Here is a 288,358-nt window from a genome sequence, read left to right on the forward strand (position 1 = left end):
TGGAGTGGGTCTGCGTTTGGGGATTGCTGCATCTCTTTACATTAAGAGCTCTTATTTATGTTGACAAATCCACCACTGTGGACTAGGTTGTTTTGCAAATTTACAAATGATCACTTTCTCTGGTGTTATCCATGCCTGGATTTTCTCATGTAAATAATTAGGCCTTTGGGAACCAACTAGTCTTTAATCAAGAAATTAAGTGAGAGTGCTGTCACTGGTGCCAAGATTTTTTTTAAAAAATGAAAGTTTTCCAAACAGAATATTTCCAAATTGCAACCATTTCATATTTAAAATCTAAGATTACCATGCATTACCACAATCAGTCACATGTCCATGTAGATTAGAAGAAGATAATGCACATTACAAGAATTCTCTCTACATCAAAGTGTTGACTCTAATGCTTTCCAGAATAGCACTTTTCTCTACTCGGGTTTCCACACAGAAATAATTAGGCCTTTGGTTAGACGAGAAACTCATTCAAAATTCATGTGGAAAAGTGAGTGATGCTGAAGGTCATACTGGGGTTTCGTATCGAAACAAATCCTGTTCTTTCGGATAACCTTACTTCAGCTGCAACTTTATTAGTCCCCAGATTTTTTATATAACAATTCAGTTTTATTGAGACTCATCTGTGTAGAAAAATAGTTTGGTCGTTACTAGGTATCTGATAATAAGTGCACTTAGTTGTTTTGATCTACAAGGCTGTACTGGGGACAATGCCAATGTGTTCATCATCCTCATTGAACTACAGGAAATGCTCTCATAGCCTTATGCGAAAATGCTTTAAATGAATAGTTTTCACATTAATATACACTCCATAAACTTTTAATGACTAAGCAACAAAAAAAAACAATTTTGGGATAACTATACATTTATTATAAAATAAAACTGGAATATCTCATTGACATTGACCCTTGGCTATGACAGTTGAAATTTAGCTCAGCTGCATTTCTCTGGATTATCGTTGAGAGGCTGTGCTATTTTTCTTTTACAAGCTTAATGTACTCTTGCTTTAATTTACACTGGTAATGGTCCATGTGTTCAGAGTTGGGTTTTGCTCATTACTTACGTTTCTAGGCTATGCAAATGACCTGCATACACAGTAGTTCACACCTCAAGACCAGATGTTTTGGGAGTAAAACTATCCAAGACAGGGTTTTTTTTCATTAGTTTCTAGACCACTGCCTTCAAACACAAAAAAAACCACGGATAGAAAATGCGGACTGAACAAGGAAATTGTACTGGCAAACATTGTAATAACAATTCTATAGTTACGTAAACATAATACACAGCGCTGACACTGGAGGCTCCTTCCATAAATGTTAAAAACACAGACCAGGCATAACATTATGAGCATGTGCCTAATATCGTGTTGGTCCCCCTTTTGCTGCCAAAACAGCCCTGACCCGTCCTGCACTGTGTATTCTGACACCTTTCTATCAGAACCAGCATTAACTTCTTCAGTAATTTGAGCAACAGTAGCTCGTCTGTTTGATCGGATCACACGGTCCAGCCTTCGCTCCCCACGTGCATCAGTGAGCCTTGACCGCCCATGACCCTGTCGCCGGTTCACCACTGTTCCTTCCTTGGACCACTTTTGATAGATACTGACCACTGCAGACTGGGAACACCCCACAAGAGCTGCAGTTTTGGAGATGCTCTGATCCAGTGGTCTAGCCATCACAATTTGTCCCTTCATCAAACTCACTCAAATCCTTACGCTTGTCCATTTTTCCTCCTTCTAACACATCAACTTTGAGGACAAAATGTTCACTTGCTGCCTCTAATATATCCCACCCACTAACAGGTGCCATGATGAGGAGATCACTTCACCTCTCAGTGCTCATAATGTTATGCTATATCCATGATAGTTTTTTATTTTGTAATGTGGAGCGTCTGCTATGAGTGTCTGGGTGAGTGAGCTGTTACTATAGAAACAGTAATGTATTAGAATGTATGCTTTAATAGAGACCTGTGATTTGCCTTACAGCCATAACTACTCTCAAAACTGCTGTTTTCTAAAATGCATTGTGACCAATCAGAATCAGAGTAAACACAACCACCTGTCTTTATAGAAATAGAAATAAATAGGGGAAGTAAATGACAGAACAAGTACTTATTTAGCGGCAGCGCAGTGGCTTAGTGGTTAGCACTGTTGCATCACCGTAAGAAGGTCCTGGGTTCAAATCCTGGGTTCGATAAGGCAGGGGTCTTTCTATATGGAGTTTGTATGTTGTGCCTGTGTGGGTGTACTCTGGTTTCCTCCCACAGTCCAAAAACATGTACATCATATGTTGATTGATAATTGTCTTTCTATATGTGTGGCCCTGTGATGGACTGGTGACCTGTCCAGGGTGTACCCCTGCCTTTCGCCCAGTGTGTGCTAGGATAGGCTCCAGCAGATCCCTGTGACCCTAATTAGGAATAAAGCGGGTATAGACGATGGATGGAAGTATTTATTTATTTTTATATTTTTTTCTGCCATAATTGTTCAAGTAAATGAGTTGTTCCTATAGAAACAATAATGTATTAAAACAAACACTTTAAAATATGTGATTTTAAGATATGTGACAGCCCTAAAAACTGAACTCAGAACTGCTGGTATAAATAATTCAAACTGACCAATGAGAACTGGGATTTCAGTAATATTAAAAAAAAGGGGGAAATAAAGGGACTCTGACATCTGGATGTCTTTAACGAAGCGTATTAATGTCATACACACATCTGAAGCATGCTGTTAGACACGCATTAAGCACTGCTGTATAACCACAAGCACTAATTAGTTTATCTTTGAAATGCTTCTTGAGGTACAACCAGTCTGAGGTCTGAAATCGAACCCAATTACGTCTCATTTGCATCTCGGTTCGGCTTGCACCGCAACCGTTTCTTTATCTCAGCGTTCTTTGTTGTGTGCTGTTGCTCTATAAATATCACAAGGCTCGCGCTCTATAAAAGTCACATGCTGTGTATTATTTCCTTCAGTGCATACCATGTGCTTCTTGCCTATACAGTACATTCGCATTGTGTTTTTTTTCCCTTTATGCTAACATGCTGTCCGGAATAAAGAAGGCAGACTGTGCAGCATGTAGTATTAAAGTGTCGCAGAAATGGCGGCATCATTATTTCAGCCATTCAGCTCCCTGTTCTGGCAGATCTGTTATTTCTTGTGCTGGATCTATGAGTCATTATACGAGCTTTAGGGTTATAAGACGAGGGAGATCTAGCCTGCTGTAAATGGTGGACTGCTTTTGTATGTTGAGAATAGGTACAATTTTTTTTCCCCCGTAAAATCTACTCCTGAATGATGTTCTCCCAGAAATGGATGGCTCACATGGTTTTTTTGATGGTAGATTATTGACTTGTGTGTATATGTGACAGAGAGAGCAAGAGACGAAGGCTGGAAAATAGGCCTTGTTGGTAGAAGATGTAGCAGTGAGATGCTGGGTATCGGGACTCTGTGGAGTTCTTACACATGCAATATGAATAAATATGAATAAATATTTCTCCGCTCTACCAAGGCTGGTTCCTTTCATCTCTCAGCTCAATATTTTTATTTTTCTCCTCCTGCTATTGTTGTAGCAACAGTGTGCAGTGGGAAGATGTGGATGTGGTGGTGATGATGTGAATTATGGCCAGCCCGCTGAAGCTGAAACTGAGGCTGAAGCACATTTTGGCCTCTCATCCCTTCGGCGACTCTTTTGAGCAAATCGAGTGAATCGATACCAAAGCCATAGTTTTTCTTTCATGTGTCATTAGATGATGTGCTGTTTAGCGTCAAAGTGTTTTCAGAGCCCGGTCTGCAGGAGCCCCAGGGAGCCGAGAAACAAACAAACAAACCAAAAATAAAAACCAAAAACAACAACAACAAAAAAAACCCAATTTTTTTGTTCAAATTATGAAAATTGCAACCCAGCTTAATCAGCACTATTGTCCTTAGATGTAATCCTGTCTGACTGGACACAATGGGGATAAACAAAACCTCAGTAGCAGGTCCAAATTAAACCTGGAGTTGAAATAATGAGTACAAGTGTTTTATAATTTCATACTAACGCTAATAAAAACCTGACATGTTTGTTATAATAGAGAGAAGCTAAATGCAGCTAATCTATTTATAGTCATGGCTAGGGTGACCAACTTACATTTCTAAAAGTTTAGAGAGAAAGAAAGAAAGAAAGAAAGAAAGAAAGAAAGAAAGAAAGAAAGAAAAACAATAATAGGATGCTCATTGTTGTTGACACTCAGTAGCGCATAGTGTGAATCAATACAGAAGAATGAATGAATGAATGAATGAATGAATGAATGAACCTGCAGACTCCAAAATGAAATAAAATTCCAAATATCAGAGCATCACACATTTAATGGTACCCCCCCACCCCCACCCCAGTTTCGGTCAAGTACACCTTCGTGGCTTAATTAATCAGCACATCAATTATCTCTCTCTCTCTCTCTCTCTCTCTCTCTCTCTCTCTCTCATACACACACACACACACAATGTCACCATGTAACAGTGAGAAAATATGAAAATCTGCACTTCATTATCGAGACATGTTCTGTTTGCCAAATTCCCAAAAGCTTTCACCTTCCTGCTTTGCCAAAAAATCTGACCATGATGTGTCCCTTTTCTATTAAGCGTCACCAAATATCCAACCTGGATGTCTCTAAAACCACTTCTCAAACTTTTTACATCCAGAGACCACTTTATCTACAAAAAAAAACCCCATATTATATGAACTATTCAGACATTATCCTTATTATACATACATACATCTATGGTAATATTTATTAAAGCTTTTTATTCCTGGCCTTTTCGCTGACAGCACACATTACAGCTTATTACAGTGATTAACATTTGCAGGACACACATTTAAATCTAGTAATCAGATAAAAAAGGCTAATGAATATATGAACTCAGTCATAAATATAAATTTGTTAATGGTGGGTTGTGATTTCTAGCACTGTAACAGAAGAAAATTCATATACCTCTTGCTATAGGCCACACTGATAAGCACTGTTTTCAATCAATTCGACCTACGATGAAGAGCGAAGTGACGTCAGGATTAAAAACATGGTGTATTAAGTGGAAATTAACCAACTAGGCGGTGGATCTGAATAAAGTTGCTACTGCTTTTAGCACCTCATTTCTAAACGACTCGCCTTCCCGTTCAGTCCCAAGCAGGAAGCAATAATGTTGGATAGTTAAGCACCTACTTACCATGAGAAGAGAGCAATAACACAGGAGCTAATGACTGCCATCTTGACTTCTCCATTGACTAGGACTCTTTTCGTATGACGTGAATGTGGCATTAAACGTGGACCTGAGTCATTAGCTGCTCTGCTTAGGTGAAGCTTTTAGCCTCATTACAGCGACAGGGTGAGCGTGTAGCTGTCCATTGTGTAATGGTGCCCTCAGGTGACATGCTGGACATGTTAGCATGCGAGACGCCATTAACTGGCTTCCACAAGCTGATAGCTGCAGTTTGTTTCATCCTTGGGGTTCTTTTTTGGCACATTCTTATTATTTCTGCCAAAGCTTTCAGCTAAATTAACCCATTTTTTTAGCAAGATTTTGGAAACCAAGTGACTGTTCTTGAGTGCGTGTTCAATTTTTTGTGTTTATTAAGGACAGGACTTGATGAGTGAAAGTAAAGGTGTGTGTTTGTATGAGAGAGAGAGAGAGAGAGAGAGAGAGAGAGAGAGAGTGGAGCAGTAGCACAGGTGTCTCGATATCACCAGAGTTCTTTCCGTTGATGAAAAGCCTTTTCGCTTCCCATTCCTTCTGGTGTGTTCAATTTTCTGTTATTGCGGTGAAATTAAACATGCCTGTCAGTTTGTTTTTACAGCGAGGTCCATCACGTATGGAGTGAAGCAAAGAAAGGGCAGCTGCATGCAGAGGCACACGCTGGCCTGCTATCAAAGCCGTGTGGAAAGAAGTGTGTGAATGATGGGAGATGACGTGTGAATGTGTCTGAGTTCCAGTCGTGAAACTGTCATCATAACCAGCGTTTGTGATTTAAACACAATTCACGAGTAAGGTTCACGGGCGTTAAATCAAGCTCCGCCCACTGATCACTTATTTACATCCATCCATCCATTTTCTATACCCGCTTTTATTCCTCATTAGGGTCAGAGGGATCTGCTGGAGCCTATCCCAGCACACATTGGGCGAAAGGCAGGGGTACACCCTGGACAGGTCACCAGTCCATCACAGGGCCACACATATAGACAGACTACCTCACACACTCACACTCACTCCTATGGGCAATTTAGAATTACCAATCAACCTAATGTACATGTTTTTGGTCTGTGGGAGGAAACCTACACAGGCACGGGGAGAACATGCAAACTCCACACAAAAAGGCCCCTGCCTGTTCGAACCCAGGATTCGAACCCAGGACCTTCTTGCTGTGAGGCAACAGTGCACCATACTATCCTCACTTATTTACATGTCCTACGCAAACATCATATGATTTACTCTCAACATTGCATGATTTACATACCAATTTACATAAAACACACTTTATTTTATTAACAGTGAGCCGTTATAAGGAACGCATTCAGCAGGAGAGAGTTAGGAAAGAAGTGCATAAATAGTATAATACTATCATGTAGGCATAATATAGATTGATTTAAAAAACACACACACACACAAAACAATCAGTTTCTACCTAATTAAATCAAGCAGAAATCATTTTCCCATCTGATCAACAGGTAGTAATGTGAGCTTTATTTATAGCTTGTTCATTTTAGTACTTCAACAGGACAGATTTATTTCATTCTTTCATATAAACACGCTGAGAGAAAGCAATCAAACAAAAATGAATAAAAAAAAGAAAGATCTTGTATAGAGAATAAAGATCTTTGAACAGCCTTGTGTCCAATACGGCACATCCAGGTCAGCACTTCATGTCGCCTCATGTATTGAAATGCACGCGTTATTTATTTAAAGGACTAATGAGCTGATGAAGGCGCTTCTGAACGTCAGACTCACATTCACTAATGACTTCTTTACACTTAAACTCTTTACCAATGTGCTAGTTCAAGGTTCCTGTGAGTGTTGGATGTGTGTGTGTGTGTGTGTGAGTGAGTGTGTGATTATCTTTATGACTCCATATCCTGTATCTTTTATAATAAATAAAAATATTGATTTTGACTCAAATCAAAGATTATAATGTTATATTCTAAATTTCATCCAGATGTAAATAGTAATCATACAGATTAGATATAAATCTCACATGATATAATACGATTTTGGCAACAATGTGCTGCTATTTGACGAATGCATCTGCTTTGATACTATAAGATTCACGTTAAGAGATTTACTGTCAACTTTTTAGGCTGTTAAACTGCTGGAAATGTTTTAACACACCGATTGTCTTTACTTTTTTAAATAATAATTGTTTTCTGATTATTGCCTCAATGCATTTTAGCCAGTCCCTTTCAAATCGATCCAAATCATCCGACTCTCTACTACGGCACCTGGAACAGATACGCTGGAGCTTGAATCTTGGTGGAATTTGTGTATGCACACAAATCAGTAGCACACAAATCAGTTGTGTAGCCGCTTGCTTTATGCACCAGTGTGACCTCATGTCTGTTATCTTCTGGCTCTCCTTTTTAGTTACGCTGTCAAACCCAGACCTGCCGGAGTCCCCGCATGCATTATTAACCATTACAGGAAAAGAGCATACTTAATAATCTGTTCTCTCTCTCTCACCACCTCTAAGGGGAGAGCGCTCTCTCTCTCTCTCTCTCTCTCTCTCTCTCTCTCCCTCTCTCTCTCTCCCTCCCTTTGTCTCTCTCTCTCACTCACTCTCTTTCTCTGTCTGTTTGTATCTCTCTCTTTCCCTATACATATTACTCCTAAGATACGAGTGACTCTGCCTCTCTCTTTCACAACACACACACACACACACGGATCTTCTGGACACTTTTGAAGAAGTCTGACATGTCTTTTTATTCAGACTTGATTCATCTGCACTATTTTGTCCTTGCTATCTTGAAGGACAAAATTCTTTTTGTCCATTATCTTCCACGAGAGTGCAGTGACATTTTTTTTTTTTTACCTCTCTTACATTCGAGAACATAAAGGAAGACTTGTAAGTGGATCAGAAACATGAGATGATTGACCACTGAGATATGTGGAGGTGCTTGTTGAAGGGGGATGGGGTCTGACCCACAAACTGACAGTAGGCCTTGGCATTTGAGTCACCACCAATTTTTTTTTCTTAAATAAATATGGCCTTCCTTCTCAGACTATATGTTCATCTGTTTCTCATTCTCCGCCTGCTGAACCAGCAGGATTCCAAGCGTCCTTTGCTGAGCATGCTGCTAGTGTTACAGATTGAGTTCTCCTTCACAATTAATGTTTCCAATAGCCATATGAACTGGACAGAACCAAAGTCCCGCCAACTCTGTTACACTGCTTAGTTTACATTCAAAGCGCTGTTTCATTAAAACGTCATGGAAAAGTCAGTCAAACAACCTCTCTCTGTGAAAGCAGGCTGGTCTGGACCATGTTTAGTGATAAAATAATAAACCAGAATCTATAGTAAAAGCTACAAGACTAAAGAACTTGTGTTTTATTTGTTAAGGGATGTTTCATGTTAAGAGACGACAGGATGCAATGTTAAAGAAGAACAGAAAGCAAAATATTCATGGTGTGAGTTACCGGTACTAAAAAAAAAAGATATGCATGCAACATTTCACCTCGTATGTGTCTAATTTACATGGAACACATCCTGATGTATGGTTTTGTGATAATGAGGCAATAAAGGTAAGGAAAGAATTAAATCAAGGGAAGAAACACATTTCAACCGAGCCTGGGTTAGACGTGCTCGCTGAAAATGAAAATATTGTTTTCAGAAGCCGAAAGAAAAATACTTTGGGTAAAATAAAATGTTAAAGCAGATGCCTTGTGATGTATTCTCACACTCAGGGTTCACTCCAGATCCACTGTGACTCCGAGCAGGATACAGATGAATGAATGAATGTTTACACAGCTTCAGTGGAGGAAAAGTCCAATAGGTCTGCCTTCTGCTATTGTTTGTTTCTAGTGGAAAAAAATCGAATCACAGAGACGTGATATCATAAGTTATGAAAAAGCTGTACATTACAGATCAGCTAATTATATGAAATTTAGAGAATTGTATTCATTAAAGTTAAATGAGATGTAATGAATGTGAATTTTTAACAAATAAAAATCTTTCATACAAACGAAACATGATAAAAAATTCATCGAGCTTGAAAGAATAACGAATGCGGAACTATTTTCCTATAACAACACGTCCTGTGTATTCCTCTTAATGCACAGGAATCTGTCAGCGTTTGCAGACATTTCGTATTAGTTAAAGGACAGCATGTTCTTCTTATACTTTTTATACATTTATAGTTCAAGTTAGTGCTGTGAAACGTCTCCGATACAAAATACGTCATGTTTCAAGAATGGCAAGAAAGCTCAGTGTCTCCACCTTGGATGAAATAATAATAAAGCATGTTAAATAAAAACCATTAACTTGTTGCAGAGTTTTCTTACCTGGAAAAATCATTTTTATATGATGCAACATTTTCCGCAGTTACTAAAAACTAGAAGAAGAAAACAAATACTTGTAGCAAGTAAAAGCAAATGAACTCAAAATGAAATGTAAAAAGAACTACGGTTGCAATTTTTTTGCAGTGTTTCCCATGGTAGAAGATTTACTGGGAACCATTTCCATAAATGTTAATTACATACCTCCTTAGGCATATTAATCAATCAATTATGCCTTTTTAATCCACTTATAATTAATTTTAGATTATGTGAAGCATCTAGCATTCAAGTCCCTGTGTAAGTTGAATCTGTGTAACTGCTGAAACAATAATGATGGTGTATATATATATAAAGAGAGAGCGAGAGAGAGCTTTTCTCGTCATCATATTGTCAGAATGTACTGAATATCTAGAGCTAGAGTTTTCCACTGAGCTGACAGATGCATGGCCTTTTTTCACTCGTCGATATCTTCAGGTGTACGTCCACCGCTGAACACTGACCTGAGGGATTTGCTGGAACCCCTCTTGAAACAGCTTCTTGATTGAAGCCCAGCTCCTGTCACCTTGTCTTAACCTGGCTGACTGAAAGCCTTCACACTCTTACGCCGCTCTTTCGTCTCCACTCGTGGCAGCCGCTCGAGTAAATCAAGCCCCCGCTGGAAGAGGAAGAGAAATCCTCCCTGAGGATTGACCGCTTGCCACTTGAAGAGGAACAGCAGTGCTCCACACATCACAGACTGAATCCTCTTACTCCTTACACACTCTCACTGGCCTTATCCACTAGACTAAAATGCCGGCAACCTTCAGGCTGTGTGAATGCTCGCGATTCGTTCCCACTCGCACTCTCAGGTCATCACAAATCACTGCTTTTCATCACAGCATGCTCCAAGGAGTCTCTGTCATTTTTATATAAGGATCTCATTCACAGTGTGGCCACATGCTGTACGTTGTAATGAATGAAATGTGATAGTGGTGGCAATTTTGCAATTAGATTGCGGAGAACATGCTGAGAGAACGTTATTCTCTGGAGCCAGGGCTACAGATTTGTTTTCCAGGAACAGATTACAGGTTTTTTTACGATTGGTATTGCACACTGGCACTGGATTCTCTCAATAACTAAAGCTCAGATTTCTTCTGGCACAAAGCTCTAAAGACATTTTACTGTGAAATTGCTCTTATTGTAAAGTCCTTAAATAACTCCCACAGTGCTCCAACCTTAATAACACATTCCATGATCAACTCTCAGGCCAGGTTTGGAGAAATGATACTTTCTTCCACATGACTTAGCACTATTCATTACCAAAATTCCTGCCAGCAACTTGCACAAGAGTTCACTTTAAACTACAGATCATAGCTTGTTTTGCTCTGTCCATAACTAGTAAGCATTAGTTGTCTAGCTACTAGCTCGTTGTATGAAGTTCAGGATCGCACTAAAACAAAACAGCTAATTCTAGTTAGCCTGCTAGCTAAAGAGGCAGCAATATATCAAGACTGTCGCAGTCATTTCTCTGTAAAACGTATACATTTCATCTGCTCAATTTTTTTAACGTCATGAAGGACTGATTGGTTTTTTTTGAATGAACCCAGAAAACCATTTTAAGAATTTTGTATAGAGTTTGTCGTTGATCTGCGGGTGAGGGGTCACCACAGCAGACTAACTGGTCCACATAACAACTTGGCCCAGGTTTTACGCCAAATGCCCTTCCTGACACAACCCTCCCATTTTTATCCGGCACAATGGCTGGGGTTGTAGTATCTAACCTGCTAGCTAAAAGACACGCTCCATTTAAAGTAATGAAGTTTTGCTACAACCGCTACTCAGTAAAAATGTGACACTCACAATGATTTGCATCTTACATTACTTAATCTCATAACACTTCTGTAATTATCCTCTGACAATAACTGCAGCAGGTAATTACAACCTCTTTATTTTATTTTTTTTTGGGCTGCACGTCAAACCGTTTATTACTGTACTAAATAATATGTCAGTACACCAATGTTAAATACTATTAAGCGACTAGAATGTAATTTGGGACACAGCCCTGAATTGCCATTAGATGTTTTACTGAGGACTTGCAGCTTGTGAGCCTTGAGTAAACCATTTCTCACAACTTGTGAGATTAAATTGCGTAGGTGAGGATGACACTGTAAACAACGTTACATAATGTTCGTCCATGAGTAACTAATATACCTGATCTGAAAGGTATTATCCTAATTAACCTCTCTATATTCGCTTCAAAAGACTTTGGATATTAATTACTGCGCATCGGTGATCATAGTAATAATAAACACTTCAGTGCTAATAATAATAATAATAATAAGAAGAATAAGAAGAAGAAGAAGAAGAAGAAGAAGTCTGTTTACAATTTTGACATACAAAGGTTAAACAAAAGTTTATGGTAGGTTGGAAAAATATTTATGTAACATGTATAAATAGCAGCATGTCCACTGCCCCAGGTTTCAGCCTTATGTACTGACCTGTGTGAATTTCTGCAGTTCTGGTATTGAGCGTATAGAATTATTTGTGATATTTTATTTATTTCACACAGTGTACCCAATTCTGTTGTTTAATTACACAAATATAATTACATTAAAATACGTAAGACAAATAAATACTGTATTTCCTTCTAATACACTGTCGCTTCCAGTATTGCTAACATTTTAATTCAAGTCGATTTTATTCATATAGCTGGTTCAACAATGGACAAGCAGCTTTGCAGAAATAGAGATATAAAATTTCAATTTACAATTTATCCCTAATGAGCAGGCCGGAGGTAAGAGCGGCAAGTGAAAAGTCTGAGACGTCTCCCTGAGGAAGAAACCTTGAGAGAAACCAGACTCAAAAGGGAACCCATCCTCATCTTAGTGACACCAGATAGTGAGATTATAAATCATTTCTCCTTGGGAACTGTATATTTTAGAGTCAGGCAGTGCTATGTGTGTGAGGAGGAACTAGAGTATCAATATAGTTAGAGATTTAACTTTATTGTATGAAACTAAAGTTACAAGTAATTGTCTGTTTAATGACTGAACAGTATTTATTCTATCCAAGGAAGGAGGGTATACTGCACAGATTATGTGTCCTTGTCCTGTAATGTTTAAGAAGATGTACATTGTGTGCAAGCAGTGACTCTGGCAAGACTAGCTATGGCAGCATAATGAGGGCACACTACTGTCAACAAACCTGCAAGTCAGCATCCAAACATCGCAGTTTACCAAATCCCTCTCTGCCCTCCAGTTCTGCACCTTTACCCAAGAGAAAAAGCTGTTAACTTGCTTTTAGGTAAACTTATCTAAACAAATATGTTCAGCCTAGACTGAGGCAATGTCTGAGTCTTGAACACTAATTGGAAGGAAGTTGCATAACTGTGCAAGAGAAAGCTCTGGATTTCTGTTAATAAATTAATGTCGAAAAAGAGCTTAGTAACAAATCTAGCAACTTTTATTTAGCAGGTGTTAGCAACTCTCTTGCACTCAGTACAGCGCTCCAGCTAACATCACAGCTGCTGTTTATACGAGCTGAGAGAGCAGGTTCAGTCATCTCACCACCTGTGTGTAAAGCTTTACTGAGATCTGCTTGCCTGAGCCAGTGTTCCCAAAAACCTATCACTGATCACAATCGATCACTGATCCTCATTGTTTTCAACCACCAGTCACTGATCACCAGCGTTCCCAACAACCAATCACTGATCCCCATTGTTCCCAACAACCAATAACTAATCCCCATTGTTCCCAGCAATAAATCACTGATCCTCATCGTTCAGTGATTCAACATCCTATCACTGATGCTCTTGTTCGCAAACAACCAATCACTGATCCTCATTGTTTTCAACAACCAATCACTGATCCTCATTGTTTTCAACAACCAATCACTGATCCTCATTGTTTTCAACAACCAATCACTGATCCTCATTGTTTTCAACAACCAATCACTGATCCTCATTGTTTTCAACAACCAATCACTGATCCTCATTGTTCACAAACAACCAATCACTGATCCTCATTGTTTTCAACAACCAATCACTGATCCTCATTGTTTTCAACAACCAATCACTGATCCTCATTGTTCACAAACAACCAATCACTGATCCTCATTGTTTTCAGCAACCAATCACTGATCCCTATTGCTTTTAACATCCAATCACTGATCCCCATTGTTTTCAACAACCAATCACTGATCCTCATTGTTTTCAGCAACCAATCACTGATCCCTATTGCTTTTAACATCCAATCACTGATCCCCATTGTTTTCAACAACCAATCACTGATCACAATTCTTTCTAATGATCAGCCATATATGAACATTGTTTCCTAGCAGTGCATCGCTGATCACTGTTTCCAAAGACCAATCACTCATCACCAGTGTTCCAAATACTAATCACCATTGTTCTTAATGACCTATCCCTGATCAGTGTTTTTTTTCTTCTTCTGATTAATCACTAACCATTATTGTTTATAAAGACCAAACACCAAGGCCAATCACTAATCACCATTGTTCCCATCAGCTGATTACAATTAATCATCAATGTTTCATCCAACAAATCACTGATCACCACTCTTCCTAAAGACCAATCCCTGACCAGTATTGGTCTAAATGACCACTCACTGTTCATCCTTTTTATCCCAAATTCTCACTTTTTTGCTATTTATTTTAAACACCTTTACTATATTTACAATAATAAAAGCAAGTAAACATTTCCATCGTGTCTTTACCCCAAAACCTAATTACCAGCAGATTCAATTGGTCTGTATTCTTGATATAAATGATTTAATGAATTTATTAAATATATAATCAGTATTGTATTCTTTAATATTCTACTATTATTATAGTATTCTTTCTATAAGAAATAAATGACATTAGTTTCTATTCTGATAAAACAGTTCTGTTCTCAGTTGCTTTCAGGAAACTCTCCCTTTCTTACTGTAAATGAATACTGCAGTGAATATGTCTATCACGTCAGCTGATCAGACAATTTGAGCAAACTTCAGCTAGCTTCTACTGAAATCAACATGTGGTGGCTTCATGGAACTCACGGTTTAGTAAATAACAGTTCCTCTAGGTTCTACAATTATTGAGCTTTTAACAATTTTTTCTACCAGACAGGATGTGATTTATAATGATAAAATGTTTTAATTGCAGCTTTAAAGTAAGAGAAGACTTTGTTTCGTTTCTAATATAACTTTCAAATATAAATTTCACACTGGGAGCGGAAACATGATTGGTCTTGGTTGAATCCCAACCTGGAAACTTGCTGTTTTAACAGGAATGTGTAGACTTTTCATATCCTTAATACAGTAAGACTTTGTTTACTGTATTTTTGTTTTTTGTGAAAAGTTATTAACAAGCACTTTCCAGAACTATGTGAACTTTTTTCACTATTTTCTCACAGTTTAAACTGTTTCTCTGTATGCTTTGCTACAAAAAAAAAAAACATTCATTAGATACAGTTTTCTTGCATTTATTTCTCGCTTGATCTCTAACACTGGTCAAACCTTTGTGTTTCTACTGTTCCATTGCATCCATGTGTCCAGATGGATAGCAGATTGCTTAGAAATGCTGGATTACAATTAACACGCTGAAAGAATCTACTAATTAGACAAGAAGAAAATGGAACTTGTGTAATATGAAAAGTTCAATCTTGAACTGGAGCATAACAGCATGTGAAATGTGAAGCATGACCACTCCCACCTCAGGGCGAATCTCTTGGAACTATATTGACCTTCATTTTTTTTAAACAAATATTTGCAAAATGTACAGTTTTCTTTCCACTAGTGGCGGTAAAATAAATGTGTCAAAGCAGAATTGTCAAAGCAATTAGATTTCGGTGCCTACACAGTGCTCAGCGGATGAAGATCGTTGGAAATGTGAACTCAACCGGAAAAAAAACAAATAAAAGCTTGTTAGTAAGACATAAAAAAAAAGTTTTATTAGGAATTCAGTAAAAGAATGCTGAACTTATAAACTTTTGTCCCAAATGAGAAAAATGTCACTTTTTATAGACACTATAATGCAAAGCGGCACAGACAGCAGCGGTGTTGTGGCTGCGATACAAATCACCCGGTTATATTGATGCGCATGTTTTAATACTTTATTGTTTCTATAGTAACAACTTACACAGAGACTTGCATAACAGATGCGCCACATAATCTATGCCTAATAATAAACTAATGAAAGTGTTGTTATTTTACAAAGAAAAGTGTATAATGAGCGATATGGTGAAGAACTGTTTAGTGTTTAGTTTACAGCATTTCGTTGCTATGTACCTGTACTTTGCAATGACAATAAAGTTTATGCACGAGGCAGAGGATGTTGTGTTATCGGTTTCTCAGTAAAATAAACACAAAAGAGAGAGGAATAACAGAGAGGCTGGTTATGGACGTCTGTTTATACAGATGTGGCCTTTAAGAACATGTGGCATGCGACAGACACCTTTATGGAATTTCAATGCGTTTGTTGTGCTTCATATAATATCCACCAGGGGGCGCATGGAACAACTTAGTCTAGTTCAAAACACAGTAGCTAGATTAGGCAGATTAGCCTGCTTTAGGCGCTTGGCTACTTGACAACAATTAATCTTGAATCGATGTTTAAACAATAGATTATTACATCTTATATTTAACATAGAATTAACATCATTCTCTGGTAACTGTCTAAAAAAATATAAAATATCCACATAAAAATATAAATACAAAATAGCTTAATAATAGATTCAATATTTAGTAATACACTGCTGTAATATAATTGTTGACAAATGAACTTGTTTCAGAAACGTTCCGTCCTATTAAATGGATACACAGCACACTGTATCGGTCTTTACTTAAATAAAATTTAATCTAAATAAATAAATTAAAAAATTTAATATTGTAATCGATGACAAATCGCTGTGGTATAAGATGGAAACGGACATGAATCCTGTTTTGCAAACTGCTGTATAATAAAGAATGATGGAGGGAGAGGGAAAAAGGAAAGCAAACAAAGAGCAAGAGAGAGTCTTCTTCTATCGCAATTTAGGGTACGGTAGATTAGCCGAAGGCACATTAAAAAAAAATAAATCAAACTATGACAAAAAATTTGATCTGTTTATTCATTTGTTTATTCGTTTGTTTATTCCAGGGAAAGTGTGTTTGGTGTTTTTCTTAGTAGCTGCATCCACTTCTAGTTCGTCTCGTCTTATAAACACACCTTGAAAGTATGCTAATAAATAATTCACTGCATTTCTATAAAGTTCTTCCTTTAGTTGATGTATATAAAGTAATGTATACACACTCTGGGAACTGCTGTGTTCTCTGTCGAGGGTGAAAAGTCGATTTGTTGTCGAAATTCATACAAGTGTGCTCACTATGTGGATGTGAATATTTCATGATATGGAGAGCGTCTGGTGCTTGGGAACTGCTTCTATTTTTTCCCCCAATTTACTCTCAATATATTAACCTTTGGCAAATGTGTATATAATGTGGAAAAAATAATGTTTATTTATTCATTTTTATGAAAGTGTGGAGGAATCTACAGCTGATAATTACAACCATGGCTGTGTGGGTGATCAGAGCAACAAAACAGGTTTGATGTAGAAAATCATTTGGAAGAAAGAACTTCAGTATTTGTCATTTTGCTCCCATTATTATTATTATTATTATTATTATTATTATTATTATTATTATTATTATTATTATATTAAATCATGATCAACGTTTTGAGAAAATAAATAACCAGAGACACTCTTTCCTGGTGTGTGTGTAAACACTGGACAAAAAAATCGGCTAGAAATTTAGCAACAGACCACTACAAACCTTTAAAAACAGCTCGGTAGCTTCAAGTGGCAAAACACTGAACAGTGCCGTAGCGAGGGGAAAATATGTAACAATGAAAAATTAGCAGAAAGTTGGATATCTGAGAACGGTTGGTCAACTACGTGACAAATTTAAAAAGACCACAAAGAGATTAATAAGCTGTGAAAGATACAATACCTGCTCGATGCACAGACGGTAAACTGTCCGTTAATATCTGACCGATGTGAAAGCGTGAGACACGTGGTCAAGTGGTCACGTGCGGTTTTTATCCAATCGTGGTTGCTGACGTGGCAAATATGCAAAAAAGGAGAAGCTTAATCTAATATAATCTAATCTAATCTAATCTAATATAATCTAATCTAATATAATATAATATAATATAATATAATATAATATAATATAATATAATATAATATAATATAATATAATATAATATAATCTGTATTGGTCATTAATAGTTAATAATTCTTGAAACACAAAGTTCATTGAGAATGAAATAGTCTTGTCTTTGTAATTAACTAACTTTATATTATATCTGATAATTAAGCACACAGCTCCATCCAAGATGATTTATAATTAAGTATTTGAAGGTTAAAAGTCTCGATCAAGGGAAACGTCTGTGTGGCAGTTTGGGGATTTCAACTGACAATATTTCAGTCACGAATAGAGGACTGCTGGGACACCAGCGCTTCCAAGGACACACAAAACAACTAAATAACTCTGCCAGTGGAATTATTCAGTCTTCTGTCCTGAATGTTTATGTTGCATTTAGTGGTCGATTTTATTCAAAATGGCTTTCAGGTCAGGCCAAGTGCAGAGATGAGTAGTGATATGTGTTTAGTGTTAAATATGTCGCTTTAGGTCATTTCTGGGATGTTTCAGTAGCAAGCAAAAGACCTTAGGTAGGAGATTAGCATCCTGATGCACCTGTACAACATAGCCTCGATCAGCTTGAACGTCCAACTTTCTTATGTCCTGCGTACACAATACTGTCAACATGATCATGCTAATCATCTTGTAGACCGAGACGGATCTCTGCCATAACGGCGTTGTATAGCTGCACTGCATTCTGGAACCTTGAGTCCAGTGTTTGTTTCAACATCCACTGTAGTATTTTCTCCTTTAACTTGAAAGTTTCTGGAAAATATTGAATGGGAAATGAAGCTTTTGCTCTTTTGCTTTTGGATGATAAACCTTAGCATTTTAAGTTTTTTCTTTATTTTACCAGAAGAAGCCAAAAATTGAATTTGTTGTGCTCATGTTCATCACTGAGTGTCTTTGTCATGTCAGACTCCACAGTGGTGGTTAATATGAAGCTCATATGAAAGTAGACTTTAAGAATTTGTAGTGTTTCATAAGTATTTCTGTTTTTATCTAGCCTACTAGCGGCAATTTATTCATAGAAAAGTTCCAAAAATACATTTTTCTTTTCACACAAATGTTCAAAGTAAATGTTGATATCAAACCCATTTCTGTTCTCTGAGATGCCCCAAGTGCCTGTTCATAAAATTCAAAGGTGTTTTAAAAATTACACAAAAAATCTGTCTAAGGTTATCCAACAGAGGCAAAAACACACGTCTAAAACACACCGAATGCCAACAGACTCCTGACTCATTTTATATCAGACTCACAGCCAGAAAATGATTAATTTTTTTTATACTGATTGAAAATATCACTGTGCATTGTTAGTTAGACCGCACCTTAAACTTGTACGTTTTAGGACCGACTCAACCCCCCTGTCTTATAATCAAACTTACATTCAACTGGCTTCGTGTCTTCAAAGGACGTGAACCGTCGCTGAGATTTCAATATCACTTCACTCCTCTTCACGGTGCAGATTATAGTGCGTGATGTTTTTGATGGCTTTGCCGTGTCTGACAGGCTCTTAGTGCAGTTTAATAAGCGCTGTTGATTGTAGGCTAGACGTTAGGAGAAAACCGGTCATGTTTTCGACTCTGAAAGCCCTCTTTGAGATGGATTCCTGTGATAAGTCGCTTTCTCTGTGAGATGTAAACACATTTAAGGCAATTTTGTACATTAGATATGTCAGGGAGGGTGGAGGAAATTCTGTTTTACATAAATACACATTTGATGGATTGGAATTCGCTTTAACCCTTAAAAATCGGAGGATGCAGTTACTATGAATGATCGTACATATTGATTAATTATTATTTGGGTTAGACTTATTAGGGGGCCAAGCACTGGAGCATACATAGCCTTTAGTGATTAGATGAATGGATGAATAGATAGATGGATGGATGGATAGATGGATGGATGTTTAAAGTTTGTCTGCATCTCCTGTACTTTTTGTTCTGTTTATATATGGTTGAAATGACAATAAAGCTATTTTGACTTGGATTGATGGATGGATGGATGGATGGATAATAGTAACTTCACGTTATACTGAGCTGCATCACGAACCACGTCCCTGATTATTTTCCTATAACAGCACAACCCCAAGTGTTTTATTCCAGTGTATCATAACATAACATGCAGAACCAGGAGCAGACCTCAGACGGTTCAGCAATGCACACAATCATTCATTCATTCATTCATTCATTCATTTGTTCATCCAGGAATTAATCGTTGTCCATATAACAGAAGATATCATTAATTAAAAAAATCTGGTGCACATTTCGAGGAACAGCTCTGAGCATGTGTGAAGCAAGTACAATAAATTTTACACATTACTGGTGCATAATTCTAAAACTAATTTCGTACTGTAGTAAACACATCGTGCTGTTTCTGACAGTTTTACACAGTTTTATTTGTGTATTTTGTGGATGCCTTGTTTGGGTCTTAAAAATAATTTACTGTTCAGTGCACTGACTGCCTGCTCTTCTTTTAAAGATGTGTCTAAAGGTTTATCAGGTTTGTTTTGAGGGCGAGACAGGATTAAAAAATAAATGACTGTGTTGCTGTTTTGATCTTTAATTCATGCTCGCATACTGTAGACGTCAGTTTAATCGCATTAAAACTTCGACACGGCAGGAAACGACGAGGATATTTTCGGTCAATCCAACGGAGTATAATGTTGATTAATTCAGAACTCAGTTAAGTTTTTTTTTTTTTTAGTAAAGGCTGAATTAGCTTCAGCATCCAGTACTAAAATCATAAATCTTTATTAATCTGTCTCTCTATAGAAGACCAAATTCCAAAAAATGAATGATATTAATGTTCATTTTTGAAAGACAATCTCTCTCTCTTTCTCTCTCTTTATTTCCATCTTCTCACATAATTATTCACTATGCAGAAAAGCTGGAATTTTCCCTCTGGTTTTCATTTACTTTCCTGCAATAAAAACAACACTCTCAAAACCCAAGAAAATATTTTGTGAAGATGTTTTTCTCATGATCTCTGTGAGAAAGGGAGTGCATGATATGTAACAGAGTTAGAACAGAGATGTCAAGATGATCAGGCAAATATTTGCCAAGCGATCTGACAGTCTGAAGCGATTCACCGGGAAGAAAGTAGCGGGGGGTGTTAGGGCTTCTAGCGGTCAAATATTACAACTGAGACGATTCAAAAGGCGCTCAGAGGATGCGGATTTGCAAGCGTTTGAATGCGGTTGCGGTTCAGGCTGAAGGATTACCTAGGCTAAAGATATTCAAACCCATTTTTTCACAGCTTTTATATTTCCATGCATTTCCTGTGTGAAGTCAGGGAGGCTATCTGCTTTCGTTTCAGAATAAATAGCTGAGAGACAGATCTGTTTGAGCTTCTATTGACTGATTTTCAGGGGGTAAAATATTTATATACAGATCTTCCACATGGTTTGAAAAGACAGTCGACTTGATGTAGATTCTCACCTACATCACATTTTGCTATAAATATAACTTCTTCATCTTTATTTTGTCCTGGAGGTATGTGATGCTTTGCACTAAACTGCACAGAGCTATACAAGAGACCTGTCTCACCTTTAAAGGTCAAAACAAATCTACTTTTATATGTAGAAACATTTCAGCTTCTATTTTTTCCAACATTTCAGTCCCCTGCCTTGTGCCCGAGTTGCCTTGGATAGACTCCAGTCTCCCTGTTGACTCCCTGTTGTAGGATAAGCAGTACAGAAGATGGATGGATGGATATTTACAGTTTCTTAGAGATCAAATGGGTTAAGCTGAAGTTTGTTCAAAACCTTGAAACTCAGTTCAAACCTGTATTTGCTTGAATTCATCCACAGTGACATCTGGCAGGTTTTCTCAGACAGACCTTTATTGTGTATGTATTCATTTATCAAGCATTAATACATTTCATTTTGTCGAGTCGCTTATATCTCTCTACGCTGCCATTTATGATTCAGACTCCATTTCATCTGCAGCCTCATTTGTGATCAAAAGTCATCTTTGGCTAGCATTTTACCCCAAGGACCTTATTCTCTTCTAGTACTATCTTTCTGTTAATCTCTTTCTCTCCCTCTCCCTCTCTCTCTCTCTCTCTCTCTCTCTCACACACACACACACACACACACAATATGATTAAAATCTACTGCTCCACTGCCTTTCCTGCCCTTGGGACTGGGTGAGGACAGACATCACTATATTACTACAAGCGCTCCGAGGTCACGAAATTACTGACCATTTCGTGAAAATTGCCAGGGCGTGTGTTTGCCCCGCTCAGCTGTAGGACATTTCTGTATATTGAATGCCTCTTAGTCATCAATATGAGGTGGTGTAATTAACTCTTGGCTCAAGTTCCCTAAAAAGCACACGTTCTAATGAACATCCGAGGGTCAGGAAAGATTCCTTTCTTCTAGCTGCTTTCAGAGCTGCTCTTTATGCCACGTCTGCACTGAAGAGCTAGCGTGCCCTGCTATGCCTAACTAAACATGTTACATCCTCCGGCTCTTGCCAAACCCCGATATATGCGGCTATTATGCTCAGAAGGCTGTATTATGCATAGCGTATTAACTCAGAGGTACCGTTTGTTCTCTGCAGCTCAATCACAGGCTTATGAGCAGGCCTCTATAAAAGAAATTCTGCATAGCAATGAGCAAAAATGCTAGCTCTCAGCGAACGAGTGCCGATCAAGCATCCGCTGTGATGGGAATTATAAGTCATCACACAGCAGCCGGATTTCAGGGATAGAAAACTTACTATAAATCTCCTTTTTTGCAGACAAAGCACACGACGCTGCAGGCCGGAACGAGTTTCTTAGTTAAGACTCTGTCAGTGTTCAACAGATTACACGGCTCGCTTTTGGACCGTCGCTGCATTCTTATCTCGGCTTTCTTATTACTCAGTGCTTTCTGTTCACACGGATTCGAAACATCAATAACACAAAGTCCGGCCTCTTTCTGCAGACTGTGGGTCATTTAGAAGCAGGTTTTGTTGGTGATAAAATCACACGGTGATTTATGCACAACTGGAGTTGTCTACACTGGTATAATTACAGATCTACAGCAGATATATAGACACAATACCTTAGTTGTAAGCCATTAATAGATAATGCTTTAAGTAAGCAATAGCACACAATGGACTGTGATGTTATATAAAAATGGATGAATACACACCGGGGTGGTGAGATACGGCTCGATGTGAAGTGAGAATCTGGTTTTTTAAGTGTATTATCATGGTCTCACGTTATTTTACATTTTACTAATATTGTTTTCTTTAAATCTTTCAAGTTACATCCAATTCCTATGTATGACACCACTTAGAAACCACTGTCGGGAGTTACTGGGGCAGTTCCTTGCCAGACCACCAGGGGTACCTTGCAAGTGGTTTATTTATCATTGTGTTATTCCCATGTGGGTGGTGCCACGCCCTTTCCTAATGTGTTTTCCCGCTTTCTCACCTGTCCCTTCATGTGTCACTCTATATATATTTGTCCTGCTGTGTTGGTCGGTGTCAGCCATTATATTTAGATTTGTGGACTAAGTTTCCATGTCATAGTTATGGTTTGTTTCTGTTACGTTTAATGCAAGTTGTGTCTTTGTTTTGTTAAATAAAAGCAGTGCATGTACTGGATCCCTGCATTTGGGTCTGATTTGCTACTGTGGGGGATCGAGCTTATGGCAGAGATCCAGGTTCGATCCTCACCATCGGTGGCGTCCGTCCCTGGTCATTCCAAACATGAAGATGGATTTTTAACCTGACAAAATCAGCTTTCGACAGGACAGAATTATTGCTATGTAAATAATGAACTCAGAAACTACACTGAGCTACTAGTTCCTCAAGAGCTCTTGGTTGCTGTTGTAGAAAGGACATTATCAACAGTTACATTATTTAATGTCCAGTGTCACCCAAATGAGGATGAGGTTCCCTTCTGAGCCTGGTTCCTCTCAAGGTTTCTTCCTTATATTGTCTCAGGGAGTTTTTCTTTTCAGCTGTCGCCTCAGGCTTGCTCATTAGGGATAATGTAGGGAAAAAATAGTAATTTAACATTGAACTTTATAGTTTTTTTTTTTTTATGTTTCTATACTTCTGTGAAGCTCCTTGTTCATTGTTAAAAGCACTATACAATGATTTTTGGTTCTCAAGTCTCCATCAGTGAACAGTTCAACAAAACCAACTTCATGTTAACACTAGTAGAAACTTCCTGGTAACACAAATTCATTTTTTCAGCATGTAATACACAGTGATAAAAGGGAAATTTTATTTATATTTATAATCTCACTCTCTGGTGTCGCCCAGGTAAAATTTTAGGGAAAATTCATGAATTTGAAATTAACAATCTGTAAAACTGCTTTCTGACAATGACTGTTAAAAAACTTTACTGATTAATGGTAAAAGATCATCCTCAAGAACTTCCCATGGCAGAAAACTCACTGATTGTTCCAAAGCACTGACACTAACAACTTTCAATGTTTAATAAATGTCTCCTAGCAATGTTAACAATTATATGTATTTTTGAATACATGTCCATTTATTGACTGGTCTTAAGATGATATGAAGTCTCTGCCTTACAAATTCCTGTGTATGAGGCATACTGTATATACAAACAGAATAATATAGGTCTTACCTTATTAAGTGAAAAAAGCTATAACCGACACATTACAAGAAAATGCTATTAAGCCATAAACAATCCTTCCATCTGTACTCTTCCTCTTAGTGAAGACATATCCTGACATGGGGTTTCATACAACTGCTATGCAAATGACTCTACAATAAACCACACACTACACACAATACACTCCGGTTTATACAGAACTCTCAATAAACTGGGATTTGCACAGGACTCATAAACACGCAGTTTTTGCACATAAACAGTTTTTGCACATCAGCTAGGTCTGTAACCTTAATCACTTGTTTTGCACATTACTTATCTAATTCTCCATATTTACTCCTTAAATCTCTGTATTTAGTATTTTTCTGCTATATTTTGTTAAATTGTGTAATATTTTGTTATTTGATATATTTTTTTGTTATATTTTTGTACCCTAATTTGTTTTTTTTTTAGTATTTTTGTTGTATTCCTTCCTATTTTATCTATTACCTGTGTTTGTGGATACTGCTGGAAACTGTGAATTTGATGAATAAAGTAAATATCTATCTATCTATCTATCTATCTATCTATCTATCTATCTATCTATCTATCTATCTATCTATCTATCTATCTATCTATCTATCTATCTATCTATCTAACTAAACTCATTCTCTCCTTCTTTACCTCAGACGCTGCTGTTTCTGCTCAGATCTCAGCATGTCTCGTCATAGATGGCTCATGAGCTTAAAATTTCATCCCTCACTCTCCAATCTCACCTTCGGTCACTGTGTACATCATCAGGGCAATCATGGTCAATCCTATGAACAAGCTATCCTTTTCCTGTCAGATAGCTAATCTGACACACTCATGTCGATTTCCTATTTAGAAGAAGACTTTAGAAGAATCTGTCCATTTCTATCCACACAAGACCCTCAGGTGCTCGTTCAGTCCCTTGTCATTTTGAGACCAGGTCTGCATTTGAACACCATTCGACTTCTGCAAATGATCCTGAATGCTGCTGTGTGAATCATTTTCAGCCTTCCTAAGCTCTTCCACATCAACCCATTACATTGCTTCCTCCACTGGCTTCCTGTAGCTTCTTCATCATGTTTGATACACCGATGCTTGCCTATAAAGCCAAAATCAGACCAGTGTCCACTTACCTCAAAATGCCCAGTACTACTCGACTGTCCTGATCCCACCATCTCTCAGGGTACAAGGAAAATAGAGTATCTTCTGTTCTGGCTTCTGGGTGGAGGAATGAACTTCCCCTAGATGTCCAAACAGCTGAGTCACTGGCTGTTTTCAAAGGACGTCTAAAGACCTACGTCTTCCCGAAGTACTTAAACTAGCACTTAAAAAAACCAAGCAACAATGGCAGAGATTTTAGACTGATGATATTCTTAGTCTGTGACCTAGTGAACCAGTATCGATGTATTCATTGATACAAGCTTCAAAGCACTTCTGTAGGTCGTTCTGGATAAGCACATCTGCCAAACACCGTAAATGTAAATTAGTTCCTACTAATTACAACTGTCGGCTTTTGTATAATTTATTGATTCGTAATAATACACAACCATTTACAAAACCTATTATTACACTAATAACACTTACTGTATACTCAGAGGCCGTGTAGTACGTTTTGAAATGTATCCTCGTGGCCTTGCTTCTGAAGCAAACAATGTTAGTGTCATGCATAGAATATTACTGAATATTCAACAAATAATTATTCCATAAGCTTCATAATCATGAAGTCAGTACATGGTAAATCCTTACATTTTATTTATTTATTGTGGGCATGTTATTTATTTATTTTTTTGTATTACAATCCAGTCACATGCCCCCTTATTTATTATTATTATTATTATTATTATTATTATTATTAGTAGTAGTAGTAGTAGTAGTATTAATAATAATAATAATAATAATAATAATAATAATAATAATAATAATAATAATAGTAATTATTTATTTTATTTATTTATTTTTTGAAGACACAATCCAGTGTCTTTTTCAGTCTTTTACTGGTAAAAGACATTTTGAGGAATTAAAAAAAAAACAAAAAACAGAAACAACAGTGAGGTAATCAGAGAGCAGTCTGAGCTTTAAAACCCTTACATTAAGTTTTAATGTTATTTTTTTATGCACTAATGCTCATGAAATATGTAGCGCGTATTTATAGTAATATAAAATATGCAGAAGCTCAGACAGCGCCGCTTCCAGTCACATGTTTATTTTAATGCACTCTTGCTAATCTAGCTCATTCGCGGGGACGTGTACAATCGACGCTGCTAATAATCTGTCAAATCACACTTGGATCTCTTGGTTTTTTAATAAAACCAGGATTATTTGACATTAATGGAAGGAGTCTCCAGTGTCAGTGCTTTGTATGATACACTTTACGGTTTTATTGTATTTGTATTCATTTTCTATTTTAATGAATGAATGTTATGTCTAGCTGCTAAGTGATATCAGGAACTTGTCTTATGGACATTAAATGTAACATTAAATTAACATTATGGACATTAAATGTTTTTGTTGTTGTTGTTCTTTCAGCTGCTCCCTGTTCGAGGTCACCACAGCGGATCACCTGGTCCGCATATTAGATTTGGCACAGTGTTTACACCGGATGACCTTCCTGACACAACCCCTCTATTTTATCTGGGCTTGGGACCAACACTGAGAGTTAACCCCCCCCTCAGTGGCTGGGTTAGCTCCCTGTCCGGGGAATCAAACCCAGGATCCTGCTTCTGGACAAACAGTCATTTTTTTCCATTAAAAAAAATATCTCCCTGTGGTTCATTTCTGTTCTCGAGAATGTTCTGTTATGGTTAAACATTCAGCATTCAGATGATTACAGTAACCCTGCTTGCATCATATTATCCTATTGTTGATTGTTTTCTGTAACAGTGTGCAGACATGGCACTTTCTCCCCTCCCTTATTGTTTTGTTTTCATCCACGGAAATGACTTCTTGAATGGAATAAATTACATGTCGAGTGTCTGCAAGAATCTAGAAACTTTTTTTAAGCATTACTGGAATAATAATATTAAGGAATATTAGCTTAGATATAAGCAGGCAGGCAAATCTATTCATTATTAGCATTATGTGAATAAAGATAATAGGCATTTTAGCTTCGTTAGAGACTCTCTCTCTCTCTCTCTCTCTCTCTCTCTCTTTGTTACTAAGCTAAAATATAAAGCGTCATTTTCTGGGACTAGAACAAACAGTCTGCATTATTGGCATGTAATTTTTTATTTTTGTGTCTGGATTTTAATCCCTCCCGCCCCCATCCCTCTGCCTCTCTCTCTTCTGTTATTGAAAAATAATCATCTTCAGCTAGGTAACAATAACTTTTACATCAGGTCACATCCCATCACCCAGTCACTGATTATTTTCCCATTACTGTACATCTCCCAGTCCAATGCTTTATTCCTCATATGGATTACCTACTAAATATAAGCATATTATAATATGAGGCATATTAGTTTAGTTCTAACCGGCTGATTTACTCCAAGTAAGTCATTCCGACTCTATCCAATCACGTTCCATCGACTTGAATAGATCCTACCGTCCTCAATAACGATGCTTCATTTAGATGAAGTGCAGAAAACAGCCAGAGCAGAAAGGAACGTGTACATGTGCAGACAGGACCACGAGGAACACAGATAATGAACTACATACACTTTAATGAATTGAAATACGTTTTTATTTTCGAACTGATTCGTATCGTTTAGGTAAACTAAAAGCATTTCAACTGGACAAAATCTATTAAATTCTTTTTTCCAGTGTACATAGAAAATGTTGTTGATGGCCATTTTTTATTTTAGTCACCGCAAAACAAAAACATCATGCTATATGGTGGTAGTTTTACGTATCAGAGGCCGCACTGCTCTTGTCCCTGTTTAAACAGCCGAATATTGATCTTTAGTTTAGCCCTTATTTTTCTCGATTGCTTGTTTTCCAGGCTTGTGCCTTCATCTGTCTGAGTTATGCACCTCATATACAGTAGCACGGCGCCTACATTAGACGACTTTATTGCGGAGACAAGTGTGATGGAAAGTTTTGGAGGAAATGCAAGGGCACAAGCACAAAGCGGTACAGCGCTGCTCGGCTCGGCTCAGCGAAGCATAGCTGCCAACATGACCAAGGACTTCATTTGGGCTGTAAACGCCAAGGGCTAAGTCGTTGCCTCTCTGTTTCCTTGAATTTAAACACACACACACACACACACACACAGACACACACACATATATGCAATCCTTAAAAGAACAAATTGCTGGGTCCTGTTGGTTTCAGTTAGGGACTCAGTCAGAACACAGGCATTAAGTGTGAACCTGTATTACTGTAGTGCTGGGGTAGAAATGCTTTAATTCAGCCTCTCGTGTTGGTGTTTAATGGTGTGGTGTAAAAATAAATGAATCAATACCTCGAGCCAGCGTGGATGTCTCTTCACAGTGAAGTAAACAGTTAGAGAATAATTGAATGAGTGCCTCTCAGACTGAGACAAATGACTCACATCTGTGACTGATTGTACTCACAGCCACTCTTCCCTTCCCTCCATCTTTCCCTTTTTTCTCTCCATTTTTTTACTCTTGTGTCTTCTTCTCTCCTGTCTGCCTGCTGTCAGTTTGTCTGTCTCTCTCTCTCTTTGTGTTTCTGTGTCTCTCTGTTTTTCTTTGTCTTTTTTTTTCTCTTTCTGTCTCTCTCTCTCTCTTTCTATCTGTCTGCCTGTCTGTCTCTCTCTCTCTCTCTGTTATTCAGCTGAAATACAAAGCGTGATTTTCTGGGACTGGAACAAACATTCTGCCATGTCATTTTTTATTTTTGTGTCTTGTTTTTCATCTCTCCTGCCCCCATCCCTCTTTCTCTGTCTCTCTCTCTCTGTATCTCTCTCTCTCTCTCTCCATCTCCATCTCTCTCTCTCTCTCTCTCTCTCTCTCTCTCTCTTAGCTGAAATGCAAAGCAGTTTTTTTCTGGGACTGGAACAAACAACGTGCCTTATTGTCATGTAATTTTTTCCTTTTATTTTCTTATCATCTCTCCTGCCCCCCATCTCCTTTTCTCTCTCTCTCCCTCTCTCTTTCTCTTTCTGTTTTTCAGCTGAAATACAAAGCCATTTTTCTGGGACTGGAACAAACAATGTGTGTTACTGCCATGTAATTTTTCTAAGCACAAGCGCTCGTTCATTTTGTGGAGACGGTGCATTACGGCCTGGTTATATAATGTAATGTGTTTTTCTGTTGGAGCGTCGACTGCATAACGGATCCGCACGCTTCTTTATTTCAATAAGCGAACACTTCATCACTTCATCAGCGGCATGTGAGAGACACCAGCTATTCTTCAACACTGCATTCTCACACAGCTGTGGCTTTCTTGTGGTTTAACCAAAAGCAGGTCATTTTCCCCTCCAACCATTTATAACGTTCCGTGTCATTCCTGCTGAGTGTTATGCGACCATTATAGCCTGCTTAATATGTGTATACTGTATGCTTTATAGCTACAAATTGCTAAAGGATACACAGTGATATCAGAGATAGTCGTGGAAAAGCTTTATCCTGCTCTGGTGCACAGTTTTGCACGTTAAACAAAAGGGAAAAAAAAACAGTCATGCTTACGAGCACCATTTATAACTCTAGAGAAATAAGGTGGCATTAATTAAGGCTCATTGATTTCTAATTTTGTCCTCCTGAACCCCCTTCGAGATAAATACCCGAGATTAACATAATCATTTAATTTTAAGCAGCGCTGAAGACAAACAGGAGAAGCATAAACTTAATTCCTCACTGATTCCAATGATTTGAATTATTATCGATTCTCAGCCACATGCCATGTATTTCATTTTTAGATTAAACATCTGATATTAAATATCTATGGATTTTTGACTAAAAATCCACTTTGAAATGATGTCACAGTAAATTGGATTGTAGATAAAAGTATGTACACCCCAGTGCTCTCGAGTTCTCGATTCTGATCTAGCAGAAGTTGTTGATTTGTATGCCGTTGCTTTCAAGCTTAAGTTTCCATAGTAACGATGTACACCGGGACACCGGGAAGCTCCACAAACAGCGATTAATCCTTGATATTCTGACCTTTTCTATCAGGAGAGGTTTTAAGTTTGGTGATTTTTTGTTAACACACTGCATATTATGTGTTATTTATTTTGAAAGTCAGAAAAAAAGACAAGAATGACTTGGTACAACCACTATAAACTAAACAGACCAGGAATGACATGTTATAACAGCTGTAAACTAAAAAGACCAGGAATGACATGTTATAACAGCTGTAAACTAAAAAGACCAGGAGTGACATGTTATAACAGCTGTAAACTAAAAAGACCAGGAATGACATGTTATAGCAGCTGTAAACTAAAAAGACCAGGAATGACATGTTATAACAGCTGTAAACTAAAAAGACCAGGAATGACATGTTATAGCAGCTGTAAACTAAAAAGACCAGGAGTGACATGTTATAACAGCTGTAAACTAAAAAGACCAGGAATGACATGTTATAGCAGCTGTAAACTAAAAAGACCAGGAATGACATGTTATAACAGCTGTAAACTAAAAAGACCAGGAATGACATGTTATAACAGCTGTAAACTAAAAAGACCAGGAATGACATGTTATAGCAGCTGTAAACTAAAAAGACCAGGAGTGACATGTTATAACAGCTGTAAACTAAAAAGACCAGGAGTGACATGTTATAACAGCTGTAAACTAAAAAGACCAGGAATGACATGTTATAGCAGCTGTAAACTAAAAAGACCAGGAATGACATGTTATAACAGCTGTAAACTAAAAAGACCAGGAATGACATGTTATAGCAGCTGTAAACTAAAAAGACCAGGAGTGACATGTTATAACAGCTGTAAACTAAACAGACCAGGAATGACATGTTATAACAGCTGTAAACTAAAAAGACCAGGAGTGACATGTTATAACAGCTGTAAACTAAAAAGACCAGGAATGACATGTTATAACAGCTGTAAACTAAAAAGACCAGGAATGACATGTTATAGCAGCTGTAAACTAAAAAGACCAGGAGTGACATGTTATAACAGCTGTAAACTAAAAAGACCAGGAATGACATGTTATAACAGCTGTAAACTAAAAAGACCAGGAATGACATGTTATAACAGCTGTAAACTAAAAAGACCAGGAATGACATGTTATAACAGCTGTAAACTAAAAAGACCAGGAGTGACATGTTATAACAGCTGTAAACTAAAAAGACCAGGAATGACATGTTATAACAGCTGTAAACTAAAAAGACCAGGAATGACATGTTATAACAGCTGTAAACTAAAAAGACCAGGAATGACATGTTATAACAGCTGTAAACTAAAAAGACCAGGAATGACATGTTATAACAGCTGTAAACTAAAAAGACCAGGAATGACATGTTATAACAGCTGTAAACTAAAAAGACCAGGAGTGACATGTTATAACAGCTGTAAACTAAAAAGACCAGGAGTGACATGTTATAACAGCTGTAAACTAAAAAGACCAGGAATGACATGTTATAACAGCTGTAAACTAAAAAGACCAGGAATGACATGTTATAACAGCTGTAAACTAAAAAGACCAGGAATGACATGTTATAACAGCTGTAAACTAAAAAGACCAGGAATGACATGTTATAACAGCTGTAAACTAAAAAGACCTGGAATGACATGTTATAACAGCTGTAAACTAAAAAGACCAGGAGTGACATGTTATAACAGCTGTAAACTAAAAAGACCAGGAATGACATGTTATAACAGCTGTAAACTAAAAAGACCAGGAATGACATGTTATAACAGCTGTAAACTAAAAAGACCAGGAATGACATGTTATAACAGCTGTAAACTAAAAAGACCAGGAATGACATGTTATAAGAGCTGTAAACTAAAAAGACCAGGAGTGACATGTTATAACAGCTGTAAACTAAAAAGACCAGGAATGACATGTTATAACAGCTGTAAACTAAGAAGACCTGGAATGACGTTATAACAGCTGTAAACTAAAAAGACCAGGAATGACATGTTATAACAGCTGTAAACTAAAAAGACCAGGAATGACATGTTATAACAGCTGTAAACTAAAAAGACCAGGAATGACATGTTATAACAGCTGTAAACTAAAAAGACCAGGAATGACATGTTATAACAGCTGTAAACTAAAAAGACCAGGAGTGACATGTTATAACAGCTGTAAACTAAAAAGACCAGGAATGACATGTTATAACAGCTGTAAACTAAAAAGACCAGGAGTGACATGTTATAACAGCTGTAAACTAAAAAGACCAGGAATGACATGTTATAACAGCTGTAAACTAAAAAGACCAGGAATGACATGTTATAACAGCTGTAAACTAAAAAGACCAGGAATGACATGTTATAACAGCTGTAAACTAAAAAGACCAGGAATGACATGTTATAACAGCTGTAAACTAAAAAGACCAGGAATGACATGTTATAACAGCTGTAAACTAAAAAGACCAGGAATGACATGTTATAACAGCTGTAAACTAAAAAGACCAGGAATGACATGTTATAACAGCTGTAAACTAAAAAGACCAGGAATGACATGTTATAACAGCTTTAAACTAAAAAGACCAGGAATGACATGTTATAACAGCTGTAAACTAAAAAGACCAGGAATGACATGTTATAACAGCTGTAAACTAAAAAGACCAGGAGTGACATGTTATAACAGCTGTAAACTAAAAAGACCAGGAGTGACATGTTATAACAGCTGTAAACTAAAAAGACCAGGAATGACATGTTATAACAGCTGTAAACTAAAAAGACCAGGAATGACATGTTATAACAGCTGTAAACTAAAAAGACCAGGAATGACATGTTATAACAGCTTTAAACTAAAAAGACCAGGAATGACATGTTATAACAGCTTTAAACTAAAAAGACCAGGAATGACATGTTATAACAGCTGTAAACTAAAAAGACCAGGAATGACATGTTATAACAGCTTTAAACTAAAAAGACCAGGAATGACATGTTATAACAGCTTTAAACTAAAAAGACCAGGAATGACATGTTATAACAGCTGTAAACTAAAAAGACCAGGAATGACATGTTATAACAGCTGTAAACTAAAAAGACCAGGAATGACATAACAGCTGTAAACTAAAAAGACCAGGAATGACATGTTATAACAGCTGTAAACTAAAAAGACCAGGAATGACATGTTATAACAGCTTTAAACTAAAAAGACCAGGAATGACATGTTATAACAGCTGTAAACTAAAAAGACCAGGAATGACATGTTATAACAGCTTTAAACTAAAAAGACCAGGAATGACATGTTATAACAGCTGTAAACTAAAAAGACCAGGAATGACATGTTATAACAGCTGTAAACTAAAAAGACCAGGAGTGACATGTTATAACAGCTGTAAACTAAAAAGACCAGGAGTGACATGTTATAACAGCTGTAAACTAAAAAGACCAGGAATGACATGTTATAACAGCTGTAAACTAAAAAGACCAGGAATGACATGTTATAACAGCTTTAAACTAAAAAGACCAGGAATGACATGTTATAACAGCTTTAAACTAAAAAGACCAGGAATGACATGTTATAACAGCTGTAAACTAAAAAGACCAGGAATGACATGTTATAACAGCTTTAAACTAAAAAGACCAGGAATGACATGTTATAACAGCTGTAAACTAAAAAGACCAGGAATGACATGTTATAACAGCTGTAAACTAAAAAGACCAGGAATGACATGTTATAACAGCTGTAAACTAAAAAGACCAGGAATGACATGTTATAACAGCTGTAAACTAAAAAGACCAGGAATGACATGTTATAGCAGCTGTAAACTAAAAAGACCAGGAATGAACTTGTTTCATAGATTTGCAACACTCATAGTATCCAAATTTGGGGATGGTGGTCGCCCAAGTGGTTAAAGCTCTGGGTTGTTGATCAGAAGGTCAGGGTTCAAGCCTACTGTCAAGCTGCTACCTTTGGGCTTGTAAGTTTTAGCTGAGCATTGGTTTAGGTGGCTTGCCAATGTGTTAGATTTCTCTAAAACATAAAATATGTAAGCTTGACCAGAGTTTTGTGGGGTGAAGAATTTAATGAAGGTAGCAGTGTAGCGGGTCTTCAACAGCGATGTTAGCTTGTCAGTCTTCAACATATCTGAACCAAAAGATCTGTCTATGAGACATAACTCAGCACAACCCAAATGATTAATCCCCCCTTTCTATCCCACTCTTCTAATTATTATTATTATTATTATTATTATTATTATTATTATTATTATTATTATTATTATTATTATTTCTATAGCACTTCTACATGTGCTGTTATTTAAAACCAATCATCTGATTCTTTTCCCGTTACAGTACATCCCCCAGTACACTGCTTTACTCCTCACATGGATTGCCTACTAAATATCAATGACCATATGATGGGCTGCTTCATGACATCCTGCCTGTAGAGGGATATTTGACTGTCTTTCCATATATGTTGTAAAAAGGTGTAATTCTCTCTCTCTCTCTCTCTCTCTCTCTCTCTCCTCTTTCTTTTCTCTCTCCTTCTCTTTCTTCTCTCTCTCTCTCTGTCTCTCTCTCTTTCTCTAACTATCTATCTCTGTATCTCTCTCCTCTTTCAGTATGATAAACATGCAGAAGAAGAAATAAACTTCAGATAAACTTCAGAAAAAAAAATTTAATATATTGATCACTCCAAAGGTTGTTTGTCAGCAGCAGAATATCAGAAATATGATAAAATCAATAACATCTCACTTTAATTTCAAACAGAAACTTACCCGTGTCCCAGAGTAGGTTGGCAGAAAATTTTATTTATAATATTACTTTCCCTCTGGTACACCGCTTCACTCTCATAAACATTTACTCATAAACATTTTCAATTTTGGAAGAAGTAATATTGATTAAAGAAAAGAATAAATGGGAAATATTGCACGGTAAATCACATCCTGTGTGACTGTAGAGAAAAGTTCTTCAGTCTGATCACCTTTAACCTACCATGAAACATTTCTGGAGGTTGCAGTGGTTAGAAGATTTGTCTCGCCACCTCTGTGGATGTGGTTTCGGTTACTGCCTCTATCCTGTGTGTGGAGTTTTCTCTTTTGGTTACTCTGGATTCTTCTCGTAGTCCAAAAACATGCTTTGTAGTCTGACAAGATTCTGAGTGTGTGTGTATATGTGTGTGTGTGTGCATGTGCTTGTGTGTGTGGGATTGTGCTCTGTGATGGGTTTGGGCCGCATCCAGGGTGTCCCCCACTTTGTGTACTGTGACCCTGTGTAGGATAAGTGATACAGAACATGGATGGACTGGTGGGTGTGGTTTCTTCTAGACTGACTCTGCCCGGTTTTGGTGAGGCTTAGCTTCCTGACCAGTTTAGGTGAAGCTCAGCTTCTTGTCAAGTTTAGGTGAAGCTCAGCTTCCTGTCCAGTTTGGGTAAGCCTCAGCTTGTTGTCCAGCTTGGGTGAGGCTCAGCTTCCTGTCCAGTCTGAGTGAGGCTCAGCTTTCTGTCCAGTCTGAGTGAGGCTCAGCTTCCTGTCCAGTCTGAGTGAGGCTCAGCTTCCTGTCCAGCTTGGGTAAGCCTCAGCTTGTTGTCCAGCTTGGGTGAGGCTCAGCTTCCTGTCCAGTCTGAGTGAGGCTCAGCTTTCTGTCCAGTCTGAGTGAGGCTCAGCTTTCTGTCCAGTCTGAGTAAGGCTCAGCTTCCTGTCCAGTCTGAGTGAGGCTCAGCTTTCTGTCCAGTCTGAGTGAGGCTCAGCTTCCTGTCCAGTCTGAGTGAGGCTCAGCTTTCTGTCCAGTCTGAGTGAGGCTCAGCTTTCTGTCCAGTCTGAATGAGGCTCAGCTTTCTGTCCAGTCTGAGTGAAGCTCAGTTTCCTGTCCAGTTTGGGTGAGGCTCAGCTTTCTGTCCAGTTTGGGTGAGGCTCAGCTTCCTGTCCAGTCTGAGTGAGGCTCAGCTTTCTGTCCAGTCTGAGTGAGGCTCAGCTTCCTGTCCAGTTTGGGTGAGGCTCAGCTTTCTGTCCAGTTTGGGTGAGGCTCAGCTTCCTGTCCAGTCTGAGTGAGGCTCAGCTTCCTGTCCAGTTTGGGTAAGCCTCAGCTTGTTGTCCAGCTTGGGTGAGGCTCAGCTTTCTGTCCAGTCTGAGTGAGGCTCAGCTTTCTGTCCAGTTTGGGTGAGGCTCAGCTTTCTGTCCAGTTTGGGTGAGGCTCAGCTTTCCGTCCAGTTTGGGTGAGGCTCAGCTTTCTGTCCAGTTTGGGTGAGGCTCAGCTTTCCGTCCAGTTTGGGTGAGGCTCAGCTTTCTGTCCAGTTTGGGTGAGGCTCAGCTTTCTGTCCAGTTTGGGTGAGGCTCAGCTTTCTGTCCAGTTTGGGTGAGGCTCAGCTTTCTGTCCAGTTTGGGTGAGCCTGTTTTGTGCTGACAGGAATGAAACCTGAAGTCTCCTGTTTTGTAGCTGATCTGCCTGAAGGTTTACTATGTTGTGCATTATGGGATGTGTCTCTGCTAACTGTGGCTGAAGGAGTGATTATTTGAGATACTGTGGACTTCCTGTCAGCTCAGGACAGTCTGGTGATTCATCTCTGACCTTTCTCATCAACCATCTGCAGAACTAATGCTCACTGGGATTTTTCTGTCTTTTACTCTACAGAATATTGTTCCTGAAACAATTCCACAGAGATCACTTTGCCGTCCTCTTCTGATATTTGATGTGAATTTGAAATGAAGCACTTGACCTGTATCTCCATCACACAGTTTACACACTGAGCTGCTGCTACATGATTGGCTGAATTGAAAATGAGCAAGAGTACAGGTCTTATGATCAGGCAGTTACTAAGGATGAATCAATAAATGAATGAATGAACGAACTAACAGACATACGAATGAGTGAATAAATGAACAGTGAATGAATGAGCAAATGAACTGGCGAACAAACAAACAGAGACTTGAATGAACGAAAAAAACAAACGAATAAATGAACAAATGAACAATAGAATAAATGAACGAAGAAACAAACAGACGAATGAATGAATTAATTAATGAACAGTGAATAAATCAACAAAAAAACAGACAGACAAACAAACAAATGAATGAATGATTGAATGGATAAACATACAGACAGACAAACAAACAAGTAAATGAAGGAACAAATGAATGAACAAAAAACTGAATGAATGAATGAATGAATGAATGAATGTATTAATTAATGAATGAATGAACAATGAATAAATAAACAATCAAACAAACCAATGAATAAATGAAGGAACAAGTGAATGAATGAATTAGTGAATAAATTAATGAAGGAAGGAATGAATGAACAACCGAACGAATGAAAGAATGGTGTAAATACACATCAATGAACATGATATTTGTCCCACAAGCTCCATATCTGAACAATTACTTGTGCTCTCAGTCAAATAAAATAAAAGTAAATCTAAATCTGCCCTGTAAACCTTTATGGGTGAAAAACAAAACAATAATGTGCCTTGTTTTATCTCATGTCTGTATTTGTAACTGTTCAGAACACATTATCACTTACATCCTTAATATACAAAGCTGTTCAGCTGACCTGGACATCTGTAACTGCTGCTGTAAAACAAAGGGTTTAGCTTAATTAGCCTGTAAACTATGAGGTGTGTGTGTGTGTGTGTGACTTATATTGCTCCATAAAGTCACACTGTTGTTCATTCACTTTTTGGTGCATATTAGATGTGACCTCTTCAGTATAATAACTCGTTTGTCCTCAAAAAGACAAAATTACTTTTATGGCTACTGGCATAAGACCAGGGCGAGGGGTAATTATTAAAGAAAAGAAAAAAAAACAAGGTCATGGGTCATTAGCTGCTAGTGAGGTTCGCCTTTAAGAGGTAAAATCCTTTTAAAACCCCTCTTTTGCTCTAATCGATGTCTTCTCCTGCATTTCTTTCAGTGCGATCGCATTAACATTGAATTATAAAAGAGGACGAGCGCTACAGGCCTTGAGTGTGAGTGCAGAGCATGATCCATATTTTATAGCTGCATTTAATTAGACTAACCTGTAGCTCAGGAGCAGGAGCAACCATGCCTAAAAGCTTTCTGCTCTTTTTCCACCACATAGAAATGAGTATCATAAATAACCGAGTGATTAATAAATAATAAATGGTTGCAGGTAATGAATAACAGTCTGAAGCCCCCCCCCTCTCTTTGTCTCTCTCTGTCTTTCTCTCTCTCTCTCTCTCTGCCTCTCTGCCCCTATCTCTCTCTCTCTCTCTCTCCCTCCCTATCTGTTTTTGTCTCTGTCTTTCTCTTTCTGTCTCTCTCTCTCTCTCTCTCTCTCTCTCTCTCTCTCTCTTTCTGCCTCTCTGACCCTCTCTCTCTCTCTCTCTCTCCCTCCCTATCTGTTTTTGTCTCTGTCTTTCGCTCTGTCTTTCTCTCTCCCTCTCTCTCTCTCTCTCTCTCTCTCTCTCTCTCTCTCTCCCTATCTGTTTTTGTCTCTGTCCCCCTCTCTCTGCCTCTCTCTCCCCCTCTCTCTGCCCCCCCCCTCCAACTCTCCCTCCCTATCTGTTTCTCTCCCTATCTGTTTCTCTCTCTCTCTCTCTCCCTCCCTCCCTATCTGTTGCTCTCTCTCCCCCTCTCGCCCTCCCTATCTGTTGCTCTCTCTCTCTCTCTCTCTCTCTCTCTCTCTCTTTCTCTCTCTCTCTCTTCCCCTCTCTCCCTCCCTATCTGTTGCTCTCTCTCTCTCTCTCTCTCTCTCTTTCTCTCTCTCTCTCTTCCCCTCTCTCCCTCCCTATCTGTTGCTCTCTCTCTCTCTCTCTCTCTCTCTCTCCTATTTGGTTGTTATTAAAAGGACACCGTCCCCTTTCCCCTCTTCCTGTAGTCTACCTAAATAACGTTTTCGCCAAATGGACCAGCAAACAAAACACAGCGCAGGCTCAGCATTTCTACTGTTCACTCATTTATGTGTTCTAATGAATATGCGCATAATTTCATCGCATGTATTTTTTATGGTGGTTCTCTTTTTTTTTATGTGCATTTATAGCTGTCCATTAATTTTTCTGTTTTATGTGCGCGTGTGTGAGTCAGGAGAAGGTCACCGGCAGATTATTTAAATGTGCCATGAGACTGAGGAAAATCAGCACACCTGTCTCTAACCACAGTGAGGAGTGTGAGAGTGAGTGTGTGTGTGTGTGTGTGTGTCAGTCAAGTGCATTATTTATGGTTGAAAAGACACGTTTGTGACGGCTGAGGGAATACGGTGCTTCTGGGAAACAGACCGTTTCAGTTGTGTACTGGTAAAAAAATTAGAAACTGTAGAAACGCATTGCAATACTCATGTGAGTTACTGTACATCTTAGAAATGCTCAGTCCTCTTCTTGTTGTTGGTATAATAAACGGAAAGAAGAAATAAGGTTGTGTTTTTAGTCTACTGTCTATTTTAGGTATTTTCAGCACAGGATGTAACCTAGAAAAGACTGTATTCAGATCTAAGTTTAAAAAGTTTACATCAAAATTTATGCGTGAAAAGTTCCAGCTATTCTAACTTGGCTCACTGTTCAGATGATTTAAATGACCTGCAAGTAGTGAAGCTTTCCAGAGTTGCCAGATTTTTCAAACAACCAACAAAACAAATGAGAATAAAAATGTTAAATTTTGATTTAGTACGCTGTATATTTTAGGTGTTTTCATAATTATCAGCCCAGGCTGTATCCTAGCGAAGAGACATGTTTAGATTTAAGATTTTCCCAAGATTAAAAGTTTGAAAGTTGTATGAAAAGTTACAGAATTATACAGAAGCTGAAGTGGAGGTTTTTGGGCTAATCGCACAGCTCACATGATTAAAATGATCTGAATCTAGGTAAACCTTCCAGGGTTGCCAGGTTTTGTAAATGAGATGGTGTTTTTCAAGTGACCAATAAAAAAGGGGATAGAAAATACTGACTGTAACAATTTATTATGCTCTGTATTGTAGCTATTTTCATGATTATTATCGCAGGCTGTAACCTAGCAAAGAGACACATTCAGATTTAAAATTGACCCATGTTTAAAAGTCTACATTTATGTATGAAAAGTTATTCAGAAGCTGAAGTGGAGTTTCGGATGATTAAAATGATATGCATGTAGTTAAACCTTCCAGGGTTGCCAGGTTTTCCAAATGAGACAGTGTTTTTAAACGACCACCAAAAAAGGGCATAGAAAATATGGACTGTAATAATTTATTATGTTGTATATTGTAGCTAATTATTAGCACAGGCTGTAACCAAGCAAAAGGTTGTTTGTTTAAAAGTTTAAAAGTGTATGTTTATGAAGGAAAAGTTACAGGTATTCTGACTCAGGTTACACAGAAGCTGAAGTGGAGTTCAGCTCAGATGATTAAAAAGGTCTGTATTTAGTTAAACCTTCAAGGGTTGCCAGATTTTTTCACCTGATACAGAGTTTTTTTTTTTTTTTAAACACACCTCCCTTCCAAAAAAATACGGGGATACAAAATACGCACTGCAGTAATTTAGTATGCTAGATATTTAGGTGTTTTCATGATTATGTAACCTAGCAAAGAGCCATATTCAGATTGAAAATTTAGCCACGTTTAAAAGTTTATTTATGCACGAAAAGTTACAGAGATTCTGACTCGAGTTACACAGAAGCTGAAGTGGAGTTTCTGGGCTCTTTGCTCAGATAATTAAAATGATTTGCATGTAGTTAAACCTTCAAGGGTTGCCAGATTTTTCCACCTGATACATGTTTTTTTAACTGCTTATATATATATATATATATATATATATATATATATATATATATATATAGTATATACAGGGTTGGAAATTATGGACTGTAGTCATTTAGTATGCTGCATATTTTAGCTGTTTTCATGATTATCAGTGCAGGATGTAACCTAGCAAAGGGCTGTATTCAGATTTAAAAGTTACCCACATTTAAAAGTATAAAAGTCTACATTTATGCATAAAAAGTTACAGGTTCTGATTCGTTATTCTGACTCGAGTTACACAGAAGCTGACGTGGAGTTGCCAGGCTCTTCACCCAGATGATTAAAATGATCTGTATGTAGTTAAACCTTTAAGGGTTGCCAGATTTTTGGGTTTTTCAAATAACCAACAAAAAAGGGATAGAAAATACTGACTGTAATAGTTTATTATACTGTATATTGTGGCTAGTCATGATTTTAAGCGCAGGCTGTAACCTAGCAAAAGGCCGTATTCAGATTTAAGATTTACCTAAGAGTGAAAGTGTAAAAGTTGCATCAAAATTTATGCATGAAAAGTTACAGGTATTCTGACTCTGATAATGCAGAATCTGAGAGTTCCTGGGCTCCTCACTCAGATAATTAAAATGATCTGTATGTAGTTAAACCTTCAAGGGTTGCCAGATTGTTGTATCTGATACAGGGTTTTTTCAAATAACCACCAAAAAAGGGTTAGAAAATACTGACTGTAATAATTTTTAATGCTGTAGCTATTTTCATGATTATTAGCGCAGGCTGTAACCTAGCAAAAAGGCTGTATTCATATTTAAGGTTTACTTAAATATAAAAGTTGCATTTACATTTACAGAATTTGGAAGATGCCCTTATCCAGAGCAAATTACATTTTTATCACATTCTTTATACAGCTGAACAATTGAGGGTTAGGGGCCACACTCAAGGGCCCAGCAGGGTGGACTTGGGATTCAAAATCACAGTCTTCTCCATCAGTAGTCCAATGCCTTGGGCTTCTCATTTAGATGATTAAATAGGGATGATAAGTTGACTGCATGCAGTTAAGCCTTCCAGGGTTGACAGAGAAAGGGGATAGAAAATGCGGACTGAAGAAATAAACAGCTGTTTTTTTTTTTGGTCAAACATAAAATAATAAAAGTTACACTGGGAATCTTTGGGGTAAGCAATTTAATAGCTAGAATTCTATAAAAACTTTAAAATTAAAATATAAACTGTATGTTTAATGAGAATTTTTTTACTTTACTTTACTGATTAAACTTTACATACTCAAGCTAGATGGTTAATTAGCTGTCACAGTAACTTAATCAATCACAACAGTGTTTTTAGGTTTAAATGGGAAGTTCATAGATTAGTGGACTAATACATTCATCAGCTGATGCTGTGAGAAGCGTGACTAGCGAGTAAGGTGGAAAAAGCAGTGGAGCAGGGGATATTAAGAAGATGCAGGCAGGAGGATAAGAAAGCAATCTAGATAAAAAACAATTCTACAGTCAACTGCACAACATTATGCAGCTTACTATTTATTTTTTTAAACACTGAAATCAGTTTGCAGGAAGTAGAAAGGTGTGTAAAAGTGTGTGTCAGATATTTATCCTGTCCTTTAAAGCAGAATAATATTTGAATAAAATCCTTGATCTGTGAGAGAGTGAATCCAGGTTGTGACTAGCGCTGTGGGTACGAGTCACAGGCTGCACTTCACTAATCACTCATCTAATCCCACTTGAATAGATTCGAGTCAGCTTAAAGCCGATGATTTTGGATGCTACTGAAGCCTGAGTCGGTGAAATGCCGAGCTGCTATAAACATCACAAACTCCATTCATCAATAAGCCGTAAGGAGACTCAGTGATTCAAACTTAATGATTTCCTTTGAGTCAAAATCTTGTCTATTCGAGCTCACTTCACGCTGAAAATTCCAAGAAGAAGTGCACTTATTCATCTGAAATTCATCTGTGTTAGATGTTGAACATCGGAAAAGGGGTGGGGCTAGCAGGTGCTGATGCTGGATGAGAAAACATTTTCATGATAGCCGACGATACTCCAGTGGACAAGATGTTTAAAACAAATGTCTTTAAATTAGCCTTATTTCACCTTATTTTTGGAGAATTTCACCGTATTCAACTTAACTAATGCTAGAGGCATCATGTTACATGAGTTATTGCAGTGGACCGGGAAATGGCTTATACTTCCGGTCAGTACAAAACAAATCAGTGTTCCATTAGATACCCTTCTCACCCACATACTCTACAGTAGATGCGAGTGCATATAGTGCATAGTGTAAGTGTGTAGTGAGTCAATTTGGGACTACAGATATATTATTTTGCACATTTATTACACAGATTTGTTTACATTCTGTGTCTTAAAAATCATAGAGGCTAGAAATGCCATTTAGTCTCTGTTTGGCTTCAAAATCTTTTTATAAAGAGACAAAAAAATGGAATTGTGTCCATGTTCAGCATCGAATGTTCAGCTTTGTCATGTCTCACTCCACAGTGGTGCTTAAAATGAAGCACATATGAAAGTAGACGCTCAGAACTTTCATAAGTAGTTCTGTTTTTCTCTAGCCTACTAGGAGCAATATATTCATAAAACATTTCCAAAAATGCAAATTCACAGGAATGTTTCTATCTTCAAAGTAAATGTTGATACCAAACCCATTTCTGCTCCCTGTGATGCTTGTTCTCAAAAAAAAAAGTCTGTAAAAATGTGAAGGTGTTTTATTTGCTTTAATTATAGAATCAACTGTTTTGAATTATTAGGAACTTTTAGCAGAGACATGTTTGAATATCCACAGGAAATTTCATGAGGAGGGAGATCTTCTGACCTGTCTGTAAAACTCCACTTATCCTAATGCTCACCTTCTGACCCGGATAAACTCTCTGGGACGACCCACGCCGGTGTCTCCATCACACACGGGCTGTAATTACAGTGACAGACGATTCGTCTTAGCCCAGTTGAGTTAGTTCAGCCCTGGATAAATGTATTCATTTGGCACAAACGCTGGCATGTGCGATCACTCGAGCAGTGTATCGACGCGATGCAGCCTGATGATGTGAAGTGTAAATGCTCATGCTCTGTATGTGTCTCCATCTACCTTAAGCCAATGAAGCATTTCTCAGAAAAAGGAACGCTTCGACTATCTCCGACTCGAGCGAGCTTGATTAGAGAGGCTCGAGAAGGCACACGCTCGATAGCTGGATGCTAATCGAGGTGAAAAGAAAAATTGACCGTGTTTTTTTTGTTGTTCTATGCCAGTAACCGCCATCAGACCTCTGACAGCTTGAGGAAAGGGAAGTTTTCAACAAGAAGCTGATTTGTCATCTCGATACTTAACAAGGGTTTGAAAAGAGGACAACCTCCATCCTTCAATCATCTGCTGTGTACAGACAGACACCTCCTGTGTTATTATCACTGCCTCGCTTTCTTTCACACTTTTTTTCCCAAAAAAAAAAGCACAAGGAAAATTGTCAGTGAAGAATTTAACTGGTGTTATTTACTGCTTTGTGGTTACTGAATAGCAGAGTGGGAGGGAAGGCGGGGGGCTTTTTATGTTTGTTGTGTTCAGCTGGACTCCGGGAAAGAAGATGTGCTTCTGTGTATAAAACCTCTAAATGTCAAAGGTGATGTTTGCAGTGATCTGTTCTACTTGTTATACCGTCTCAAACATACGGCATTACCATTTGTCTTAAAGTCTTACTGTGACTGCTGAGATAATCCTCATCCTTCCCTTTAACCAGAGAGAGAGAGAGAGAGAGAGAGAGAGAGAGAGAGAGAGATTGAGAAAGAGAGTCAGATTGAGAGAGAGACAGAGAGAGAAAGAGATTAAGAGATAGAGAGAGAGTAAGGGAGAGACAGACAGATTGAAAAAGAGAGTAACTTTGAGAAAGAGACAGAGAATGAGAAAGAGAGACAGACAGATCGCGAAAGAGAGTCAGATATAGAGACAGGTAGAGAGATTGAGAGAGAGAGAGAGAGAGAGAGAGAGAGAGAGAGAGAGAGAGAGTAACGTTGAGTAAGAGAGAGAGAGAGATACACAGATTGAGAAAGAGACTCAGATATAAAGAGAGGGAGAGAGATTAAGAAAGAGAGTCAGATTTTGAGAGAGACAGACAGACAGACGGATTGAGAAAGAGAGTCACATTGAGAGAGTGAGTGAAAGAGAGAGAGAGAGTAACGTTGAGTAAGAGTGAGAGAGAGATTGAGAGAGAGACACAGATTGAGAAAGAGACTCAGATATAAAGAGAGGGAGAGAGATTGAGAAAGAGTCAGATTGAGAGAGAGACAGACAGACAGACAGATTGAGAAAGAGAGTCACATTGAGAGAGTGAGTGAGAGAGACAGAGAGAGAGAGAGACAGACAGACAGATTGAGAAAGAGAGTCACACTGAGAGTGAGTGAGAGAAAGAGAGAGAGAGAGAGAGAGAGAGAGAGAGTCAGACAGAGACACAGACAGATTGAGTCAGACTGAGAGAGAGAGAGGCAGACAGACAGACTGAGAAAGAGAGTCACATTGAGAGAGAGAGAGAGAGAGAGAGAGAGAGAGGGGAGAAAAACAGAGAGAAATAGGACGCTAGTCTTCACTAACAAGGGTAATTTTGAAAGTGCAGCTTTTATGTTTAGCTTACTCCAGCATTTTCATTTCTTTATCCCAAACATTCCCTGTCCACAATAAAATACAGAAAACAGCATGCTAGTCCTGCACACTGTCTCTGACCCATGACTGTTACACTGTATAAGGCTGTGTGTGTGTGTGTGTGTGTGTGTGTGTGTGTGTGAACACGTGACAATGACGACGAAAACAACAACCACAGGTACAAGTGATTAGGGCATGTGATGTGCTGGGGCTGATGGGAAATGGGAACTACCCTGACAGTTGATATATTTAAGATGATGTTAATTTAACATTTATGGAAGTTGTTTCTGTTGTGAGATTTGTACTTGGACTTGTCTGGGTCTTGGTCACACCAAAGTATATAAATATAAATTTAAATATAAATTTGAGCTCAAGTGAGATTTTTGTGTTTCTCGCATACTGAATGTTTGTATAACTAAATGTTTACCTCAATTAAGCCAACTAACTGCAGTAAACGTTGAACTTTGAACCTTAGAAAGGATTTGAAAGTTTTCACTGTTTAGTCTTAACTCAGTCTCACCTTTATTTAGATAGATAGATAGATAGATAGATAGATAGATAGATAGATAGATAGATAGATAGATAGATAGATAGATAGATAGATAGATAGATAGATAGATAGATAGATACTTTATTCATCCCAATAGGAAATTGACAACTTCCAGCAGTATCCACGAACATAGGTAAAAAGGTAATAAATATAAAAAAATGCTAAATACTAAAAATGTAAAGATAATAAAGATAATAAGGTTCCGTGCAAATCAGAGTGTTTTAAAGAGTCCTGTGCAGACTGGAGTGTAAGGTGCATAGTGTACAGTTTGTAGTACAGTTCAGGACAGCGAGTAATGTATTTGGACTTGATCTTGACTTGGCCTCAATTCTCTAAAGACTCTCTCAGTCTTGACTTGATCTTGATCTGAACTCGTCTTGTGTCCAGTGTCAGTGCTTTGTAGCAGACAGGGGTTGAAGCTCTTTGAGCTCTTGGAGGACGTTTCTATGGTAACAAGTTGTGTTTTTTATGTTATCTAATTAACTTCAAGAAATGACCAGGTGGCTGTTTAGAGAGAACAGGAATGCACTTGTTTAATGGATATTAAGCATTGATTATTATATGCCTCCTGGTGGTCCAGTGGCAGGATCCCTTGTGCCCATTGCCGCGGCCTGGGTTCGATTCTCAGGCAGGGAGCTAACCCGGCCACTGAAGAGTTAACTCTCAGAGCCAGCCCCAAGCCTGGGTAAAATGGGAGGGTTGTGTCAGGAAGGGCATCCAGTGTAAAACCTGTGCTAAACTGAAACATGCGGACCAAATGATCCCTCAACAGGGAGCAGCCGAAAATAAAAGAACAACAACAATTATACACTGGTATAGCATTATGACCACCTGCCTAATATTATGTAGATCCCCCTTTTTGCTGCCAAAACTGCCCTGACTCATTGGGGCATGGACTCCACTAGATCCCTTAAGGTGCGCTGTTGCATTTGGCACCAAGATGTTAGCAGCAGATCCTTTAAGTCCTGTAAGTTGCGAGGTGGGGCCTCCATGGACTTGACTTGTTCGTCCAGCACATCCCACAGATGCTCGTTTGGATTGAGATCTCGAGGTAAGTGACACACATGCACCTGGCCATCCATGTGATGTAAAAGAACATGATTCATGAGACCAGGCCACCTTCTTCCATTGTTTTGTGGTCCAGTTCTGATGCTCATGTACCCATTGTTGGCGCTTTTGGCAGTGCACAGGGGTTAGCATGGGCCCCATACGCAACAAACTGTGATGCACTGTGTATTCTGACCCCTTTCTATCAGAACCAGCATTAATCTCTTCAGCAATTTGAGCAACAGTAGCTCGTCTGTTGGATCGGATCACACGGGCCAGCCTTCGCTCCCCACGTGCATCAATGAGCCTTGACCGCCCATGACCCTGTTGTCGGTTCACCACTGTTCCTTCCTTAGACCACTTTTGATAGATACTGACCACTGCAGACCGGGAACATCCCACAAGAGCTGCAGTTTTGGAGATGCTCTGATCCAGTGGTCTAGCCATCACAATTTGTCCCTTCGACAAACTCGCTCAAATCCTTACGCTTGTCCATTTTTCCTGCTTCTAACACATCAACTTAGAGGACAAAATGTTCACTTGCTGCCTCTAATATATCCCACCCACTAACAGGAGCCATGATGAGGAGATCATCAGTCTTATTCACTTCACCTCTCACTGGTCACAATGTTATGCCTGATGTAAGTTCTTTGTGAATAAAAAATTTAGTTTGGGCAAATTCTTGTGTTAAAAGAAAAATACAACAACTTTAGTGTTGCATGACATCACTGCAGTATATCGCTGATTATTTTCCTGTAAAAGCATGTGCTGTTGTGGGTTTTTTTTATTATTATTTATGAAACAGACAGTCAGAAGCATACAAAATATACCTATATAAAATGGGTCTACTGTATAAAAGAATCATCCTCATTCAAAATAATCACATTTTGTTGCTTTGCAACCTGAAATAAAGAAAGATCCAGCTATTTACTTAGTACAGCTTATAATGTCCAAGTGCAACAAGCAACAAGTCAGAAAAACAGAATCAATGAGATGGATAAAGGATCACCCTCTTGTGTCAGTATTTTGTTGAACCACTTTTCAGTCTTTAGTCTGTTGGGAAATGTCTCTGAAAACTTTGCACACCTAGGCTTTGTAAATAAGCAGCTTATTATAAATAATAAAGCAAGCCACTGCTTGTAAATTACTTGGCATATGATTTGGTTGCAATATTTTGTATAGAGCTGGGTGGTTTGAGAAAAGAGGGTCACAGGAGCTTGGCTTAGTGGTTAACATGTTTGCCTCTGGGGTCGGGGGGTTGTCTGCCCTCTGTGTGTAGAACATGTTCTCCCTGTGCCTCTATGGGTTCTGTGATTTCCTCCTCATGTCCAAAGTCATGTGTTGTAGTCTGATTTGCATATCTAAATTGTGTGTGTGTGTTTGTGTGTGTGTGTGTGTGTGTGTGCAGGATGTCCCCCACCTTGTGCCCTGTCACTCCTGGTAGAGACTCCAGTCTCTTCGTGACCCTATGTAGAATAAACACTACAGAAAACGGATGGATGTTTGGAGATAAACCCCAAAAGTCAGTGAAGTGTAAATGTAACGGATTACTGGCTCATAAACACACTCTCTCCAACTCTTCTCATGTTTAGTGGTTAAAGCCAAATATGCTGCAATGAGTCGGCAGAGAAAAGCTTGAAGCCGGCTGCTTTCTGAACTGGAGTCTAATGTTAATACAGTAATTGGATAATTAGCATAAAAGTCTTATTTTCTCTTCTGTGTTAAGTATTAAGTTTTCACAGTCAGTTAAGAACCAAGCAGCATGTTTAAGTAGAAGATATTCATTTTAAATGCTGCCTTTTCCTCAAACATGTCCAGATGTAGCTGTATTAATTATTGAATATGGATAAAACTTTTTAACCATAATGGTTTATTTCTTAAGCACAGAAATGCCAACATTCCTAACAAGCAGGCACGTTTCATCAACTCGCTAGACCCTTTTTTTGGTCAATTTTTTCGGGGAAATCATCGTCTGATGAGGTAGATGGCAGTAGAGCGTGGCATCATGGCAGACTTTTCTGTTCGGTGAATGTTATCATTTATAATTTAAATGAATTAAAACAAGGCTGAAGGCTGATTGTAATGTCAGCTGACGTCAAAATATCCTCTTCGGTCATAAGCCCCACCCCTTTCTTGTGCTCCGCCTCCTTTCACTTTACACCATGAAAACATCATCTCTCAATAAGACGATTATTCAAAATCTGACATTAAAGCTGAGGAGAGATAACTACCAGTATTACGCTTATGTGTGTTAATGAGCAGTATTTACTTATTGTATTTATTCGAATGTGGATATCTAGCTTTCCCGATTTTTTCCAAAATTCAGTTATTAGCAGTGTAAAATAAGCGAATACAACATCTGCAGTCCGGTTCATGTCTGCAGATTATAATAACCTGTCTACAACTGTAGTGAAAGGTCTGTACTGCTGATCAGATGATGGTTATTTGTAGATTTGAGCAGGTCTTCAGTAAATATTCACTAAAAATTGTGATGCTAAAATACCCAGCATCAGTATAAAACGTAATACCAGCAGAAGAAATGTGAGTCAGGAGATCGGAGGGGAAAAAGAAACAAATTCTTCTTATTCTGTTTTCTTATTCTGTAACAAAAATAGTTGAAAAATGCTTTCTAAATACCATGTCATATTTATTTATTTTCTGTGTACATTTACATTTCCAGCATTTGGCAGATTCTCTTATCCAGAGTCTCTATCAATGAATTCATTACCACTGGTTCACTAGGTCACAGACTTAGGATACCATCAGCCTAAAAACTCTGTTGGGAGGAAATATAGCAATTATTTTTTAAAAATACAAAAAAACAAATGGAAAAATAAGCGCTTTAAGTCTTTCAGGAAGAAGTAGGTCTTCAATCCTGGTTTGAAGACGACCAGAGACCCAGCTGTTTGGACATTTATGGGAGGTTTATTCCACCAAAACATTCCTGATGTACACCTACCTCTTATCCTAAAATATATGTGCACAACATGTTTACAGTGGTAGCGTAAGTGGTTAAGGGTCTGGGTCGTTGACTGGAAGATCAGGGTTCAAACCACAGCACTGCCAAGCTACCACTGTTTTGCTCTTGAGCAAGGTCCCCAACCCACTCTGCTCGAGGAGCACTGGATCATGGCTGACCCTGAGCTCTGACCCCAACCCCCAAGGATAGGATATGCGAAGAAAGAATTTCACTGTGCAATAATGTCTATGTCACAAATAAAGATAACATATTTCATTGCATTTAATATATTGTGATCGTGATTCTAGGCTGAAAGTCGTTTTTAAGAAATAAAATATCAGATGAATATTAATATCAGGCTGATTCTCAAGCTTTCTGTATCATAACAGGAAAAGAAAATGTTGCGCCATCTCTCGTCTACTTCCTTACGTCCTTACATGAAAGGAGAATATGAAACAACTCGAGCAACTTGTCTGCCCAAATATGAGCACAAAAAAATGGGCAGATGAAAGGCTGCAGACTGAAAGGAAATGAAATGGTGACATACAGCACATCCGACCCTTTACTTTTATTACTGGTCATCCGTTCTGTTGATACACGTTGGTTTTCTTCAGCTGAGATTCCGTCATGTTTTTATTTGGATTTATTTATTTTCAGTAGCACGTAGATTTACTCATCACCCAAATCTGTCAAGTTGAATGCATCAACAAGCATGTTGTTTCTGGTGTGTGTGTGTGTGTGTGTGTGTGTGTGTGAGAAAGAGAGAGATTTTGGAGAAGAAAAGAAACAGTATGAGAACTGTGTGATTATTGCAGGAATAATTTCATCTCCATTTATTTACTCACCGAAAAGACCAAAGATGAAAATTTCACCTAGATAAATTGTGAAGGAAAGTAAGCACTATAACCAGTTTTTCACGTTCCACATCCTTTCATGTTCAGAGAATTAGCTTTCACGCTTAGTGATTTTTATTTGGTTTGACCGCTGACTGAAAAAGAGGAAAAATCTTCTTTTGTGGTGTTTCTAGTCTTCTGTGCCCTGTCTCCTGTCTTCAGTCTCCTGTGCCCTGTCTCCTTTGTCTTGTGTCCTGTGCCCTGTCTCCTGTGTCCTATCTCATGTCTTCTGTGTCCTGTCTCCTGTGCCCTGTTTCCAATGTCCTGTGCCCTATCTCCTGTGTTCTGTCTACTATGTCCTGTGCCATTTGACCTGTCTCCTGTGCCCTGTCTTTTGTGTCCTGTCTCCTATCTCCTGTGCCCTGTCTCCTGTGTCCTATCTCCTGAGTCCTGTCTCCTGTGTCTTATCTCCTGTGCCCTGTCTCCTGCCTGCTGTACCCTCTCTTCTGTGCCCTGCATCCTGTCTCCTGTGTTCTGTGCCCTGTTTCCTGAGCTCTGCATCCTGTCTCATGTGCCCTGTCTCCTATGTCCTGTGCCCTGTCTCCTATGTCCTGTCTCCTGTGTTCTGTCTCCTATGTCCTGTGCCATGTGTCCTATCTCTTGTGCCATGTCTCCTGTCTCCTATTCCTTGTCTCCTGTCCCCTGTCTCCTGTGTCCTGCTATATAGAGAAACCCCAGCAGCTAAAGCACAGATGTTGGCAGCGCTGTGAGCAGAAGGATTTATCACTTCGTGTTTGCTGATGAACTGATAACACATGTCACTCCTGCAAGTCTTCTTCAAGCCTGTCTAAATTTTGCATGACTTCGTCTTTTTTTTTTCTGAACTTTTTTGGCCTTTATTTCAAAAGACAATCTTCCAAAGAACACCATGAATAACTGTCACGACAGATGAGATAATGACTAGCCCGGCGTTTCAAGGCGTTTTAGCATAAAGCCCGCTGACCTCTGTGCTGAAGCTGAAGATGAAGAGGAATTTCACTTTCCAACACCAAAATGACCCTGAGCACATATTCAAATGAGAGACGGAATAAGTTCAGAGAAGGAAGATCAAAAGCATGGGGATGGTCCAGCCTGAACTCAGGCCTCACTTATATTCATTATAGACTTACTGATTTATTTAATACAAAAATCTGCTTGCACGAAGCAGTAGTCAGAGAGAGAGAGAGCAGGTTTGGATTTGTTTCGTTTGTTTGTTTGTTTAATGATTGTCTAGTTCTTTGAATTGTGTTGATTTCAGGTCACGTTACAGACGGAAAATAGTCTGGGGACAGATAATGCTTCCACAGCTCCTCTTAAATGTATTTATTTATCAGCATTTATCTGAAAGGTACGCTCTGAATGCACAAACAGACTACTCGTATTTGAGCATTTCCAAATCTCCTGGGGTTTTAACGCTCAGCAGTCTCTCGAGTTTAAACATCCAGTGAGCTGCAGTGCTGTGGATGGAAATAAAAAGTCAAGAGGAGATCAGCCAGACAAACTCGGTACAGCCGGCGTTGTTGTTGTCCACAGCGGATCATCCGATTCTTAATATTAGCATAGATTGCCCTTCCTGACGCAACCCTTCCATTTTATCCAGGACCGGCTCTGAGAGTTAACCCCTTAGCGACTAGGTTGGTTCCCTACCCAGGACTCGAACCCAGGTGTGAGAGCACAGGAGCCCACCACTCTGTACAGCCGTGCTGAACTGAACAGCATCTCAGAACATATTGAACCATATTGAACATAAAGCTAAAGTTAAAACTCATACGTTTTTTTGGACGCTCTGTCCACCTGTCCCGTTCTGGTGGGAGAAATGAATCTTCTAGTTTGCAGAATATTTTTTTGGAGAATTAAAAGACATATAAACGTAATAAAATTGTGCTTGTTCTTTAGGAAAGAAACACAGACACAGTCTCGGATATTGAACCCGCTAATGAAGTATTTCATATCATTTGCACATTTTATAGGTAGCTGAGCTGAGTTTAGTGGAAGAATTATTGTTATTCAGATTTTTCAATCCATTTACAGCCCACGTCTATAAAAATGTTTATTGATATAATGATTATTATTAATTTAAAAACCTTAATAAACCTCCTAATTTTGAGAGTTTAGTATTATTAGTGTTTTGTGTATAGTGTGTGATTTGGAACACAGCCAGAAACGGAGTGAAGAAGAGTGGGATGAAGAGAAACAGTCACACAGTGAGGGACCAAATGTCCCGCCCACACTCACTTTGAGTATTATTTCTCTCATTGTTTACTTATTTGCTGTGTGTGTGCGTGTGCGTGTGTGTGCGTGTGTGTGCGTGCATGTGTGTGTTTGTGTGTGTGTTTGTGAGTTAAGATTATGAGTCTGCTTAGACTGTAATGTGGTTTGTAAAATTAATGCAAATAAAGCAATAAGGATTAAATAAACAGTATGTGTGTGTGTGTGTGTGTGTGTGTGTGTAAGAGAGAGGATTGCAGTAGAAAAATAAAGTGAAATAGCGAAGGAAGGTTTGGTCGAGATAAGTAACCTCTGTCTCTCTCTCGCTCTGACTCTTCTCCATCGTCTCTCTCTCTCTCTCTCTCTCTCTCTCTCTCCTTTTCTATCCTAGCATGTTTCTCAATTTTTAATTTCTTGCTCTTTCGCATGTCTCACTCCCATCATACACTCTCCTTCTTTTTCAGAATTTCACTCACTCTGACATATTCACCACATGAACTCTCTCTCTCTCTCTCTCTCTCCCTCTCTCTCTCCCACATACACACACACACACACATTTGAAGAGAGGTAAAAGGCTGATGAGAAATATAATAAATGGTGACCTTTGACTGCTCTCTGAAGCTGCCATGCTGTCTGAGTGATGCAGTTGGAGATCTCCATAGAAACGGCAGGCAGGTCTCCTCCGTCCAATCGCACCCAACAACCCCCCCCCCCCCTCCCACACACACCCCACCTCTGCAACCAAACATAGACACTCCTCCACTGCTCTTCTCATACACACACTAAAAGTATCATTCATCTCTGCAGAAGCAGAAACAAATGAATATTAGCTGATTAATTAATACAAGACTTGGGTCAGAAATACGTCTGGATGCTTTGTGTGTGTGTGTGTGTGTGAGTGTGTGAGTGTGTGTATGCAGTATATACAGTAGGTGTGTGTATTCAGGATGTAACCAGATGAAGAAAAATGTTAGAATAAATACAGATATGAATTTAAAACACACTATTTATGTTTCATTTTCTTCTTTTATTTAAATTTTTATTACAGTTATGGCGGAGCTCCAAACTCAAGCTCGAGTGGTGGATTTCTCCTGACCTTGATCTCACGTGTGTGATGTGATGTGTGTCTGCATGGTCGCCTGCTGTGGATTGATTGTAACGGCGTGTCTTTTGCTTTTGTCAGGGATTTTCACTCCGCTCTGCTGTTTTAACTCAGTGTTTACAGTGTGTGGTGCGGGGTCCTTGTGAGACGGTGTGAGACGGTGCGAGTCGGTGTGAGTGGTCTCGAGAACACTCGACCGTCTGCACTGCAAAGTGCTTGTCCTGGCTTTGTGAGTTCCACTTGTGCAAATACGATTTCACTTTACTTTTTAGAACATTTTTGAACGCTTCGTATAGCTCAGACAAAAGAAATTATCAAAAATGTTTGGGGGCCCCTTAAAAAATGTATACACACTTCAACATGAAAAATATATGCATAGAAAATTTTATTATTAACTGTATATAAACATCAGAAGGGTAGCTGTAAGTCATATTTGAATTTAATCACATTAGGTGCTCACAGTGGTCCCCATTAGCATCCACACTCTTTTGATTTCATTGAACTTCACACACATTTTCAAATCCACAATACCACTTCAAAATCATCTTGTGTTGCTCAGAAGTCAAGCTGGGGGGAACACACCGCTGCCAGGTGGATTGATTCCCTTACCCACCATAGTGTCATCAGGTGATCGAGTGTTTACAGTTCAAGTGGTAAACTTTTCGGAGGAAACAGCAGGAAAAGCTAGGTGCACTACTTCAGAAATATGCCAATGTGTTTGCAGTCTGTGATGAAGACCTGGGGTACACAGATCAAGTGAAACATGAGATCCCCTTAACAGATGATGTTCCCGCCTCTCAACCATACTGTCGCATACCCAGTTTGAAGAGGTCAGGGAGCATATCTCTGGGCTACTCAAAAAGGGTGTCATACAAGAAAGCTCAAGCTCCTATGCTTCACTAGTTGTGTTGGTGCGCAAGGCTGATGGAAGTCTGAGGCTGTGTGTGGATTATAGGAGACTGAACTCCAAGACCAAACGTGACGCCTTCCCATTGCCACGCATTGATGAGAGTTTGCATGCGTTAGACGGGGCACAAGTATTCTCGACAATAGACCTTACTAGCGGTTACCACCAAGTTCATCACCCCATTCAGGCTGTACGAATACCCGCGCATACTGTTACGGGCTTTGCAATGCTACTGCCACGTTTCAGCGCCTCATGCAGGGATGATGAGCGATTTAGTGTTCCAAATTGTTCTTATCTACTTAGATGACTTGTTGGTATACTCATCCACCTTTCTCAATCATCTGGTGAGATTAGAAACAGTGTTTAAGAAGTTGAAGGAAACCGGGCTAAAGATAAAAGTAGAGAAGTGTCATTTCCTGCAGCCTGAAGTCAGGTTCTTTGGTCACCAAGTTTCAGCACAGGGTGTCAGTACCAATCCTGATAAAATAAGTGTGGTTCATGAGTGACCAGTCCCTAGCACCCTTTCTGGGGTTTTGCAGCTATTATAAGAGATTCATTAAGGGGTTCTCTCAGGTAGCCAGCCTGTTGCATGACTTAGTAAATGTGTGTCTTAGAGAGAAAAGTACAGTCAAGGCAGTTCAGGTCTATAAAAACTCTTGGACGAGAAAAGAAAACCCCCTATGGAAGAATTACCTACCTCAGATTCTGAGTCTGCGTTGCCATCGCTAGAGGCAGAATGTGTTCTGGCGGAGGAAGTTCAATGTTCAAGGGATAGGTAAACAGCAATGTCGGCATCTGAGGATCAAGAACAGCTAGTTCTCAAGTTCAGGGACTGTTTCAATGAGAGGGTAGAGGAATCTGAGGAAAGTGATATCCATTCTGTGCTATACGAGTATGAGGGACCTGATGATGCTCTGGAAGTAAGGCCAGTATTGGAGACTGGAAGTGTCAGCTTACCTGTTGAAAATAGGGAGGTGAGGCCTGTGCCTTCTCCTAGAAAGAGGAGGAAGGGGTGTGCTAAGACAGAAGTTCCTTGTCCTGTACCACGCAGAACACAAAGGACAACAACAGGGGTACACAGTAACCCAAACAGATTACCTAGGTCGGCTTGCAATGCAGTGACCTTTAGTCCTGATGTCCTTTCCCAAGTGTTAGCAGGCATGGTTCTTTATACACCAGGGAAGCTACGAGGGGGGTTAGATGTTTAGTGTTTGTAGTCACCGGAGACGTTGACTATAAGCAGGGGAGAGTGTAACCAGGGTGAAATGGTGACATGTCTTTCATGAGACTGGATATCTGAACCATAGTTTAAGGGTACTGCACATGAAGGCCCTCTGTGTGAGCATCAGAAGAAGAATTGTGATTAATAGTAAGTTTGAATAAGTTCAATTTATTTAATTTTCTCAATCAATCCATTCTGAAGTTGTTTATATACTGTGGTGTAAAATGGTTTCTGTGATGTATTAAGTGTAATGATGTTTGTAATGTTTGAGATGTTTAATGGTTGAGACTTAATTTAATTATTCTCAAGAATGTAAGGTAACTTTTCCATGTATTGTTCATGTTATTAAAGCAGCCTTATTTTGTGTTCTGTGTTCTCAGATGTAGGTGTTTGTTTTCTCAGAATCAGGGGCTGCTACTGTTGTCTATGTTGCATAGTTTTGTAATTTACCTGTGATTCACTCTGATGTGAGAAATAGACTTTCTTGAGTTTCAACAACTGTATACAAACTCTACCTTTTCTTACTCATATTTTCCAAGGTTTGAATAATTAATGCAGACCTTGAGTTAAAAGTTCCCTGACAAAAGCAAAAGACACGCCGTTGCAATCAATCCACAGCAGGCGACCATGCAGACACACATCACATCACACACGTGAGATCAAGGTAAGGGGAAATCCACCACTCAAGCTTGAGTTTGGAGCTCCGCCATAACTGTAAATCAAATTTAAATAAAAGAGGAAAATAAAACATGAATAGTGCATTTTAAATTTATATCTGTATTTATTTTAACATTCTTATCTGGTTACATCCCGAATACACACACCTACTGTATAATAATAATAATAATAATAATCATAATAATAATAATCATAATAATAATAATAATAATAATAATAATAATAATAATAATAATAATAATCATAATAATAATAATAAAATTTTGCATCCTGTGTCTGGTGTCGTCACTAATTCATATCCCAGGCTGTATGTATATACATATATATATCGCTTTCGGGGCAAATTTCAGGATGCACCTAAAATGCACTATAACCTTTACAGGTGAACTTAATTTGACCTTCTCTACACTTTTGAATGCACATGTCCAACTGTTCAGTGTTTCAGCATAACTTGCTGTTCTCTAACAAGGTGCTTAACAGCAAAATTCACAACTGGTGTTTGATCCATGAATCAACCAATAAATGTTCTGGTTCAATTAGAATTGGTATTTAAACAGTCCTCTTCATCATGCTGTTCACATTTTGACATCATGAGACCAAGACCACACCTAACAATTGATCAACAGTACCTCACCATTGTGAGGCTTCAAACAGGATGTTCTCAGAGGGAAGTGGCCACTGAGCTTAGAGTGTCCCAGAGTGTCATCAGCAGGTTGCGACAGAGATACAGAGAGACTGGAAGAGTCACAGAAAGGCATAGAAGTGGACGTCCTTTGGCCACATCCCACGTTGATGACCGCTTCATTGTGGACAGTGCCCTGTGGAACCGGATGATGAATGCCACTCAACTCCAGGCACATTTAAGGGAGGTGAGAGGGACCCAAGTGTCACGTCAGACCATTCGAAACCTGCAAGGGTACTTGACCACACCACCAGGCACAGGCGTCATCGTCTTGCATGGGCCAGGGAGCATTTACGTTGGATGAGGGACCAGTGGGCCTCAGTGCTGTTCCCTGTTGAAAGTTGATTCACGTTGAGCAGAAATGATGGCCGCCAATGATGTTGGAGACGTCAAGGAGTGCGCTATGCATCAGCCACTGTTGTGGTGGTGTTACAGTCTGGGCAGGTGTGTCTACTCAATACAGAACTGCCCTACATCTTGTGAATGGTACAGTGACAAGCCAATACTACCTGAATAACATCATTAATCCAGTCATTGTGCCCCTGCATGAACAACACAGGCCTAATTTCATCTTCATGGACGACAATGCTCCAGCTCATCGAGGTCGCATCATTAGGGAATGGCTGCTGGAGGCTGGGGTACCTCAAATGGAGTGGCCTGCACTTTCTCCAGACCTGAAGACCATAGAAAACCTATGGGATCAGCTGAGTCGCCGTGTAGAGTCTCGTAGCCCTGCACCCCAGAACCTCAATGACCTGAGGGCCGCCCTTCAAGAAGAGTGGAATGCCATGCCTCAGCAGACAATAAGTCGACTCGTGAACAGCATGAGACGTCGTTGTCAAGCTGTAATTGATGGTCAAGGGCACATGACAAATTATTGAGACATTGACATTTTTTGTTGTGGTATACCCACCACTGTTGTTGGCTTTTGTTTCAATAAATTGTTTGAGATGAGGAAATCACCATTGCATGCTTCTACTTAAATGCCCTACTTTCATGATAAAATATCACTGTAGCGTGAACTTTTTACATTTTCCAGAAATTTCACCCAAAAGCCAAATATCCTTAACTTTTTGTGAGTAGTGTATATATATTATTGTATTATTATATATTTTTCCTCATTATTAAATGGAAAATCTTGCCAGGAAATCATAAGGCACTATAATTAATTACTTATACACTCTATTAAAGATAAATGACTTTCTTCCAGCAGTGCTGTTTTTGGGGGGGATTTTTGGGCACATAGTGGTAGGTTTTTTCATTTAACTTTACAATTTTATACTTTCCAGTTTAGGCCAATTTTTTTAATGGTTCACATCCAAATACAAAAGAAAATAAATTTTGTGTCTGTGTGTGTAAAGATATGTGTGTAAGTGTGTGTGTGTGTGTGTCTAATAGAGGAGTTACACAGTGCCACTGTCTGTATCAGTGTCGGTATATGCAGTCATCTTTAATTGGGAAAGTGGGTGTGGCCTTCATGGAATATTTTTTTCTTTCGTTTTTACTATTATTACTAAAATAAAATAATTAAAAAAATCGCTCTCAGACTGGAGTTGTGTTCCAATCAGCAATGTCTATCCCCAGTCAGGAAAGATCAGAAAAGTTCTCTGGATGTTTGATTAGAATCGAAAGTGCTGCTGCAAGTCAGAATGGGGTCCTTTAAGAGGTGTGTGTGTGTGTGTGTGTGTGTGTGTGCATATATGTGTATATATAAATATATGTATGTATTTTTGTGCATGTATTGTGTGTGTGCACAAGTGTATGTGTATATGTAGATGTGTGTATGTATGTTATTGTGTTTGTTTATGTACTATGTGTGTGTGTATGTATGTGTGAGTGTGTGTGTACACACAGGTGTATGTGTATATGTTAATGTGTGTGTTTATGTATGTTGTATGTGTCTACATGTATTGTGTGTGTCTGTGTGTGTGTGTGTAGGTTTATGCATTTAGTGTGTGTGTGTGTGTGTGTGTGTTGTATTGATAGACTCTATGTGAAAGAAAAACAGCAGTGAATGAGAGGAAATGAGGCTGTGGGATGATTACGCACTCGTCCGTTTCATGGACAGACTCAAACTCTCCTCCATCTCGTCCTTCTCTCTCTCTCTCTCTCTCTCTCTCTCTCTCTCTCTCCTTTTCTGTCCTGCAATCATTTCATCAGCTGCACTTCTCTGCAAGACCCCTCATCATCCCTCACTCGCTCCACAGTGCCAGCGAGAGAGACGTAATGGAAGGATGCTGCGTCTTTTTCTCCTCTCCTCCTCCCCCTTCACACCCCTCCGAGCTCCGTGTTTGTTCTGATGTGAATCGCCTTGGTCTTTTATCAATTGCTTTTTTGTTTGTTTGGGATTTTTTTTTGCCTCTTCGAGTGAGGATTATGCAAAGACGTGTGCAGCTGCGCACATTTTATTCATTAGCTGACAATGAACAGACAAATAAACACAGAGGAATGAAAAAGCACACTGTGTAATCAATGCAAGTATCAAAGCAAACATGGCATTTTTGGCAAAAAGTCAGATTTCTCTTTCTCTCTCTCTCTCTCTCTCTCTCTCTCTCTCTCTCTCTTTTTATCTTCACATTTCACATGCTGGGCAAAAGACATTTAAAGAGAATTCTTCAGCCAGGAATTAACTGTGCAGCATTTTGTCCTTTTATCATCTTTTGTGTGTTTGCTTTCCAAAGTTTTGTGTTTTGCAACACAAAGTTTCCTTCTGCGTTTGGAAAACTAGGCATTAAATTGGGCCTCATTTATCAAGCTGAATATAAACAACCTTATTCATAAATCGCTCACAGAAGCATTTACACACAAAATCTATTATTCAGGGAAATTCAGTTAGTTCCGGAGAACGTCTCTGCCCCTCTTTTGTTCCTGCCTTCACCTAAACCTATTTATGTGGAAACAAATGTCATTAAAGTGAAATTGGTGATATGTTAGTGTGATTTTTTATAGACAGATGAAACTGTCAGGAATAAATCACTTCATTTCTATCGATTACACATGATCAGATTTAGCATTAATTTGATAAAACTCAAACACATCCGTAAATAAGCCAGGCTATTACATTAGGATAAAAGTAATGGCGCTCTATAACAGGAGCAGGAGTCGGTGTGTGTGTCTGATGAAGTGCCGCAGTAGCCCAGCTGCTTTATTGGGGATTTAGGACGAGCTCTTTCACCATTTAGTTCTCATTTTGTCGTCTCAGGCTTCCGGTGAGTTTTGCTTTTTATGGATCAACAATATAAATGAGTCATGATGTAAACAAAGCTGATTTGGTTCATCAGCATACAGGAAAATGTGTGTTTGCAAACAACTTGCTGAGAGATTTTTATTTCTGTTTACGGCTATAAGAAGATTTCCACAGAAATTTTTAATATTTAAATTATTAATAAACACGGTGAAGTGTTTGTTTTTCTTAGTAATAGTTTCATTAGATTAACAGCTTCATAAAATAATGATCATTCAGTCCCTGGTGTACGGTGGCCGGGAAGTGCAAAATCCGAAAACACAAGGACAATTCAGACAAACTGTAAAAGGTAGGTATAGTCTGCGGATGGAATTCTTACCGTTGATTGGACGAGACATCTGTCACTCAAGATATACAGGAAGTAGGGAATTGGTGTATCTAACTTTATTTCTTGTACATGTGTGGAGTTCAGCGTTCACTTTATACCATTTTTTCCCATTCCCAAGAAAATGATAAACATATATATTTATATTTATAAGAAAATGGAATTCATTCGATGCAACTTTGAGGAAGGACGTCCATATGGCGTGATTTTGGATATACTGATAGCGTATCATGGCATAAAGATTAGTTTGCAATGTCTAAAAACACACATGAAGAACGCAGGTATGTTTCGAAGACAAAACTATTGCAGATTAAAGGATTACACACAACAATCCACTTTCTACTGCTGCAGAAGGCTGGACTTTCTGTATATCTTGAGTGACAGATGTCTCGCCCAATCAGCAGTAAGAATTCCATTCGCAAACTGTACCTACCTTTTCTGGTTTGCCTGAATTGTTGTTGTGTTTTCAGATTTGTTATTTTGTTTTGCACTTCTCAGCCACTGTACTGGTGTGTTTTAACTGCTACATGTTTAATGTTTTTTTTTCCTACTGTTTTTAATGATATTAATTGGATGTCAGCTTTAACATTTTCATTGCTATAATTTTATCCAAAGTTTAAAGGAAGCCTAAAGGAAGCTTAACGCCTGAATGTATAAGATATACAATACAGACTTAATAATAAATGATGTGTGATGGTATTGTTTCTATAGTAACAGCTCACACAGGGGAACTTGTACAGAGGATGTTCCACACCGACGGATTAAAACGTGTTTAATTGAGGGATCGATGCGATGGAGGCTTCTGTAAGGAGGTGTTTATTTAGCAGCTTTGGACAACAAGGAGTCTCCAGTGTCAGCAGTCTCCAACGCCCTAAGTGTTGTTTTGACTTAATAACTTAACGAGAGCAAGAATAAAAAGGAGTGAGGTTGGAGTGTGAGATCAACAGTTTATAGTCTCATGTTATAGAAATGGATAAGATCTGGTTCCATTACTTCATTCAGTGAAATGCTGATGTTGATGTTTTTTAATAAAAACAAAATGCTTAAGGTGAAAAATACCGATTTTTGTCTAAGTGATGGTACGAGTAAATCTGCTTCATGTCTGGCTGCATGACACCGCCCAGGTGTTGACTGTTTTCCCATAGCACACCTCCGAGCCATTTATTCTCTATTTATCAGATACACAGATGCAGTTTGCAATCCAAAGAAACCAGATTGCAGTGGATTCTGGCTGTCAGGGACAGAATGTCCCCCTCATATCTCTCCCTGTCTTCTTTTTTCTTTTAACACACACACACACAGGTTCCTTCTATTGTGCAGAACTGCGCTTCATGCTCACACATATATATATAAAATCTCTGAATATTGGATATATCACTGCTGCGCTCGCTGACCTGTCAGAGCTCTGCATGATAAGATCCAGCCTTCAGCGATTTCTGGCTCATGCAGCCGCACCAGTCTTTCTAAGCTCCTAGCCAGCGACGTCATTTTCCCCCACTGCCATACTCTAATGGGCTTCTATCTGATTTGTATTCAATCGGTGGAAAAACTGAGTTACCTCCTAACAGCCAGGAGTCAGGTTTGAGGATCAGGCGGAGAAGGATGAAGCTCGTTTAATGTGTCCATATGCCTGCATTAAAGATTGAACTCGAAGCCGTGAGACCGACAAGGTAATGGCAGGCTGTTTAGCTGCAAGTAGGCCAGGCTAAATCTTCCTGAGGGTTCAATGCGATGTGATGTGTAGTCACCGGATTTCGCTTTGTCCTTGTCTCGCTTATTTTCAACCTTTAAATAAATTCGATGCAGAGTTACTGTTTTTTATTTCCAGTAAAAGCTATTCCCAGAGGTGTATCCCACAACATTAGGACTGTCATCACTTACCTTATAGCAGCTATAACATTATTTCACCAATCTCTCTTCTTTTCTTTTTTTTATTTAAAAAGAATAGCACTTTCCCCTGTAATAAATATCTCAATATCTATTTATATGTACAATTTGCCATACAAATCTCTGTGAATTAGCTGTTGCTATAGAAACGATAATGAATTAGAACGTACCAATAATATGAACCTGTGATTTACCTTGCAGCTGGATGTGTTTTTCAACAGCACATTTTTGTGTTTTGCCCTGTCTCTAATCACATACTACCATTTGGTATTAAATGGAGAATGATTTGCAGCACAGCAGCCTCCAAAGAAAAAAAAAACGCTGCCATTTTATAACACAAAAATATCCAGTTTAAATATTAATATATATCTGGTGTAGTGGCATTCTTGCTCATTGCATCAACCATTTAATAATAATAATTTAAAACAGACAAACAAGTGCTTAGTGCAGTGGTTCACTCCACAGGCATTTGCTTTAAGACTATGTGGGAGGGCTTAAAAAAAAGTCCGCTAAAATTCCATTTAAATGCAGCAATTAAATCTTTTCCCATGTGTCATGAGTCTTGGTGGAACTCAATATTTTAGCTAATTAAAATATCATCTGTCTCATGTGAAAGTGTCTAGACTCATGTCGACCCCAACCAAGTGAAGCAGATTTCAATGGGGTTCTAGTAGATTCAAGTACACTTTGTTTTAATATTCATTGGACAGCAGGCTTTCATTTTACATTTCATTGGACTACAGGCTGCATCATTTTGGGGTCCTGGACACTCTCCATACGAGGATTGACTTCTCCATATGACTATTGGCTTCACATATGATGATTGTCTTCTCCATATGATTATTGGCTTTTTCCATATGATAATCGTCTTCTCCATATGACTCTTGTCTTCTCCATACAGCAATTGTCATCTCCATTTGATGCTTGGATCCTCCATACAACGATTGTCTTCTCCATTGGACAATTCTTTTCTCCATATGATGGCTGGCTTCACCATACGATGATTGTCTTCTCCATATGATGGCTGGCTTCTCCATATGATTATTGGCTTCTCCATATGATGATTGTCTTCTCCATATGACAATTGTCTTTTCCATATGATTATTGTCTTCTCCATATGATGTTTGGATTCTCCATATGACGATGGTCTTCTCCATATGATTCTTGTCTTCTCCATATGACGATTGTCTTTTCTATATGATTATTGGCTTCTCCATATGATGATTGTCTTTTCCATATGATTATTGTCTTCTCCATATGATGTTTGGATTCTCCATATGACGATGGTCTTCTCCATATGATTCTTGTCTTCTCCATATGATGATTGTCTTTTCCATATGATTATTGGCTTCTCCATATGATGTTTGGATTCTCCATATGACGATTGTCTTCTCCATATGATGGCTGGCTTCTCCATATGATGATTGTCTTTTCCATATGATTATTGGCTTCTCCATATGATGTTTGGATTCTCCATATGATGATTGTCTTCTCCATATGATGATTGTCTTTTCCATATGATTATTGGCTTCTCCATATGATGTTTGGATTCTCCATATGATGATTGTCTTCTCCATATGATTATTGGCTTCTCCATATGATGTTTGGATTCACCATATGACGATTGTCTTCTCCATATGATGATTGTCTTCTCCATATGACGATTGTCTTTTCCATATGATGATTGTGTTCTCCATATGACTACTGTCTTCTCCATATGATGTTTGGAATACTCCATATTACGATTGTCTTCTCCATATGATTACTGGCTTCTCCATATGATGCTTGGATTCTCTATATGATGATTGTCTTCTCCATATGATGATTGTCTTTTCCATATGATTATTGGCTTCTCCATATGATGCTTGTCTTCTCAATATGATTATTGGCTTCTCCATATGATGATTGTCTTCTCCATATGACGATTGTCTTCTCAATATGATTATTGGCTTCTCCATATGATGATTGTCTTCTCCATATGACGATTGTCTTCTCCATATGACGATTGTCTTTTCCATATGATGATTGTGTTCTCCATATGACTATTGTCTTCTCCATATGATGTTTGGAATACACCATATGACGAGTGTCTTCTCCATATGATGATTGTTTTCTCCATATGACAATTGTCTTTTCCATATGACGATTGTGTTCTCTATAAGACTCTTGGCTTCTCCATATGATTGCTGGCTTCTCTATATAATTATTAGCTTCTCTATATGATGAGTGTCTTCTCCATATGATGGCTGGCTTCTCTGTATGATTATTGGCTTCTGCATATGACTATTGGCATCTCCATATAATTACTGGTGTAAGGACGCACTCGAAACAGGTGTAGCTGAATCCATATGCAGATCTTTATTATCCAAAATGGCAGGCAAGAATCGAAAGTCAAAGTGGCAGGCAAAAAGGGTCAAAACCGGTAAACAAACACTATAGAACCAAAACCGAAACACAAACCAAAACTCTAGGTAAACCAGGAACAGGCAAGGATCATACACGGAATAATCAAGGCAATCAATGGAGTAATGCTCAGTATGCAATGCAGAGATCACGATACTTCACAGTGAACAAACGGCAGCGTGCTGTTTAAATACCCGAGTACACCGGAAGTCAGTTCAGTACTCGGGCGATGGCTCCCTCTGGTGTTCTGGATCAGTATGCTTCGTTACAACTGGCTTCTCCATTTGATTATTGGCTTCCCTGTAAGACGATTGGCTTCTTCAAATGATGGCTGGCTTCTTCATATGATTATTGGCTTCTCTATATGATGACCGGCTCCTCCATTAGATTATTGGCTTCTCTATATGATGACTGGCTTCTTCATATGATGACTGGCTTTTCCATATGTCTTCTCCATATAATGATTTGGAGATTCCTCAAATGGGCTGAACCTCATAACCAACTGCCAATTACTGGAACACTAATAGACATGAGTGAAAGCTTTTCGAACATAAACATATCAATTCAGTGGACTGCAGACTCGCAGAATTCTTAGAGCTGCAATGGTCAGTCAGTCAAGTTTCCTAATACATAACAGCTTCACACTGCTTATAGCTAAACTTGTTCTGTGATATTTGTACATATTGTGAATGAATTTTAAGTTTAAAATTAAAATTCCTATTTGTTCAAGTTAAACTATGTGCATTCGGTTCGTTTTTTGTTTACTTTTCCTGGATCTAATCATGACACCGATATGTTGGAATCTGTCTCTGGCAAAATAATTTCCTTCAGAAAATCTTAACTTATCTTATATTATCTTGTTTTATCTTATGTGGTTTTCCCCCAAACTATCACCACAAAGTTGGGAGCGGGCAATTATATATGTTTTTTTATATTGTAGAATAAAGATGTCCCTTCATTGGGACTTCGAAACTCAAACCTGTTCCACTATGTGGACAAAATGAGATCCATAAAGACCTCATGAAGACCCCAGTTAAGATTAAAGCACTGATCTCATTTGCACTAAACACCTTTGGGATGAATTGGACTGACAACTGTGCACCAGGCTTGGGGATGAATGATCACAGATCCACAAAACCGTGCTCCAGAATCTAGTGGAAAATTTTGGCAGAAGTGTGGAGCTTATATTAACAGCAAAAAAGTGGAACAACTCCATATTAATTCCCTATGGAAGTGTATGCAGTGTATATGTAGGCTGCGTAGTGGAATTAGGAGCTTAGCTGCTTTTTATCGTGACATGGCATTCACTGCTAATCTTGTCGATGTGATTGCGGAAAAGTGTTCTGATGCTCTTACTTCTGAGGAAAGATGGTGTTGAAATAAAACAATAAAATAATGAAATAAAAGCAAATGTTTGAGTTGAGATGAAACAGAACACACACTGATATGCACTTCAGTAACCGACAGCTTTGTTTCCTCTATTTAGAAAAGAAATATGAAGCTATCACTCCAATTTTTGTTGTGAGTGCATTAGAAAAGTTAAAAAAGTGAAAACTTAATCCACAAATTCATTTTCATGATGATGATGATGATGATGATGAGGAGGAGGAGGATGAGGATGATGAGGATGATGACAGCAACTGCCCTTAGTCTTTCATTAGAACTGAGTTTTGAGAAAACAAATTCTCTTCCCTTTTCTCAGTGTATACTACAGTATACATACCATAAAACATGTTGAATATTATACAATGTACTTACAGGTTATGTTGCAAAATCCTGAGGTATCTCTCTCTCTCTCTCTCTCTCTCTCTCTCACTTTCTCTCCCCATATCTGGCTCTCTCTCTTTGTCTCTCTCTGTTTCCCTCTGTCTCTCTCTCTCCCTTTGTCTGCCTCTCTGTCTGCCTCTCTCTTTCATGCTGTCTCTCGGTCTAACTCTCTCTCTCTCACTCTTCAAACTTTTTCCTTCTGTCTGTCTGTTTGTATCTCTCTTTCAGTCTCTCCCTCTTCCCTTCTCTCTCTCACTGTCTGTCTAACTCTCATTTTCAATGTCTCCATCTTTCACTTTTCCTTTTCACTTTCACTCTCTCTCTCTCTCTCTCTCTCTCTCCAGCCAGCCATTAGAGAAACAGCACAGCAGGCTTTATACATAGTTCAGCCAAAGCTGTTGACCTCAAAATGTTCAGAATAATGCTCTTTTTATTTATCTCTGTCTTTCCTCATCTCCCATATTTACTTTCTTGGGGTTTTTTCCTTAACACACACCAGAACAACATCTGAAAATCCTATGAACTGTAACAAATAGAGAAATGCCACTGGACAGACTGATCTTTTACATCTCTCCGGGGCATTTTTTTTTATTTGTTCTGTCAATATATTGCAGTAACCATGATGGCACTATTCCCAGCATGTTTCTTTCTTTACTTTCTCAAAGAGATGTGAATATATAATCAGAGTATAAAGATATTTTTACAGGCTATTGGTAATCCCTTAATTAAGCCGCCTGCTCTCCTTCACTCCCGCCTCCCCCGTGTGCGAGAAGAGGGCAGCAGAGAGGGGGTAAATTGGTGATTTGAGATATGTGCTGGCAATGATGGAGTGGTAGATTTTGCCGGGTTGTGTAGCTCTTTCTCATTTTGACTGTCGCTGACTCACCGTGTCTGACAGCAGAGCCGTAGGGGGAAAGCCAGCTGTTTGCATTTCAGGCCTCTTGTGAAATATGGTTGAGATATAAGGCATTATTCTGGTTGAAGCTGTGCTGCTGAACATTTTCATCTCTCTCTGTTTTGAACAATCCTCTTGTTTTCTCCTCTTGTCTCCAGCTGATTCTTTACTAAACATGCTGCTAAATCTGCAGCAATCTTTACACACTCATGTTTCCCCTGCTTCTGCATACTTCTGCATGCTTATCCTTCTTTCTTCTCCTTCTTTCTTATTGATTTCATATAGTTTTTTTTATTCTTTCTCCTTCTCCATTCTTCTCCCATGCTTGTATTTTTTCTCTCCCTCCTTCTCCTTTCTTCTTCCTTTTTCTCTCTTCTTCTCCCCTTTCTGCATCCTTCTACCACCTTCTTCCACCTTTTCCTTCCTTCCCCCTGCTTCTCACTGTCTTCTCCATCTTCCTTATCCTCCCACCTTCATCCTCCTTTTCCCAATGTCTCATTTCTTCTTCCTACTTTCTCCATCTTCTGTCTCTTTCTCCCTCATTTCACTCTTCTTTCTTTAATGCTCTTTCATTCTCCCCTTTCTATTTTGTTCTCCCTACATATAGCAGTTTCTTTCTTTTAACTGCTTCCCCCTTTCTTTGCTATACTTCGTCTTCCTTTGTCTTTACATCTCTCTCGTTCTCTCTTCTCCTTTCATCTTATTCTTTCTCCCTGCTTCTCCATCCTCTCTGGTTTTTCCTATGTGTCCAGTTTCCTCCCTCAGTTTCCTTCCACATCACTGATACTTCCTTCTTTTCTCTAATTCCTCTGCATTTCATTCTCCATGGTTATCATCTCCATCTCCCTCCTTACCCCCTCTTCCTCTATATCTCTTTTATTCTTCCTCTTTCTATCTGCATCTCCCTTCTTCACCATACTTCTTCCTCCTTCTCTTTCTTCTCTCTTCTTTCTGTGTTCCCTAAACCTGACTTTTCACTTCCAATCCTCACCCCCTCTCTTCGACTACCTCAATCCAGTGCAGTCAGAAATAAACACAGAGGGTGTGCGGGTTAATTGCTCCCAGCGGCCTTCTGTTTGCTTCCTAATTACTGTAACAGTCACAACAGTTGCTCTGATGTCCCCACACTGCCAACCTCGGCTACAAATGGGTTTCATGGGATATATAGGCAGGGTTTTAGATGCATAAAAGCGATGAAATTGTATTGCCAGAACAATAATACAAGAACAAAAGTCAGAGTGTTTAAATCATACCATATTAATGGTACACTATGGACCAATCCTACACTTAGCAAACCATCCTGTTTGCTATTCTATCTTGGAATAAGTCCAGTGTGCATTAGAGCGCATATGCATTTTCTTTTTCAGGTAAGAGATAAGACCCAGCATACAGGGGTGGATAATTTATTAGCTATTCCACCGTTGGCCTGAAGTGTAACCTCATTACCTTAGGCAACATAAATAGTATAAATATACATATTACCAGAGCAAAAGCTGATTCATTCCAAAAACCAATATACAGACTTCATCAGTGGGCTGTAATAGACATCCGCTAGCGATGATAATGATGCTCTGGTTATATTAGCGTGCACTGGTGCGAATTGTGTTGAGGACGTGTACAGACTCTTCAGGTTTTTTAGGTCTTCACCCGTCCAGTTTTGGTGACTCTGTGCTCACTGTAGCCTCAAATCCCTGTTCTTGGCTTATAGAATAATCCTGGTTGTAATATTCTGCTGTTGTAGACTGTCTGCCCCATGGTTGGACATATTTTGTATTATGAAATGCTTTTCTGCTTCTCGTTGATGTAAAGAGTGGTTACACCTGTGGCTCAGAGCTTGAGTCATGGAGTGATGTAGTAAAAGTGGCTAGAAATTACAAATCTATTCACTGCTGGTTCAGTTTCATGTCATGTGTTGTTCTTGTCTTTCGGCTGCCTCCTGTTCGGGGTCACCACAGTGGATCATCCAATCTGCATATTTTGATTTGGGACAGGCTTTATGCCTGATTCCCTTCCTGACTTGTCCAGTGGCAGGATCCTGTGCTCTCATTGCTGTAGCCCGGGTTCAATTCCTGGGCAGCGATCTAACCCAACCACTGAGGCGCTATCTTTCAGTGCTGGTCCCAAGCCTGGATAAAATGGCTTGCGTCAGGAAGGAAAGCCGGCATGAAAACCTTTGCCAAATCAAATTTGCAGGCCAGGTGATCCACTGGGGCGACCCTGAACAAGACCCTTCCTGACTCAATCCTCCCATTTTATCCAGGTTTGGGACACTGAGAGTTAACCCCTATGGGGCTGGGTTGGTTCCTCTGCCCATGAATCAAACCCAGGCTACAGTGGTGAGAGCACAGGATCCTGCCGCTGGACCACCAGGGAGTTCAATTTCATGTCGTAAAATGGAAAAATATATACTTGTTATGTTTACATGCACATGCAGAATTCCAGTGAAAGAACTTCCAGCAAAGGAACAACAAAAAAAGGTATTGCCATAGGCAAGAGTTTGATTCATCTTTTGTGAGCACTTCATCTTGGTCAATGTCTCTGTGGTTCTGGAGTCCATCCCTGGACCTGGATGGGATGAATGTCAATCACAGAGCACCATGCACACACACACACTGACACATCCATTCACCTAAAGGGGAAATAAGCACTGTTAATCCACCTTGGTTGGAGAGAAAACCCATACAGAAATCACACCTGGTGCTTGAGTGATCCTAGATGTAGCCTGCCCAATTCTCTGTAGATCATGAGGCGATGACTGACTCCTGACAAGCTTGTAGCCAAAGCTGGGAGACTGAGAGAACAAAACTAGCCTTGCTGTCTGAAGGGGAAGGACAGCATTGCTCATTACCTTGTCAGTCAGAATGACACTCACCAATCTGTGAGGAAGAGGATAGATAACATTTTCTCCTAGAGTGTTACTAGTCCTGTGATGTACCATGAGCAGCAGATGGTGTCAGACCCGCACAAGTCTCATGGGAAGCATGTTAGCTCTCATATTGAGTGGTGTATGATGAGATAGTGGGTATGGATAAGCAATGACTATATTTTTAGGAGAAAAAACAGGTTAAAAACCACCAAACTCCTAGAAGCTATGGTATAAACTGATCTACTGTATCCCAAGTGGCCTGGACAATGACTACAGGATCCATCTCGTCTCTTGTAGTGACATGAATCTCATTACTAAGCTCAGGGATCTGCATATTAATGTGCTCTTTGAAGTGGCCTCATCATCCGCTGATAATGGAATGCAGTGTATAGTGTTGTATTAAACCTCTGGTGAACATGCAGAACCCATTTCAGTTCCTGTTGCTTTAAATGGGTTCTGGTGTTTGATCTGACTCTCTGTTAGTCGCTGCTTGCTCTGACAGGCTTTTATCCATCACCACTGAAGTAAAAGAGGTCCGGAAATGAGTCTTCAAAGGTACGACTGAGCCCGCCTGTCCTTCTGCTGTGCTAGTTGAACAACAGAGTCGCCGTGTGTGTGTATGTGTGTGTGGCACATCCACACATCTTCTTCTGAGTAATGCTTTAGGATCGGGATAAGGATATTTGACAGTTCTGACCTTATGGGTTTATTGACTTATTTTATTTTTTTTCTCCTTAAGGAAAGCTGTTTTTTTAATACAGAAACTGCAGTTTTTATTAAAACTGACCAATAGTTTTTAGGGTTAGTGTTGGATTTAGGTATATGTACAGCAATAAGTATCTGCATTAATACATATGTAAGTGGAAGGTCCTTACAAGGATAGTACATACTTGAGAGTGTGTGTGTTTAACATTTTTGTGGCGTTTTGTTCTGGAGGTTTTTCCTAGAGGTCCTGTGTGGCCGGATGTCAGTGGGTTGATGAATGGCAGTGTGTGTGGTAGCAGGATCACGGTCGTGTACAGCTTCAGGTTGACCATCCCAGTGTCCCCCAGGTGTCGTTGGCTGTCTGTGATGAATGTAAAATTGATAAGGTCTCATTGATATTCACAGACAGGAGCGAGATCTGATGACCAGCTCAGCAACTGCAACTGTCTTGTTCCGGGCAAATTCGCTTAATAAGAATATCAGTGAAGCAGTATGACCGTGGCCTTGCCCCAATTTCCATGTTAATGAATCTCATCAGGATGTGTGCACGCGTTTGTTTGTTTCTCATTAACCTCGCCGGTAAGGGAGCGTACAGGTGCCATTAGTTCTGCTTAATATTCGTATGCAAATAGAGAACGGTACAAACGCAGGCCTAGTCACATGATGAACGCATTCTGTGGAGGTGAACAAGGTTTTGAACTCGATATATGAAATCGAGAGATTCACATTAAAGGAAAAAAATACATGAACTGGAAAGTGCAAATACACAAAAATGTATTAACAATATATACTACATACTAATACACAATGGTGCAACAAGTAGCTTTGCTCCTTACAGCTCCAGGGTCTTTGATTCGATCCTGAGTTCAGGGTTACTGTATGTGGGTAATTTCTGTGCATGTACAGTAAAGGAAAAAATTATTTGATCCCCTGCTGATTTTGTACGTTTGCCCACTGACAAAGAAATGATCAGTCTGTAATTTTAATGGTAGGTGTATTTGAACAGTGAGAGGCAGAATAACAACAAAAAAATCCAGAAAAACACATTTCAGAAAAGTTCTACATTGATTTGCATTTTAATGAGTGAAATAAATATTTGATCCCCTATCAATCAGAAAGATTTCTGGCTCCCAGGTGTCTTTTATACAGGTAAGAAGCTGAGATTACTGTAGGAGCACTCTCGGGGAGTGCTCTTAATCTCAGCTCGTTAACTGTATGAAAGACACCTGTCCACAGAAGGAAGCAATCAATCAGATTCCAAACTCTCCATCATGGCCAAGACCAAAGAGCTGTCCTACACAAGGCTGGAATGAGCTACAAGACCATCGCCAAGCAGCTTGGTGAGAAGGTGACAACAGTTGGTGCAACTATTCCCAAATGGAAGAAACACAAAAGGACTGTCGATCTTCCTCAGTCTGGGGCTCCATGCAAGATCTCACCTCATGGAGTTTCAATGATCATGAGAACGGCAAGGAATCAGCCCAGAATTACACTGGAGGGTTTTGTCAATGATCTCAAGGCAGCTGGGACCATAGTCACCAAGAAAACAATTGGTAACACACAAGACTGAAATCCAGTAGCGCCTGCAAGGTCCCCCTGCTAAAGAAAGCACATGTACAGGCTCATCTGAGGTTTGCCAGTGAACATCTGAATGATTCAGAGGAGAACTGGGTGAAAGTGTTGTGGTCAAATGAGACCAAAATCCAGCTCTTTGGCATCAACTCAACTCGCCGTGTTTGGAGGAGGAGGAATGCTGCCTATGACCCCAAGTACACCATCCCCAGGTGACAGGACAACTGCACCGCATCAAAGGGACGATGGACGGAGCCATGTACCGTTAAATCTTGGATGAAAACCTCCTTCCCTCAGCCAGGGCATTGAAAATGGGTCGTGGATGGATATTCCATCCTGACAATGACCCAAAACACACGGCCAAGGCAACAAAGGAGTGGTTCAAAAAGAAGCACATTAAGGTCCTGTAGTGGCCTAGCCAGTCTCCAGACCTTAATCCCTTAGAAAATCTGTGGAGGGAGCTGAAGGGTCAGCCACAAAACCTTAATGACTTGGAGAGGATCTGCAAAGAGGAGTGGGCCCAAATTCCTTGAGATGTGAGGTGTGCGCAAACCTGGTGGCCAACTACAAGAAATGTCTGACGTCTGTGATTGCCAACAAGGGTTTGCCACCAAGTACTAAGTCATGTTTTGCAAAGGGGTCAAATACTTATTTCATTCAATAAAATGCAAATCAATGTATAACTTTTTTGAAATGTGTTTTTCTGGGTTTTTTTGTTGTTATTCTGTCTCTCACTGTTCAGATAAACCTACCATTAAAATTACAGACTGATCATTTCTTTGTCAGTGGGCAAACGTACAAAATCAGCAGGGGATCAAATTATTTTTTCCCTCACTGTACCTTGACACACACACATAAGCAAAGTTTATCTCCTGAAAGGGTTCGTAAACCTTTATTACCCCTGCAATCATATGGACAAGTATGTTTCTATTGATAAAACATAGAAGTTATAAGTTTATCTCCTGAAGGTTATGTATTCCATAGTCACCCCACAATCACCCACACACATGCACCCCCTTAACCCTTACCTTGACACACACACACACACACACTTAACCAAACCCTACATAAAAAAAAAAAAACATACTGACCTTGAATAGATGTTAGCTATTAATTTTTTGGTTTTGTTTTGTTTTCTAATTATTGTTATCCAGAATGTAGATTATTCTGACTGAATATCCAGCATTTTTCATCAAAGATATATATTCTTCTTGCATCATACAGTTTATATCATACTGGATTTAATTTATGTCAGTACCATTGGTAATTGTTATTTTGTTAATCTCCTTTATTGAGCACATAAATAAAATGTTATAAATTTGGGGTAGCTACCATACACATTTTTCACAATTTAAAAAAATTAACTTCACATTTTTACACTTTTTTTCCTAATTTGTGAAAGAAAAATGTGAAAGGCTTACTTGATTCTGTGATTAATTTGATTCCAAGAGAGTCTGTGGGGCGACTATGGAACCTTCAGGAGATAAACTTATAAATTCTATGTTTTATCAATAGAAACATACTTGTCCATATAGTTATATGTGTTTGTGTGTATGTGTGTGTGTGTGTGTGTCAAGGTAAGGGGAACGCTGTATTATGTAAGCTTCAGGAGATAAACGTACAACTTCTATGTTTTATCAATAGAAACATTAACCATATACAAGTGGTTAAGTATATGTGTATGTGTGGGTGATTGTGGGGTGTTGATGGTTTACGACCCCTTCAAGGACAAAACTTCCAAAGGAATTCAGAGGTGTGACTGTGTGAGACCTTCAGGAGTTACACTTTGCTTAAGTGTGTGTGTGTGTTTCAAAATGCAAAGGGTTTGTGGGGGTGTGTCAGGTATGTGTGTGTGTGTGTGTGTCAAGGTAAGGGTTAAGGGGGGTGTATGTGTGTGGGTGATTGTGGTGGTCTGAGGACGTTGTATTATGTAACATTCAGGAGATAAACATCGATCACCTTCACTGGATGAAAAGGGATGGGGTAAGACCTTATGACGTAGACGATTCTGATTGGATGAGAGGGGCGGGATATTGTGACGTAGACGATTTCTGATTGATTGAAAAGGGGGGCGGGATATTGTGACATAGATGATTTCTGATTGGTTGAAAGGGGGACGGGGCATTGTGACATGGACGATTCTTATTGGTTGAAAAGGGGGCGGGACATTGTGACGTGGACTATATCTCTCTCTTGGGGGACACCCTGGATTTATCCATTTATCCATTTCCTGTAGCGCTTATCCTACACAGGGTTGCAGGGAACCTGCAGTCTAAATTCCAGGGGTCTTGGGGCACAAGGTGGGGGACACCCTGGATGGGGTGCCTACTGGGGGACTATTGCAACCAATTCACACACTACGAGCAATTTTGTGATGCCATTTTGCCTACAGTTCATGTTTCTGACTAAAGGAGGAAACCAGAGGACCTGGAGGAAACCCCCGAAGCAAGGGAAGAACATGGAAACTCCACACACACAAGACAGAGGCAGGAATCCCCAGGTACCCCCTCACTAAGCCACTGTGACCCCCTTGACCTTGACTGAATGGTTACTTAACTTGAATGAACTTCTGAATGAATGTACCATACATGTCAGCTACTACATACTGTAAACTTTTAGAAAATAAAACTTCTTTAATGACTCTTTGTGTAAAATTTGTAGCTTTTAGTTTTCTCTCTGAACTGACTGTAAATTAGATCCTAGCCTTGAGAGTGTACAACATTCCTGAGTATTTACACTTGACTCTTTTTATCTTTCAACTCAAGTGCAGGGTTAGATGCCCTTTTATCTGACTAACATTACATCTTTTCTTTTTTTCTGTGTGTGTGTGTGTGTGTGTGTGTGTGTGTGTAATTTCTACAAGCCTCCCTGCTATGGAAAAACATTTCAATTAATGTTCTGTACTCAGACACAGTCTCAATCTTTATGTCTACCCTGAGAACCTATCTGTTTATTCAGGCATTTTGTAAAATAATGTTTTTCTCTAAAAAGTCTCTCCAGGATTCTGTGATTTTGCAATTGGTGAAACGAACACAGAATCAAACAAACTCCACCATATTCTGAGGCGCTTGCAATTTTTCAGGATTACTGCAGATTTTCTGCAAATCTAGGCCAAGACACGTTATGTGGCATCATCACACAATGTATTCATCCCTCTTCCATTCACATGAGTGAAACGTCTGTACAGCTGTCACAGAAAGTTATTACATATGTATCTTCACTGGTAGAAATTCAAAAGAAGAGTCCTGTCCCAGAGGTTTTGTTAATTCAAGTTTTTTCGCACAAAAAGTTGCATTGTAAAATCAGGCATTTTTGTCTGCAACAATTGCAAAAACTTGTGAAATCCTGGAGGGAGTGTCTAAAGAGGCAAAGACTTCTGGGAGTTCATGGGTTTAGATCGTTTTGGTAAACTGGGATGTTTTAATGTTTGTTAATGATGTAGTGGTGGACTTTATGTTCCACTGTAACCTTAGGACTATATTATCTTCTGGCCTTGAGATATGATCTTATAGCTTGACCTGCCCCTGCTTGAACTCTGATTACACTATACAAGCTTTTAGAGAGCAAACCTAATAATCTCTCTCTCTGTCTGTCCTTCAATCTCTCTCTCTGTCTGTCCTTCAATCTCTCTCTCTCTCTGTCCTTCAATCTCTCTCTCTCTCTGTCCTTCTATCTCTCTGTCTGTCTGTCCTTCTATCTCTCTGTCTGTCAGTCTCTCTGTCTGTCTCTTTGTATTTCTGTCTGTCTGTCTGTCTGTCTCTCTCACTGTCTCTCTTACTTTCTTTCAGTCTCTCACTCTCTCTCTCTCTCTCTCTCTCTCTCTCTCTCTCTCTCTTCATCTGTCTGTTTCTATGTTTATCTCTGTCTCTCTCTAACTGTCTGTCAGTCTCTATTGTCTGTTTGTTTGTTTCTCTCTCTCTCTCTCTTATTGTCTCTCAGTTTCTCTGTCTGTCTGTATCTTTGTCTCACTGTTTGTTGGTCTGTCTCTCTCTCTCTATCTTCATCTGTCTGTTTCTATGTTTATCTCTGTCTCTCTTTCACTGTCTGTCAGTCTCTCTGTCTGTCTGTTTGTCTGTCTCGCTCTCTGTCTTACTGTCTGTCAGTTTCTCTGTCTGTCTGTATCTTTGTCTCAGGGTCTCTCTCTCTCTCTCTCTCTCTCTCTCTCTCTCTCTCACTCTCTCTCACTGCCTGTCTGTCATCTCTCTCTCTCTCTCCCTCTCTCTCTCTCACTCTCTCTCACTGCCTGTCTGTCATCTCTCTCTCTCTCTCTCTCTCTCTCTCTCTCTCTCTCTCTCTCACTCTCTCTCTCTCTCTCTCACTGCCTGTCAGTCTCTCTGTCTGTCTCTTTGTATTTCTGTCTGTCTGTCTGTCATCTCTCTCTGTCTGTCAGTCTCTCTGTCTGCCTCTTTGTATTTCTGTCTGTCTGTCTGTCTGTCTGTCTCTCACTGTCTCTCTTACTTTCTTTCAGTCTCTCACTCTCTCTCTCTCTCTCTTCATCTGTCTGTTTCTATGTTTATCTCTGTCTCTCTCTAACTGTCTGTCAGTCTCTATTGTCTGTTTGTTTGTCTGTCTGTCTGTCTCGCTCTCTGTCTTACTGTCTGTCTGTATCTTTGTCTCAGGTTCTCTCTCTCTCTCTCTCTCTCTCTCTCTCACTCTCTCTCACTGCCTGTCTGTCATCTCTCTCTCTCTCTCTCTCTCTCTCTCTCACTGCCTGTCAGTCTCTCTGTCTGTCTCTTTGTATTTCTGTCTGTCTGTCTGTCATCTCTCTCTGTCTGTCAGTCTCTCTGTCTGTCTCTTTGTATTTCTGCCTGTCTGTCTGTCTGTCTGTCTGTCTCTCTCTCTCACTGTCTCTCTTACTTTCTTTCAGTCTCTCACTCTCTCTCTTTCTCTCTCTTCATCTGTCTGTTTCTATGTTTATCTCTGTCTCTCTCTCTAACTGTCTGTCAGTCTCTATTGTCTGTCTGTCTGTCTGTCTCACTCTCTGTCTTACTGTCTGTCAGTTTCTCTGTCTGTCTGTATCTTTGTCTCAGGGTCTGTCTCTCTCTCTCTCTCTCTCTCTCTCTCTCTCTCTCTCTCTCTCTCTCTCACTGCCTGTCTGTATCTTTGTCTCAGGGTCTGTCTCTCTCTCTCTCTCTCTCTCTCTCTCTCTCTCACTCTCTCTCACTGCCTGTCTGTCATCTCTCTCTCTCTCTCTCTCTCTCTCTCTCACTGCCTGTCTGTCATCTCTCTCTCTCTCTCTCTCTCTCACTCTCTCTCACTGCCTGTCTGTCATCTCTCTCTCTCTCTCTCTCTCTCTCACTGCCTGTCAGTCTCTCTGTCTGTCTCTTTGTATTTCTGTCTGTCATCTCTCTCTGTCTGTCAGTCTCTCTGTCTGCCTCTTTGTATTTCTGTCTGTCTGTCTGTCTCTCTCTCACTGTCTCTCTTACTTTCTTTCAGTCTCTCACTCTCTCTCTCTCTCTTTTCATCTGTCTGTTTCTATGTTTATCTCTGTCTCTCTCTAACTGTCTGTCAGTCTCTATTGTCTGTTTGTTTGTCTGTCTGTCTGTCTCGCTCTCTCTCTCACTGCCTGTCTGTATCTTTGTCTCAGGGTCTGTCTCTCTCTCTCTCTCTCTCTCTCTCTCTCTCTCTCACTCTCTCTCACTGCCTGTCTGTATCTTTGTCTCAGGGTCTGTCTCTCTCTCTCTCTCTCTCTCTCTCTCTCTCTCTCTCTCTCTCACTCTCTCTCACTGCCTGTCTGTCATCTCTCTCTCTCTCTCTCTCTCTCTCTCTCTTATTGTCTCTCAGTTTCTCTGTCTGTCTGTATCTTTGTCTCACTGTTTGTTGGTCTGTCTCTCTCTCTCTATCTTCATCTGTCTGTTTCTATGTTTATCTCTGTCTCTCTTTCACTGTCTGTCAGTCTCTCTGTCTGTCTGTTTGTCTGTCTGTCTGTCTTGCTCTCTGTCTTACTGTCTGTCAGTTTCTCTGTCTGTCTGTATCTTTGTCTCAGGGTCTGTCTCTCTCTCTCTCTCTCTCTCTCTCTCTCTCTCTCTCTCACTCTCTCTCACTGCCTGTCTGTCATCTCTCTCTCTCTCTCTCTCTCTCTCACTGCCTGTCAGTCTCTCTGTCTGTCTCTTTGTATTTCTGTCTGTCTGTCTGTCTCTCTCTCTCTCTCTCTCCACCTGCTACCATGATTGTGACACACTTCTTTGCTGTGGTTTCTCTCACACTCCAGACCTACCCGATTCATCCTGATGCTCTACTTCTGCTTGGAGTTTATGTATTTACGACTCAAATTCTCCTGTGGATGGTCCCTCAAGGATACCTTAACTTAACAACAGTTTAAGCCCAGTTTAAGCCCAAGCACTTATACTACATTCACAGCTACTTGTACACGACTCACAGCGACAAAGCAGCCAGAGATCATTCATTTTCAATGAGAGCTGGTGACTTCTGCTGACATGAGCGACACCAAGCATCGAATGTGAATAAATGTGGGCGTGTCCAGGGGTGTGAGTTTGAGAAAAGTTGACCTTTTCTGCAAATATGGAGCGACTTGGTGTAGCGATTACTGATGGGAGTGAAGTCGGTAGAGTAGAGTGTGTGATCTGTGGTAAAGAGCACACACTGCTTCACCTTCAAATCTGTCTACACTGCTGAATTTTATACAAAAATGCCAAATCCCTTTTTAAATCTTAGCTGCATAAAAACTGGAATGCTAATTCTAGTGTCACCTGCTGATAAAGTGTTATTACTATGGCAAACTGTAGTAGTAAACTGTAGTAGGAACTGAAGACTGTAAGTGTGAATGTAGCTTTACCTTGTGCTTCAATGGATAATCTCACCTGCATACTTACATTTACATTTTATCTCAATTTAATACAACTGAGCAATTGAGGGTTAGGGACCTTGCTCAAGGGCCCAGTAGTGGTAGCTTGGTGGACCTGGGATTCAAACTCACAACCAATTAGTCCAACACCTTTACCAATAAAGCTACTACATCCCCCATCCTGCAGATTTGTACCTAAGAGCTGCTGCTGTAATCATAAACTTATCACAACCGTCATTTACTCAACCCTCTCTGCTCGACAGCACTGTTTCTCTTTACTCTCCTAGGCCTACTGATTTCTATCCCATTATCTGTTGTCACCCAGAAGAGGATTTTGAGTCTGGATCTTTTCAAAGCTTCTTCCTCATGCCATTTTCCCTGCCAGTGTTGCTTTGTTTCTATCTCAGTTCTCGATTTCTATAAAGCTGCTTTCTGTTCAACAAAATGAAATCTGACTTTATAGCCGCTACATCCATCACTGAACAAATATTAAGCAAATGACTGGCAGCTTTATCTACTAACCAGTTGCCAGCGAGTGATTTTTTAAGCATATTTAAAGACGGAAATGATTCCGCAGACATTTTGAACTTGTCTAGAAACCATAGTCGTGATTTATTATGTATGTACGGCGAATTGATGTCCCAACTCCATGAACTAAATGAGGATTTAAGGGGAATTGGGAGAGGAATCTGTATTCAATAAGCCTGCGTTATGCTGCAGTATTGCGTCGAGGGAGAAATAGACCTAGTGTATGAATTCTAATGGCTTTGATGTTTGTGTACGGCAGATGAGCAGTCCTTCGAGATTTCACTTTGAATCCACAATTTCTGAACGCTCAATTAGCTCTGCTTTTTCCAACACATCTTCGTCCTCCTCCTTATCTCTCTCTCTCTCTCTCTCTCTCTCTCTCTCTACACCCACCTGGCTGAATTAGAAATAAATGTTCAAGAGTGGGAAGGTGAGTTCAAACGACAGACTGGATTTAATGCAGAGATGGTTTTAATAAACATGTATTCATCCAGAAATCTGTATTATACTTTATGCAGCTCAAAAAAATCGTTATTTACTTAATTAAAGGTGCATTAAGCAAAATCTGCCCAAATCTTGGCATGACTACTGTCATTCTCTAATATTTAGTCGGTGGCACTGAATAAGTGTCAAAATGATGGTTTTATCCCATGAGCACGCTACAGAAAGCACTCATATAGTCTCAAAACCCCCCGTTGGTTAGCAAGGACTGTACCAATGACATTTCTTGGACAGTCAAGTGCTTAGAAGTTATACACTATGAACACACGCCTAATGATTGTTTACAGATGATGCCGTTGTCCTTATTTTTGGGTATGTGATTTCTTTCCTATGCTCTGATATTATCGCGTTAGCATCGCTAGCTTAAAGATTCATTCGGCTGCTTGAAAGCCAAAACTATAAACATGCTAAATAAATCCAGCTTCTAATGATTTACCAGGATGTTCCACGAGTGGAGGAGTGCAATCACTGTCTTCTTTCATTGTAATAAGATCTAAAATAATAAATAAAAATAATAATATATTAGCCAGGTTATTTGTGCTAGTAAGGAAGTGAACACTTTACACTTAAACATTCCCTTTAAGCTAGGAACTTTTTAACCAACTAGCCAGGCTGCTAATGGAATATCCTCGAGGCAGTCAGAATGTATTGTTAGTGTTTTGCTCTGCTATTTTTGTAGAAAATGTCCGTAGAGTGATATCGCATGATGACATGAATCCACAGAAGAGAAAAAATTAGTTATTTATTTATGTCATTATCATTAAAACTCCAAATCCTTGCATTCTCTAATTGGTCTCCCTGGCACTCATGTCAAATGAAGAGTGTAGAAGCAGAAAAAAGAGAAACAAAAATATATATTAATTAATTTACTGCCCCCCCCAAAAAACCCATAAGTGCCATAACACACACACACAATTCAATTAAACTTGTATAATGCTTTTAATTTGTATAATGCTTTTAACAACGATAATGAAACGACTATGACATGAACGCTTCACAAAAATTCCACGATTAAATTTAACTAGGAACAGTTCATAGGAACAATTAATTTTTTTAACTAATTAATAAATATTATCTTGGTATCTTGGCAAGTTGCTGTGGTGAAAGAAGAATAAAGCATTTATATACTGGAAAATAATCCACTTCACAGCAATAATAGACTCTGCTTCTTCTTTTTTTGTTTATTTATTTATTTATTTTTTGTTTATCTTTAATGGGTGACCTGATGAGAAGTGTTTTTCTCCCATATTTGGAAGCTGTACCATAAAATCTTCGAAAGCATCACCACTCAACCGCATCCCATAAAATATGAGCTGGGGATTGAGCCAGAAATACCTGCTCAACATGATTTACAAAATTAGCACAAAAATGGAAAGTGTCGAATGTGTTAAATCAGGAAACAGGAAGTGGTACAAACCCCCGATGTATGCACTTTTCCATCTCATCCTCCTGGGTTTAGCTTACTCCTGAGACGGATGTTAATCCGAGGTAGGAATATGACCTGTTTCTATCCGTCTCCTCTTTCTCAATAATTTATTTCTGTTCTCACATTGTCTTGCTTGCTCTCTCTCTCGCTCTCTGTTTCTCTCTCTACTTTGTAGCCGAACTTTTCGGGTCTCATTCCCTTTCAGACGGAGTCCTCATTTATCTCTGGTTTGGAGAGAGAATGGAGATTTCTCCTCCGCTGGTCCACTGCTCTTCTTAATGTACGGAGCAGCTCATGTAGAAAGAAATCCTTATATTTGTCATTACATGGCTTCAAGCTTCACCATGAGACTTGAGCCTAGACCAGCTGTAATAGCTTCCTGAGCCTGAGGGAAAAGGATGAGTGGTCATATCTCGCAGAGCTCTGATTTTCCTCTACAATTCATTCAGACAGAATAAATGATATATGTGACGTCCGTGTAACAGTAAAACACTTGGGGATGTGCTTTTACAGGAAAATAATCAGTCAGTGTGACGTGGCCTGACTCTGACTCTCATGAAGACTATTTGTCTATAAGAACAGCTGGAATGCGCTCGTTTTAATACACGGCTCATCGTTTCTATAGCAACAGCTAATTCACAGAGACTTGTTTTGCTAATTTAAGAAATTGTTAAATATATTTAATAACACTTTTTTCTGAGAAGTTTATTTAGTACATATGGAAGGAGACTTTTTATCCATTTACAGTAACTGGTACATATGGAAGGAGAATTTTTATCCATTTACAGTAACTGGTACATATGGAAGGAGACTTTTTATCCATTTACAGTAACTGGTACATATGGAAGGAGAATTTTTATCCATTTACAGTAACTGGTACATATGGAAGGAGAATTTTTATCCATTTACAGTAACTGGTACATATGGAAGGAGACTTTTTATCCATTTACAGTAACTGGTACATATGGAAGGAGACTTTTTATCCATTTACAGTAACTGGTACATATGGAAGGAGACTTTTTATCCATTTACAGTAACTGGTACATATGGAAGGAGACTTTTCATCCATTTACAGTAACTGGTACATATGGAAGGAGACTTTTCATCCATTTACAGTAACTGGTACATATGGAAGGAGACTTTTCATCCATTTACAGTAACTGGTACATATGGAAGGAGACTTTTCATCCATTTACAGTAACTGGTACATATGGAAGGAGACTTTTTATCCATTTACAGTAACTGGTACATATGGAAGGAGACTTTTCATCCATTTACAGTAACTGGTACATATGGAAGGAGACTTTTTATCCATTTACAGTAACTGGTACATATGGAAGGAGACTTTTCATCCATTTACAGTAACTGGTACATATGGAAGGAGACTTTTCATCCATTTACAGTAACTGGTACATATGGAAGGAGACTTTTTATCCATTTACAGTAACTGGTACATATGGAAGGAGACTTTTTATCCATTTACAGTAACTGGTACATATGGAAGGAGACTTTTTATCCATTTACAGTAACTGGTACATACTGTATGGAAGGAGACTTTTTATCCATTTACAGTAACTGGTACATATGGAAGGAGACTTTTTATCCATTTACAGTAACTGGTACATATGGAAGGAGACTTTTTATCCATTTACAGTAACTGGTACATATGGAAGGAGAATTTTTATCCATTTACAGTAACTGGTACATATGGAAGGAGACTTTTCATCCATTTACAGTAACTGGTACATATGGAAGGAGACTTTTTATCCATTTACAGTAACTGGTACATATGGAAGGAGACTTTTTATCCATTTACAGTAACTGGTACATATGGAAGGAGACTTTTCATCCATTTACAGTAACTGGTACATATGGAAGGAGACTTTTCATCCATTTACAGTAACTGGTACATATGGAAGGAGACTTTTCATCCATTTACAGTAACTGGTACATATGGAAGGAGACTTTTCCTCCATTTACAGTAACTGGTACATATGGAAGGAGACTTTTCATCCATTTACAGTAACTGGTACATATGGAAGGAGACTTTTTATCCATTTACAGTAACTGGTACATATGGAAGGAGACTTTTTATCCATTTACAGTAACTGGTACATATGGAAGGAGACTTTTTATCCATTTACAGTAACTGGTACATATGGAAGGAGACTTTTCATCCATTTACAGTAACTGGTACATATGGAAGGAGACTTTTTATCCATTTACAGTAACTGGTACATACTGTATGGAAGGAGACTTTTTATCCATTTACAGTAACTGGTACATATGGAAGGAGACTTTTCATCCATTTACAGTAACTGGTACATATGGAAGGAGACTTTTTATCCATTTACAGTAACTGGTACATATGGAAGGAGAATTTTTATCCATTTACAGTAAGTGGAACATATGGAAGGAGAATTTTTATCCATTTACAGTAACTGGTACATACTGTATAGAAGGAGACTTTTCATCCATTTACAGTAACTGGTACATATGGAAGGAGACTTTTTATCCATTTACAGTAACTGGTACATATGGAAGGAGACTTTTCATCCATTTACAGTAACTGGTACATATGGAAGGAGACTTTTCATCCATTTACAGTAACTGGTACATACTGTATGGAAGGAGACTTTTCATCCATTTACAGTAACTGGTACATATGGAAGGAGACTTTTCATCCATTTACAGTAACTGGTACATATGGAAGGAGACTTTTCCTCCATTTACAGTAACTGGTACATATGGAAGGAGACTTTTCATCCATTTACAGTAACTGGTACATATGGAAGGAGACTTTTCCTCCATTTACAGTAACTGGTACATATGGAAGGAGACTTTTTATCCATTTACAGTAACTGGTACATATGGAAGGAGACTTTTTATCCATTTACAGTAACTGGTACATATGGAAGGAGACTTTTTATCCATTTACAGTAACTGGTACATATGGAAGGAGACTTTTTATCCATTTACAGTAACTGGTACATATGGAAGGAGACTTTTTATCCATTTACAGTAACTGGTACATATGGAAGGAGACTTTTTATCCATTTACAGTAACTGGTACATATGGAAGGAGACTTTTTATCCATTTACAGTAACTGGTACATATGGAAGGAGACTTTTTATCCATTTACAGTAACTGGTACATACTGTATGGAAGGAGACTTTTTATCCATTTACAGTAACTGGTACATATGGAAGGAGACTTTTTATCCATTTACAGTAACTGGTACATATGGAAGGAGACTTTTTATCCATTTACAGTAACTGGTACATATGGAAGGAGACTTTTTATCCATTTACAGTAACTGGTACATATGGAAGGAGACTTTTTATCCATTTACAGTAACTGGTACATACTGTATGGAAGGAGACTTTTTATCCATTTACAGTAACTGGTACATATGGAAGGAGACTTTTTATCCATTTACAGTAACTGGTACATACTGTATGGAAGGAGACTTTTTATCCATTTACAGTAACTGGTACATATGGAAGGAGACTTTTCATCCATTTACAGTAACTGGTACATATGGAAGGAGACTTTTTATCCATTTACAGTAACTGGTACATACTGTATGGAAGGAGACTTTTTATCCATTTACAGTAACTGGTACATATGGAAGGAGACTTTTCATCCATTTACAGTAACTGGTACATATGGAAGGAGACTTTTCATCCATTTACAGTAACTGGTACATATGGAAGGAGACTTTTCATCCATTTACAGTAACTGGTACATATGGAAGGAGACTTTTCCTCCATTTACAGTAACTGGTACATATGGAAGGAGACTTTTTATCCATTTACAGTAACTGGTACATATGGAAGGAGACTTTTCATCCATTTACAGTAACTGGTACATATGGAAGGAGACTTTTTATCCATTTACAGTAACTGGTACATATGGAAGGAGACTTTTTATCCATTTACAGTAACTGGTACATATGGAAGGAGACTTTTTATCCATTTACAGTAACTGGTACATATGGAAGGAGACTTTTCATCCATTTACAGTAACTGGTACATATGGAAGGAGACTTTTCATCCATTTACAGTAACTGGTACATATGGAAGGAGACTTTTCATCCATTTACAGTAACTGGTACATATGGAAGGAGACTTTTCATCCATTTACAGTAACTGGTACATACTGTATGGAAGGAGACTTTTTATCCATTTACGGTTACCGGTACATATGGAAGGAGACTTTTTATGGAAGGAGACTTTTCATCCATTTATGGTTACTGGTACATATAGGAGGAGACTTTTTATCCATTTACGATTACTGGTAAAAGTTTGAAAGACAAAACTTTGTTGAGGAAACTGCTGTTTATAACTACTATAAGCTATGTGTGTTTCACAGGAATTCCACAACATAACCGTAAATGGATAAAAAGTATGTGTGTTTTTTTTTTTAATTAATTGATTTATATTGGCAAGTTGCTGTACAGGAAGAATAAAACATACAAAAAAAAATACACTAGTCGAAGCTGAAGTCCAAAATTTCTTTAATAAGGAGTGGAAACTATTAAACTGTGATGCAAAGCTAGGTAGCAAAATCCAGATATCAGAACAACTAGGATCAAGGCTGTAAAACACACAAAGAATGTGAAACACAGGAACTTCATTCATGGCCAATCAGCAGACATGGAACAGGTGAGCCCAGTAAACACAGGAAATGAAACCTACAAGCAAAGAAGGCAAACTCAAACATGGTGGGTTTCCCTCTAGTGGTCTGGCATGGACGTGTCTCAAATATTCATGCAGGCTAGTAATAACTCCCACTATAACAACACTGTTGATTATTTTTCTATAAGAACACGCTCCTTAGTGTTTTATTCCTTAAATAATATAAAATAGCACTCTGATTTTTTCCTGTTGCTCTGTGTGGCTTGGTTTGGTTGATGTTATTTGACGTGTAGATAAAGAAAAGCATTTGCTGTTTGTGTAGGTAGATTTATTGTCATGGCACATTCCCTCACACCCACACACCCACACACACACACACACACAGATGGCACTTTCTAGATGTAGTGAAGCAGTCAGTGTGTCTGAATGCAGATTTCCCTCTCTGCCTTCCTTCTCTGTCTCCCGGGACTTAACCAGCATGTGTGCAGGAGACGAGGGCAGCGAGAGTGGGGGAATGAGTAGGAGAGAGAGAGAGTAAGAAATGTATTAGGACAGGGGAATACAACTTGAAGCCATTAAGCCTCAGGTCTGGGCCAGGTAGTGAGCAGAATCTGAATGTCATTGTGCTTGTGTGTGTGTGTGTGCAGTAGTTATTATTAATGTTCCAGACAGTGCTAAAATCTTGCTGAAATGTTATTGATTGAGCTGCACGAGTGAGCAGGCAAATTTTTATTATTGCTACTTGTCAGGCTTTCTTTCTCTTAACTGAGAGCTACATTAAGACCGGGCCTTCAACCAAAAAACACTAAATGTAATAAAGGCAAATAGAAAAGTGCATTTCTATCCACTCTGGGAGATTTCTTCTACTCTATGCTGGATAATGTCAGGGATAGTCAATACATATATATGTAGAAAATAATAAGTAATAAATAAATAAATAAATAAATAAATAAATAAATAAATCAGACTTATAATTATAATAATAAAAATGTATTATTATTATTATTATTATTATTATATTATTATATTATTATTATATTATTATTATTATTATTAATAATAATAATAATAATAATAATAATAATAATAATAATAATAGTAGTAGCAGTAAAAAAAGAATAATAATTATATCAATAATAATAATCAAACTTATTGTTATAAGAGAAGAATTACTATAAGAAAAATAATAAGTATGTGAAATATTAAAACAACTATAAACATTAGACAAAAATTTATTATTATTATTATTATTATTATTATTATTATTATTATTATTATTACTATTATTATTGTTGTTGTTGTTATTAAGAAGAAGAAGAATACATCCAATATGTTTAAAACACTAATATGTTGAAAATCTAGCTCTTGCATCACCATTTTGTTTAGAAAAGCAACAATGGAAAAAACTGTGCTGATAAAATTACAAATTATTTAAAAAAAAGCAAACATAGAGTCGTATAACAAGTAAATATTTATTTGTCAGTACAAAAATGAACTAAATGAAGAAATAAAACCCAGGATGTTACAGGAGAATATTCAGCAGTGGGTTAGTATGAAGCAGTCACCAGCATGAAGTTAATTATTTTTCTATAACATCATATCCTGCATAACTGTTTTATTCCTCATAAATCCACAGCTACCTTCCAACCCAGAATATTCAGACATTTTCTGTAGTGCTTATCCCACACACAGTCTAGGGGATATTAGAGCCTATCCTAGGGGACATAGGTGCCAACACATAATAGGGCACAATCTCTCTCTCTCTCTCTCTCTCTCTCTCTCTCTCTCTCTCTCTCTCTCACACACACACACACACACACAGACCTCAAAGCATGTCTTTGAACTAAACGAGGAAACTGGAGTACCCAGAGGAAACCCCTGAAGCAAATGCAAACTCCACAAAATCAGGGCAGAGACATGAATCAAACCCCCTTTCCCGGAGGTGCAGGCAAATGTGCCCCACCACAACATGGTTCAATTTTTATTTCTCTGAGAATGACACATCATACTTTTTATGCATTTAGAGTTACATGTAGTGGTCCAGCGGCAGGATCCCGGCTCTCATTGCCTCGGCCCAGGCTTGATTCCATGTAGTGTTGTGGAACATGCTCAAAACATGCTCACTGTCACATCTTCTCCATTCACAGTCTCTCTCTCTCTCTCTCTCCCCTGCTCTCAGTCACCCAGCTACTAATTAAACACACCTGTTCAATGTCCCACTCTCTCACACACACACTGACACACACACACACATAAAAATGACTTTCTTTCAGCTGAATCACTCTGAAATATTTGCTCACTTGAAGCTGTCTGACACTAAGCCTTTTCTTATTGTGCTGATTTCATGGTCTGACCCTTGCGTCTGTTTTCACGTCGCCCGTCTTTATCTTACCTTCTCGGAGTTGTTCAGTAATCACCCGACCTGTATCTGTCTAACGTTTTTCATTCTTCCTGAGATTGAAATGATTATTCCTTTTTACCAGAAGCCAAAAAAAGAGTTTGTTCCTGTTCTGTAGTGTTCATGTTCAACACTGAATGTCTTTGTCATGTCTCACTCCACAGTGGTGGTTAACATGAAGCTCATATGAAAGTAGACACTTAGGACTTCAAGAATTTGTAGTGTTTTATAAACATTTCTGTTTTCCCCCAGCCTACTAGAAGCAATATATTCATAGAAAACTTAAACAAATGTTTCTGTCATCAAAGTAAATGTTGATATCAAACCCATTTCTGCTCTCTGAGATGCTCAGAGTGCTTGTTCATCTAAAAAGCAGCTCAAATTTGAAGGTGTTTATCTTCAACCGCTAAAATTCTGTGAGAAACAGAGAGAAAATCACACGTCTCACACTAAAAGCCAACAGATTCCTGACTCGTTTCATATCAGACTCACAGCCAGAAAACCATTCATATGTTTACACTGATTGAAAATGTCCCATAAGTCGATTTCCATTTTGCCGCCGAACTGGAACGCTGGTGTACTGGTAAAAAGGGTTAACGATATGAATAACCCGGTTATTTTCCGAGCCATTTATCAAATTTGAGCTAAATCCACCCATTTCAGAATCCTAAAGCAGCCTGTAAAGCTTGTATATGAATGAAAATGTCTTGGCTATGTATCTGTGTATCAGTATGCCGGGTCTACGCTCACTTCTTTTCCCTCGATGGCAGACTTTTATTTGCTGCCAGCGAGTGACTGACGAAATGATTTTGTTTCACACCTGCTGAAAAATGCATGTGATTAGGTGTGTCAGTCATGCCGGAATAAAAAAAAACAAAAAAACAATTTGTCATGGTAAAAGAATAATCATTTTACATCACAGGTCCCTGAAAACGTGGAGTGGCAGGTCTGAAGGTGACTTCCCAACTGTTTTTATGATAGAGCGTGACCTGTGTGCCGAGGCATGGAAATAAACCAATTCCAGATGAATCCCAGTGTATTCTCACTGCATACCCAGTGCATTCCCAGTATATCCCAGTGTATTCTCAGTGCATTCCCAGTATATCCCAGTGTATTCTCAGTGCATTCCCAGTATATCCCAGTGTATTCTCAGTGCATTCCCAGTATATCCCAGTGTATTCTCAGTGCATTCCCAGTATATCCCAGTGTATTCTCAGTGCATTCCCAGTATATCCCAGTGTATTCTCAGTGCATACCCAGTATATCCCAGTGTGTCCTAGATGTATCCCAGTGTATTCCCAGTCCATACCTAGTGCATTCCCAGTATACCCCAGTGCATACCCAGTCTATTCCCAGTCCATACCTAGTGCATTCACAGTATATCCCAGTGTATTCCAGATGTGTAGTCCCTTGTGTATTCCCAGTGCATACCCAGTATATCCCAGTGTATTCCAGATGTGTAGTCCCTTGTGTATTCCCAGTGCATACCCAGTATATCCCAGTGTATTCCAGATGTGTAGTCCCTTGTGTATTCCCAGTGCATACCCAGTATATCCCAGTGTATTACAGATGTGTCCTAGTCTATTCCCAGTATATCCCAGTGTATTCCCAGTCCATACCTAGTGCATTCCCAGTATATCCCAGTGTATTACAGATGTCTCCCAGTCTATTCCTAGTGCATACCCAGTATATCCCAGAGTATTCCCAGTCCATACAATGCATTCATAGTGTATCCCAGTGTATTACAGATGTGTCCTAGTCTATTTCCAGTGCATACCCAGTGCATTCCCAGTATATCCTAGTGTATTCCCAGTCCATACCCAGTGCATTCCCAGTATATCCCAGATTATTCCAAATATATCCCAGTGTACTCACAGTGCATACCCAGTGTATTCCAAGTATATCCCAGTGTATTCCAGATGTATCCCAGTGTATTTCAGATGTATCCTAGTGTATTCCCAGTCCATACCTAGTGCATTCACAGTATATCCCAGTGCATTCACAGTATATCCCAGTGCATTCCAAGTATATCCCAGTGTATTCCAAGTCCAAACCTAGTGCATTCCCAGTATATCCCAATGTATCCCAGATGTATCCCAATGTATTCCCAGTACATACCTAGGAAGCTTTTACTATCATTTGGCCTTCATCATGCAGCTGATGCAGTACACAGTGAAAAGAAACATGCTTCCTCCAGGACTCTGGTGCTACAGGAAACACAGAGCTACATGAAACAACACAGAACTAAGGAATAAAATAAAAAGTGCATATTTTCAGTTTGATAAAATGTCATTTTGGGCTCAGGAAGATTTCAGAACATCGGATGCTGTAGTGTATGGAGATCAGGATGCTGCTACCAGGAGATACCCTGAGATCTCATTCCTCCTCGCCCTTCACAAATCAGCGAGTTAATAAGCTTAGTGTGAGGAAGCAAATCAACAGGAGTTTAAGAAACATAATTAAAGAGTCATTTACTGAGCCTCATTTCACTGACATAATGAGAGGAGGAAAGCCTAATGAAGCTCTTCCTCTCTCTGTTCCACACCTTTATCTCTCGCTACGAGACGTATCAGGCCTGAGACCAACTCATGGTGTCAGAGGACATGGGCGGAATGGCAGGATGGAGAGAATAGAGGGAGGAATAAGAAGAATGTCACTGTGGAAGAATGCAGAGATGAAAAGATACAGATTTATAATGTGTTTGTGGTTCATCACTTATTCTCCATCCTTCTGTTTCAGGGTGAGAGTACACTGTCCATCTATCTGTCCATTCTTTCGTCCATTCATTTAATCATTCATTTATTCATTCATTCATTTGTTTGATTGCTGTTTGTTCTTTTCCCCATTTCTTTCTTTCTTTCTTTCTTTCTTTCTTTCTTTCTTTCTTTCTTTCTTTCTTTCTTTTTTCCATTTTCTTAATTCTCTCCCTCTCTCTCTCTCTCTCTCTCTCTCTCTCCTGGTTACTGAGTGTAATCAGTGTGGTGTACTGCACAATCTGAGGCTCTGTAGAATCTCTCTTAATTCGAACCAATTTGGAAAGATCTTAATTAATTCAAATCTAAAGGAGTTTGAGTAAAAGCTCAGGGTCCTGCAGGTCATTTTAATTCAGACATGTTTTAAATGGATCATTTTCATTTGAGTCATTTTATTTTAAGGAACAGTGTACAGTAAGGGGTTAATGAAGGTCTTTCTTTAATAAAGCTGAAATGAGACACTTCTCGGCGGTTTCCTCACCACAGACGAGGCTTTATCCAGATACAGCTGATAATTCCACTCTTATGTGGGAGAATGTGTAATAAACACTAGCTTAAAGCCTTGTATACAAATTATTGTGTCTTAAATGTCCATGTTGGATTTTAAGGTGATTTCTGTAGTTTGGGGTTTTAAGAGCTTATAAAGTCATAACCGAATTTCATCTAGTTTTATTAATCAAATAAGTCAAGAAGCTTTATTGTCATTTCAAGCAGATATAGCTGACACAGTACACAGTAAAATGACAAAACATTCCTCTAGGTGCTATACAAAAATAACACAAAGCGGCATACATACTGTGTGTGTATGTGTGAGGGGTGTGTGTGTGTGTGTGTGTGTGTGAGGGGTGAGCTACACAACACAACACAGAGCTACACAACACAACACAGAGCTACACAACACAGAGCTACACAACACAGAGCTACACAACACAGAGCTACACAACACAACACAGAGCTACACAACACAACACAGAGCTACACAACACAGAGCTACACAACACAGAGCTACACAACACAACACAGAGCTACACAACACAGAGCTACACAACACAACACAGAGCTACACAACACAGAGCTACACAACACAACACAGAGCTACACAACACAACACAGAGCTACACAACACAGAGCTACACAACACAACACAGAGCTACACAACACAACAGAGAGCTACACAACACAACACAGAGCTACACAACATAGAGCTACACAACACAACAGAGAGCTACACAACACAGAGCTACACAACACAACACAGAGCTACACAACACAGAGCTACACAACACAGAGCTACACAACACAGAGCTACACAACACAGAGCTACACAACACAGAGCTACACAACACAACACAGAGCTACACAACACAACACAGAGCTACACAACACAGAGATACACAACATAGAGCTACACAACACAACACAGAGCTACACAACACAACACAGAGCTACACAACACAACACAGAGCTACACAACACAAGCTCATATGACAGTAGCAGCAGTGCAAAAAACAGGGGTGTGTGGGGTGTGTGTGTGTGTGTGTGAGGGGTGTGTGTGTGTGTGAGGGGTGTGTGTGAGGGGTGTGTGTGTGTGTGTGTGTGTGTGAGGGGTGTGTGTGTGTGTGTGTGAGGGGTGTGTGTGAGGGGTGTGTGTGTATGTGTGAGGGGTGTGTGTGTGTGTGTGTGAGGGGTGTGTGTGTGTGTGTGTGAGTGGTGTGTGTGTGTGTGTGTGTGAGGGGTGTGTGTGTGTGTGAGGGGTGTGTGTGAGGGGTGTGTGTGTGTGTGTGTGAGGGGTGTGTGTGTATGTGTGAGGGGTGTGTGTGAGGGGTGTGTGTGTGTGTGTGTGTGTGTGAGGGGTGTGTGTGTGTGAGGGGTGTGTGTGAGGGGTGTGTGTGTGTGTGTGTGTGTGTGAGGGGTGTGTGTGAGGGGTGTGTGTGTGTGTGTGTGTGTGAGGGGTGTGTGTGAGGGGTGTGTGTGTGTGTGAGGGGTGTGTGTGAGGGGTGTGTGTGAGGGGTGTGTGTGTGTGTGTGTGTGTGAGGGGTGTGTGTGTATGTGTGAGGGGTGTGTGTGTGTGAGGGGTGTGTGTGTGAGTGGTGTGTGTGTGTGTGTGTGTGTGTGTGTGAGTGGTGTGTGTGTGTGTGTGTGAGTGGTGTGTGTGTGTGTGTGTGAGGGGTGTGTGTGTGTGTGAGGGGTGTGTGTGAGGGGTGTGTGTGTGTGTGTGTGTGAGGGGTGTGTGTGAGGGGTATGTGTGTATGTGTGAGGGGTGTGTGTGAGGGGTGTGTGTGTGTGTGTGAGGGGTGTGTGTGTGTGTGTGTGTGTGTGAGAGTGGTGTGTGTGTGTGAGGGGTGTGTGTGAGGGGTGTGTGTGTGTGTGTGTGAGGGGTGTGTGTGAGTGGTGTGTGTGTGTGTGTGTGTGTGAGGGGTGTGTGTGTGTGTGTGAGGGGTGTGTGTGTGTGTGTGTGAGTGGTGTGTGTGTGAGGGGTGTGTGTGAGTGGTGTGTGTGTGTGAGGGGTGTGTGTGTGTGTGAGGGGTGTGTGTGAGGGGTGTGTGTGTGTGTATGTGAGGGGTGTGTGTGAGGGGTGTGTGTGTATGTGTGAGGGGTGTGTGTGAGGGGTGTGTGTGTGTGAGTGGTGTGTGTGTGTGAGGGGTGTGTGTGTGTGTGAGGGGTGTGTGTGAGTGGTGTGTGTGTGTGTGAGGGGTGTGTGTGTATGTGTGTGAGTGGTGTATGTGTGTGAGTGGTGTGTGTGTGTGAGGGGTGTGTGTGAGTGGTGTGTGTGTGTGTGTGTGAGGGGTGTGTGTGTGAGGGGTGTGTGTGTGTGTGTGAGTGGTGTGTGTGTGTGAGTGGTGTGTGTGAGGGGTGTGTGTGTGTGTGAGGGGTGTGTGTGAGGGGTGTGTGTGTGTGTGTGTGAGGGGTGTGTGTGAGGGGTGTGTGTGTGTGTGTGTGAGGGGTGTGTGTGAGGGGTGTGTGTGTGTGTGTGAGTGGTGTGTGTGTGTGAGGGGTGTGTGTGTGTGTGAGGGGTGTGTGTGAGGGGTGTGTGTGTGTGTGTGTGAGGGCTGTGTGTGTGTGTGTGTGAGGGGTGTGTGTGAGGGGTGTGTGTGTATGTGTGAGGGGTGTGTGTGAGGGGTGTGTGTGTATGTGTGTGAGTGGTGTGTGTGTGTGAGGGGTGTGTGTGAGTGGTGTGTGTGTTTGTGTGTGTGTGAGGGGTGTGTGTGTGTGTGTGAGGGGTGTGTGTGTGTGAGGGGGTGTGTGTGTGTGAGGGGGTGTGTGTGGGGGGTGTGTGTGTGTGTGTGTGTGAGGGTGTGGGGGGTGTGGGTGGGGGGGTGTGTGTGTGTGTGTGGGGGGGGTGTGTGTGTGTGAGGGGTGTGTGTGGGGGGTGTGTGAGGGGTGTGTGTGGGGTGTGTGTGTGTGAGGGGTGGTGTGAGTGGTGTGTGGGGTGTGTGTGAGGGGTGTGTGTGTGTGTGTGTGTGTGTGTGTGTGAGTGGTGTGTGTGTGTGAGGGGTGTGTGTGTGTGAGGGGTGTGTGTGAGGGGTGTGTGTGAGGGGTGTGTGTGTGTGTGTGAGTGGTGTGTGTGTGTGAGGGGTGTGTGTGTATGTGTGAGGGGTGTGTGTGTGTGTGTGAGTGGTGTGTGTGTGTGAGGGGTGTGTGTGTATGTGTGAGGGGTGTGTGTGAGGGGTGTGTGTGTGTGTGTGTGTGTGTGTGAGTGGTGTGTGTGTGTGAGGGGTGTGTGTGTGTGTGAGGGGTGTGTGTGTGTGTGTGTGAGGGGTGTGTGTGAGGGGTGTGTGTGTATGTGTGAGGGGTGTGTGTGTGTGTGTGAGGGGTGTGTGTGTGTGTGTGTGTGTGTGTGAGTGGTGTGTGTGTGGTGTGAGTGGTGTGTGTGTGTGGTGTGTGTGTGTGTGTGTGTGAGTGGTGTGTGTGTGTGAGGGGTGTGTGTGTGTGTGTGTGAGTGTGTGAGTGGTGTGTGTGTGTGAGGGGTGTGTGTGTATGTGTGAGGGTGTGTGTGAGGGGTGTGTGTGTGTGTGTATGTGTGTGTGTGAGGGGTGTGTGTGTGTGTGTGTGTGTGTGTGAGGGGTGTGTGTGTGTGTGTGTGTGAGTGGTGTGTGTGTGTGAGGGGTGTGTGTGTGTGTGTGAGGGGTGTGTGTGTGTGAGGGGTGTGTGTGTGTGTGTGAGGGGTGTGTGTGTGTGTGTGTGTGTGTGTGAGTGGTGTGTGTGTGTGAGGGGTGTGTGGGGTCGTCACAATCCTGTTGGCTTTGCGGATGCAGCATGTGGTGTAAATGATAGAGAGGGGAGAGAGCCTCAGATGATCTTCTCAGCTGTCCTCACTATCCGCTGCAGGGTCCTGCCATCCGAGACGCTGCAATTCCCAAACCAGGCAGTGATACAGCTGCTCAGGACGCCATCAGTGGTCACTCTGTAGAACATGGTCAGGATGGGGGGAGGGAGATGGGTTTTCTTCAGCCTCCATGGGACCCTGCTGAGCTTTCCTAATGATGGAGCTGGTGTTGAGTGACCAGGTGAGGTTCTCCACACATTTTCCACAGAGGATCTGGCAAGACAACAGCAATCTCCGTAGTTTTGTCAACGTCCAGAGACAGGTTGTTGGCTCTACACCAGGTCTTTGCACCTCCTGTCTGCTGACTCATCAAATAAGAAATCACCTTATATGTATTTCTAAAAATGAGCAAATATTTTTATATTAAATACTTTCTCAGAGCTTTTTTTTTTACCTCAGCATACATACTTTATATAATTTGCTCTCCCTCATATCCCATAATACTGTGCATCATCATAGGCAGTGCAGTGCGTCTGACAGACAGAGAGAGATAGAGAGAGAGAGAGAGAGAGTAAGCAGTTTGTGGACAAATTGGTGGACAAATAGGACAAATATGAGACAAGAATAGGCGTGTCACTGGTCTTCCTGTCTGTTCAGAGATAGATGTCCCAGTTTGAGTCTGTGGTAAAATCAGGTGAAAGAGATGCTTTTATTTACAGACTGTGTATCAGAGCACACTGTGTTCATCACTCACATCATCAGCAGGAAGAGGCTGAGTATAAATAATAACTATTTAAATAATTAAATAATAATTATTTTTATTTATTTGCCCTATTCTTTCTTTCCTTCCTTCCTTCCTTCCTTCCTTCCTTCCTTCCTTCCTTCTGTTAGTCCGTCCTTCCTTCCTTCCTTCCTTCCTTCCTTCCTTCCTTCCTTCCTTTCTGTCGTTAGTCTGTCCATCCTTCTATCCTTCATTCTGTCCTTCCTTCCATTATTCTTTTGATTAGTCCTTCCTTCCTTCCTTCCTTCCTTCCTTCCTTCCTTTCTGTCGTTAGTCTGTCCATCCTTCTATCCTTCATTCTGTCCTTCCTTCCATTATTCTTTTGATTAGTCCTTCCTTCCTTCCTTCCTTTCTGTCGTTAGTCTGTCCATCCTTCTATCCTTCATTCTGTCCTTCCTTCCATTATTCTTTTGATTAGTCCTTCCTTCCTTCCTTCCTTCCTGCCTTTCTTTCTTCTGTTAGTCCATCCTACCTTCCTTCCTTCCTTTCTTCTGTTAGTCCATCCTTCCTTTTTTCCTTCCTTTCTTGTTAGTCCATCCTTCCTTCTTTCCTTCATTCCTTCTTTCCTTTCTTCCTTCTTTCCTTCCTTTTTCCTTTCTTCCTCCTATCCTTCCTTTCTTCCGTTAGCCTGACCTTCCTTCCTTCCTTTCTTCATTCCTTCTGTTAGTCTGGCATTCCGTCCTTCCTTCCTTCCTTCCTGCCTTCCTTTCTTCTGTTAGTCCGTCCTTCCTTCCTTCCTTCCTTCCTTCCTTCCTTCCTTCCTTCCTTCCTTCCTTCCTTCCTTCCTTCCTTCCTTTCTTCTGTTAGTCCGTCCTTCCTTTTTTCCTTCCTTTCTTGTTAGTCCATCCTTCCTTCTTTCCTTCCTTTTTCCTTTCTTCCTTCTTTCCTTCCTTTTTCCTTTCTTCCTCCTATCCTTCCTTTCTTCCATTAGCCTGACCTTCCTTCCTTCCTTTCTTCATTCCTTCTGTTAGTCTGGCGTTCCGTCCTTCCTTCCTTCCTTCCTGCCTTCCTTCCTTCCTTCCTTCCTTCCTTCCTTCCTTCCTTCCTTCCTTCCATCCTTCATTCTGTCCTTTCTTTCTTTCTTTCTTTCTTTCTTTCTTTCTTTCTTTCTTTCTTTCTTTCTTTCTTTCTTTCTTTCTGTCTTTCTACAGATTGACAGATTTATCCATAAATAGTTTCTATACCTTTTATTTTCTGTGATGTTATAACATAATAATATACATGTAATACATAATATAACGTATCATATTTTCTGGGACTTTATAGCAGCTCTATTCAATCATTCTCTCACTTTTTTTTCTTTCTTTCCAGGTTAATAATATGAGTTAATGTTTCTGAAAAATCCTCAGTTCTGAAGTGCTGATACTGCAGACTAAAATCTTACACAATACTTCATCATATCAGTGATTATGATGTCATTATTTCCCTTGTTCCCATTTTTTAAATTGTTTTGTTAAAACACTTCAACATTAGTTTGCATTCCAGCACCGGTTACCATGGAAACACTAAATTGTTAATATGAAAACATTAAAATAAACATGTCATTTGCCTTGCAGCTGGAGCTGTGCAGTAGTTCAGGTGAATATTTGCATGTCCAGTCGTGTCATGAGTATGGAGTGAGCCGTGCGCTCCCGTCGGAGTGAGATGTACAGCAGTGGACGAGCGTAGAGCGTGGACGTGTTACGGTAATAGATGTGGTTACAGGTTTAGCTGCAGTGGGAGAGAGAGAGAGAGAGAGAGAGAGAGAAGGCTGCTGCTTCCTTTAATTGGCTGCGTATGAAGCAGCTGTCAGATTGGCTGCTCGGTTGTAAGTCTTAATTAAACGCCGTCACATGCTGCGCTGCTTGCACACAGCCATGGATCTTTCTTTCTTTTTTTTAAGTGGAGGATCTCTCTCTCTCTCTCTCTCTCTCTCAACCCACACACTCAAAGCTGTCTATAACAGGTGTGCTTTAGGACACCCCTGAATGATTACATAACTGTTAGAGTTTTGCTTATGCCATTGAAACTCTCTCTATCTTTCTCTCTATATCTGTCTCTGTCTCTCTCATCTGCTTCATTTCTCTCTCTCTCTGTCTCTCGCTCTCCCTTTCTTTCTCTCTCTCTCTCTTGCTTCATATCTGTCTCTCTCTTTCTTGCTTTATCTCTGTCTCTCTCCTGCTTTATCTCTCTCTCTCTCTCTCTCTCTCTCTCTGTTTCTCCCTCCTAATACAAAGAGACAATAAGGAGCATCACATCCTGTTACAGGCTCATCTTTTATTCAGCACAGATACCTGCTGATTTTAGACCCTCTTTCAAGCTGATGTTATCCAGCTGAAGCTTCCTGGAGCCTCCTGATTCCTGCCTGTGCATGTTTCACTGAAAGGAGGAGGAATATTTGAACTCTCAGGCAGTGTATTAAGTGTATGCAGATTTTTTTTCCAGCGCCGCTCGCACCAATTTCCGGCTCATTTCATGCGCCGTCGCTGAATCAAAGCTTTTATTCACAGCACACTTAAACACCAATGATGCAACAATTAGGTGGACTTTTCTGTGAGTCAGAGCTCTGGGTCATCTCCAGTGTTCAAGTCACTCTGTTTTATTCTTCTTTCTGTCCTCCTTGTACTTTTCGGTCACTCCTTCAGCAGAATATTGACTTTTTTCAAAAGAATATTCAAGATTAGGGCCAACAAATTTAACCAGAGGTTTTTATGTACTTGTACTCAATTACTTTTTGATTTTTTTATACATATCTTTTATTCTGGCCACATTTTCTCCTTAAATTTGTATTCATCGATTTACTCGCCATCTCTGACCAACAGAACTTTATCATTCTTCCACTTTTGCCTAAATACAGTCACCAAAAGTAAATAGCTAAAGTCACATGACTTTAACGTCACCACTACTAAACTTTTAACTCTTTCTATCTGTTTATGAAAACCACAGCTTCCTTGATAAAGTTCCGCTCTTCTCTTTCTGTGAAGGAATCCGAATGAAGTGTGTAAGATTGTGTCATTGGTATAAACACAACCTGTAGATAGAGATAGAGTTTTCCTGTTCAGTGCGATGATGTTTAACTTCCCCACAACCTCCGTAATCCAATTTAGCCACTTCACATCAGAACCGTCTTGTTCCAGACAGATAAGCTCTTAAAAAAAATCACGGGTGATGTATTACTGATGTATTTTATGTTGTAGGAAAAAAAACCATGAAAATATTTTGAGCTTGGGTCAAAACACAGAGCTAAATTCAGATATTTCACCCAAAACTTCAGAATGATGGATTTGAAAATGCAAAAAACTCATTTCCAGATTTTAGGACTGATCTTTTATTTATTATTTACCCCAGTGTCGTCGAATTCTTGATTCTGATTAGTCAGAAATGATTTATCTATCACGATCACGGCAGCTCCTGACGATCGCTCCGGCTATGTTGTCTGTTTTGGAGAGCTAGCTATATGAAATGACATTTTTTAATATATTTTTATCAAAGATGGAACACAGGGAGAATTTAACAGAACGAAACACCACATTTATTTATTTATTTATTTATTTATTTATTTATTTATTTATTTATTTATTGAAAGTTGAATAAACAAACAAGGCTTCAGATCCAACCGGAGCAGACGATGGTTAAGCCTTTCTTCAGCTTTCTTGTGGTTAGTATTTGGATGGAGGCGAGTGTGCGAACAGCAGGTGCTGTTGGATGAAGTGCTGGATCAGTGGTTAAGACTTTGAGCTGCTACTGAATTCAAATCCATTCTGGCTCTGCTAGTCATTACTGAGCCCTTTATCGAGACCCTTAACCTTCACATGCTCAGCTTTAGTGGAGGTTTCTGTGTTTGCCCAATGATTACAAATGTAAATACATGCCTGCTGTGCAGTTAAGAGTGAGTATGACTTGGAATGGTGAAGACTGGCCCGGATTTGATGAGTTTAAGGAGCCTCCATATGAACCGTATGGACAAAAGGTCTTTTGATGAAGATGGTGCTGCTATCTGGATCTGTTTAGCTTAACATCTGCATCTGGATTTGGATTTTAACTTGAAGTGGGTGTGGCCTAGCTAGAATCCGTTTTTTTTTTCTAAATGAAGGAAATATAAGCTGTACCAACAACTGTGCCTGCAGAAATAAAACCAGTGGTAGAAATGTCAGCGGTGTCGATATATTGAACGAATTCCGACTCTGACAGTTCCTCAAACTCTCTCAAGAGATGTGATGTGATGGTCTGCGGTGCTTTTTTATAATCTCTCTCTCTCTCTCTCTCTCTCTCTCTCTTTGTCAGGGTTTTTATTTTTGTTATTTGTTAACAAATTTCGTTAGCTCCGTTTCTCAAAGATTTAAACCATCATTTCACTCTGCAGGTAGTTACTAAGAACCCAGAAGATTACTGTTCAATGCACATCTGTAATAAAAAAGATGAAAGAGAGAGAGAGAGAAAGAGAGAGAGAGAGAGAGAGAGAGAGAGAGAGATTTTCATTTCCCTTTATCACTTCTTCACATTGTTCCCTTTATTCCAATGTATTTCCAATGTCTGCTTCTCCTATAACACAGTGATGCCAAAGCTTATTTGAATTGAATTAAGAGCAAGAAAGAGAGAGAGAGAGAGAGAGAGAGAGAGAGAGAGAGCATGTGGAATTTTACGGGCAAACTTTATCCAAAAATATCTGTATTAAAAGGCATAATTTATTTTTTACTCTCTGGTGTCACCCAAATGAGGATGAGGTTCCCTTCTGAGTCTGGTTCCTCTCAGGGTTTCTTCCTCATATCATCTCAGGGAGTTCTCCCTCACCACAGTCACCTCAGGCTTGCTCATTAGATATAAATGTTAGTGATAAATAAAAAACTTTATTATTTTTATTCTATGTTTTATGGTAATTCACACTCTCTGGTGTCACCCAAATGAGGATGAGGTTCCCTTTTGAGTCTACAGTAGTTCCTCTCAAGGTTTCTTCCTCTTACCATCTAAGGAGAGGTTTTCCTCGCCACAGTCGCCTCAGGCTTGTTCATTAGCGATTAGGGATTAATACAAATACACTGAAATATACGTCTAATATTAATCTTGAACTTTTTGTACTATATTTCGTATGTTCTGTAAAGCTGCTTTGAGACGACATCCATTGTTAAAAGCGCTATACAAATAAATTGAATCGAATGATCTGAATATTAAACGAATATTCTTTAAGCAAAAGAAAGAGGCGACTCCCTTGGACACTAAAAAAAACAAAAAAAACATTTTGCAGCAAACAGCCACAGCAGCGAGTGTTGGCAAAGTCCCCGACCTCATCACTCCAGCTGCATTTTAATGCCTTCATCATCATTCCTCTATTCTTTCCTCTCCATCTCTCCGTCTGTCCTCATTTAGTGCCTCTCCACTCTGCCCTTCATGGACCATAAAGTTCCCCAAAACACTGACAGCTCTCGTCAGGAATCCTTGTCAGGTACACCTACAGAACACCGGCTGTTCTTACACAGAGCCGTATCCTTACTCAGATTTCTGCAGGAAACCCTGAGGGAACCGTTGCTGGAAAACAGTGGCTTGTGTCAATGTCACACACACACACACACACACACGTGTCCCTCACCTTTTCTCTCAACAAAGTGAAATGAAAGACACGCTCTGAAATGGTAAAGGTAGACGTTTATTCTTTTTTTTTTGGCCACAAATCAAAAACGTGTCATGCTCACTTGTCACAAAAAAAAATAAAATAAAACAAGAGCTCAGTCCGTATATCGGCATCGACCTTGCTGCCCGTGGGCTTTTTCGCAGTACATATGTGAATAATAGCACTCTATGAAATGTTAAAAAAAATAAAAAGAAAATTAAAAAAAAGAAAAAGAAAAGTCTAAGCTCCAGTCATGGTCATGTCCTTCTTATCAGTTTATATGTATATACACTTGTATGGTAAATATGTAATGCACAGGTGTGTTGTGTATTGTGTATGTGTGTGTAGGTGTGTGTACGTATAAGCGACAGCGTCAGTCCCCGGAGGTCTTGATGACCTGGAACAGCGTGACGTTGTAGAGCACCTGGTGGCCGTTGTTCCAGGTATAGAGCACACGCTCACGTGGGTTGTAGTCCATCATGGAGATGTGTGAGTACTGGTTATGGAATGGGATGTCCGTGTACTCGTAGGTGGACGTGTTGGTGTAGTAGGCGAAGTAGATCTTGGCGCCGGCGAGATGCGAGTTGGTGACGTAGAGAGTACCGCAGATCATGAAGGACTCGCCGGCGCTGCGCTTGGGGAAGCCCGTGTCCCACGTCTGAAGGATTTCCAGGCTCTCTGGCTGCAGGCGGCTGATGACGATGTTGCCGGCGTTGGCGATGGTGGTGTACACGACCCACAGCCCGCTCTCGTCGGCCATCAGGTCGATATCGGACGAGCCGCCCCAGGAGTACGGGAAGGTGTTGTTGTACCCGGCGCCGCTCAGACTTCTCTGCACCAGGACGCTGCGCGAGCGAAAGTGGTACTTGATCAGGATGTTGCTCTGGTACTTGTTGTAGTAGAGGGAACCGTTGTAGACCACGTGACCCGTTCCGGCCCAGGGGTGAGGCAGGAGGTGCTGAACGAAGTTCTGACCCTTCATGAAGTCATTTAGGGTGCGGTACTCGAGCACACGCCGGCCTTTGAAGTAGCCGTCCATTGACCACACCTTGAGGAAACGACAAGAGACGGAGAAGAGGCGTGAGCATAAAGAGGTAGGGAGGAAGATGAAAAGGGAGGGGAAGGACGACAGTAAAGGCAGAGATGGAGATATTAAAATGAATGAGGACGGAAAATGAACAGCAGGACAGAGTTATGGGAAAGGAGGGAGAGCGGAAAATGAAATGGAATTCAAATTTTTATTTGCTCCTCTGTGGCCCAGACACTTTCAATAAAACAGTCATTAGGTTGATTAGCTGGGGAAAAGGTTTCAGCAGACATAATGATGAACTCAGACATGCCTTCTAGAGTTTTCTCTCCACGGTTTAACTACCCAGGAAGACACGTGCATCAGACATAGTTAGCAGAAAGATAGAAAAGTGGTGCAGCAGGAAATGGTATAAGAAACGGACTAACAACAATGCACAGTGGCCTGGCTGGTGAATTCTCAATTCTGATTGGTCAGGAAGTTTCAGCAGATCAGAGAATCCTGTTTCCTGTTAATCCACTTGCTCCAGTATGATGATGTTTTTATACTGGGTTAATGTTGATACAGAGACAGTGTCAGTGAGGAGACTTTTATTTAATACATTAGGAAGGAGTCTCCAGTGCAGATGCTTTATAACTTTCAGAGTAAAAGCTGCAAATGGAAAAAAAAATGTATTTTGAGTTAGAAAAAAAAATCATGATAAAGTTTTCTCTTTAAGTTTAAAAAATTTAATGATTTAGTAATTAATTTATTTTTTTTATGAATATGGGCTTTTTTCCTAATTTTATTTCTAATTAATAGCTCACCCCTGATTATTTTCTTCCTCACATCTATATAAATGAAATATTTTCCATGAAATAAATATCCAGTCCTCTACATGTTTCCATGACCGCTGAGTTGGTCAGGCTTCTGAGAGTGTATTATGATGTAAATGACCACAGTGTTCATGCGCTATTGACAAATTGTCAATATTGTTATCATATATTTCTGTTTGTCTTTAGTATGGATGTCTTATAGTTCAGTGTTAGCTGTATACTATAAGTCAAGAAAGTAAGGCAGAAGGAAGCAGGATTGGTGGAAGAAAAAACGACAGAAAAAAATTAATAGAAGTGTGAGAAGTGTAGCCTTTCACCTGTGGTGACTAACTGTGTATGTGTGTGTGTGTGTGTGTGAGATAGATCTTCTCTCTCTGTGTATGTGTGTGTGTGTGTGAGATAGATCTTCTCTGTGTGTGTGTGTGTGTGTGTGTATGTTCTTGCGCTTTGCACTCCACTGCTGCTGTTGCACCGTGACCTTTACCAGCTCACAGCAGCAAATCAATCCTGTTAGCATCTCTCTCTCTTCCTTACGCTCCATGCTTCCTTCTCTCTCTCTCTCTCTCTCTCTCTCTCTCTCTCTCTCTCTCTCTCTTTCTCTCTGCATGACCCGAGCGTCCCTCAGACCTCGGCTGAGATCTCCATCTTTTCATATTCACGCTGTCTCTGACAGAGCTTTCGGAGCAAGACGACAGATACGGCTGGTGTTTGCGGCTCGGATTCGTCCTTCACACTGTAATGAGGTCCTACTGAGAAATCGCCCTCTCTCTTTTCATCTCTATTTTCCATTTCCCTCGGTTGCTTCTTTCCCCCCCCCATTCTCCATTTTTAATCCGCCCCCTTTTTAAAATCTCCCACTTGGAGCGTGAGCATCATATTTCCATGGTGCTTGTGTGTGTTTAAGATGGTGTGGTATGTGTTTGAGCTTATTTATCTTTTTATTTATTTATTCATCCCTGCGGTCAGCCTGTGGTTTCACCCAAACCGGAGATGACCATTTGTTCCTCTTCATCTCCGTTGTCCGAGGTGACACCATGAACTCGATGACAGTCTGATCGGTATGATCGATTCCGCTATTAGCCAGAGCTCCCTGATTTATACGTTGCCTGATGTGATTAATGTATTTGATACAAGGACTAATGTGTTTCCGTTGACTCCTACCATCATTAAATCCACAGTCAAAAGACCTGATCTTGGGTCCTTTGCTGTTCACTGATTACTATCCATTATATCATCCAGCTAAAGGTCCATGTTTGTAAAAACTCTTGCTTTCCAAGGAACAGATACACAGTTACTCTGATTAAATGAAATGGCTTGTAATGATTGATTAGTTTATGGCTATTAAACATCATTTGAAGTGGTTTTCTTACAGAGGGAATGTCACACAGGTCATTCAGACATTGTGAGCCTGGACGATACTTAGAACCTGAAAAAGGGATTTATTTATTTATTTATTTATTGATTGCACAGATTGTTCAGTTGATGTTCCACAATTTTTATCAATACATTTTTATATTTTATTAATATATTTTTTATTTTTCTGTATATTTTATTAATATATTTTATATTTTGCCATATATTTTATTAATATATTTTATATTTTGCTGTATCTTCTATTAATATATATTGTAGATTACTATTTTTTTTTCAGATTTTGCCATGTCTTTTATGATTGTACTTTTTCATTTTTTTCTATATTTTTTATCAATATATATATTTTTATATTTTTCCATATATTTTATCAAAATATTTTCTCTTTCCCACCTGTATAGTAAATGACATTTTTTTATTGAAATTTTATTCTTTATATATTTTATTCTCTTTTTATTTTTTTACTGATTTTTAGGACAATGTCAAACTGCATGTGACAAATAAAATTCAGAATTTCAATTGAAATTAGTTTTGCTAATTTGCGTAGTAGCGTTTGAGTTCAGTTTAGAAACTGACAAGTGGAGGATAAACACACTTTCACACTCACACACACTCTCTGATTATCTTTAACCCCTGTTTTAGTCAACAGTAGTTTAATTACGGAAATGATGGCATGTTTCAGTCAGAGAGAGTAAATAAACGGAAAATCTACGAACGTCTGGGAATATTCTCTAGCGAATCTCTTTAACTCATTTACATAAATGCACCTGATTGGTTAAACCACAGTAGAGGATCTTCTACAGCTGATTCATGGTTACAAAACTAAGATGGCTTAAAGTTGTTGGAAAAAAGTCAGTTTTTGGTTCAGTCTGATGAAAAACTTTGCCTGGATTTACATCCGGAACACAAGACCAGATTAAATCAGGTGACTCTTCATTTAGACCTCAGTAAAGGAAAAATAATGCTCTAATTCCTCTAGACTTCTCCTCCTCTCTACATCTGCTTCCTTCAGGCAGGTTTCATGCAGAGATCATATCTGGATAGGGATTATCTACATAAACACGGTTCTCAGCCTCATGTCATGTTGTGGGTGTATGTGTTGGGTTGTGCATGCATAAATACTGTGGCTGAGAAGCGCAAAACAAAATAAAAAATTTGAAAAAAGAAAAAAAATCTGAAAACTATAATAACATCTGAAAAGATAACATTAATAATAATTTAAATAACTAATATATAAATATAACACATAATATAATATATAATATAATATAAAACATAAATAATATTTTCAGATTTGGGTTTTTTTTCTGATTTCTTATTTTTGTTTTTAGATTTTTTGTTTTTCAGATTTGTTATTTTGTTTTCTGATTTCTTATTTTTGTTTTTAGATTTCTTTATTTTCTGATTTGTTTGTTTTTTTTTCTTTTTAGATTTGTTTATTTTCTGATTTGCTATTTTTTTTCTGATTTCTTATTTTGGTTTTTAGATTTGTTTTTTGTATTTCTTATTTTCTTTCCTAATTTCTTATTTTTGTTTTTAAATTTTGTTTTTTATTTTCTGATTTGTTATTTTCTTTTCTGATTTCTTGTTTTTAGATTTGTTTGTTTTTTTCTGATTTGTTATTTTGTTTTGCACTTTTCGGCCACTGTCTTTACATCCGTCTTTCAAAACTCAAACCCTTTCTAACATAATATAATGCATGATAGAAAGAGCTGATTTTTGTGTGATGATCAAAACAGGAAGTGTGTAATAATCCAAATGGTAATGAGGAATACTGTTAGTCTACTAAAACCTAGAGTGGAGTCTTAAGGTGCATTCCAATCTCATACTTATGTATTATTCTACACGAATAGTGTTAATAGTGTATTGTAGTAGTGTGTTCAAAGTAGTGTGAAAAGTCCATCAAGAAGAAGAAGAAATTATCCAGTTCATGCATTTATTTAAAAAAATAAAAAATAAAATAAAAAATGAAGTGTAGATTGTTGGACATTTCATGCACTTAGTGTATGTAGAGGAAGAGGGGCGGGGCTATCAGAAATGCTAAAAAAAAAATTTCAACATGGTACTCCAGTGGACGAGAAGTCTTCCAAATGTCTTTAAATTAACACATTAAAATATTAACCGTATTGTAAATGCTAAAGCTAACAGCATCATGTTATGTGTGTCTAATCTCATTTACCATCAACTGGGAAATACCTTATAACATTCCATTTAGTAAAAAAAAATGGTAGTGTCCCATTAGAGACAAGTTTGACCATTCTAACATTCATACACTAGACATTAGAGGACATAGTGCATAGTGTGTAGTATGTCATTTGGGATCAGCCATCTTGAAATTTTTTCTGGTAGCTCCGCCCCTTTTCTCTCTACGTAAATAACGCTGCTAACGTCGAGGTTGTGACGTGTCTAACATTCCACACTTCTTTTTTTTCAGTTGAATAAGTTCAACATCTTGAAGTGGACTTTTCAGAAAGTACTCGATTTGTGACGCACCTCTAATTCTGGGCAGATTTAATACCAAACATCAGGATTGGATTTATTGAATCATAATGTAGAAGAAAATTGTTCCTATTCAGCCAAGCTTTTATGTCTTTAACACAGTATCTCTTTGTTCCATTCCTTCCCCTCCTTTTTATTTCCCTGCCCTATTTTTCTCTCTTCTCTCTCTTCTTCTTCCCTCATCTATTACCCTCGTCTTTGTTCTCGTCTCCCCTGCAGTAGTTATTTTGGGTTGTTTGTTATGTGCAGCGCCCGGTAAGGGAAAGCTTTACTACATCATCTCCATGAAGTGCTGTGTCAGGTTGTGGTGGAGCTGCTGCTAATTACTGCAAACTTTAGCCTAAACAAGTTGTTAATATCTATGCTCCGTGATGAAGCGATTAATCAGACTCGGACAGGAAAGAGAGTGGGGGGGGGTATAGAGGGAGAGAGTGAACAAAGGAGGGAGGGGGGATGGGAGGGAGAGAGCATGGGAGGGATTGAGGGAGAGAGTGAGGGAGGAACCAAGGGAGGGAGAGAGTTAGGGAGGGAGCAAGGGATAGAGCAAGGAAGGAACCAAGGGAAGAAGCGAGGGTGAGAGGGAGGGAGAGATTAAGGGAGAGAGTGAGTGAAGGTAAAAGTAAGGGGGTTAGTGAGGGAGAGAGTGAGGGAGGTAATGAAGGAGAGAGTGAGGGAAGGAGCGAAAGGGGGAGTGATGGAGAGAGCGAGGGAGCGAGAAGGGGAGTAAGGGAGAGGGTAAGTAAGGGAGAGAGCAAGAGGGGGAGCGAGGGAGAGGGAGGGAGTGAGGGAGCGAGAGGGGGAGTGAGGAAGAGAGTGAGGGATCGAGAGGGGGAGTGAGGGAGGGACGAGAGGGGGAGTGTGGGAGAGAGAGAGGGAGGGAGCGAGGGGGGGAGTAAGGGTGGGAGTGGTGGTGGAGATGGTCGTAAAAAAAAAAAAAAAAAAAGCAAGGATGGAGGAAGGGATGGAGTGAGTGAAGAAGAGGTGGAGAGGAGAAGAGGAGGAGAGATGACCATCTATCAGTGACTCAGATCTCTCCATGCTGGAAAACAGCTTTCCAGCGTCCATGACTCACACTCTGTGGGAGACTCATTATGTGTGTGAGCGTGTGTGAGTAAGAGCGTATGTGGGCATGTGTGTGAGTGTGTGTGTGTGTGTGTGTGTGTGTGTGAGTGTGTAAGTGCACGTGCATGTAAGTACTCTCCTGCCTCCAGAGCTGTGGTCATGTGATTAGCAGGAGGATGGATTAGTTTCTCTTACCCTGTTATCAGAGCTGGGAATCATGGTGTCCGTCATCCAGGAACCAAACCTAGAGCCTGAGGCGCGGATGGTGATGGGGTTACTGACGCCTGTTAGCTTCCCACAGCCTGGATTTAAACCACACACACAAACACACAAACACACACACACACACACACACACACTGTTAATACTTTCTGCTTCATGTTTCATTTACTATTTTTAACAGCATTAAGAAACACTCATATACTGTACACTATAACAAATTCTACTAATAAGCCCAAATAATCCTTCAAATATGGAAAAATAAACAAAAATGTGTTTAAATCATTCCTGTACAGTGTGGGGTATCCTCTTCAGTATCGGGGTAACATAATGGCAACATCTGTATTTCTGTCTATTTCCAAATACCCGCATAGCTGCATCTAATTTCAACTTTCGTTTGATTAAAAAATAAATAAATAAATAAATAAATAAATAAATAAATAAATAAATAAATAAATAAATAAATAAATAAATAAATAAATAATAAATTAAAACCTCAAGAGTGAATTTTCAGTTTGTTTAGAAAAAATCTTTATTTATTTAATTTTCTAGTGCACACCAATTATTATTATTTTATTGATTTATTATTATTTTATTTTTTAAATTTTTATTATAGCATTTTATTTATAAGCACCTTTCAGAAACCCCAAGGATACCGTACAGCTAGATCACAACACATAAAAATCTTGTAATGATATTAGTATTAAAATTCATATTAAGAAAATTGAAATAAAAAGATTGAACATTATATGACTAGCTCAACTGAAATGTGAAGTAAAAGGAAATAATAAAAAAAAAAGAAACAGAAAAAAGGGGTATTGTGTTTCTATGTCTAATGGCCCGCACTCTACACTCTTAGATAAAGAGCTTCTTTGAGCAGTTAAATGTTCTTGGCTTCGTAAAAATTGTGTTACACATAAAACCCTGTCTAACGCTAATGGGGAAATCCGATCTTAAAGAAATACATAAAGGGGGAAAAAAAAGATTTTGGACAAAATTGTGTCGCAGTCGGAAATGTCTAGAGTCTTCAGGGAAATGTATAGAGGTCAGAAAAGTCTAAATCTATCCAGAGTTATCCAGAAACCTGTACTCTCTCGAAAACAGTTTCACTGGGGTTTCACCGGAAGCACAAACTATACACCGTCATATGGTTCTAGAGTGCTTTACCCAGGACAATGCAATATGTGCACTTCATGTGCTTTTATCAAGACCTCTGCCTTTTGTGTGTTGGGTGTCGAGTTGTTTTGTTTTAGATCTTAATTCATTTGTCTATTTAATCCATTGTGTAGCTTTGTTCATTGTTTATTGTCTACGTCTTCGATTTTCTCCATATTCCTGCTTCCTCATTATAAATGATCCTCATTCCTGTGTTTGCAGCATTGCTATGAATTATGACCATGAGTTTGGCTTTACACACATGCTTCCTGCCTCTGAGTAACTGGTAAAGATCTGATTTTCTTCAAACGTGTAATGATTTTCCGTTACTTTTGATTTGGAAACAGTTCTAATATATAGTAACTTCTATAGCCTCAAGTCCTTTTGCAAAGAAAAAAAAAGCTATCTTAAAACATTCAGGCAGCTGAAAGTTTGATTTTGTAAGAAGTGGTAGCTCAGTGGTTAAGATGCTGGACTTTAGATCAAAAGTCTGTAAGCTCAAATCTACCACTGCTGAGCTCTCGATCAAAACCCTTTACCCTCAGCTGCTTGGTTGTGTAACTGAGATAAATATAAGTCTAGCAAAATGTCCATAGTCTATAATGGTCAGATGACTGTGTTTCCTCTGAATGCAAAACCTTCAGGTCTAGTGTACAGTGGAACCTCGGTATACGAATTGAATTTGTTCTGGAGGCGAGTTCTTAAGGTGAAAATTTGTACTGCAAAACGAATTCTCCCATAAGAAATAATGTAAACGCAGGCAATCCGTTCTAGCCACACAAAAATATGACCAATACGAAGCGTGTGGAAACTGTGTGGCTGCTTACCAAGAATTGTCCCAAGTCAAGCATTCCATGTCAAGGTTCCTCACAGGAAGTCGTGCCACCAAGCTTGGGCTAAAAATAAAACAGACCGCCCACACCACCAATCTGTCAACAAAAAAATGCCTGAAAAATCACACAGACTCTTCCGCTGACTTAAAAAAGACCATAAACTCGCTTCGGTAGGCTTCGCTTGGCTTTCCACTGATGCAAACCAGTTTTGAACTGTTCCCGGGCGTATGCACAACTTAACTTGCGTTCGGTTCAGGTCAGTTCATTCATATACACTACCAGTCAAAAGTTTGGACAGACCTTTTAATTCCATGTTTTTTTGTTTAGAGATTTATTTTCTACATTCTAGAACAATGCTGGAGATTTCAAAACTATGAAATAACACACATGGACTTAAGTAATCCATATGTAATGACAACAAAAAACAGTCAGTTGTTATTTTAAGACACGAAGGTCAGGTGTTCTGGAATAGTTCTTGCAAGAACAGTATTGTCAAGTGCATTTGCAAAACCCATCAAGCACCATGATGAAACTGGCTCACATGAAGACCATCCCAGTAAAGCAAGACCAAAACTGACCTCTGCTGCAGAGGAGAAGTTCATTTAGAGTTACCAGCCTCAGAAATCACCAATTAACAGCACCTCAGATTAGAGCCGTTATGAAGACTTTACAGAGCATCAGTAGCAGACATATCTCAATATCAACTGTTCAAAGGACATTATTGTGGATTTCGGCCGCCTTCATTGTTTTACAATGTAGAAAGAAATAAACATCAGGAAAGACCATGGGATTAGAAGGTGTGTCCAAATTTTTGACTGGTAGTGTACCAAAAATGCTTCATATGCCGATGCAAATTTCTTGCCAAATTTCAATTCTTCAAATCAAAATCTGTACGAGAGAGCATTCGTATGCCAAGGTTCCACTGTATAGTAAAATATTCATTCAGTCATATACCAAATTAAGGTTGCTTTAGATCCAGAGTCTATTCCAGGGTTAGGGTTAGGGTTAGCACATATAACACAAAGTTCACTTCAGTTCAGTTCGAAAAGTTCAAAGTCCTTTTCCAAAAAAAGAAAAGAAATCCAGGGAAAACAGCTATACTCTGTTCATTCTTGTGCTCTGGTATCAAAAAGGTTCACACACAAGAAAGTCTATGAACCACCTTCTCAGGAAAGTTCAGTACTCACAGTATTCCACTTCGTGACCACCCCGTACTGCTGCCCTCTGCACCTTGGACACTATTGCACAATACACACTTTATATAATTTTGCATAACACAGTTGTAACACACATTTTACACTTCCTATATACACTATATTGCCAAAAGTATTCGCTCACCTGCCTTGACTCGCATATGAACTTAAGTGACATCCCATTCCTAATCCATAGGGTTCAATATGACGTCGGTCCACCCTTTGCAGCTATAACAGCTTCAACTCTTCTGGGAAGGCTGTCCACAAGGTTTAGGAGTGTGTTTATGGGAATTTTTGACCATTCTTCCAGAAGCGCATTTGTGAGGTCACACAGTGATGTTGGACGAGAAGGCCTGGCTCTCAGTCTCCGCTCTAATTCATCCCAAAGGTATTCTATCGGGTTGAGGTCAGGACTCTGTGCAGGCCAGTGAAGTTCATCCACACCAGACTCTGTCATCCATGTCTTTATGGACCTTGCTTTGTGCACTGGTGCACAGTCATGTTGGAAGAGGAAGGGGCCAGCTCCAAACTGTTCCCACAAAGTTGGGAGCATGGAATTGTCCAAAATGTCTTGGTATGCTGAAGCATTCAGAGTTCCTTTCACTGGAACTAAGGGGCCAAGCCCAGATCCTGAAAAACAACCCCACACCATAATCCCCCCTCCACCAAACTTTACACTTGGCACAATGCAGTCAGACAAGTACCGTTCTCCTGGCAACCGCCAAACCCAGACTCGTCCATCAGATTGCCAGATGGAGAAGCGCGATTCGTCACTCCAGAGAACGCGTCTCCACTGCTCTAGAGTCCAGTGGCGGCGTGCTTTACACCACTGCATCCGACGCTTTGCATTGCACTTGGTGATGTATGGCTTGGATGCAGCTGCTCGGCCATGGAAACCCATTCCATGAAGCTCTCTGCGCACTGTTCTTGAGCTAATCTGAAGGCCACATGAAGTTTGGAGGTCTGTAGCGATTGACTCTGCAGAAAGTTGGCGACCTCTTCGCACTATGCGCCTCAGCATCCGCTGACCCCGCTCCGTCAGTTTACGTGGCCTACCACTTCGTGGCTGAGTTGCTGTCGTTCCCAAACACTTCCACGTTCTTATAATACAGCTGACAGTTGACTGTGGAATATTTAGGAGCGAGGAAATTTCACGACTGGATTGTTGCACAGGTGGCATCCTATCACAGTTCCACGCTGGAATTCACTGAGCTCCTGAGAGCGACCCATTCTTTCACAAATGTTTGTAAAAACAGTCTGCATGCCTAGGTGCTTGATTTTATACACCTGTGGCCATGGAAGTGATTGGAACACCTGATTCTGATTATTTGGATGGGTGAGCGAATACTTTTGGCAATATAGTGTATATTCTACTTTATATACATATTCTATATACATATTTTATTATATTTTATTTTTACCTACTGTGAACTTTTTATATTTTGTATTTTTATATTTTATCCTTGTCTTTTTTTCTGTCCTTATTCCTTTTCCTAGGGTCAAAACAGTCGTGTAAGCATTTCACTGCATAACATAGTGTGTATGATTATGTATGTGACAAATAAAATTTGAATTTGAATTTGAATTTGAATTTGAATTTGAATTTGAATTTGAATTTGAATTTAAATTTGAATTTCAGAAACGATAGTTGTATGATTTAACGGTTCAGTTCTGATCACTCACTGAAAGAAAACAACAGTTTGCTTATCAGTGTTCAAGTAGAAAAACAGAAAGATAATGCACATCACCACTCTTAGCATGTTTGACATCTATCACGAGTCTAAACGTCACTTTAAACGAACACCTTCTTCGGCACAACGCAGGCTTTTTTCCCCCGCCGCCTGCTTCTCTCGTGCTCAGACACACAAAATGGTCATGCCCCATGTCAAAATTCAAAATAAAAGTCTCTACGTAATGGAATTAGCAGATCCCCTCCAAATAGATAGAATGTTTATCAGTTATATCAAGATAAAAATGATGGCTAGTGATGCTACTGCTTTCGTGTTTCCTTGTTCACAGTCATTAAGTCCATGGAAGCGCTAGTAAAGCTATTTAGAGTAAAGTTCATTTCACAAAGCAACCATCAGATTCTGGCTGGATAACTTTAAAACCCACTGAAGTACTCCAAGATCACCTATAAGAGATTTCCAACCCAACAGAAGCATGCAATGCTTTAAATAATGAAACAATAAAATCTTGACCATATGGTGCCTGCTAGTTAGCCTGAACTCTTCAACTGCCCAGAAAAATAACCATGAAAGAATCACGAAGCCGTCAACATACAACATACGTGCAGTCTGACAGGGTTAAACAACAAATATCCAAATGAGATTCGATGGCATGAAAGGTATGCGGCATCCAGAATCAGCGACTGTTTCTGATAAAACAAGCTTATTTATGCCTGAGCGAGGACAAATTACCTTTTCTCAGATGATCTGTACGCGTGTGGCGTTTGTGATAAAAATACACCGACACAATTTGTCACATGCCAGCGCAGGTTACGGAAAGCCAGTTCTGAAACGATTAGCTGAGCTACGATGACTCAGTGTTTGTGTTTTGTATACGTCTGTAATTGATTTATGGAAAAACTTTAGATCGGTCATTAAAAAAATACCCGGACGTAATATCCGAGCTAAATGGGTGATTAGAATAGAAACGCGAGTAATCGCTAATTACAATCAGCATACTTCTAATTGTGCTAGCTAGGATTTGCATAATTCTAATTGTATGGATGCAGTTTCAATCAATGAATCTAATTCCAGGTCATCATCGTTCCTTCCTAACTATGCATATGTACATACACGTTTGATTTAAAACTCGAAGCTGTTCATTAAATGAAGACTTTCGGGCTGGCTCGACGGAGTTCTGCTGAAGCAGCGGAAGACACGCTGCCAAAGACGGCACTTATAACGTAGTGCAAGTTTTCTGTTTGGACTCAATCAGCAGCAAACGTCTGTAAGAATAGCCAGTCTAGTGTCTCGTATTATGCCATTTTTGCATGGTTGTCAAATATTTCAAAGGTCACTTATTCCTTCAAGCTAAAAATTCATCTTGCAATGATGGCTAGTCATGAGATTAGATGTGAAGGCTAAAATCTAATATCTATCAATATCTGCAGCGGGAAGCTATTAGGTCTGAGCAGAGCATTATATCATACAGTTTCACTGATGCCTTGATAAGAGTGATGGGAGGCAAACTATTATAAAAGTGCACTTAAAACATTTAAGCAGCTGCATTTGTGATTGGCTGAGAAGTGGCAGCTCAGTGGTTAAGATGTTAGACTTCTGATCATAAGGCTGTGAACTCAAATCCTCCAAGCTGCCACTGCAGGGCCTGAGATAAACAAGATAAATGACATTCTGGATAGTGGCTCCTATTAAAGTGCTGTAAATGTAAATTGTGCCCATGGTCCATAATGCTTTGGCTCATGCAGCATTTCCTCTGAATGTAAAACAATTTAGTGGGAACACTTTCAAAACATTCAAACCAAGGGTTCTGTTATCTGTATTCGGCAAAGTCTGTCTAGTTTTACTTACTTTCTCATTTGGGGAAAAATTTTTGATGTAGGAAATAATCCAGCTCATTCACTGATCATGTGACTCCAAATATATTAGCAATAAAATGGACACCAAATTGTTACCTGACACAATTATCACTAATCTACACAAATCTATAGTCTTCTTTTTCTTCTTCTAGATTCTTCTAGAATCTTCTTCAGTTCATTCTCTTTACAGCTCGACTGTACAAAAATCCAAAATAATCTGATATGTGTCAACAGCAAATAATCAAAATGATACCTTCACGTATTTTTATATTTACGGTTGAAAGCCAGGGAAACGGTTCAGTCATGCTTTGACAGAAGACGTCATCAAGAGTAACTACAAAATTATTCAGATTAATGCTGGTTCAGACAAGTCCTAGTGCTGTCTAGTCAGTAACTTCTGTCCATCCATTTTCTTTTCTGTTTATAATACCCAGAGTCACAGGGGAGCCTGGAGTCTAGGATCTGGGGGATATCCTGAACATTGTGCCGACTCATCACACACACACACACACAGCATTCACACCCTACAGACAATTTAGAAATGTCAATCAGCCTAAAATGCTTGTGTTTGGACTGTGGGAGGAAATCCACAAACTCTGTACATTAAGGCAAAGGTGGGGAATTGACTATCCAACCTTTCGAGATACAAGGCAAACTTCTACTAAAGCCACCATGTCCACAGTCAGCAGGACCAATCCCAGCTTAAGTAAAAAACGTTAAATGTCAGGGCTGTGAAATACAAAGAAATGTCATCCTAGATCTTGTCTGAGTAAGTCGTACTTTCGACTTTTGTGGATGGATTCAAGAGATCAAGCAGTTCTGACTGAAGGCAGAAATTGAGCTGAAGACACTGTTTTAGAGAGATTTTGTAGGGTTAGATCTCAGAGAAGGTCACAACAGGCACCCTAAAGTTGCCGCAAGAGAGTAAGGTTCTGAATCAAAGAACATGGATAACACTGAAGAACCCACACCCGGACAAAACCTTTAGAGCTTAAGTCTTGTTGCCGAGCCAGTGAACTTTATACTCTCAAAACAATGGGTTCCTCTGGGGTTCTTTTGGGATGTTTTCTGTTTGTTCTAAGTCTCTACATAGATGCTTAAGGAACAAACACAGGCTTCACACACATGGCAATAAAGAAGAATAGAAAAGAAAGGAGAAAAGGTCTGCAGCTAGAAGCTAAAAAAACAACGGCAAATGGCTTGGATTAACACTGCAAGGCTTTTGACACAAAAGGTTATGTTCATCTTCAGGTAATTATAGTCATATGAAAAGCTTCAAAGTTGCATAATTTGAAGATAATCACTACCCTATTTGGAATTAGGGCTTTCCTCTCAGTTATCAGTGTGAATACAAGTGTTAATAATGCGATCACACTCAGTCCACACCCACACAAAACACTCTCCCTCATTCTCACCCAGCTTCTGCATGCAGGAGTGAAGGCGTGTCTCCAGTAAGAGGACTCTCTGCCGGAGCTCCTCGTAATCATAGGCTCCCATCTCCTCTTGGATGGCCATGAGCACCAGCGACAGGTTCCTCACTTCATCTCGAAGTCGTAGGATCATCTGCGCATCCGTCTTATACTGCTCAAGCACTGGCAACAGGGGGAGCAGCTGAGTCACTTTGTCCTTTAGGTCCTAGTAGACAGAAGGAGAGAAAACATCTCATATCACATCTATTATTGGTTCAGGTCTTTCGGAAGACACCAAACGGAAAATTAATTGCAGTTCATCTGTGTCCAATCCCATATGGAATAGAAAGGGTAGAAAAGATATGCACTCTTCCATATTAACTTAATCAAGCAAAACTAGGAACAGCTATTTAAGCTTAACGTGTATGTCTGATTCCATTTTTTATACATATGCTGAAATATCAGAAAAATTGCCTCTGTAATCCTATATGTTGAGAATTGGCGGTGTATAAAACCAGGCAGGTCCTGATACAATTGACTTAAAATACAAACTTCCCCTTTGCATGTCAGGGCACACCCACTTGGGCCAAATATAGATTTAGCTCAAAATATTTTGAGCAATAAATGGATACATATACTGAAAATGGCACTGTATTAAACCCCTACTGTAAAGTAGGAACTGTGTAAACTGAGTAGTTTGTAAACTTGAACTTATATTTGCCCAAAACTACAATCAAAAATCAATCTGCAGTCAAGTTCAGATGTCTGCTGTGAAGGCTGGTGGATTTTAGTACTGCTTTTAGTACAATGTCATTGCATATTGTTATGAGTTCACTGCTCGCTGAGGCATGAGCCCTTACAACGCTGACACGTTTCAGATTGAAGAGCGTCCGTGCGGATTCTGCACATCTGTTGAAATGATGTCCTGACTACAGACTTATTTGGCTTCTGTCTTGGTAGAAAAATGTTTGTAGTTAGTAAGCCCTTGTGGAAAAATCCACATGTGGCATCTGTGACTTTGAGAAAAGGCTTGGGAGCAGATGGAGCAGTAGATCGGATTAATAATTAAAAACGAATGCGGATGTACAAAACAGCATGCAGTCAGAGTAGGCTTGCACTGGGAGAGAGGGAACTGTGTGTGCCGTTGGCCGTTTGACTGGGTAGTGTGGCAGAGCTTCTGGCAAAACAACATGGCCATGTCAAATCCAGCAATTTTCATTGTAAATTGTCTTTCTTCAGCGTGGTGTTACAACCCATTACTGTTAAAGGCTTCTGTCCGATCTGTTCTTCAGCTTCATGCTCAAGTCTCTACGCTAAATTACCCAGCAGTTATGAGTAGTTTGGTGGATGGTTTAATCAATGCAACCTCTTTCCAACTGAGAATCAAGCTTGTACCTTGTTCTTTTTTTCTTTTTTTTTTACTTTAGCTCACCAGTGGGCAATAGTTCAAGTTCAAATTGTACAAAAATCCTTCATGTTGTTGCAATTTGATTCATATATCCATAGTTTGACCAGCAAGTCATCTTGTGCTAGACCTTTCCCAACCACTATCAAACTTAACATTCTGTGTTGGTGGTAGTTCAAATGTTTAAGGCTCTGGCTTGTTGATTGGAAGATCATGTTTCAAGCACCAGCACTGCCAATATGCCACCATTGGACCCTTGAGCAAGGCCCCTAAGCCTTCAGCTCCAGGGGTGCTGCATCATGGCTGACCCTGTGCTCTGACCCAAGGATGGGATATGCAAAAAACGAATTTCACTGTGCAGTAATGTATATGTGACAAATAAAGGCTTAACTTAACTTAACTGCCTTAGCATATGGGATGCAGCAGGCCCAAAGCCTATCCTGGGAATCTACCCTGGATAGTAAACCAGTCCATTACTTACAGAGTCATACCATGGGTTAATTCATAGACAATCCATCTACTGGAAAAACCCTGTGAACACTCTGTACAGACAGTAACCCAATCTCAGAAACCAGTAACCTCAGACCTGCTGCATGACTGTGAACCCAGAACATGATGTAGTAAATTGAACCAAATATTTCACTTGGTCCATAATTGAAATGTCATCATACCTAGTTTAAGCTGTTACCAAGTCCACACCTCTGGTTTCAGAAGGAGGACAGATTTCCTGGTCTGCACCTGGGTTCAACAACATCTCGCAAACAAACATCAAACTGTAGGGGTAAACATCCTTGCCAGTTGGGAAAAAATATGCGAAAGTGCAAGAACATCTGAGGACACTGTTACAAATGTCCGCAATTACTTGGCATGTTGTAGAAATAAGTGGAGCATCAGTGATGATTTCTCTAATCAGTGATTAGTGGCACTCAGTGAACTCAAGATGATCACTTTCCATCCTTACTTTTTCACTGCACTCAAAATCTCTCTTTCCTGTCTTTTTCCGCTCCAGTTCAGAGTGGTGCCAGCTTTGCAGAAGTGATCTCCAGTGATCCTCTGATTTGACCTTTTTTGATCAGAATACATCTGCTAACTCAGCTGCACATTATTCCTCTTTTAAATTGCTAGGACTGCTCTCTTCATTTCAAGCTCCATCAGCTCTTTCAGTCGAGGTGTGAGTAAGGGAAATGTAGAGCACCATCATGGTCTTAGCTAAGAGGTGGTCAGGCCATTGGAGTGAGACACAAGGCCACCTCAGAAAGAAAATATTGCTGCTGTTGTTGTCAGAGATCTCAAATGATGCAAAACTAAACAACTTGTTCAATGTCGCTGTGGAATAATGGAATGTCCACTTTAACATATCTTTACATCCTAACAAATTTTTTGTTATTTATTGCCCACTGGTGAGCATTGTCATCAAGTGGAATACCCCACATTGGACAAGCACATATAGCTAGCTAACAGTAATGTGAAACTATTCTTTGGACCAACTAACCACAAAAAAATAAAAAAATAAACAGGTGAGCAATCAGTGTTTAAACAATATTAATTATTTGGAGGCCTAACAATTGATTTCTTTAGGTCCTTATAAGCTACAGTTAGCTAAAGATGTCGACTTGCTAGCATACTTCATAAGATGTAGCCTAATGTTATGTTCATGATGCCTTTTTAGTTGCTGGTTAGCTGTGTGGCTTTTTTGTCCATTAGGACTCCTTCTCTGGCCATACACAGATAAAAAGATGTCATTGTCATTTTTTATCATTTCTATAAAAATATGTCATTTCTATAGATGTAGATTAGCCACCCACATAAAGTTTTTGGGTCCATTATGGCTACCCTATTGTAAAAAGTCTTGCTGGTGCCAAAGCTCACACATCATGAACAGGATTAGGCATATAAAAGGGAATGAGGAATCAGGTTTGTATAGGTACTATTGCTAGCCACAGGAAGTGTGGCTGCTTCTTCCTTGTTAAGGTTCGTTGTAAATCCGGTGATGGAGCACCTCTCAGACCAGCGGCGCTGCATCATAAATCTCATTTTCCCGTTTTGAGTCATGAAAATTTGGTCTCATTAATCTGCCGGCCTGCCACAGGCGACTTTGAGCTCCCCACATTCATCAGTTGCTCGTGGTAAAATAAAGCCTGCCTTCTGCAGAGCAGCCCTTTGAACCAACGCGCAGCACCACAGCAAGGCTTCCCTCAAAAACTGACTTTATTCTTTATTCATTGAAAATTTATTGATAGATGAACTGCAATTTTGAGGACATGTTTTGAATAATTCTCTTTGGAATGATGGTGAGAGAGGTGGAGTGACATGATTGAGTTTAGACTCATAGATGACTGGACCCCTGAGGCAGACATACTATCCCAGGCTCTCCTCCTATCATTAGGCAATGAAAGACTTGGTCGGAATATTAAAGCCTGCTTTAGCATAAGCGCTAGAGCTCAGACTAATCTCGGATCCTGGAGGATGAGTGGGTCACAGAATGCGACACGGTTTTAAGGAGATGAAAAAGTGCACTAATCACAGGCCCTTCTTAGTCTTTGGGAGATAAGTGGGGCATAACCGTTAATATGTGTGGTGTGGTTTATCAGTAGAAAGGATGGCGCAGCAGAGAAAGGCTTTTATCCACACAAACACAAACACAAACTCAACTCACAAAAAGAAAAACATAAATCTCGCTTTAGGTCCTTATTTAAATTCCTTTGAAATCCCTCGAAGGACCAGTGCCCAAGGGCTTGATTAAACACAGAAATCAGTTGTGTAGGACATTACAACCCAGATTGTGCGACGCTGCTGTTTTTGATGTATCTCTCTAAAGAGCTGTGTATACAGTACACCAGAACGACTCAGTGCCTGAGTTCTTGCCCGGTTTGGACTTTCAAACCATCAGCTAGTCACCAAACTTGAGCTCAGGGACGTTTTCAGTTGTTATCAAACCTGAGCTTAGGGATGTTTTCCATTTGAGGTTCAGTTCAGGTTCTTTAGGAATGCTGAGCTGTTCTTGTCCAAAATGATTTACGATCTAATATCAGTAGATTTGCACAGTAAGATCGCACATCTTAACATACAATATTTACAGCACTCAGTTTATCACCATGCTGATCCTGTTATTCTGTTTTTACTTTCTTTTTACTGCCCCGTGTATTCATTACACTGTCATTCTACTAACCCTGTAGTTCCTGCAAATATTCCTCCAACACTACACTGTTTTTATATCTGTGAATCGTATTCCGCTATAAAGGCTCTGAAGACTGCGACAGTGGCAGCGTGTTGTGAAAACCCTGTCTCAGACACTTCTACTGAAGAAACATCTGACATCCTTCAGAGGCGGAAACTAGACGCAGGTCATTTATATAATCTGAATGGGTGTGAATGGCTAGCCCAGAAAATCAATCATGTGCATAAAAATTGGCACAAGATTTTTACTTAATACACCGACCCGGAGTTTTTCAACCTCTGAAAGTCCGGGTTTGTTATTCATATTAGTTATTCATCTTAAAGTATTTTATGCAGTAATATATTCAGAAAAGACAGAAGGAAAGGTCTGGAACAAGAGGAAGAAGAAGAGGAAGTCTAGACCCGCTGAAACCTCCTGAGAGTTTCAATTTAAAAAAGGAAGTTAGATGAGATACAATCACAGCATGTTGTAGGCAGGTCGGTGTTTCAGGCATATTTGAATGAATAATTTGTTTCTAGAAAGATCTCAGGATGTAATTTGTATCAAAATGCATTTACATGGAGGGTTTTTTTTGTGGGTGTCATGCTATCGTGTTATGCTAGCGCGATTCTGGTGGGCTTCCAAATACCTGAGTGACTCATCAGGGTGGAAATAGAGATGCACCAACTCAAGATGTCTGACTCATTTCTGTTTTCGGTGTGTTTATAGTCAAACTAAAAACGTATGTCTTTCACTGGAGGGTCAGTAATGTTGTTCTGGATGCTAGCTTTAAAAATACAGAAAAACACGTTACAGTATAACAGATGCAACGGATCAGTGGTGTAACTCCATGAAGATCCGTAAAGTAATGGACGACGAGTCGAATGCTAGCTAGCAGGCACAAATGCTATGGTCGTAAGCTCTTCCCAGCACACAGGAGTAAAATCTAGCAGCGTATTAGCATTCATGGGTTTCAAAATCAAAGTATAAACAAGCTGTTGTGATTTTTCCAGGCCACTAGTGTGGTTTCTGAATAACATCTAAAGGAAAAAGTGTTTAGAGAAGATGAACGAATGAATTAGCACCGAATTCGATTTCAGCCACTAGAATGAAAATCTCATATCGGCTGTACAAAGTATATTTCTGTATTTTTAATACACAACAATAAAACTGTAGCAATATCCTACTGGATATTACTTTAGCTTCTCTTATTTTAAACAAACAATTTGCTGCCGTTTGTATTTTTCCGTGCCAGACTCCTTCCATCTTATTTCAATTCCTGGGCCAAACCTGTGATACTGGAGACTCTGTATTTCATCTCTCTGTAAATATGGATATGGATCCAGAGTCTCAGTGTATATATGAATGAGATTACAATAAATATGGACTTGATACCTGAAAGCTCTTGGGGTTGAGGCTGCGTGGGTTCTCTGAAGCCGTCTTCAATTTGCCGTCCACTGTTTTCATCAAGTTCTCCGTGTCCCTGACGTACTGTAAATCCCGGTAGGTCCTTAAATCCAGCACTTCCATAGACTGGGTAATGTTCTGGACCTGTCAATCACATACACACACATATACACACATACTGAGGTCACTGCAAGTTAAGCCCAGTAAGTTTGTTTTGGTCTGAAGGGATCACACGGCCTCAAGAGCTTTCAGGCACTAAAAAATGTCTCTACATCAGCTCTACACACACACACACACACAGTATGGAGTGTTATTATAAAAGGAGCTAGTAGAAGTTGTTTCATTCTGAAGGCATTCTCGAGATCTCGTGCTGAGAGGGACTGACCCCAGGTGTCCTCATTAGTGTTTGTTTCATAAGACGGAGGTGTTCGAGCCTCACAGCTGCTGCCTAAGCCCCCTACACACGAACACACACTTTATCCAATTTCATTGTGTGCATGCGTGTGTTTGTGTGTGTATTAGTTTCCGAACCTGCTAACACTCACACGTTTGGTGTATGAGCTCTACACTATAACACCACAGTCACAATAAGTCAAAACTATAAGTATCTTAAAACTATAGCATGAATCTGGACTGATCGTCACAACATTTTTCTGAACTCTCCGACATTTTCTTGCCCCGCCCGCCTCCTCCTTCTTTCTCCCATCTCCCATTAGTAATCTTCCGGCTGGTGCTCTCATCTCCGCTCGACTTTCCCGTTTGAAAGATGTGCTAATGCGCCACGCTCGCGTTCTGTCAGGGCAAATGGAGACCGTCTGGAGTTCATTAATGTGCAATAAAATCTAAATGTAGCTTTGACTTCACTAACAGTAGACACATACTGTATATAGTTAACATTAATTAGTTAGTCATATTTCTTTCCAGATGCTGGTGGAAAATGTGCAAAAAAAACATCTTTTTCTGAAGAATATCAACTGAAAGTTAGGAAAAGAAGAATTCTTTATTATATTATACATTACAGTACAGTGGAATTCTTAGGAAGTTGGGGTCAGAGGACAGGGGCAGCTATGGTATAGTGCCCCGGGAGCAGAAACGGGTTAAAGGTTCAATTGCACAGAAGTGCCAGCTTGACCGATCTTCCAATCAACAAACCAGAGCCTTAAACACTTATGCTATCAACACCCCCCCAGAGACTAGACAGGAACAGAATGAAGGGATCACTGATTTAAAATTCATGTGGAATATTTATGTAATATTTCAGATTATTGGGTTCATATTTCTGTCTTATTCTGTATGATCGCTCGATTTACTGTCTGAACAAGTGATCCTGATGTTCATATGGGTTTCATCTGGGTTCACTGGTTTCCTCCCACCTTCCAAATATGAAAAACATGCCGTTAGGTGGACGTATATGCTAAATTGGCCCTGTGTATGAATGTGTGTTTGTGTGATAGATTAGTGTCAGTCATTTTCATAATTTTCTGACACAACATAGAGGCTGGAAACATCTCAGGAATCCAAGAACACTCATTTTGAAGATTTACTGAAGTGAATAAATACATTTTGAAATTTGGTAGACGCCCTTATCTGGAGCGACTTACATTTTATATGACTGAGCATTTGATGGTTAAGGGCCTTGCTCAGGGGCCCAGCAGTGGCAGCTTGGTGGACCTGGAATCTGAACAACCTTCCAATCAGAACCCGTGTGGGCAATCCCCACTGGATTTCAAATCCATTTTTTCTTACAAAACATTCAAAAATACAGTAAAAACATATATATAATAAAAATTCTCACAAGTCTGTACATGTAGTTGCTATGTGATGTAAGTACAACTAAGTGAGCAGCTAACTCATTAATTTAAAAATATACAAGGTCTACCGTGACCCTGACAAGGACATGATGCATGAATGGAAAACTGTTTTAAACAGTGCTACAGGATAATTTACTGGAGGCTTAACAAAACATTTACTGCTTATGTAATACAAAAAGCGCTTTAAGATACGGTTTATTTGAGCAGCAGCTGAGGAAAAAAGAAAATGTCAGCTATTTGGAGACAAGTCAGCATCCTGGTTTTAGTGATCAATAAATCAGTAATATATCCAGTATGCATATATCCAGCATGGCAGGTTTTAGGGAATCTCATTGTACATGTGCTAGACAGGATTTTATTGGCTCACAGAGCGTGATTAAGTGTGTATAGTTAATGGGTACCAGTTTGAAAACGAGGTGGATTCCGGTGCTCATTGATTTCTCTTGCTTATACACCATCTTGTTCCAGCTCCCATGGCAAAACCATTCAACCTGAACACGATAACAATATCTAGATACACTGGACCCCCGTCTGCCTCTTTTCCTTCTCTCTCCCTGTCAATCTGAGTAGCTAGCTGCCTGTATCAATGCTCTCACATGACGTATTTGCAGCATGTGTGGAATGTTAATGCCGGCAGTTCGGAGAGGAAGCGTGTGACCACAGTCTGGCTACACAAAAAGAAATATAGACTTGAAGATGGAGGGATAAAGCAGTAGGGATGAAAATGTTGATGGAGTAGAAAATCAGATAGGTGAGGCAGGAGAGAGATGGATTATGAGATAACAGGGCAGAGGTTAATATTCATTCACAGAGGCGCCCCATTGATTAAACTGCAGATCTGTTGAGTCAATAACACGCCTCTTCCTTAGCATCTCCTTTCTTTTTCCTCAATTCCTCCGATTTCACACTCCCTTCATTCTTCCTCCTTCTGCTATCTCAGGTCCCTTTGCATGGCACATAATAAGCAGCCTCGGGCGTAATCCCGTATAGATTCCTTTCCCTCAGCACAAACACCATTGTGTCCTCATTAGTGTTGAGATTCACTGTTGTGGTCAGTACACGATTGTCCTTCGATGCAATTTATGTGTGTGTGTGTGTGTGTGTGAGAGAGAGAAAGAGAGAGAGAGAGAGAGAGAGAGAGAGAGGGAGTGCAAAAATGATGCAAACATTGAAAACATTAATATAGGTAAATTTATTTAATATTATTATAAAATAAATATATTACACTATTAAGCCTATATTCATTTCAAATGTGATTATTTAGCTCATCTTTAGCAGCTATATCTCGAAAAAAATAAGAGCTATCTAGTAATAAAATGGAAAAATATTTAAGTAATAGATTGATTGGTTTATTGATTGATTGATTTACTCATTTATTCATTATCTTCATTATCTTATATCTTCAGTTTATACTGGTTAGGGTCACAGTGGAGATGGAGCTTATGCCTTCACAGTGGAGATGGAGCCTTCTATGGGAAGACTGGATGTGAAATGGGACACCAGTCCATCACAGAGCACAACACACACACACACACACACACACCTCATTCATGTTTGTTTGTTTTTATTTTAATGTAGAATAAAAATGAACGTGGAAAGTAAACATGGAAGGGACATATCTCAAAGCCATTAACCTGAGCTCAGGATCAAACTTGGAACCCTGGAGATATGAGAGAGCAATTCCATTCACTGAACCATTATGATGCCCCAAATGAAAACACTGCAAGGTTGAAATTATGTAAATAACTACATAGACATTTACATAATGAAATGTTTCTTTATATTAATCTCATCATGACAAATATTAGATAAGTTCTTCTAAATTTAAGTCATTCCCCCCATACACAAACACACTGATCAACTAACCAGCCTAACATTTAAATCGTCTAACACTGTACTGTTACACATAACTGTATCTGTATCTCTTTAGAGCTGTGTCTCAGTATATGAAAGTGTTTTTCTATGGTTTGTAAAGATCTGTGGCAGAACCATGGTTTTATTTTGGAGCTCAGTAAAGCACTTGTTAGATCAGGTTACTGGAGCAAACACTGATGGGATCTAATAGAAAATCTAATAGTGCTTCCCCTTTTAGTATCATGTGGTAATGACCTTAATCTGTGTTCTGAGAGCAGGGTTGCCAGGTTGAGCATATAATGGCCATGTTTTTCAGATATACAGTGCAAATCTGAAATATGTGCCATGGGGAAAATAAATAAATAAATAAATAAATAACCTTTTTAGTGTGTGTTATAGTTGAAGTAGGAATTTTGCTGAAACCTGGCAACCCTCCACACAATCTTCTGAAATATGCAATTTAGCACTTTATATAAAAATAAATATTTATAAACATTTTTTTTTTTTTTTTGGTTTCTTTTGTCTTTTGAGATCATTTGTTAAAGAAATCTGAGGGGAAAAATGTTAAACATATTTAACTATTTGAGTAATTGAGATTAACTAATTGAGATTCAAACATTAACTTTGAATCTTTTCTATCTCTGATGCTAACATGCTAAGAAGTAACCTACAGTCAGATTTTAGACATGTAGTCTTTGTATAAATAATAATAATCATGAATCTGAGGTAAAAGTGTACATTCTTGCCTATTTTGTCTTGTTTCTGCTTGTTATTTGCCAAGCAATAATCTGTTTTTTTAGTATCTTTGATGCTAAGATGCTAAAAAAAGTCCACACAGTGATATTTTAGTCATGGCGTCTTGTTTTTGTAATTTTTTTTAACACATCTGAAAGAAACATTAATATTCTTAACAAATCTGTCTTGTTTCCACGGTGTTTCTGCCTTTTTATTGCCCTTTATAATCCAAGCCTTCACGGCTACATGCTAGCTAGCTAAACTATAAAGCTCTGTCATTAGTTCTCTTTCCTGTGCAGCGTCCATATTTTCCTGTTGCTTAGCAACAGTGTTCTCATGACTTTGAAATCATGAGTGTTGAGCTTGTTGTGTTCACCGGCAAGAAAGACATTTGTGAAATTCGTGTGTGTGTGTGTGTGTGTGCATGTGTGTGTGTGTTCTCAGAGCATTAGAGACACTGTGTAAATGTGTGTGTGTGTGTGAGTGAGTGTGCATGTGCTCCATTTCCTGCTTTCTGGATTATTTTTAACTTTTTTTATTATATTTCTCTCCTACTCTTAGTCAGATGGGGACAACGAGAAAAAAGAATTCAAGGGGAAGACTAAATGAATCCAATTTCACAGCAGTATTTAGGACATGCCCTCTTTGAGAAGCACACCTACCTCATGTACTCTCTCAAACTTTCTCAAATGGAGAACATGAGAATTAATGGAGAACTAATCGTCCAGCCCGGTGGACTAATGAGGATAACTAATTGAGCGTGTGTGTAGGTTTGTAGGTGAACTGTGTTATGGATTAAAATGTGTGTGTGTGTGTGTTAATAATGTTTTAATTAACGGTTATAGGATGCACGATTTAAGGATGTATCCAGTGACACAATGACAAATAGATTTAGAGACTATGTAATTGGAATAAAGTAATAAACATGCTTATAGGAAAATAATCGCCGGTTTCCATGGAGATATCGGCTTTTCCTCCTTGTCATGTTATTCCATCACAATTTGCCAGTTATTAACTTAGTTTTCTTTAAAAAAAAAAAAAAAAAAGCATGTCATACTTTTTATATTTCTAGTTTCCCAGATCTTGTCCCAGTTTTGTAAAGTTATGAATGTCTTAACTCCAGAGAGAGAAAAAGTGAGAGAGAGAGAGAGAGAGAGAGAGAGAGAGAGTTGAAAGTAATGCTCGCTTTAGTGATCATCATGGTGCTCTGATGCTTTTAGGAAACACAACATGCTCCGTAACATAAGTCTAAAACTATTATAACATACATGGTGATGTTTTGTTATGTGTTCACAACACTGTTATATTGCTATATCATTGGATCGTTGATTAGTTTCGTTTAAAGGCATGTCTCTAAGTGTTAAGTGTGACATTTTCCTACAGATTAGTTGTAGTAGTAGCTCCTGACAGTCAATCTGTATGTGTATGCGTGTAGGTGTAGTCTGTTGATTTAGCACGTGTCAGTGAGCGATGGCTGGTCGTGTAGCATGTTAGAAATCACACACCTTCTCCATGAGTTGGCGGAGCTGCCGGCTGCGTGGGTCTCGGTTACACATGTTCTGGGCCGGAGCCACCACCGTGCAGATACACTTCCCATCTGCATCCTGCGCTGAGCTGTAGATCTGCCAGCCTTCCTCCGGGCTTGGGTACAAGGCCTAGAGAGAGAGAGATGGAAAGAAGAGATTGTAATCAAAAGCGCAAAGGGAAATAGAAAGTAAGGGGAAAGGGATGAAGTAAGGATGCATCTGTTTGTGAGCGGCATTGCTGCTAATCAGTTTGGACACCAGGTAGAAAGGGAGATGCTTGGAATCGATGGAGCTGCTCTCTTCATGGAGAGTGTGTGAGAAAGGATGCATCTCTTTTAGTCCTATTACAAATGCTTGCCAGAAAACACACACACACACACGACTATACATGACAGAAATGCGAAGAGAATAAAAGAGATTGAAAGGAAGCATCAGACTCTCTCCCTCTCTCTCCCTCTACTCAGTAGCACTACCTCGCTCACCCCAACTCTTTCTCCCCACATTGGATTAAAATGTCTGGGTGGACAGGATGCTATGTGATAAGGGTGTAAACTAGCTACCTCCCTGTGTGCTAGCACAGCTTTCTGTCACATCTTATTACCACCACAACCCCCCCCTCCACTCCACTCCACTCCCCCCGCTCCTCCCCAACCTTCTTCTGCTTCTCTCTGGCTCTCTCTTTCTTTCTCCATCATTTTCCTTCCCTTGCTCTCGCCTCCTTCCATTTTCGCCTTCGCCCCACAATTTCTGCTATCGTTTATTATCTCTGTGTCCTCTTCTAACCCTTGCTATCTTCATTCTTTCTCCATTTCCCTCCCCTGTGGCTTTGCCCTACTCATCTATTCAAGAGCATTTTCATCTGTGCACTCCGGGGTCCCTATTTTCAGCACCAAGTTCTCCACCCCCCAAAATAAACTTCACCTAAAATGACACGAAAACTTAACAATCTAAAAATACAAAGTATGTGGGTTCAGTATCCTATTAGATGCGCGCACACACACACACACACACACACACACACAATACAGGACTATTTATCTTTTTCTATTTAAGGTTCCTGCAGTGCTTCAGGCTATGCTAGACACTTCCTCTTTGGTTCTTTATTTCCAGACTCCCCTGGGTGTGGCCATGCAGGGGACAGAGGGTGGCAGCTGCCACCCTTGAAACAAGCCTCACCCCACCAACTGCCCAGGTGATATAAATCACCATTGGTGCATTGTAGGTATTTTGACCAAATTCCTTAAATACACAGACAAAATAACTCCAGAATGTTTAGTCCTGTTAGAGGAACCTTTAAAGGTTATATCCAGAACCTCATCTCTGAGTTTCAAGTAAAAATGCATCAGGAAGCGAAGTAACCACTGTCAAAGAACCGTTGAGGAACGTGTGTTAGGAATTACAGAGCAGATATGAAACCAATAAATGTTTAACATTCGTCCAGTAGTGCTGCTAAAGTCTTGATTCTGATTGGTCAGAAGGTGCTGATTAATGACAACATGAATAAGGACTTTTGGATAGACAGATTTTTAAAAAAAGTGAAATGAAATGATATGATATGATATGATATGATATGATATGATATGATATGATATGATATGATATGACATGACATGACATGACATGACATGACATGATATGATATGATATATGATATGATATGATATATATGATATGATATGATATGATATGATATATTATATGGTGTGATATAATATGATGATATGATACGATATATTATGATGATATAATATATATGATGTGATGTGATATGATATGATGCAATATAACATGATGATATGATACGATATGATATGATATATAATGCAATATATAATATCATGATATAATATGATATGATATGATATGATATGATATGATATGATATGATATGATATGATATGGTTTTCTGTGCAGAAAAGTTAATGGGCGGACTCTCCAGTGTCTAATGTAGGAGGAGTTTATGCTTTGTGAATTAAAACAAGCCATGTTTTTGTCTTATTAACTTTAATAGAATGAAAAATGAGGCTGAAGAGGGAACAACTGGTTCTCGCTTATTATAATAACATGTTATAACGTAAGTAATAACAGGAGATAATGTGTTCTGTGGCATTTCACAATTGTGAATGGAACTATAAATGGATAAAAAGTATGAAATATCAAGTAAAGATATAAAAGGAAGGAAACATTTGGGGGAAAATGTTGTTCTAGGAAACTTCATCACACTCCTAATATTTGGAGTGTGACCAATATTTCCCAAAACATCCCTTAAACCAGATAAACATCTGGTCATGTCAGCTGTTAGTGTGCTTTTAGCCCCTGCCCACTTTTCACCACAGACACGCCCCTTTAGACCCCTTTCTCAAGGACAATTACTCTTTTTTTTCTCTTTTCAATTCAGCACTGTGGTCTTTACTTCCTGTGTGTGTATTTTAGGATTCATATGAACAATTATACAATAATGGAACAGGGTGGAGATTCACTGCAACAGCCAAACATTTTCTCATTTAGTTGATGCTTTTGTTCAAAGCCCAGATGTAAGCAGGGTCTCTGCTGCAGCCATTTGGATGATGGTCCCGGTCTACAGGAGCAGACGTAGTCGCATGCATGAGAAGAGTTGGGAGCTTTTATGGGGTTTTTTTTCTTACTCAATTTTCAACTAATTTCCTTTATGTGAGTTGTTGCCAATTCCCACCACAGGATCTATACCTCTTCCTGTCACACGATAGCTACCATCCAGGCAAGGTTAATGCTCACACACAAATCCAGGAACTGCTTTTATTCCTGTAATAATAAAGCGGATTTACGTGTACATGCTGTATACACGAGCTAACCCCCCATCCCCCCACCCCCCACACACACACAATGAGCTCAATTAGCTATCGTCAGGTCATCCTTCTAATCCATAAAGGATGCTAAAGTTGTGCCATATGAAGAAACTTAACTGTAGATAATTTCTCTGAACATCACTGATATCATCATCCAAAAGACATCCATTTACTTTGAAGAAAGTCTCATAGCACTCTCTCTTTCATCCAGTTGCTTCAACAGGACAGTAACCTTAACTGTAGGTTGTAGATTTAGAAAGGATTTAATACACATTTTACACACCAACTATCCGAGTCTTAGCTGTGTGTATACCTAACTAGACATAAACAGAAACACAAAGCTAGCATTACTAAGAGTATAATTCAAAAAACAAATTACAGACATGTTGGGGGAAGAAGGTAGTGCTGCCAGCTCACAGCTCCAGGATCTCAATCCTGTAGAGTGCCATGTGAGGAAAGACACATGGACACAGGACATTGGTAAGTGGACTGGATACAGTGTAACCTCAGCATACGAATACCCTCCCTTACGAATTTTTGCCTTAAGGATGAAGTTTCGCAAGAAATTTGCATCGGCATACGAAGCATTTTCGGCTAACGAACAAACCAAACTGAATGCCGCCTAAGCTGTGCATACGCCCGGGAGCCTTTCAAAACTTGTTTGTGTCAGTGGAGAGCCAATCGAAGCCAACTGAAGCAAGTTTACGAATTTTTTTCAGTCATTGAAAGCTGTTAGAAAAGAGTCAACCCATGATACCAACGTTGCCTTTAGCATGCTTTCAAAAGCTAGGTGATTTTTCAGGTGTTTTTTTGTTGACAGATTGGTGGTGTGGGTGATCTGTTCTGTTTTTAGCCCAAGATTGGTGGCACAACTTCCTGTGAGGAGCCCTGACATGGAATGCTTGGCTTGGGTCAGTTCTTTCTAAGCAGTCATACAGTTTACATACGCTTCCTATTGGTAATATTTTTGGGTGGCTGGAACGGATTATCTGCATTTACATTTTTTTAATGAGAAAATTAGTTTCGCAATGCAAATTTTCGCCTTTAGAACAAATTCAATTTGTATGCCGAGGTTCCACTGTAGCCTCTGGGTGCAGTAAGTGTGAATGTTTGGGTGCCTGGGAATGGAGTGGTGTCCCATCCAGAGTGTGTGACTCATGCTGAGTGTTTCCAGGATTCATTTACAATTACATTTACAATTTGGCAGATTCCCTTATCCAGAGCGACATACAAAAGTACTTTGAAGTCTCAATCAATTACTACATCAACACTGGTTCACAAGGTCACAGACTTAGGATACCAGCAGCCAAAAACTCTGTTGGAAGGAATTATAGCACAATTAAACAAAAGGAAAAAGGAAAAAATAAGTGTTTAAGGAACAGCAAGGTCTTCAGCAATCTGGATAAAGAGCCAAGTGAAGGTGAATGAATGAATGAATCAATCAATCAATAAATCAGTCAATCAACCAGTCAATCAATCACTCAAACTCCACATGCATGGAAAACAATGTAAATCTGTTTGTATAGCAAAAACTGAAAGAGCTTTTGAGAACCAAAAAATAATCATCTTGTTCATCAAGAAAGCTTCACTAAACTAGCAAATATTTAAACATATGATGTGTCTATTAAACGTTAGCAATTTCTGAAGATGGTTACAGTTTAAGATAAATAAAACACCTTGGGGTAATCAACTTCAGCCTTCACACTGATTATTTTCCTAAAGCAGCATAGCAAGTTGTGTTTTGTTCCAGACCTACATGCTGTATTCACGTACTATTGTTTGTCCTTGAGCAGAAATCACAAATTCCTGCTCTTTCATCATTAAAGGCCAAATTTCCTACTAAAGAATGACTTCTATTTTTCCATCACAAAAAAAGAGAAAATGTATAAAATATGATGCTCTATGTATTAGAGAGACTGCAGACAGCCAGGCTCAACTGAAAAACCCAGACAGTTTATACATCATTATCTGACAAAACCATACAAAAATCCATTGTCCTTTTGAATGATCTATCAAGACAGCCCAGACATCTGAGCTTAGCTGCGGCTGCTTCTTTATTACTGGGGTATTTGTGGGTTATCTCCAGATGAGCCAAAACACATCTCCCTTCAGCCCGTCAGCATATCTAATCTTATCTTCTCCAATTCTCCTAGCTGGGGCGCAGAGAACTGCAGCCTTAAACTGTGTTTCGTCTTACCCCGCTGCTCCTTCAGCTTCCTGTCAGATGCATTTTAACTCCAGATTTGGGGTTTCGTTCATTGCCCTGAGCAGCCTGCAGCCTCGGTGCAATATTGTGTCCCTTCAGTCACCTGAGCAGCATGCGTTCATCACACGTGGGAGGAAGCAGCGCTGCACGTGACAGGCATGACAGTGAGGAAGGCAGCAGGAAGTCGCTGGGAATCATTTGCACCTATTTTTTTGCTAAGAACACTCCATGACTGATGCAAATCCAGGATACTAAGACACACAGACAGAGGGTGTAATGCAACAGCGCTAAATATATACCAGTATCAGTTTAGCTTTAAATATTTGGACGTTAAACCTGAAGTGGGCGTGGCCTAAACAAACTACAAGCTTTATTTATCCACTATTCTGGATAAAGCAGTTAATATGGACTGTCACATATTCATGATCAAGTTTTGTGTGTGTGTGTGTGTGTGTCGCATGATCCAAACTTCTAGTTTCAACCAGGTGCCTTATAAAACTTTCTGGCAAATATGTATTTATATATTTTTTCATTTCAAACACATTATCTGTTCAAGCCCCATAATGTATTCATATTCTGTTTCATCCCTAATTGGCAGCATATGCAGGTTTAAACACCTGCCTGCACAGGAATGACTCATATTTTAATTCAGGAGCTGCTTCTCCGGTCCACTGTGCGTAGGTTTCTGATCAGTGTGTGTGCAGCAATGTTGAAGAACATTACAGTTATTTATGCACACACAAGTCACTGGGGTATAGAAGGTGTGTTTAATAAGGTATATCGGTTCATGGAGAATGCCTGGTGCATTCCCTGGAAGACCTGGGGTGGTTGTGTAGATGTACACACACACACACTATGAAACCCCATGAAATTTGGACCGGAGACATGACTTATTAAACACACTGTCTTTACCCTACAGACTTGTGTGTGTATAAATAACTGTAATGTTCTGTGTTTTAAAGATCGTAGTGTGTAAAGTGCTTACACAGAGGTCTAAAGAAAACTTTTTTTTTTTTTACTAATGATGATTTGTCGCTTTAAATCAGAGTAAAATTGGTTCATGTCTTAGATCTGTTTAGTTTCACAAAAGAATTCTCTTGGATGTGGACTGAGGACAGTTTTCTCAGGCCGTCTTGGATCATGATGTGAAAACTGGAGAAACTCACCAGGGTTTTTATGGTTGTATGTGATTTTTTTTTTTTACAAGCACTTTTACAAGCCACCATTAATCTCCATGTCCTGCCATTCAAATTATGATAGAGTTATGTATCAGGACTGGGAGCCCACATAACCCAAGAAAAAGACATTGTCATCGATGGGTGGATGGGGGATCGGAGGTGTTGTGGGCTTTGCTCAAGGGCCCAACGGTCGCGCAACTTGGTGGAGCTGAGGCTTGAATCCTGATCTTCCAATCAACAACCCAGAACCTTAACCACTTGAACTACCACCGGTTGTAGTATAACTAGGTAGTAGTTGTCGTATAACTAGGATATGCTCTTACAGAAACCTAAGTCTTATCAAGTTTATTCTATGCAATCCTGCACTTTCAGAAAGATTCAATTCAAACCTTTGCAATATTTTAGCAAAAGTATCAGATTTTCAGTGTTCAACAAACACGTAATAAAAATAATACATAATATGATGTGTACTGGAGAAGTTGTGAAGATACAGAAAATAAAATCCTGTCCCAAGATGATAGACATAAAAGAGAGAGAAGATAAAAATGTCCATACTTATCCTAAAATATGTTCTGAATTTTTACAATTTTCTGTCATGCGCTAGAATCTCTGTATCAGGTTAGAAAATGAAGCGACTAGGAAAATGGTTAAGCTGGCGAATGTTCAAGAGGGTTATTGTCGCGTTCACAGTGAAAACACAGTGGTTTAGACCATGGAATGAAATTCTTATGCTGAAGGAGACGTAATACAGACTTTTTCCAATAAGAAAATAAGTAGTCACTCATCAGTGTCGAGAATCCTACTCTCATTTCCGAGTGGGCGGGTTTTCATTTCCAACCCTGTGTGTATGTAAACCTAGGGAATGTGAAGCAGCAAGCTGACAGGTGGGTGTGTGAAACAGGCCAGTGGTGTTAGAAACACATTATAGACATTATTGAGCAGTGGTGCTAGATAAGGACCTGGACTCGCAACCCTGTCAATAAAAGCATTTACAGCACTTTCACAACAGAGTCAGTGACTACAGGTTTTTTACAAACACACATTCTGTAAAAAAAAAAAATATAATACCTCACATGCATAATAGTAAAGTGTAGAGCTAAGCCATTAAGAAAACACTGGGCAAGGAGAAAATTCCACAGAAATAACCAGAGTTTTCTAAACAGAGAGAGATTTCCATAATGCATGTCCGTATTGAGTAGTATGTTTTATCCCACACACCTGGTTAACACGATACCTAACACGCTGCTCCTCTGTCTTCTGACACACAGAAATGTCAAGCTAAAGGTAGAAAAAAAGGACACACTAATGGCCTTATCAAGCTACACAAGACAAAGAAGAGTAGTGAAGAGGGATGGGGGTGTGAAGGAGGTGTGATGGGGTTGGGGAAAGCCTGGGAGGTAAAGAGGAAAAACATTGAGTGGTAGAAAGAAAGCAGGGTTAGTGTAGCAGGCTGGGAGAAAGAGAGTGGGAACGAGAAGAAAGACTGACAGGAAGCAGAATGAAATCGGAGAGCTGCAGAGGGGTGATGGCAAGTTCTGATTTCAATGGCCGCTTGGCACTTTCTCTCAAACTCAGCCTGTCCTTCTGCCAAACAGTGACACCAGCTCTATTACAGCCATTACCCAGGAGGACCTGCTGCTGCAATCCGTCCGTCTTTCTTCCCTCTCTTTCACTCCGGCTTACACTGCAAGTTCAACAAGAGGCGCCTCCATCGGCGGCACTACTGCCATAAACATTACAATAACAGAATCAACACTCCATATAAAACAAATATCCGTTCCCTCGCTCACATCCTTTCAATCTCTCTCTGTGAATGACCTTTACTAGTTCTCCTTCTGCAATCACGACTCTTTGTTCTACCCAGCCGGCAAACTCCACACAACCCCCCACCACCACCACCACCTAACACACACCTCCTATTCAACCACCATCCTCCCACACACTCTCTCTCTCTCTCCTGAGTCAATCAACATATCGGCATTCAATTGAGCAATCAGTGTGCGGCTCGATAGCACCGAGAGCTACAATTCAGGGTGACCTGGCTCTCATGCCAGCTCTCGGTATCCAGCGAGGCGAGGGCGAGATTAACCAATTAGAGACGTGTGCGAGCTGGAGGCAGGATTGAGTCGCGAGCTCATTTCATTAGGCTGACCCTAAGGGCTTGCGACTGTAAAGTCAGAGGGATAAAACGAGGTCGTAAATCGGCTGTGCCCAAGTTTATGAGCATGACGGGAAGTCTATTAGAACCTTCAGAAAGATTGAGCAGCCAGGAAATGGAAAAAATAAAGGGATATACAGTCTCCTCTAAAAGTATTGGAACGGCAAGGCCAGGTCATTGTTTATACTATATGCTGAAGACATTGAGATGGGATGGGATTGAGATGAAAAGATGAATATGAGTTGACAGACCCGAATTTCAAACTCTCATTTCAGGATATCTAGATGTAGCCTGATGTAACAACTTCCAATATAGCAACCTTTTTCGTTTCAACTCACCCGTCTTTTCATATAAGTGATCAAAAATATTGGAACACATGACTGACAGGGGTTTCTTCTTGACCAGGTATACCAGGTTACATTGAGTGTTTACACAATTAGTAGCTCTGAATGTCTCTAGATATGAGCCCTGGGTTTCACCTGTGAAGATTACATTTTTTGTTAAAAAGGATAAACCAATATGAAACCAGAGAGCTGTCTATGGAAGAAAAGACAGACATTTTGAAACTGAATCAAAATCTGACAAAAAATCTGAGAAATAATAGGAAATAATAATTCCCAAAGAAACGAGGCATAAACGTTCTGGATTAAAGATGAAACTCTAGCAAAGTGATGAAAAATAAAGGAAAGGATCAAGCTCATCTGTGAAACATGGTATCAGTAGCGTCATGGCTTGGGCTCGCATGGCTGCTTCTGTAACAGACTCACTATATAACTAACGATGGTAGCAGCAGAATAAAGTTAGAAGTCTACATAAATAGTCTGTCTGCCAATTTACAGAGAAATGCATCTAATCAAATTGAGAGAAACTTTATCAGGATCCCAAAACACACTGACAACAGAACGACATACTTAATCAGGGAGAAAAGTAAATGATTTTAGCCCGGCCAAGTCAATCCACAGACCTTAACCTAATTGCAAGCCTTTCACCTGCTTAGAGGAGACTGAAGGCAGAAACCCCCTAAAAGAAGCTGTGCTATGAGGCTGGAGAAGCATCACGAATAAAGAATGTGACAGTTTGGAGATGTCTGTGGTTCAGTGTTGTCATTGCAAGCAAGAGACACACAACCAAATATTCATTTATTGTTAATACCAAGCTGAAATTCTGATCCTTCACCGAACCCAAATGTCTTCAGTGTACAGGTGAAAAAAAAAAAGAACTGGCCATGCCGTTCCAACACTTTCAGAGAAGACTATATCTCAAACTTTTCTCCCCCCTTAGCTCCAGGTCTTAGGTGTTATATTCTATTCATGATCTCTCCGTCTCTCTTGCTCTCTCTTCCATCATGATGCCTTTCACACAGTCACACACTGATTGCGGTGCACCAGCCTCAGGGCAGCAGGAAAATCTGTCACGCTCTCTCCATTTCTCTGCTCTTCTGTCCTCTAACACTCTGTCCTCTCCTTCCACAAGACCACTTCCCTCTTCACTTAATATGCTATTGTGTTCATTCCTTAACAGGTACCTGTCTAGCTAGCTCGCTATTTAAATGTAGCTATTCAGGATCTTTCTACCTAACCCTAATATTAGGTGTAATGCTAAAAAGATGGCTTGGCTGTTTTTAATACCTTATTTTATCAAATCGTTGGCTAGCTAGCTATTTATACTTGGCTACAATACTCTAATAACAGCCCTATTGTTGTAATGCTAGCTAGCTTGTTGAAAGAACAGTTTAGCTAGCTTTAGCATGCAGTTTATTGCATTCAGAGATAGACATAAAAACAGAATATCAATATGAAGCTACGACTTAGCTAACTTTGCCTAGCTGTTGCGAATGTTGAACAGTGAAAGTCACTGGATTTGTTTATCACCATAGTTTGGATTGTTGATATTTCGTGGTAATGCTAGCTGTCTACTGTTACCAAGCAAGCTAGAATTTTGTATACTGTATACTATACTTGCTAAGCCTATTTAAAGTGTATTGCTAAAAACTTTAAACACAATAGCTGTTAGCTATAAGACCATATACTGCAGCTGTTGAGCATAATGGTAGCTAGCGGTAGTGCTACAGCAAATCAGAGATCATGTACGAGTATAAAAGCCAGCATTATAGCACTAAAAGAAAAATAAACCAGTCAAAGGTAAAGCTGTTCTGGAAAAATCTTCAGCATGGAGAACGTCTTGTTAACTTTAAGAAAAAGAACAAGAAAGGTTACCAAGGAAAAGACTGTTTATGGCTGCTAAAATATAAGTGGAACATTAAGTGTGACTATAAATGTATTAAAAGTACAACATGTCATGCTTTATCTAATACAAAAAGCTGTAGTTGTTAGCAATTTGCTGTGGTGTAGGAATGAGAGGAATAAAATACTTGGAATAAGACAGGGTGATTCTGGAAAATCATTGGAATTGTGCTCCATCATGCTGTTGTTTACTTCTCTGTAAAAGCACAGCCGGTTGCATTTTATTTCCTACCTAATGAACTGTTAAAATAGTCTGCTGCCATATTGACGTATCATTGTTTTTATTGCATGTTTGTTGGTATTCTCAGGTCTTGGCGTGTTCGTTAGCCAGCCGAACATTAACTGTGTCACCAGATTTACTCCGTTAAAAAGTTGATGCTTGTGCACTGGCACATTAGCATGTTTATGTGTTGGCGTGTCAGTGTTCTGCAGAGTTTGGTGCGTTGGTGGGTTTGGCGCAGGCGGTGTTTCTGGCTCTGGCTCTGTCCCATGCTGAGGTCCCTGCTGAGCAGACTGCAGGCTTTGACTCACCCCAGCTTGTGTTCTGGCCATATGGTGCTCTCTTTACAGGCAGATCGCAAACATCTCTACAACAACATGGCTCCAATTCCCACTGAGCCACTAGTTTAGGCAGTAATGGGAATTTCTCACATTAATGTCTCCATGTTTGGCGCCGTAATCTTCTCCCTACGGCACTGGATCGGTTCGTACACACGTGATATCCGTTTCTGGGTCTAATGAGGCCGGGCTGCTGGGGTGCACCAGGATCCAGGCTTTGTTTGGCTTGCTCTTTTGAAGCAGACGCATATTCTCCTCAGGCTTCTGCCTCGTTGCTCTCTTATTAGACTAGAATCAAAGAGACAGTGTGCCTCTGTGTTGGCCTTTGAACCAGCAACACACACCCGGCATCCACCCACACACTAACACGCCCAAGCTAGTGGCAGGGCTGATCTGGCTTTCAGTACTAGCACACGCAGTCAGAGATTTGCTGTTGTTACCGTTTCACTTCACTCCTTTCTCTGACACCAGACTCATCTCTCACAAGGGATGTATACCACAAAGCTCCTCATAAAATACCTGATCATTTCAGATGGACAGACAGGTGACTCTAGGCTCAGTGGATAGAGTAACAAAACCCAGGTGCTCAGGACATTTTTCCACTAATTCAAGTAAATCTGTAGAAATTGAAGGTCACAGGTATTGCCTGCATTATTTGTGCAATGCAGAAAGTAAAATGAAGGCAGTTTTTCAGCAGTTGCATAATGCACTCAGTAATACAGTATGTTGACGATGTCATGTTTGTCTTCCAGGGTTGAGGTTTTGAGTCCCACCTCTGCCCTGTGTCTGAAGTTTGTATGTTCACCCAGTGCTTCTGTGGTTTCCTCCAGGTTTTCGAGTTTCCTTCCCCAGTCCAAAGACATGACTTGGAGGCTGATTGACATCTCTAAATTGTCTATAGTGTGAATGTGTGAATTCACACGAAGATGGATGGATGGATGAATGAATAGACAGATTCGTTCATGGATATAGTATGTAAAATATTAATAAAAGCAAAAAAAAAAACTGTCTAGTGCACTCTACTATATTGCATAGGCCATAACCAAGCCAAAAAATATAGCAAATGATTTATAATTAGAACAAATAATTCACTAACTGTACATTATTTATTTTTATTACACATACTGATTTATGAGAAACATAAGTGGTGAAGCAAACGCCTCAGAAGGTCAGTGTTAAATTAAAAAAATGAGAACAGTAAGTGCAATCCTTCTTTAATACACAAATATAGAAACATATTAGTAACCATTACTAAGGCTGGAGGCTGGTAATAAATGTCTTAAGCACACGCTTGAGTGCAAAGCAAGCCTCCAGGAGGAATCCCGACTTTCACGCCATACTGCATCCTTAACACTGACAAAGAAGGGAAGTGTTTTTTCAGTGCAAGTTTGTAATTTTGGAGTGACCCAGATGGCAAAAACAAAAATATTCACCCATATATGGTATATAATTAATAAACTACTATGTATTAAAACGATCAAGGTATCAAGGATATATCGTTCAACATAGTGAATCCATCCATCCATCCATCTTCTGTGTTGCTTGTGTGTGTGTGTTAAGACGGCAGGAAAAAAGTTTTAGCACCCTTCAAGATTTGCTTTTGCATTTGTGTTCTTATATAATATATTTTATGTGAATAAAACAAGTAGCTACTAGAGAAATAAAAAAAAATGCAACTATATATATAAAACTAAAAAGATCAAACTAAAAGTTTTCTCTGTGGCTTCAGAACCAGAATATACGAAGATCTATTTCTGAGATATCATCACAAAGTATACTTTTAATGCCTTTTTTTAAAAAATATTTGCATAAAACCTTTAGATAAATAAAACATATGCATTCATCTGTGTGATACTTTCTGAACTTTATTAACCAAAAGATATTTCAAGGAAAAAAGTCTTTTTTTTTTTTTCCCTCCCAAGAGATATTACCAGTAGATGTGTCTCACAGAGCCGTGATGATATTCAGGTCTTTTAAATTAAAGCACAGAAAATCAGATTTTAGTGAGCTTTTGAATTGATGCTATTATTTATACTACGTTATTAAAAAATGGCAATAGGGTGGGTAGACCTGCTTTTTTTTCCAGTAACCTTGATCAGGATTTTCTTTTCTCAGAATAAACCACAACTGATAGACAGAGCTGGAAAACTCATTCAATTGCGTTTTATTGGTATAGCGATTTTAGCAACAGATGTTGTCACTGAGCAGCTTTACAGAAATCCACCTGTTCATCCCTGTTGATCAAACCAGAGGTGACAGTGGCAAGAAAAAAGCTCCCTAAAATGCATGAGAACAAATCTTTGACAGAAAACAATCCTCTTCTGGGTGAGTCGCAAAGTGAAGAAGTGTTGAGATTGTATCTCGGGAAAAGCTTGTTGTGTCATTATTTATGTTGCTGCACTACAAAAAAAAAAAAAAATGATGAATGACAAATGATATCTTAAATATAGTCATGATTATCTAGTATTTCCTGTTATAATAAAATCTAAATATATATATATAATAATAATAAATAATAATACAAATATGGAAATATTTCTAATATGTTTTATTAAATATATAATATATATTTTTATTAATATATAATATTATACATCTTTCTGTCTAAAATTATTTGAAGCATTTATTTATGGAAAGAAACATAATGACAAAGGCTGAATAATATATTTCACTCGTAATATTTAGACCATAATAATGTATATTATAATATAATAATAGGAAATACTAGACATAATCTTCATGATATCCAAGAATAAAAATCAAGGTGTCTTTTTTACTGTGTAATTAACCCTATTTAAAAAAGAATGGATCTTCAGGACTATTTTAGATTGTTTTCATAGTGCAGTTAAATGCTAATAAACAACAGTAATGAAAACGTCAAACTGCACATAACAGCAATTACAGCCACATACCACTGTAACAACTGTATAATATACTGTAATAGTACAACAAATGTACAAAAGATCACGTGTGTAGTATATTCCACTGTATAAGGAAGGATAGATGCTAGAAATGTGCTCATGTGGATGATAAGCAGTTGAATCTGAAACTGAGGCTGAGAAGTGTTGAAGCTAATGTCTCTAAACATCAAGTGCTGCTTATAACTCAGTGTTTTCTTTGAATAGAGGATGTCTAGGAGGTTTTTCCAGGCTGATAGCAGTTGAACTGCTATGTTCTGGCCTGTGTCATGAGTTTGGATTGGACTCCAAACTAGATAACAGTGGTGTTTGATTCATGAAGGAATCAGTGTTAAACACATGAGTGCGGGCTGAGAAGAAGTAGGTCAGTGGTTGGACATATTGAAAGAAAAAATACGCCTGTTACGGTATGGGTTTGTACAAGACGTCATTCATTCAGTTCAGATGTAGCGAGGTCTTAGCGATAAGTGGAGAAGGAGCGGAGCCAAGCTACAGTATGAAGAGAATAGAGCACTGGAATAGTTAAATCTGTGCATGAAGCTTAATCCCAGTTTATGTATTTGTAATGATTGATGATGCCCTTACATAATAAAAAAATTGATTTGTTGTGGTTTTTCTCTTCATTTAAAAAAATATAGGAAAATTGTTGATGTCATATGAGGTGAGTATAGTTAGTAAAAAACTTTTTTCAAGTATCAATACATTGATGGACATTTTATAACAGCAACACCACTGAGAACGTGAGACACTACACAGATCATTGATTGAATCTTTTTAATAAACAGAATCAGAAGATTCGAGTCACTGGGATGAACATAAATGATGGTCGCTACCAGCTAACCCACGGCTCTGAAATTGCTCTTTCAAGGACTTTCGCATTTTATTAAGAAATTTTAATCTGAGAGTGTGATTTAAGAAAAAAAAAACACTCCTATCAACCTTTAATGAAATGATAATCACATTTAGACTGACTTGTTTTACTATCTGTTCAGATTTTTTTTGTAATTGTCTGAAACAGTGACATGTTTTCTTGAAGAAGTTTTTATTATTACCACACATACATTACAGAACAGTGGAATTCTTTTCTTCACATATTCAAGCTGAGGAAGTTAGGGTCAGAACACAGGGGCAGCTATGATACAGTGCCCATGGAGCAGGGAGGTTTAAGGGCCTTGCTCAATTGCCCAACAGTGGCAGCTTGGCAGTGCTGGGGCTTGAACCAAGACCTACCAGTGCCCAACAATGGCAGCTTGGCAGTGCTGGGTCTTGAACCGAGATCCACCAATCAACAACCCAGAGCCTTAACCACTTGAGCCACCACTTCCCCAAAATAAGTGTGGAGATGCTAGGCACTGAACTGAGCTACATCCCCTACCAGAGTTTTTGAATATTCCAGCTTATTATCAAGCTGGGGTCAGAGCGCAGGGTCAGACATGGAGCAGGTGGGGTTAGGGACCCAACATTGATAGCTTGGCAGTTTAGAGGCTTGAACCTCGACCTGCTGGTCAGTGACCAACCGTTAGTATTAGTTGTCTAGTCTGTTCATTTTTACTAGTTTTTTTGCATTCATTTGGAATTAAAGGACAACATAAATCTAGGAGTGTGATTAAAACACAGACCTCTAGTGAATAGTGCTAAGTGCTAATGTTCTAGTCTAAAATATTTTTGCTTACAAATCATGTTTAGACTGATTTCTGTACCATCTGCCTCCCTGTTTTTTTTCCCTAATTGTCCCAAATAATGATGAGTAAATGGATTAGTTGGCTAGTCTGTGCAGTTTTTGTATGCACCCCTTGCTTTGGCCTGAAAAGTGAAGTGCATTAACCAGTCAGATTGTAACCTCAAGATTCTGAAAGCTTGTTGCCAGAAAAGTGTATAACCCCCGCCAGAGTCTGAAGCTGTGTGATTTACCAGAGTTGAAGAGAGATTTTGACATTTTTTGGACATTTTAGTTTTAGGAGCAGCTTTAACAATCTAGCCGTCAAGGTCAGATTGACATTTCCTATAAAAGCTCGAAGTGCTTGTGTAAAAGTTGAATATTAAAGCTCGAATAGCTGTTGAAATGCTCGCAGCTTCTCTTGGCCTCTTGCTCATAATCACGATTCCTCACTTCAGCTGTCTGTCTTGCAGCAAGATTGTATTTTTTTTTTTCTCTCATTTTAGTTCACACATAAATAACACCTTCCACTGCACTCCTCTGTGACTAGCTGCCAAGGAAAGCTCTTCAGCTAGTTTTTAGCACAGGAACATCAGGGTGAATAGAGAGAATGGCTGATAGGAGCCAATACAGTGCGGTAAACTTGCACAAAAATAAATGTCCTCAGAAATAGCTTGGTTTCTAAGCAGCATGCTCCTAGCACATTCGCTCAGGCACATTTCCCGTTAAAGCACATCTGAAGAGAAATGCCAAGCTGAAAATATTTGCAGGGCTTTTCTCCAGTACTGAATGTACAAAAATACAGATTAGAGCTGCACAATATATACAATATATCATTGGGTTTTTATTACTATATGAGCCGGGGATATTATGCAAACCCTTAAAACAAATCCATCCATTTTCTTTTGTGTCCCGTGAGCGAGGCGGATAATGTGGGACACTCAAAATGTGGGCGGTTTTGATGAATCACAGCGTTCATCCAGGATGATCCAATAAAATGAGTGCAATACAGTGAAGGAAACAATAGAATTGGGATAGATTCGCTTGGAGAATTCTCAATTCTGATTGGTCAGAAGGTGTCGGTTAGGAGTTTTCCGTACCTGCAGCTCTGACTGTACTTCCAGCTTCAAGCCAAATCCCATGTTTCTAATTCTATTAATGCACTTGTTCCTATATGGTAATGTTTCTGTTAGAAGAGCTTATACTTATGGTGGACACTTGACATAAAATAAGATTCAGAAAAAGCTTATTAAACTTTTTATTTATTTATTTGTTTATTTATTTGTAGAAGTCTCAAGTGTCAGTAAAATTCGGTAAATGATTATTTTTTGATGATCACATGTCTTATCAATAGCACTACACTACTAAAAATTAACAAGTGACTTGCTAACTATAGTTATATTTATTTAGTATTTCCTGTTATAAGAAGTTGTATATGGTTAATAAACCTACTTTTAGACATTTCGACTAATTCCAAGCTGGAAGAAAATAAACAAAATTAACATTAAAAAATGTGTCAAATAAAAATGAGTAAACAGATGAATGAGCCAATATTTCATTTCTAATAATTATTAATAATAATATTGTGGCACAAAATATTAGACAAATTCTTCATCATATTCTAAATATTTTTACTTGCTAAGGTATCTTTTTTTAACTAATATTTTTGAAAAAGTGTACTATTTTAGGCTGATAAAATACTCATCATTTATGGTCAAGAAGGGGAAGAGATCTCTTGAAACTGTAAAGGGTTTTATTTTAATCGGTGTTCACTCACAATAAAAAAAAAATGTTACAAGTGCTTTTATAAAATACGAAAAACGAACAGGATGTGCTTTCCTCTGCATCCGTCTCCATAAACTTCGATCTGAGGGCACAAGACAGAAAAATGTACTGAAACTGAGCGTATTTTAGTAATGGTACTAAAGAGACTAAAGGGAGAAGGAGAAATAAAAGGACAGAGCTGCTGGTTTAATGTTAGAGGAGAATAATGGGACGTTACCACAAAGTGAAATGTATTAAATATAGCATTTTTTAACAGAAAATGTTAAGGTGTTGATAAATAAGCTGTAAATTGGAAAACAATGAACTTTAATAGTAATTAGTAATGAGTTAAATTAATTAGTAATGAGTAATGATTAGTGTGTATTCAAAAAAAAACCTTATTATTCATTTATTTATTTATTTACTTATTATTTATTTGGAAGGAGTCTCCAGTGTCAGTAAACTTTGGTTTTCCCACACATGACTCTTCTTTCTTTATTTATTTACTTTCTTTCTTTCGTACTTCGTATTTGTTTATTTATGTATTTAATCATTTATTTATTTACTTATTTATTTTTTTATTTATTCATTCATTTGTTTGTTTATTTATGTATTTCGAAGGACTCTCAAGTGTCTGTAAAATTTTGCAAAGCTATAAAGTTTTCCCACACATAACTCAACTTTATTTATTTATTTATTTATTTATTTATTTATTTATTTGGAAGGAATCTCCATTTTTGTTTGTTTGTTTGATCAATATCACTACTAATAAAAAGACAAGTGATTTGTTAAATATAGTCATGTTTATTTAGTATTTCCTGTTAGAAGATCAAACTACACTAGATTTATATGATTAATAAACCAATTTATTCCTAATTCCAAGCTTCAAATGACCAAAGAAAGAAACTAAATTATCAGTAAATAATAAATAAAATGAGTAACAGGCTGAGCAAATATTCAATTTAGAATCATGATAAACAATAATAAATGTCGTTCCACGTGGTTATTGGAAAACAATCAACTTTAATAGTATTAAGTAACAAGTTCAATGAATTAGTAATGAATAAAGATTAATAATCAATGACTATTTTCCTACTACAGCACCACCCCCTGTTTATTCTTCTTCACTTCCTGTCCTGCTCTTCCATATATCAATATCAGAAATAAACGATGCTTTTCCTAGAAGGAAGGATGCTATAATCACTGCAGTATCATTTCTGCTCTCTCTATCCATCCTCATCCACCTGCCAGCTCCTCTGACCCGCACGCATTAGAAACTCAATTAGGGCTCCCTAGTGTGGACATTTAGTGCTGAAAACCTCTAAATCCACACCGTATAAAACTTTAAAAGATCGACATTTTCACTAGTGAGCTCAGAACTGTCACTGCGAAGTCTGAGAGATCTCTGATTCGGCTTCAATTACCAAAAAACCCTCCTGATTAACATGCTATGGTCGCTGTTATTATATTTAATTTTCTGTTCAGCTCATAAGCAGCTTGTTGACATTCTCACAGCTTTTCGGGTCCCATTTCACAGGTTGAAACTTCGATTCAAGGTGCAAATTGCAGTTTATTGAATTGGATCAGATTAAAATGGATGGAGTTGAATCGTAAACATTTCGACTGCAACCCGAAACCTGAACGCTTTTCATTTCTGATTTATATCACAGACTTTTATACCTTAGGAAAATGCCGAGAGAATATTGAGCTTTCTTTCGTAGTTTAGTGTGACACACTGCTGAGCTGGTGTGTGTGGATATCTGTGTCCAAAATGGTGCCTTATTCACGATTCCCACTATACACCAAAGTGCATTATGGGTACTCAGTATCACAGGGATGCTCACCGACTGAATCATACAGTATGGTAGAAATCCACAAAACAGTGAAGTGCAGTACAGTTTACACACAAGTGCAAAAGTTTACACACCCCCAGGACAAGCTTTGCTGCACAAATATGTTCATGATGTCATTTAAATTAAAAAATAAAAATTAGTCCATCTCTGTCTTTAACATGAACACACCGGTTTCCCCAATCATCCCGTCCTCTGGTGTTGAATTCGTAGGATTCTCATTTATGCAAAGCAACAAACAAATATGCCAGAATTCAGGTATTTAGACGATTAGCTTTTACAGAAGTGCATCATTTTTGTTTGTTTTTACACACTTTTTGATGATTTCATGAAATAATAAAAAATGAAAAAAAATAAAGTAAAATGGTAAAAAAAAAAACCTTAAAAACAAAATAAAAAAAAAGTAAAAAAAAAAAAAATAAATAAAAAAGGGAAAAAATTAAAAGAATTCATGCAAACAGAACAAACTCAACCAGAAGCACAAAAAAAAACCAATAATAAAGTAAAACACCAGACTATCGATCACAACAATTCCTTTGCTTCAACCTTTTTCATTTTTTATTTTTAAACCACTATTGGACTCAGGTATGTACAAGCACAAGTCAGGTTATCTGGATCATATCAGCTGGAAGTTCTAGCCTAGAAGGCTGTGGTGCCTCATGGGAAACTGAGTCTATCCCAGCACTGATAAAACAATATTCACCGCTCTCGCTGTCCCTCGTCATTGTTGTGTATGTGAAGTTTCCTGCTAACAAAACGATATTTGTGCAAAAGTTTGCATCCCTGTTTCTGACATGATACAAATGTAATCTTTAACGATGTGTACACCCACTTCGGAGTAACTTGTTGATCCGCTTAGCAGTAATTTTCAGACCTCTTGTACCACCACCCACAGGTTCTTATTAATATTTCCTTTCTTATTGTTGTAGATGTTAAACACCATGTCAGATCAGGTCCAGAGACTGAGAGGGTCATGATTAAAAAATAAGTAATAAAAATATTTTTCTATTGATTTTGACTACTTATCTTGGTTTTCTTGTTTAAGAATAAAAACTTTAAAAAATAAACCTATATAAAGTACTCTTCTCTATTGAGCAAGCATGGGGAGTACTAATTTTCGCTCCAGTAAACAAGGTGTGCTCTTCACGTCTTATAGATCGGGTTGAATAACATTTTAGCGATCAGGAAAATAAAACTGAAGAACCATACAGTCACGATTTTTGATCCCCAGAGAGAAGACTGAATGTGGCGTGTGCTGGTTGAACAGATTGAGCGATGTTACCTCACCGAGAGTAAACCCTTGTTTGGAAATGATACACGTGCAGCTCCGGTCTCATGAATAATCGCAGATCGCGTGGGCGCAAGAGGCTGCTGAGACTTGTAATCGGTGGGGGAAAAAAGGTAATTAAAGAGCTGGGTCTGTGGATAAAGTGCAGAGCTAGGAACTGGGATCTGGGATCTGGGATCTGGGAGCTGGGAGCAGGGAGCTGGGAGCTGTAGTAGCACCTCCTGGAGGAGGGTGTGAACGTGATAGAGAAAGCTGTCACACCAGCACAGTCCAGAAGGCTCTTAAAGGGACATGACAACAATTAGGACTAATGTTGTATGTTACATCTTGAGCACATACATGGCCGACATACTAATAATAGATTCTGGTTGTGTATTGTATGTGACTAGATGCTTCAGAGGACAACAAAAAATCAGGACAAAGCATATATATATATATACATATATTTCATCCACAGTTTCATTTACGCTGAAACAAAATCTTGCAGAATTTACTTCATTCACATGCATACATCAATTCCATGTGAATGAACAAGTAACATTTACAACAATTAGTTTTCATTCATCCTACATGATTTGATCAGGTATTTTCAAAACACTGAATAAAATCCAACCCACGACGCTGGTGTTTAACATCAGACACATCGCTACTACGCTATTCTACCACTACATGGATTAAACACCTAGAAGTAAGACTGTAGTTATACTGTAAATCCCATCAGCACCAACATCCTAATGAGATTCCACACTGTTACTGGTTCACGTGAACTCTACACAAATTGGTCGCACTCGCTCTAGAAATTCAATCCAGTCGATAAATGTTTACATGAAGCAAAAAATCACAGTTTGTTGCAAAACACAAAATATATATCATATTTTTCTTAACTCTGACCACATAGTGCCTTTTTAGCAGACCAGTCCAGCACTACTTACAATTTTATCTCATTTTTTGACAGTTAAGGGCCTTGCTCAGGGGCCCAGCAGGGGCAGCTTGGTGGACCTGGGATTCAAACTCACAACCTTCTAGTCAATAGCTTAACACCTTAACCTCTAAGCTACCACATTTGCTTATTAAAATATAAACTAAATTTGTTGAAAATTCTGAGTACAAATAAAAATCATCTGAATTTCAAATCAAAAACCTGTCCATTACTTTGTGGAAGGAATGACACACTCTGCCTCTCCTGTCAATCACAGTGACCTCGGCCAATCGTACGCATCTTTGAGCTCATTCATGCAGAAGAGGGCAGACGGCGCTTTCCTCCTGGTGTGTTACGCAGCATGAGCAGTAGTTTGATATGATGTAGCTGGTTGACTTTTCATGTCACATGAAGCAACTGTCACCGGTTGGTAGCCAGATGAGGACGAGTTCCCTTGTAAGCAGTTCCTTGAAAGCAGCCATGCAGTTTACATCCGCTTCGTATTGGTAATATTGGTCATATTTTTGGGTGGCTGGAACGGATTATCTGCATTTACATTATTTCTAATGGGAAAATTTGTTTCGTAATACAAATTTGTGCCTTAAGAACTCGCCTCCAGAACGAATTAAACTGGTATGCCGAGACTCTAGTGTATTTGGTTTGTATAAATACTCCCTGTCTGTCTCAATAAACTCTGCAGAGCATTCCTACTCGAACCCTGACTGTGTGTGGTTCTTTTGGCATTTTGCTTCCCTGATATCAGCTTGGAGGCTTTGGCAGCAGCACAAATCTATCTTCTTCTCAAAACATGAACCCAAAAGAAAATTCTATCAGTTTAATATTTAAAGAAATAAGAAAAATGAGACACAAGGGTTCTGTTTAGGTTTAAGCCACACCCACTTCAAATCTAAATACAGATATTTGGCATGTAAAAGAGAAGCAGATTCAGTGTCACTGTGTCCCATCCCTAGTATGTGTGATTACACTACATAAGAACGGCAACACTTTTCTCTGTACCGAAGCGAACACAACCTGTTTAATCAGGATTCACTTCTAACTGAAATCTGATGCTGCGTTCACACTGCAGAGACGTGAAGACTTTGGCAATACCAGGTGAAAATCCTGTGTGGTAGCAAGAGCAATGGGGGGAGAAAAAAAACTTTGACAAGTTTAACTTAACTTTATGCAAATGAGAAAGGAATATAAGAGGATCAGATTCCAGTCATGAGTCAGACCCACTGGAGAGGGAGACAGACACGGAGACACAAAACATATATACATACATTAAGATCACTAAATATATGCATACATATAGTATATACAGATATAATCCGTTAATTATAGATTACATTGTTTTTAATAACTACACTGGTTTCTAATGTCATTTATTTAACATTTACTGAGTGGGATACAAAATTGTGGTTGTTTTTTTTCCTAAAGAAATACATTAGATATCCAAACACTGGGGTTTTTTGTTGTTGTTGTTGTTGTTGTGTTAGGTATTTTCATGCACTTTTCACAGTGGTCAGTTACATTTCCTTGCTTTTCAGCAGCCCCAAAGAGGCAAACTGGAAGAGGAAGAAGATCTTCCATTCGGTGCATTCTAACACTTTCCTAAAGCCATTACTTAAGGCGATCAATAACTTCCATCTTTTTTTAGAAAAAGTATATTTGACATGACTATTTTTAGTGGGAGGAATGTGTGGTTATGTATTTGTGGTTATGTACTGCATGGAGTCAGAGTAAAGCGCATGGACACTGTACACATCCCTCTGGGGAATGCAGAAGTGGCACTTTTTGTGCATTTTACTGCAGCATTGCTTCACTGTTTCAACTTTTCTCTTATATCTGTCTTGTTAGTAAGACTTTCCAAACTACTATCAAGTGGCCTCTGGTGAGCGTGTGTGTGGTGACTGTTAATGCTGTAGATACTGGACGTGGCCTGTCTGGCTTTAAAGATGTATGCTAGAGGTGTGCATTGGGACTGAATTAAAGTCGCTGGAGCAGATGGTCAGGTATCAAGACAAAGAAAGGCCACATTTATTAACAACGAAGAATTCTATAGAGCTTTCTAGACTGCGATTAACTCTGGGTTCTCATAATGTTAAACCCTGTTTTTACCCCAGGTAGAGGAACGTTTCCCACGTGTAATTCCAGAAGCGAGGTCATCACGGCTTTTTACCTGCGGTTATGAAGCATTTACTCCACGTTGTTGTGCCAAACATCTACAGTGTGAAAGGGTGTTAAAATGTTATGGCTCGATGCTTAGCAACCAAAACCCAGTCAGAATCTGAACAGCGTCTCTGTGCCTCATATCACATGTTACAGAAACCCTGTGTGTGTGTAAGCGGTAGTCGCAGTAGTCAGGAGAAAAATGTGTTAAAAAAATCATGTCAAATTGTGACTGGTGAATAGTAGACTGGAGCTATTTTTTACAGTTACAGAATATTCTGTCAGGACAAACTGGATGGCAGTCAATAATAACTGTGTGTTTAAGGAAGTGAGTAAAAATTAGCAGAAGTTGGATATCTGAGAACGCCTGGTGAAATACACAAGAAACTTAAAAACACCAACTCCAGTCATGATTGTTGATGTGCAAATATGCAAATAAAGAGAAGGCTAATCCAGGGTTTAGGAATGTACGATGTGAAATGTCAGATTATAATTAATAAACCTGGGTAAATTATAAGCAGTATGAAACTAAGTAACCCAGGATTCTGTTCACCCAGCATTTACACTCACATAGGGGAAACTATATCAAGTGTGAAAAGCCTTATTGTGATACATTTGTAAATATTTTGTCCTGGTTAACAATTTTGGGGTTTAAATTACAGTTTTGTTTATATTTTGGGATACAGCAATACGTTTAGAGTAAAGCAGACAGACAGGGTGCCAATACTTTGAGTTTAGTAGACAGACATGGTGCCAATACTTTTAGAGGTGAGCAGACAGACAGGCTACCAATACTTTTAGAATTATGCGGATAGACAGGGTGCCAATATTTTGAGTTTAGTAGATAGACAGGGTGTCATTAATATTAAAGTTGAGCTGACAGACAGGGTGCTATTAATATTAAAGTTGAGCAGACAAACCGGGTGCCAATACTTTTAGAGTTGAGCAGACAGACAGGGTGCCAATACTTTTAGAATTATGCGGATAGACAGGGTGCCAATATTTTGAGTTTAGTAGATAGACAGGGTGTCATTAATATTAAAGTTGAGCAGACAAACCGGGTGCCAATACTTTTAGAGTTGAGCAGACAGACAGGGTGCCAATACTTTAAGCGTTGCTTGGATAGATAGGGTGGCAATACTTTTAGGGTTTATTAGATAGACAAGGTGCCAATACTTTTAGAGTTGAGCAGACAGGCAGGGTGCCAATACTTTTAGAGTTGATTATATAGATAGGGTGCCAATACTTTTAGAGTTGATTATATAGATAGAGGGTTGTATTTTGGGACACAGTTTAGCAGGTTTGGTTCCAGTGTGTTAGCTTATGTGTTAGCAGGTAGGAACTAAAGCTGTGAGAGTCGTTCCCTGGGATGATGAACGACCATGATGTAAGCTTCACCCATAGGATCGCTCTGGGAAATTAACTGGAGCTAACAATTTGCATTTGTGGCTTTATTGTTTGATTTAACATCACAACAATCTTAATCCAAAGGTCACTCGTGTTGCTGTTGTGTCTCGGCGTTGTCGAGAGCCGACATGGGAACAGTAGCTTTGAGTCACGCACTTACACAGGAAACAGACTGCCTGCTATCTTCCTGCTTTATCTGTGGACTCCGTCTGTGGGTTTGACTGTAACCACTCTTTTCAGTGCAGGTGATAGGGAAACAAGCCAAATCGGTCCCGGTGTGAAAAAAAAAATAAAAGCACAACAAGAATTTGCTGAAATGCTACAAATCAGTTCTCAAAGCAGCTTCCTTCCTGTTCTCACTTCTGATGTAGAGTCTAGTTAGTTTTTAATACATCATAAAAAGTGTAAAGTTAAAATGACAGCTGTTACTATAAGTGCTGAAACTGTAAGTGCGACTCCTTCCATAAATGCTAAATAAACATCTCAACACCTTCTCGAAACCTTCTGCCCGATCGCTTTCAGGAACCTGAGCTAATCCTAGATTTTCTTCAGGGCCGTTAATTTATCCTCGGCTGGAAATCCTCGGCTCGATCTTCCAGCAGTCAGTGATTAGGATAGTATGCCTTCACACGTGTCTCCCAGACGAAAATGGTCTGTGATGGACTCCTAGATTAATAGTCAATTTCCCCTTCATCCAGCTGCTCTACCCATGAGCTGGGGCAGTTAGTTAGAGAGGGGCAGATGCTCAGAGAAAGCACTCTTCACCACAGACACCAAACACTATGACTCACCTTTAATGATCCTGGAAATGTCAAAAGCACTCACCTCCCTCACACTGTCTTAACACACACACACACACACACACACACTTGGTGAGATTGCAGCCAGCATCCACTTAAGAACCTTTTAGGATATTCTGAGCTCTCAGAAAATTTGCTTACATTTCAAGCACTGCAGCCTCTTTCTTTAATTTGATTGAGGCTGACCAGGCGATGCCAGTCAGCCCGAGTAACCCCAGGACACGCTTCTCTTTCTTTTCTTTTTCTTTTTTTCTTTTCTTTAAACACCATATTGAGGCTACAGCAATATGAGAGATTGATAAAAACACAGAGCATGGTGGGTGTGTTTTTAATCAACCATCGCTGCAAAATCTGTGCGTATGTGCCATGTTTCCCTGACCATTACCATTAAAAAAAAAAGATTAATGATTACACAAAAATAAAACCCCAAATTACCTCAGGCCATGGAGTGGTGCTGTTGAGTCTCATTCAGTTTCTGTGTAAAATACTCGGACTTCACCACAGCAGCAAGTTTCTGTAATGCACCTCGTTCAACAATTCCACATACTTTCATATGTAAGGCCCAGATTTCAAGAGCCGTAATTGACTCGTCTCGAGTGTCTGTCCATTATAATCAGATTTGAATCCATTAAAAAAAAGCCAGATTGAAGCATGACAAATTTTCTTCTGCACGGCCAAGAAGGCCGGCCATTTTCTTCCTGCTTAGTTCCTCTCTGTTTTCAGCGTCACTACTACTTCGAAGCGTCTATCAGCCACGCCCCTAAATTTAACATGTAGCTAAGACTGATTTTTTGCGAATCGCAGCAATAGTCGTCACAACACGTGTTCAAGTTTAAAAACAATACTTCAACAAGCTGCAAAATTAAGAAGCAAATCAAACTGCGAGTAATTTTAGGAATCTCCTGTTTCAGCATGGATAAATGTAAAAGTTGAGTTAAAAGCAATGTGTAAATTCCAGAACTAAAAATGCGGTAATGTTAATTATTTAATAAGATCAGAGTAAATGAGTAAAGTAGACATTATGGCAGTGTTACACAGTGTAGAAATATCACATAAGCCATATATGACACATACGACAGCACAGCATTAGAGTAGGATCTCCTCTCAGCTCTCCAGAGATCTGTGGCATCTGTTCGCTCTGTATCATCTGCACCTGAGCATCACTGAAAAATCAGCCACAATCAGCCATCATCTCCATCTACCCAGAGTAATGTCTCTCCTATAGACATAGCCATAAGCTCCACGTAAGCACCGAAGCAATCTCCGATCATCCCCAGAGTCTAAAACACTTAAGCTCAACAGATGAAGAAGAGGTGTGTGAAGTGTGTGAGGTAAGGAGGTAAGATTACGCACGCTGACGATCCTCTCCGAGGTTCCGGCGCGGGACACGGTGGTGCCGTTGAGCCCCACGAGCGAGGGCAGCGTCTGAGACATCCAGTTGGTGACCATGGCCATGGTGCTGAGCACCGCTCCGATCTTCAGTAGCGGCACGCTCATGGTGCTCACAGCCACCTGGCCTTACTGCCCCCCAGCCCAACCTGCTGAGCCCCTCGCCAGGGGGCCCACACACACTCGCACACACACACTCACGTGAGCGACTTGAGCCTCGCGCACGATGCACTCTCGCGCTTGCGACCGCGTCTCAACAACAGGCTGGACGCGCAAATGCAGCAGCGAAAGCTAGAGCACGATCCAGTGGCATCACACTCCGTCAGTCCACCCGGCTCCTGATGTCTAAGAGCGAATGCCAGCGCCTCTCTCCCTTACACACACACACACTCTCTCTCACACACACACACACACACACACACACACTCTCTCTCTCTTCTCCACCCTTCTCTCTCTCTCTCTCTCTCTCTCTCTCTCTTTCAAGATGCAGAGCTGCGCATTGGCTGCCTCCCTATCTCACTCTCTCACTCCCTCGCTCTCATCCCCTCCCTCCCTTCTTTCCCTCGCTCTCTCTCTCCTCTCCAGCCGCTTCACGCACACATCCTATACTCATCTCATTCCGATTTTTTTCTTTTTTTTCCGGGGGAACAAATGAACAGTGGGAGGCTAAGGGAGAAACGCGCCTCTCGGATCTTCTGCAACAATTAGGCCTGTTTTAAGCCTGGATAAGTCTCACTCACAGCTGTACAGAACGGGATTAAAGCTCCTGCTATATTAAGCTCATCATGAGCAACGTGTGTGTGTGTGTGTGTGTAATAGAACAGTAAGGAGAATATATAGCTAGCTCCTGGAGTATTAATGAAGAAAGCTCGTGTGAGCTCCTCTACCTCTGGACAGTTCATCAATCATACACTCCACCTGTCAACTCTGTAATTATTCCGTTATAGGGAAACACGGTGCGGTGCAGGAGTCTCTCAGCAGCATCCCGCCCTCTTTCTCCTCACTCTCACCTGATCTGACTCACACACTCAGGTCACTCGCTCACAGGAAGCAGACTGTCATGCTCGCACCACTGACTCTGGACGTGTTCGGTCAAATGGAACCAAGCGTGACGAATAAGACAGCGGAATACTTAACGGATCTCGATTAAGCTGTAATTGTATTTATTTTATTGAATACGTGCTCCATGGAAAGGTGATAAGGGACTGTGAGGATCCAGTAAACTTCCAATCAGGGGTGTGTCCAGGGGGCGGGGCTTCGCTATGGTAGTAGAACTGATCGATGTACCTCAGCAGACAAACAATTTAAAAAATCAAACACCCAGTTTTAGCCTTTATGTGTTTGTTTTATTCGAGATAATTATTTTTTCAGTGAATGCTTGGCTTGGAAGTGGTATCTAAAGCATTAAAAAAAAGTTTTAATTGCAAATAAAGATATATCTTACAAGGTTGGGCATCAGCGGGATTTGAACACCTGAGCCACTGAGCTAATACTCCTCCTTTTTAACTAATAACACATAATAATATATAACAACATATAACAACGTGCTAATAACATGTTACTAACAAGCTAATAAAAGAAACTCGTTGTAGCCCAATACACAATAATAAATAATCCGATGACGTAATTGTAAGATAATCATTTGTAATATATTTAAGTAATAACTCGTGATAACATGGCTATAATCTTCTAATAGTAGGATAACGTGTTATAACATGCTAATAACTGGGAATAACAGAACATTTTGTCACAGCAAGATGATAACTTTTAATTATGAGCGACAAAGAACTTAGAGAGATGAGATAATAACTTGTAATAATGTGTTAATTAGTGATATCAATCGAATACTAACTAGTATTAGCAAGATATTATCGAATTAATAAGCCATAACGACTCAGCGGTCTCATAGCGAGATAACATCCGGCGCCGTGCTAATAACTCAGAATAACAGCTAATATTTTACAAGATAACTTTTATTAATGAAATACAAGCTAAAGATAAATGATAACAATAAAGAAAGTCGTACTGATAAAAACCAGATAATAAAGTGCTAGTAACGTAGCTAGTAATGAGAGAACTATATCAGCAAGGTGGCATGATATTGAAATCATAAGAAACTCTAATTTCTTTTCCATTTTCTAATAACTAGAAGTGTAGAATGTCTGTACTGTTATATCGTAGATCGTGAGCTAAAGAACAGAGCCGCAGAGCCAGACTTTCTCAGAGCTATATAGCTAATGCTAATGAATCTTTATAATAGATCTATTGGAAGCTCCGCCCACAAACAGCATGTATGTTTCTGATAAAAGTGATGTTTATAACAGGGATGTAGATTCTATTGAAGATCAACTCAATCGCATGATTCGTGTACAAAAATGTTTTCCGAGTGGGCGGAGTTATTCGTTCGTGACACTTAATTGATTCACAGGTCCAAAATGTTATACCAGATGATGCTGATGAAATGTGAGGAATTGAAACTGATTATAAATCTCCTCTAGTGTAAGGATAATGGAGTCACTAACATTTAATTCTGCAAGGACCTGTTCATCCAGAGACACTCTGTGATTCGACTTCTTACTTTATTAGCTGAGTGGAAGGAAGGAAGAAAGGAAGGAAGGAAGGAGGGAGGGAGGGAGGGAGGGAGGGAGGTGAAGGAAGGAAGGAAGGAGGGAAGGAAGGAGGGAGGGAGGGAGGGAGGGAGGAAGGAGGGGGGAGAAAGGAAGGAAGGAAGGAAGGAATGGATGATTGAAGGTAGGAAGGAAGAAAGGAAGGAAGTATGTAAATAATAAATGTAGGAAGGGAGGGAGGATGGAAGGAAGTATGGAAAGAATAGGTATAGGAAGGAAGGAAGGAATGAAGGAAGGAAGGCATGTTAAAATGACTTAATGAATGATGAGTTAGTAAACAGATGGATGGATGGATGGATGGATGGATGGGGCTTAGTTCATTACTAACTGAAAACTTAAAACTTGTTCTGTTCATTCTGGAAGAAGAAAAAAAAAAACACCACCAAATCCACAGAAAAAGTAAAAATCCTTGTACATTTTATTCAGTCTCTCAGTCACATCATCCCTTTACCTCTAACTGACCAGAAGCTGCACCTGTTTCCACTCGTTTAATCAGCTGCCCGTTCTGATCATTAGCATGACTTCAGCCAAACAAGAGCTCTCCGTAACCCCGTCCAATCCCCCTGACCATCTCACACAAAACACCTCCACCTTCTGCTCATTCTGCTCTTACTGCACATTCCTTATCCTTACCATTTTCTGGATATTTAAACAACGTTAGCGTTTCCGTATGTCCAATCAGGGGTGTCTCCAACTAACCATCCCATAATAAACAAATGTCTCGAACTAACCATCCCATAATAAACAAATCAGCTAAAGTATAACCAGCTTCAGTGTATCACTTCTTTCAAAAAAAAAAATACATTTGCTGGAAAATCGTTGCTTTAAGAGATTTAATAAAATGGCAGAACTTTCTCTCTCTCTCTCTCTCTCTCTCTCTCTCTCTCATTTTTTACAGCATTTTTCCTGCTATATAGTAAGCTGACCTTTTTTTTTGGCTCATCAAGCCCTCACCCTCTTGACATGCTGCTATGATGCAAAACAGTGAATTATTAATCAGTGCCTGAACAGATCTAATTTTCTTTCATTTATTACAGCTAAAATAAAGGGCTTTGTGTTTGCCAGTTATTATTCCGCCCGAGTGATGAATGACGTTTCTTTCTCCTTTAGGCTTTAACTTGTGGACAGCAGGACGTGCTTCACAGGGACAAATATTTTGCAATCAAGATGAAACCAAAAGTGACAACTGCTAGACATTGGGTCTTACAATACTCTAGTCCCTGAGGATGAGACGGGGGAAAAAACGTGCTGTTCTGAAGCTCGGCTTTTTCCAGAGTCTGTAGGATTAGAGAGATTAGTTTGGTGATTAGTGCGACATTGCCATCCGGTGGTGAGTGTGCAGTACTGCGAGCAACAGATGTCCTGGTTCTGGTTTTATCTCAGCAACTGTTGCTTGGCAGCAGACAGGATTTCTAAAAACATCATCACAGCAACCTGAGCTCCGTTACATAGCCGAGCTTTTCTCATTCCGAAGAGTAAATAATCTCTGACTGAAGAACTATAACATAGATAAATATATCCGAAGTAATCCGTGGATCCGAGATCTCGTGGACTTTTACAGCAATGCAGAATCTATTCATCAGGGACGCCAAAACTTCTTTCACAAACAGCTGCAAAGACTTGTTTCCAGAAACAAGCAGGATGTGCACTATAGCCTTCTTCTGGAAAAATCCATCCATCCATCCATTTTCTATACCCACTTTTTTCCTAATTAGGGTCACGGGGATCTGCTGGAGCCTATGCTGAAGAGCGCTTGAGTGGGTAAGTGCTCTTCTCTGTTTTGATGATGATGATGAGGAGGAGGAGGAGGATGTTGTGACACAGCAGGCGTTTTGGAGCCGTAATCTTTTAACAAACTCATTTACTTTCATTTAAATCAGATTGTGAGGAATTTGCAGGTAACCTGAGATTTTTAAGGAATTTTCAAGCAGTATTTATGTCTGTGTTTGTAAAGTGGCTCATTATTTAACAAGGTATTTGAAGTCAAGGCAAAATTAGAAACCAAAATTCATATACAAAAAACAAACATTACTAATTATTATTTATTATTACATTTCGAATTATAAAAAAATTCAATTTTTTAAATTAAATTTGTATTATTTTTCAGATCAATATATTTATAGTGATGGAAAAAAATGTTTATATTTTGTTAATCGATCAGTCATATGCAGATTTCGACGAAGAGCTTCGGTTAATGCTCATGCCAAAAACATTACACTGCTGTTGTTTGCTCTCTGACTGGCTAGTTTGAGTGTTTCAGAAACTGATGACCTGGTGGGATTTTCACACTCAGCAGGAATGTGGACAGAAACGGCATAGTGATGAGCGAAGTCAGAGGTGAGCGGCAGTTTGAGCTGAAATAAACACTCTGTACATCCGTGAGGAGCAGAGAAACATCTCCAAAAGCAAAACACTCCAAAGCGTGAGGTGGATGAGCTACAGACTGGGTTCTGTCTGTCAGGAACATCAGCGTGAGACTCTGAGGTGATGTTGTATCGAATCTCCAGCACAGCTTCTACACTTCGGGTCTCAGAGTCTCAACTCGTCTGATAAATCTTTAGAAAATCAAATCACTGCTTGTGCAATGCTCCAAAAATCCTAATAAATTCAAGTAACAGATTTCATAACACTCAGTCCTTTAAGAGCAGAATACACACCAACAAAAATCTTCTCATCCATCATCAACACTATGGAATAAACTGATCGATTATCGATGATCAATAATCCGTACATGACAATTATAATACATATATTTGTGGGATTTTTTTAATGTCTGGGGAACAGATTACTTAAGGTCCACAAACTGGTGATATATATATAAACTTAACAAATGCTTTTATAATGCTGAATTAATACATGCACCAATCCTCAGTCAACTCATACACAGTAACAGCCTGAATAGTGATTAATAACGCTAATTAAGTTAATGGTATTAAATAGGTATTAAGATAAAATGTTTAACTTATTGTTAGTAACAATAGAAAAAGAAAGAAAATAAATAAATAAATATTAAATTATTAAATAAATGCATTTTTTTTTTAAAAAAGAGAATGAAAAAGAAAGAAAGAAAATAAATAAATAAATAAGTATTAAATTATTAAATAAATATTACATTTAATAAATAAATACATTTTTTTAAAAGAGAATGAAAGAAAGAAACATAGAAAGAAAGAAAAATAAATAAATAAATAATTATTAAATAAATGAATTTTTTTATAAGAGAATGAAAGAGAGAAAGAAAATAAATAAATATTAAATTATTAAATAAATATTACATTTAATAAATAAATATTAAATATTAAAGGTAATAAATAAAAACTTTTTTTTAATCAAAGAAAGAAAGAAAAAAAAAAGAAAAGAAATAAATAAAGTAGCAGACCCCTTGTTGAGGGTTTCACACTAGCAGTTTGTTCTGTTAAATTAGTAATGTGAAAGCCGTCATACGGACCAGGAAGTGTAGCACGGTACCGAACCCGAGACTTCCTGTAGGAGGTGGTGTGAGTTCGGTTACACTGGAACTGTGTTGTGATTCCTGTGACTCAGGTCTGTAATTGCAGGAAATAAACCAGCATGTGTGATTTAGCTGATTACAGCATCATTAGTTTCCACAGCACACACATGCAGCCTGAGAGGCAGAGGAACGTTGTGGGACACAGAAGAGACGAGGTGACGTATCTGACTGCGCCAAAATAAAACATAAGTAAATAAATAAAACAATAAATATGGTGTAGTTGTTTTCTCGATGTGTGTTTGTGTGTGTAAGATGAATGCAAATGCGCTGAGGATCAGTAGAGTCAAGTGAGTCTGAAATCAGAGCAACACTCACACTCACATTCGGACCACAGCAGCGTGAATACCACTTTAAAGGGGCAGTGTGTAATTTTTAGAGTCCTCTGCTGATTGTGAAGTGAACTGCATTTTTAAAACACCATCATCACCAACACCACCAACAACCACAACAAAACCTTGTAGCTGACCTGCTTTACTAAAAACCTGTATATGTTTTGTTCAAGACAACTTTAAAGAAAAAGAATCAGAGTGAAGGAGAGAACTTCCAGGGGCCAGAAAAACTTGATTTTAGGAAACAAAGCTTAGAAATATTACAGCGAACAAGCAAAGCAGGATATAAAACATTTTTTTTACAGGATATAAAAAGAAAAACAAAGAAAATCAGTCTTCCAGCGTGAAAACAGTGTAGTCTAAACCTTAATTCCTGTGCAGAATTCATCACTTCCTGAAAACCTGGTACAGTCAACGTGAAACAGCCTCTTGATGGATTTCCAGAGATTCCTCGACAACACGAAAATACGTGTAAGAAGTTCCTACACGGACCTAGACTACAATGTAGAAGGATGCTAAAAGAAAAGAAAAAAAAAGAATTACGTGATTCTGGTTAAACACAGTGTTCGGTTTTATTTATACTCTTGGCATCCTATAATGAACTGTCAAATAAAAAGGAAGCAATTTACTGTTTATTGTATTTCGTTTTTTAAGAGGTTTTGCAAATAGAATGCTGGAGCAGAAATGCACTAATGTTCGCAGCAACCTAAAAACATAACATGATAAATAAATCATTATTAAGTTCTGTCTAGAACTAAAGTTTAGGCAGTAAATTGTGACTGTATTCTGTGTTCCCACACGTGATTTAACGACCACTGACTATTTCACAAGTTAAACACAAAGTATGTTTTATAATAACGCATAAAAAAGGCAATAAAAACGGTTCTCTTTTGTGCTGAATTTATTCACAAGGTTGTTAAAGGTATAACGAGGCTCCACGCTGTAAAGCAGCAGCAGTTCATTCTCTGGCCACCAGAGGGCACTCGTGTGCAGCAAATCAGCACTGCACCTGCCATGCAAAAAAAGCATAATGATAATCAGTCTCGGCACTGATCAAACATGCATTCGGCAAAATAATTGCCCCAGTTCTGAGTGAACGGGGTGTAATTATAGTTGTATATACTTCATTAAGCGGCGGTGTGTGTGTGTGTGTGCTGGGAGGGAGGATGGAGGAGTCACGTGGTGGGTGTGTTGTAGTCACATCTGTATGCAGCTCCATGGCTGTGTGCTCCACCGCACTCGGCTCGGCTGTGTGAGCTGTAGCCATGGCAAAATGGCAGATTGTGCCTCACACACACACACACACACACCCTGCAGGCCCCTCACTTTGCTATTTCAGGCCACAGCCGTCGCATCTTCATTTAATAATTTCCTCATTTCCTCACACGCTGTGTCTAACACACACACACACACAAATCCGAGTACAGTTTAACGCCAAAAAATGCACAAACACACATCTGTTCAAAGGTTCTGCTTTACCGAGCGCTCATCCACTTCATCATAAGCATCTATTAAAAATTCTAGTGTGGTATGAGCCTGCAGGGCTTTAGCTTTAAAAGGCATTTTTAATCAGTTCCTATTGGATGAACTTCAGCCGACCTGAGAGCTGCAATGCACACAGCGACCTCTGGGTGGCAGCAAAGAGCAACAAACTTTTTCTCCTCTCACCCACGTTCACTTCAACGATTTCCTCCTAGTCAGGATAATCTTTCTTTCTTTCTTTCTTTCTTTCTTTCTTTCTTTCTTTCTTTCTTTCTTTCTTCTCTTCAAAAGCCAGCCTTCTGCTGGGCTCACAGTATTTTTTATGTGGATGACTTTGCAATGACAGATTTCATTCACGCCTGCAGAATTATTGGCCCCCTTCATTAAACAGAAGTGAAAATGATCTATAGAATGAATAAACACACAGGCATGGAGACCTACAGAACGCTTTAGAATGAAATTTTCTGAAGAGCTGCATGACAGAAATATTCTCCTTCAGTAAGTGCTTTATGTTGATGAGTGTGATGTAGCCTGTCCCTGATCTCAGGGCTCGTGTGGTGGAAGGAAACCGGAGAACCCTGAGAGAACCCACATGAACTGTTGATTTAGATTTATATATTCTGTTAGAATTAAAGGTTTCAATAAGCACTGTTATGATCACAGCATTTTAAAGCTGCTATATCAAAACTGTGTAATGGGTTTAAGAAGATTTCTTTTCTTTTTAAAGCCTCTGTTTGCATTTTTCCGGGCCAGAATTTTTTTTACTGAAGAAAATGAAGAAAGATGACCGTTCATATCGCCTCCTCTGCTTCGTGAATCACATGGGGTTTGATGGGTGGCATCGACACGTGCACAAGTCTCTAATAAAGATATTAATAACGTTATAAAGTGATAGTGACATGATGATGGTTATTACTGACAGGACGTGAAGGCAGAGTTCGAATCTTTTGTTGGTTTTGATTCGTCTCTTTTGTGCATAATTGAGCAAATCTTTTAATTGAAACCTCATCTGGAAAAATAGACTGAAATTGTATACAACAATCAACAGCAATTCTTTCTTTCTTCCTTCCTTTCTTTTTTATTTATTTATTTATTTATTTATTTATTTATTTCCCCCTCTTTTCTTCCATCCAGCAGCCAGAAACGGAGAAAAACACTTTATATTGTAAACATAAGATTGTCAAAATATGGGAGAAGTCCTTGGGGTTTGTTTTGACATCTCCATCATCTCCAGTTAGACGAGTGAAGGAACTACAGTAAGTTTCCTTCCTCACAGCTCAGATACGTCCTGACAACTCACTTCACTGCAGAAAACAAACCTGCTGCTTCCAGTCACGGGAAATTTCTCTCTCTCTCTCTCTCTCTCTCTCTCTCTCTCTCTCTCTCTCTCTTTCTTTCTTTCTTTCTTTCTTTTACATTTTTATTTTGTTTATTTGTTTATTTTTACATGATTCTTTCTTTCTTTCTTTCTTTCTTTCTTTTCTACATTTTTGTTTGTTTATTTTTTGCTTCTTTTTACATCATTCTTTCCTCTTTCTTTCTTTCTTTTACATTTTTATTTTGTTTATTTGTTTATTTTTACATGATTCTTTCTTTCTTTCTTTCTTTCTTTCTTTCTTTCTTTCTTTTCTACATTTTTGTTTGTTTATTTTTTGCTTCTTTTTACATCATTCTTTCCTCTTTCTTTCTTTCTTTTACATTTTTATTTTGTTTATTTGTTTATTTTTACATGATTCTTTCTTTCTTTCTTTCTTTCTTTTCTACATTTTTGTTTGTTTATTTTTTGCTTCTTTTTACATCATTCTTTCCTCTTTCTTTCTTTCTTTTCACATTATTCTTTGTTCTTTCTTTTCTTTTTTTTTAACATTTGTTTGTTTCTTGTTACATTTTTCTTTCCTCTTTCTTTTCTACATTTTTTATTTTGTTTGTTTATTTCTTTTAACATTCTTCTTTCTTTTTTTTTACATTTTTGTTTGTTTGTTTGTTTCTTATTTTCTTCCTTTTTACATTTTTCTTTCTTTCTTTTCAGATTATTCTTTCTTCTTTCTTTCTTTTTACATTTTATTTTGTTTGTTTGTTCCTTTTTATATTATTCTTTCTTTCTTGTTTTCTTTCTTCTCACTTTCTTTTTTTATATTTTTGTTTTTGTTTCTTTGTTTGTTCTTTCTTTCTTTTCTTTCTTCACATTATTCTTTGTTCTTTTCCTTTCTTTCTTTTTACATTTGTTTGTTTGTTTGATTCTTGTTACATTTTTCTTTCCTCTTTCTTTTTTACATTTTTGTTTCTTTCTTTCTTTCCTCCTTTTGATTTTACATTTTTCATTATTTCTTTCTTTCTTTCTTTCTTTCTTTCTTTCTTTCTTTCTTTCTTTCTTTCTTTCTTTCTTTCTTTCTTTCTTTCTTTCTTCTCTTCAAAAGCCAGCCTTCTGCTGGGCTCACAGTATTTTTTATGTGGATGACTTTGCAATGACAGATTTCATTCACGCCTGCAGAATTATTGGCCCCCTTCATTAAACAGAAGTGAAAATGATCTATAGAATGAATAAACACACAGGCATGGAGACCTACAGAACGCTTTAGAATGAAATTTTCTGAAGAGCTGCATGACAGAAATATTCTCCTTCAGTAAGTGCTTTATGTTGATGAGTGTGATGTAGCCTGTCCCTGATCTCAGGGCTCGTGTGGTGGAAGGAAACCGGAGAACCCTGAGAGAACCCACATGAACACAGAGAGTGGATGTGAAACTCCATACAGAGAGAAGAAGAAGAAGAAAAAGAAGAGAAAGAAAACACTTATTTAAAAAATATTGGCACCCAGCAAATAATAGTCAGCATTCTTGTAATTGTTGTGGCCACAAATGCTTTATTCTGTAGCTTTTGATCAAAATCTGCTTGCATTTGTGCTTTTTTTTTTGCAGAAACCTACAGTACCCGAATCTCAGTCACTGGATTCTTCTTTTAAACTCTTATCAGTGAGGCACATAGAGTATGTAATGATTTTTATTTTCACTGTACTCATGTTCAACAAATGTGACTGACAGACGGCTTCGGGTTGAAGGAGTGTTGTGACAAGCTCATGCAACACGTCTCAATTCTAATATAAAAGAAGGGACTGAATTCATTCACTCTCTTAAAGGGTGCCAATACTTTTGAGCGAGTTAAAAAAAGTCCTGGAGTGATAACGGAATGCAATATGCTTTCACTTTGTATTGCAACTGAATGAAAAAAAGTTTTAAATGTTATTATTATTATTATTATTATTATTATTATTATTATTATTATTATTATTATCATTATTATTATTATTATCATTATTATTATTATTATTATTATTATTATTATTATTATTATTATTGTTGTTGTTGTTGTTGTCATTTGTTTATTATTGAGAATCTTTCAGGAAACTCTGGACGATCTTTGGAAAATAATTTGGAATTGAGATTATGTGAATATGTCTTAAATGACTGCAGGAACAAAGTTATTATACCACACACACACACACACACACACACAAGCTGACAAAGAAAGGCAAGCATGTGAGCTAGCGTAAATCACCGACTCAGAGAAAGAGGAGAGCTTTCATTCATTGTTAGGAAGGTTAGCACTTAAGATATAAAGTGGCCTGAACAGTACTGGATGCTTCAGCTCTCTCTCTCTCTCTCTCTCTCTCTCTCTCTCACACACACACACACACGTTGCTATCTTGTAACTCCAGCACTTAGCTAGTGATTTTTTGCAAACTGCTGCTCTTGATACAAACAGTCCTCTCAACACACAGCTGCTACTCCGTACTCCAGATGTGAGCACAATACGGCTCACCCACCCACAATGCACCTCACCCAGCGCCGCACGAGCGGAGCAGCTGCAGGGATGTCGGAGTGGCCATGTGTGATACGGGATGGGGGGATGACACTAACACATGCTGTACTAGCAGAAGAATCAACCCAACAGCAGAGTCGTGTGTCAGTGCTTCCACCCTGAAGTCCATTATTGTACACTAACATCGCGTCATGAAGCGTTCTATTCCTCTTATACCACTTATCTTTGTATTGATGTATTAAAGCAGAACTTTAATACATCAATACAGTGGGGCAGAGAATCCTGGTTAGATATACACTGAAACCAGTAGCATGGACTGGGAGAGAGAGCTTCGATTTATAGTATTGTTTTAAGGCAAATGCTTTGAGAATCAAAAAGAATAATCTATAAACAAGATCAAAACGAGTGCAAAGTGCTGGCAAAAAAAACCCCAACATGAATAACTGAGATCGAAATGTTTATTTAGAAAATACAAAATACTATGAAAAGCTCTCCAAAAGGTATGTTTACAAATAATAATAATAATAATAATAATAATAATAATAATAATAATAATAAAAAATATTTTAATTTATGTACCATGTATTTATTATTATTATTATTATAATTAAATAATTAATTAATTAATTAATTAATTATATATTTTATAGTTATATAAATAATGTTATTTCTTTTAAACCTTTTTTTTTTTTTTTTTACATTTTCTCCTACAAATTTTGTTCAATCATCAATACAATTACGATCACAGCACCACGAAACCAACCTGGCTGAGACGTATCATCCATACAAATTTGTCACCGAACAACAAATGAGAGCGATGCTTTTAACACTGAACTTAAGTCACACACGTTTAATCAAAATGTTCTAACTAATAAAACAAGCTTCGGGTTCATTTGCAACTTGGGAAGGCAACTGAAAACGGGAAGTGATGCAACATCTCAGCATCGGCTTCAGGCTTTTTCTTCAAATTGATCTTATTGGGAAGGAATGCTAATAGTCGTAGCGGCTTGTGCTCCTATTCCATGGCTAAGGGCCAAGTTATTATTAGAAATGATTTGTATTAATTAGTGTTATTAGTATGTAGGCTGCCATGTTGTGTGGAGTTTACATGCGGCTTAAAACCTTTGAATGCAAAGACATTTGAAAGACATGGACACCTAAACATTATCAGTAAAGGTGTGTCTAACATCTGAGGAAGACACTGACAGGAAGCACAACCAGCTCAGTGCTCAATTAAAACTAAACAACAGACTGAAAAGGAGATACTGACTCGTAACCTCTGTATTAAACTCCATTTTTTCCCTGTTCATTTACTCCATTTGTGTTTCATTAATAAAACCCAGGATAATTAATTTGACATTCGAAATATCACATAAAAAATCTAATATACACAAAACATGAAGCCCACATTCAGAAATAAATAAATAAATAAATAAATAAATAAATAAATAAATAAATAAATAAATAAATAAATAAATAAATAAATTTAAAAAACTAAAACGTTGAGGTGATTTTTGTTAAAAGTGTCTACCATTGAACTGACCTGAAAACCACAGACCTGGCAACCCTGACTGATATCACAGCAGAAATTGATTGTGAATCCAGTTTGAAGTGAATTTGTCTAGAGCTGTGAGAAAAAGACATGTGTCAGAAGGTAGCTTTACAGAACTCCTTAAACAAGGTTGTTTTAGATCGCTAATGAACACATCGATGGCGACAGAATCAAAACCGCACAAGGACGCAAGCGCAAGAGAAACCCATCCTCTTCTGAGTCGTAGTGTCATTCAAAATCCTGAAATCTCGAATAAATAACGGGGAAAAAAAGACAGAAACTTAATAAACTGCACACAATAAGCTGCAACTTCGCCTCAGATGCAGCAGAAATGTCAAGAGTGCTATTCTACACCTGGGTGTTGTAAAGACTAGTGTGTTTACAAGATGCTCAGAGTAAACAGATTGTGAAAGCCCAGACCTGCCAGATCCATCCTGATGTCCTACTTCTGCCTGAACATCTCATCACTCGGAGTCTGGAGCCAGATGTAGATCCTGGAGATATGAGATTATTGTGGATGGTTCCGCTTAGAACCATAACGATGGCTTTGGACTGCAATTACCACAAAAAACACTCAAATACCTCAAACCTCTATCAATGATCACTTGATAACTTCAACAACAAGATAGACTTCATGTCGGTAATTTGTAATCATGTCTCAATAAGCACTGTTATGATTACAGCTTTTTAAAAAGCTACTATATCAAAACTGTGTAATGGATCTGTAATGTATCCATTACAGATCCATTATGTAATGTATTTTTCCAGGCCAGAAAAAGTTTATACTAAACTGAACTGAGTCCTGGGACGAGCAGAAGGCAGTGTTTCTGATTACAGCAGCAGTTCTTGCATATACACTACTCACAAAAAGTTAAAGATATTTGGCTTTTGGGTGAAATTTATGGAAAATGTAAAAAGTTCACGCTACAGTGATATTATATCATGAAAGTAGGGCATTTAAGTAGAAGCATGCAGTGGTGATTTCCTCATCTCAAACAATTTATTGAAACAAAAGCCAACAACAGTGGTGGGTATACCACAACAAAAAATGTCAATGTCTCAATAATTTGTCATGTGCCCTTGACCATCAATTACAGCTTGACAACGACGTCTCATGCTGTTCACGAGTCGACTTATTGTCTGCTGAGGCATGGCATTCCACTCTTCTTGAAGGGCGGCCCTCAGGTCATTGAGGTTCTGGGGTGCAGGGCTACGAGACTCTACACGGCGACTCAGCTGATCCCATAGGTTTTCTACACAATGACTGGATTAATGATGTTATTCAGGTAGTATTGGCTTGTCACTGTACCATTCACAAGATGTAGGGCAGTTCTGTATTGAGTAGACACACCTGCCCAGACTGTAACACCACCACAACAGTGGCTGATGCATAGCGTTCTCCTTGACGTCTCCAACATCGTTGGCGGCCATCATTTCTGCTGAACGTGAATCGACTTTCATCAGAGAACAGCACTGAGGCCCACTGGTCCCTCGTCCAGCCTAAATGCTCCCTGGCCCGACGCCTGTGCCTGGTGGTGTGGTCAGGTACCCTTGCAGGTCATCTAGCACAACCACGCTGATGTAAACAGTTTTGAATGGTCTGACGTGACACTTGGGTGTCTCTCACCTCCCTTAAATGTGCCTGGAGTTGAGTGGCATTCATCATCCGGTTCTACAGGGCACTGTTCACAATGAAGCGGTCATCAACGTGGGATGCGGCCGAAGGACGTCCACTTCTATGCCTTTCTGTGACTCTTCCAGTCTCTCTGTATCTCTCTCGCAACCTGCTGATGAAACTCTGTGACACTCTAAGCTCAGTGGCCACTTCCCTCTGAGAACATCCTGTTTGAAGCCTCACAATGGTGAGGTACTGTTGATCAATTGTTAGGTGTGGTCTTGGTCTCATGATGTCAAAATGTGAACAGCATGATGAAGAGGACTGTTTAAATACCAATTCTAATTGAACCAGAACATTTATTGGTCGATTCAGGGATCAAACACCAGTTGTGAATTTTGCCGTTAAGCACCTTGTTAGAGAACAGCAAGTTATGCAAAAAGTACTGAAACACTGAACAGTTGGACATGTGCATTCAGAAGTGTAGAGAAGGTCAAATTAAGTTCACCTGTAAAGGTTATAGTGCATTTTAGGTGCATCCTGAAATTTCACCCGAAAGCTGAATATCTTTACTTTTTGTGAGTAGTGTACATCTACAGTATCCATGGTGAGATAATGAACTATAATTTTTCTTAATCCTCTGTATCTGACAAGATAGACTTGATGTCTGTAATTTGTAATCATGTCTCAATAAGCACTGTAATGATCACAGCATTTAAAAAGCTACTATGTCAAACCTGTGTAATGGATCTGGGAAGGGTTCTTTTCCTTTTAAAGCTTCTGTTTGTGTTTTTTTAAACACTCAACAAAATGACCATTTAGATAGATAGATAGATAGATAGATAGATAGATAGATAGATAGATAGATAGATAGATAGATAGATAGATAGATAGATAGATAGATAGATAGATAGATATTTTATTCCTCCCAATGGGAAATTTACAAAACAAATGAAATGTCAAACGTAACAGTTGATAACGTCGACAAGATAGACTTGATGTTTAAACTAGAATGAGTTTCCTGGTTACCCAGTTTCCTTTAATTTTGATCATATAACACACAGTTATAGAAGGGAAATGATTTATAATCTCACTCTCGGCTATCACCCAGATGAGGATGAGGCTCTTTCGAGTCTCTTAAGGTTTTTTCCTTGTATTGTCTCCAGGAGTGTTTCCTCAACACTTGCTCATTAGGGATAAAATTTATATATTCTGCAAATTTATTCTGTAAAGCTGCTGTCCATTGAATTGAATTGGGTCCCGGGATGGGCAGAAGACAATGTTTCTGATTACAGCAGCAGTTCTTACGTATAGACCTACAGTATAGGGGACATAATGAACAAATTTTTTTTAATCCTCTGTATCTGATTAACAGAATAAAGTTTTTAAAGAGCATACTTTTACACCTCAGCCTATTTTTTTTTCAGAAGGTACAAATCCACACCGACCCCCTGGTACGGAACTAATTACTGCTCTGGCATTCATCTCACACTTTATTATTACTGCGATCGCTTGTGTACCTCGACCATCTAATTATTCGACTAATTCTGCACTGACACCGGTGACCTCCCCAAATCTTCTTAAAAAAAGTTTTTTCGGTGTCGAAAGGGAAAAAAAACACTCTGTCACTTTAGTCCAGCTTCAGACAGTGAAGTGAGTGTCTTCAGCCAAAGTGAGAAGTGGATGCGAGAAAAAAAATCCATTCGGTTAATTGGTTTTCCCAGACACGACACGACACGACTCGACTCGGCTCAGATTCTGCCCCGCTCTTAGATTTGGCCTCGTCAATATTTTTTGGCAATAATTATCTCCTCCATCTAAAACGACGAGCTGCGATGGCTTCAAACTCCAGCTACATTAGAAATCCCAAGCACTGATGAAACAAAGCCTCCGTTTATAAACTGCTCACTACTTTCCCACAGCGCATACATGTATCTTTCATGGGGTTTACTTTTCTATTCCATCTACCTTCACTAGGAATTAGAGCTGGGCCATGAATAGCAGAAAATGAATCCTACATTGTGTTAGTACTGAGGACGTGTGAAAGCCGAGGTGTAAATCACAGCTCGGAGTAACACGCAATAAGATTATTATGTAATTATGTTGAGTGTAAACACCGAAGGATGAAACAGCTGTTATGAAACACCATCTTCACCAGCATCATATCTGTGAATGGTTGTGAAGCTCTAAATGGATGGCTTGAAACCATTTCCATTCTTGGGAAGTATTTAAAAAGCAGAAAATAAGATTTAGATCACTTTTATGGACCTGTCCATGATAGCATGACAAACCTAAATAAAAAAGCAGATTGTTATTCATTCAATGTAAAAGCAAGGTGAAATGCTTGCTTATAGAAAACATGCTTCCTCAAGGATTCTTTGCACCTGTTTGTTCGTCATGTTTTTCTTTTCCAGCTAAAGAAATCTTGCAGCGACAGGAAATCTTGAAATCTTTCAAATGACGTTTTTTCCCTCACAGCGTACAAGATTAAATGTATAATCTCCTTATTTTATAAAATGATTTGAGCCATTTCTCTTCTATTCCTATCGCTTTTTATACAGCAGCTACCATTTACCAAGAGAGCCACACATTTTTACACATCATAATGTTGAAGCAGCAACACATTTAATGCATTTATGGTAATTACAATAGCTTACGTTAATACTGACGCACTGTTTCACCTGTTTTGATCATAAACACTGCCACATATGCAGTAGACAATGCATTCAATATCTGCATGTAAAAAAACGCTGCAGGTTAATAAACTGAACATTTACATAATGACTATAATCTATGCAGAACAGCCAAGCGCCAGTACATGAAGGTTATTAATTCACCAGCCTTAAAGGTGATAATTTTACACCAACTACCAACTATATATATATATATATATATATATATATATATGGTTGGTATATATATACATATACGTGTGTGTGTGTGTGTGTGTGTGTGAGCTCACATCAGCAATCTCATCTTATTACATAGATCAACTTGAAGGTGAAGGAATATTTGCTTCATGAACTGTTAAAGCAGCTCCTGAGTAGTAGAGATAATGAGGAGGCAAGATAAGAATCCAGGTGCCCTCTCTCTCTCTCTTTCTCTTTCTCACTCACACACACACACAAGCACCAAGGTCAGAAAGAACTTGCTGACCTAGAGGAAGATACATGCTAAATCCCCAGAGTTAGTGAGGAGATAAAGGAGGCCCATCTGATCTTAAACCTATATTATATAAAACACCAAGCACTTATTTTATTCTGTATATGAGTGAGCCTCCTTTTGAGAGAAAGACTGGCAGGTAGGAGGGGTGGTGTGGTGTTGAGGGGGTGGGGGTGGAAGGAAATGAAGAAATGCCCTTACCATGTACTTATCACCTTCATGAAGCTTATTCAGCATATAGGAAGCTTTAAAGCAATCGGGTTAAGCCTGGGTTACACTGTACTACAGCAAAATCACCAGATGATGATGTAAGCACAATGTAGTCCATCCATCCATCTACCTCTTATCCTACACAGGGTCACTGGGAACCTGGAATCTATCCCAGAGGACTCGGGGGACTAGGCAGGGGACAGCCTGGACATGGGTTGCAATTCATCGCATGGCTTGAGTGGTGACATAGGGAATGTGGTAGCTTAGTGGTCAAGGTGCTGGACTAGTGACCAGAAGGTTAGGAGTTTGTATCCCAGTTCCATCAAGCTGCCACTACTGGGCCCCTAGGCAAGGCCCTTAAGTGGTGTATAAAATAAGATAAGAGTGTAAGTTGCTCTGAATAATGGTGTGTGCCAAATGCTATCAATGATTACAAAGACTTTTACAGACTATCTAGAGATTCCAATCAGCTTACAATGCATGTCTTTGGACTGGAGGAGGAACCTGGAGACCCAAAACACATAGAGAACATGCACATAGAGTGGAGATGGAAATCAAACCCCCAACCCGGGAGATGTGAGGCAAACGTGCTAACCAATACGATCTTTGTAACTGCATACTCTAAACCATCTTCAAGTCACAAGGCACAGTAGCTTTTTTAAATGTGTATAAAAGCTGGAAAAGAGTCTTCTGTTTTTCACAAGAAAGCTCTAGAGGAGTTAACACACGTCCGCAGATGGACAGCATCACTCTGATTGACAGAAGAATGAAAAAAAATACACAATGTCCACCCAGAGAACACGGATCAGTAAGATTTCCTGATCTCCAGACCTGTGGAGTCATTGACATTCAAACTCATAATTTTTAATCAATGGGGAACTTTGCTCCATGTGAGAGTCTGTTTCTTAATAAAAATAAACCTCTTATTATTAAGAAAATAAACCTTCTTAATAATAATAAAAAAAAAAACCTCAGATAATTAGTGGAAAATATTCTTTAGTCACACTGTAGTCTATGAATTTCAGTTTCCAGTGAGAAACAGCAAACTATTAAATCCAGGTTCCCACCACAACCTCCGTGGGTTTAACAACGATGTCTACTGGGAACCTCCATTCAGACCCAGCGTGTAGACGTACAATTAGACTTGAGCACTGCTTACAGTCTTAGAGTTCTGCAGGAGAGGTAATCTGTGGCTGTGGAAGTAGCACAAGCCTGTTTTCTGTCATTTTAATGGAGTGTTAAGCTGCTGTTTAAGTGGCTAATTGTTGGGTCGTGAGATACCCTCTACCAGAAAACATGGTAGGCTTGAAGTAATTAAGCTAAAGCCAAATGGGTTAAAAGACTTTAATGCTATGTGCTACACTGGCTGCTTTCACACTGCTCATCTTCATATAGGTTTTGTCTCTGATTTTTTTTGTTTGTTTTGTCTTTTTACTTATATATCTGAGATCAGAGCCATATACTCAGATCACATGGTTAATATTGGTTTAATCTCCATTTTACTGCCAAAGCAGCTCTGACCAATCAAGGCATAGTCTCCAGAAGACATGTGCTGTGGCTGTGGGATCTGGCACCATGATGTTTGCAGCAGATCCTTTAAGTTATGAGATCAGAACACCATTGTTTGTCCAGCAGATTTAGTATATACACCTGAGATTCGGTATGTACACCTGAGATTCGGTATATACACCTGAGATTCAGTATATACACCTGAAATTCCGTATACACATCTGAGATTCAGTATACACACCTGAGATTCAGTATACACACCTGAGAGTCAGTATATTCAGCTGAGATTCAGTATACACACATGAGATTCAGTATACACACCTGAGATTCAGTATATTCAGCTGAGATTCAGTATACACACCTGAGAGTCAGTATATTCAGCTGAGATTCAGTATACACACGTGAGATTCAGTATACACACCTGAGATTCAGTATATTCAGCTGAGATTCAGTATATTCAGCTGAGATTCAGTATACACACGTGAGATTCAGTATACACACGTGAGATTCAGTATACACACGTGAGATTCAGTATACACACGTGAGATTCAGTATATTCAGCTGAGATTCAGTATATTCAGCTGAGATTCAGTATACACACCTGAGATTCAGTATACACACGTGAGATTCAGTATACACACCTGAGATTCAGTATATTCAGCTGAGATTCAGTATACACACGTGAGATTCAGTATACACACGTGAGATTCAGTATATTCAGCTGAGATTCAATATATTCAGCTGAGATTCAGTATACACACGTGAGATTCAGTATACACACGTGAGATTCAGTATACATACCTGAGATTCAGTATACACACCTGAGATTCAGTATACACACCTGAGATTCAGTATACACACCTGAGATTCAGTATATTCAGCTGAGATTCAGTATACACACATGAGATTCAGTATACATACCTGAGATTCAGTATACACACGTGAGATTCAGTATACACACCTGAGATTCAGTATACACACCTGAGATTCAGTATACACACCTGAGATTCAGTATATATATATCTGAGATTTGGTATATACACCTGAGATTCAGTATACACACCTGAGATTCAGTATATTCAGCTGAGATTCAGTATACACACGTGAGATTCAGTATATACACCTGAGATTCGGTATATACACCTGAGATTCGGTATATACACCTGAGATTCAGTATATACACCTGAGATTCGGTATATACACCTGAGATTCGGTATATACACCTGAGATTCAGTATATACACCTGAGATTCGGTATATACACCTGAGATTCGGTATATACACCTGAGATTCAGTATATACCTGAGTGTATATACTGAAGAGAATATACAATGGTTTAATAGAATTTTTATTTTGTGTTTTTGGAAATTTGCAACTTAACAAGGCAAAAAAACTCAGAGATGATTCAGTTTTTGTCTGGTTCCTCAACCCCCACCAAGCTAGACTAACCCTTTTAAGCTTATACGCATTAATTGCACACTAATTTAAGGTTGGTTTTAGAAGAATAAAATGTAAATAATCTCACAAACTCTTTTTTTGTAACATAAACCATTATCCTGTTTCTGTTGCATTTTAGACTATTTATCATTCTCCATGTCTCTGGTGTACCAACTTTCTATACACAACCCAAAAAAAGAGAAAAAACTTAAAGACTCTAGTAAACAGCATTGTTTGAACCCGTCTGCCTTGTGCTGTAGCTTCCTGCACTCTTAAAAAGTAACTTCTTCATCATTAACTTCAGAGATTGCAAGACTTTTTGCAAGAACAGTCACGTGTTAACAAACGTGTACAGGGAAACTGTTCTCAAAATAGGGACATAAACAAAACTAAAACACAAGCAAATCACACAAACATCCAGGAGAGGATTTAAACAGAAGGTGTAAAATTAGCCATGAGTAACATGCAAAATGTGTTTGTAATCATCTAATAGTAACAGGAAGCATCGCTACATAAGGAAAATAAAATGAAATTAAAGTCGTTTGATTTCTTCAGTTCTAATTGGTCAGAAAGGGGTTGATTCATTTTCTATAACAGCAGTTCTGAGAGTAGTTCTGTCTATAAGCCAAAGCCCAAGCTTTCATTAATGCACTTACTATAATACATTGCTGTTTTTATCATGGTGTTGTGATAGCTTAGTATTTAAGGTGTTTGGAAGGTTGTGAGTTTGAATCCCAGGTCCAACAAGCTGTCATTGTTTGGCCTTTGAGCAAGGCCCTTAACCCTCAGTTGCTCACTTGTATAAAATGAAATAAAATGTAAGTCTCTCTGGATAAGGGAGTCTTGTGCTTGTGTTAAAACACATGTTTAGAGCTGCTATAACATAAGTGAGAACTAAAACTTTTTTCATTGATAGTCCAGAGCATGAAATGGATAAAACATCTAAAATGTCATTCATAAAAAAGGTTAAAATAATATTGATAATAATAACCCAACATCACCATTGTGTTGTTGATTATTTTCCTTTAACATCACGTCGTAAAGTGTTTAATTTCTTACTTAATTGAGGAGCAAACATTGCAAGCTGTAAAGCAAAACAAATAGAAATTAATTCAATCCAAAAAGATGGGTTTTTTTCTGAATACAAAATAATATATTATTCCTCAGAAAATGATAAAATCTTTATGAAATGGTGAATCTAAAGCATGCTTGGAAAATATATAATAAGATAAATGACCAGAACCACGAGATCTTACAACATGATTAATTATTCAGATTGTTTCTGCCTGAATGAAACAGAAAGACACATTTTCACGTATTTGGTATTAAAACAATTTGACTATAGAGTATAACAGAAAATCAGTGTTTAGCAGCTTTGCCTCAGACTTCCAGGATTGGGGATTTGATTCATGCCTCTGTCCTGTGTGTGTGAAGTTTGTGTGCTCTCCCCATGTTTGGGGGTTTCCTCCAGTTACCCCTGTTTCCTCCCCAGTCCAAAGACATGCATTCTGTGATGAGAGGTTGTCTGTAGTGTTTGTGTGTGTGTGATTGTGCCCTGTGATTGGTTGGCACCCTGTCCAGGGTGTCCCCCCAGCCTTGTGCTCCGAGTCCCCCGGGATAGTCTCCAAGCCACTTTACAGAAAACGGATGGATGGAAGGAAAATAATGAAACAGTGAAGTATGTCTAATCTTACCTTTACCCCGTCATGAAATTTTAAAGACTGCTGAAAGCCATTTTTAACCATTTTTAATTTTTAATAACGATGTGATTTCATTATTACATTTATTAGATTCTTTAGGCTGTAAAGTACGTGGCAGACACGGAAAGAATGAGTTATGACAAAATTTCCTTGCGTGTCTAAAGAGAGAGAGAGAGAGAGAGAGAGAGCGTGATTGAGAGAGAAAAAGAGTGAGAAACAGGCTTTTTAATGAACGCTCTTCTGTTATGATTCTGCATTGTCAGGATGCACAATGGCACCGTGAAGCCACGTAACGTTAACGTGAAGACAGCGTTGCTCGTGACACATTATTCTTTAAGCGTTCCCTCTGTCTCTCTTGTCGAATTTCTTTCCCTGCCTCCTTTTGTGCAGGTTATGAATGTGAATGCAGGCTGTATAATTTAATGCGGGGTTGCTATAATTACTCGCATGGCTTGGGAAGGGATAAATCACAACACAGCCTCAGAGTGGCTACTTAATGGGAAATTTGCTTGTGGGAAAAAAAATGGATGCGGCATTGAACTCGTCACCTCGCATGCAGACTGCGGTAACCTTCACTGTGGAAAAGGAATCCAGAGGTGGCATTTATTTCTTCTTAAGCATGGGAGATTTGGACTGGTTTAGGATGCAATGGGAATGTTGAGCACAGTTTTTCAAAGTAAAGGGTTCTTTATAGAACCGAAAGTGGTTCTATCACTGTGAGGAAAACAATGGTTCTTTATATAGACACTTTTGAAGGCTTTATTCATGGTATATGAATTTGGAATAATTTAGGGTTCTTTATTTTTTATTATTTTTTATATTTATTTATTTCCTTCCTTCCTTCCTTCTTCTTTTTATTTTATTTATTTTTTTTGTTTTTATTTTATACAAAGTTATCTGTTGTTAGACAACAAAGTTATACAGCAAATTCAAACAATTTATATTTTTGTAAATATATATATCTAAATATATCATAAATATATATATATAATTTTATTTTTTATTAACTAAATTTAACCAACATTGTGTATTATGAAAAGTGCATATAGTAGTTTTTTAAATAAATTAAAATAAATAGATAAATAAATAAAAATATTTTCCTACTACTGTTGGTGATTTTTCCTTTTCTTCTTTCCTCCCACTCATTGAATTGCCACACTGAAACTCCTCCCAGTCACTGAATTGCAACACTGAAACTCCTCCCACTCATTAAAGCATCACAGTAAAATTTCCTCCCACACATTGAAGTGTAACACTGAAACTCCTCCCACTTATTAAAGCGTCACAATAAAAATTCCTCCCACTTACTGAAGTGTAACACTGTAACTCCTCCCACTCACTAAAGTGTCACAATAAAAATTCCTCCCACTCATTGAATTGCCACACTGAAACTTCTCCCGCTTATTAAAGTGACACAGCAAAACTCCTCCCACTCACTGAATTGCTACAGTGAAACTCCTCCCACTTATTAAAGTGTAACACTGAAACTCCTCCCTCTCATTAAAGCATCAATGAACAGTGAAACTTCTCCCACTTATTAGTGTCACAGTGAAACTCCTCCCACTTATTGAAGTGTAACAGTGAAACTCCTCCCACTTGAAATGTTTCTCTCATTTCTCTTTGAATTATTTCACACAATTTAATCTTTTCTAAAATTTATCATCCATAAACACGTGACATCTCAGTGTTATCTACATACAGGTCTGATTCCAAAAGTAATGGCACCCATTTCACCTCAAGCTTTTTTTTTAATTAAAGAAATGTTTTGATATGTTATGTCCATTATTCTTCAATGATTGGACATTCGACAAATATTCTGGAGAGAGAAGTTCTGGCCAAGTACAGAACCCCAGGGTTCTATATAGAACCCAAAGAAACCTTCTTTTTTAAATAACACAGGATGTTTTATTTTGATTACAGTAATATACCCGCTAGCTGGCACCGGCAGAGAGAGCGATTACATGCTGTAAGAGGACTTTTATTCCTTTATTTTTTGAATTTTACACTTGTTTATGCAGGAGGAAATCCTGCTGAGACTGAGCCATGGCTTTCCCCAGGCTAAGCACAAACCAGATAAAAGGATGTGTGTAGACATAATTAGATTAAATCCAGACAAATAAAATGTCATGAGACATTGTCAGATGTAACTAGAGCATCTTTCAGCGATATGGCTGTTTATTAAATGTGTTGAATTTAAAGAATATATGTGCATGACATCTGGACATCAGGGTTCATTTTGGCGTACAAGCGCTCAAATGTTCTCTTCTGACCTGATTAGAAGGTGTTCATTCACAGGTTTAATATGTTGCTGTTGCTATAGTTACAGTTCATTCACTGCGACTTGCATGATGGACAATCCACATCAACTGAGATGTACAGCTGTTGATGCGATGATGTTTTTCATGAGGAAAAGCTTATTTTGTGTTTGTGGAGTTTTCCAACATGGATAAGTCTTCAGAAGAGAACAGTTTGAGCTTCTCAGTATCATGAGAAGTTTCTGTTTACTTTTAACTTAACAAGACAGAGAAAAAAAAAGAAGATGTGGAGGGAATAAATTTTTAGGAATATTGAGCTTGAGCTACAATAATATTTATTTATTTATTTATTTATTTATTTATTTATTTATTTATTTGGATTGTTGCAGCCAAAAGCTTTTATTTTATTTTATGTATATTTTATTTTATTTTATTTACATTTTATTTTATTTCTTTATTATTTTATTTATTTACTTTTTGTGCTTCTGTGTTTGGAGAGAACTATTTTAATTGGTAAAATTGCAAGCACAGGATTCTTCTTTTAATTTCCTATCAGTGAAGTCACAAATGTAATGACTTCAATGATAGCTGTACTGATATCTATTCAGAATGAACATACTATGTTGTGAAGAAAAAATGAAAATCAAAATGGAAAAAAGAGAATTTTTTTATCATATTAAAGGAATAAAACATTTCAGGATGTGCTGTTATGGGAAATGAATCATATTTCTGGAGTCTGGAGGCATCACAGCACCAGGTTGTTGATTCTTAACCTTAAAAACCTTCAAGTGTTGTAATTCCTTACACACTGTACCTGACACAGATAATGCTAATGTTTTAGCAAGAAACAAAAATGCAGGAAAAAGATGCAGCAATGTTGCAGGAATGTATATACGTTTTATAGGTTTTATATACAGTAAATGTTATATAAGAACATTGTCAGAACGCTGAAAGAACCACCTCACAGATTTCTAAAGGAAGAAGAAGAACGTTCTGAAGACATTTTGCTGAGTGGAATATTTTTTTTTACAAACATACATGCAACAAGAAGAACAGTTTCCTTGAAGAAAAACCTACATGAAGTATCAGGGATTGTGAATAAGGAGGTATTAAAGACATCCACCTTCACCCTTCTGCCCTCTGTTCTTTTACTGACTGCGTCCTTTTTCTCACGCCTGAGAACAGCAGAAAAGGAAAAAAGAAATAAAGGAAAGAAAGAAAGAAAGAAAGGATAAATGAAGGAAGGAAGGAATTGAAGGAAGGAAGGAAGGAAGGAAGGAAGGAAGGAAGGAAGGAAGGAAAGAAAGAAAGAAAGAAAGAAAGAAAGAAAGAAAGAAAGAAAGAAAGAAAGGATAAATGAAGGAAGGAAGGAATTGAAGGAAGGAAGGAAGGAAGGAAGGAAGGAAAGAAAGAAAGAAAGAAAGAAAGAAAGAAAGAAAGAAAGAAAGAAAGAAAGAAAGAAAGGATAAATGAAGGAAGGAAGGAATTGAAGGAAGGAAGGAAGGAAGGAAGGAAAGAAAGAAAGAAAGAAAGAAAGAAAGAAAGGATGGATGGAATGGATAAATGAAGGAAGGAAGGAATTGATGATGGAAGGAAGGAAGGAAGGAAGGAAGGAAGGAAAAATAAAAGAAAGAAAGAAAGAAAGAAAGAAAGAAAGAAAGAAAGAAAGAAAGAATGGATGGATGGATGAAATGATGGAGTGGATAAATGAAGGAAGGAGGGAATTGATGATGGATGGAAGGAAGGAAGGAAGGAAGGAAGGAAGGAAGGAAGGAAGGAAATAATGGATGAATAAATCAAGGAGGAAGGAAGGAAAGAAATAAGAAAGAATAATATACAAAGAAAGAAAGAAAGAAAGAAAGAATGAATGAATGAATGAATGAATGAATGAATGAATGAATGAATGAAAGAAAGGATGAAGAAAGAAGGAATGAAGAAAGGATGGAATGGATAAAGGAAGGAAGAAAGAAAGAAAGAAAGAAAGAAAGAAAGAAAGAAAGAAAGAAAGAAAGAAAGAAAGAAAGAATGGATGGATGGATGAAATGATGGAGTGGATAAATGAAGGAAGGAGGGAATTGATGATGGAAGAAAGGAAGGAAGGAAGGAAGGAAGGAAATAATGGATGAATAAATCAAGAAGGAAGGAAGGAAAGAAATAAGAAAGAATAATATACAAAGAAAGAAAGAAAGAAAGAAAGAAAGAAAGAAAGAAAGAAAGAAAGAAAGAATGAATGAATGAATGAATGAAAGAAAGGATGAAGAAAGAAGGAATGAAGAAAGGATGGAATGGATAAAGGAAGGAAGAAAGAAAGAAAGAAAGAAAGAAAGAAAGGAATGGATGAAGAAAGGATGGAATCTATAAATGAAGAAAGAAAGGAATGGATTATGGAAGGAAGGCAGGAAGGATGGAAGGAAGGAAGGAATACTACTACTACTAATAATAATAATAATAATAATCCACAGACTTATCTGTCTTCTTCTTGTGCTGAAGGACACACGTGAGTCAGAGTGTAAAGAAGAAGACCAACTGCAATAAGGTTGTGAATTTCACCGTCTCTTTTTTGTTTGAAAGTCTGCCAGTGTCAAGAGCATCACGATCCATAACAATGAGCTTCTTCTTCCTCTTCTTCTTCCTCGGCTCTGGAGGCTCGAGACGCCACATTCAGGATCACGTTAGCGCATTATCCCGTTCACCAGGCCGCAGAGAGGAGGATATAAGAACCGATTCCTCCCTGAAGGAAGTGCTGCGTCCATTAATACAGCAGAGAACACAAGTATTCGCACCACTTCCTCTCATTAAGACATCGCTGTCAGCAGGCCATCTCACGGGCCGTCCTCAGCTCCTTCTCTTAATGGCCATGCAGATTTAATGCGAGCGTGGGCCCTGGTTCGTGTCGTATAAGCGAGCTTACGGTGTGCACGGCTCGGCTCTTTCCTAACCAACATGAAAATGGATTTTTTCCAGGCCTCTAATGGGATGAGTGATATAAGAGCACTGATCTCTAACAATGATAGACATATTTCTTGAATTAATACGCCTAAAAGGGCATCCAGGCATGCTGAAGAGACGAGACGAGACGAGATACGGAGACGGCTGCTGGATGCCGATATTTACTTTCTGCTCTGTATTTCAATGATGGCAATATTATTTGTTTTAAAAAAAATCTGCCGGTCATAAAATCAGCATTGAAGTCTGGATTATTATTGTTATTGCAGTTAATGCACTGCAAATCTGTAACATATATATATATATATATATATATATATATATATATATATATATATATATATATATATATATATATATTTAAAGAACAGTTCCTTTTTTCTTTCCTTTCCTTGAAACTGGTATTATTAGCAGAACAAATATAAAATGTAGCTCTTCGATTTCTTCCTCATGAATTCCGCCGTGTCTCCTTTCTCCTTTTTTTTTATCTTCCTCCTCTATCTTGTCCGTGTCTTTCAATCACTCAATAAGTCAAAATTCATGACCAAAATCTGACATTTTAAACAATTTATTCGGCGCAGTAACACGGAGATAATGTGATCACAAGTGTGTGTTTAAAGAGCAGTTTACTACAGCTTCCAGCAACCAGCCAATCAGAATCAAGGACCGGAATGATCCCATTTTATATGGGAATATTAACATTAGGATTTACGTTCATGGATGTGATGTGTGTGAAATTTAAAGCCAAAACATCAATAGAAGTTGCCTCATCGTTTCAGGCAAAAAAAAAAAAAAGGTTTCCCTAGGCCATAGTTCCAGGAACCTTTTTTTTTTAGTTCCTGCTGCAGAGAAGCTGCGTTTTTGCGAACGATAAGCTACTCCCAAGAGGAAGAACTCAAACTTTAACCAATCGGAGATCTAAGTAGAACTATCTTTATCCAAATCTGCATTACAAATGTTTAATTTGTTTAACATTTAACCCTTCAGAATCCTCGGAGAACCATTTACCTAGAAATATAAGGCACTATATTAATGAAATGAAATATATACAAACCTATATTCGCAAATACATTAATTAACAAACAAATAAATAAAAAATAGTAATTATAACAATAAATAAATAAATAAATAAATAAATAAATAAATAAATAAATAAATAAATAAATAAATAAATGGCAAAGTAATTTACAAGTAATTATAAATATTTTTTTTCTTTTTTAATTTAATTAATTAATTAATTATCACTATTTTTCGCTATGACTACACTAAGTAAAAGAAAAGACTGAAGACTCTTTCCATACATGTTAAAGAAAGAAAGAAAGAAAGAAAGAAAGAAAGAAAGAAAGAAAGAAAGAAAGAAAGGAAGAAAGACCTGTTTATTATTACTCATAAATTACTTGGAAATCCCCGTGTTTATGCTGTTTTACTGGTTTGCCTTACAGCCAGAACTTCATTCTGGTTCAACTCTTTCTGACCAATCAGATCAGAGAGCTGTGTTGTGATAGAATTGATCCTTTGTTCTCATGATACTGTTAATATTATATTTAATGATGTATAAATTTCCCTTCGATTCTTAAAGCGTGTACACAAGTCCATGAGCTGCTCAGTCCTGGAGGCAGTTCTCGGGTTTGTTCCTGTCACTCACTCTCTGTACAGCCTTGTTCAGAGCCGTATCGCTGCGATCAACACAGATAGCGGGCCGAGCGCTGCAATCGATCCTCAGCAAGCCAAGTAGAAAAACATGTCTGACAAGTGAGTTACTCTCCTCTCTGTCTGAGAGCAGCTCCTCTTCTCACGTTCTGTCAGCCTCTCTCATCCTCTCTCTTTCTCTCTCTCCCCCTATCTTTCTCAGTCAATGATCCTCCCTCTCTCTGTCTCTCTCTCTCTCTTTCTCCCCCTCTCATCCTCTCCCTCTCTTTCTTCCTATCTTTCTCACTCACTGATCCTCTCTCTCTCTCTCTCTCTCTCCCCCCCTCTCATCCTCTCCCTCTCTTTCTTCCTATCTTTCTCACTCACTGATCCTCTCTCTCTCTCTCCCTCTCATCCTCTCCCTATCTTTCTTCCTATCTTTCTCACTCACTGATCCTCTCTCTCTCTCTCTCTCCCCCTCTCATCCTCTCCCTCTCTTTCTTCCTATCTTTCTCACTCACTGATCCTCTCTCTCTCTCTCTCTCTCTCCCCCTCTCATCCTCTCCCTCTCTTTCTTCCTATCTTTCTCACTCACTGATCCTCTCTCTCTCTCTCTCTCTCTCTCTCTCTCTCATCCTCTCCCTCTCTTTCTTTCTCTCTGTCTCTCTCTTCCTCTCTCTCTCACTCATCCTCTCTCTCTCGTTCCCTCTCTCTTTCACTGTCCCTTTCCCTCTCTCTCTCTCTCTCTCTCTCTCTCTCTCTCTCCTTTTCCATCACTCATCTTCTCTGTCTCTCTCTCTCTCTCTCTCTCTCTCTCTATCTCTCTCTCTCCTTTTCCATCACTCATCTTCTCTGTCTCTCTCTCTCTCTCCTCCCTATCACTCCTGATCACTATCACCTTTCACATCTTCTTCTCTCCTCTCCTCACTATCCTCTCTCCCGTATCTTTCCTCAACCTCTCCTTTGCTCACGTTTCCTCTCTATCTCTCTTCTCTGCTCTTCGTAAAATCCTGTCTCGCTATCTTCACACGTCTCTCCTCATCAGCAAGTTCAAGGAATACAACAACCTTCTCTAATCTCATCCCTCTGTCTAATCTGTGCGTGTGTGTGCGTGTGTGTGTGTGTGATTACAGCAGACACGAACATCTGAAACGTTTCTCTGCACTGACAAAAGAAAAGCCATTATAATAGACATCTAAGGGCAGTCGTTAAATCACACCACGGGGCTTTTAAATTCTCGAGCCGAACTGCTCAGAAGGTGAATTAGTTTTCTTTAACAGCAGTGAAGATATAATTCCAATAACTCACCCTCGCATTAATGCGTTATTGTTTCTATAGCAACAATTTACCCAGGGACTTAAACAGCAGTTGGAAAACAATCTAGATTATGACTAATAATAATAATGTTATTAAAAATAAAAATGTTATTACAGAAAAATTGTAAAAGAGGAATGAATGCATGAAAATTTTTGCTGAGAGAGGTACATTTAATTGAGGAAGGAGTCTCCAGTGTCAGGGTTGTTTTTAAAACAGTCAGATTTTAAGCTTATAAGCTCTATATACAGTACAGATAGATAGAAGGAATGGTGAAGGAATGATGGATTATCGCTGCTATAGCGTATCATCACTTGGCTCGTAGTCATTGCATTCCATCACATTAAACTAGAAATGGATAAAAAAAATTCTGTCACTAATTAATTTATAAATTAAAAAAAATGTCAGCATTGGAAAATTGTAATGGTATAACAAGCATAAAAATACTTCAGGACATGCTGTAAATAATAACCTCTCGGGCTCCGCAATAGCTCAACTGGTTGTTGATCGGAAGATCAGGGTTCAAGCCCCAGCACCACCAAGCTCCACTGTTGGGCCCCTGAGCAAGGCCCTTAACCCTCTCTGCTCCAGGGGTGCTGTATCATAGCCGCCCCTGTGCTCTGACCCCAACTTCCTTAGCTGGGATATGCGAAGGAAAGAATTCCACTGTGCTGTAATGTATGTGTGGCGATAATAAAGGCTTCATGCCCTCAGTTCTCTGTGTAGGAATGTGGTAGCTTAGTGGTTAAGGTGAAGGACTATTAATCAGAAGGTTATTAGGTCTGACTCCCAAGTCCACCAAGTTGTCCCTATTGGGCCCCTGAGCAAGGCCCTTAACCCAGTTGTATAAAATGAGATAAATTGTAAGTCGCTCTGGATAAATGTGTATGCTAAATGCCGTAACCATAATGTTTATATAAATATACAGAGGCATAAGAGAAATCAGGACCTCCTGATAAACTCCACTACCCAGTCAGTAGTAACCGCTCCAGACTACCTCCTTCACCATCACCTGACCTTTAGCTGTTCACAATTTCTCCTGCAGCTGCTGTATATACTGTAAACACAGCACCATCATTCAGGCAGTTGTGATTTCCTGCTCAGTGTGTTTTCACTCCTGACATTCCCCAGCCTTCTTCCGCTTCTGACTGTCTGCAGTTTACATACTTGCATATTTACTTAGTGCTCGCTGTTTGCTCATGGCATGATCCTTGCCTGTGTTTTGACTTCGATCCAACTTTGTTTGACGTTTTTGGATATTTCTGTCCTGATCTTTATTACAGTGTGTCCTTCTCATCCAACCTGTTGCTATAGTTTATCCCTCCTTCCTACAGCGGCGCAGTAACAACAACTCCGGATTTTTATATCCAAACAATCACCTAAACACTGTTTAACTTAAACCACAGCCATTCACCAACATTACAGTGTTTCAAATATTAATGAACAACTTCAACAGTTTATATTTCCATTTAATGTTATTTATAGAGTTATGCTTTTTATGTCTAATTTATATTTAAACTAATGTCCATAAGACAAGTTCTTATAAGCATTTAAATGATCACACAATAAACTCTCTCTCTCTCACTCTTCCAAATAATTCTCTCTCTCTGTCACTCTCCCTCTCTCTCTTTCCTCCAAATAATTCTCTCTGTCACTCTCCCTCTCTCTCCTCCAAATAATTCTCTCTCTCTGCCTCTCTCCTCCAAATAATTCTCTCTCTTCCTCCCTCTCTCTCCTCCAAATAATTCTCTCTCTTCCTCCCTCTCTCTCCTCCAAATAATTCTTTCTCTCTGTCTCTCTCCTCCAAATAATTCTCTCTCTTCCTCCCTCTCTCTCCTCCAAATAATTCTCTCTCTTCCTCCCTCTCTCTCCTCCAAATAATTCTCTCTCTCTGTCTCTCTCCTCCAAATAATTCTCTCTCTTCCTCCCTCTCTCTCCTCCAAATAATTCTCTCTCTTCCTCCCTCTCTCTCCTCCAAATAATTCTCTCTCTCTGTCTCTCTCCTCCAAATAATTCTCTCTCTTCCTCCCTCTCTCTCCTCCAAATAATTCTCTCTCTCTGTCTCTCTCCTCCAAATAATTCTCTCTCTTCCTCCCTCTCTCTCCTCCAAATAATTCTCTCTCTTCCTCCCTCTCTCTCCTCCAAATAATTCTCTCTCTTCCTCCCTCTCTCTCCTCCAAATAATTCTCTCTCTTCCTCCCTCTCTCTCCTCCAAATAATTCTCTCTCTCTGTCTCTCTCCTCCAAATAATTCTCTCTCTCTCTCTCTCTCTCTCTCTCTCCCAGAAAGCATTAACTCATCTGTCCTGAAGCTTTTCCGCACATTGGGAAACTTTGAAAAAGCACTGTGAGTGTTACAAATCTCTTCCACTGAGACTCCTTTCACTAACAATAATTAATAACGATCATTTTCCTTAACGATAATTAATAACGATCATCTACCAAAAATCCAAAAATGTTCATCATCATATCAACAATTATACATTTTTCAGAATAAAACAGCATTTTAAATGATTGATTCTTATTCTTGGAATATGTGGAGCATCCCTGTGTATGAGCTGTTCCTATATAAACAATAACAGATGATAACGAGCACAATTATATAAAAAATGTCGTGCACGTTACAGCCGTCAGAGCAGTGAGGCCACACAGAAGTAACACACACCTTCTGACCAATCAGACTGAAGTATTCAGCCACACTGCAGTGGTGTAAAGCTGTGGGTAAAAACTTGTGTGTATCAGACAAAAAAACATGAAGGTTGCCATGTTGCTGAGAAGCGATAAAACTCTCAGTCATGAAGAGTTTTGGAAAAACTTTACAGCTTTATCTCCGAGTTTTACTGTCAGCACCGGGCAGCTGAAATGGATATTGATAAAGAGAGAATTTATTACGACAAGCAAACAAATCCAAATCCTGAGGCAAAAATCGTAGAAAAAAATACAAGCAAAGACCAGGCAATGTGCAAAACGACAAATAAGGTGAGATAAAGTGAGGGAGAGAGAGAGAGAAAGAGAGACAGAGAGAGACAGAGAGCAGAGACACACACACACAGAGAGAGAGAGAGAGAGAGAGAGAGGGAAAGAGAGAGAGCAGAGAGACAGACAGAGAGAGAGAGACAGAGACAAACAGGCAGAGAGACAAAGAGAGATTGATGAACAGATGAACATTAAAAGTCTAGTGACTGTGAACGTGACAGAGTTCTCGTGCTTTGGGTTAGTGTAGCCCATGGTGGTCATGTCTGTAGGCCGTGGTGTGTTCTGGGAGATGGACTTCGCTGTGGAATCTGGAGTTGACCTGGCAGTTACAATGTGCTGACACTGGAGACTCCAAACTTCACCATGTCAATGATTAAATACATGCATGTGGATGAGATGCTACTATACAACAATAACGTATTAATATAAACCTGTGACGTGTAGCTACACTACTGTCAGAGCTGCTGCTACAGTAAATTCATCAACACCTCCTGAGCAATCGAGAGTTTCTGAGAACTCAGCAGCTAGCATGGTTTTTTTTATGTTGTTCTTTCGGCTGCTCCCTGTGGTCATTTGGTCCACATGCTTTGTTTTGGCACAGGTTTTTACACTGGATGCCCTTCCTGGAAAAAAAAAAAACCCTCCCATTTTACAGAGACATGCTCTGAGAGTTAACTCTTCAGTAGCTGGGTTAGCTCCCTGCCCTGCCTCTAGCATGGTTTTCACAATATAGAAATTCCTGTGCTAGTCATAGCTACACACAGAACATAAGCAGACTAAAAAGACTAAAGATTACACTGGAAAAAAATTGCTGAACTAATCTGGTGAGGTCTAATGGTTGGTTTTCTCTCCAGAACCCTGATGGTTTTCTCTCCAGAACCCGGATGGTTTTCTCTCCAGGACTTCATGCTGACTGTATGTTTTGGCACCCCTGCCTGCACAGAGACACTGAAGGTCGAGTTCTCAAAATGCTAGCTGGCTAAATCTTCACAGTTGCTGCTGTGCACTGGGTCTCAGAGGCTGACTGTGTGCCCATATTGTTCTAAAGCCTGAATTACGCTGATCCCAGATCCAAAGCACAGCATATTCAGTCTTTTTTTTTTTTTATTCATTCGTTTATAATGACGCATCATCCATTACGCCTATGTGTGTAACAATGACTGAAAGCTAGAAGCAGAGCTCATCAGGCTCATCTGCAAAATACAAAACGCTCCATAATGTCTTTTGTTTATATTCAGCAGAGCTTGTAGTTGTTTACAGCTAATATTTACCCATGTTTGTCTCTCTCTCTCTCTCTCTCTCTCTTGCTCTCTCTTTTTCAGGGCTCGCTCCACCCCAGAGCCCATCCTTCACCCGGCTGCTGTGCATCTCTGCAACATATTTACAGAGGCGCAAGCCACAGAGGACTGAGTTCACAATGCAGGCAAAGCGCCATCTCGGAAAAAATGTCAGCTTGGATCACAATCTCGTCACTCATCCTTACCTCCACCTCTCTCTATCTATCCATCCATCCATCCATCTCTCTCTCTCTCTCTCTCTCACACACACACAGACACACACACACAGAGACATGCTCTCTCCCTCTCTCCATTTTTGGCCGTTACATCAGCTACAGCAACAAAACAGGTTCTTGTATCATTCTAACAGATTATTCGGATTAATTCTTCAGCTACGGCGGAAATTAGCTATGACTGCGATTAGCTAATAATAACCGCATGATTGTGAGTCTGATATAAATTTTATAGATCTATAAAAAAGATTCTTTCATCTTTTACGTCAGTGAAAAATGTATTATTTGCCATTTGTCTGTAATGATGTCACGAACCGTACTACAGAAAAGGTTTCAGTCAACTGTTGCTAGAGAGATACAGACATTCGTCTAACGCTGCTCGTCCAATCAGATCACTGAACTGGAACTTTTGAAAAGACATGAGCAATCAGAACGACCGTTCCTCTTCAAAAGTACTGGAACAGCAAAGCAAAACGTGTAAAAGTGTTTTCGCTAAACACTGAAGGTATATAATTATACACATTTAAGTTCTAGATCAAAAGATGGATAGAATAAGATAAACCAGACATTCAGCTTTGTTTCCTGATATTTATGTCTCTGTGTGTTAACTTTTGGTGGCAGGCCGTCCGATTTTCTGTTTAGCAAAAGTATTGGAACAGAAGCGTTTATCATAACTAAATGGAAGGCCTTCAATAAAGCTCTTTAATTCTTAAATGGTTAATAAAATATTTGTGTTCAACACCAAGATTTAAAGCTGAAAGTCTACACTTCAATCACATCTTGACTACATTTCAAATCTATTCTGGTGATCTATTGTGTCAAAAACTGGACCTGATTGAATGTATTTTAAAAATCTGAAGAAGAAAAAAAGTTGCATGTTCAGCCATAACAGAAAAACCAGATAAAGTGAGCATCAATGCAATCGTGTGCCACAAAACTGTTCCATAATCAGCAATCTAGATTTGTGTGCTTGAAGATAAAAACCTCAAACATAAAAGTTTTAAAAAAATCCAGTGGGATTGCGAATAGTTAGCATAACTGACCTGTTGCTATGATACAGCTTTTTATGATAGCTCTCTAAATATGCGCTTTACCCAAAACTGACACGCCTGATGAACCGATACTGGTCACGTGGAGACCCTTGTAGACTGCTTGAGCTTTCACGCTTGTTCCATCCATATACGTCTGTGAATATAATACACGTAGCACATGCATGAGTCATAGTGACTTATAGAGCTTGTTTGCTGAGAGGAAAATTCGACTAGTGCCAAAGAAAATCCTGTGGCAAATAATGATAAAAATATTGAAACCTCTAAAAGACAAATGGAATAAAAATTCATAGTGGTGATGGAGAACTCTAATCCATGCATTAAAGAGAGCTAAATCAAAGAGTTATAGCAATAAGGCTCTTATTATTCATCCATTCTTCATTAGTTTGATACAGTGATAGGTACAATAACAATCTCTCTCTCTCTCTCTCTCCCTCTCTCAGCATATTTCATTCTCACTACAGATATTCTAACACTAGTCTCTTTATCACTTTGGAACACATCTGGTCTAACTGCCTGCATCCAGCTTTATATCTTTACATACAAATTACTGTTAGAAATAACCGCCTACACCCTGAGATTTGTGGTTTCATCATTTCACCCCTGACCTACTCATGATACTGATTAATTTTTTCTGCTCGCGAGCACAAAAAGAAGTGTGTGTATAAGCAATATAGGAGAAATTGTTAGTAAGCATATTTCAAACTTTTATCCAGCTTTCCATCTATTTTCTGCAATCCTTGGGGTTTATATTACACTCATTCCCACACTACAGACAACACGTGTCTCTGGACTGAAGGAGAAAACCGGAGAACCCTGAGGAAACCTCTGAAACACAGGAAGGACATGTAAACTCCACACACACACACACATCTAAGGTGAAGGCTAAATTGAACCTCAAACTCCAGTAGACAAATATACACTAAAAGTGAAAACTACTCATGTATGTGCGCTCCAGGCTGCAACCCGTTTTTAAGTCAAGGTGTGAAAAGGACTCAGGCGACTGACTGACTGACCGACTGACAGGCCGACAGGATTGAGATACTTTCGCTTGCTGCTGCGGGTTATTTTCCTGTCTGTAGGTTGAAGCTTGGATGTTTTGCACAAGGAGATTAATTATAGCACTTTCAAGTTAAGCACTGGATTGCTGCTCCTCATTCTTCTTATTAGTGTTAGGAGTCCATGTGCTGGACATTTGTAAAACAGAGATCAGGTAAGGAATAACTTGATTATTTGAGTAAAAATAAAAAAGTAATATCCTTGGAATAAATGTTGGACTACTGATCAGAAGGTTGTGAGTTCGAATCCTAGGTCCACCAAGCTGCTACCGCTGGGTCCCTGAGCAAGACCCTTAACCCTTGATTGCTCAGTTGTATCAAATGAGATCTAAAATGTAAGTCGCTCTGGATAAAGGTGTCTGCCTAAATACAGGAAATGTAAATGTTGTTATTAAGAGTTAAGCACAGTGTCAGGATCCCATGATCTCATCCCCATGGCCATGTTTTGGGCCATGGTCCCAAGCCTGGATAAAAAATGGGAGAAAGTCATCCAGGTTAAAACCTGTGCCAAATCAAAACATGCAAAATTGGATGACCTTGAAACTGAACAGGGAGCGGCTGAGGGACGACAACATTAAGAGTCCAAGCACCAAAAGTTTTGGTACAAAATTGATTGGAAAAAGAAAAAAAATGAATTCTGATCATCATTATTATTTATCATTAGGGGTCAAACCACCATAGGTTTAGTACCGAAACAGACATGTTCCTGCTGCTAGACTGAAGCACAGGATAGTACGATCACTTTAACCAAAAGCCTCACCAAAAATCTTATGAGGAGTCCAGTCTCTGTAAGTTTTATGCTGAAATAGAGATGCATCCAGATTGAAGGACAGAACTGCATGAATATTTATTAATTCATTCATGAATCTTTGGCAGATGCTTCATCCTTGTCAGGGATCATGGAGAATATGAAGCCTATCCTGGGAAAAGACCTTGGATGATACAGTAGACCATTATATTTTTATATTTATTTAAATAAATAAATAAATAATCTTAAAGTAAAAATAAAACATTTTAATGAATTTGATTATTCTTTTTTAAAGGTTCCAGCACAGAACTATTTTGATCAGAAATATAAAAGATTTAATTTTACTTTTTGAAACTTATTGGGGTCCAAGCACCATAGAGGTTGCATGGGAATAAAGATGCTGCTGGTACCAGTCCGAAGGACAAAACATTTTATTTGAAAAGAAAAAAAACCTTTATTTAGGTGTCCAAGCAATTTAGGTTTTGTATCAAAATACTGTTATCACTAGAGTGAAGATTGAAAGACAGAACAGAGTGATCATTATTCATTCATTCATCTTCAGTAACTGCTGCTGGAGGAGAAATGTTCATTAGAGTGACATCAGAAAAAGTTTGGATTTTGAGCACAGGGGGAAGATGAAGGAAGTCTTATTAGGGGTACAAGCACCGTAGGGTTCAAATTAAAACAGATCCAAAAAACAGATGCTCTTACCACACAGAAAAACCCCAATTGAACGTGATTGATATGAAAAAATAAATTTTAATAATGTTCATCAATGACTCAGGCCTAGCGCAGAGGGAAGCCAACTGTCAAAATTGGACAGGCTTTATCTGGGAAGCGCCTGTATCTATGTAGCTGATTGGAGCACAGCGTATGTTTATTGTAACACTGGGGACAGAGTGTGTGTTCCCAATAAAAATGTAAGCAGCTTGTTATCTCTGAGAATATCAGTTGGTACTGACAGTGCACCTATTTGCCTTTTAAATGACATTCCCAGAGCGAGCTTGCTTGATATGCACCGCTGTGAGGCTCTTCACACTTCTCTCAGCCTGCTGTTTTTGAATGCTACCCAGAGAGAGAGAGAGAGAGAGAGAGAGAGAGAGAGAGCGCGCGAGAGAGAGACTCATCAATGACCTGTCTAAGGGACTGTAACATCCCCCATAGCTGCTTCTCCACCACACACACACCGCAAAATATTACAGCACACATACATCAATAATCCATGCATCTCTCTCGTATACCTCTTTCTTTCTTCCTCTCTGTTTTTCTCTCTTTTCTCAAACAGTTTTGTATCCCCCTCTCTTTTTTTTCCCTGCATTTTCTCCCTCTCTATCCGTGAGTCGCGTAATAAATACACTCTCCAGAGTTATCTTTCCAGCAGGGGAGGGACCGTATTCACACTAGAACCTCCTCGGGGGGAAAATATCCTGCAGGAAATAAGAAACAGGGGTGAGAAGATGAAGGGGGGATATGAAAGGAGAGGAAAAAAGGAGAGGTGGAAATGTAAGTGTCCGTGTTCTGGTGGAGCCTATCACCTAGGAGCTGGCTTTTCGATTTGCCGCGTGTCAGAATAGTGGACTGTCTCATTTACTGTCAGCACACTCGATCTGTCGAGAGCGCTACAGCTCGCACCTCATCACCAACAGATGGCCGTGTTTATTCGTGGTGGGCCACGTAATGCGTCCTGGCATTAGAAAGAGATTGTCAAAAAAGACTGTTAGTTTAAGGGCTAATGTGTGAACTCTCTGTAGCTTTGAATTCAATATTTCATCTGGTAGGAGTTAAAGAAATATGACAGTATTCTCACGACTGTAACTTACAGTATGTGCAATTATCCTGGATGTGAATTTCGTCTGCAGAGAAACAAACATGGAATCTGTTTACTCAGACTCTTATTATAAGGGAAATGAGTTTTGTTGAACAGGTTTTTATTTTTCATATGACATTTTGAAGCATTTTTTAGTCAGGAAGTATTTGTAATTAAAGCGCTTTCAGAGATGGGGCTGAGTTTTCAAAGGGAGAAGTTTGTGGATCTTTTTCAGAGGTAAGAGTTTGAGGTTATACATTAGCAACGTCAAAGTAAACACGGCAAAAATTTGCACAATGATCTCAACAAAACCTTTTGGAAAGAGCAAGTAACTGAACTGGCTTCCTGATGCACTGTAACTGATAAGAAAGCACAGGCAAAGAAAGATGCAGTAGCCCCACCTCCATCACTGACAGAAACAGTGGACACATTCTGTCAGCTGGATCTGACAGACACAGAGACCATGCCTCCTTCCCTAAAAGCTGACAAGCCACACTTTTTTACTTGGATGATTGGCCACAGCGGCCACGCCCCTTAACATGACTTATATGCACATAGACCAAGCCTGCTATAATAAGTCATGCCCGCTGTCCTCAGACTTACAGGCACAGAGGCCACACCTCTTACTAGAACATACAGGCACAGAGGCCACACCCCTTACTAGGACATACAGGCACAGAGGTCACACCTCTTACTAGAACATACAGGCACAGAGGCCACACCCCTTATTAGGACATACAGGCACAGAGGCCACTCCCCTTTACCAGGACATACAGGCACAGAGGCCACTCCCCTTACTAGAACATACAGGCATAGGGGCCACAACCCTTACTAGGACATACAGGCACAGAGGCCACACCCCTTAAGACATACAGGCACAGAGGCCAAAATCATTAATAGAACATACTGGCAAAGAGGCCACACCCCTTAATACTTTGGCCATAGCTGTGGTACAGAAGAAAAAATACTGGCAAAATCATTTTGAATGTTATTTTTATTGCCAGATTCCATCCCCATTTCCTTGGATTAACAGGTACAGAGGCCATGCCACTTACTAGGACATACAGGCACAGAGACCACACCCCTTACTATGACACACAGGCACATAGGCCACACCCATTACTAGGATATACAGACACAGAGGCCACACCCCTTAAGGCATACAGGCACAGAGGCCACACCCCTTAATAGAACATACAGACAAGGAGGCAACACCCCTTAATACTTTGGCCATAGCTGTGGTACAGAAGCAGAAATACTGGCAAAATCATTTTGGATGTTATGTTTATTGCCAGATTCCATCAAAAATTCCAAGCCCCCTTTCCTCAGATTAACAGGCACAGAGGCCACGCCACTTACTAGGACATACAGGCACAGAGACCACACCCCTTACTAGGACATACAGGCACAGAGGCCACACCCCTTACTAGGACATATAGGCACAGATTCCACACCCCTTACTAGGACATACAGGCACAGAGGCCACACCCCTTACTAGGACATACAGGCACAGAGGCCACACCCCTTACTATGACACACAGGCACAGAGGCCACACCCCTTACTAGGACATACAGGCACAGAGACCACGCCTTTTTTATTAGGACTGTTAGAACACAGATTGACACAGATTGACAGGCAAAGAGGCTACACCCCATTCTAAGACTTACATGCCACACTTCTTTTATTGGTAAAGGCAAACACAAAGCCCATGATCATGCATTCAGGCCACATCTCCTTCACTGGCTATGCCTCTTTCAATTAGCCTGACAGACATTAAAGCAACATCTTCTCACTTAGAATGATGTGCACATGCCTCCATTACACTCTTTAAAATGGTTCTTTCTAAGTTCAGTTTGGAAACCTTTCAGATAGGAAACACACTGCTTTAGGTTTCCACATAGAACCCAGGGTTCCTCCAGAAGGGCAAATGCTTATAATGATTTTTTTCTAGAAAGTGCTATCTGCTCTCTTCCACATGCATGCGCTCATAGCACACTACAGTTGGTATTTTGACAGTGAAATACAGTTTATGTCATCCTTCCCACTCAGAGAGATTGCTAATTTTGTTTGCTAGACTCCCACCAGACCCCCATGGATATCTAAGTACAGCTTGCGATCTTCTGACAGTAGGATGAATGTTTTTCTATTGTGCCAATGCTTCGAGATCTGACCTTTTTTCTCGAAGATCTTATTTGTAATGTTTCTGAATAATAAACACTAATAATAAAGACCTGAGCAGCATTCAGCCTCTAGACTCTGTTCTGAAATGTTGCAAACGTACACAGCGGAGCACTGATCCAAATCAGTCTGACTTTACATACGGATAGCACCAGAGGGCGAGGCCCAGGGCTGTTGGCTCTTCTGCCATATTTACATTCCAATCTCCTTCGCAGAAAGCGCACTTTGCTGAGCTCATAAAAGATTTATCCAGCGGAGAAACGCAAGGTCGTGCAGGAGGTGTATACTGAAATACCATATCAGACAGACAGACCATATTTATATCGCAATCTTGCCAGAAACTCCCTCTCACCCCTCCATGACCCCTCCATCACCACTTTACTACACTATTCAGTGATCATATTGCAGTCATATGCACCACTGCGGTCATAAAATGAAAGCTCCATTCCTCCACACACGCCATGTTAATTTTGCTTTTATTACAAGTAATAGAATTCTGTCCTTATCCGAAACCAGATTGTTAGGAAAGTTTATAATTATCTGTCAGAATTTCTAATGAACTAGTACAGTTCTCTTAAATAAATAAATAAAAACAAGAAACAATCTTTCTGCAGTGTTCACACTGAATACGAATTAAACACATTGGTTGGTTTTGAATGTTAATGAAATGGAAAAGGCAGAGCTGCAGTTTCTTTAGTACAGAATTCATCCAGATGATTTTTAGTGTGAATTTCGCAAACACTGGAAACACGAGCCAATACAAAACAAGAATTTGGGCTGTGATTAGTATTCAGTAGGCAGTTGTGCTGTTTCTTTCTGTCTAAAACCATCTCCATATGTTTTATAACTAGATAGAAATTGAATTCATATTTACGCTTCTTGTTACCACTTGCGCTATAGCAGCTATAAACAGTCATTCTTCAAAAAGCACCAGAAATAGACTACCTTATTTCAGTTTCTTGTATAAAAAAATGTTAGATCATAATGTCAAAAACTTCCTTAAATGTTGCAGAAACCCATAACAACAATCGATCAATGACTTTTGCTATATACTTTTGGATATGATTAGTACCAACTTCAGCGATGACTAGAAAGAAATGATAACACATAACCTAAACTGGCAGAAGTGCTGTTATAGAAAATTAATCAACACCAACCGACCAATCACATTCTACGGGGTTTTTAAGTACAATTTTTGTTCAAACGATATTAAAGCAGAAAAAGGGTAGTTTTCAGAACAGTTTTGTTCACTGGAGCTCGTTGTGCTCGAGCTTCACGGTGTACGTATTGATCAATGCGATCATTTTCTCTGCATACAGTGTAAATGGTGCATGTCAGAGGTTTCCAACCCCATACACTTGGGAGGTAACTGCTGTTTGTTATTCATGGTTATGGTAATACAGGTGATAGAAGTGCGTATGTGTCGCTTCATGGTCGATTTCAGAACAATTCATATGTTGCTGTAAGAGACATAAAGCACAATTTAAACAAACTGCATCACCACCTGCAGTATACAGAGAATCTGTGCTAGCAGCACTGCAGTTGTTGTGCAGATGTGTGTAGCTGCTGAATATCAAAAGTGTCATCCAAAGAGCTGACAGGATTCTTTCCTTTTTCTTAAAAAAAAAGTGAAAAATGCTGTAGATGGTGTAAGTCTTGAATCCAGCAGAATGCAGTCATTTCCTTCTGTTAATTTTTCTAGAAATCAACCAGATGATAATGCAACATTATTAATCACAAGCACACACACACACACACACACACACACATGCCTCAGTTGTACTCAAAAAGACTACCAAATGTATCTTGAAACAAAACATAAAGATCAGGACCAATTGATTACTGATCGATTGAAATGATAAAAAACTCAACTCAAATGAACTCAAATATAGCCACCCAAATTATATCAAATTAACTCAAATTGCACACTCTAGCCACTCACAATAACTCAAATATATCCACCTAAATGAACTCAAATATTAAGACCCAAATTAACTCCAATACAGAATAGAAAATCAACCATAATTACAAACTACAGCCATCCAAATGAACTCAAATTGACTCAGATATTTGGACCCCATGTTAACTCAGATTAATGGAAATTGCTAAATATAGTCACCTGAATCATCTCAAATAAACTCAACTATAGCCACTTAATATGAAATGAAATAGCCTTTATTTGTCACATATACATTACAGCACAGTGAAATTCTTGAACTGAATGAACTCAAATCAGCTCAAATCTCAAAATAACTTAAATATATATTCACCTAAACGAATATAAGATCCAAATTAATTTAAATATAGAATAGAAAATTAACCAAAATTACACATTATAGCCACCCATGTTAACTCAAATGGATATATTGGAGCCCTTATTAACTCAAATTAGTAAGTATAGTCACCTGAATCATCTTAAATAAACTCAAATATAGCCATTTAAAACGAACTCAAATCAGCTCAAATCTAGAAACCAAATTTTATCAAATGAACTCAGATTAAACACTCTAGCCACTCCAAATTAACTCAAATATACATCCATCTAAATGAATTCAAATATTAAGAACCAAATGAACTCAAATATAGAATAGAACATTCATCCAAATTACAAACTACAGCCTCCCAAATTAACTCAAATGGACTCAAATATTTGGATCCCATAATAACTCCAATATATCAACTAAAATTACTAAATAAACCCAAATACACTTAAATATAGCCGCTTAAAGTGAACTCAGATCAACTCAAATACAGACACCCACATGAACTTGGATCCACTCAAATGATCAACTATAGCCACCCAAATGAATAAAGAAACCCTCAAATGTAAAAATACTGCATTAATGTCTAGGCATTCTTAATCTTCATACTAGCTAGGCTAAGTACTAAATGCTAGATCATGAGATTTTTCTGAGTAATGTTACTGAGAAACCAGTATGTCTTCTGTCCTGTGTTGGAACTTCGAGTCACAGTTTCACTTTTGACTCTTACGAGGCACTGGAACTGGAGACTCCTTTCAAAAATGTAAAAGAAACACATTACAAATATTTTAATACGCTCATATGGAGCGTCTTCTCCTGCCCCAAAGTCCCTGTGCAAGATGCTGCTAAAGAAAGTTTTGCTGTATCTTGCTATAAACACATTAACTTAAACCTGGCATTTTTTATCACAGTCAAAGCTGTTGGCATGGAAACAGACTCAACACTTTCTGACCAATCAGAATCCAGAAAACAGGCACAAAACTAACACTAAAAACTACAGTAAAAGTTGCCAGGAAAAAGAGCAATAATCCATTGGAGGGGAATTGAAGTGGGCTGTAAATGCCCCCTGTGCCATCTGCCCTGTGTATCTGTGTTGAAGCTTTAATGGACCAGAGGAGGTCACGGATCATACAGCTGGGCAGACGACTGTCACTGGCACTCAGAGTCAGAGCGGGGAAACCCAGCAGCCTGCAGCAAGACAGCAGAGACAATCTGATACGGTAGGGCTGTTTTTCAGGCCACCAGTCACACACTCGTTCACACATACACACATACACAATGAAGTGACAGGAAGAGATAGACAAAAAGCCTAGCAGACATTGGGACTCATTTATTAAGCTGTCCACAAATTCATTTATTCTTAAATATTTTGCAGGCGCATTTTAACAAGATATGACATGCTTTGGCAAAATAAATATTGTTTATTATTATTAGATATATTATAATATTAACTTACATACTAATACTTACTAATATGTTCATTCAAGAACTCCTGAATTTCTGAATCCATCCATATGAACCTCGATCGATCGGCTTCAAAACTGAAGAAGCGTGTCCGGGTTACGGGAATTTAATAACCTCTGATTACACTGTCAATTTCAAACCAGATTTATTTCAATTACACACACCAATTTCATAAAAGCAATCCAAAACCCATAAATTAAGATCAATAAGACGAGCGATTGAATTACGGCTAATAAAAGAAGGATGAGTTGGCTCGTCTGTGGTAGATGATACGCTGCGTTGTAGTTTAGTTGTCGTTTTCCTGTTTTCGTCACTCCCGTATACGAGGGAGTTTTGTGAGCATCACTAAATCTGAATCAGGTATGCTGTGAACTCACTTGGTAATTTCCAGGAGATTGGTTTTTGAACCAGAGGAAAAATGTTGAATTTCAAAATGCTGATTGTGTATTGTACTGTTCTTCAGGAGAGTCATAAGGATAATGTGCTACACTGGAAATAAAAAAAGTCTTCAGTGAAAACCAATCAGCAATGGATTCATTTATTTAGGAATGAAATACAGTGGAACCTATGCATGCAAATGCCCTCCCTTACGAATTTTCGCCTTAAGAATTGAAATTTTGCATTGTCATAAGAAGCATTTACAGCATACGAACGAACCGGACAAAACCGAACGCTGGCTAAGTTGTGTGTATGTCAGGGAGCCGTTCAAAACTGGTCTGTGTCAGCGGAAAGCCATGCAAAGTGAGTTTATGAAATTTACGGGGGTTTTTTCAGTCAATGAAAGCTGTTTGGAAAGAGTCATCCCACGATACCAACATTGCCTTCGACATGCGTTCAAAAGCTAGGTGATTTTTCAGGTGTTTATTTGTTGACAGATTGGTGGCGTGGGTGGTCTGTTCTATTTATAGCCCGAGCTTGGTGGCACGACTTCCTGTGAGGAGCCTTGACATGGAATGTTTGGCTTGGGGTCAGTTCTTTGTAAGCAGCCATACAGTTTACATACGCTTCGTATTAGTAATATTGGTCATATTTTTGGGTGGCTGGAACAAATTATCTGCATTTACAAATTAGTTTCGCAATACAAATTTTCGACTTAAGAACAAATTAAATTCATATGCCGAGGTTTCACTGTACTGACTTTGTGGCAGAAGTGAATGTAATTCCTTGTTTCTATTGTATTTCCGTTTCGTCAGTCACTGCATTGCAGTCGTGCCACATTGACATCCAATCACAGCCCTAAGACATGCTCAGAGGCATGGCTGTGAATACTGGAAAACTTACAGAGCTGCGGCAATTGCCGTATTGAAAAGTCATCAGGAGGCGGTCTTACTACTGGTTGCCGTAGTAACGTTTCTCTGCGGGTGTCGCATGAAAAGAAACATAATGGAAGGAGATTTGGCGTTTGTGTATAAAATTCACCTGTGAATATCTGCATCATATCATACGACATAAAGGAGAAGCAGTGTGAGCTCTTCTGTCTCCACTCTCACTGGAAGTAGATGTACCAACATATTTGCATAAATAATTTGCATATCTGCATGAAGTTAAACATTATGTTAATCTAGTCACTAACGTTTCACTGGAAATCTCCAGCTCTCGTTGAACATGAATGATGGTAGCATTAGTTACAGATTAGTTGCCATTTTAGTTGTTTTCAACTTTGTGTCTTTTACCCTTTTATGGGGTTTCTGTGGGTGTGTCTAAATTTAATTCCTCAGTGCTGGGAAGGCTCTTGGTAATTTATGGTCGATTGACACTTCCGAACAGATGAAGCAACTCAGCGTTTGTAGCCCTGTTGGGAATGTTTACTTCAGTGTGTGAAAAAGCACGCAACTTTACTAAATGACTGATAAATGAGGCCCACTGAGAGAAAGATAAGCAACGAGAAAAGAGATCGAGAAAGATAAAGTAAAAGTGCGAGAGTGATGGAGGACACGCTGGCTGAACGAGACGCTCTGTTAAACCACGGATTGGGAATTCAGAGACAGAATCCGCTGAAGTACGACTCATCATCTGCTCATATTTCTGGTAATCATTTCTACAATAATGTGGAGTGTGTGGAGAGGGAAAGAGACTCGGTTCGCTGGGACTCGAGGGACGAGACTGGAGTGTGAGACTGAGTAACGCTGTTCTGATGTAACTCACTGGACACTAACAAACTGCTCACATCCACATAACACTGTCTTTAGACATAGTCAGCTGAGGATAGCAAGCCTGTTTGGGTGCCTTCAGGGCAAAACTACATGGACAAACACAGCAGTGATGGTCACTAACAGCTTGGTGTGCACGGCATGGACAGAGACTGAGACGCTCCCATGGGGTTAGTGAGTCTCAGAAGTTACACTGTGCCTCCTTGTGTGTGTGTGTGTATGATGTCAGCTCAGGCCAGAGTAGCTACAAGCTGAAGAGATCAGCACAATTCTGCAAACACTCCAGGGCTCGCTGTAATAATAAAAAAATTAATAATAATAAATAAAATATATACCGTGAGCTGGGACTTAAAGGTTAGAATTGTCTCCATTATTCCAACCGCATGAGCTTTTCAGATTTATCACTGAGACATGATAATAAAAGTGTTAAGAGTTATCATAATTCAGCAGGAAGTACGATTATAAAAGAATATACTAGAGAACTGGAACACTTGTAACATCTATTTATTTATTTATTTATGATGTGGCGAGTCGTGAGACTCCTCCGACATCCTGACAGAAACAATATTTTTAATTGACTGATGATACAAAGCTCATAAATTTTAATAGATTAGTTTATTGCCTGGTTTTGATTTGTCGTTTTATACAGTTATACTTTAACCTGATTATTATGGGATGGTAGATGGTTGCTACGGTTTAACTATAATCAGAAGATAAACTGATAATGCTGGGACTCAAGGGATAAGCATTATTTATTTATTTATTTTTTACTATTAATATTATTTTAGATTAAATATTAATACAAGTTTTATTTTTTAAAATAATTATTAGTAGTATTAATTTTAAAAATGTTATTTCTATGTTACTTGAGGCAAATTTAGTAACATTAATTATTAAAACTACACAGACATTTTTTTACAGCACGGCCGTGACACTGGCGAAGATGCTAATGCTGTTCATTTTAATCTTATATTATTTTAGCCATAAATCTATTAGTGATGGGTATTAGGAGTAAGGCTGTTGTTGAATATTTTAGCAATTTGTTACACATTATTAATGCACAAATTCAATGTGTGTTTTATTAATAGGAATCCAGAAATCCTATCCAGAGGTCAAGAGAGCAGGCACACAGGGTAATCGTGAGCATATCCAAAATTCATGAGCAGTGAACAATAACAGGTCCAAACAAACAGAAACTAGAGGAAACAACAGGCAAGACTGAAGCTGTGTCCCAAATGACATAATAAGCACTTACACTGTACACTAGTTACACTAGCTTCTAGTGTACGAATGTTCGAAGGGTCATATTGGCTCAAATAAAACACTAGTTTAACTAAAGCTAGCTTTAGCACACTGAATATGGTGAATTTTTAAAATGGTGGAAAATAAATCACACAACATGGGTGAGCTCATGTAAGTGAAATTTTTAGACATCTCATCACACACACAGCTCTGCTCTTATAGCGCTCCTTACATCCTTTAATCTGGAATAGTTCTGTCTTCAAAACTTACCTACATTCTTTAGGTGTGTGTTTAGAGATTAAGATTGAGATTAGAGAACTAATCTGTATGCCAAAATCACTTCCTTCCTTCCATTATCTATTCCTTCCTTCCTTCCTTCCTTCCTTCGTTCCTTCCTTCCATAATCTACTCCTTCCTTCCTTCCTTATTTCCATTATCCATTCCTTCCTTCCTTCCATTATCTATTCCTTTCTCCCATCCTTATTTCCATTATCCATTCCTTGCTTCCTTCCTTCCATAATCTATCCATTCCTTCCTTCCCACTATCCATACCTTCCTTCCTTCTTTCCTTCCTTCCTTCCTTCCTTCCTTCCTTCCTTCCTTCCTTCCTTCCTTCCATCCATTATCTATTCCTTCCTTCCTTCCTTCCTTCCATTATCTATTCCTTCCTTCCTTCCTTCCTTCCTTCCATTATCTATTCCTTTCTTCCTTCTTTCCATTATCCATTCCTTCCTTCCTTGCTTCCTTCCTTCCTTTCTTCCTTCTTTCTATTATCCATCCATCTTTAAAATGAATGAATTCTATTTTCTTATAAATATAAAAATACACTATATTGCCAAAAGTATTCGCTCACCTGCCTTGACTCGCATATGAACTTAAGTGACATCCCATTCCTAATCCATAGGGTTCAATATGACGTCGGTCCACCCTTTGCAGCTATAACAGCTTCAACTCTTCTGGGAAGGCTGTCCACAAGGTTTAGGAGTGTGTTTATGGGAATTTTTGACCATTCTTCCAGAAGCGCATTTGTGAGGTCACACATTGATGTTGGATGAGAAGGCCTGGCTCTCAGTCTCCGCTCTAATTCATCCCAAAGGTGTTCTATCGGGTTGAGGTCAGGACAGCCAGTCAAGTTCCTCCACACCAGACTCTGTCATCCATGTCTTTATGGACCTTGCTTTGTGCACTGGTGCACAGTCATGTTGGAAGAGGAAGGGGCCAGCTCCAAACTGTTCCCACAAAGTTGGGAGCATGGAATTGTCCAAAATGTCTTGGTATGCTGAAGCATTCAGAGTTCCTTTCACTGGAACTAAGGGGCCAAGCCCAGCTCCTGAAAAACAACCCCACACCATAATCCCCCCTCCACCAAACTTTACACTTGGCACAATGCAGTCAGACAAGTACCGTTCTCCTGGCAACCGCCAAACCCAGACTCGTCCATCAGATTGCCAGATGGAGAAGCGCGATTCGTCACTCCAGAGAACGCGTCTCCACTGCTCTAGAGTCCAGTGGCGGCGTGCTTTACACCCCTGCATCCGATGCTTTGCATTGCACTTGGTGATGTATGGCTTGGATGCAGCTGCTCGGCCATGGAAACCCATTCCATGAAGCTCTCTGCGCACTGTTCTTGAGCTAATCTGAAGGCCACATGAAGTTTGGAGGTCTGTAGCGATTGACTCTGCAGAAAGTTGGCGACCTCTTCGCACTATGCGCCTCAGCATCCGCTGACCCCGCTCCGTCAGTTTACGTGGCCTACCACTTCGTGGCTGTGTTGCTGTCGTTCCCAAACACTTCCACGTTCTTATAATACAGCTGACAGTTGACTGTGGAATATTTAGGAGCGAGGAAATTTCACGACTGGATTTGTTGCACAGGTGGCATCCTATCACAGTTCCACGCTGGAATTCACTGAGCTCCTGAGAGCGACCCATTCTTTCACAAATGTTTGTAAAAACAGTCTGCATGCCTAGGTGCTTGATTTTATACACCTGTGGCCATGGAAGTGATTGGAACACCTGATTCTGATTATTTGGATGGGTGAGCGAATACTTTTGGCAATATAGTGTATATGTTTATTTTCTTTAAAAGAATTAAAGCTGCAATATCGAAAAAAATGGTTTAAAGTAAACGCATAAGTCTACACATGTACAAGAACAAAAAAGTACATACATCAATTTCCTACTTCTTGTATTTCTTGAGTGATAGATGTCTCGCCCAATCGGCGGTAAGAATTCCATTCACAAACTATACCTGCTTTTTACAATTATTCCGAATTGTCCTTGTGTTTTCTAATTTGTTATCATACAAAAGTCATAGCATAGTTTAAAGAAAACAATTTCTGAACTGCTAACACAAACCCAGTGAACACAGTTCAGGAAGAAACCAATCACAGGACTCGGGGGGGGGGGGGGCATGAATTCAATACAGCTACTTAGGGCATCTAGATACGTTGTGACTGTGTAACATGTCGTGGAAACAGTTTGCTTTAGTCTATTGCATGCTGCTTAGTGTAAACAAGAAGATAATCCCACATTTCGACAAATCTTTGTCTGTTTTTTGATAATGCAATGTTTACAGCACTAGCAGAGTGAGCAATCAGCCATGCTGAAGGTCAGCTGGAGATTTCCTGTGATTTAGTACTGCAGCAGTAATCTGCATTATGAAGACAAGATTCCATACCAGATTAAAAAACAAGAAATCGCATGAACAGATAAACGTAACGTACGATACACAGATGGTCTTGCTGTTCATTACTGACATCATAATAATGCTGGAAAGAAAAGCTTTGCTGCATTGGGTCGTGTTATTGTACAGTGAAAAACAATAATAAGGTAGTTGATAAAGGAGTAAAACCCTGACCCTGTACATCTGACCATAACACAGTCCCTCACATTCACTGTGTTTATTCATCACTATGTTGCCGTCGTGTGACACTGAAATGTAATCACTGTATCAGCTCACACTCTGCAGGAAGACTGAGAAAACATTAGAAAAGTAAGAAAACATTATTCTCCAGAGGCGTAAGAGTTTATATAACAGAGTGACATTTAAAGGTTAGAACTGACTCCTTCTTCCTTTATTCCAACCACATGAGCTTTTCAGATTTATCACTGAGACGTGATAATAAAAGTGTTAAGAGTTATCATAATTCAGCAGGAAGTACGATTATAAAAGAATAATACTAGAGAACTGGAACACTTGTAACATTTATTTATTTATTTATTTATTTTTCTTTCTTTCTTTCTTTCTTTCTTTCTTTCTTTCCTTAGTTCTTCCTTCCTTCCTTCATCCATTCCATCCTTTCTTCATCCATTCCTTCCTTCCTTCCTTCCTTCCTTCATTTATCCATTCCATTCTATTCCATTCCTTCCATCTTTCCTTCCTTCATTTATCCATTCCATCCTTCCTTCATCCATTCCTTCCTTCCTTCATTTATCCATTCCATTCTATTCCATTCCTTCCATCTTTCCTTCCTTCATTTATCCATTCCATCCTTTCTTCATCCATTCCTTCCTTCCTTTCATCCTCCATTCCTTCCTTCCTTCATTCATTTATCCATTCCATTCCTTCCTTCTTTTTTCTGTCTTTCCTTCCTTCCTTTATCCATTCCATCCTTTCTTCATCCATTCCATTCCTTCCTTCCTTCATTCCTTCATTTATCCATTCCATCCTTTCTTCATCCATTCCTTCCTTCCTTCCTTCATTTATCCATTCCATTCCTTCCTTCCTTCTTTTTTCCGTCTTTCCTTCCTTCCTTTATCCATTCCATCCTTTCTTCATCCATTCCCTCCTTCCTTCCTTCCTTCCTTCCTTCCTTCCGTGGCGTCCACAATGAAACATTATTTTCAACTGATTGATGATGCAAAGCTGAATGTTTAATAGATTAATTCATTGCTTGGTTTTGATTTGTTGTTTTATACAGTTCTACTCTAACCTGATTATTATGGGATGGTAGACGGTTGCTGTGGTTTAACTATAATCAGAAGAAAAACCGATAACATGGTTATATATAAACATTATAATATGCAAGAAAAAATGTACTTTCAAATTCACAAATAATATTTTTTATATTTTCTATAATTTTTTCCCTTTATTTCTTGCATGGTTGAATTCTATTTTTATTGTCATTTTTTTTATTTCTATTTTCTTTTATTTGTATTTTTTTGGGACTCAGAATTTCACTACATGTTGTACTGTGTATGATTGTGTGTTGAATTTGAAATAATATAGCTAATAAAAAATCACACATTTTTCTTTTTCTCCATTTATTTATTTATTTATTTATTTATTTAAATATCTCCACCAAGAACGGATGAATCACTGTCACTGTTTTTTTTTTTTTGAGTTTGTTTGTTTGTTTTTCAAACGGACATGAAATCGTCTTTCAGAGGAAAGAACGTGAACATAATGAAATCCGAGTTGCAATACGAGCGAGAAAACAATTACAGTTACAGTTCTCGCCTGCCGTCTGTGTATTATAGTTTACACCCCCCATCCCCTCCCCCCACCGCCCTCCGACCCACTCAGTGCGAATTGCTTTTCAATCTAGCACCGAATCGTCTTCTGAGTGCGAGGCTGAGTGAGAAAAAAACAATAAACACGGACAAACAAGCACTTTATCAAATCACACCAAATAGCAACGATTATGCGCTTCTTCAGACTGCTTAAGCAGATTGTTGTCTGACTTCTAGGACATGATCCTGCGCCTGAACACAAATCTAAAAGAATCGTTTAACCGAACAGGTTCAAATGACTCTGAGTCATTTAAAAGATTCAAAGACTTCTTCTCTACTAAGCTTGTTAAGTAATTATAATTTTTTTAGAGCACTTAGAAGCTAATGAAATTAAAATTCTTTCAAGAATAGAAATTTGTTCATTTTTTTTGTTCTATTTCTTTTGCAATTAAATGTGTAAATTACGTCAAATCTCTTTACAGCTCAGAGCTAAAGATAATCTGTAATCCAGTTCTCTAATACTGTATTTATATTTATGATCTCAGCATAGCCTCCAATTTCCATATTACATATCACACACACACACACACAGCTCTGCCAAGGGAAAATGTAATCCTTTAAAATGCGTGCTGTGCAATTTAGAGTCTGTGTTTCAATTGAAAGATCTACAGCTGCAAGAAATGGAACGAGGTCCACTGAATAATACTGTCCATAACACTTAACATTTCAACTCGGCTCGAAGTGATCCCGGCGTTTATTGCGGCTAGTTACTGGTGAAGCAATCGATGACTGTGACTTTTTTTTTTCTTCTTTAATCCTTTTTCCTTCTACTTTTGCTGAGGATAACAAGCTGAGAAGATCAGATCCTGATAGAGAATCTTTCCAGAAGGTCCCTGAGGTCTCTGTCCAGTGAGATGTACTTGAAACAGCTCTAGTAGGAGTTCTTGATGGCTCATCACCTGACAGTCTGGAGTAATGGTGTAATGCTAGTCAGGCAGACACTTAGCGCAAAGCTAAAACACATCAACTTGAATGTTTAAAAAAATTCCATGTCTTGCCTTTTCCGTCATGTTGTACTAACCTCCACTGACAGGGTTTTAGCTTGATGTACTCTTACTCCGCTTTCATGCTAGCAAGCCATGTTGCTGTTGTCGCTTGTGTAAGGTGTTTTTAGTTGTGATGAGAAAGAGTAGTAGCGAAAAATGCACAGCCTACATCACAAGCTACTTCACTGGTGTTCTCACCTTTTCAGACATTTTCAATCAGTATAAAGAAATGAATGATTTTTCTGGATGTGACTCTGATATAAAATTAGTCAGGACTTTCTTAAAGCTCTGTGTGTCTACTTTCATATGAGCTTCATATTAACCACCACTGTGGAGTCTGACATGACAAAGACATGGACACGACAAAACACGATCAATTTTATCCTCTGTTTGATTAGCAATACATGCTAACTCTACTAGCACCATACATTCTCCAGCGGCTTCAACATAAGCCTGAGGTAAATCTATGTATCTTTCTCTAATCACTTCAACACAACTTCATGAAGGCTGTAATCAGCGAGTAAATTGCTCGTTTGTTTTGCACGTTACACGCCAGGCTTTGTATTAGCAATTAGCAGATTAGCAACGCATGCTAATTGTGCTTGCTACAAACACTCTGCTGTTTTTTGTTTTTTTTATTTTTATTTCATTCTTTTCTTGTGACTTATTCTAATTCAGACTGAACACGTTAGCGATATGTTCACACCTATTTTGTAGAATATATTAATTATCAGACTGACAGCTCATGTAAAAAAAAAAAAAGCATACACAGTCAGTCAGAATACGGAAAAGCCGACTGCGGCAGATACGGCGGTGAATAATCCTTTTAATAAAATACTAGAATAAAATGATTCAGCTCAATTTTATGCAAATGAATGCATACAGAAGCAGAGGTGGAAAGTAATAACGGACAATTGCTTGGTTATTGAACTTCACTTCACTTCCAACCTCACCTCCGTCTACTGACCTGCTGACTGTCTGCTGTAGGAACAACACTGGCTTCAGACCACCAGACCACACAGCAGGTTATAAACACAGCTCAGAAGATCATCAACCTCTACAGATCTACAACCAAAAACCAGCAGCATCTTGCTCAACAACTCCCAGCTCTCTCATGATCACTTACATTTACATTTGGCAGATGTCCTTATCCAGAGAGACTTGAAGGTTTTGGTCTTTGCTCAGGGGCCCAACAGTGGCAGCTTGGTGGACCTGGGATTTAAACTCAACCTTCCTATCAGTGGTCTAACACCTTAACCACTAAGCTACCACATCCCCCTTCAGCCTCACTTCATCCTCCAATCATCTGGCAGAAGGTCAAGACTCAAGTCAAGAAGCTTTTATTGTCATTTCAGTTAAATACAGCTGGTAGAGTACACAGTGAAATGAAACAACGTTCCTACAGAATCCTGGTGCTACATAAAACAACACAAAACTAAGTAAACTACACAAAACAGTGTTTTTCATCCATTTTCACATTTTAAAAAATTCCAAAGCACAAGCAAAAAAAAATTTCCAGCCTAAAACAGACCCTGTGGGAGGGTCATCGATCAGGCATAACATTATGACCACCTACCTAATATTGTGTTGGTCCCAATTTTGTTGCCAAAACATTCCTGACCCATTGAGGCATGGACTCCACTAGATCCCTGAAGGTTTGCTGTGGTATCTGGCACCAAGTTGTTAGCAGCAGCTCCTTCAAGTCCTGTCATCTGGACGTAAAGGATGCTTACAGGACATAAAGGATATTTTTGATCACTTTTTGATTTTCTGATCACTTCAGACTGAGAACACCCCACAAGAGCTGCAGTTCTGGAGATGCTCTGCTCCAGTTGTCTAGCCATCACAATTTGGCCCTTCAGTTATTATTTATCCCTAATATTCAACGCTAATCAGAAGCCTGACAAGAAAAACTTCCTGAGATGATATGAGGAAGAAACGTTGAGAGAAACCAGGCTCAGAGGGGAACCTCATCCTTTTTTATTTGATAGTAGTTTATAGTCATAAGGAAGAGCTCCTGAGGAACTAATAGATCAGTGTAGTCTCTGAGTTCATTAAATAGTCTGCGTTCTTGTTCTGAAGTGATGGGTGTTTCATGTGGACATGGTGTTTAAGCTTGTCTGGGACCATGGCACTGTTGGATAGCTTTTCCCCCACGCACCAAGCATAGCGCAGCAGTCAGATCTCCGGTAAAGGTTAATCTAAATGAAAGATAACTTTCACTATATTGCCCTGAGCTCATTGTTTTTGCTTTCTTTTGACCACTACCTCATACTAGGGCTTTCATCTGAGTCAGAACTTTGTCCAGAGCCCGGGTCAGAGTTCACACTTTTCCCTTTTTTAAATATTTATCTCTTGCCATCACCGCGACCTGTCACACACATCATTGGTCATTACTGCGCTACCTGCTGACCTAAAGGAGTAAATACACTACTCTACCAGTCACTACGTTGCAGACACAGGTGATCAAAAATGACAAATTATTTCTAGTAACTGACGATTTGTAAGGGCACACTTGTGTGCCATGGAACAGTGGTTGACAATCACTGACATAAACGATGTAAAGTATTGTCTTATTGACATAGCTTAGAGTCTAAAAAGAAGTCTAAAGATAAGAAATGGGTAGCTCAGTGGTTAAAGGTGTGGGACTAATGATCAGAATGTTGTGAGTTCAAATCCCAGGACCACCATCCTACCCCTGCTGGACCCCTGAGCAAGGCAGTGTTCACTCAAGTGGATAAGGTTCTGGGTTGTTAATTCAAGCCCCAGCGCTGCCACTGTTGGGTAATTAAACAAGGCCCTTAACCCTCCAGAGCTGACCCCAACTACCTCAGCTGGGATATGCAAAGTATTCCACTGTGCTATAATGTATGAGTGGCAATAATAAAGGCTTCTTCTTCTTAACTCTCAATTGCTTAGTTGTAAGAATGAGATAAAAGTTGCTCTGTCAAATGCCTTAAATGTGTTAGAGGAAATAAATGTGTCCCCTCCTACAGGCTAATCCTCCACCTCTCACAGAGAAAAGTTTTTCAGTTTTTTCATTTGCATAAAACCCTCATGAACCAGCAAAGAAAGTTTTGTTAGAAGACTTTTGACCACACACATACACACACACACAGAAACACACACACGTATGAATAACATCTAGGAGTCTAGGATTAGCCCCAGTCTCCTTACCTATCCCCATCTCTAGCATGACACACACAATACAGGCCAATCAGCTGGCTCTAATCAGCCTCCTCTCCACACACGCTGCGCTTTTCACTCTGATCATCGAGCCATAGATCTAAGCATCTTATTACCCCCGCATTGATTGGAATGCATTACGGCTCTATGGTAATGGGCACACCTGAATGGTGGAAGTGTGACTGCAGCTAAGTCATCTCTTGCTGCTCGCTATTCCGTCTCATATGCTGCCAGTGACATGATTACAATGTCAACTGCGCTTTCATTCCGCCGGCTGGCCGCACTCTCGTCCTGTCCGTGTTCTCAACCTGGAAAAATCTGCATAATCGCGTTACAGGCTCATCAGTGTCCAATTCTGGAGAGTGTGCTTGGGTTAATGTGGGTGTCTTTATGGGTAAGTTCAAGGGTATGCGAGCTTAATTGTGTGTGAGGGAATGTGCAAGGGAGTGTGTGTGTGTGTGTGTGTGTGTGTGGTGTGTGTGTGTGTGTGCGCACATGGGTTATTCAATCAATACAAGTGCAAATTTTTATAATTTTAAATTTTAAATTATTTTTTATTTTCATTTTTCTGTTGAAAATTTTATAAAAGTATATAACAATATAAAAGAATTAAAGGATAGGCTTTTTAAAAAAAAATAAAATCTATATTATCTAAATTGAACAAATTTTTATCTAAATTGTTTTCTTTTTAGGGATAATTTTAACTGTTCAAACACCTTTTTTTGTATTTTGAAATATTATTAAAAATAATCTCATTTAAATTTTATTAATGATTTTCAATTTAAATAAAAAAAAATAATCACATTTGTTTTATTTCTAGTATTTTTCCCATGATGCAGGACAATACAAATTTAAATTTTAAATAAATAAAAAATAATAATTTAATAATAATTTAAATTAAATTAAGTTAAAATAAAAATAAAAAAAAACTTAAGTCTTGCTTTAACCTAAAAAAATTGGATAAAAGATTTTATGCAACATTAGAAAAAAAAGAGATATTTTATAAGAGGATATGCAGCCTTTTTTGTTTTATATACAAAAGATGGGTACTACTAAAATTTTTACTTCCACAAATATTTGTTTATTTTCTTTCTTAGTATAGACCCGATATGTTAAGACTATAAGAATGATTATTTAACAAATGTGAAGATAGACATGACTTATACATTCACAAAATTTACATTCATACAGTGATACAATGACACACATATTTGTCATAATTTTGAGATAAAAAATAAAAAATAAAATTGCTGATGTTTTATATATAACAGCCTTAATTCTTATTAACGAAAATGATTATTTTCCTCCGTTTTTAGGACGGTTCGAGTTATTTACATCTTAGCTGTAATTTTTTATGTTGAATTTTAAAAAAATATATTTTTTTAATGAAATTCGTTTTTTTTTTAAATTTCATTTAAATTTATTTTATATTTTATTGTATTTATTGTATTTTATATCATTTCAGCTGCTTGAATAAAATGGAAACCAGGGCAGGAAATCTGACTTTGTAACTGTTAATTAAAATGATTTTTTTTCACTATATTTAAGAATATTTATTTATTTTTTAGTTTTATATGAAATATATAAATCGTACATTCACACAGTGGAGTAATTAGATTCATATATCTCACTTTCTCATATTTCAGTTTTGTGTCTAATTACTGACCCCACACATAGAAACATTTTTCCAATTTATTTCTAAAAGAACAACAAAATGTTCTGCATCACTTGTATGAAAAGCATGTCTCTCTCTCTCTCTCTCTCTCTCTCTTTCACTTCCCAGGCTGGAGGGAAGGTCAGTGTGTTTTAGCGAGGGCTGAGGCACAGCAGTGAGTCTGACAGCTCCGGTGCGTGCTCTGAGCTCTGATGGCCAGATTTACGCCTTCAGTCCTGCACTTTTTCCACTTCTCTCATTTCCTGTTTGGAAGTGAAATCCGGTGAGTGTCTGAATATGTTCTGTACGTCCGGATTCGTTTCGTCCTTGATATCCGACTCAGGACAGGAGTCGCGCTCCATGGGTCTGTCTGACTGGCATTCAAATGGCTCTAATATTCATCAGGCTGAGAATGGTCAGTGCTTCCTGTACACCACTCTCACAGCCAAGGCGAGGATTTCTTCTGTCCTTTCCTCTTAAAGGAAAACTATAATGTGCCTACGCATGAATTAAAACCCATCTCAGCACTAGATGTATACGGAATGTTCTGGAAATCAACTGCGCTGTAGTCTGCCTAATATCATGTCCAACCATGAACTTCAACATAATACACCATAAATTAACCGACATAAATTATATCAGTGTACGTTACTGACTGCTGACTATCAACCCCACTCAAGTCTCCAACTATAAATCATTCCACATAACATCACTCACTCATTTTTATATATATTAATGGAACAAAACTTATTAATTGATGTACATGTAAAAGACTAACATTAATTTGGCTACTAATTCTAGTGTTAATCTAAAACATGTCACAACATCACAGACTTCGGTATAGAAATCGAGTGGTCACTAACAGCTGGTTAGTAAATCAGCCTTTAACCGGTAATTTCAATCTAAATTTCAGGAATTTCACTGATCTATTAGGGTTGACAATATACCAATCAGGCATACTGTAACATTATGACCACTGAGAGGTGAAGTGAATAAGATTGATGATCATGGCACCTGTTAGTGGGTGGGATATATTAGAGGCAGCAAGTGAACATTTTGTCCTCAGAGTTGATGTGTTAGAAGCAGGAAAAATGGACAAGTGTAAGGATTTGAGCGAGTTTGACGAAGGGCCAAATTGTGATGGCTAGACCACTGGATCAGAGCATCTCCAAAACTGCAGCTCTTGTGGGGTGTTCCCGGTCTGCAGTGGTCAGTATCTATCAAAAGTGGTCCAAGGAAAGAACAGTGGTGAACCAGCAACAGGGTCATGGGCGGCCAAGGGTCATTGATGCACGTGGGGAGCGAAGGCTGGCGCATGTGATCTGATCCAACAGACGAGCTACTGTTGCTCATATTGCTGAAGAAGTTAATGCTGGTTCACCATCAGGAATCTAGCGGAGTCCATGCCTCAATAGGTCAGGGCTGTGTTGGAAACAAAAGGGGGGCCAACACAATATTAGGCAGGTGGCCATAATGTTATGCCTGATCTGTGTATACTATGGCACAGTCTACTGCAAGGCCAGCATCCTAGCTGTTGTTGTTCCTTATTATAAGCTCGAACCATCACAGCTGTTTAAGCTGCTTAATTTGAACACACTTACAACTCTGCTAAAATGAAGAAGGTTTTTTTTTAGTTATTATTTATTTTTTAACATTCAAGGTTTTGTATTCATGCTGACATCAATTAGCACCTCCAGCACACACAAGGTTGGATCCAGACTGTAGAGAGCGTAACATTATTACGCTTCTGCGGCATCCTGCTCGGTTTTCCTTCACCGTCCGTGAGCCAAATACGGCAGTGAAAAGCAAAGTGAATGTGAGTGCACTCTGAATCGGAGCCCTCGACCATCTGAACGAGCAGGAAGTGCCAAGGAGACGCTCCACTTCCTGGGCTGACGGCTCGGCTTGGCTGTGACAAGACGGATGAAGCGAACTTACGCATCTTATTCAATACCTCCCCCTCCACCTCCCCCCTAACCCCCATTCCCTTCCTCCCATTACCACCACCTTCTCCTCCTTCACAACCACCCCATGCTGCGTTTTGCGATTTTGCCGCCAACAGGGTGTCTAATTGCGTCGACGATGCTGGTGATTAGCCACAGATTTCCGCTTGACGTCTGGCATTGTTTCCGACACTGTCGGCACAGATTAATGTCTCTTGTTGTGGATCTGTTTAGCGCGAGTACGCGTGGATCTTTGACTGCTTGCCAATCCCGATCATTAGCAGCAGATTTGATGAAGGCATTGAAACACGCTCTCGCGAAAACACCTTTCGCGATAGACGGCGAGACAATCTGCCGTTTCATCACGCCACTAATAACACACTACTGCTTCTACGGATAATCAATCAAGAGGCTCGTCAGAGCTAATCGAGGAAATGGCGCATGTCATCAGGATGCCTACAGTTAATGGGGGTCTGTTACATAATAAAGAATAAAACACTTCAGGGCGAGCTGTTCCGAGGCAAAAAATAATAATCAATGACACTCGTTTCACCCTGACGCTGATTGTTTTAGTTGAACAGCAAGTCTTTTTTTCCTCTCAGATGCAACAATTACATCGTCTCTATATTACAGGACATCATTTTTATCCATTCATAGTTACGATTAATGTTGTGGAACATCAACGAGACAAGCTAGATCTTATTAGTGCTTAAGTTACAGCAGCTATAAAGAGTCGGTCCCACGGCAGCCTCTCATTTTCTTTCTCTTTGAAGTAAATAAATGCGATAATTAAAAACAATTCAAAAAATAAATATGTGTTGACTTTTCTGACATGTAGACTAAAGTCACAGCTGTAGTTGTGGCTGTTTCAAAAAACATTAAAACTGTAGACTCCTTCCAATCATAAAAATAAAAATAAATAAATAAATAAATAAATGTTGACTTTTCTGACATGAAGACTATGGTTACAGCTTTAAGTGTGGCTCCTTGCAGAATTTAAACACTGGAGACCCCTAGCATAAATGTTAAATAAATAAATAAATAAATAAATAAATAAATAAATAAATAAATAAATAAATAAATAAATAAATAAATAAAAATAATTGATGTCTTTTCTAAAATAAAATGTATTTACTTGAAGCTGCTAAGCTGAGACTCCTAGCATACATCTTAAATAAATAAATATAATGATGTCTTTTCTAAAATAGAATGTAATATATTTAGTTGAAGCTGCAACTCCTAGTAAATAAGTAAATAAATAAATGATGTATTTTCCGAAAGAAAATCATAGCTTTAGATGAAGCTGTTACAAAAACAGTAAAGCTAAAGTCTCATTCCACACATAAATAAATAAATAAATAAATAAATAAATAAATAAATAAATAAATAAATAAATAAATAAATATAATGATGTATTTTCTAAAATACAATGTAATATATTTAGTTGAAGCTGCTGAAGCTGAGACTCCTAGAATAAATGTTAAATAAATAAATAAATAAATGATGTATTTTCTGCAAGAAAATCCTAGCTTTAGATGAAGCTGTTACAAAAACAGTAAAGCTGAAGACTCATTCCACACATAAAAAAAATAAATAAATAAACAAACAAACAAATAAATAAATAAATAAACGTTGACTTTTCTTAAAAAAAAAAAAACTAAAGACAAAGCTTTAGTTGTGGCTTTTTAAAAAATGCTAGCACTGGAGACTCCTTTCATAAATGTTAAATAAACATTTCCTCACCATGTCAACAATTCCCTTTAAAAAAAAAAATTATGTTACGCAGAGTTGTTACTATAGAAACGCTGCTGTATTCGAAGGTGTGCATTAATATAAAACTGTGATTCGTCACTGCTTTTCTCCAACCCGACATTTCTGGCCAATCAGAATGGAGAAGGCAGCATCACATCACTATAGCGTTAACCTTCAACCACATCATGAATATATTTAGCGAACATCCTAAACGTACACCACAGTGATTAGTTCAATGCCATGAGCTTTCAATTACAACAAGCTTTTAATTTCTGGAGCGGTTATTGTGTCGCTAGCCTGCGTTGCGCTTTAATCTCTTCATTCTCACCGAGCGTAATTACCGTCGATTATTTCTCCCTGCTGTTTTTTGGCCGCTTAATTGTGAGTGTATCCTTCACTTATCCTCTTTAGTAGACCTCTAATAATAATCAAAGTTTAAGGCACATCTGGGATTGCTTATTCCCTGTTACGCACACAAACAGCCCTATTTCAGGAACGACGATGTGTGGTATGTGGTGCGTGATGCGACTCAACCCCATTAGCGGAGACGTGTGCCAAGGTCGAGCGCGTGCCCGTGTGTATCACTGGCTGCCAGGACCTCAGGGCATTGTGGGTACTTAACAAACACACGTCAGGAACGAGTGAGTGCATCTGTCTACTTAAAGCGTGTTGAATATTTCATAGTGACCTGTGCAGAGGCTGGGGCCAGCACATGTGCGTGATGGAGTGTGTGTGTGTGTGTGTGCATGTGTGTGTGTGTGTGTGTAGCTTGGTTCGTGTAGAGACTTAATGCATCCCTGTGTGCATCAAGGAGACGCTCTAATAGAGGTCAGTGATTTTTTTACATTAACATTGCTAAAGTCCAAATGTTTTTGAATCTCATTTATCTAAATATTAATAAAATATGAAATCTAACAAACAAACATCCCCTGAGACTCACGAGAAATACGGATCCTTGTATCTAAATCCACATCCCTGCTGTGTATCTGAAATAATTCTACCTATAATGTGGATGTGGGTGAAAAAAGAAATGAAATAAAAAAGTAATAAAAATAAAAATAAATCCTCCCATGTATTTAATTTCCATTTCACTCTCAAACTGTGGTTTTGTGTTTTGTTTTTTTTTGCTTGCACAATGAGCATGTGCATAATATCTCCTTTTCTTATTTTTCCCTCTTCCTTTCTTATTTTTATATTTCCTTTTATTTCCCGATCTGTTTGCTTTCTCGTCCTCTTTTAAGAACCGTATAACTTTCTCTACTGCGAACAAAGTCTTTTTCTCCCTCTGCAGGAGCAGATTAATATCCTGGTTGCCTGTGTGTGTTTAGCAGGCATCCATCCTCATTGTACACAGTTAAATATATCACAAGATAAAAAGAATTTATGCAGAAATGATTTGATAGACTCAGGTAGATTTTGTTTCCATCCTGCTAACACTACAGCAAGCACGATGAGTCCACCTGACAAGAGGGTGTGGTTCTGGGAACATCATCAGCGACAGAGGAGTATGATGTGGACTGAGGTGTTACTGTGTTAATAGTCAAACGTTTATTATTTTCCTACAACAGCATGTCCAACAGATATTATATTCTTCTTCTACCACTTTTACCTTCTCATTAGGTTTTTATTTTAACGTTTTATCCATGTAGACTTACAGTTTAGCATTAGGGGTAAGGTTATGGTTATCACACATATTAAAGCAGCTATAAACACTCTTTCCTATAATAGACCTCGAACATTCCCACTGAAACTGGAGACTCCTTCCAAAAATGCTAAACAAACATCTCACAAGTTTTATTGTTTAATTATCATAAGCCTTTGTAATGAAAGTCCCATTGTTGTTGTATTGAAATGTATTGAAACAAGTACATTAATACTGTATAAACCTGTGATTTGCCTCACAGTCGGAATTCCTGTCACAGCTGCTGCTACTATAAATGAATGAAAGCCTTCTGACCAATCAAAATTAAACAGCACTATGCTGCAAGAAACAAAAAATCACTAGCTAACTGCTAGCTAACCTTAGCTACACAAGCAACATTTAGCTGTAGTATTTAAGTGAAATCGTTAATATTTCGCAGTTTGAAGCAGCAATGAGGCAGAAATTTCCACTGCTGCATGTGGAAGAGAAGTTTTTAAGAGCATAACTTAATGTGCTTAGCATAACTTAAGCTTAACATTCATGGATGTTTTATACAGTAACAGCTCACAAAATGTTAAGAAACATGTTCGCTAGTTTAACTAGCTACAAAACAGGCCTGTTAGAGAAATATATTTTAAAAATCTCAAACAAGTTGTTAACTTTCAGAAACAGCAAAGCAGGTGTTACCTGAATAGCCCAGGGTGCTTGGTAGGCTAGCTCTTGAGCTAGGTTTCTATTAGCAATCATTCGGGCTGCTTTTCAGACACCAAAAATCACATTGGGGAAAACAATTGTTCTTCTCAGCTAAACCATTTAGCTAATATTTTGATCTTCTTCTGTGATATTAGCTAACCTTTTAACATGATCACTTAGCCTTTTTTTCAATAATTAGGAAAATAAATAAATAGCTTTGCTCCTAGCTTGCTTGGTGATATTAGCAGCCTTTTTTGATTACTCTGATGATACTTTTTATTATAAAGATTTCTCTCTGTGATAAACACTGAAAACAGACACATGTGAGCCTGGCTAGCATGAATCAGCGCGCTTGAGATGCTAGCAGTCAGTAAATTAATTTGCTGAATTAATTGAACTGTAAAGCACAATAATAACGACGCTCTCTAGAGTAACAGTACTAAATGAATCCAGTTGCCATGTGAAGGGGCTGCTGTTTGCTTCAGTGTGAGAGTTTCAGGAGTTTTTAACTAATCCTGTAACAACAGTAGAGTCTTTTATTTATCAGAGCATTGTATACAGATGTGCTTGTGTACAGTCATGCCCATTTACATAAAGAAACACCCTCTAATTGCTATATATGGTAAAGAATTCCATTTAAAAAGCAGCAGCCTGCTCATTTTCTCTGGCAGATAAAAGCCCTTGATCAGAGATCAACTAAAACAGCACTGTGGGAAACGATGCCAAATTGACTGACAAAGCATAATCCCAATCAATCTTTAAATGTTTTATTTATACGATTCTGCTTTACATTCTGTCTCTCATCTGTCAGTTTGCTAGCGCTGAAATCTAATTACTCTCTCAGTTCTGCTGATATGATCGACACTGTGATATAGTAGAAGCTCTGTATAGTCAGATTACCTACTGTTACACTTTGCTACCACTAGGTTCTTAACGTGGAGTACTGTCAAATTACACAGTTACATTTACGCCATTTGGCAGACGCCCTTATGCAGAGCAATTTACAATTTATCAATTTTTTTTTTTTTACAACTGAGCAATTGAGAGCTTGATGAACATGCAATTCGAACTCACAACCTTTAGTCAGTAGCCCAATTGAGTAGCTCAACTACTCAGCTATCACACCCCTGATAAATATACAGTGAAACCTCGGCATACAAATGCCTTCCCTTATGAATTTTCGCCTTCAGTATTGAAATTTTGCAATTTTTCGGCATACAAAGCTTTTTCAGCATACGAACGAACCAAACTGAACAGAATGGCGGCTAAGTTGCGCGTACATTTGGGAGTCGTTCAAAACTTGTTTGCGTCAATGGAAAGCCAATTTACACATTTTCAGTCAGTGAAAGCTGTTCTGAAAGACTCATGATACCAACGTTGCCTTCAACGTTCAATAGCTAGGTGTTTTTTAGGTGTTTTTTTGGTGGACAGATTGCTGACGTGGGCGGTCTGTTCTATTTTTAGCCCAAGCTTGGTGGCATGACTTCCTGTGAGGAGCCGTGATATGGAATGCTTGGCTTGGGTCAGTCCTTTATAAGCAGCCATACAGTTTCCATACGCTTCGTATTGGTCATATTGCTCATATTTCTCAGTGGCTGGAATGGATTATCTGCATTTACATTATTTCTAATGGGAAAATTTGTTTCGCAGTACAAATTTTCGTCTTAAGAACTCGCCTCCAGAATTAATTAAATTGGTATTCTGAGGTTCCACTGTATACCCTGATAAATTGTATTTAAAACATAGAAACGTTACTGTGCAGTTTACACACAAAACGTACCATGATGAACGAGACATATCAGTCTCAAATAAACCAGATCCAAATATCTAGTTTAAATATTATAAAAATCTAAAAATTTAAATTTGTTATGAAAAAAATATGAAAAAATGTCTAATGTTATATAGTTTTTTTATATGTTATAATGTTATATAGCTACTTGCCTGTGCTGGTTTTTAAAAAAACAAACATTCGAAAGTTTCACTTTCTCAGCTCACGGTGGATTTGCAGGCTGTTCCAGAAACACCGCTGTGACTGAGGTGGGAATATATTTAATGGGTCAGCAGTCCATCACAGAGCACCAAGCACACACCTTGAGGCAATTTAGCACAAAGAACGTTTCTGGAATTTTGTCAGAAACCAGAGAGTGAAGTCGATAAAACTACGTCAGTTAAAGTTCTGATACAATAATGAGGTCAAAATTTCCAAGTGTGTGTGTTCGCTGGAAGGAAACGCTCTCTTAACGACGCTGTCTTGGACGTGTAAACCAGTAACAGCTCACAAAATGTTAGCAAGCTATCCAGGAACATGTTGACTAGCTACAAAACCCAGGGCTCAGTTTGAAGAGGACAGATGTAGGGGAAATATATTGAAAAAATCTGTTGCTAACTTTCAGAAATAGCAAAACAGACGTTATCCAAATCGTTTGTTGTGCTTGATAGGCTAGCTCTCGAGCTATTTTTCTTTCTGTCACTCCAAAACAACTTCATGATGCTTGGCAAAACCCTTGCTAGCAAAGTAAATTAGCATTTTATCTTAATTAATATTAACATTTCGATCTACCTCTGCAAGTTCAGCTAACCTTTTAACATGATCACTTTTCAAAAGGTATACAAATTGGAAAATAAATAAGACAAAAATGGAAAATAGTCGAACTGTAACTTTAAAGCCTTGTAATAAAAAACACAAACAAGCATGTATGTTACTAGCTAGCAGGAAGTAGCACGCTTGAGATGCTATCAGTCAGTAAATAAATTTGCTGCATTAAAGTGTGTGAAGCGTAATAAATGTACACTGACTATATTTTTTCTGTGAAAAATATAGTTTTATATTATTTTATTGTTACCAAAATCCACTCTTCATGTCTACTTGATGTGCTTATGTTAAAATCTACAATCAAATGAAACAATGAATTAATCTCTAAATCCCCAAGACTGCACCATAGTCACTTCATTTACTTTAAAGTTTTGAAGTGACTATAACAGGGAACTTAATAAACTGCGCCAGGCTGTAATGGTGTAACGTTTCATACTGAGAAGGAAATAATTTATTTCTGTTTACAGGACTAGAATGCAACAAGTCTGAGTCTCTATAAAGATATGTAATACGATGATATCATGACCTTGTGACCTGCACACAGTGGAACAGCATGGAAATGTGATGCAAGTATAGCAAAATATTTAGCAAACCCAGTGTACTGGGTTTAAAAGGGACATGTTTTTGGTGTTGTTTTTGCCACAGATCTGGCAACCTTGAGCTCCCCTGTTGCCACACTATCAGGATAGAAATGATCAGAAGCCAGATATTTAACAATGTGTGAAAGAAAGCCAAGAACGGTCGCTATGGATCGTGGAGGTTTAATAACACAATTCCAGAAACTAGCTATATAGTTAGATAATCAGGGATGCTACGCGTTTTAAGGAAAAAAGGGACAAAGTTTATTTCTGAGTTGCGAGTAACACAACTATTTGAACATCTGCACTGAATAAAATTTAATAAAATCATATGCAAGATCAGGTGGCGGAAACAGTTTTAGCTGCTGGTGAGGTTTATTCTGATTTCAGTCCAATACATGAAACGAGGACAAAAGAGGTAAAAGGTCACAAATAAGAGCAGGTAGAGCAATGATAAAAGCTCAGTTATTTGCAATTTGCTGACTTACTGTACACTATGCACAAAAAGAATGTACTCTTTGTGTGAAGAAATAGCACATAGTTTTGAGTGTGTAGCCACACACACTATCACTGTAAACAAACTCCTCCCTGCATCTCTGCTTTCCAGCCCTTATTCATTATTCCTTACATCATTTCTACTATCATATCATTTACCTTTCCCTGATTAGATGAAAAATTGTCCACGGATCCATACTTCCACAGGATTTAGTAGAAACTGTGGAACATCAGAGTGCCTTTGGGATCCACATGCTACGTTTTACGACACACTAATTACAATCTATTTAGTACAGAGAGTAGGGCTGTGTCTCAATCAGCGCCTTAGTTCAGTAGGCAGGGCGCTGATCAGGGAGTTAGACATTTTAAGGGCTGCTTCTCTCTCTCTCTCTCTCTCACTCTCTTTCTGTCTCTCTCTCACTCACTCTCTGTCTCTCTTTCTGTCACTCTCTTGCTCTCCCTCTCTCTCTCTCTCTCTCTCTCTCAGTCTCTTTGTCACTCTCTTGCTCTCTCTCTCTCTCTCTCTCTCTCTCTCTCTCAGTCTCTCTCTGTCACTCTCTTGCTCTCCCTCTCTCTCTCTCTCTCTGTCTCTCTTTCTGTCACTCTCTTGCTCTCTCTCTCTCTCTCTCTCTCTCTCTCTCTGTCTCTCTTTCTGTCACTCTCTTGCTCTCCCTCTCTCTCTCTCTCTCTCTCTCAGTCTCTCTTTCTATCACTCTCTTGCTCTCTCTCTCTCTCTCTCTCTCTCAGTCTCTTTGTCACTCTCTTGCTCTCTCTCTCTCTCTCTCTCTCAGTCTCTCTCTGTCACTCTCTTGCTCTCCCTCTCTCTCTCTCTCTCTCTCTCTCTCTCTCTCTCTGTCTCTCTTTCTGTCACTCTCTTGCTCTCTCTCTCTCTCTCTTTCTGTCACTCTCTTGCTCTCCCTCTTTCTCTCTCTCTCTGTCTCTATCTCGCTCCCTCTCTGTCTCTTTCTCTCTCTCTCTCTCTCTCTCTCTCTCTCAGTTGCAAAATCCTGCCAGTACACTGGAACATTTGGCCCCTAAAAAATCCCACAATGCACCTCAAAAACCAGGGAGTAGCTTGGATGTTCACTATGTGATGTCATGTTTTCTGAGGAAAATTAAGTGAACATCGGTGATATTAGCCGTACTTTTCTAAAATGATTTTTATAAGTATTTTTATAAAATGATTATAATATGATTTTATAATATACTGATTCTCAACTTGAACTAGTTGGGACGTACTTCATGTGAATTGGGATTGAAGGGAGAGTGTTAGAAATGCAAATTTATTATATATATATATATTTAACACATAATACCACAATATAAAAGCTACATAAAGATATCATTACATTTGAAAGCATGTACTTTTAATATGCAGTGATTAGCACTGGTGTAGTTACGCTTGGAGAATAACAGACTGTACCTTTCAACAAACAATAATAACAAGTGATGTACATTGTTTTGGGAATAATGGCAGTCTGCAGTATTACACCAGCAATTTCCTTAGCCAAGGACTTTAATACATAATACTCATGTGTAACAGGCGTTGAGGTAGTGACGGTGACGGTGAATGAAGTGGATTGTTTATTGGGTTTGAAGCAGCTGCACCTTTCATATGTGTCTCATCTTCCTTCCTTTCCCATATTTTTGTTGGATGCACTATACAGCCAAAAGTATGGGGACATCCTCCATTAATATGGAGCTGTTATAATCATCTCTACACTTCTGTGAAGGCTTTCCACTAGAGTGTGGCTGTGGGGATTAGTGTTCAGCAATTTACTGTAGCACAAAGAACATTTCTGGAATTTTGTCAGAAACCAGAGAGTGAAGTCGATAAAACTGATGTCATTTACAGTTCTGATACAATAATAAGGTCAAAATTTCCAAAGTGTGTGTGAAAGACCTTGCTGAAAGGAAATGCTCTCTTAATAATGCTGCCTTGGACGTGTAAACCAGTAACAGCTCACAAAATGTTAGTGAGCTATCAAGGAACATGTTGGCTAGTTTAACTAGCTACAAACCCAGGGCTCAGTTTGAAGAGGACGGATGAAGGGGAAATATATTGAAAAAGTTGCTCATTTTCAGACATTACCTGAATCATTTGTTGAGCTTGATAACTTTCTTTATGTCACTCCAAAACCCTCACTAGCAAAGCAAATTAGCACTTTTCCTCTCAGCTAATCCATGGGGTTATATATAATCTATAGCTAATATTTTGATCCACTTCTGTAATATCAGCTAATCTTTTAACATGATCACTTAACCCCTTTTAAAAGGTACACAGATAGAAAAATAAATAAGACATAAATGGAAAAAAACTTTAAAGCTTTGTGCTGTACAACTAGCTTGTTTGGTGATACCAAACTGTGCTTTGTGCACAGGGGCATCGTCAAGCTGGAACAGGGTTTGAGTCTCTTAACTCCAGTGAAGGGAAATTAGACTACTTGGTTTGTTGATCGAAGGATCGAGTTTCATGTCCCAGCTCTGCCAAGGTGCCCCTTTTGGGCCCTTGAGAAAGGCCCTTAACCCTCACTGCTCCAGGGGCACTGTATCATTGCTGACTCTGTGCTCTATTTGTATTTGTGACAAAATAAAGACTTCTGTTCTATTCACAAAGACATTCTAGTCAATTGGGGGCTCCCAACGTCTAGGTGTGATGTTCAGGTGTCCACATTGGTCATAGCTCATTATAGCTTACTCTGATGCAGAGCTCTTCTACCCAATGCATAAAGCTCTGCTAATACAATACAGACACCGTGAATGTCACCGGATATCATGGCAGTGTATTACAGGTGTGATGGAAGATTTTATAAGCAGAAGTTGTTTGTAAGGTTTTGACCTTCTGTATGCGTGAGTAGAAGTTGGACCAGAGATTGTTTGCACAAAATATTAGAGGGACAGAACTGCACCGGAGACAAGATACAGGACTCACAGCTAAGAATCAGACCTTGGTAAGGCTATTCAGATCAGGCGTTGTAATGGCACCAGTGATAACTCCTTTCCTTTGTATTGTTTTGTGTTTTAATCATGATCAAAAATACCCAACGTAACAAATGATCACTTACATTTACAGCATTTAGCAGACACCCTTATCCAGAGCAACTTACAATTTTATCCCCTTTTATACAACTGAGCAATTAAGGGTTAAGGGCCTGGCTCAGGGCCCATGGTTGGAGTTGGTGGACGTTGAATTTGAACTGACAACCTGCAGATCAGTAGTCCAGTGCCTTAAACACTAAGCTACCACATCAGAGCTCTGTTTTTTTCATGTTTCATTGGGTCCTGTTGCACATCAGCACAAATAAATTGTGTATGTTTTTCTTCTTGCTCATGCCTACCAGTGAGCTATTTTCTCAAAAATAGACTACCAGGTGTTGGATGCAGATGCAGGGCATGTTTATTAACTACAAAGTGACAGGAAGCGCAAAAACGAAAGAGTCATAAAGCATAGGCACTGGCCTGAGTGGTGGAGACAAACAAAATCAGTCACAAAAATAGGGATACTCAAAAGTATTGGAAGCAACCATGAAAGAGCATATAAGCGGTAAGAGCCGGAATCGAAGCCGCAGGCAAAAACACGAGGCAAACAGGAGCAAAACAGGATAATCAGAGGCAAACAGGGTCAAAATCTGAAAAACGAGCAAACAAGTCCAAAAAAATAGAAAATCCTAGCTACACAACATGCCTCATAGATCACAGACATCATCTAATGAACAAAAAATGCTTAAAAAGGATAACAAAATCATGATAACAATCTCAAAATAAGAAACAGGTGAAAGTTCAATGACTAAGTAGACGGCAGTGTTGGTGGTGGCTGGACTCCGTGGCGGCCATTTTTGTTGGAGTCGTGATGTCGAACGCTGTGATGCAGTGTATCATGTCAGTGTAATATTGTATAGAAACGATAATATCGCTCTGTCACACGAGCCTAGACTAAGCAGACTAATCATTACCAGCCGACGCTGCGCATCGGAACCAAAACCCCAAGTGTTAAAACTTTACACCGCTAAAAAGAGAATTTTGAAATAACAGCATTCATTTTAGTGGCTGAACTTTTGTAAAAAAAAAACCAAAAAAAAACCAGTGTGATATGTTGAATGAGGTCGAGCGCACATTTTGCAGGTTTATTTAAGGAAATGCTTTCAAGGACACTCACCAGATAGTAATGCACTTTCTAATGGAATTTCATTCAAGTAGCAAATCACCAGTGTGGGATTTACATTTACCGGCTGGAAATAATGAGTTTAGTGGTGAAAGACTTGCACACAGCCGGTACATTCAAACTACTGAAAGGAATCAAAAAATGAAGGAAGAAAAACTAAATTTAGAACTTCTATTGGAAGAAGAAAAAAATCAGCTTTGTTTGTTTCCCTTTGTTTTTTCTGGTTTATATACAACCTTTTCTGTTTCCCTGCTGGAAAAATCTCTCATTAATAACTACATTAGTTTGTAGTGAATCCTGAATTTCATTACTTGGTCATAGAATCAGGAATTGAATTGAATTGAATTGAATTGAATTGAATTGAATTGAATTGAATTGAATTGAATTGAATTTAATTTAATTTAATTTAATTTAATTTAATTTAATTTAATTTAATTTAATTTAATTTATTTTATTTTATTTTTTTTTATTTTTTTTTATTTTTATTTTTATTTATAAAGCGTTTTGACTTCCTGTTCCTCATTCAGATGGATAAGCATAAAGAAAAGTCTGTCGCTGATTTTCATAAACGTACACATTTTGTGTTTTCCGATATACAAAATAGAAAAAAGGCCTGAATGGTGAAATTTGTGCATGAAGAAATTTTAATAAAGACAATAACACTAGAAAAGCTCCAGTTAGGAAGAATTATGAGGCAGTGCTAAACAAATATTTGTGTATATTGTTTATATATTAGGTATAAATATATATTAGGTATAAATATATATAAGGTATAAATATATAGTACTTATATATAGGTTTTAGTGTATAAACTTATTTATAAAGAAATTCATTAAATGTTCCTACAGTTAGTTCCACTTAACATTATGCTGTTATACAAAAATAATCAACGATGAAGAGGGTGATGAAGCAGAGTCACTGGTACCACACCATCTGCCACTGGTTATAGTTTTTTATTAAAGCATACACTTTATCCGTATATAGTTACATTTATTGTCTGTGAGACAAGCAATTTCCTGTAGTCCCTTACATTCCAGCAGCTATAAACACTATGTCCATCCCCAAGCTGTCTTCTCCTTATTTTTTCCTTTCATAAGACAAAAATGCAGCTTGTCATGCTTCCCAGAATTCCAGACATTCCTTCCACAAACGTTAAATAAACGTCTCCTCGCTGAAGGAGTCTTTAATCTGTTTACTAAATTTGACTCAAGTATTACACACAGCAAAATTTTAACACATACTGAAATGTGCTTAAATCACACGGGAGTAAACTGTCCTCTGATTGGTCAGAGTGTGTCTGTTTATGATCTGGGGTTCTGCTCATAGCGCTCATCGTTCAGGATGGCAGATAGTCAGCAGCTCTGTCAGCTTATTCAGGCTTTCTTTTTACTCAGAGTCGTTATAATTTATGGGTTGGAGTGAGAATTGAGGACATCGTTTCAGAAAAGCGTCATTTTAAACCGTGGAGACGTGTTTTATGTTTGAAATGCCATCAGACACTCACACACACACACACAGAATTCCTCCTCAGACATGTTGGATGCTAACTAACTAAACACACTACATAACATAACTACTTAACACTGTTCCCATCATGCATTGCTCCACAGGTTGCTTTGTTTGTCCGTCTCTCCACAACCAAACAGCTCCAGAGTTTGTTTTTGCAATCGTTCTGAGACCACCTGAATGTGGACCGTTTCAGTGCAAATCCAAGACCAAACGAGTCGAACTGAGGCACCAGATCTGAAACAAGCGTTCCAAACGAGCCAGGTGTGAAAACATCCTCATATTATGTGGAGTGTGCGCTATACAAGTCCCTGTGAATGAGTCATTACTATAGGAACAACAGCATAATAGGATGAGAGCATTAACACAAACCATGTAGCTGGAACTACTGTGAGGAAACTATTCAACACTTTCTGACCAATCAGAAGAGAGAATAAAACAACATTGTGGTACTAAAAACTTTAGTACTGTAGACGTGTATGTGTGTATGGATAAGGGTGAGAGTTCACTGCATTCCAGATATTAAAAATTAATGAAATTGAATGAGTGAATGGATGAATGAATAAATGGATGGATGGTTGGATTGATGGATGGATGGATGGATGAATAAATGGATGAATGAACGAATAAATGGATGGATGGTTGGATGGATGGATGAATGAATGAATAAATGGATGGATGAATAAATGGATGGATGAATGAATAAATGGATGGATGGTTGGATTGATGGATGGATGGATGGATGGATTGATGGATGGATGAATGAATCAATAAATCAATGAATCAATGAAATACTTATAGCTTTAAAGTTGATAATGGAAAAATAATTTAAAAAAACAGCACTGTATCATGATATGAGTATGAACTGAGTTGGTGTGTTTATAGTTTTGTGCAGAATTTTCAGAATTGAATAAACATTGGAATAAAATCAAATTCAAATCAATTAAAAATCAAATCAGATCCTAGCCAGTTAAGTATTGTGTATATTTCCCATCCCCTATTATAAGTAGTAATGCATACATGTTGTGAATATGAGGTTGTTTGTAAAGCCTTTCTTATCTTTTAAATGCTATTTTCTGTATATAAGAGAAATAATTGTCCCACACTGTGTGGTTTTTCTATATGCTGGGGTGGTCCAATCAACAGTTTGTGCCTTTAGGATGTAAATACAGTTGGGGTCCAAAAGTAAAGAGTAAATAAAATCTGAAATAAACAGAAATTTTGAGCTATTTTAATGTTGACTATCAATAACTGAATATTTAATATTCAAGATAATATTAATATGAGCAGAAGTGATATCGATCGTGTTAACTGCTTTGTACAAAAGGTCAGATTTTGCTCATGTCTAATCTCTTCTATCGAAGCACGAGTCCGGACGATGGATTTGATCTAAAATGGATCATCGTCACTCATTTGTGTGAGTGCATGTGGTCATTAAAGCAAAAGCAAAAAGTGGAAGAACCAAATGCTAACATGTTTTCCTTTTCACTTATGTTAATAGCAAAAATTGTAGAATTAAATTACAAAATAATGCACAATACAAGCATTTTCATTAGTGCTCTCAGACATTTAAACCCCACTATGTGTACCCTACATTATGTAAAAGGCATAATACTGTATATTCATGTTTTCAGATGAAGGATGCACACCTCAGTGGCACCACCTCAGCAACATGGAAGAGTGCAGTTTGTGTATTCATGGTCTGTTTGTTTATTTCTAAGGATACAGTCCAGATAGCTGCAGGAAAATGAAATTCTAACTAGAACTGTATGAGAAAAAAAAAGTGTTTAATGAGTCTTTAATGAGCCTAGAATGCAGCAAAATGGCCTTAAATCAGCTGAGCCTTGGGTATGAAGAATCATGTGCACCACCAGTGTGTGAGCATGTGTGTAAATCTAACACTATGGGGCATTTGGGGGTTAAAAAAACATATAAATGAATGAATGAATGAATGAATGGATGAACGAATGAATGCAATTCCAGTATTCCAGCACTTCAGGCAAAACCCCCATGAAAAAAAAGATCAATTCATGTCGAATTCTCTCCAGAATAAAGATTAAGCAGCACAGGAGGAAGGATGAAGGCTCGCGCATGAGGTGAGACACATGTTCTCCCACACAGTTGTGCACGCACTTCTTTCACCTTCAACACCACACCACAGCAGATCAGACCAGAGCAGATCAGACCAGAGCAGATCAGACCAGAGCAGATCAGACCAGACCAGAAACAGAGCACCTTTCTCTTTCTGTTTGTCAGTCTGCTGTAACTTCCTGCAGGACAGCTCGGCTCGCGACAGAAGCCATGTCGCACAAAATCATAATGAAGAGTAATAACTGTAATAATGCAAATCTCCTTGAGGAACAGGGGAGAAGGCACGCTGTGCCCAGACACCGTATGCGCTCGTGCATAATAATAATAATAATAATAATAATAATAATAATAATAATAATAACAAAAAAATTATAATAATATGCAACGATCAAAAGCACGGGTGTTTTTATTTTAATTATAATTATTGTTATTTTTAGATTGGTTTTATAGAAAATCACGCGCGTTTTTTTTTACCTCACACGGCAGGGAGGCTAACATCAGCAGGAGGAACATGGCACTGAAGAGGTTCATTCTTCCCCCAAGCGACAGTTCTCCCCTCTTCTCTGCTTTCCTCTCTTCCTTTTTTTCTCTCAGCGAGCCCCCGGTTCCGATACAGCCCGGTTTCTCTGCACGATCCGGCGCGCGACAATCCTCATCACCGGTGGTGCGGTGCGCGCGCCAGCCTGTAGTCCGTCTCGTTAGCGCGACGCGTGATGCTTCCTCTATTCGTATGCTCTCTCTCTCTCTCTCTCTCTCTCTCTCTCTCTCTCTCACACACACACACCACACTCCGTCTCTGTCTCTCACTCCGTCTCCCTCTGTCACACTCTGTCTTTCTCTCTCTCTCTCTCTCTCTCTCTCTCTGCTGTGTCTTTTTCTTTCTGTCTTCTACGTGAGGACCGCTGGCAGAAAGGTCAGTGCTGGCGCGCGCGCGCTCCCGGCGCTTCTCGTTTTACGGTCAAGTAGAAGTGTGACGAAGGAGCAGCGCAGGAGGAATAGGAGGAGGAGGAGGAGGAGGAGGAGGAGGACAGAGAGAGATTGAGAGATGGACAGGACTGCTGGAGTGGCAGAGAAGATGTGAGCATCTGACGCGAAGAGAGAGAGAGAGAGAGAGAGAGAGAGAGAGAGCGATGACTTTGATGAATGACCCTTCACACGTGAGAGCTTCATGCTTAATTGTCTCATCTGTCACTTAGGGTGGAGGAAATCAGGAAAATCCAAATAAATTGTCCCACATGCAAACTTCAATTTGTTCCATAAGCAACACTTACAGAACAATCACACACACGCACACGCGCGCGCGCACACACACACACACACACACACACAATCTTTTCTAAGAGTAAAATGTGAATATACAGTAAATTATGTGTAAAATTCGCGCGTGTACAATAACGAGCAAACGTCACGTTTCAGAATAAACGAACTGTGTAATAATTACAGGAAAGTAACTGAATCAAGTGTAATCAGGACTCAAACACATGATCCATGAAACATCTAACGTAATGATGAATAAATTCACGTTAAATACTTGACACATGTAAACACGATTCATAAACACGATTCATAAACATGATTCATTAACACGATTCATAAACATGATTCATTAACATGATTCATAAACGATCACAATAAACATAACCTCGACATTATTATGTGAGAACAAATGAATTATAACTAAAACATAAATGAGCCATGAAAAAAAATCATGTGAAGATTCATGAATCATGTGTAATAATCATGTGAGAAAGTACAGGAGTCAAATGTGAAAAATAAATGAATGTGTACGAAAAAGAACACTGAAATCACCTGCAAAATCTCATGTGGAAATAAATGAATGAATCATGTGATAAAATCACATGTAAATATAAATGAATTTTATTAATGATATTAATATTATAAATGATATATATATATATATCATATATGTCTGATAGAATCACATGTATATATATATATATATATATATATATATATATATATATATATATATATATATATATATATATATATATATATATGAATCACATGTCAGTATAAATGAATCATTTGTAAGAATCACATGCTAATATAAATGACTCATGGGTCAGTATAAATGAATCATTTGTAAGAATCACATGCTAATATAAATGATTCATGTGTCAGTATAAATGAATCATTTGTAAGAATCACATGCTAATATAAATGACTCATGTGTCAGTATAAATGAATCATTTGTAAGAATCACATGCTAATATATATGACTCATGGGTCAGTATAAATGAATCATTTGTAAGAATCACATGCTAATATAAATGACTCATGGGTCAGTATAAATGAATCATTTGTAAGAATCACATGCTAATATAAATGACTCATGTGTCAGTATAAATGAATCATTTGTAAGAATCACATGCTAATATATATGACTCATGTGTCAGTATAAATGAATCATTTGTAAGAATCACATGCTAATATATATGACTCATGGGTCAGTATAAATGAATCATTTGTAAGAATCACATGCTAATATAAATGACTCATGTGTCAGTATAAATGAATCATTTGTAAGAATCACATGCTAATATATATGACTCATGGGTCAGTATAAATGAATCATTTGTAAGAATCACATGCTAATATAAATGACTCATGTGTCAGTATAAATGAATCATTTGTAAGAATCACATGCTAATATAATTGACTCGTGTTGTTTTTAGTCTATGTTTCACCTCCCTTTTCAGCCATTAATGTTAAACAGCTTATATGCAACCTGATGCATTTCATTTCTTTATCTTTGTTTTCTTCCTTTCTTTCTTTTCTTCCTCAGCTATAAACGGATAAAATGTACATGCGTTTCTTTTCTTTTTTTTCTTCTTACGGCTGATCCCGTTAGGGGTTGCCAGTATTGATCCACATATTTGATTTGGCAGGTTTTACACTGGATGCCCTTCCAGATTCAACCCTCCCTTTTATATCCATGATTGGGACTGGCACTTAGGGTGCACTTACTTTCGCAAATCCTAGTGTCTGAGAAGTTCACCTAGATCGTGGCAGCAAAAGCGTAGGATCCTAGCTTCTGGACCACGAGGGACAATAATCGCTGTTGTAACAGCTTTGTGACATGGAGTTATTGGAAAAGAAATAACCGGGTAGTGGGAATGGTAACTCTACTTTGTGTAGGAGCACTGTTGATTACTTTCCTCTAACATCCCTCCCACAAGTGTTTTATTCCATGCGTATGATGAATTGTGGAAATTGCAAGATTTGTTAGTTCCTGTTCAGTTTTATCACTAGTGTGTCATATTTCAAGGAAATAAAGTGCACCATTTTGTTATTTGTAATTGAGAATTCATTTTCATTCCATTTGTATTTGTAGAAAAATGAAATCTGTCCTCCCGGTAATGGCTGCACACGGACTACCCTACCTTCCCCTCGCTCCTTTATTGCAGCACTGTTACATTCATTTGTTCAGCCAACACCAAAAAAAAATCCAGGCAGGGAGAGCTGGAGAGAGAAATATTGAAGAGAAATATTGAGTGTGCAAGCAATACAGAATGAGTGAGTGAGACAGAAAGAAGCAGACCATGAGAGTGTGTGTGTGTGTGTGTTGTGTTTGGTAGGTCTCTGATCATCCTGTTTTTTTACAGCCTGGAATATTTTTTTTTTACCTGCAGGCATTCTGAATAAAATAACAGCTGGCCATGTCCACCCAGCATGTTCTGCTGAATTACATTCAGCAAGCAATATCATCTCATAGCATAAGTACATTTCCTTGCTACTTTAACCTTACTACAGTCATGCATTACCTCGCCATGTCATTCTTTTAACAAACCTGTAGTGATTAGTCCCTGACTGTGGTGTACAGAGTCGACATTTCCATACAGTGAGTGGCATGTGGCAAGGTTTTAAACATGGGGGCGCTAAAGGAGGGGGGAAAGGTGAGGCAACAGCTAATGAAACCTAATTAAAATGAATGGCTACATAATGGCATCAGGTTATTTGCTCTATAATGGTATATCTAATGGACGTGGCTGAAATACCTACAACGCTCCAGTAATGACTGTGAGAAAGACAAAAAAGGGATATCAGATCCAAGAGCAGGTTTTATTTCAAGTGTTCGAAAGTAAACAGCCAGAAAACCAAACTGTGAAAACCCGTGAGCCAAGATCAAAAGCATTAGACTACAGCTCGATAAGCCAGACCGTCACAAAATCCATGGACTGCTATCCAAATGGACTGGCATCCCGTTCTGGGTGTATTCCTGCATCATGCCTAGTATTCCCAGTACGGGCTCTACATCCATCCCAACTCGTACCAGTTCTTACAGATTACTGGAGGACATGATGAACTGCAGTTAGTAGACTGGATAAGAGAAGAGGTTTACAATATTTTTTTTTTTCAGGTATGCAAATAAGCTGCTGTGTTCAGATTTTTAGTATTCACTTTGTATTCATTTTACAGACCTGCACCGCAAGGAAGAACAAAATCTGCTGCACTTTCTGCAATTTGTTTCACAGGAATTGGACCCAAGTGCAGGTTTTATTTCAAACGTATGCTTCAAAAAAACCTAAAGTGTGAAAATCATGAGCTTCAAGTTCCAAAAGTACTGATATACTAAGCCATGGTAGAAGAGCTAGTGTAGACTGGCATCCTATCCAGGGTGGATTCCTGGTGTGCATCCAGCATATATCTGGGATAGGCTTCAGATTAAGGCCACCCAGACCAGCATACTGTAAATCACTGGCTGGTGATGAATGGTTAATGAATGGATGAATGAGTGGTGATGATGAGTGATGAATGATTGGAAGAAAACACATTTGCAAAAATATTTGCCAAAGATTTAGCATGAGATGGAAGGTATAAGAATAAGAATGTATTATATATACAGTGGAACCTTGGCATTCGAATTTAATTCGTTCTGGAGGCGAGTTCTTAAAGCAAAAATCTGTATTGCGGAATTAATTTTCCTGCAATGTAAATGCAGATAATCCATTCCAGCCACCCAAAAAAAATATGACCAATATTATCAATACGAAGCCTATGTAAACTGTATGGCAGCTTACAAAGAACTGACCCCAAGCCAAGCATTCCATGTCAAGGCTCCTCACAGGAAGTCGTGCCACCAAGCTTGGGCTAAAAATAGAACAGACGACCCATGCCACCAATCTGTCAACAAAAAAATGCCCGAAAAATCACCTAGCTTTTTAATGCATTCCGAAGGCAATGTTGGTATCGTTGGCTTCGCTTTGCTTTCCACTGATACAAACAAGTTTGGAACGTCTCCTGGACGTATTCGGTTCGGTTCATTTGTATGCCAAAAATGCTTTGTATGTAAATATCTTGCAAAATTTCAATTCTTAAGGCATAAATTCATAAGGAAGGGTGTTCAAATCCCGAGGTTCCACTGTAATATATACGTACTTTTTATTTGAGGGAACTCTCAACTTGCTACAAGGTAAAAGATAATACAAGACAGACTATAAAACAGCTTAACATACTTACATATCCGATGTGACTTACAGAGGATTATGGGTCAGGCTAAAAGCTCTAACAGTGTTCAATCCCTTTTCATTTCAAGATTGCACTTCTGCAGCTCACCTTTGGCAGGTCTACCCTGATCCAGAATGCAGCGGCATAACTTGTTTCACATATCACCAAGTTCTCCAACATCACCCTGCTGCTGTGTTCCTGCCAAAGAAGTCCATTTCACACCATGATGCTCTCCTTACAAACCCTTATCCACCTTAAAGGTACATTCCCTTCAGGCCTCTAGTAGGACTCCATCCCTTAGATCCACCATCCCTTAAGGTACAAGCAAGACCAGTATCAACTCTCCGCTCTGTCCCCAGGTGATGGAATGAATAAATCTTTCGAGGGCTGTCCAAACAGCTGAGTCAACTGATCCAGCTATTCTGCAAGCACTGTGAATTGTGTGTTTTTCTTGCAGTCCTAACTTGATGTCCTATCTGTTCCATAACTAGGTTTTTAGCTTGATGGTATTCTTGGACCATAGCTTATTTATACTAGCACGAGGACATGTTGGATGGTGATCCAGAATTCAGTGATACAACTTGCTTTAAATAAGCCCAAGTTCTCCAACATCACCCTGACGATATGAGTGAAGTCCATTTCATACCATGAAGCTTGCCATCAAACCCGCATCTACCTAAAAGTAAATTCACATTGAGAATCTTTTAGGACTAGATCCAGGATACGGGATCCACTGAGGCAGGATCCATTTGAGCAGTTGAGGGTTAAGAAGAATTCACAACCCCCATTGAGTAACCCAAAGCCCGGTCCACCACTGATCCACCACTTCCCCAACACAAGCTGTATGTGTTTGATTTACATAAAACTTAAAAAGATGTCTGATTTCTGGATCTCCAATGGTCGAGTCTGATCCTGGATTACTGTCTGTCCTGAGTTTTGCATGTTCTTCACGTGTCCACCTTGGCTTCATCAATGTTCTCTGATGTCCTCCCACCTTACACAGACACTCAGATAGGTAAACTGGCCACTCTAAATTGGTGTTTGTTGTGCCTTGTAATGAAATGTTTCCTCATCCAGGGCATATTTCTGCCTTAAACCCAGTAAATCTCTGGTTCCACCCCATCCTGGACTAGGATAAGGTGCTAGCTGAAGGAAATTATGAACCGCTTCTAAACTAGATGACAGGTTCCTAACCCTGCTCCTGGTCACGGACCCCATGTCTTGCACATTTTAGCATTTTTCCCTTGCTCCAACATATCCAATTCAAGTCACTAATTAGCTGCTGAATTGGATCATGTATGTTAGTGCAGGAGAAAATTGTGTAGGGCAGAGGATGTAATTCAGAAGCAGGGTTGGAAACCAGTGAACTTGATAAGAGATGAAATTAGAAACAGTTATTAAGATTTGCTGCAGTGTTTCACAAAACGGCACTGTGAAGGGGAACAAAATCTACCACACCCTCTGAAATGGGTTTTCACAGTGGTCAAGGCCTACAAGAGAACACACACACAGACACACACACACAGACACACACACACACACACACACACACACTGAATTCACTCTTTCTGCATATTTTAGATCTGCTGCTTCATCACACAGTCTTGCTGAACAAAAAGACTGGAGAAAAAGTATTGTGTATTCTTCTAGGCACAGAGCCAAACAGTATGGCTTTCTCTCTCTCTCTCTCTCTCTCTCTCTCTCTTGCACTCCACCCCTCCTGTGTCTCTCTGTCTCTGTCTCTGTTTTTGCACACTTGGCTGCACTCTCTGAAGAGGACATGGAGCTGAAGTATCAGTTCTTTCTTTTCGAGCTCCCTAAAGGTGGAGTCTGTTCTCCTTTTATACAGTCAGTGCAGCAAGACGCCACTGCTCACTTGGTCTTGCCGTGTGTGTGTCTGTGTGTGTGTGTGTGAGAGATGATTCTAGTCAACTTCATTGGGATTCAATTCATGTATCTCTATACAGTGGCATCGAATATCAGCCCAATAGACAATACAGAAGCACTGTGACAAGCATAGGACAAGATAAATTACAGACAAATGCATCACATTAAGGAGGCTCAGTGGCTTAGCACATTTGCCTCACACCTCCAGGGTTGAGGGTTCGATTTCCATCTTCGCTCTGCATGTGTGTGTGTGTGTGTGGAGTTTGCATATTCTCCTCGTGCTTTGAGGGTTTTCCTCCAGGTACTCCGGTTTCCTCCCTCAGGATAAACACACACACTGTGAGCTCTAAATTTTCTGGAATGTGTGTGTGGTGAGCTGGTGATCATCTGGGCCACCTTGTGCCCTGAGTCGCCTATGATAGGATCCAGGCTCCCTGTGACCCTGTATAGGATAAGCGCTACAGAAAAATGATAGAGTGAAGGAGGTTTCAGAAGAAAACAATGGTGCAATTGTGTCTCTTTTTGTTTTTATTGCAATTAAATCTACAACAAATATTAACAGCATCATACAGTATCATATTAGTATAATGTAAGAGACAGTTCGTTTATGAACTCTTTTAATTAAGCTGATGGAAAACCAAATCTCATCAACATGTCATTATGTGCACTCTCAATACTCTCTAGTTGGATTTTTATTCATTTTCGAACTGAAAATGATCAAAACGATCCAAACTCTGATTTAGTTAAACATTACATTTAGTAAGCCGAGTTGCCATCGTGAGACGATATTTTACAGCAGAAACACGCTGAAAGAAACTGAAAAGCAAACTACCAAAACTACTGGTGTGTTATAGAAGGAGAAAACAGGCAATGATCTCCAAGATCTCCAGCCCATCTGCTCAGCACTCGCTATCCAGGTCAGTGTACGCAAATGTGCCTATTACTCAAATGAAGGACTAATAAGCTGATAAAGATCCACGATGATGCCTCTGAGTCACAAACTGATAAAAAAAAAAAAGAAAAAAGAATGATCTATATTTTATTAAAATGTTCCTGCCATTGCCAATTATGATTCTCAGCATGTTTGTTGGCATTAGATATATGCTACCACTTGCCATACTTCATTAACTGTGATTATTTATATTATTGATGTTCATTTTGACTGAAGCGTTTTTATCTATCCCATATTTACACTGAACTGTTTCTACTTGCTAAATATTTCTTTAAAAACCGAACAGAAAGATCAGATTCTTTTAGTGTGCCTTTATGTGCAGTGGTCAGACTTTCTGAGTCTCTGTACCTGAATACTGTACCCTGCTGTACAAGTGGAAAGATAATGTAGTACTGAAGTTGCCTTAAATTAAATATGTGGGATTTTTTTATTTATAAATCCTGTCAGAAATCATTTGAAGCATCTTACTCATGCTTTACATGTGTCCATGCATATTGTTTATACAGTATTTTATGATAAGTAAAGCCCATCGTCTTAGACTGCAACAAGCAGCACCATAAGCCAGGCTTTTTTAAAAGGAACCTGTGTGACATATATAGTGGTATGCTAATTTGGGGGCGTTTCTTTATGCAAATGAGCAGGGAAACTGTATCATGAGTTGTTGCGTCATAAAATGTAGAATCAGATCAGGTTTCAATATGCAAATACATACTATAGACTCTTTTCTGTTAGTAAACTTTTTTTTTGTGGGTGGAGCTTAGGTGGAGGCAAAAAGATTTCCCTGACCGCTTTACAAGCGGTAGTTTTGTTCGTTTGCTTTTAAACAATGACTGGTCAAAATGCGAATTTGTCTGACTATGTTAGGTCACTCACTGTCCAGGACCGAGAAAGTTATTTGAAAAAAATGAACCAGATTAGCCGACTCGTACACGTTCACTCAGTGGATGGACGATGTGACAGGACCTCTGGTTGAATGACCTGACATCTACATCTGTCTGATAGAAAAACCGACTGCTTCTGGCAACTGTGTAAAGGGAAATGACACAAACATTTTCCTTTGTTTAGTCTCCGGTTGTTAGCTACCAGTTCTTAGAGGCTAAATAGTTAGCATTCCATGAGAAATCATTTAAATTGTTCCACAATTTCTGATGAGGTGGACATGCATGAGAAATATTTAGACACGTAACCAAACATTAAACCATACCAACAGTTTATACCAACTATTTAACAATAGTTTCTTTAACCTTATATGAAGTGTGCGCTGCATTTATGATGATCGTTTCTGTCCAGTTCCCTCATTTTACTGCCTTTAACCACAGCTGTCGACTCTTTTTTTTTGGCATTGACAGCAGGTATGTGATAAAACTTCAAACTGGAGCCTGTACTCCGTCGATTCTGGCACACAACAACACAACAAGATAGCATTTGGGTTCCTCATGTAGCCGACTCTGTACTGGTTTGTATTGGCCGCCTCTAGTTTTCCCTTTGTTCTGCCTCCAGCTAGCGCTGTGACGTAATCGTGACGTCGGCCCAAAAAGGTTCTGTTAACATGTTACTATAGCTGTTTCATGGAGTAGATGTTACACAACCCTGAAATATTTTACAGTTTTTCTTTAAATAACAGACAAACAGCATATCTGATATATATGAGTCAAATAATATAATTAATTGTGCATTAATTGTGCTGTAAGGATGAACACTGTGTTATCATTGTGATATTGTATTTAACCACCTGAAACGCCAAAAGAAAACATTTTTATTGACGGTTTATTAGCTACCAGCTGCGATGTTGTGTAACAGAATGAACCAGTCATGCATTTTTCAACCGATGGATGAATAAAATGGCGCAAATCTAATATTAAGAATTATAAGAAACACTTTCCTTCATGACGTCACAGACTCCATTTCCCACAGTGCACCAGACTCACGCTCCCACAATCCATCTGCACTCCCACCTTCACGCTGATTATGTTTCCAATTATTATTTTCAGTTTTTCAGTTCTGTTTGTCAGTGATGTGAGGGGATGTGGTAGCTTAATGGTTAAGGTGTTGGACTACTGATCAGAAGGTTATGAGTCAATTGCTCAGTATAAAATGAGATAAAATGTAAGTTGCTCTGGATAAGGGCATCTGCCAAATGCCAGAAATGTAAATGCAAATGATGTTACTTAGCCTTAGCAATACTAAGCGTTTCAGGGTTTTTTTTTATTACTCTTTGGTAGTGTTTATTGACTTTGTCCTAGCCCTAACCCTCGAGACTCGGTTTACTCCTCAATTTTGACCATTTCCTGTTTGATGTTCATTGGATTTCTTCGAACCGTTAAATAAAACTCACCTGCTTTTTGCATCCGCAAGCTCGTTTCTGTTTTCAGACCCATTTTCAATATTTTTAATGGGAAGCTCATAAAAATCTTTTATAGCAATTTTATTAATGTAGCAGGATTGCTTGATGCTTATAGAGAGTTCTTTTAATTCTTAAAGAAAAATCCATCGCTATATATACACTGCAGGCTGGAATTTATTTTATATATATATATATATATATATATATATATATATATATAATAAATTCCAGCCTGCAGTGTATATATAGCGATGGATTTTTCTTTTTTCTTTTTTTTTTTAATTTATGGTACATTTCCTCATCAGTGAAATAAATTCCTGGCTTTAACACTTCTATTATAACAGAGGAGGTCCATAGGGTTATGGGGTTATTTGTTAAAATTTGCATATTCAAATGATCTACATTTCCTGATGACAGTACATGCCTGTTTGCAGTTATGTAATCATTTTTCCTTTGTGGAATCGCCACAAATTTATTACGTATTATTTTACAAATATGGTTGTTAGAAGAGGTTTTTGGTCACTTGGAAAAAATGCACAGCTGAAATGCAGCCCCGGCATAGCTATAAACATGGATTACAGTACCTGAGAGGTTTGCCAGAAGAGGGAGATGCCTCATATTTCAGAACAGCTCTTCACCCAGATATGACTTTATGATGCCAAGGTCATGAAGCGCTCTTGATGACATCGTTTAGCCGTATCTCATTCGAGTGCTTCACTATAGATTACTTTAACTCTCGTTATTCCCCGCTCGTGATGGGCGAGATGTCACAAATAAAGTGGATGCTGGAAAGAGCGCTGCTGCCATCCAGTAATATGATCTCATAAGTAATATCAGGAATATTAAACAGGCTAATAGATACAGGAATTACTGTCACAAATAACATTGATTTTTTTTTCCTTCCCGTCCTTCCTTTCTGCTTCTTTCCTCCCTTCTTCCTCTCTGCAGGCTGTTTTCAGAAGGACATCTCGATGGAGCCATGAAGCAGAGGTCTGATTGTGGTTTTGTGTCCCGTTCAGACCCTCACAGCGCTGGCACAAGCCCCCCCTGAGGGGGCATTGGGGTGGGGGGTGTTGGTGTGTGAGGAGGATTGCATTGCCATGGTGACAGTCTTGAGCACGACAGGAAGAGAAGGTGTGAAAGACCGGTTGCTCATTGGCCAGCAGCAGACAGAATCAAACACGGCGTTTCACACTGGCCCTCAGGCGCTTACACTTTTAGTGCCATGACCACAGCAGCGTGGTCAGATGCAGTCAACGTTTAGCGGTTGTAGTGAATAAGAAAATGCTTCGAATATGATTTGAACGCTCTTTCCAGCAACAAGATTTCAGAGTTTCACAAATGTTCCTTTGTTATTAATCAATGATAGTTAGATATGAACAGTTATCTCCTCTCTTTATAAATGTGACACATAACACTGTCATGCTGTTATAGAAAATAATGAACAAAGGAATGATGGTGTTCTGTGAAGAGTTACTGTTACCTCCTATATTTAAATAGAGTGTGTTATATATCACATTAGTTTGCCAACAGTAAACATTTTTATTTCCTAAATAAAGAAAATGACTTTTTATCCATTTATAGTTAGATGTAATACACTGGAATAGACCCAGTGGTGTGCTTAATGCTTAAGCCTCAAGGCTACTGATCAGAAGGCTGGAGGTTCACTCTGCCACTGGTGAATGCTTTAGCAAGGCCCTTAACCCTCTCTGCTCTAGGAAAACTGACCCTGTGCTCTGACCCTTACTTCCTAACAAACTAGGATATATGAAAAAAAGAATCTCACTGTACAGTAATGTATAGGTCACAAAAAAGACTTCTTTTAACTTCTAACGAACAAGTTAGTTCCTGTTACATTATCTACTATTTATATCATTCCCTCAGCGCTTCTCAGAAACGGATGCACTTGCAGGTTAGAATTTTATTAAAGCTGGCCACAAGATTTAAAATGTAAAGCTATCTCAAAAACAGGGACAGGCAAGAAGTCAGAAGTACAACCCAAAATATTTAAACCAAGCAAAGCGAGACTCGCAAACACATAAAAATCCAGGATAACAAACACAAACATCCAGAATAAGAAGCGTGTAAACATCCAGAATATCAAATGTGTAAATATTCAGAATAACAAAAGAAACATCCAGAATAACAAACATGTAAACATCCAGAATAACAAACACAAACATTCAGAATAACAAATACATAAACATCCAGAATAACAAACATGTAAACATCTAGAATAACAAATACATAAACATTCAGAATAACAAACATGCAAACATCTAGAATAACAAATACATAAACATTCAGAATAACAAACATGTAAACATCTAGAATAACAAATACATAAACATTCAGAATAACAAATACATAAACATCCAGAATAACAAACATGTAAACATCCAGAATAACAAACACAAACATTCAGAATAACAAATACATAAACATTCAGAATAACAAACATGTAAACATCTAGAATAACAAATACATAAACATTCAGAATAACAAACATGTAAACATCTAGAATAACAAATACATAAACATTCAGAATAACAAATACATAAACATCCAGAATAACAAACATGTAAACATCTAGAATAACAAATACATAAACATCTAGAATAACAAATACATAAACATTCAGAATAACAAACATGTAAACATCTAGAATAACAAATACATAAACATTCAGAATAACAAACATGTAAACATCTAGAATAACAAATACATAAACATCCAGAATAACAAACATGTAAACATCTAGAATAACAAATACATAAACATCCAGAATAACAAACATGTAAACATCTAGAATAACAAATACATAAACATTCAGAATAACAAACATGTAAACATCTAGAATAACAAATGTGTAAACATCCAGAATGACAAAAGAAACAATCAGAATAACAAACATGAAACATGCAGAATAACAAAAACATAAACATCCAGAATAACAAACATGTACACATGCAGAATAACAAATGTGTAAACATCTAGAATAGCAAAAATGTAAGCATCCAGATTAACAAACATGTAAACAAAGGCTTAGTAATTCAGGTAATGAGCACACTTATTTTCACTTTCTTCTGTGTTGGAGTGTTGTCTATCGGGACCTTTTCAATATTCCAACAGAATATTCACCTGGAAGCCTTAGGGGTTATAAACTTTTCCACTCAACAATATTATACAGTAAACTTTAGCCTTTATGTATTATTAAGAGTATTTTCTCCTTAACTGAAATATCAGTCAGGATCACTCTCTAGACTCAATCACCAACACAGTGAGAATCCTTAACATTATTTATCTTTATTCTACAAGCAGACATCCCTCTGAGATCAGATAGAATCTGTTTCGCAGAGAAAACCTAGAGAACAAATGAGCACAGCTCGGATTCTGAGCCGAGTGGAAATTTTTTATTAGCTGGGGAGGGAAAAAAATGTTCTTAGGTTGTTTTCATCCAATCATTACAACTCTGCTAGGTTTCTCTTATGTGTAGAGGAAGTTAATGATCTGCTGTATACATACAGTACAGGAATTTCAAGATTATAACCTAATCTTATTTAGCTGATGTGAGAACTTTATAGAAGAACTTTATAGAGAACTTATCTTCAGGCATGTAATTAAATCTGCCACAATGGAACATTTTATAGATACCAAACTGCTGTAGAGATGAAAAATGATCCAGATTACAATCAGCCAATCATGTTGAAGCAGCACAATACATTAAATCATACAGATATACGTCAATTCATGTCTGTATCAAACATCAGAATGTGTGATCTCTGCGACGTTGCACGGATGTTGGTGCCAAACAGGCTGGTTTCAGCATTTCAGAAACTGATGATCCCCTGAGATTTACACTCACAAAAGTCTTGAGAGTTTATACTGAAAAATCATGCAGTGAGCAGCAGTTCTGCAGGCAGACATGCCTTGTTGATAGCAGAGGTCAGAGAGAAACGGCACGACTGATTCAAGCTGACTGAAAGGCTCTACTAACTCAAATGATCACTCTTTACATCCATGGTGAGTTGAAAAGCATCTCAGAATGCATAAAATATAAAATCTTGAGGATGACCGGATACAAGCGCAGAAAAAGACACATCAGGCTTCACTCCTGTCAGAGAAAAGTAGGACTCTAAGGCTACTGAGGCTATAGTGGGCAGAGGTTCACCAAATCTAGATCATTTTGGATTGGAAAAAGTGGAGATGGTGTTTATCTAATGGTCATCAGTCTAGTTTTGGTGATTTAGTTGGTTTCGTGGTCGTTCCCAGAGCCACTAGGATGTTGATATGGTTTCGATTTGATTCTATCGAACCCTGGTGCATTTGTATTCATCTTACATCACAAACGCATAGATAACAGTTTTTTTATTATTTATTTTGGAGCTATTATGTGCAGTAAGGCTTCTCATCTGTCTCTTCTGTGTCTCACAACGTTCCTCTGCCCCTCATGTTACTGTGTAAACTTATGTCACCAGCAAACACACACACACACATTTTATTTTACTTTCTGAACATGTGTGGACCCACATGTACCGGGTTCAGTACCATGGTCCACATGACAGTAACTTTCACGTTACTGATGTATCAGTGCTCAGTGTTTCAGGCTGAACTGTCAATCTGCTAATGCATCGTGGGAAATGTTCATGTTTGCACTCTCAGTAACATGGAAAGCTGCATTTCTTTGTCTTACTAAGTTAGAGTCTGAACAACTCTTTCCAGCTGCTGTGATGTAAGCAATAAGAGGAACAAACTTGTCTCATGGATGTTCCATAACATTAAATGTAGCTATAAAAATGCATATTGATAGTTTTTCCTTACCCTTATTTGTAAAAAATGATAATTGTAGCAGGGCAGCACAGTGGCTAGTACTGTTGCCTCACAGTAAGAAGGTCCTGGGTTGCATGATCTCCCCGTGAGAGTTGCATGTTGCATGGGTTTACTCCGGTTTCCTCCCACAGTCCAAAAAACATGTACATTAGGTTGATTGGTAATTCTAAATTGCCCGTGTGGTTGTCTGTCTTTATGTGGCCCTATGATGGACCCCTGCCTTTTGCCCAATGTGTGCTGGGATAGGCTCCAGCAGATCCCCATGACCCTAATTAGGAATAAAGCGGGTATAGAAAATGGATGGATGGATAATTGTAGCAAATTGCTGTGGTATAAGAGAAATAAAACACTTCACAACGCACTGTGATTGGTAAATAATCTAAAGTACCTCTGCTTCAGTCCAAATTCCAGCATTACAGCGTGTCTCAGAGCTCTGGTCTCTAACGGGGGAGTTCATGGGTGTACATCTAATATCTTTTACAAGGTTGTATTGATAATAAATGTTGTCAGCGTGTCAGGAAATGGAAAATGTGCAGCATAGAAATCGTAAGCTGTATAAAATCAACTGTAAAAAGCTACATCATTCTTCTGCATTGTATGACGGACTAGCAGCAGAAACGTCAATAAAGCCTGAGATCTTACACATTCTTCAGCAAATTTAAACATCTGCCTCGATGTAACAAATAAATCCAGGTCTGTATACGCATGCACATCAAGGGAGAAGGGCTGGCATGTGTGTTTAATTGGATGAACAGAGGATGTGTAATGCAGAGGGAAATATGTAAAAGGCAGTGAGCATGAGCTGCTGAATCTGCCAGCTATTAGTTACTGACATTTTTCTCTCTGATGCTTCATTTCTGCTCGAGTGGAAATTAAAAACAAACCCGGTCTGTGTCGTGCGTTCTTTTTTGAATGGTTTTAATTTTAGTATTGTCTCCATGCATTTGCATCCTCTGACAGAACAGGGTGATTTGTTTCTGAGACAGAGACAAAAATCAAACAGCTGCTTCTTTATATATATTTTATATCAATCACTCGTCATTTTAAAACCACAGAGTTGACGTGAATAACTTTGATTATTTCATTACAATGGCACATCTCGAGGGGTGGGATATATTAGGCTGCAAGTGAACAGTTAGTTCTCAAAGTTGATGTGTTACGAGCAAGAAAAATGGGTAAGTATAAGGATCTGAGTGACTGAGTGTCAGAGTATCTCCAAAACAGCAGGTCATGTGTGGTAATTGTGGTACGAAGTGGTCAGTACCTACCAAAAGTGGGCCAAGGAAGGACAAAGGGTGATCCAGTGACAGGGTCATGAGCACCCAAGGCTCATTACTGATGTTGTGTGAAGGCTAGACCATCTGGTCTGATCCACACAGAAGAGCTACTGTAGCACATGTTGCTGAAAAAGTAAATTCTGGCTCTGATAGAAAGGAGTCAGGACATACAGAGCATCATTACCTGGGCATCAACGCATCACTATGCAACTGGCTCCTGGACTTTCTGACCAACAGGCCCCAGCATGTTCGGATAGATCTCCAATGCTCTTCCACCCTCATCCTTGGCACTGGAGTACCACAAGGCTGTGTGCTGAGTCCCTTCCTCTACTCTCTCTTCAACTATGACTGCAAGCCTGTACATAGTTCCAATACAATTATCAAGTTTGCAGATGACACCATGGTGATTGGACTCATCAAAGACAACGATGAGTCAGCTTATAGAGAGGAGGTGGACCGTCTAGCTGAGTGGTGCGCTGGCAACAACCTGTTGCTCAACACTACGAAGACCAAGGTGGACTTCAGGAAGGAGAAAGGTGACACACACACACCCATTCATATCAATGGAGAGGTGGTGGACTGTATCACTAGCTTCAAATTCCTGGGTATCCACATCTCCTAGGATCTCTCCTGGACTACCAACAGCTCCAGTCTGGTCAAGAAGGCTCACCAGCGCCTCTTCTTCCTGAGGGCTCTGAGGAAGAACCATCTCTCTTCAGACATCCTGGTGAACTTCTACCGTTGCACAATCGAGAGCATCCTGACCGGCTGTATCACTGTCTGATATGGGAACTGCCCTGTGTCAGCCCGGAAAGCGCTGCAGAGGGTGGTGAAAACTGCCCAACACTTCGTAGGAGTTCCACTTCCTAAGATCGAGGACATTTACAGGAAGCGTTGTCTCAGCAGAGCACGCAAAATCATAAAGGACTTTTATCACCCTGCCAATAGACTCTTTGCCCTCCTGCCTTCTGGGAGGCGCTACAGGAGCCTCCGGACCAAGACTAGCAGGTTTAGGAACAGCTATTTCCCCACAGCTGTTTCTTTGCTGAACTCCACCCGATCACACATACATTGACTGAGCACATTATTATCAGTGTACATAAGCTTTTCTGTATATAACCCTTTCTGTGTACAGTTTACATATGCAAATTATTTATCATGGTATACAATATCTTCCTCATTGCATACATCTAAATCATTGCACTCATTGTACATAACTCCTTCTCTGTATACTGTTTACATATTTAATTATTATCATGGTATACAATACCTTCTTTATTGCACCACCTATAATCATTTGCTCATTTGCACTCATTGCAGTTACTCATTGCATTTACCTCCCTCTGTATACTGTTTATATACTGTTATATATGCAAATTATTTATATATTTTATATATTGTTTATATATTCAAATTACTTATTGTATATATACTTATTTATATACTGTATTTCATGCCTTGTACCCACATGTGCAGTGACAATAAAGTTGAATCTAATCTAATCTAATCATTTTGCTGTATGTACATGGTCAGAGAGACCATGCTGACCCCTGACCACCACTGAAAGCTCTGAACTGGCCCATGGAGCAGGGGAAGATGAAGGCCTGGTCTGATGAATCACATTTTATCTTATTTAACACGATGTGGACGGCTGAAAATTATCACCAACTACGGTCCAATCCATTCTTTGAGTTCACTTAAAATTCATAGCACTCACAACCACACCCACACACACACACACACGTTTCAAAGAATACACAAACTGCAATTGTCTGCAAATCGTCTGTCCTGAAGACTTTCCCCATTTCACCATGTTTAACAAACCTATTAAAAGTTTTTCATCTACTTATTATTAAAATCTGTAATGGTGTTACTATAGAAACGGTAATGGTTTGCAAGTGCACTAATAGAAACCTGTGATTTGAATTACAGTTGGATCTGCTGTCAGAGCTGTGAATCAATACATTCCAATCAACCAGAACTGAGAAGTCGACCATGGCAATGTACAGAGATTAACCAGTTATTAATCCAATTATTTCATTTTAGCATGTATTTTATTTTTGTTCTAGTTCCATTTATATGCTCATCTCATCAGTGCACATCACTGACTTTAGTACTTTTACAAATACCTTCAGTGTTTTTTAAGCTATTGGAGCAGAAATTCCTCGAAACAAATCATTAAAGCTGCATAATTGGACCTCTTGAAGGTGCACTTGCATTGTTTGTACCTTGTTCAACAGAATGTACCTGTATTACAGATTCATTTCCTGAAAATGTGCCCTGCTGGTTCAGGTTCCTTCAGCTTTATGCTCCTAATTACCCTGATGAAGAGCCCGATGATTAGCTCCCGCGCCGAAGCGGCAACTTAACAGCGACAAAAATGTGAAACTCGACAGACTGGAGGTGGTTCGGTGGCGAAAAAGCGAAAGCTCGCAGGCGATCGATGTATGTTGAGCTTTAAAAGGTTTTCTTGAAGTATTGAAGGCCTGTAGCTTTAATAACTTATAACACACTGCAGAGCTGGTGAGGTGCGTCGTTATTCCTCATTCTTCTTCAACTTGTGTGCTAGTAACAAGGAAAACTGCACCACAGAATGGACTGAAACAAAAAGAAGGCAGTAAAACTGTATGCAAATATTTATCCCGTAGCGCTCGCTCTTTTTTAAACGGCTTCCTTCAGGCAAAAGGTTACATCTAATGCAGAACATGTGGATTTCACAGCAGAATTTGCTTTCACACAATTACTGTACGTTACGCACTAAGGAGCTCAAATCTCTCATGTCTATTGTCTTTATTTATTATATAGCATACTGTTTATTTCTATATATTGCTATATATTTTTTTCTCTGGAGGTTTTTGGCTCTTTTATAGCTCATACGTGATTGTCTCATGTATATTGGTTTGAGTTTGCTCCTAATAAGTATTAAATTGTTCCTTAAATTAGGATGGTAGCTGATATCTGACGGAAGGGTGAATCCATGCCATTTTGTGTAGTGATGAATATTTAATCATTATAATATTTTGTATTGGCCCTGTGATGGACTGGCGACCTGTCCAGGGTGTACCCCGGCCTTTCGCCCTATGTGCGCTAGGAAAGGCTCCAGCAGACCCCCGTGATGCTAATTAGGAATAAGCGGGTATAGACAATGAATGAATGAATGAATATTTTGTATTTGCATTTACAAATCTGGAAAGAAATGGAAAGTAAAGGGGGGGGGGTGTTTGTATACTGGACAACAGCTAATGTGGCTGTTATAGATCAGGTCAGTAACTTGACACCGCATTTCGAGTTGAAACAATCATTAAAAGACGCACATCTTCTACATGAACGTCTGAATCTCATCTTATAAACATATAAGTCCTCCATCAGGGCCGGATGTACATTTCCGTTCACACATTAACTCTTTTGAAATGTATGAAAAGTCAACAGGAAGTTACATCAGGCATCAATCATTGTTTCCTCATGAGAAGATCATGAGAAGAAGAATATTATATAGAGATGTGTCCTATGCATTGTGTAGTATAAATAGTGTAGTGTTATAAACAGTATACTGGTGTATGTGGACTTATCAGACATTTTCAATCAGTGTAAAGAAATGAATGATGTCCTGGCTGTGAGTCTGATATAAAATGAGTCAGGTCTCTGTTGGCTTTCAGTGTGTTTTAGACCTGTGTTTTTCCCCTCTGTTGGATAACCTTAGACAGAATTTATTTTAAAAGAATGTAGAAAAATGGAGCATCTCAGAGAGCAGAAATGGGTTTGATATGAACATTTACTTTAGAGATACAAACATTTTTTTTATTTTTGCAAAATCTTTTTATTGGAAACATATATGAGTCACATTATAGAGTCCTATTTTGATTTTACATGAAAAAGGAAAATAATTACAACAACAATAAAAACACTAACAATAATAATAATAATAATAATAATAAAATATATATAAATAAATAAATAAATAAATAAATAAATAAATAAATAAATAAAAAAAATAAAATAAAATAAAATAAAATAAAATAAAATAAAATAAAATAAAATAAAATAAAATAAAAAAAAGAAAGAAAGAAAGAAATAAAGAGAAAAAACAAACAAATAACCCACCCTCCCACCCGGGGTCCTGGTCCTTTTCAATTGACAAATATAAAACACGCATACATTTTAATTTTACAAAAGTGAAGAGAACCTAATCCGGCAGAACCTGAAGGACTGTAAAATATGAAATAAACGGTTGTCATTTATGGAAAAACCCTGAAGTATTACCTCATATTGTATATTTAATTTAATTTTTTTCTAGACCCTTTTGTGAATATTTTGCTTCTAGTATTCTAGGGAAAAACAGAAATACTAATGAAACACTACAAATTCTTAAAGCTCTGAGTGTCTACTTTTATATAAGCTTCATATTAACCACCACTGTGGAGTGAAAAATGACAAAGACACTCAATACTGAACATAGACACATCCAAACAGGAGAACACATTTTTATTTTTGGCCTCTGGGAAAAAGAGTTAAGGTAGAATAATGATTGAAGTACAGCCGCTGTAAGTGTGTTGTAATGGTGAAGCTGAAGTGTATTATTATATAAAAAGGAGTGAAAAGTCTAGCCATGGTTAAATCTCTTATCCTAGCTCCCGAAACTATTTTCATACTTTGTGTTTGAATGTAAAAAAAGAGTGTAATAATCATCTTGTGAGTTAAAACCTGGAGAGAATTGTAGCCAGCCTTTCCATGGACACAATCCGCGCTTGCTTTGTAAGTGACTGTGTATAAAATTCAGAAATGCAGCGCTGATCTCTGAGATCTGAAACCCCCTGAAGTGACTCAAGCCTGTTCTGCTGTAAAGTTCCACTCGTGTGCATACAGTTGTTCATTTTTTTTAGCTGATATTGAGCTGTAAGAGTTTCAGGTGAAAAGCTGATAAGGTCAGCCAGGCAATGCCATTTATAACCCACTGAGATTAGAGAGAGCAGCGGTGGGTGTGTGCTTGTTCCAAACCAGTGCTACATACTGGTTTGAGGAACGAAGCCGGAAAACTGAAACGTGTGGTATTTGGCTGCAAAACAATCGAAGACTAGTTTATTAATAACTCCTATCTGGGGGCACGGTAGCTAAACGCGTTAGCATGTTTGTCTGTATGTGTGTTTGTAAATGTGTGCATCAACATGTATTCTTGCGTACTTACACTATATTGCCAAAAGTATTCGCTCACCCATCCAAATAATCAGAATCAGGTGTTCCAATCACTTCCATGGCCACAGGTGTATAAAATCAAGCACCTAGGCATGCAGACTGTTTTTACAAACATTTGTGAAAGAATGGGTCGCTCTCAGGAGCTCAGTGAATTCCAGCGTGGAACTGTGATAGGATGCCACCTGTGCAACAAATCCAGTCGTGAAATTTCCTCGCTCCTAAATATTCCACAGTCAACTGTCAACTGTATTATAAGAACGTGGAAGTGTTTGGGAACGACAGCAACTCAGCCACGAAGTGGTAGGCCACGTAAACTGACGGAGCGGGGTCAGCGGATGCTGAGGCGCATAGTGCGAAGAGGTCGCCGACTTTCTGCAGAGTCAATCGCTACAGACCTCCAAACTTCATGTGGCCTTCAGATTAGCTCAAGAACAGTGTGCAGAGAGCTTCATGGAAAGGGTTTCCATGGCCGAGCAGCTGCATCCAAGCCATACATCACCAAGTGCAATGCAAAGCGTCGGATGCAGTGGTGTAAAGCACGCCGCCACTGGACTCTAGAGCAGTGGAGACGCGTTCTCTGGAGTGACGAATCGCGCTTCTCCATCTGGCAATCTGATGGACGAGTCTGGGTTTGGCGGTTGCCAGGAGAACGGTACTTGTCTGACTGCATTGTGCCAAGTGTAAAGTTTGGTGGAGGGGGGATTATGGTGTGGGGTTGTTTTTCAGGAGCTGGGCTTGGCCCCTTAGTTCCAGTGAAAGGAACTCTGAATGCTTCAGCATACCAAGACATTTTGGACAATTCCATGCTCCCAACTTTGTGGGAACAGTTTGGAGCTGGCCCCTTCCTCTTCCAACATGACTGTGCACCAGTGACCAAAGCAAGGTCCATAAAGACATGGATGACAGAGTCTGGTGTGGATGAACTTGACTGGCCTGCACAGAGTCCTGACCTCAACCCGATAGAACACCTTTGGGATGAATTAGAGCGGAGACTGAGAGCCAGACCTTCTCGTCCAACATCAGTGTGTGACCTCACAAATGCGCTTCTGGAAGAATGGTCAAAAATTCCCATAAACACACTCCTAAACCTTGTGGACAGCCTTCCCAGAAGAGTTGAAGCTGTTATAGCTGCAAAGGGTGGACCGACGTCATATTGAACCCTATGGATTAGGAATGGGATGTCACTTAAGTTCATATGCGAGTCAAGGCAGGTGAGCGAATACTTTTGGCAATATAGTGTATGTATGTGTGTGTGTGTGTATGTGTGTTTTTGTTCATGTGTATGTATGTGTGCGTCTGTGTGTGTTTGTGTGTGTGTGTATGAATGTGTGCATATGTATGTGTGCATGTGTATGTATGTGTGTATATATATATGTGCATATGTATGTACCCTTGTGTGTGTGTGTGCGTGTGTGTGTTTTTGTTCATGTGTATGTATGTGTGTATATATATATGTGCATATGTATGTACCCTTGTGTGTGTGTGTGCGTGTGTGTGTTTTTGTTCATGTGTATGTATGTGTGTATATATATATGTGCATATGTATGTACCCTTGTGTGTGTGTGTGTGCGTGTGTGTGTGCGGGCGCATACGTTTGTTCATGTGTATGTATGTATGTATCAGCCAAAGTATTATGACCACCTGCCTAATATTGTGTTGGCTGCCAAAACAGCCCTGATCCATCGAGGCATGGACTCCACAAGATCCCTGAAGGTATGCTATGGTACCTTGCACCAAGATGTTAGCAGCAGATCCTGTAAGTTGAAAGAGGCCACAGCCATCAGCCAATACCATTTCCATGAAAGGGTGTACATGGTCTGTAACATTGCTTAGGTAGGTGCTATGTGTCAAAGTAACATCCACATGGATGCAGGACCCAAGGTTTCCCAGCAGAACATTGTCCAAAGCAAAACACTGCCTCTGCAGGCGTGCCTTGTTCCCATAGTGCATCCTGGTGCCGTGTGATCCCCAGGTAAGCGGCGCACACACACCCGGCCATCCACGTGATGTAAAAGAAAACATGATTCATCAGACCAGGCCACCTTCTTCCATTGCCCCGTGATCCAGTTCTGATGCTCAGTGCCCACTGCTGGCACTTTCTGTGGTGCACAGTGGTCAGCATGGGCACCCTGACTGGTCTGCGGTTATGCAGCTCCATACACAACAAACTGTCACACACTGTGTATTCTGACACCTTTCTATCAGAACCAGCATTAACTTCTTCAGCAATTTGGGCTTGTCTGTTGGATCGGATCACACAGTCCAGCCTTCACTCCCCACGTGCATCAGTGAGCCTTGACCGCCAATGACCCTGTCACTGGTTCACCACTGTTCCTTCCTTGGACCACTTTTGATAGATACTGACCACTGCAGACCGGGAACACCCCACAAGAGCTGCAGTTTTGGAGATGCTCTGATCCAGTGGTCTAACCATCACAATTTGGCCCTTCGTCAAACTCGCTCAAATCCTTACACTTGTCCATTTTTCCTGCTTCTAACACATCAACTTTGAGGACAAAATGTTCACCTGCTGCCTAATATATCCCACCCACTAACAGGTGCCATGATGAGGAGATCATCAGTGTTATTCACTTCACCTCTCAGTGGTCATAATGTTATACCTGATCGGTGTGTGTGTATGTATGTGTCCGTGTGTGTGTCCGTGTGTGTGTGAGAGTGGTTTTTAGCCAGAGCAGGGACTAGGGCCATGGGATAAAGGAATTGTTTTACATAATTAAGCAGATAGGAGTGATTACAGAAGCTTAGCTGCTCAGCACTGAACTGCACACATTCTGCCTCATTATGAAGTTAAATACTCCGAACTGTCACTGACGGCTTAATTACGGCTCTGCAGCAGAACAATCACTTTAGATCCGTCGGCACAATCCACAAACCTGCTTCTAAACACATAGAATTAGCCCCCCCAAAAAAAAGAAAAAGAAAAAAGGATGATGCTCTCTGTTTTTTCTCCCTGTTTCTCTTTTACCCCAGAGATAAAGCTGTGGTAATTAAAGAGTCATTACGATGCCTTTCCCCTGCTGGCTGAGAGAAATGGAGAGCATCATGAAGAACACTTTCACACACACTATCTAAAGTCTCATTGACATTCTCCTCAGTGCTCTCGTTTCTATAATTTCTATCATTTTCTGTGTTGGCCTCCTTCCACACACACACACACACCTCTCTCCCTTCTGTATGAATTAATGCTTGTTTGTCATCTCTGACCAGACCTGCACTCTGTTTACTGTTCTCTCTCTCTCTCTCTCTCTCTCTCTCTCTCTCTCTCACACACACACACTGCGCTCTTTCTCTCTCTCTCACACACTGCACTCTCTCTCTCTCTCTCTCGGCTGTAGAGTGTGTGAAGCGAAGCTGCCACTCACCTGCTACATTCATTCTCTTTTCTTCTCTCACGTGATTTAAAACATCACTCACTAGTACCAGTTTTTTCTAAACACGGAGGTCCAGTCATTCAACGGCTCAATATTTGACCACACCGCCAAGAGAGATTTTATCTCTCACACACACACACACACACACACACAAACACACACAGACACAGTCCAAGATCTCGGTCTCAGAGGTGCCAGCTTTACTAACAAGAAAATCCTAGCAGACAGAGAGAGAGAGAGAGAGAGAGAGAGAGAGAGACATAGAGAGAGAGAGACAGATAGGGAGACAGACAGAGAGAGTGTGTGTGTGTGAGAGAGTGTGAGAGAGAGAGAGACAGACATAGAGAGAGGGAGACAGATAGGGAGACAGACAGAGAGAGTGTGTTTGTGTGAGAGAGTGTGAGAGAGAGAGAGAGAGAGAGAGAGAGAGAGCAACAGACAGACACAGAGAGAGATACAGACAGACAGAGACAGAGATGGGGGATGAGTATCTTGAGAAAGAGTAAGTGATCGGTCTTGCACTTGGGTTTTTACAAATTGTTATAAATCACTAAATATCACTAAATCACCTTTTATTCTTTTACACTTTGATCACGACAAGAAGCAGCGGTGGATGATGCATCATTTATGTTTTTGTTTTTTTGCATAAAGTGCAACACAACCATCCAAAACTGAAAATACCAAAATTATAAACACAAGGCAAAAAAAAAAACAAGGACAACAAAAGACTGAAGGCGACACAGTGACAACAACTACAGCAACAAGGGCTTAACAAACAGATGCTGGAACACAGGACTTTACACACAGGTGCTAATTAGGGGTAACACAGACCAGGTGTGGGTGAGTAGGCCATGTGACACGGACATGCTGGGGCTGATGGGTAATGTAGTTCAGTGTAACTGACAAATTCTTTGTTCAATTATTCTGTATATAGTGCCTTTATATTTTCTCTAATAGTATTATATACGTACCAGTCCTTTGTGCTTGCTTTGGCAAAATACAAACGTACAATTATTTACCGTCTTGTGTTTGCTCTGTCCACTGAGGTGGCAGAAAAGCATCGATTTTTACCACCAGCCCGTAAATGTTGGCACCCTTGCCTTCTACACCCTCCCCTCCTTTCTTTAAGTCTTTCATTAGACAAAAGAGACACGGTTTCTCTTTCCCGAAGCTGCAGTGTTTGTCTAGTGTAGTCAAGCATGCATTTGTGTGACAAAGCAAATTGCTTTTTCCGGTTTGTTGTTCCTGATACAGATATGGCTTTGAAAATCGGAGCGAAAGAGAAAGCGCGAGAGCAGGAGAAAGCACCGCTCTGGTGCTCGCAGCACAGCCTTGATTTACCTCACTTACAGTATAGGGTGAGAGCAGACTGACTGCACATCACACTTTTTCCTTCTGCCCTCACGCTGCACAGCAGGCCACAGATCACCGTCTAATCCAGGTCTGGCCTGAACGTGTCTGATTAGCATCTGGAAAGCATCTTGGAGTGAGAGCAGTAAATGAAACGGTGGCAGCGTGTTTGGATTTGGATTGATGAACATATGAATAAGAAGGCATGAGGATAAGGTAACTCTCTAACATCACACCAATCCGAACATTCGCACCTCGAGTCATGAAAACTATTACGGGTTCGCAATCCTGTTGGCTCTGGGATCAGAGATACACTACATCAGTGGAGAAACCTTCTGATAGGCTGCAACACAATGCCAACATCTCTATCTGTTTATTGCTCCAAATATCTGGATCTGGATCTGGATCAAAACTCGAAGAAGTGGGCGTGGTCTCTTCCAAAAGGGGCTTTTTTCTTACATGGCCCATAAACTAAACACAAAATCGTAACAGGAGAAATAAGCAATTATATTATAACAACAATAAACAAATTGCAAAACATTTCTTCAACTTCTGTCCTGTTCTTCAGCCTCAGCTGCATCACTCAAGTCCATAATCGTACTCAGACAGACTCCATGTGGAACTTTCTAGCAAACTGTGTTACAAAACAGCAAATCAGGGATCTGTTGTTTATAGATCTGTTTATTGATCAGTTTTGGGGTGAAAAAAGTACATTTATTTCGTGAAATCTGCAGAAATGTGATTTATTTTGTGATTTTCAGGCCAGTTTGTATAAAAGAAACTGGTAGAAACAGGTTTTTGGAGGCAGTGCGGCAACACTGCATAAAAATAGGGATAATAAATAAATAAATAAATAAATAAATAAATAAAATACATTTTCTATTTGTAGCATGTTCTTGTAGGTGATAAATGATCAGTAAAAACCTGTATGGAAGTAAAAGCATTTTTGGTGCAGACCTGCAAGATCCCAGTCCTGATACACAACTCCAGTCTCAATCAGATGCCCCGAAAATCTGCCGAAAACAAACAACCAAAGAAAAAAAAAAACAGCAGTGTACCTCAGCATCCTCAGAGCCCAGACGTTTTGCTTCATCGGGTTATCGCAAGAAAAAGAAAAACCGAGAATTTTATTTTTATAATAAAAGTAACACTTTGCTCCAGGACCTGTGACGGCGGGTGAGTGCCGAGAAACTTAAACATCTTCACAGTACTGACTCATGCTGAGTCGCTTCTAGCCGGCTAGGAGTGCTTTGCACTGCTAAAGCGCTAACCCTGCAATAAGACCGCTCTGAACTGATAAGACACATTTGTCCAAAGCATCAGAGAAAAAGCTGGGGCATAAAAGGTTGAAGAGCTCTAAACTGAATTAAGGTTAATTTGATTGTAATAATAATAATAATAATAATAATAATAATAATAATAAGCGTCCAGGTTTAATTGCTGCTAAATATTCCATAAGTCAGTTTTATAAGCGGTATAGCTGGTGAAAAATCTCCTGCTATCATAAACGACATTAAGGTCAAGATCCTAAGTGCTCGAGTGGTCTTTAGCAAAGCACCCATTGTTCTAGGAATGCATCTTGGGTTGAAGCTTAAGCTTTAAATCCTTCAGTATAGCTGTAAAAGAAATGCTGTGGTATGCGATCTGAAATTTTTATGGAATATTTTCTAAATTCCATAAATGCATTTTTATTATTACCGCCACTTCAGTCACTAAATAATCCATAGAATCTCTTCACTGATTCACTGAAATAAAGACTAGCTTTTCCCCAGTCAGGGGCGGGGCTCATTTCTGACCCAGAGAAATGAAGGCTAATCATAAAATACTAGCCACTCTGTGTGCTCCTGGGAGGTTTGTGTTTACAAGTTAATAACGATGTTCAAGTCACTTTGTTTGGAGTAAGATGGAGGTGTAGCTTCTCTTCATTCAAAAAATACTGCAAATTTTTTAAACTCCACTTGGAGAACGTATCGTTATGTTATACTGTAATTGTACAAAGCTATCATATTTGCGTGCTTGTTTAATTGTAACTGAAATCAGCTTCTGAGGCGAGTAAACATTCAGTTTCAACAAATTTACCCGTCAACTACCGAAGATGTCAAGTGTACCCGCTGATTCCACCATGTTTTCTCACTGACACGCCCCCCCACAAGAGTTGAAAGAAAATCCCTCACTCGTAATAATGCCTTTGTGGTAGTGTTCATGTGCGTTCAACTCCAAAATACGATCTTTCCCACATGACTTGAACTAGTCAGATCTCCTGCACTGCAGTACTGCAAACCAAATGTTTTCTGAGGTAAAGGAAAAGTCATGATTTTCCCAAGAAACAAACAAAACACCACAAACTTAAAAAAAAAAAAAATACCTTCATGGAACAGCACCATTTTTCTCCAATATATTTCACTCTTTCCTTCTGAAATTTTACACATAAGAGGCTGGCTGGGATGAGAGTCAATTAGTATGAAGATCCTGTGTGCTATGTATTTCTTCTTTTTATGCAAAGTAGCTCTGTGAGGATCATTATCTCCATCTCGAGCCCATCATTAACGGAAAAGAAACAATGGCAGGTGGGGGGTCCAGGCAGCGATGCCTTTTAAACAGCTTTCTATCTATTAAAGTGAAAAATGTCATGAGGAGATGACATCTGATGGTTACAGTGCTAAAATATGTAGCATTTTGAAAGAGGGAATAGGATTGTTGATAGATTTCCAGGTTGAGGAACATCTAGAGGTGCTTCAGGTTGCCAAATTGGTAATGTAATCTTGATCTGATGTGATGGACGTACTTGCTTTTATAAAAGAATGATTAAAATACTACTGTTTCCAGGTGAATTATTCTAGATTACAGACTCTACAGCAAGCAGATGAAGAAGATGTACACCAATACTATTGAGGATACTTCTTTTTCTCAAAACTGCCCAAGGCACCGAATCACTGGGGTTGTTGTTCATCTCATCAGCTGTCTATCTTAAACATCATCCTGTCCAGATACTGGGGATATTGAGCTTTTCACAGTAAAATTAATTCCACAGACTCCCTCAAGTATTCCAATCTGTCACATTACATTAAATGCATACAATAATGTTTTCCCTCTTCATTAGTTTAAAAGAGATTTCTTTTTTGGAACCTTCTACATGTTTAGAGCAGCTTGTATAAGTGTCCTGGATTAAACCAGAGGTTGTTAACTCCCTAAATAGTCCTTATTCACCTCAACATGACAGTCTAACTTGTTAAAAATGAGCTGATCAGATGGATCAGGTGTGTTAGCAATGGGCAACACTATAAACTTTCCAAAGCAGGGAGTTCTGAGAACCAAACTGGCGTTCAGAACATCTGGATTAAAGCGGTTCCATTTAAGGAACCAGTCAAACAGAATAAAAAGTCTAAGAACTCCAGAATTTAGATAATGGTTCATTGTGATTTCTCCCACTGTGAACAATGTAATAAGTTCACTCCCTGGTTATGCTTCACAAACCCCATTTTGAGAGCCACTGATATGACTGGTGCAAAGTAAAAAGCCAAATGGAAATCGTATCTGTGAAAAAAGGGTTTTGTACTGAAAGGGCTGTTTGAGAACTGTTTGAAAGTTTGAGAACTCCTTTCTATTACATTTAAGTATTATATATTAATAGCATCAGGATTACCAGTCATCCTGACCCCTTCTGATGTCCAGACCTGTCTGATCCATCCTGATGCCCTACTTCTTTTTGGAGTCTCATCATTTGGAGGCTGCTCACTGCTGCTGAGGTTGGAGTCACATGGTCACGTGGACTGCAATTACATCAGTGAACAGCTGAGGACTTCAACAAGATAGACTTTGTGTTAAAACTAGAATGAATTTCCCACTTTTTGATCATATAGGCACAGTAATAGAAGGGAAATCATTTATCATCACACCCAGATGAGGATGAGGTTCCCCCTTGGAGTCTGTCAAGGTTTCTACCTTATATCATATGAGTTTTTTCCTCAGCACCATTGCCTCCAGCTTGTGTATTAGAGATAAATCTGAAACTGATCATTTAGACTGTGACTTTATATTTCTGTAAAGGTACTTTGTGATAATGTATATTGTTAAAAGTGCTATATCCATAGTGCTATATTAACTGAATTGAATGAAGGTATATGTGTTCATGTAACAGATTGTCTGTGCTGTTTCTTCAACAGGCTGTTCTTCTGGTTCTCTTTAAAGTGCTAGAAGTTTCTGTTAGAAGAAGTAAGTTGTTTTAAAAACAAAATATTGAATTATTTTGTTAGAACTGGGATCAGAATTTGGGTAATGCATGTTCTGCAGCACCTTGGCTCCACATCACTGGATGGAGGGATGGATGGATGGATGGATGGATGGACAGACTTACAGACTGGTGGATAGGCATACAGATAGATAGACAGTCAAATGGATGGATGGATGGATGGATGGATGGACAGACAGACTTACAGACTGGAGGATAGGCATACAGAGCGATAGACGGTCAGATGGATGGATGGATGGACAGATAAATGTGTGGATGGATGGATGGATGGATGGATGGACAGAATTACAGACTGGTGGATGGGCATACAGATAGATAGATGGTCGGATGGATGGATGGATGGATGTGTTAATGAATGGATGGATGGATGGATGGATGTGTTAATGGATGGATGTGTTAATGGATGGACAAACAGAGACATTTGTGGATAGATGGATGAATGGACAGAAAAATGGATGGATGGACAGATATATGTGTGGAGAGATGGATGGATGGATGGATGTGTTAATGGATGGACAAACAGAGACATGGGTGGATGGACAGATAAATGGATGGATGGACAGATAGATGGATGGATGGATGGATGGATGGATGGATGGATGGATGGATGGATGGATGGATGGATGGATAGATAGATTGATAGTCATGCAGGGAGCATAATATCAGAGAGTTCCCAACACCTGTGTAAATTTTGATTGACTCATCTGTTTGTTTGTTTTTATTAGATTGGTTTATCTGTCATTTTTAAAAATATAAAAGAGAGAGAGAGAGAGAAAGAGAGAGAGAGAGAGCTCTTTTGGTATAATTTTGAATATGTTTCAGAGGACTCTAAAATTAAAATGTAGATCTCTTTTGCAAAGTGCATGAAGGTAGGAAGGACTGACACTGGCTTTGAATTATTTTTAAATATACTTTTCATCTCATACCCGGTTCAGTGTAAATACCTCTTGTGGAGAGAATGACAGAGCTAAGGCAGAGTGATAAGACATGAGCAACATCTCACACACATTATACAACCCGAGGTTCCTCAAACACTAGAGTCTGCTCTAACACTTCCTCGGTGTTGACTCTGTATTCCAGTTAATAACCAGGTGTAGCTACACTGATCAGACTTGAGCATATCAGTCTAGAGGGAATAAAACTCCAGAAAGGCTGTCAGAGAGAGAAAATGACTCTCCATCCCTCTATCTATCCATGAGTAAAAAAAAAAAACTCTTCATGGTCAGCGAGTTCTATTTATCTCCTCGCTGTGCTTCCCAGGTCGATCAATATAGCAAGTTTTAGAGTCCGATGGAGTAGAAATCATCAAGGAGGAAAAGGAGAGATAACAAGAAGGATGAAGAGAAAGAGAGAGAGGGAGAAGGAGAAAAGATGAGGAGATACGGTGTGAGGGGATGAAGGGAGGAGATGTGGCATGGGTTTTATTTACACTCGACGTCTCTATTGGCAAACAAAGCAGGAGTGATATCTGCAGCTACCCGCTGTCACGCTGCTGATTATTCTGTGTGTGTGTGTGTGTGTGTGTGTGTGTGTGTTTGAGGATTACTGGACAGTTGAGAGAGTTACAGCAGAAAAGGAGGAGTCAGGGAAAGATGAATGGTGTGACTGGGCACTGCAGTCTGGAACTTGCTTGCACGACCTGCTGTCTAGTTTTGTTTTGTTTCATGTCCACACATAAACCAAACTGCAGAATATCCTTTTTACAAAAAAGGAAAAAAAAATCCTCTTCAGGGACGAGGCAGACCCCAGACGTCATGTGGCTGTTTGCTGAATAAATGCTAGCCTTGTCTTTAGGGAGAAAAGGAAGTGTTAAAATAAAGGTTAGCATAAACATGAGAACAAAAAGAACCAGAACTATGCCTGGAAGGCTGTTGTCATGGATACCAGCTGCTGTCGCCGAGACAGGTTAGTGTGGACTGACGGAGGGATCGATATACGATCAGAAGAATTTTTCAGAATTTTCTCACTCCCTTTCATTCTTAGCTCTCTGATATCAGGTAGGACGACGTCGACGTCCTTCATCTGAAATGTAAAAACTATCTAAGAACTATCAAATAATACATTTCACCTTGTTCAACAAGGGGATTAGTAGTTAGTGTGTTTACCTCACACTTCCAGGGTTGGAGGTTCAATTCCTGCCTCAGTCAATTTCTGTGTGACTGTGTGTGGAGGTTGCATGTTCTCTCTGTGCTTCACGGGTTTCTTCCACATTCCTTCACTTTCCCCTCCAGTCTCAAAGACATACATTGTATGCTGATTGGCATCTCTAAACTGTCCCTAATGTGTGTGTGTGTATTTGTGTGTGTGTGTATGATTGTACTCTGGGAAAAGTCGGCACTCTGTCCGTCCCCAGAAATCCACTGGGATAGACTCCAAGCTCCTCAACAACCCTGTGTAGGATAAACGCTATAGAAAATGGACGGAGGGATGGATGGATGGATAGATAGATAGAGGGATGGATGGATGGATGGATGGATGGATCCAGGTCAACTCTGCACACTGATGTTGATGATCTTTGACACACATTTACATTATTGACCAATAACACAATTACAGAGAAGCACCATTTTGTCCTCATAAATATCACAGAGGCCTGAGAGGTTTTCTACTTTCTCTTCCCACATGCAAATTTCTAACAATTTTACAATGAAGGTGCCGTATGTAAAGATATGAAGGTTAATTCTGGCTGATAGAAATACAGTAATTATGAGGTGAGTACCACAATGTCGTAATTACAACTTGGGGGGGGGGTACTCATGTAATTTGAAACGAGCCCTGAGCCCTGTGAGCCCTGACATTCCAAATTAGAGGTATGTCAGTAATGAAAAATAAAAGATTGTACATTAACAGTTTAACTCAGTCTTAAATTTCCAATCAAATCCACTTCAACAAGAGCACAACCTCCAGTCTGATACACACAGACTTTACAACAGCATAAATTCAGGGTTGGATGAGGTTAGTTTTTCATTGGCTTTTACGACATTCATGAAATCCAATATCCACAATACAGCCACGTCAACTTACATTTGCAAGACTTCTGACTGGAAAACAAATGTGTCAGCAATGTGATACCGCAAGGTTTTCAGAACAAGATACATATATTCATGGCACGATATAGTCAAGGTATCTTTCATTTCCAGATGGATTATGACTGGAAGTTGTTTGTTTGCATGTCAGTCTAGTCGCTTCTTCCTGTAAATGTCGGAGGAGGACAGATCGTAAGACCCTCCAGCAATACCGTCTCTGGCTTCTAAAACAAACTTCAGAGAACAAACTTTCCAAACTTCTTTCTCAAGCAGAGCTACCAGGAGAGATTTAGCCTCGCTCGTGACTCGGGAGATAATCTCATCTCTGTGCTATAGATTAGTACTTTCTAAGAACTGTATTCATGTAAAAGTAGATAAGATGATAAGTAAGATAATATCAGTGTCACGAATCTCTGCTTAGTCTCATGATGTCATGTGTGTTTTGTTTTGATTCAGGTCTCTGCTCCTGTATTGTCACTGTTTGTTGTCCTAATGGGAAATGATGAGTCTCACCTGTTTTCTGTGATGGTTTGTAGACCCTTGTGTGTACAGCGCAAAGTATTCCATCCGATCATACCAAGCCTTTGTATATTGTTTTGATTCCTGGTCTTGACCATAGTTCCTGTTTCTCATTTTCTTATGTATTTGTGTTCGTTGCCTGTGTGTTGGTCGCCTGACCTACTGCCTGTTTACAGGTTATATATTCACCACACATTTTTTGAATTGTTATTATTACTAATAACTGCACTTGATTCACCTGCCTCAGTGAGTCAGTCCTGATAGTCACTAAACCGATCAGGCATAACATTATGAGCAGGGACAGCTGAAGTAAATAACAATTCAGTTTTGTCTCCTCATCATGGCACCTGTTAGTGGGTGGGATATATTAGAGGCAGCAAGTGAACATTTTGTCCTCAAAGTTGATGTGTTAGAAGCAGGAAAAATGGGCAAGTGTAAGGATTTGAGTGAGTTTGATGAAGGGCCAAATTGTGATGGCTAGACCACTGGATCAGAGCATCTCCAAAACTGCAGCTCTTGTGGGGTGTTCCCGGTCTGCAGTGGTCAGTACCTATCAAAAGTGGTCCAAGGAAGGAACAGTGGTGGACTGGCGACAGGGTCATTGGCGGTCAAGGCTCATTGATGCATGTGGGGAGTGAAGGCTGGACCGTGTGATCCGATCCAACAGACGAGCTACTGTTGCTCAAACTGCTGAAGAAGTTTCTGATAGAAAGGGGTCAGAATACACAGTGCAGGATGGGTCAGGGCTGTTTTGGCAGCAAAAGGAGGACCAACACGATATTAGGCAAGTGGTCATAATGTTATGCCTGGTCGGTGTACCAGTTGTGTAATACATTCAGATTTAACTCGAACTGGGCACTGTCTAAACGGATCATTATTACTCTTTAAGTAAACACGATCCCTGTTTATTCAAAGATGTCAGCTTTGTAAGGATGTTGTTCTTCAACCATCATGAATGCACATGTAGAGTAATGGTCAATGGTAATGGTCAGGAGATCAACAAACAAAACCCAGAATCAATAAAGTACAATGCTTGGTGATAGATTGGGGACAAGGACACAGACATATACTTCACAGGAGAACTGTGATTGTGTTGAGTCTTTAAATATTTTGGCAGAAATTGTGCACGGGTGTGTGTGATGGGTGAAAGAGTAAAGGTGAACATGAACGTGTCAGTCTCTGTGTGGTTTAAATAATGCAGTCCTCTGTGGCCATATTTATAGGACACATGGTGTTTTGGGGACTAACACAGAAATGTATGGCACTGGTGTCACTCATTTCTCCAGTTCATAACTGGTCTTAACATGGTGCATGGGACTGTTTCTCTTTTATCCCTCTCATGCAGTTATTTTGGTTTGTATCTGTCTGTTGTATTCTCTAAGTTGTTTCTAGTTCCCACCGAAGATGCTGTAAAAGCATGGCCACATGTTCAGGTTAGGTGAGTGTAAGTAAGCTTCATATGCAGCTAAATGAAAGGAAAAACATCCAGCTCGCATGACTTTTTTGTTGCTTCCTGCAGGATCACGCTCATCCCATGGGCTCCATTTTGAGTCTGGTTCTTCTTAGAGTTTCTTCCTCACGTCGTCTCAGTGAGTTTTCCCTCGTTACTGTTGCCTCTGGCAAGTTCACTGGGAAATGTTTGTGATAATGTCTATTGTTAAAAGGGCTATACAAATAAAAGTAAGTCGAATTGAATTACTCTCGTCTGAGTTTTCCTCGTCTCCACAGAAATGCACCAAAATAGAGAACAATGTTGCAGACCCACCTTAGCCCCCCCCCGTGAACACCATACAAACTGCACATATCTAGCCTGACGTTTTTTATGATCAGCCTCCACGAACCCATTTCAAGTTTCTCTGCAGTGTAACAAAGACGACAACGAGAGAGATTGTTCTCTGGTCAAATTGTCTATATTCTGCTCTCGCATGATAAAGAGACTAGAAAGTGATTCTTGTTGGTCGTTTGTATTGTGCTGAGTGATGCATATTCACCACACACAGGCTGGAAACAACAGCACATGGGTTGTTCAAAAGCCAAGTGATTTAGTTTTGTGTAGTGTGTGTGTGTGTGTGTGTGTGTGTGTGTGCCTAGAATATAATCTCTATGTAGAGGCACTGGTGAAAGCACTGACCACTGTAATTATCTTCTATTTTCCTCAAACATAGCTAAGCCTTTTCTGAGTCTGTCTCTCGAGAGGCACCTCGCGCCTCATTTTCTCTGAGATTCAATTCCGCTGAATCTCGTCCCTCTGTCTTTTACATATAAAACACCTTCTCCAATTATTCCTCCCGACGTTCATATGTGAATTATTTGATGGCCTTGCTCTATTCATCTCCGGCTTCTCTCTGTGACTAGAATCCATCTGAAAGAAACTCATCCTCTAAGGAACAGGAGCACGAAAATACGAGAGGTGAGAAAAGGTCTGAGGAGCGCCAGACTAGTCCGCTATCAGACTGTGTCTTTAAATAGCTCAGCATCTGATCAGCAGGATGGATATTGACAGCCGAACATGTGTGGTGAGTCTACGAGGCCTGCTGAACGCTTCATTCAGAAATCAGACTCGGGCGTAATTACGCATCGGATACTTTCCCTTCTTTATCGATTATCGATCGGAGCATGTGATCCCGCAGAATGCTCGCCAAGGCATGGGAGTTGATAAGTAAAGAAGGGGTTGTTAGGAGAGGGATAAAGGAGAGTCTCTTGAGAAGGAACTTACATTTTACACTAATACAACATTAATTCCAAGAGCAGGTCAAGGACATCCCATACATCCATTTCTTGTACCAGTGAGACATCCCACACAGGGTCTCAGGGAGCCTGGAGTCTATCCTGGTGACTCGGGACACAAGGCAGGGGACACCCCGGATGTGGTGCGAGGCAAACTGGAGGTGTGAGGCAAACATGCTAACTGCCAGGTACAATCCAGTCTTGAAGAAAGTTCTGCCCATCACGCGTTATACAACACGTATCAACATAGACTTTTAATTTAATGATCTAATGTATGAGAAGAGGGTGTGGTCACTGGAAGCTGCTGGTACAGGACAACAGTCATTTCACTTCATTCACTTGAGGAAGCATGGGATTGATAAGACTGATGAATCACGTTTTCTTTTACATCACGTGGATGGCCGGGTGTGTGTGCGTCACTTACCAGGGGAAGACATGGCACCAGGATGCACTATGGGAAGAAGGCAAGCCGGCGGAGGCAGTGTCATGCTTTGGGCAATGTTCTGCTGGCAAACCTTGGGTTCTGCCATCCACGTGGATTTTACTTTGACACGTACCACCTACCTAAGCAATGTTGCAGCCCATGTCCATGAGTTTGAGGTGTTGACTTGGCCTCCAAATTCCCCAGCTCTCCATCTGTGGGATGTGCTATACATCTTAGAGGACTTAAAGGATCTGCTGCTAACATCTTGGTGCCAGATACCTTCAGGGATCTAGTGCGGTCCATGCCTCGACGGGTCAGGCATATACAGAGAGAGACAGGAAAGAAAAAAACAGAAGTTCGTTGATAATTCATAATAATGCATGGAACTATTTGTGAATCCTCAGCATCACAACTCCAAGTTCTCCACCATCTCCAGGTTCATCATCCAGTCAAGGAGCTAAACAACTCAGTAAAACTCTCACAACCTTGCTGTTCCACTCGCAATCCTTCATCTTCGCTCCGCTCCCAGTGCATACATTTTTAAAAACTTGTTTTCTACACAGCCTGGTAAATTTAACATAATCAGTAATACAAATGATGGCGAATTATAAATGAGGAATCTCAGCAACCCTGTAGAATGGAGTGTGAATATAAATGAATGCAGCAGAAATGCAGTGGTGTCATAACACCAACTTATGAAAAATCAAGACGGCACTACGGGGGGAGAACGTGGCTGTAAGGCCGTTCGGGGTTTTGTTGTAGCGCCGATTATGAGCTACACATAGAAAATTAAAGGTGTGAGTCAATTGGGTTAGCATGGCAAAAGCAATAGCGTTTTTCAGCCTAGTTTCTATTCACCATCTGTCGAGTAGTAACATGGAGAATAATTTCAGAACATTTCTTGGACTGGAGTTTGCTCCAAACACATAATGAAAGCAAGGGGAACCGTTTTAAAAAAATACAGTACTATATAACACAAATTCAGTAGGTGAATTACAATGATTAGGGTTTTTTTTTTTTAGCTCTTTTGACCAAACGTATAGACTAAAAGAGTACACCAAGATTAACAGACAGACGAGTCTTAAACAGAGTAAAGATTGAAGAGATCTTGGCGTTAGACGTCAATACACTCCACCATCCAGCTCTGTAGTGGTTCAATGCAAATCCCTCTGCTTACAGGGCTTTGTTTGAATCATGTAAATCGAAGGAAAGTGTGTGTATTTTAAAGCCTCCCTGTGGAAGTTAGAGCCGAAGTGTTGTTTTTTTTCCCTCTCTTCTCTCTCTGGGGCTCCACCTCCATCCTGTCTGATGCGACCATGCAGTTATAAAGTGCTTTTGGTCTCTCGTGGAAAAAAAAAAAGCTGTCGTGTTAAACTGCATCCAGTTTGAAAGCATGTGTAGAGTGTTGTAGACGCTTTACAAGCTATTGATTAGCTGATAGTAAATGTGAGATAGAAGAATATGTGTGCATGATAAATGTAGACACATCAAGAAACTAGCCGGGATCAATGGAATACTTTTCTCATTACTTCTGATAGCAGTGGGTGTTTTTTTCCCACTTTGCTGTTGGGTTGAAATTACATACACTGGAAACAAGTTGCCTCACACATTTCTTACTGTAGTTTGTTCGGAGTAATGGCACATTGTGCTGTAGTTTTAAACCAAGTGCAATATAATACACAATCACCTTTCTGATCCCAGCTTTTTTGGCATCAGCATTTTGCCTTCTGTTTCCACTGCTGTCCATTCACTGGTGTGTTACTAATTGTACTCACCTGCTTTATGGCTACTTCATGATTTGTTTGCCTTTTAATGTCCTTTGTGTTTTGTCAGTAGTATTTCTGTGTCAGGATGGTTTCTAGTATCTAGAGTTGACGCTCCAATCAAGTAGGAGCCACACCTGATTCCACCTGTTTAATCAGTTGATCTTGACTTTCAATATACTTAGGTGTGGCTTCTGCTTGGTTGGAATGAAAACCTGCAGCCACACTGGCCCTTTGCGGATAAGACTGGACACCTCTGACCTAAGATCATCTGCTGCATGTTAATGCTTGGACCCCTGATTAATTTCAATTTTATTTGTATAGCGCTTTTAACAATGGACATTTAGCTTTACAGAACATAAGAAACATAGTACAAAAGTCCTCGATTAATGTTAGACAAAACTCCCTTAGATGGTATGAGGAAGAAACTTTGAGAGGAACCAGACTCAAAAGTGAAACCTCATCCTCATTTGGGTGACACTGGAGAGTGTGATTATGAACAATGTCCTTTCTACAGTCATGTACAATCAGATGGAGTTGTGTGATGCAGATGCTGGGTTGTGTGTATTAATTAGGAGGTTGTCGTCGTCCACACAGGGTTGGCATCTTTGCTTTGAATACCCAAATCCTCATGAAGCATAATCCTACTGTAGCCGGTTCATCTCTGGATGCCTCAGGATCTTCACAGGGTTTTCTTCTTCTCATTGAAGGTCTACTGGAACTGGCACGATCTCTGGATGGGTTGAAAAAGGGAAACAAGGTGAACATTCCTACCATGACTATACTTTAAGGAAATAGTCCCTAATACTTTTTTCATCTGGCAATTTCAAAATTCTCACCACCCCAAACCCTCCATGAAACAACAAACATTCCTATCCAAAATAACTCTTTTTATTTTAAATGGCTGCTCCGAGTGCTAGCACTGTTGGGCGTACAGGCTTTGATTAACGTTTTAGCAAGTTGAACATGTTGCATTGCTGTGAAATGCGCATAAGAATTGAATTAAATGAAGATAATAACAGTTTAATTTTAAGTGTCATGTTATTGGTCAAAAATCTGTATCTTCAGAGAAATCACACAGGGTCACAACTCCAAAGTTTAGAACCCGTGCCTCAATAAATATCACAATGATCACACTCTACTAGTGTTGACTTTAAGATCATCTTAGCCAAAACCCAAGTCAAGATCAAGACCAGAGCCAATGGTGAACATGCCAAGACCGAGTATGATGGGAGGCAAGACTAACATGACAACGGTTTGAGCTCAAGGTGTTGACCTCCAGCTTCCTAAGAACTCAGTATGATCGAGGATTTGTGGGATGTCCTGGGCAAACAAGTCTGATCCATGAAAGCATCATCTCACTACTTACAGGACTTAAAGGATCTGCTGCTAATGTCTTGATGCCAGATACCACAGCACACCTTCAGAGCTTTCGTGGAGCCCATGCCTGACAGCTTTGACAGAGTTGTTCTTGCAGCACAAGGAGGACTTACTTAATATTAAACAGGGGGTTTTAATGTTATGGCTGATCGGTGTACATTTTAGACATGTTCTTGGGTAGTGTCTGAAAAATATTTGAGTTTTTAGGCTGGAATTAAGACGAGTCAGAGTAAAGTTTATGTCAAGACCATGATCACTGATTCAGTACGACTATAATTATGTAGATTTATGTCCAATTTAAACTTGTTGAGATTTCCTTGCTTCACTGAAACTCTTTCCAGGAACAAAATCGTGAAATAATTTCAATTTTAAAAAATAAAAAAATTACCCAGATTAGCCAGGGGCATTTTCTACTTGCTCTGTAAATGTATAAATATCATTCAGTTTAATCTGTCAGGCCCAGAACATACAGTATTAACCAGATGTGCTGGAGCCATTTTTTTCTCTGTTTTATTGGGTAAGAGTGAACACATTTGGATGGTTTAGCTCCACCCTTTTTGTTGTTGTTGATCCTTCGGCTGCTCCCTGTTTGGGATTTTACACCAGATGCCCTTCCTGATGCATTTTATTCAGGCTTAGGACCAGCACAGAGAGCAACCCCCCAGGGGCTGGGTTAGTTCCCTGCCCATGAATTTGGAATCTTGGCCACAGCAATGGATCAGGATCAGGACCCTGCCACTGGACCACCAAGGGAACTTAGCTCCATCCTCATTCATTTGCATAATATGCAAAACCACCTTCAGAAAACTAATAATTTAGGTACATGTTCATGAAAAATGTACATAGGTAGATTGTAAATGAGCAGAGTGTAAGGACAAAGATGAAATCTTGACCAACCCAGAATTATTTTTAGTTGCCATTTTTTCCAATCAGTGCTTTCCCACTATGTTTTTTCTTCACTTGGTACGTGTAATACTTTTAAAGGTCTTGCCAGTGACGGTTTTTTCGTCTGTGTTTGAAAACAAAGCAAAATAAATGCAGAGCGATGTCAGGCCGACCGATCGGGACACAAGTGGGGGTGCAACTGAGAAAAACAAACATGGAGGACAAAGTGGCAGTATCTCACTTGGAGATACTTCACAGCATGAGTTCTTGAATGCAATGCTGAAAGTTGAAGCTTGGGAAAGTTTGAGCAGGAGAGGAGGTGAGACAGCCGGACAGAAAAACATTAAAGTGCCGCTGCATTACGAAATGTTACTACACCACTATCTAGCAGGCGGCACTGTGGGTAATGTAGAAAACCGTCCAACTTTAGGGGCCACTGTGTCTGCGCAAGAAGTTGAAATGAATTCCATTAAACACATCAAGTCAATTCTAAAGATTAAAGTGGTTCAGGGGAATTTTTTGCTTTATTGCAGTTCTACACACGGTGCAGTGAACGAAAAGAAAAAAATAGGGAATGCTCCTGGAAAAAAAAGAAGAAGGCAGGAACGTATTATAAAGCACAGTGAGAAGCACTACAGAAGACTGAACAGCAAGTCGACAGACTGATGCTGCACTTTGTCATTATTCCCATCACGTTGACTTGTCCAGTAGACAAGAACCGAACAGAGACGGAGAGAAAAACACAGAAACAGAGAGACATCCCTGCTGGGGATCCCCTCGTGTGTTTAAATTGATTTGAGTGATGTGTGCGATGCGTTTCGGCCTGCAGGATGACTGTGCACTGAGGCCAGGCTGCGGCTTTCGTGTGGAGAAGAAATACTCACTGAAATAAAAGTGCACAGTGTTAAAAGTGCCAGGAGGAAACATCTTTTTTTTTTCTTATTTTTTGTTATAATGCTGCCTAGTTGCAATAAACTATATGCTCTTATTATAAATGATATAATGATTACACAATATATCACGGTAACTTAAACTCATGATGTAGTATGCATGTACACCGATAAACCATAACATTATGAGCACTGACAGGTGAAGTGAATAAGACTGATGATCTCCTCATCATGGCACCTGTTAGTGGGTGGGATATATTAGACAGCAAGTGAACATTTTGTCCTCAAAGTTGATGTGTTAGAAGCAGGAAAAATGGACAAGTGTAAGGATTTGAGCGAGTTTGATGAAGGGCCAAATTGTGATGGCTAGACCACTGGATCAGAGCATCTCCAAAACTGCAGCTCTTGTGGGGTGTTCCCAGTCTGCAGTGGTCAGTATCTATCAAAAGTGGTCCAAGGAAGGAACAGTGGTGAACCAGCGTCAGGGTCATGGGCGGTCAAGGCTCATTGATACACGTGGGGAGTGAAGGCTGGCCCGTGTGATCCGATCCAACAGACGAGCTACTGTTGCTCAAATTACTGAAGAAGTTAATGCTGGTTCTGATAGAAAGGGGTCAGAATACACAGTGCATGGTGGGCAAAGGGGACCAACACAATATTAGGTCATAATGTTATGCCTGATCGGTGTATGTCAGGCACATGTTTTATTTATTTATTTATTTTTTCTAGACATAGCGTTTGAGTTTTATCCAATTAAACCAACAGACAGTGCAGTTATAGGACAATAAATAAGGACAGGCTGTAGTGAAGTGCTGTAGAGGCAAAGCAGAGCTTCTCTTAATGTAGAGTTGATTCATTTCCTGTACCAGCACATCCTGAGATAATGAGTTTTTTTCTTGTTAAACCAAAACGATTGGAATTTTTATTCATTAAACACCACCATGCTGTAATTGTGTGCAGCTTTATTGTCAGAGCTGCTGTTAGGGAAAATGAATCAACGCCTTCGGACTAATCAGAATGCAGAATTCAATTGTGCCACGGCGTAAAATCTGATAATCCTTTCGTCTCGGAGATGATTACCTGTCCGATTCCCTCAGCACTTCTCTTCTTGCTAACTACTTTATCCGATAGATTAAGTCAATGTTTGCTTCATCTGTGATGACTTTCTCTCTCTCTCACTCACACTTCTCTCCCTATGTCAATTTCTCTCTCTCTCTCTCTCTCTCTCTCTCTCACACACACACACTTCTTTGCCCTTCTCTCTCTCTTTCAGTTTCTCTCTCCCTCACTCACACAACCCCCCCTTCTCTGGCTAATGCTGAAAAACACACAAAAAATCCCTGTATCTTACCAGCAGGGATGAAGCACAGAAAATGTCTTTTGAACAGCTAATTAACTAATAACCACCGGTTTTATTTGCTTTTATTAGCTTTGTTTTCTTTGTTCTTTTGGCATTTCTTCTCTTTGTCTTGAGGAAAAATCTGATTGCATTCCGGCTCCCACATCAACCCCAATTAGCTTCATGTAAATTATGCATCTAAGCCAATCTCGGATTGGACCGTTAATGCCTTTGATTGCGGAGACGAGCACACGGAGGACTCTCAACTCAAATTCATGAATAGTTTGCTTACAATCAGACAGATATCAAGTATTATTATTATTATTATTATTATTATTATTATTATTATTATTATTTTTCCCTTGAGATCTATATTATTTTGATTCGATCTTCCTCATGGCAAGGTAACAGCTTTATCCAATAATATATCTGGTAATTAGAAACCTGTGATGCAGGACTCCAGCAATCCTGTGCAAATAGATTGTATTCCCATATGTGCTTGAATGAAAAAAAAAGTAGGTGTATTTTATAATTTAACTCCATAAACAGAAATGCCAGCATTCCTGGGGATGATGGAAATGCTCCTTGAAAGCTATAGAAGGCAGGCATAACGGCAGAGCTTAAAGTTATTAGAGTTACCATCTGTTTAGAACCTTTTTGGGCCGACGTCACGATTTCGTCACAGCGCTAGCTGGAGGCAGAACAAAGGGAAAACTAGAGGCGGCCAATACAAACCAGTACAGAGTCGGCTACACGAGGAACACAAATGCTATCTTGTCGTGTTGTTGTGTGCCAAAATCGACGGAGTACAGGCTCCAGTTTGAAGTTTTATCGCATACCTGCTGTCAATGCCAAACAAAAAAGAGTCGACAGCTGTGGTTAAAGGCAGTAAAATGAGGGAACTGGACAGAAACGATCATCATAAATGCAGCACACACTTCATATAAGGTTAAAGAAACTATTGTTAAATAGTTGGTATAAACTGTTGGTATGGTTTATGGTTTGGTCACGTGTCTAAATATTTCTCATGCATGTCCACCTCATCAGAAATTGGGGAACAAGTTAAATGATTTCTCATGTAACGCTAACTTTTTAGCGTCTAAGTTAGCTAACAACCGGAGACTAAACCAAGGAAAATGTTTGTGTCATTTCTCATTCTAGGTTGCCAGAAGCGCTCGGTTGTTCTATCGGTTAGGTGTAGATGTCAGGTCACTCAACCGGAGGTCATCCTGTCACATCGGCCATTCACTGAGTGAGCGTGTACGAGTCGGCTAATCTGGTTCCGTATGTTAAAGTTTTCAAATAACATTCACGGTCCTGGACAATGAGTGACCTAACATAGTCAGATAAATTCTCATTTTGACAAATCATTTGTTTAAACACAAACTAACAAAACTTCTTCAATGCTTCTAAAGTGCTCAGGAAAATCTTTCTGCCTCCACTTAAGCTCCGCCCACAAAAAAAACGTCACTATGTTTACTAACAGAAAAAAGGGCCTATATTCTGAAGGAAAGATTTTTGCGTGTTAATGTCAGCATTACACTGTTTGACCATTTTGTTATTAGGAGTTCTGTAACACCAAATAGACTGAGGCCCTGATTTTATATATATATATATATATATAAAACCCACAAAAGAAATCAGCTTTAGAGATTTCCTTGTTTTTTTTATGTATTTTGGGTTACTTACTGAACTGAATACTAAATACTCAATCTTTGGTGTCTTGATCAAAAAGAGCAAAAATACACGGTGGAGTCAATGCAAAAGAGATATTTAGATCCTTCAGTGTGTTAAAATAAATGCTGCTTCCTGCCGTGAAGCGTAATTATTTCAGTTATGGTAACACTATCATAAAAAGCTTGATGATTAGGAGTTTGATGCAGCAGGAATAGAAAAACAACATTAGCCTTTAAATGGTGTTTATTTACATGGATAAAGACTGAGCCTGGAAATGAACGCTTCTCTGATAACAGAGAACACACTCCCATATACGGATTAAGGCTTGTGATTGGATGGTGGTTACGTTTCAGTATGACAAAACTCCAATAAAGTGATGAAAACATAAAACATCACAAGGTCAGTGTTTCCTTCATAAAAAAGCAAAATCTCGCTGATTATTTTACACTGGAGAGTAAAGGTTTTGCTTTTGAGTTTCAAACGTTGTCTATGTGTCATGAATGAAAATCACTAGCATTCCCATAAAACTGCAATTCTAGAAATAATTTGTTACAACTGTAACTACACTTACTACCTGTTGTCAGTCTATGTGTCATCATAGATGAAACAAAAATAAACATAATACACCAACCAGGCATAATATTATGACCACCTGCCTAATTTTGTGTGGGTCCCCCCCTTTTGCTGCCAAAAACAGCCCTGACCCGTCGAGGCATGGACTCCACCAGATCCCTGAAGGTGTGCTGTGATATCTGGCACCAAGATGTTAGCAGGAGATCCTTAAAGATGCACAATTGGATTGAGATCTGGGGAACAAACTGTGATGCACTGTGTATTCTGACCCCTTTCTATCAGAACCAGCATTAACTTCTTCAGCAGTTTGAGCAACAGTAGCTCGTCTGTTGGATCGGATCACACGGTCCAGCCTTCACTCCCCACGTGCATCAGTGAGCCTTGGTCACCCATGACCCTGTCACCGGTTCACCACTGTTCCTTCCTTGGACCACTTTTGATAGATACTGACCACTGCAGACCGGGAACACCCCACAAGAGCTGCAGTTTTGGAGATGCTCTGATCCAGTCATCTAGCCATCACAATTTGGCCCTTCATCAAACTCGCGCAAATCCTTACACTTGTCCATTTTTCCTGCTTGTAACACATCAACTCTGAGGACAAAATGTTCACTTGCTGCCTAATATATCCCACCCACTAACAGGTGCCATGATGAGGAGATCATCAGTCTTATTCACTTCACCTCTCACTGGTCACAATGGTATGCCTGATCTGTATATTTGTCCAAATTCAGAGATGTCAGTAATTCATTGCTTCTTTAGAGAACAGCTGTATGAAATCAATATCACACACTCAATCAGCCGAATCAAAGCCCTGCTAATTTTCAGTAAAATAGCACTCTCATGCAGCTCGTATTAAACAGCTCCAATATCTGGCATGGAATCTTCTCCATAGTTCTGAGAGTAGAGTCATTTAAATGACAGGTTTATATTATGCAATGTGCTCACAGTATCTGACCAGCTGTGCTGCAGCCTGAGGGCCCGAACCAGACGGCTCCGAGACAGCTTTATCCACAGTGCCATCAGGATCTTGAACAAACTGCCTACGCACTCATTCACTGGACTACACACACACACACACACACTATTTACATGAATATTTATTCCCCTCCCCACACTGTCAAGAAATGAAAGTGAAGTGCAAGAGAAAATTTGAATATAGACAAAATGATCTATTCTATTTTATTATTTTAAGATCAAATGTAAAGAATATTAAGTGTTATGTCTAAACATATTTACCTTTTAAGCTTTATATCTGACTCATTTTTGTTGGATGTGTCAGCTTAGTGGTTAAGGTGTTGGGCTACTGATTGATAGGTTGTGAGTTCAAGTCCTAAATCCACCAAGCTGCCACTGCTGGGCCCCTGAGGACGGCCCTTAACCCTCAATTGTATAAAAATGAGATGAAAATGTAAGCCGCTCTGGATAAGGGTGTCTGCTAAATGCCAGAAATGAAATCAGATTTAAATCTGAATGCATTTCTGGATGGGTTCCTTCTCAGCCTGGTTCCTCTCAAGGTTTCTTCCTCATATCATCACAGGGAGTTTTTCCTTACCACTGTTGCCGCAGGCTTGCTCATTAGGAATAAAATAGGGGTAAAATAGTTTAATAATATAATTTAACATTTTTTTTCTCCTTTCTCTGTTTCTCTACTTTCGTAAAGCTGCTTTGAGACAACGTCCATTGTAAAAGGACGGATAGGAAGGATATACAAATAAATTGAATTGAATTGAATGAAATCAGATTAATTTGCGATTTTAAGCATAATTTCTATAAAGAAGCCTCGGAAAACTCCGAAACTCCAGAGCTCAAAGAAATGGTGCATGTGAGAAAGCTCGTATTTTGGAGTTGAACGCACATGAAGGCCGCCACAAAGTGGGGAAACTTGTCAGAAAGAAATCACCGGATGCAGCTGACATCTGTAATTGACGGTAAATTTGTTAAAATTGAACGTTTACTCGCGTCAAAAGCTGTTTTCAGTTATGTCTTTGCTTTATGAAGCGAGTGAGAGCAAATTGTTTAACATTTAGTAGAGAAATGGTTCGAATTAAGATATGTAACATAAAAACTTATGCTAAGCTAAATATAATTGATGCACATTATTTTTTCTTCATTTTCAAGAAGCAGAACTCGCTGGATTTTTATTTATTTTTGTAGTTAATGAAGAGAAGCAACACATCCATCTCGCTCTGACCAGAGTGACTCGAATGCACCTGACTTCGTAATTACAACTTGCCGTCTCGTAAACACGAACTTCCCAGGAGCACATGAACGCACACCGAGTTGCTAATGAGAAGCAGGACATGCGAAGCCGTTATGTTCCGAGGTAGCCTCTAACAATTGTACACGTCTATATGGAATATTAAAATGAGAAGGAAAAAAAAAACACCTCACCTGCGTAAATAATGAGGCTGTTTTCTGGTGAGTTTATGCCTTTCTCGTAAATGCTTTAGGACTCACACCATAAAACCACTAATGATGAAGTCATTTGCGAGCCCTGTTAGGAGTTAACGAGCAGCGGTGAGTTTAATGTGCACCACTGAGGCTTTTGTTGCCCGACAGTCTGAGAGACACACTTTTGACTCGTGTTCATGATTTATAACACCAGCGATGGAAACAAAAATAAAAACCTGTGGCATTATTGATAGCGACGTCACAGCTGGAAAAAATGGAGTGTAGAAGTTTTTCTTAAAAAAAAAAAAAAAGTAAACACAAATGGACTGTGGATAGTGTCTTACTTTTTATCTCGTGCACACGTCTGTTTAATTTGCCTGTCTCTCCATGTGCCATGGCAACACGTTCGGCTTGGCTAGGATCACTGTCACTGCTATAAAGAGGGAAAATGAGGCCGTAGAGGAGGAGGAGGAGGAGGACGTGGACGAGGAGGAGGAATGGAGATGGAGTTGTCTATACAGTCTGTGGAGGTGTAGATGGAGAGAGAAACAGTAGAAGTGGAGCTCTTCAGGAACACAGGAAGCTCGAGTACATTAGCTCCAGCGTCGGTGTAGAGCGTGAGGCTCGTCTGAGACGTGTCTAAGTAGAACGCATTAAAACCGGGACAGTGCGGTGTGTCTGGAAACTGAAGAGGGAAAAACCCATCTCTGTTTTGCTCGGTTTACTGTTTCCTCTTAGATTGAAAGCTAATTAGTGAGTCCTTCTTCACAAGTAGAGCATGAAAATTAAAAAGAGAAAGAACACGAGCATCACTAAATGGAGCACATAAGTAAGCAGTGAGCCCGAACCTCCCTGACGACAAGCGCATCAATCTCATCGAAAATTCGTAAAAATCAGCACTTAAAGGAGAAGGAGAAGAAGAGGAAGTCAAAGGACGAGGCTAATCCACACTAGCGCTGCTTCTCATTCAGGCCGAGTGTGTAGGTGCATCAGTCTCCTCAAACCACAGGCTCTATGACTTCATCTTTATTCCTCATCCGTCCGGCACCATGACCTTTCCTGACCTCTGAGATTAGGCGAGAGTTAAAAATTTGATTGAGTTGAAGAAAGCCAAAAGAGCAGAAAAACGCAACCTTGAGGAGTCTTCGGTGACGTGGGCGAGAGCGCGAGGCTCGCTGAAAACTTTTCACTCTAATCCTTTGAACTCTGTATTAAAGCTAAAGTCCAGCCTGAACCATATTAAACATGCTGATGTGTGATGAGGTCAGTCATTTTGGTGCTTATGTGTACAACACGGCGGTATGACGTTATTTCAGTAAAAACATTAGCTGTTAGCTGTGTGTCAATCTGATGTTAATGCTAACGCAACCTTAGCTACAACGGTGTATGTCACTCCTCGATCCGTAACGGTTTGTACTGAGCATCTGTATTGTACTGTTCTGTACCGTGTGGAAATACTTCTACTACTTGTCTGAATTAGTTTATTAAATACGGCAGGTATTTATGACACTGTTGTTATAATACTACTAATAATATAATGTTATAATGTGTTGTTGGCTGCAGTTTCCGTACAAATCATGTTTCCGGTACGGATCAAGTAGTGACAGGAAAACATTTTCGAGTATAAATATACAACTATAAAAGATAACACCCAGAATTGGGTGAACATAAGGTTGTAATACTCTCTTATCAGCTACAACCGATGTTCGATGTCGTATAAATTAGCACTCGAGCACAGAAATGGCGGAAATCGCCGAACAGAAACTTGTTGACGGTTACGTTCAAAGAAAGTGAATGTCGCCAGTAGGCGTTTCTATTATTGGTTGCCATGGTAATAACGTTTCTCAGCGGGTGGCGCAACTAGCATTCCGCTTCACAACAAATTGCCCCTAAAATGAAGCGTTCTGTAGGGAGATTTGGCGTTTTTGTATAAAATCCACTATTATACACTACCGCTCAAAAGTTTGGGATCGCTCGAAAATGTTATTGTTTTCCAAGGAAACACACACGAAATGAGTCTGAATAGAAAATATAGCAAAAGAACAGGACATGCTGACGTGTCAGAGTTAGAAATAATGATTTTAATGGAAATGATGAATGTTGAATGTCTTCAAAAAAAAACCACCTTTTGCAGCAGTTACAGCCTGGGCGTTCTAGCTGTCAATGTTTTCAAGATAATCTGAAGAGGTTTCACTCCCATGCTTCCTGGAGAATCTCCCACAAGATGGATAGGCTGATGGAGTCTTCCTCCGTAGCTGAAATATCCAAGTGATCCCAAACTTTTAAGCGGTAGTGTATCATATCATACGATATGAAGGTGTGTGCTATTTGTTTAATCTTGGATCACGTGCGCTCGACCTTCTTCACTCCCATCCATAAGCGCATAAAGTTAAACCCTTCGCAACTCTGTCAGATCGTTGGGCACGCCCACAAGGCTTGACGTCACTCATGTTGGCCGAAGTCGCCAGCACTGAATGATCTCTGCTAGCTTTGAGTCGTAATCCGAGCGTCATTCAAGTAATTTCAGCCACCTTTTCCCCAGTACTTACACGTTCAGCTACGAAATTCTACAGTATTACTGTATTTTATGACCATTGACCTTTTAGACATTTGGCTAGATAAGTTTTACAAAAAAATAAATATATATATATATAAATAAAATAAATACTGTCGTAGAAAGTCTTTACATCTGTGTCTTCACTGGCAGGAGATTACGAGAAAAATCTTCAGCTTCTGATTTCACCACTTCAAGTAGTCAAGTATATTATATGATTTTCTAGAGGGAATGCAGTTAAGGTTGAGGTTAGATTTAAGTATAACAAAGCATTAATTATGTCAGGGCACTCAAACAGATAAAACAAGTGTGTGTGTGTGCGTGTGTGTGTGTGTGTGTGTTTGTGTGTGTATGAAGAGAAGGCAGAGAGACAACGAGACAGGCCGTGGGAGGGATATTTAATTCCCTTCGCTATTTCATCATGTTTCTCCACAGGTATGGTTAATTCTCACTGGCTCACTTTCTAATCCAGAGCTATTTCATTACCCACGCATGAACACACACACACACACACACACACATCCCAGTCTGTATGTCTGACTCTCTTCAGTCGCTCTCCTGGGGACAGAAACAAAAGTTAATTGAAATAAATGAACTAGGGAGTGAATCAGAGTTGATTACATCTGCGAGGTGGGAAGTGATGCTGATTACAAGCACACGGAGAAGAAGAAGAAGAAAAAAATGGAGGGGGGGCCAGAATGAGAGAAAGAGTGCGGTAACTGGTAATGAAGACACGGCCTTGTCTCTTGTCTTTAGAGAAAACATCACCGATTCTGATGCTCTTTTCCCTGACGATTCGGACCACAGCGCTTTGCTTTTTTCTGCTCGTTTGGATTTTATTTTTCCGTTGATTGGTTTTTACAAATACATTTTACACACATTGTTGTTGTTTTTTTTCTCATCCAACTATTATTCAAATATCTGTAAATAACTGTACAGTGTATAAAATTAGTACCACATATACTATACATACAGTGAGGACAGGAAGAGGCGGAGAATAAATTCACTAACGCTTCCACTTCAACCCCCGGCCACAGCCACGCCCCGGACAGATAGTAGATAAGATACTGCATGTTAAGTAAGGATTAGCACCAGGATTAGCACCAGGATAAGCCTTCAGGCTGTTAGCACCGTCAAGCTCCTCCTCCTTTTCTTCTTCTTATTCTAGCCTCCATCCTGCCCTCGCACAGCAAAATAATACAAAATCATAATACAACAACAACAACTGTAGCACCACAATAAAGAAACAGTTTTACACAATCATTAGGTGAAAAAAATTGGGAGGAAAATGAAAGCGGGGGTCGTAGGAAAGAGAAAAGTCCTGATTTGATCTTGTATAGTACGCCAACAAGGCGAGGTTCTGTTAAAGAACCAAATAGTAGAAAAATATAACCCTATTTTTCCAAACATCGTGGTTCCAAGAGAAGCAAGCTAACATTTTATTTAATAATAACATCCATACTTTATTCATTCTCTCAGCTCTGAAAGGAGTTCCGGCTGCAAGGCATATCAATACGCTGGCTTTAATACCTTTTATCGTTTCTATAGCAACTGTTCGTTCTCAGGAACTTCTACTGTACAGCAGACACTAGGTATAATCTACTGCTAATTACAAAAATGCTATTTGGCACCTGTAAACGCTGATATGTTGATGTTTGTTTTGTTTACATTTAAGGAAGGAGTCTCCAGTGTTAGTGCTAACGGTAACGGTCAGTTTTCCGGCACCCTTCAGGAGACAGGCTCTTCAGGAGAGACAGAAACAGGCAGGAAACAACTGTTCCTAGCTGCTTCCACCGTAAATAAAAAAGACTGTAATTGGCAGACTGCTGAGGTATAAGAGGAATAAAGCACTGTGTTATTGGAAAATGGTTGTGACAGGAACCTGTCTTTATTATTATTTTTCCAAACTGAAATTGATACAGTAATGATTTTTCTTCCAATTTTCTTCTACAGAATTAGAGTACAGGATACTCGCAAGTTTTTCTACTAGCAAAGGGTTTTGTTTGTGGATAATTAATGTTTCTTAGTCGCTTGAAATTCTAGTCCGAACCTTCGAAAGAAAAATGAGCTTTAACCGTATTTTTCGCTTGGTGAAATGATCATTAGCTATGTTTAAATTTATTTCTTGCTATCTATTGAAGGTGGCTCGGGTTCCAGACCCTCCAGGATTTCATGATTCTGCAAAAATGAACACAAAATCGAGCTCCACAATATTCTAAAGACATATTAAAAAATAAAAAATCTCCACAAAATCCTGGAGGGACTGAGGTTCTGCACATATCTTCATTAAGAACTTATAAACTACTGAACGAATTATTATTCTTTTATATCCCGCATGTTCAGTTATTTCTCAGTCGTTTCTCCATAAGCTGTATTTGTCTTTCTTGCACTTTGGTACAATGTCACTGTGACTGAAAACATCACGACGTGAGCTGATAGC

General features: G+C 39.1%; 2 protein-coding genes across 4 annotated transcripts in view; both read right to left on the reverse strand.

Moving 5' to 3' along the window:
• Positions 1-103,153: 103,153 nt before the first annotated feature.
• olfm2a (olfactomedin 2a) lies at positions 103,154-235,785 on the reverse strand. 2 transcript variants are annotated; one of them, XM_058378233.1, is made up of 6 exons: positions 235,299-235,785; positions 130,140-130,289; positions 124,223-124,378; positions 118,272-118,491; positions 110,108-110,214; positions 103,154-104,186 (listed from the first exon to the last, which is right to left on the reverse strand). In XM_058378233.1, the coding sequence occupies exons 1-6, from the start codon at positions 235,353-235,355 to the stop codon at positions 103,512-103,514; spliced, it is 1,365 nt and encodes a 454-aa protein (XP_058234216.1). In that variant the 5' UTR covers positions 235,356-235,785; the 3' UTR covers positions 103,154-103,511. The 2 variants fall into 2 exon arrangements, with proteins under 2 accessions (XP_058234216.1, XP_058234214.1); XM_058378231.1 differs by lacking the exon at positions 235,299-235,785 and adding an exon at positions 157,457-157,913.
• Positions 235,786-286,299: 50,514 nt separating this feature from the next.
• The window catches only part of col5a3a (collagen, type V, alpha 3a), a 101,310-nt gene continuing 99,251 nt past the window's right edge, over positions 286,300-288,358 (reverse strand). For both annotated transcript variants that reach the window (XM_058377480.1, XM_058377479.1), the window contains one exon: positions 286,300-288,358. This exon is cut by the window's right edge and continues 1,683 nt beyond it. The gene's annotated coding sequence lies outside the window, so the exon portion shown is untranslated.

Source organism: Hemibagrus wyckioides, linkage group LG24 (assembly GCF_019097595.1).
Source record: "Hemibagrus wyckioides isolate EC202008001 linkage group LG24, SWU_Hwy_1.0, whole genome shotgun sequence".
Lineage (NCBI taxonomy): Eukaryota > Metazoa > Chordata > Actinopteri > Siluriformes > Bagridae > Hemibagrus > Hemibagrus wyckioides.

Excerpts from the sequence above, each read along its gene's own strand:
- olfm2a (XM_058378231.1), bottom strand. The coding sequence starts at position 157,600 with ATGAGCGTGCCGCTACTGAAGATCGGAGCGGTGCTCAGCACCATGGCC. Across the intron at positions 124,379-130,139 it reads TCCGCCAACTCATGGAGAAG|GTCCAGAACATTACCCAGTC; the intron begins GTGTGTGATTTC and ends TGTGATTGACAG. Across the intron at positions 104,187-110,107 it reads TTCCCAGCTCTGATAACAGG|GTGTGGTCAATGGACGGCTA; the intron begins GTAAGAGAAACT and ends CGTTTCCTCAAG.